Here is a 272,640-nt window from a genome sequence, read left to right as displayed (position 1 = left end):
CACATAGTTGGCTTTTGATTTTTAAAATTTTCTTTTCTGTCCGTTTGTATAAAAATAAAGTTGATATCGTCAGGGCTTCCGAGTGACTTCTGGAGCATGCAGAGGGCCCTAAGGAACATTGCCCTAGTGATCCTTCACTGTCCCATTTTTATTCAGCGTTCAGCATTTTAAGAACTCCAAAAGTCAGGCGCAGTGGTGCAGGCCTGCAGTCTTAGCGACTCAGGAGGCTGGGGCAGGAGGATTGCAAGCTCAAGGCTAGCCTGGGCAGCTTAGCAAGACCCTGTCTCAAAAAGGGCTAGGGATGTAGTTCAGCGTCCCTTTAGATTCAGTCCCCAGTACCACCAAAACCCCAAAACCAACTCTAGAGGTGTAGAGAGATTCTAGATCAGCTTCTGAGAATAAGGTGAAGTCATTGGGTCGGACATGGTGGTGCTTGCCTGCAATCCCACAACTTGGGAGACTGAGGTAGGAGAATTTCAAGTTTGAGGCCAACCTCTGCAACTTAGCAAGGCCCTAAACAACTGAGACCCTCTCTCAAAAAATAAAAAGGGCTGGGGATGAGACTCAGTGGTTCAGTGACCCTGTGTTCAATCCCTGGTGCCAAAAAAAAAATCATCGTGGGCCCTCTGTGGTCAACAGCTGACCTAACAGCCATAAGCGGCAGTGGACAGCTCCTTTACATGACCAGCAGTGCTCAGTTCTTTGGCCAGTGCTTACCTCCAGGGGGGTCTCTTCACCAAAGAACAAAGGGTTTTCCTGTGAAACTTGGCAGTTTGCTTAGATTGGTTCCTGTGGACAGGTGCACTTGATGACCAGACGGCTCTCCCTGGGCTGTAGACTGTGCTCATCAGTGTTAACTGTTCCCGTGTTGCCTGCTCACGCCTCCAGACAGCCAGGAGCCTTCGCCCTACAGCTAACGTGACCAGTTGCGTGGTGAAACATGGAGAGCATGTTAAATTCCTGCCCCGGACTGCGCGCTGCCTTAGTGGAGGAGCACTTGCCTGGCATGGTGAGGCCCTGGGTTCCATCCCAGCAAAAAAGGCCACTTCTCTGCCTTGCAGCCTAATGGCTGCAGAGCTCCTGGCCCCACATTTTCTCCCAGAAGTGGGTGTCTAGGAGTGAAACAGGAGACTGATTTGGATATACCCAGTTCCTGTGAGAGCTGCCTGTTCTTCCCTCACCAGTTTTCTCCCCTCTAGCAAAAGCCATAGAAGTGCTGGTCTGACTTTTCAGCTCATGTCTATAAATACGTGCATGAGCCATCCTGCATACAGTGATTGACAGATGTCTTACAGTTGATTTTACATAGGTTAAAAAGCAGGCAGTTTTGATATCTAGACACATTCCTAGGGTGGCTTTTGCCCGCCATCTGTATAATAAACTGCCTTGCAAGCATCCAGGAGAGTCGAGTGTACTCTGCCTTTCCCTGTCCGCCACCATGGTGCGGGCGAGCAGGACTGCTTGTTTCAAACTTCCTACGAGGCACTCGTTAGCAACTGAGCAGGCTGGCAGCGTGGCTCAGCGGCAGCACACGCAAGGCCCTGGTTCAGTCCCCAGCACCAAAAAATATGAGCATGTAAATAAGAAACGCCTGCTGGATTATGCAGTCTGTAGCACAAATGCTAAAAAGCCAGATTTCTCATTTGAGATTGGTGGCAGTGTTGCCTGCGGCTGAAGTATAAATACCATTACCACAGGTTTCCCTCCTGGAGGATGAACGTCACCTCATCTATAAAATGAAAACAGCTTTTTCCTCTGAGAATTAATGCCAATTTTTCTAAAAGTCAACTCAACCTGTCGCTGAGAATTAGAGGTGAAGTCACGGCTCAAGTTTTAGACAACAGTGCAGCCTCTGTAGGTATCCTAGAAGCTCATGGAATAAACTAAACTTGGGGCGGACCTTTAATGTACTTGATTTTCCTTTGTGCCTTAGTTTCTCTGAACAGCAGCAGCATCAGGTTTTGGCAGGGAAGAAAAGTGGGGGTATCACAGGAAATGTTTTGAAAGAAGCCTTGGAGATGGAGGGTCGGAGGGGGTTTTCCTGTGGTTTTCCGGCTCACCATCATCTTTGGGTGATAGATAGATTTGCTATGTAGGTTTTTATGTTGTTGTTGTATCATCAAAAATTGTACATGTTGGAAAGGAAGTTGGCTACTCCCTTCAACCCTATGCAATCAGATATTGAACAAGAATTTATTGCTACTTGACTCATCAAACACAGAATGCCCACATGCCAGGCGCTGATGAACTTGGCTGACTGAAAGGTTGGAACACACTGCCCTTGAGAAGCTTTTAGTAGGGAGACACGAAGCAAATTTCAGCTTCAAAAGCAAGATGTACTTTTTTGCTCGATAGCATGCTTTTATTTTAAAAATCATTGGAGTTTTATGGTTCCTATTCAGTCAACTGAGGGGAAAGCTCACAATGGAATCAGACACTGTGAGCCTAGAATTACTCTTCTAAATTTTTGTGTTAAGAGCAAAATCAGAAGAAAAAAGTACATTTGGTAGAAATACCTGAAGGAATCAGATATTGAGGAGTCAGCATGCTGGAGGGAGGTGAGCAGGGTAGCAGTCATTGAAGGGTGACCCTGCATGTGTGCCTCTTCTTCCTGTCCAGACCTTCCGTGCTGCGTCGTCCTCCCACACCCCTGTGAGCGTGGCTGCTCTGGAATGTTGACCATCAGGGCTCAGAGGGGTGAGCAGAGCCTGTATTCTTAAAGCAGCCAAGTGCCGCATGTGAATCGGGAACTAGAGCAGAAAACGTAGCAAGCGATGATTCTGGGCCTGGGTGGCAGGCAGCATTGATGTACAGAAAGATCGGGACAGCTCCATCAAAGGGACATTCTCTAACCCAGTGTTAAAATGTCACGTGTATGTTGGAATCCCGAAGTGCAGAGGTAGAATTTCTGGATCTTAACTCTTGGTAACTTCTGAGGTTACAGCTGTACAACAGGAGAGGGTCCACCTGATGAGTTTGAGGACACCATCTTATGGAAGGAACCCTACAAGGGAGATGGCTCAAGGGCGTAAGCGTTAGAGAATGTTTCTTCTACTTAAAGAAGTTAAGCGAACTATAGACGATAAGGAGGTGGGAACTATTTCTCTAAATATGTACCATGCAAAGGTCTTCCTTAGCTATGGGGAGGGGACATGCTGCGGGGCGTTTTTTCCTGGGAAAACGTAACTATGGGAGATGATGTTTACGAGACTTTGTTTCACCTGCAGCCTTGAATGAACACACCTGTAGCCTACAGGGTAGACCTGTATCTCCTGCCAGAGCCAGTCAGATTGGTTTGTCCACTCCTTAACCAGATGACCTACTCTCCTTAGAGCCTCACAGATTTTGAGTTCACACCACCCGTCCCAGACATGACCATCTGAACGCTTAGGTTTCTGTTCTCCACTGCCCTGATGATCCTTTTGAAATAATTCTGGCGACCTACTCAGAGCAACTCAGCGTGTTGATTGAATTGTCACTGTGTACCTACCGTGAAAAATAATTTGTTATTTTTATTCCAAACTCATCTTCGTGGCAAGTTGGGCTAATGGTCTTTGCACTCAAGAAGGAGTCGTTTACCAGTTTTTTAGCCATATTTGGCAAGCTGTAGTAAACGGAAACCCTTCTTTTCTTTCCCTTATTCTTGCAGTTGCTCACATATTGCAAGATTTTCTGACTTCTTTTAGCTTTGAGACTACTGCATCTTATGAGAACTAGACTGGCGAGATAGGCTTGCCAGCAGCTCACTCACTCCCAAATGCTTTGGTTTTGAGAGTTAGGAAAACTCTTGAGAACTTAAGGGAACCAAACTCAGGAATCCCAAAGTTGGTTGCGTCGTGCCATTTAGGGTTTAGGGCTGACCATAGGACCTGTCTGCAGCCGAGTGAACTAGATGCCTTTGAGTTTGAATTTTTGTCACATACTGAAATGTAAGTCAGCCCTAAATAATCAAAACACTTTATTTTCTTTTTTAATAGGAACTTTCTGAAGAAAAAGTGGTGTGTAAAACATTTGATATTTAAGACAATAAAGTTTTTATCATAAGACTTTTGTTTGATCCATTTCTTTTAAATTGAGGTGGTGACTTCACTTTTGTCCTTGTCTCTGTGTCCCTACCCGTTATACCCAGGCAATTTGTGGTTTGTGACTGCCTGAACCCAGAAGAAATGAGCAACTCAGAGCCACTTGCTGATACAAAGACGTGCCCTCTGTGGCTGGTGTGTGTGTGTGTGGCTGATGTACAGGAACAGTGACCCTGGCATTGGGTGTGGTGACTGAGACTGGTGTCCAGAGCCAGCTGCTGGGTGTGAGCTGCAGCTTGCCACTTGCTAGGTGTGTGACTGGGAGGTTGCCTCACTTTCTGTGACTCCGTCCCCTCACTGTAAACTGCAGGCTACTAAGGGTGGTGCTAGGGATGAAGTAAGTTAATGCACGGGAAGTGCTTAGAATAGCACCTGGCACAGAGGGCTCCGTGGATGTGAGCGAATATTATTCCCAGTATAACTTCAGGGATTGGAGGATGCTAAGCAGACATTCTGGAAGTTGGATAGCTCATCCAACTGCTGCCGTGGAGAAGGACTCTCCTGGGGCAGACCAGCTGCATCCTAGGCTACCAGGATCTGCCCTCTTGAACATGGGGCTCCCAAGATCACCATGGACATGCCACCCAGCTGATGTGCCAGGGAAGGAGAATGTGGTTCACGGAGTGTTGTAGGGACCAGACCTGGAAATGGTGTGCCTGGCCTCCCTGCCCACACTCACTGGTGGGAACTGGTCATATGGCCATACCAGACTGCGAGGGGCTGTGATATACATTTGTACCCAGGAAGACCAGGTAGTCGTCCTCCAACTTCACCTGGCAGACCACACGCACCATTTTCCCAAAGGACATGGTCCTAGGTTCAGTCTTGGTCTCCCAAGTTCAGTCACCAGTGGGGCCCTGTCCTCTCCTTCAGTTCTTGGTGCAACTCCTGTGGTCCAACAAACTCTGAACTCAGGTAACTTACCTGATCCTTCCCTATAGACAGTGATGGAGCAGGGACCGAATAACTGCAGTAGCAAATCCTACTAGGAAACCAGAGAATCAGGGAAATGCACCTGTCACTGCCCCAGCGATTAGGAATCACACAGGAATGACACTTTGAAGAGATTTGACTCTGAGCATCCTCCAGAAGTAACTCCCTTGTTCGGGGCCCCCTCTGAGTAGATGTTGTGTCTCCTCGGAAGTTGCATGTTTCCCCGTCGCGCTTACTGCTGGTGCACGTCTAGGGACCTGACAGTCTCTAGAGGCTTGGAAGGCTCACTGGTGTCTTCGGCAAAACAATTTACTCAGGAGGCTTTGGAATTTTTGTTTCCAGTCCATTCTGCGTGCTAGTAACCACACCTGTAAGGCCAGTGATCCTTCAAGCCTGATCCATTGCTGGCTCTCTTCCTTTCTGCTCCCCACCTACCTTGAGTTCATCTGAAATATATTTGGGAAAACCTTAATATGATTTTTGTTGCAGAGCTATGTCTTACTGAGCTTTGGTATTCAAAGTCTTGTTTCAAACTTCTCTCTTATCTGGAGTATAGATAAAGGAAATTGTGTGTGTGTGGTCTGGGGATCAAATCCAGGGCCCACACCTGTCTAGGCAAGCACTCTACCACTGAGCTCTACCCTGGGCCCAGAAACTGATTTTTTTTTTTTTTTTTTTTTTTTGGTACCAGGGATTGAACGCAGGGGAACTTAACCTCTGAGCCACATCCCCAGCCCTTTTTATTTTTTTATTTTGAGACAGGGTCTTGCCAAGTTGCTTAGGGCCTCACTAAATTGCTGAGGCTGGTCTTGAACTTGCGATCCTCCGTGAGCCACCACACCTGGCTCAATTTCCTTCTTAATCACCAAACAAGTATCATATTCAATTTTTTTAAATGAAAAGTGTATTTAAAAAAAAATACAAAATAAACTACAAGTCTGTCTGGGTTTATGGCCCTGCCCTGGTTCTCTTGCCTAAGTGAGGGGTTCTTTACTTGCCACTCAGCCAGGCCGTGCGCAAAAAGCCTTCTGAGGCAGAGCAGGGTGCTGGGAGTGTGTTCCCCCAGGGAGAACAGTAGCTCCGGCAGTGTCTGGCCTTGGCCTGAAGCTCTTGGGAGAACAATATCATATTTTAGATGTTTGTGGTAAACCAAATCTCATTTCAGTAACAATTTCTGAACTCGTTAATGTAGGCTAACTGTTAAACCAACCCCAAATATCAGTAGCCTAACCCAGTAGAGCCGCTTCTCCTTCAGCAACTGTCCAGCGTGGCACTGGTCAGGAGAGTGGGAAGGGGTGCAGGCAGTGCCCTCCTCCACGCTGCCATTCAGGAGCCAGGCTTCCAGGGCTCTGCCATTTTCTTGTGACCCCCATGGTTGCCCTCATTCAACTGGAGATGACGGAGCAGAAGAGACAAGCTTGAGGGGTCTTTATGAGCCAGACCTGGAAGCAGTGTTTATGTCAGTCAGCAAACAGATCTGGTCTCAGCTAGCCGAAGAAACTTGCACTTTGGTGTCCAATAAGAAGAGACGTGCTCCCTCAGCGTTCGCAGAGAGAGGAACATGATTCTCTCCTGTCCCACCAGGGAGTAGTCGTCTTGATACCAGTTACATGCTCACAAATTGCGACCCATAACACTGAACTGTTCAGCGTTGACTTCCTTATGGTTCAGAGTCTTAAAACAACTTCCTTCATATCCTAAAGCTTCTAAATGATGTGTCTGTGTATAAACTAATTTAAAGTGATTAAAAATTTTGCAGTGATTTTGAGACTTTGAAGCAATGTCAAATAACCAGTTTAGGTCACAGCTTTGTGTGTAGATTCAGGCCATTGCTCTGTAATGGAGCAAGATCTCCGTATCCACACACCAGCTGTTTATATGGGAGCAGCTAGCCCAGCGCCGTGGCGCACACCTGGGATCCCAGCAACTCAGGAGGCTGAGACAGGAGGATCTCGAGTTCAAGATCAGTCTCAGCAATTTAGTGAGGCCCTAAGCAACTCAGTGAGACCCTGTCTCAAAATAAAAAAACAAAAACAGGCTGGGGATGCGGCTCAGTGGTTAAGCATTCCTGGGTTCAATCCCCGGTATAAAAAAAAAAAAAAGAAAAAAGAAAAAGGTCTAAATCCCAAGATGTGTAGCAAGGAGAACTCTCGCCATCTCACGTGAAGGGTGAGATTGTGGCCTGATGACTTGTTCAGAGCTGGTGGTGTGCTAATAGGATGAACCTACCACCAATCCTGACTAGGGAGTTTGTCCTAAAACAACAGGGCTAGTGTGGCTTGGCTACTCCTGGACAGTCACTAAAAGCCCAGTTTTCCCTGTCCAACCCCAGATACAGGAGACAAGGGTGCCCTGAGCCAGCAGGACTGCATCACCCGCCTGCTCCCGCTTCCCCCAAGGAGAAAGTGTCTCCTGCAGCCTTCCAAACCTGCGCTCCAAAACCTTCACTCCTCCCTTTCGTGACCTGCATCCGACCCATCCTAAATCCTGTCTGGTCATTTCTACAAGCCTGGTCCCAGGCACCCTCCATGCTCCCCTGAACTTTGGTGACAGGTCTCCCTGTTCCTACTCTTCTCTACTCACATTTTGGGCTCTGTTCGATTGGGGGCCTCTCCTCAAAGCCCCCAGTGGGCTCCCATCTCACTCAAGGCACGTGCCAGTGTTCACGATGCTGCCAAGGCCCCTACTTACCTCTCTGCCTCACCTCCTGCCTCCCTCCCTGCCCCCTCCAAACCACCCTGGCTCCAGAACACTGTGCTTACTCCCACCTCAGGCCTTGGACTCCTGGTCCTCGACCTGGAAGGTTCTATCCCAGGTGCCTTCATGGCTTCCTCAAGTCTTTCAGGTCTCTGGCCTCACCCCACAAGACCCTTTCCTGCTACTTAATCTAAACTGTGGCTACGTTCCCTTCCTGCGTCACTTCCCTTCCATCTTTCTCCTCAGCACCAGCTGCCACCCAGCACACTCTGCACTGGACTCATGAATCCTGGTTATTATCTCTTTCTCATTAGAAGGTCAGCGCCAGGCCAGGAGCACACCTGTAATCCCAGGGGCTCAGGAGGCTGAGGTAGGAGGATGACAAGTTCAAAGCCAGACTCAGCAAGTTGGTGCATCCTAAGCAATTCATCAAGACCCTGTTTCCAAATAAAAACTAATAAGGGCTGGGGATGTGGTTCAGTGGGTAAGTGGCCCTGGGTTCAACCCTTAGTACCAGAGAAAAGAAATGTAAGCTCCAGGAGGGGAGGGGTCCTTTCCAGCCCTCCCCCCTCATGCCTAGGAGCCGTGCTTTATGCAGGGCAGCCACCCGTGTGAGTCTGGAGTAAATAAATCCATGAACATCACCATGCTGCCTTAGGTTCCCCGTTTCAAAGGCCCTGACGGGTCAGTGAAGTCAGTTTGCAGGTGCAAAGACTTTAACCCTAGAGGACTGCTGGCTTTGAGTTGGATTGATTTAAGACAGATGACATATTAAGGTTAGTAAGTATGTGGACTTCCATGTGAAATAGTATTTTTTTTGATTATTTATTTATTGGTACTAGAGATTGAACTCAGGGGTACTCTACCACTAATCCACATCCCTGACCTTTTTTATTTTTATTTTGAGACAGGGTCTCCTTAAGTTGCTTAGGGTCTCCCTAAGTTGCTGAGGCTGGTCTTGAGCTTGCAGTCCTCCTACCTCAGCCTCTTGAGTTGCTGGGATTACAGGCAGGCACCACAATGCCCTGCAGGGTTTTTTAAAATTATGATTATGCTCACATATAAGACTGATTTAAGACATTGACAAATAGTACTTCTCTGCTAACGGCTGCATAGACTCTGATCAGAGCCCTTACCCATTGCCTTCCTAGAATAGAAAGACCCCGTTGGGTGCAAAGAGAAGAAACCTTACATTTGTTCTTGATTCTCTTTCTGACCTTTTACTTCCATGGCCACCTAAAAATTTTCTGTATCCCAAGAATTAAAAACTCATCAGAGGGCTGGGGGGCTATGAGCTCAGTGGTAGAGTTTATGCTTATCAAAAAAAAAAAGGGGGGCTGGGGAGATAACTCAGTAAGTAGACTGCTTGCCTTACAAGCACAAAGCCCTGGGTTCGATCCCCAGCACCGCAAAAAAAAAAAAAAAAAAAAAAAAAAAAAGCCCATCAGACAAAATAATAATCAGAAGATATTCATGTAAGACATGGAGCTGGTGCTGTGGATGCAGCACCCGGTGAGCAAGCAAGGGTCATGTTCCCGTGGAACGGACATCGAAGCAGTCTCTGCAGAGTGTCGGTGAGCCACCCAGTGCCAGGTAGTGTAAGTAACAACTTGCTGGGAGGGACTCGAGGCACCAAGGAGAAAGGTCTTCTGAGGAGATAACGTTTCAATCGAGACCTGACTGACAAGAAGGCTCCTGCCAGGGAGGGTTCAGGATATGTGAGGTTCGACTGAAGGAACAGAGGCCCCAACTTCCTTTTTCTTTTTGAAGTACTGGGACTTGAACCCAGGGCCTCATGCACGCTCGGCAAGCACTCTACCACTGAACTATGTCCCTGCATTGTTTTTTATGTTGAGACAAGGCCTCTCTAAATTGCTGAGGCTGGTGTAGGACTTATGATCCTGCCCCAGCCTCCCGAGTCACTAGGATTACAGCTGTGTGCTACAGCGGCCCATCCAAATTGCAAAAACATTACCACGGACATTTATATTTGATGTGTTACAGCCCAAGGCAGGCGTTTCTGGTTGGTGGGCAGCTCTCCTCCATGCCAAGTGGTGATTCAGGGCACTAGGCTCCTTCCCTCTTGTGAATCTGACATCCCTTTGGCTTCTTCCCCCCTGGTGGAAGTTGAAACAGCAGGGCAAAGGGATGTCCACTCGGGCTGGCAGCACCTCAGGGCTGACCATGTCCCACTGGAGAGGACTTTATCACCTAGCCATGTCTGCTGCCAAGGGGACTGGGAAGTGTCCAGCATACAAGACTTTGGCGGACAAGTAGAGACCTTGGCCACACTTGAGAAGAGCATTCTCAGCAAAGGCCGCAGGTGTTGACAGAATAGTGCATTTATCAGAAGGTCGACTGCGGATGGCCACACATCTGCAGAGAGATTAGGAGATGCGTCAGGAGAGGGAGGCCAGATCCGGGGCCTTGGAGTCCAGAGAAGAGAGTGTGGCTTTTGTTCTTGTTTGTTTCGCAGTGGTGGGTATTGGACCCAGGGGTGCTCTACCACTGAGCTGCATCCCCAGTCTTTTAATTTCTGATTTTGAGACAGGGTCCTGTTGAGTTGTCCAGGCTGTTCTCCACCTTGCCATCCTCCTGCCTCAGCCGCCCAGTAGCCGGGATGACAAGCGTGGGCTACCACACAGAGCATGGCTTCTATTCCAAATGGCACGACAGGAAGCTGTTAGAGACAGCCGAAGTTCCGATTTTTACCAACTCGTCATGCTGACTCGATGATAATGAGGAAAGAACTGGGTGTTTAATGCTTTAAAATGCAATGACCTGGGCTGGGGATGTAGCTAAGCTGGTAGAGTCTTTGCCTCACATGCACAAGGTCCTGGGTTCAATCCCCAGAACCACGAAAATTAAAAAATAAATAAATAAAGCAGTGACCTAGCCAAGGGTGGTGGTGCATACCTGTAATTCGAGCTGTTCAGGAGGCAGAGGCAGGAGGATCACAAGTTCAAGGTCAGCCTCAGCAGTCTCAAAATAAAAAATGTAAAGGGCTAGGTGTGGTTCCACACACCTGAAATCCCAGTAACTCAGGAGGCAACAAAGAGACGTAGACCCTATCTCAAAATTTAAAAAAATAAAATAAAAAGGGCTGGGGATATGGCCCAGTGGTTAGGTGGCTCTGAGTTCAATTCCCGGTACCAAAAATTAAATAAATAAAATGGTCTAGATTAAGTGTCTGCACTCAGGTGTTGGAGTTAAGGTGTGGGACTTGAGGTGGCTGTGGTTACAAACAGCCAACGGCCCCCACCCCATCTTCTCTCCAGTGGGGATAAAGTAGCTTCCCAAGCCTGGTTGCCAGGCAAATGTTTACTCCTTCCTTGAGTTGCGAGAAAAGGGAGGAATTCGTTCCTTTCCTCCACCTTTCTTTATCTTTTGGGCAGAGCTGGGGATGAACCCAAGGCCTCACCTAGCAAGGCCAGCCTCTACCACCGAACTCCACCCCCAGTGACCCCTGTTTTTAAAACAATCCTGTTCTGTCCAGTGATTTCTTAGGGGTGCGGCAGGATGAAGCTGCCAGAATTTTTTTTCCCTACTCCCCCCCCCACCCCCCCCACCCCACCCCCGCCTACTTTTTCTTCACACATCTTTGGAAAGAGCACAGGAGACCTGGTGCTCCTCTCTGGGGTCTTTCCTCACCTGACAGTATTTAGCACTATGAGACTTGGGGAAGACAATATTAAAAAAAGAAGAAGAAGAACAAAATCATTTTTCCATGTCACTGATTTGGGAACTAAGGCAGGGTAACTTGCCTGAGGCCCTGGCATGAATCAGCAAAGGCTTTTGATTCTTGATGCCTTTGACTCAGAGTCCCGTGCACTTCCCATGTGACTGGTGAAGTCTTGTGCAATAAATGAATGGGCTTCAAGTTGAAACCTAATGACCCCCAGCGACAGGACTGATAGGCACCTTGTGTTTTTCAGTTACCTGCTTTGGGATGGACAGGCTAGAACTCTAGACATGGAGCAATTACCCACATATGAATGCAGACTTGGCCTCTTCTCCTTCCCTGCAAGAAGTTGGTCACACCAAAATGTGTTTCTCTTCTGCCCTGTACTCACACACCTATGCCAACCTTAGGAACCCAGGAGGCAGGGAGACCGCACGTTCCTCCCCAGGCTGTTCAAAGTTGAATGCATGCAGATGAGAACACTATGGCAGAGATGTCACCACCTTCCCATACCACAGTCCAGGTGTATAAACTGGGAATAAAAATACCTGGTGGATCTGCCACAGACAGCCAGTCGTAGGAATGTGTTGCCTGGCAGAAGGTGGCTTGTCGTTCCACAGCAAGGAAGGATCACAAAGTTTGCTGGTTCAACTTTGGGCTGAGTGGGTTCCCTTGAGCCAGTGCTGCGCCTAGCAGACTGGGGTGTGTAGACCCAGCCAGTATGGAGTGGGAGGGGGGCACAAACACCTTTAGACACCTGGCTACTTCTTTTTGTCATTCAAAGTAACTTGTCCCCTGCCCTCAATCTTCGCTCTGCCTACCCTGGGACTACAGCCTCAATCCCCACCTGTCTTTATTCTGCCCTCTGCCCAACTGCACAGAGGCCATCTTTAATTTTCCTAATTCAGTATGAATAAGAAAAGTGCCCTGAGTTTAGTTACTATACAGACTTTGCTTCTTTCCTAAAGGTCAGACTGAGTCTTTAGGGTTGCCTCCTAGAATAGTGTATAAAAATGGAAGGACCCAGAAAAGCAGATGAATGTTTTCTGGAGTCAGATTCCTGGGTTGCTCTCTGGGCTCCACCACTTGCCGTGTGATTGTAGGCAAACTACTTAACTCCTACCCCTCAGTTTCTTCATCTGCCCAAGAATGGCCGTATGAGCCCACAGAGCCAAAGGTACCTGACGCACGGCTCAGCAGGAGGCCCTCGTTATTGGTGGTATGGGCCACTCTGCCCTGGCCCAGAGGTGGTACTGAAGGCCCGCGATCCCAGCTTCCTAAGAAGAGCTTCTCTTTCCTTTCCTGAGTTTATTTTGTCCCCTTATCCAGTCACGTAAAAACAAAATGACTGCCAGGTACAGTGGCACAAGTTTGTAATCCCAGTGCCTCGGGGCTGATGCAGGAGGATCACAAATTCAAGGGTAGCATCAGCCATTTAGCAAAGCCCTGCGCAATTCAGTGAGACCCTGTCACAAAATAAAAAATAAACAGGGCTGGGATGGGGCTCAGTGGCAGAGCGCCCCTGGGGTTCCAACCCCAGTATCATGGAAACAAACCATTACCACCTCGGGTCTCTTCCTTAGAAAACTAAGGAATGGGGGCCTGGAGCAGTTTCAGATGTTCGCTGGGGTAACTTGAGGGGTGGGACAGCCTGAGAAGGGACAAGGAAAGACTGGGGAGCCAGAGCGCAAAACTGTGCTGAGAATTAAAGGAAGAGACTGATGAATGTGTGAGGATATATTTATTTGGGGACCAAATGAGAGAAGTGAGCCAGGTAGGAGACTGAGAATTTTTTTCTTTTTTGGTACTGAGGATTGAGCCCAGGGGTGATTAACCACTGTGCCACATCCCCACTCCTTTTTAAAAAATATTTTACGTAGAGACGGGGGCCTAACAAAATTGCTGAGGCTAGCTTTGAATTTGCCATCCTCCTGCCTCAGCCTCCCTCCTGGGATTATAGACCTGCTGCACTGCGCCCACCTGGAGACTAGAATTCTTAAGTGAAGATTTGGAGAATTTGGGGATGGGATGGAGGTGAGAATGAGAGAGTTGAGACCCTCCAGATGGTGGGTCTGAAAAAGTGGGCTAAGGGTGGGAAAGGCCTTAGGCTTGGAGCAACTGGGAAGTGGCCAGCTGATGAGCCCAGGTGGCCTGGGATCTGGAGGCAGGACCAAGGTGGGGCATTGGGGCTTTCCTCTTTTGGCTGAGGGGTCCCTGCGGCCTAGGTCTGAGCACTGAGGAGGCCCAGAGGGCCCAGGTGGGGTCTGCCTAGGAGGAGCCCCAGAGAGAATCGTGGGGGGGCGGGGTCTGTAGGTGAAGGTCCTGTGGAGTCTGTGGGTGAGGGGTTCTGGGGCACAGGTGGGTCTGTGGACACAGGTGGTCTCCGGGCAGAGGTCTCTGGGCACAGGTAGGTCTGTGGCGGGGCCCAGGTGCGGTCTGCAGGTGGAGGTGTCCTGGGGCACAGGTGAGGTCCTGGGGCAGAGGGGTTCTGGAGCACAGGTTGTCTGTGGGGGCAGGGGTCCCTGGGCACAGGTGGGTCTGGGGCCCAGGTGGTCTGAGGGCGGGGGTCCGGGACCGAGGAGGGTCTGCGGTGGGGTCCGGGGCCGGGGCGGGGCTGCAGCGGGGCCCGGGCCCAGGGTCTGCGGCGGGGTCCGGTGTCGGGGCACAGGGTCTGCGGCGGGGTCCGGGGCACAGGGTCTGCGGCGGGGCCGGGCACAGGGTCTGTGGCGAGGCCGGGCACAGGCCCGGCCGGGGGTCCGCCGCCGTCCCCCTGGCCCGCGTGCGCGGCCGCCTGGCCCTGGTGCCGCCCCGCCTGACATCAGTTCCTGCCGCCGCCGCCGCGCAGCGCCCGCGGCCTCCTTCCCCGCCGGCCGCTCGGGAGCCGCCGGGCCGCGGCGGAGCGAGGGCCCGGGCGAGGCGAGGGCCGGGCGGCGGGCGCCGGGCCCCGCGGCCGGCACGACGGAGCCCCCGCACGGCCGGCGGCAGCGGTTGGCGGCGGCCCCGGGCCCCCGGCGCGGGAAGCGGCGGCGGGGCGGCGGCGGCGGCGGCGGCGCCATGGAGCCGCGGGAGGTGAAGGACCGGATCCTGGAGAACATCTCGCTGTCAGTGAAGAAGGTGAGCGCGGCCCGCGGCCGTTGAGGGCACGAGCTGGGGCCGTGTCCCGGCGCCCTGCGCCCGCGGGAGCCCCGGCCGGTCGTGCCGGGGGCCGGGGGACGCGGGGCGCGGCCGGGGCCGGCCGAGCGGGGACCATGACCCGGGCCAGGGCCCGAGTGCCTGTCCGGGGCCCGCGGGGCGCGGCCGGCGCCTCCGGGAAGGGGCCTGAGCGAAGGTGGAGTTGGCACCGAGACCCTCAGGCCGGCCCCAGGCACGCGCGCGGGAGTCCCCGGACCCGACGCCCAGAGCCCCGCGGGGCGCTGAGTTAGGTCCCCGGCCCGCAGAGGACCGCGCTCCGTGCCGTCCGCGCAGCTCGCCTCGCCTTTCCTGAGGGCGAGCGTGGCTTCGAAGGAGAGACCGGAGCCACCTCCCAAGAAGCCCGACCAGACGTGACCCAGCGGCCCCGGGAACTCTGAGCCCTGCCCACGCGGTGGGTCCTGCTGTCCCTTACTGGGGGCGCCCAGGAGGAGCAGGGACTTCGTTAAAAAGCCGTGCATCCTCCCCATCAGAAAAGGCTGCCGACCTTACAGCCTCATCTGGGTCAGTCGTGGCTCCAGAAAGGCCAAGGATTTTGCTTTTACACTTTAAAAAATAAATGTGGACGGTCCCCCGACAGAAGGTGGTGGACTCGGCACCAACGATGTAAAGGAGGCTCGCTTGAGGGCAGAGATCCACTCGGTAAATCCAGCTGCTGTGCGGGAAGGAGCCGGGTGTGCCTTGTCAAGACGCTCGTGAGTTAGCCCTTGGTCCAGGCACCTCGTGTGGAGCTGTCACGCAGCCCAGAAAATATAAGTTGCTCACTAGAAACTGGAAACCCCTCCAGGGTGCATCCCAACCCAAGGCATGTCTAGCAAGCATCAGGGCCGAGAAGTAGAATTCTGGGAAACTGAATCCTCACCCTGGCCTAGTAACCCATAACCTTGGGCAGGATCCTTAACCTGCCTCCGTTTCCCACCCTTGACACAGGGATAAAATTAGGGTTGTTGTGGAGATTTTATGGCAGTATGGGAGGGTCTAGTCTAGCAGGTGCTGGTGCCTGTCTGTCCGTGGTAGAGCCGGCTCTGCCTCCTCAAGGTCTGAGGTGGCCAGGCACCTCTTGCCTGCCAGGCTGTTATATAACTCCATTTGTACTTGGTAGCACTTCCCGGGTGCTTGTTTCAGACAACTGCCACACGACTCTTGCATCCTGAAGTGTGTTTGGTTTTTGGAATGGGGGTGTCTGCTTCTAATGGGAATCAGTGCAGCTACAGCAGTAGACGTTGCAGGCTAGCCATCCGGAGGTCAGATTTGTCCTCGAGTCAGTCTCAGCAAAGTTTGTTATATAGCACTTGAGAGTTGCTTTGCCTTTATTTCACTCCTACCACCAGTAAAATGGTCTTATTGGGGTTTTTTTTTGTTGTTGTTGTTTGTTTTTGGTACTGAGGATGGAACCCGGTGCCCCTCTACCACTGAGCTACATCCCCAGCCCTTTTTTATGTTTTATTTTGAGACAGGGTCTAAGTTGCTGGGGGTCTTGCTAAATTGCTGAGGTTGGCCTTGAACTTTTGATCCTCCTGCCTCAAACTGGGATACAGGCGTGAACTATCACTGCTTCTTTTTTAAGGATGTTGCAGGAAGAAAACGAGATGTATATTTCTACAAAAAAAAAAAAAAAGAAAAGGTGCGTTGGGGCTGGGGGTAGAGCACTTGCTTAGCATGAGCAAGGCCCTGGGTTCAATCCCCAGCATCTCAAAAAAAACAAACAAACAAACAAAAAAAAAAAAAAAACAAAAAGAAAGAAAAAAGAAAGGTGTGTTGTGTAGTATTGTGTTTGCAGAGTATTTTGAAACTTTTTATTGAAAAGTACATATAGAGAAGTACACAGATCCTAAAAGAACAGCTTAATGTGTTCTCACTCCCACATATCTGACCTCTAAGCCAAACAATATGACCATCAGCCTAGAAGTCCCTTCACCCCAAGAAACTGTGTCCTCAAGGGCTCTCCACCCAAGCAGTACTGTTGAGTTCAGCTATTTTCCCTTTCTTTTTCTTCCTCCTCCTCCTCCTCTTCCTCCTCCTCTTCCTCTTTTCTTCTTGGTATTAGGAGTAGTAAGAGTATTTTTGGTATTGGGGATTTAACCCAGGGGTGCTTTACCATTGAGCTATGTCCCCAGCCCATTTTTATTTTGAGACAGGACCTCACTAAGTTGCTGAGGCTGGTTTTGAACTTGTGATCCTTCTGCCTCAGCTTCCCAAGTCGCTGGAGTTAAACAGTTGTGTGCCACTGTGCCCGGCTAAGTTCAGCGATTGTCATGCTGTCATGTACTGTAACACCCAAGAGGTGAAATAGCTGTTATCCCACCTGAATCTCAGGGAACCGTGTTCCTGTATGGAGGTAGGATTCTTGGGGGCTAGAGAGAACTAAAGTTGGACAGTTAGCACAGTGGATCAAATCCATGAAACTAAAAGACGAGTTCCATGTGTTCTGGAAAGGGAGCTAATAGCAGAAACTAACAAAGCCTGTAGTTGCTGAGTTGTTCATAGTTAGAGAAGCATCCCAGGCAGGGATGGTGTTCACATTTTGTTTCTTTCTTTTTTTGATTTTTAAAATTATTATTATTATATTAATTAATTTAGTTTTGGTACCCGGGATTGAACCCAGGGGTGCTTTACCCCTGAGCCATATCTCTAGCCCCTTTTATTTTTTATTTTGAGGCAAGATCCCACTAAGTTGCTTAGGGCCTTGCTAAATTGCAGAGACTGACCTTGAACTTGCAATCCTCCTGCCTCAGCCTCCCAAGCCTCTGTAATTACAGCGTGCTTCACCGTACCCTATATGTAGGCATTTTGAATGGCATGTGGTTCTACTAACAGCATCATCTCCAGGGAAGGGAAGACAGTGATTTTTAGTGAGTTTTGTCCTGTTTTTGAGGAGTGAGAACCGACAGTTTGTATGTTGGTTAGGGGGGAATTTAAAAAATAACTAGGGCACTGGGGGTGGTGGCACATGCCTGTAATTCTGGGGACTCAAGGGTCTAAGGCAGGGAGATCACAAGTTTGAGTTCAGCCTGGGCAATTTATCAAGACCCTGTCTCAAAATTTAAAAAAAAAAAAGGACCGGAGATGTAGCTTGGTGGTAAAGCACCCCTGGATTCAATCCCCAGTACCAAAAATTAAAACTAAATAAGCAAATAAATAAATAAATAAAATAGCTTCCCTCAGAGAAGGAAGGATTACCTAAGTCTTGAAAATTTGGTAGAATTAGGAGAAAGAGAAGGAACAGGCATTCAAGCTAGAAGGAGTGTCCCCAAGGAAGTAGAGCCCTCCAGGTGGTCTTCTGAGGACAGTGAGGAGACAGATCGATCTCAAACTTTCAGAGGGTTCTGCTAGATGTGGCTGGGACATGCTCTCTGGGGAAGCCATCCAGCCTTAGCTACGGACACAGGCTGCAGAGGTTCTCAGGCCTGGGCCTGGGTCTGGAGTCTGGGTTTGTCATTGACCATGACAGTCCTGGCTAGTGTCAGTCAGGACCTGCTCAGAGTGTTATAATGAGAATTCAATTGCACGTGATGATTAGCATGCGGCCCGGCACCTGCCTAAACACCACGGTAGCTGCCATTATTACTTGTGAGCAGTTTTCCACCACGCTTCTTATAAGCTTCTTCTTAAAGACCCGATGGTAAATATTTCAGGACATACGGTCTTTGTTGAAATGATCTAGTTCTGCCCTTGTAACTCAAAAGCAACCACGTGTGTATGGGCGTGGCTGTGTATTTATTTACAAAAATAGGGAGCAGGCCGTTTTGGCCCACAGACGGTATTTTTATTTACACACACGTGTGCACCCAAAACAGTCCTCGCGAGGCAGGTGCAGGATCACTTTCGGGCCTGTGGTTAACCAGATCCGTCACACTGCATGTCAGGCTGTGGCGTGGATGTGGACCTGAGTCCCGTCACGTGGTCATGTGTTCAGTTATGTAAGACATTACTGAGCTCCTGGAGTCGCTGTGGAGGCAGATAAGGTCTCTGCCCTCATGGAAGTGACATTCTAGTAGAAGATGAGAAATAAATGAGCGGATGGACAAGTGGAGCATTTCAGATGGTGGCATTACGCAGGCATCAGGCAGACCTCGGGGCAGGCACTGGCAGGGAAGTCCGAGGAGGAGCTGGCCAGGTAGTGCTCCCCAAAGCAGAGACATTGCCTCCAGCAGGGAACCTTAGCCAGGCCAAGAGAAGGGACACGATCTAAGAAAGCAGGTAGTTTTAAAAACACCGAAGGGCTCAGAGGACCTCGAATGCATAGGAACCGCCCCTGTTCCCCTCTCTCTGAGCAGGAGGAATGAGCCCTGATGAGGTGACATGTCCAGTGTTGCTCCCGGGTGGGACTGACGACCGCTGGTCATGCACTTCGGGCTCTGGGAGGCTTTATTTCTGGCAGGCATGCCGCCTGGAGCAAGAGGCTCCTTGTTGTCGGGATCAGGGTGGCAGTGACAGGGAGCCGTTGGCCACCTAGCCTGTCAGTGCTGCTGAAGCTCTGCAGGGCAGGGCCTCTCCTCCAACCTCCCCCTCCCCTGGAGAGGTGAGACCTGCCCGCACGTTAAAAATCAGGTGGGCAGCTCGTTCCTGGGGAGGGTTGCTAGGTGTGTGTGGAAATTACATTGACCGGTTTAGATCAATAGTTTTGTTCTCTGTGGCTTCAGGGAGAAATGTTCTGAAAGTCCCCAAGGACCCAAGTCATCACAGCAAAGAGCTGAATAAAATAATCCCACACAGGCAGTTTTTTAAGGTGGGGTGCCTTCTCCCTGCTTCCTCTTCCCCTGGGTCCTGGCCTTGGCCATGGCTCTCTATTCTCTTTGCCTTGCAGAATAGAGGCCAGGAGGAACCAGAGGCCCCTGGTGGGGCAGAAAGCCCCAAGCCCGTGGGTCACCCGACTGGGGCCCAGGAATAGATGCGGGTGGAGAAGCGATGGCATTTTTCCTGAGCTCGCCCGTTGGTTTGGTTTCGACGTGGTTCTCCTTTTCTGAAATGTTCCTCTGACGTCAGGTTTCTGTTGGGAGCTCGTCACCCTGCCGTCCTTTCTGTCCACCTCAAGCATTCCCAGGCCTGCCTCTCCATGGCGTGACTCTAGCTTAGGCCTGTGCAGATCGGAAGGCCCGGGGTGGTATTTGAACTTGGCGGAAGCTCACCTGCGTCTGGGGTTAGAGGACAGCAGGCCGTGTCCTGGCAGCAGTGGGCTTGTGCTCAAGTGGGAGGGGCAAGGCTGACTGGTCACTTGGCAGTCACAGTGCACGCTCCCGAGCGTCAGATGGAGCCGCGCCTATTCCTCTGAGTCTCCCTCAAAACTCTTCCAGCTGGAGCCCAGGATGAGAAGAAATCCACAGGAAAACTGGAAATCTGATGCCAGCTGGCAAAACCGTCGGCTGGAAACCTAACATGGAGCCAGGCCGGGGGTCAGGGCAGGTTTCAGTGCCGGAGCGGGGAGGGGCCGGGCGGTGCTGTGGCACTAGGGACTCGGGCACCGAGGCGAGAGTGCAAGGTCGGCCTGGGCAGCTCAGCGAGACCCTGACTCAAAATAAAACCAAGAAGCCTGGGCGTGTGCCTCGGCGGTTCAGTCCCCTGTGCTGCGGAAGAAGGAAGGAAAGAAGGCAGGAGGGAGAGGGGCTGGGGTCAGAACGTGCGTGTCGTGGGAGAGGGCTGGCGTTGGCATCGGTAGGTACCTTCTTGCTTCTGGAATCTGGTGCTCATCTGGGCCTCAGGATTCACCATCATGGCAAGGGTGTGTTGCCACCAGAGCTGGCAGTGCCCTCGTGTCCAAGGGGACATCTCCCTGTGCTAGAAAGCCCTCCAGGAGCCCATGAAGCCTGCTCAGTGGCATCTGGAGTCCTGCCCTGCAGGGTGGAGCGGAGCACTGGCCTCCTGGAAGGCCGGGCCGGGTGGTGGCGCTGGCCAGTTTGGGCAAGCTCTCCAGCCAGTTCTCCCAGCTGCACACTGAGGGACACCCTAGTGCTGCAGAATCGGGACAGTTTCTTGGAGAATCATTTAGGTTGGGGTCACTGATCCGCTGGTCACACAACCACCCGGGGCCCGAGAGCGTCTCCTCTCCTCTTGCCAGTGGAGCAACTGGCCCTGTGCAGAGACGCTCTTCCCCATCTGTGCATTTGTGACTTACTGTCTCCCCTTGCTCATGGGTGTTTGCAGACATTATAAAGATGCATGAGGGAGTATTTGTTTTCTCTAGTCCCCTCCTCCCTTGGTGACTGTGTTTAACAGCAGCAACCAAAAGAATCTCAGCAACCCAGTGCTGTGGGAGGACAAGGAGGGCCTGTTGCGCGCAGGACGGCTCTGCTGCCTGTTGACACGGGCGAGAGTCAAGAAGTGACTTGTCCAAAGTCAGAAGCTTGCAGGGTTGCAGCTGAGATAGAGACGTTTTTCTGGCTCTTGCTGGGAGGTTTTCGTGTGTGTCTTTTGGTGATATTGGCCCACCAGGTGCTCTTGTAGTTGTAGATGACAGAATGCCTTTATTTCATTTATTTCTTTTTATGTGGTGCCAAGGATCAAACCCGGGGCCTCGCATGCTAGGCAAGTGCTCTGCCACTGAGCTGCAGCCCTAGCCCTCCGATCCTTTTAATTAAAAAATAATTTTTTTTTATTTTGAGACAGTCTTGCCAGGTTGCCCAGGCTGACTTTGAACTTGCAGTCCTCTTGCCTCAGCCTCCCGAGTTGCTGGGATTACAGGAGAGGGGTGAGGCAGGAGGATGGCAAGTTAGAGGCCAGCCTCAGCACCTTCGTGAGGCCCTGTCTCGGAGTAGAAAGGACGGAGGAGGAGCGCGACGGTGGAGCACCTCACTTCAAACCCTGGTACTAGAGAACCAGCCGACCAAGTGACCAACTGTGGATTGTGGTCCGAGAGGTTCCCACCGTGCTTCCTTACCCTGGGGAAGATCTGACTGCCCCGCCTGGGCCTTGGAGTGGAGGTCACGGTCCCTGCCATGGGATTGGACAGTGACTCTGGGGCTGCTTTCCTCTAGCACACCGGCCACCTTGCTTAGGCGCAGCAGCAGGGAAAGGAAGTGAGGGCCGGACCCAGAGCCCGCGAGGCTCCCAGGTTTCAACAGACGGGCTCTGTGAGGCTTTGAGGAACTGCCCTCTTCCTGCCAGGGCACGGACAGCTCAGCCTGGGGCGCTCAGAACCGGGCAGGCTCCTGCCAGCCTCCGCCTCCAGCCCTGCAGTGGAAGAATGGAGTGGCCCCGGGTGTGCCAGCGTCGTCCAGGCCGGCCTGGCTTCTGGGCCTCTGGTGTTTGCCTGGGAACCTCTTGGCAGAGCCCCACCATTTTCTGCCCACTCTGAGAGGCACCCTTGGTCCCTGGTGCCAGGGTCCAGCAGTGATGGCGCCTTGAGGCCTGGGCTCTCTCCTGCCTGAAGGGAGGAGCATTTAACTGTGGAAACCATGTTCTGTCAAAGTACCCAAGAGACCTAGTCCTTCTTGGCCGCCCTCGTTCCTGCGCCCCAGAGGATGCACAGGAAAGGGAACCATGGATAATTCAGCAGCTGCCTCTTTTTCTCTCAGCAGAGCCGTCGGCAGAGCAGAGTGCCTAGTGGGTCTCCAGCTAAGGGACCAGCAGCAGTGATTTGGGAGGTTGAGAAAGAAAACTGTGGAACTGGTCCTATATTTGGTGGCAACTAGCTGATTAAGAAGCCTCAGCTTCACCAAACTTGCTTATAAACAGTGCAGGCCGTGGCAGACCAACCTGGGAGCCAGCCAGTTCACGCCGCCTGGCACAGGCCCTTCCTGGGCAGGGGCTTGGCCACCCCCGGAGACCTCAGCTGAAGGACGTTGCTTTTCATGCCCATTTAGAACCGAGGACCATCTTCTCCAAAGCAAGGGAGCTGCAGTTCTTACGCAGGGAGGGCTTGTGAGTTCTCCAGCTCCATCGTCTACTCTCCACTGTGGGTGCTGTCATTTCCTGTCCAAGGAGGGGTGGGACTCAAGAGAGTAAGGCAGAGCATCACAGTGTCCTGGGCTTGGTGGAGCAGCAGTCACCAGCAGCCGGAGCCTCTGTTGACACCTCCCGCCATCTAGGATGTTCCTGCCCCTGCCCTGCCCCGCCCCTGCCTCCCATGCCCACAGGCCTCATCCCTGAAGCCCTGGGATGACCCAGTGCCCCCTGCTCCGCCCTCCTGGTGAGGGTCCGAGGTGAGCACTTCCTGGATGGTTTTGCAGGTACCCACTCCCCACCCCACCCCCACTCAACAACTGTTTCTTCCCACGTGGGATGGACGCCTCCAGCACTGGCCACCTCGTGGAGGGCGCCTGGCTGAGCTCGCAGTCAGTAGAGGGACCGTCAGATGGAGCCTGAGCCCCAGTCTCCCTGCCTGAACTAGGAGGGCTCTGCCGAGTGGTTATTTTTCTGGCTTTCCAGCATGTTCGGCAGTCGGTTTCGCTCACTGACAACCCACCCGCCCTCTCTGGCTCCCTTTGCACTTCCTGCTCTGGCGTTCTTACTGAGTCCTGGGAAAAGTCTCCAGCCAGCTCCGGCCTCGCCTTGGACCCGCCAGATTCTCTACAGAAAGGCCCTGGCGGCGGTGTTCCGGGCCGAGGTGCTGTGACGGGCATAGCCCTTAAGAAGCTTTGCTGAGACCGAAATGTTAAATTGCTGGTCTGCTTGTTTCTGCGGGACTGGACTGGAGCACTGCCTGAGGCTGGCCTCTGGGACTGATGCAAGATGGGCAGGGGCGAGGTGTCACGGCGGCCTCCCCAGGGGAGAAGTAGGTAGCTCTGACCACACCAGCCCTTCTCCAGCTGCCGTGCTCCACACTAGGTCTCTTGGGGTCCCCCACTGAGGAGTCCAGGCATCAAGGTTTAGGGGCACCCTGACTCCCGAGGTAGTAAATGGTGCACATGGCTTGAACTCTGCCTTTCCTCTGGGAACCTGCCCTGGAGAGGAAGAGTGTCCCAGGAGATCCAGTGGCCATGCTGAGGTAGGACTCCAAAACCCAAGGCAGGCCGCACCTGTCACTTCTCCCACAGTGAACCTGCAGGGCTGTCAGCACAGGCAGCCTGGTAGACTGAGTGGACTCGGGGGGGTCTCTGCCACACAGTCTGTCTGTAAGGTTCAGTTGAGCCAGGGTCTCACAAAGTTGCCCAGGCTGGCCTTGAACTTGCAGTCCTCCTGCCTCTGCCTCTGGAGTTGCTAGGATTACAGGTGTGCACCACTGTGCATGCTGATTTAATTCTTGGTACAATTTGAGGTGAGGAAGAAACCCTTCAGTTGAGGTCTTTTCTGCTTGTGGGTTTCCGTCTCCTGGACCTAGACTGTTGAGACTGTCCTCAACTTGCTGTCATCTAAATAGTCTTGGTCTCCTTGGAACCAGTAGGGAGGCTGCTGTTACCTGGTGATCTCCCCGGGTAGCCAGCCGTGCCTCAGGTGGCACCAGGCTGAGTTTTTCCTACATCCGTAGGCCTGCTCTCCATGTGTGAGCCGGGACAGGCATGAGCAGGCACCGCAGAGGAGCCCTATAGTGGTCAGCAGGCCAAGCAGCCGTGTGTACAGCCCAGCTCTGTTCGCATGCAGAGCCTCCTGGTATTGTTGGAGCAGCGATTTTGTCCTCCCCTATAAATATAGAGGTGTGACCCCCACTCCTCCCCAGGGTAGCCTGGGAGTCAGTGGCAGAGTTGGCATCCAGATCTCCCATCTGTTGGGCTGGCAGCATCAAATCCTCGTGTGTCTTGACTGACTAGGGAGAAAGAAAGGAGGTCACCATCTTTTCTTCCTTTCTTCCTTTCTTTTCTTTTCTTTTTTTTTTTTTTCAGCTTTGAGGGTTGGTTTAAGGGGTGCTCTACCCAATTTTATTCCCAGTCCTTTTTGCTTTTTGAGACAGGTTCTTGCTAAGTTGCCCAGGCTGACATTGAACTTATGATCCTCCTGCTTCAGCCTCCCAAGTAGCTGTAATTAGAGGTATGTGCCACTGTGCCCAGCTGTACCCATCTTTTCATTTGCCCATTTGTACTCTTTCACAGCTACCTTTGAGTTACCTATAGTGGAACAATCTGGAAGGATTTCTTGGCCCTAGCTATGGCACTCTATAGTGTTTTGTGTTTGTTTGTCTATAACAGAGAGACAAAACAGAGGGCCGGGCTGTGGCAGCCCAAAGCAGAGTGGGGCTAACCCTAGTTAAAATGCCCTGCACAGGCATTCTTGGCTTGCTGGAGTGTGCTGCCCACACTTCCCCGAAGCCACGGGCTCTGGTGTAATCACGTGATGGCCAGTCTTCCCGGGGGACTCAGGAGCACTCTCCTCCTGGCTGGGAAGAGGTCTGGGATGAACCGAACCAGCTGTCCCAGGCCCGATGCACACCCCAAAATCAGACAGATGAGCCCTGTCGCCCATCCTGGGTGTGGTTTGGGAGTGCGCCTGGCAGCTCGTGGACCTTGGGAAGCACAGCTTCTAAAGGGCACTTTAAGAAGGAGTGGCCTGTGCACCTCAGCTGACCTTGCTTGTTTCTAAATTTTCTTCTGATGAGAACTTTTCCATCCTCCTGCGGTCAAGTGCACCAGCCCACCTCTGGGCTCACATCCGTGGCCACCTCTCCTAGGACAGAGAACCCGTCTTGTCTTTCCTGTTTGGGGACTTTCTGCCTCACTCCACTCGCTCTTGTTCTCCCAACACCCCCTTGGCAAACTGGTCAGAGGAGTTTCCTGTATCCGCTGTCTGCTGTGGGGGCTCATTTGTTTCTCTCCCCCTCCTTCCCGCCTCCCTCCCCTTCTCCCTCCTCCCCCTCCACCCCCTTCATCTCCTGGGCAGGCTCATCAGTTATGCCCGCATCCCCGTGTTATTCTGAAGCAGATGCCAGACATCCATAAGTACTTCAGTATGTATTGCCCCATGACGAGGATTCTTTTCTCATGTGACCCAGTACCACCTTTGCATCTTTAGAAAGCTGGCCAGGCACAGTGGTGCACACCTGTCATCCCAGTGATTCAGGAGGCTGAGGCAGGAGGATCGCAAGTTCAAGGCCACCCTCAGCAACTTAGCAAGACCCTGTCTCAAAATTAAAAAAATAATAATAAAAGGAAAAGGAGTGGGCTGTAGCTCAGTGGTCTAGCACCTCTAGGTACAAAAAAAATTAACAAAGGTCTGCTAAGTTTTCCAGTTCCAACTGCTTCATCCATTAATGTCATTTCTGGAAATGCCTCGCTTGCTGAAGCAGGTTTCCCACACGCTCCCACAGCTGTGCTGCTGTGTCCTGCCCCTTCCCCCCGGTTTCCTCCACCGAGTTTTCCAGCGTCTCCCTTGGGAAAGGTCCTCAGCTGCTCAGCCCCTGGGACCCAGTGGTGCCGTCCCTTGGGAACTCTTCACTCGGCTTCTGGAACAACCCGTCCAGTTGCCCTGCCCACTGACTGGGCTTCTGCCTACCTGGGAGCCTCGGGAAGATGCCGGCTCCCGGGCCCCAGCTTGCTTCTTCCTCAGTCTGGCAAGGGACCTGGTCATGATTCTCAGGTTCCCCAAGGGGTTCTGGGAAGCACTTGGACCAGGACCCAGAGGGGAGCTCCAGCAGCTCACCCTCAGATGCGCCTGGTCCTGCACCCCTGAGATGACCCAGCCCCCTCTGTGGCTCTCGGTGCCACCTCAGGGCTGGTGGCACTCACCTCTCCCAGTCCAGTCCCACTTCGGCAGCCGCCTCCCTGTCACCCCACGTAGGCCTGGCAGGCCTCGAAACGCACTGCCTTCCTCTTGCTCAGACCCGACACCACAGTCTTTGGCACCTCCTTTTCCCTCCTGATCCACATCTGACGGAGGCCTCCCTGGTGCCACCTCCAGACCCCAAATGGACCTGTCCCACTTCTTCCAGCCCCTCAGCCTGCCCACCTGTCTCCGGGCCTCTGCCTTGGCCTTCCCATGTCTGTGCACAAGCCACGGGGTGGCCTTGGCCTGCCTTTGGTCACGTCGCTTCCCTGTTCTCACCCCGCCAGCCACTTCCCATGTGACTGGTAACGCAGCACGCTGCCCTTGCTGTGGCCAGTGTAGCTGTCCTTCCTGACCTTGTCTCGAGCCACACTCGTCCCACACAAGCCTCCTCACTGTTGTGCCTGCCTTGGGACCTTTGGCTTGCTGTTCCCTAATGGGGCACTCTTCCCCCGTTAGGGAAGCTCCATGGCCTGCTCTTGGAGTCCTCTCCTCTGGCTCAGTTTGTTGTTTTGCAGTGCTGGGGATAGAACCCAGGGCGCTCACACTGAGCGACATCCCCAGCCCTTTTGATCTTAAGACAGAGCGTCACTGAATTGTAGAGGCTGGCCTTGAACTTGTGATCCTCCTGTGTCAGCCTCTGAGTCACTGGGACTATAGGCGTGTGCCACTGCACCTGACTGGCCCAGTGTTTATAACAGCCTCCATCAGCTGCCTTGCTTTTTTGGTGGTGGTTGTTGTTGGGTTGTTTCGTTGGTTGGTTCTGGGAATGGAACCCAGAGCTTTGTGCATGGTAGGCAAGCACTCTGCCACTGAACTGCTTCCAGTTATTTAGAGACAGAGCCTTGGTGATTCTCTCTGCCGGCCTTGAATTTGAAATCCTCCTGCTTCAGCCTCCTCAGAGCTGGGATTACAGGTGTGCACCACTGTGCCTGGCCCTGCCTTTTTAATTATTTTTTATAGCATTTATGGTTCCCAGATGCTATATTATATATTTGCACATAGAGAGTTTCACAGAGACCTCTGAAACTGTGAACTGTGAGACCTCTGCCACTAGAAGGTAAGTTTTATAAGGACTCAGGAACTTTGTAATAGTATCTACTGGGCACAGTGACATACACCTGTAGTCCCAGCTACCTGGGGGACTGAGGCAGAATTTGCAAGCTCAAGGCCAGCCTGGGCAACCTAGTGAGACCCTATTTCAAAAAAAAAAAAAGAAAAAGAAGGGCTGGAGATGTAGTTCAGTGACAGTGCCCCTGGGTTCAATCCCTCGTACTGTGAAGTAAATAAATAAATTTAAGAAGAATAGTACCTGATGTACAGGAAGTAGATGATCAGCAACATTTTTGACCTATATGACTCAACTCTTCATGGCTTGAGCCACCCTTTTTGGCCACTGCTGAACTGAATTTCGAGCAGGAGACACCTCCCAGCCCAACCTGTCCCAAGTGTGCTTGCCTCTGCTGCTCCCGTTCTACCCAGAGGATCAGTAAGTTTTTTCTGTAAAGAGCTGAGTAGTCAGTATGTCAGGCTCTGCCATAGATGATACCCAAACAAATGTGTGTTCCAATAAAACTTTATTTGCAGAAACAGGAGGCAGGCCCCACTCCACACTCCCACTGACAGAAAGGCCCTGCCCCTCCCCAGATCCACACGGACGGAAGTAAACAGAGTGGCTTGACTTGTCTGAGCAGCAGGGTGAATTTCTTCCCAGGAGTGCGGATCTCTTCCTGAGCAACCAGGGCTTGTTTTGACTCAGCAAGATGCGTCCTTGCTTCTGAGGGAAGCTGGCGCAGGGCACGGGGGCGGATCACGGGCACACCTTCTCAGAGGTGGCCTGGCTAGTCTCAGTTTTTCCTGCAAGGAGTCACAGAGCCAGTATCTACTGTGGGCTCTTCATTTCTCCTGATTGAAGAAGGGACACTGTTCTTCTTTTCTTGAGTTCTCCTGAAACATGTAAGGAAGGGATGCAGGTGGCCTAGCAGTTGGTGTACGTGATTGACTCGGTTCCAGGACTCATTTGGTGAAAAGACCTGGCAGAGCTGGGCGTAGTGGCACACGCTTGCAGTCACAGCTACTTGGGAGGCTGAGGCAGAGGATGGCAGGTTTGAGACCAGCCTGGGCAACTTAGTGAGACCCTGTCTCAAAATAAAAAGAATAAATACAAAGGACTGGGGATGTAACTCAGTGGTAGAGCCCCTAGGTTCAGTCTACACGATCAATAAAAAAGAAGAAGAGAAACGCCCAGGTTTGAAATCTAGCTCTGCCTCTTAGAAACACCCAGGTTTGAAATCTAGCTCTGCCTCTTACAAGCGCGGCGACCTACTTTGTGGGGTTGCTCTGATGAGTAAATATGCTCCTGAGCTCACCGTCGTCTAGCCGCCGGCACTCGAGTGTTTACAGGGTGTCATGCCTTTGATCAATACAGTGCAACTGTCACCTAAGCCTCGTGACAGCCTTTATTAGGGAGGATGCAGGTACTAAGCCCATTTTACAGATGGGGAGACCGAGTTTAGAGAGGTCACACAGCGAGTGAGTTGCAGAGACAGATCGACCCTAGAATCCACACACTGACCAGCGCTCGTGAATGTGGGCTCTCGCCACAGGTGCCGCTGGGCTACCAGATGGCCCTTGTGTCCCAGGCTGAGCGGTTGTATTCGTCTGGGTTCTGTTGTTCGGGGGTCCTCGTTTGTGTGGTGTTTGCTCTCTTCTACAGCTGTCCTTTCAGAGCTTACTGGTCTTGCTGGTGGTCACTGGCTGTGGCCTCTCTGTGGCTACAGGACAGCACATCTGCTGTCTATTTACCTTGGTGCCATGCTTTGCTGACCAGCTCCTGAGGCACAAGCTCAGGCTATTGACACAGCTCCCCAGGCCCCACATTTTCGTCTCCTCCTCCCCCTCCCCCTCCTCTTCTTTTTTTTTTTTTTTTTTTTGTGGTGCTGGGGGTGAACCCAGGGCTTTGGCAGGCAAGGGCTCTGTCCCTGGCTGCACCCACCCTATATTCTTACAGTATTGATTCCTGGACTTTTTTTTTTTTTTTTTCTTTTTCAAGATCTGTGTTTGGCTATAACACAGATTCAGGATCTTTTTGTCCCCTGAGATGATGGGAAATCTTTACCAACCTCTGTCTGTAAAGAATGCCTGAGGAAAACTGGGCGTGACAGTATCTGCCTGTAATCCCAGAGTCCCTGGAGGCTGAGGCAGGAGGATCACAAGTTCAAGGCCAGCCTTAGGAATTTAGTGAGGCCCTAAGCAACTTAGCGAGACCCTGTCTCTAAATAAAATATAAAAAGGGCTGGGGATGTGGCTCAGTGGTGAAGCGCCCAGTAGGAAGAGCAGGGTTAGAACCCCTGCTAGCGAGCAGGAGGCGAGTCGCTGAGAGCAGAGCATGGCTGTGCCGTGCCGTTGTTGACCAAGGACGTGGGTCCCCGTGGTTAGTAGTCTTCGCTGCTTGTGGAACACCTGCTGCTTGCCTGACCCGTGCAGTAGTGTCCCAGAGAACCGTTGGCACTGGACTTGCACGAATGCAGCCGTCCCTGCCGCGTGGCTGCTGAGCATTTGGAATATGGCTAGTGCATCTGGAGCTGATTTTTAAAATTTTGTTTAATTTACATTTAAGCTTCAGTAGCCTCATGGGGTAGAGGCTACTGGATTGGACAGCTCAGCTCTAAAAAATCCCTTTAACCCTGTTACAGATGACAAAAAATGAGGATTAGAGGGCCAAGTAATTTGCCAAAAGTGTGCGGCTCTGTAGTAGCAGAGCCATGTGTCCTGCCTCCTGAGCCCTCTCCTCAAGGTCAAGGTGAAGAATTCCTGAATAGCTGGGTGCAGTGGTGCATCCTATGATCCCAGCTGCTTGGGAGGCTGAGGCAGGAGGATGGCAAGTTGAAGGCCAACCTGGGCAACTTAGCAAGACTCTGTCTCAAATGAAAAATATAAAGGACTGGATGTAGCTCAGGGTTAGAGCATCTGTGGGTTCAGTCCCCAGTATGGGGGGAAAAAAAAACACCTTAATAAATGGGGTGGGAAAAATAAATAAATAAATAAATAAATAAATGGGGTGGGGATCCATGTTCCTCTACAGGAAGACTCAATATTACAAAGATATCATTTCTTTCCATAGATAATCTCTGGATTCAGCATGATTCTATTAAAAATTCAGAAGGGAATTATAATGAAATTTGATTCTAAAAGAATGGACTGGAATAATCAAAACAGTTTTGAAAAAGAGTAGTTGGGATAGGGGAACGAATGGATTTATTTTGCCCATATCCAAGTGATGAATAAAGTGAAAATAATTAAAAACAGGACAGACACAAGAATGACAGTAGATCAATAACGCAGAATAGTCTAGAAAGGGGCACATTGAATCACATCCATCGGGGAGTGCTGGGCCACTCGTTTATACAAGGAAATGGGTTTTCCTTCCAGAAAATAATGAAGCTGGATCCTTACTGCCTACAGTGCATAAAGATCTGAACATAAAAGTGAAACCAAAGGTTGGGGCGTAGCTCGGTGGTAGAGAGCTTGCCTAACGTGCACAAGACTCTGGGGTCAATATTCAGCACTATAAAATTATAAAACACAAAGTCCTAAAGCTGTGCACCTATAATCCCAGCTACTCAGGAGACTGAAGCAGGAGGATCTCAAGTTCAAGGTCAGCCTGGGCAATTTAGTAAGACCCTGTCTCAAAAAAAAAAAAAAAAAAAAAGTAAAAAGGGCTGAGGGTTTCGCTCCGTGGCCAGCGCATGCTGTCGACCTGGTGAGGGCAGCAGGAGGACTTGATGCACCAACACACCTCCACGTCGCCTGTGTTTTCACGATAAGCAGCTGTTGTCTGTGGGATAATTTTATTTCGTTACCCTGACTTGAGAAAGGAATCTTAGTTCCTGCCTATCAGTTAAAAACTGCATTGAGGGCCAGGGCCACCTTCTCTGTTCCCATGTACACCCACACGCACCCTGTCCTCCTTACTCAAGTGTTTTGATGGCCATGGCTACTTTCATAATCAAGAAGACAAATAAACCTTGTTTTGCTTTTGATTTTTTTATTTAGTTAGCTGATTATTTCTTGCAGTGCTGGGGATTAAACCCAGGGCCTCTCACCTGCTAGGCAAGTACTCTACCACTGAGCTTCTCCCCCAGCCTTTTGTATTTTTTATTTTGAGACAGTGTCTTACTGAGTTGTTGAAACTGGCCTTGAACTTACTATCCTCCTGCCTCAGCCTCTGGAGTCTCTGGGATTACAAGTTTTTAATTTTTTTTTTTTAAGTTCTTTATACATGTACATAATATTGGTGTTCATTGTGACATAATTATGTATTCATGGAATATAATTCTCAGTACTTCCCTTTTTCCTTCCCTTCTCCCTCCCGTGTTCTCTTCTCTCTGCTGATTTTTTTCTATTTATAGCTTTTAAAAAATTAGTGCGTCATGGATATACAAAAAGGCGAAATTCACTGGTGTATTTATGTGTGTGCACAGGGAAGTGTGACAGATCCACCCACTGTTGCTCCCGTTCCAATCTCTCCTCCCATCCATCAGTCCTCCTCTACTGTGTGATCTCTCTTCTGTTTTCATGGAAATCCCCGGCCCCTTCCAGGTTTTGCTTCTTCAATGAGGAAGTCACACTACATCTCTAAGGACCATTTCAGCTCTGACATCTATTTAAGATGTTCTGATCTCACATTTTGAAATTAAAAAACAAGCCCTTGCATGACGGTGGTGCACGCCTGTTATCCCAGCAGCTCAGGAGGCTGAGATAGGAGGACGGCAAGTTCAAAGCCAGCCTCAGCAATTTAGTGAGACCCTGTCTCAAAATAAAAAATAAAACAGGCTAAGGATGTGGCTTAGTGGTTAAGCACCCCTGGGTTCATGGGTTCAATCCCTGGTACCAAAGAAAGGAAGAGAGAGAGAGAGAGAGAGAAATTTTTTAAAAAGTGCTTCTTCCTTAGCACCTGTGTTGTACTTGAGCTGCAGCCTGCAGGGGTGCCCCAGCCACGCCAGAGGCAGGGCGGGTCTGGCGGGTTCCCATTCTCTGTCTTTCAGCTCCTGAAGCCTTTCTTCCTGGGGCTCCCCTTGGCCTGCCTGGGGGATGGGCAGAGCCCGCAGGACTGAGGTCTGTCCCCAGCCAGCAGGGCTGCTGGGCTTGCTGGCCACAGAGAAGAGAGGCCCTATTTGTCGCGGTTGAATGGCTGGCCTCTCTCCAAGAGCACGTGCTTACTGGTGTGTGGACGCGGTTTGCCTGCCGCAGCTTTGGGACCACTGCTTCCAGGAAACGCTTCCGAGCACCTTTGTCCCGGCAGCCTAAACCTGGGACAGGATCCGTGCTCTCGTGCACTTCTCCCTCTGGCAACAGCCAGTCAGGATTTGCTGCCCTGATTGTGGTGAGACTCTGTCCCAGGGCTCTGCGGGACAGGTCCTCCGCCATAACTGTAGTCGCAGGGAACGCAGACCCCGAGCGGGGCTTTCCTGGCCCCAGCGGCCCCTCCAGCTGCCAGGCCTTCCTCGCGGAGCTGGCTCTGCGGTCGCCCACCTGCTCTCCAAGCCTCTTGCATAGTCAGGCCTGGGAACAACGTCCTCCGTGGTGTGGGGCACGCTCCACAGCCTTCGCCTTGCCGGTTTCCTCAGGCCAGTCCACTGCCCCACATCAGCCTTCTGGCAAGGACATGGGCCTTAGTGTGCGCGGAGGGTGACCAGCTCCGAGTGCCTGTGTGGGCATGGGCATGGGCGATCTGCACGGATGGTACCGTGCGTGGTGCCCCTGGCCTGAGCCGCGTACCACCTGCCCCCAGTGCGTGGCTGTGACCGCCTCACCAGCATCACGTGGTCCTCAGGCCAGGCGCGTACTGAGGGCCTTTTGGGGACAGGGCTCTGCGGAGACAGGCCTTGTGCTCTGGGACTCCAGAGTCGATTGGCAGCAGGGCAGGGCGTTTCAAGGTAGACGGCTGGTCTCTGCACACGTCTGGCAGTGGTTTCCTCAGTACCTTCTTGATTCCAGAACTTCTGGGCCCCCCTCTTTATCCAGTTTTTGTTTTTGTCCTCCAGCTGCAGAGCTACTTCGCTGCGTGTGAGGATGAGACCCCTGCCATCCGGAACCACGACAAGGTCCTGCAGCGCCTGTGTGAGCACTTGGACCACGCGCTGCTGTACGGGTGAGTGGGGTGGCAGGCCTCCCGCAGCCGTGTGGAGGGCCCCGTGCCCCGCAGGACATGCCTGGCCTCGCCTGCCCGCTTCCTTCTCGCTGGCCGGGGAGCTGGTCTTGTGAGGCAGCCTCAGCTGTCAACCAGCAGGCGGGCGCACACGCGTGGGGAGGGGCTGGCGCAGTGCACGGTCGCGGGGCCCAGCCTGCTGTCCTGTCCCCAGGCTGCAGGACCTCTCGTCGGGTTACTGGGTGCTCGTGGTGCATTTCACCCGGAGAGAGGCCGTCAAGCAGATTGAGGTGCTGCAGCACGTGGCCACCAACCTGGGGCGCAGTGAGTAGGACCAGGGAGACACAGGACGGAGGCCAGCCACGCTCCCGCCCCACGGACAGCTCAGGCTCAGGTCCAGCCCAGTCAGCCATGGGAGACTGCCTTGTGGTGTCCAGTGGCAGGGGCGTCCAGTGCCAGCACCCTCCACAAGGCCCCGTCTTCCCTGCGTGGGACATTTCGTGGGTGCCTTGGGTTGGGATGATGGGGAGAAGAGACTGAACTGCTCTTGGAACCCAGACTCGGTGCAGGGGAGGACTCCGTTTGCCGTCCCCGAGCTGGGATCCAGGTTAGCCTGCAGGGCCAGACGGCGTCCACGCGTAGCTCAGCCTGGCTCACGTGTGCCCCGCCCTCTCTCAGGCGTCCCGGCCAGCGTGGGCAGGGCCTGAGGCTGCTGGAGAACCCAGTCCTCAGCAGCCCTTTCTCTCCTTTCTGCCCTTGCTCGGCAACGGGGAAGAAGCCACATCCCGACAGACCTTCCTTCCGGTTACTCAGCCTTTGCTTGCAGGCCGGGCCTGGCTGTACCTGGCCCTCAACGAGAACTCCCTGGAGAGCTACCTGCGTCTGTTCCAGGAGAACCTGGGTCTGCTGCAGAAGTACTACGTCAGGTGAGGGCAGCGCTGTCTTGCCAGCCTCCAGCTCCCCTGAGCCTCACCCCAGAGCTTCCTGGAACATGCAGATACCATGCTGTGCCACATCAGAGGCCTAGCCGGTGTTGTGTGCTAAGGACACGGTAGTGATGACCAGAGAGCCCTTGGAGGCTTCCTGGCAGAGTGGCGGCCTCCTCCGGCAGCTCTGGGTCCTGCCGGGGCCCTGACTAAGCCAGCCATCTACCTTTGCCTCAGCCCTGGCTGGGGTCGCTGCGGGGACAGATTATTTACAGCAGCTGCCGAGAGTCTGACAAGGCTTACGCCACAGGCTCTGCCGTGTCACCCAGACCCAGGAGGAGATGCTGGGAGGAAGGGAGTGGGGAGGCCTGCCCCAGCTGGGTGCCATGGCAGGGCTGGGGTGGGGATGTCACGAGTCCGGTTGCAACACAGCTGGCTGCTGGTGCAGTTGGGCCGAGCTGGGAACCAGACCCAGACGCACCAGCGTCCCTTCTCGTGTCCTACAGGAACGCCCTGGTTTGCAGCCACGATCACCTGACACTCTTCCTGACCTTGGTGTCTGGGCTGGAGTTCATTCGGTTTGACCTGGATCTGGTGAGACGCCGTGGCTTCCACCAAGGAGGAGCAGAGAGGGCCGGGGGCTGCGGGCTTCATTTTTCCCTCTGGCCGGGAGCAGGTGTGGCTGAGCTTCAGCAGTGCTTGGTCATTCAGGAGAGGGAAGCTTTCGGGGTCCACGGAAGTTAGGGCAGGGGAGAGTCTCCCTCAACTCCCTGTGGCAAGGATTCCTGGCACAGGTGACGTCTGTCTCTCAAGCAGCACAGAGAAAACCACATTCCCAGAAGCCTTTGCCTTTGTGTTTCGGGCATAAGTGTCTGAGAAGGACAAGGCCATCCAGCCCCGTGTTTCCTGGGATTCCGGCTTCCCAGCCACGGTGCCCCCGACACCCTCTCCAAATTCTCCGGCAAATTCTCCCTCACTACCAGCCCTATGCAGCCTCCCCTTATCCACCAGACCCAGTGGAGTCCCGAAACTGCAGAGTGCCAAGCCCTCTAGAGAGTGGCCTTTCCTACATATTCATACCCAAGTTCAAGTTTAATTGTAAACCAGGTGTTGTAATAGGGTGGTGGTGCCTAATAGGGTCTGTAATCCCGGGGACTCAGAGGCAGGAGCATCGCAAGTTTGAGGCCAGCCTCAGCAACTTAGAAAGACCTGTCTAAAAAGAGAGCTGAGGATACAGCACTGTGGTTCAGAGCCCCCGGGTTCGATCCCCAGTCTCTCTCTCTCTCTCTCTCTCTCTCTCTCTCTCTCTCTCTCTCTCTCTCTCTCTCCCCCCACCCCCCCACACAACAACAACAACAAACTATAAAGAAACAACAACTAATAGTACAGTAGAACATTTATAACAATGTACTGTTATGAAAGTTCAGACTTATGAATTGTTTATTTCTGAAAGTTTCCATTTAATATTTTTGGAATCTCAGTAGCTAAAACCATAGAAAGCAAAACCATGGTCAAGGGTTGACTACTACACAGGTGTGGGGCGACCCACAGCATCACTGGACTTGGCCTGTCCGCCCGTTCTTGTCATATCACCCTCCCTGTGCCTCCCCAGGAGCACTGACCAAAAGGGAACTTGGCAGTGGTAGGAAGCGGAGAAGATGAGCGCTGAGCAGGAGAGCAGGGAGTACCCGGGCTCAGGTGCATCCTGACTGTGCTTGCTTTCTCTCTTTCTCCCTCCCTCCCTCCCTCCCTCCTTCCTTCCTTCCTTCCTTCCTTTTTCATACTAGGGATTCAGCCCAGGGGTGCTTTTGCCACTGAGCCACATCCACTGTCCTTTTAATTTTTTTGAGACAGGGTCCCCTGGTTTTCTTAGGGGCTCGCTAAGTTGCTGAAACTTGCCATCCTCTTCTCAGCCTCCCGAGCAGTGTGCTCCCTGAGCTGACTCTTTCCTCCATCTCTGTGACGCTGGGAGAGGCGCTCAGGGCCCCGTTCCTGCTGGGCAGGCTCCCGCACGACAGTGCCTACACTCCATCAGCCAGAGTCAGCAGCCGGAAGTCCTGACCCGTCATGGCCTCTTGTTAGCAGTTCACTCTGCACCCGCGGCGTCAAGCCACTGATTTCCACTCTCCCCAGGATGCCCCTTACCTGGACCTGGCCCCCTACATGCCTGACTACTATAAGCCTCAGTACCTGCTGGACTTCGAAGACCGCCTTCCCAGCTCTGTGCACGGCTCCGACAGCCTGTCCCTCAACTCCTTCAACTCCGTCACCTCCACCAACCTGGAGTGGGATGACAGCGCCATCGCCCCTTCTAGTGAGGGTGAGTGGCCCTGGCAGAAGGGGACTGTGCCTCTGCCCTGGGATGGACTGGACCCTCTTGTCACTGGTTGGTGACATCACTCTGGGTGGTTTTGATTCAGTGGTTGAGATTTGCAGTCCAACAAAGCCAGCAGAGTCCTGTGATGGCAAAAGAATGGATTCCAGGCACAAAGAGCCAAAACGAGATTGTATGAATATTAGCCACGTTTCCAGAAGCTTCAGTCCCAGGCCCAGGGCGGAGTTCTCAGCAAGGAGGGATTAGCTGCAGCGTGTCCTGGAAACCCGTGCCTGATGCTGTGGGCTGCGCCACCCGAGGTTCTAGGCTCAGCCAGCCCCGCAAGGAGGGAGAGCCAGTAGGCCAAACGTGCAGGGGTGCTGGTTGGGGTTCTTGCGTGTACCTGGTCCTCTGAGCTCCTCCTCACTTGCTGCCGTGTTAGGGCCGGATGCACCCGGGGTGCACAGCCTGAGGAGGAACTTTTGGGTCATTCTGTTCAGTCCAACAACCCATTAGAACAACCGGGTTTTCTCAAACCTTAGGCCTTGGTGTTCATTTCTGAAACTGGCCATTACCCCAACTTCATGCCTGAGACACACTGGTCCCTCTTTTATCGGTCCTGCCGCACCTCCAGGGAAGGGGATTCTAGCAGTGCCAGCCCTCGGCCTCCCTGGGGCTGCCTCAGCATGAAGGCCTTGACCTTCCTCTTTCTTTGCTTCTGCTGTGCCAGGGGTCATTGTCCCGGCCGGTGGGGGTGGGCCCTTTCCACTGGTGTGCCAGTGGAAGGCGCCACTCCTCTCCTTGCTGTGGGCAAGGAGCAGGCAGGGGATGGTGTTGAAGCAGCCGCCAGGCCACCCACCGATGAGCCCACCTCGTCTCGGCAGTTGTAGAGTAGACTCGGGCTGCAAGGTGGGATCTTGCTGCCCACCAGGCAGGGAAGGAAAGGGGCAGAGGGCAGACATGAGGTCAGGCCGCGGGTGCCCAGGCGTGTCTGCCAGAGCAGTTCTGGGTTTGGAAAGCAACGCCCACAGAGCTGCACAGCTGGCCGCAGGCCCCTGCCAGGAGCCGAGCCGCCAGCTCCCAGTTAGAGATGCAGAGTCCCCGTCGCCTCTCCTGTTTCCCCGGTGTCCCCCCACCCCCGTCGCCCGCCCCTCCTTCCACGCCTGTGTTTCTAATCTTCAGTTTTGTCCCCCGTTTTTGTAGATTATGATTTTGGAGATGTGTTTCCAGCAGTGCCGTCTGTACCCAGCACAGACTGGGAAGGTGGGACAGAGTCCGCTGTGACCTCTTTTCCTGTTTTGCGATGTTTCCATGCCAAGCTTGCTGCATGTGTCAAGATCAGCTCCTTATTACTGACGATAATGCCCTGATCATAACAGCCGGGCCTGACGTCCTGTCGATGGAATTCTGCAGGAGAGCTTGGCCCTTAGCCCAGCGCGTCCCTCCTCCCCGGCAGCACGCCTGCCTCGCCCAGGGCCCCGGGAGTCACTAAGTGACCGTTTCGGGGCTCCTAGATCACCCTTCCTGATTCCAGGGCCAGTTGATACTTGGGGTGCCTAGGGAGCTGCTCATCTGTGGGGTGCTCGCGGCCCCACCCAGTGAGCAGAGGCTGTTCCGGAGGGCGAGGCCTTCCCACACGGGGCTGCGAGCTCCTTGGGCTAGACGTGGGTCCGGGAGAGAGGGCTTGGTGTTGGGCCCGTTCCTGAGGGCCGCCGCTCAGGTCCAAGTCGGGGAGCTGCCCGAGCCCCGAGCACAGCTGGAACTGCCTTCGGGAGGTCCTCTTGGGAGTTTTAAGTTGAACAAAAATACAGTGTGTCGACCCCCCATCTGCTGGGTGGCGGCAGTATTGGGGTGTCCCCTGCCTGTCACCTGCCGCCGGCTTATTCATAAGGCAGTTGCCCAGAGGCCGCGGTCACTCAGAGCATTTCTGAGGTGAATGCTTCCTCCTTAAATCTGAGGCCATCCCAACCCCTTCCCAAATAGCTTCCTGCCTGGAACAGGGGTGGTCCCATCCCCAGGATAAGGAGCAGGGGTCCCCCCACCTTATTAGAGGCATGATCTCCAAGTAATGGGTGACAGATGGTCTTTCCCAAGTAATTCCAGTATGAAATAGCTTAACTTTGAAGGAAATAAGATATAGCACTGGGAAAAATAAGTGATGTCACTTGGCCAAGCGAGTGGCAGGGTTTTAGTTTGCTCAGCCTGAGCCCAGAATTCCATCAGGACTTCCTCCCCCTCAGTCTGTCTGGAGCACATGTGCCGGGCGTTGGTTTTCCCTCTGACGCTAACAACTAACCCTTCCTGACGTGCCTGTTAGCCCTGCGACCAGCAGGGCCCGGTCTTCCTCCGCAGCCCTTCGGATCCTCGCGGCCTGAGGACTAGCTGCCCAGGCGCAGCGCTTACTCAGGTTAGGGCCCAGGGAAGGTGAGATTTTTCTCCACCAGGACCTCTTGCTTTCCGAAGTTCCTGGAGCACTGAGCCTAGCACGCTCACCTCCGGAGGCTCTGTCTTCTCCTTGGGTCTGGAGGAAAGCTGGACTTGGAGGCAGCTTGAAATTCAGGGCCCTCGGGCGGGATGGGGGTGGCCATTCCATGCTCCTTTGGCTTCTTTTCTCTTTTAGCACTGGGAACTAAACCCAGGGGCATTCTACTGCTGAGCTGCAACAACCCCAGCCCTTTTGAATTTTTATTGAAACAGGGTCTACTAAGTTGCTGAGGCTAGCCTCAAACCTGTGATCCTCCTGCCTGGACCTCCCAAGCCTCTGAGATCATAGAAATGAGCCACCGTGCTCAGTGGCCTTTGGCTTCTTTTCAGGGCTGGTGGCATCACAGCCTTGCTGCCCCCTAGTCTCCAGGAACCCCTGCCCTGGGCAGCTACGCACACCGAGGAGGCATGGGGGCAGGACTCCGAGCCAGGGATGGCTCTGCAGCCAAAGAGCAAGGCTTTCTGAAACCAACTGGGTCCTGGGCCCCAGGGACAGAGGAGAGCCTCGTAGGGACCTAAGCAGAGCCTCGTGGGTCTCCGGTGTTTTCCGGCATAGCTGGAGACACTCCCAGCTCCCTCCCGGTTCCTAGAGCAAAAGCCAGTGCTCTTTTTAAAAATGGCTGACGTGCAGGATCAGCAGGCAGCTGCCTCATGGTTTCCAAGTTCCACTAGGAAGGTGACGGCAGATTGGGCTCTTCCATGGGGCTGAGGGGAGCATGTTTGCCACCTCTCTCCTGGACAGCTAATGGCCAGCAAATGGGGCAGAAGCAGCCATGCCCCTGGCCATTAATCCTGCCCACGTGGCTGCTCCATCTGGGCCTCAGTCTTCTGCTTGGCCAGCTCCCCTCTACACTGCGGCCGGGTGCTTGTCATGGTGGCGCTCCCTGCCCATTCCAGGGACTTGGGGTGGCTGGAGGCTCGGGGGAGGCTGCTGAGGCCAGCTCTGGAGGTGCAGTGCGTGAGGGTGACCCCGACAGGCCCCATCAGCAAGCTGAGCTCTGAATGGAATCAGGGCTCAGCGCCACCCTTGAAGGGGCAACCGGCCTGCCCTCTAGGAGTGCGGGTGGGTGCTGGGGAGGCAAGCCCACACCCTCTGCAGGCTGCAGGGCACCGGGGAAGCCCCCTCACACTCCTGCTGCCTGTCTGGTCCCCCCACTCTCTCCAAGGGCTCTGAACCTTCTGTCTGCCACCCAAGGCCGCCCCCTCTGGCTCCCCACCCAAGCCGCTCAGCCTCGCCCCCTGGTTTTCTCTGTTTTCTTCCTCTGTTCTCCGCGCTTCCTTTATGTTCTCTTTTGTCTGCGGGGCCTTTGGAGGACTTCTGGTATCTTCCGCCAGGGGGAGTGGGCTGGAGCGGGTGTCGGGCTGCTCTGGCAGGAGCGCTCTGAGCTTCATCTAGGAGGTTGCGGCCTGTCCTCCCTGCCTCCCTTGGAGGTAGCAAGGTCACCCTGCCCAAGGCCTTGAGCCTGGAAGCTGCTTCACCACCCACCCTGAACTGCCAGACCGTGAGCTCCCGAGGAGCCTGGGATGGCAGAGGTGGCGGTCGGGTTGGGGCCTCTGCTCTTGACACCGGCCGTCGAGTTGGGCCCCTGCAGGAGTCACTTGCCTCCCCCTGAGATGGCTGTCCTCCAGGGGCCCGGCGGGGTCTGATGGGCAGTCTCCTGTCTCCTTGTCCTCCCAGACGGAGACCTCACGGACACCGTCAGCGGCCCCCGCTCCACTGCCTCGGACCTGACCAGCAGCAAGGCGTCCACCAAGAGCCCCACCCAGCGCCACAACCCCTTCAACGAGGAGCAGGCGGAGACCGTGTCCTCCTCCGACACCACCCCCGTGCACACCAGCTCTCAGGAGAAGGGGGAGTCCCAGGCCCTGGGCCTCCTGGACGCCTGCGCGGAGCTGGAGGTCATCAGGTCTGAGCCCACTGCTGCCTCACTCTTAGACCAGGGCAGGCCCGGTCTCTCCTGTGGTGGCGTGGCCCCTCCAAGGAGACTGAGAAGCAGCCCTGTCACCCCCAGGCAGCCCTTTGAGCAAGAGGCGTCAGCAGGCCATTCCTCCAGCCACAGCAAAGTAGAGACAGTGGTTTAGACAGCAGACCATACTTCCTAAGGTCCTGGGGGGCGACATGGTCCGTTCCAACGAGGGCCTCTTCCAGGTTTGCAGACGTCCACCCCATGGTCTGCAAGGGGCAGAGCAGAGAAGGAGCTCTTTGGAGCACCGGCCTTTCCAGGAGGACGCCCGCCTCAGGACCGCTCACCTCCCAGAGGCCCCCGCCTCCTGATTCCACCACATGGGAGTTAGGGTTCCACGTTTGAGTGGAGGGACACAAATACTGGGTCCGTGGCAAGGCCCAAGACCTGGAGACAGGCGGCCACCGCGGCTGGCTTCTGAGGCTGTGCCCGGCTGCTGGGGCATTTTGTTTGGTCCATTCGAGATCAGAAAACACCTTCAGATTGGACTTCCTCCTGAGGAAGTTCTTGGAGGTCCGTGTACCAGTCCTATTCCAGCCTGGTTCATTAGAAGAAAAGTACCTTTGTCAAGTGGACAGGGACATAAAAGGGAGGGAGGAGGTCAGTGACAAGTTGGGGCTCTTGGCCAGAGCCTCAGTGGAGCGGGGGCTGCCTGATCGCCCCTGGGCCCTGTTTTAGAAGTCTGCACCCTGAATGAGAAGAGAAGCCCGGACACCAGTCAGACACGCTGGCCTGAGGCAGGGGCACTGGTCCCCAGGGCCTGGAGCCAGGAGGCCCACCCCGCAGGCTGGTTCAGCAACAAAGCAGTGGTGCACGCCTGTAACCCAGCAGTGTGGGAGACTGAGGCAGGAGGAATGCAAGTTCAAGGCCAGCCGCAGCAACTTAGCAAGGCCCTGTCTTAGTTAAAAATAAAAAGGGCTAGGGCTGTAGCTCAGTGGTACAGCGCCCTGAGTTCAGTCTCCAGTGCCAAAAACAAACAAAAACAAAGCAGCCTGGCGTGATTTAGCCAGACCCGTTCCATTCCACCAACATGGAATCAGAATGGGGTCAGGGCTTTGTGCCCAAAAAATGGGCATTTCTGGGTGATTTATCCATGGTGACACATCCATGGTGACACTTAGCAGATAGTGGGGTCAGAAGGACACGTACCCACATCCTAAGAGAAGACCTGAGCCCAGGGGCCATTGGTCTGACTAACCACAGCCTGGTTTTATTTCCTAGGGGCACAAACAGTTCAGTTTCATCAGCTGGAATTTGTAGGACCGGTTCAGGGGACTCCCAGGCTACTGCCACCTCTGCCTCCCTGTGCTGTCCCCAGTCCATGACCCTACCCCTGCCTCTGCCAGATTCAGGGACAACTTCAGGGCCCCACACTGCCCAGACCACAGAGGCTGTGGCCATGACCTTGGAGGGCATGTGCCCAGGCTGGCCCTTCTGACCCAGGCTGATTTCCCTTGGTACCCAGTACTCGGGTCTAAATCCCTCCCCACTACTGCTAATCCAGGGTCACCAAGAAGAAGAAAACTGGCAAGAAGAAGAAAACCAGATCGGATGAGGAGGCCAGTCCGCTGCACCCCACCTCCAGCCAGCAGAAGTGCAGCAGGCAGCGGGACAGCACTGGCCTGGTCTGCCCAGGCCTGGGGCGGGACTCACCAGACCCTGGGGCCTCCCTCCAGGAGGAGGGAGAGGGACCCAGCAGCGCAGCCGAGAGCAGCGAGCACTCGGAGCTCGGCCAGGTGGGCTTGCTGATCCCCGAGATGAAGGACACCTCCATGGACTGCCTGGGACAGCCCCTGAGCAAGGTCATTGACCAGCTCCATGGGCAGCTGGACCCCAGCACCTGGTCTTCCCATGCTGAACCCCCAGACCAGTCCTTTCGGACCGGCTCTCCCGGGGATGCCCCGGAGAAGCCGCCATTTTGCGACTTTAGTGAGGGGCTTCCAGCCCCTATGGACTTCTACTGCTTTACCGTCGAGAGTCCAAGCACTGTTACATCAGGTGGCAGCGACCATGACCCTGCAGGGACTGGCCAACCGCTGCATGTTCCTGGTGGCCCTGCGGCTGCTGGCCAAGAAGAGGGAGGGAGAGAAGAGGGAGAGGCGCCTGGGCCGCTAGAGAACGCGCCACGGCAGGCCCAGGAGCTGGAGACCCAGGAACCGGACACCCAGTTGCCCCTTGTCAGTGAGGAGCCTGTGCCCGAGCCCGAGCCCGAGCCTAGGACACAGGAGGCTCTTTGTCAGCTCAAGCAGGACCAGCCCAGCCCGTGTCTGAGCAGCGCTGAGGACTCTGGGGTGGATGAGGGCCAGGGGAGCCCTTCCGAGGTGACACACTCCTCTGAGTTCAGGTGAGGGACAGTCGTGGCTGGCACAGGACTCTGCCAGTCCTTGAAGCCAGATACATGGGGACATGGGCTCTAACCTCTCAGTGAATTAAGCCCGACAACTGGAGGAGCCAGTCCCCTGTGGGAGGTGGGAAGGAATGTGCCCAGCCTGGCCCTCGTCCTCCTGACGCTTGTCCCTCTCACAGAGTGGACAACAATCACTTGCTCCTGCTGATGATCCATGTGTTTCGGGAAAATGAAGAGCAGCTGTTCAAAGTAAGTCTAGGGGACTTGGTGGCCAGCGAGACACAGCAAGGGCCCTGTCCCAGAGGTGGCATCCGGGGCCCACACCTGACCTGTCTGCCTGGGCCCCCAGATGATCCGGATGAGCACTGGGCACATGGAGGGCAATCTGCAGCTGCTGTTCGTGCTGCTCACGGACTGCTACATCTACCTGCTCCGGAAAGGTGCCTGCCGCCCCCGGCCGAGAGCGGGTTGAGGTTGGGACACCCTCTCCCAGCCTCGCCCCCTCGAGTGGCATGGGAATGAAGGGCTCCCAGGAGGGGGTGGCTAGCCGAGCGTGGGCCCGAGCCCCGCCACACTCACCCCGTGTCATTCTCCTGCTCCGTCACTGCAGGTTGCAGGACAAGGAGGGGTCCCCTCTGCCAGGGGCTAGGTCTTAGAAAATGGGGCCGGGAGGGGAAAGAGGCTGGGGGTAATAGGCATTGGGGTCTCCTCTCTCAGGGGCCACGGAGAAGCCATACCTGGTGGAAGAGGCCGTTTCTTACAATGAACTGGACTATGTGTCGGTGAGTTCAGGCTCCGAGCTGGCAGACCACCTAGCCCAGGGTGTCCTGGCCACCCGCCCTGGGAGCGCAGAGCAGGGCCTGTCCTGAGGATGGGCACCAACCTGACTCTCAGAGAGGCTTCTGTCCCTGTGCTGGGGACCAGAGCCAAGCGCGAGGACACCTCTGACTGCCCCAACTCCTGCTGGGCTCCGGCCTCGGGGCCTCACTGGTGGCCACCCTGGGGTGCTCCCTCCCCGCTGCCCTGGCCGGGCTGTCTGGCTGCACTGTCCTTTCTGGCAGGCGGCAGCCAAGCCCCATGTGGTTTCTGGCAGGTTGGCCTCGACCAGCAGACGGTGAGGCTGGTGTGCACCAATCGCAGGAAGCAGTTTCTGCTGGACACAGCTGACGTGGCCTTAGCCGAGTGAGTGTCGGCCCCACGGCCAGGACTGGAGAGCCGGCACCTGCCATTCTGGGGTCATGGCACGGGGAGGAGGGTGGGAAGTGGAAGATACCAAAGTGAAAACAAGCGTGTTCCCTCAGAACCCACAGTCTGGTCAGAGGAGGGACGGTGGACGGTCACTGACCACTGACTCATGTGGCCAGCCTAGGTGCTCTCAGGGCCTTGTGGCCCACAGAGGCCAAAGGGACTAGTGCGAGCTTCTTATAGGAAGGAAGGCAGAGCCCTGCTGGCCAGGGCTGCCCTCAAGTAGTTACCTGTGACAATTATATGTCATGAGGCCACGTCACAGCCCGACTCAAGGTCCCTCGCTCAAGTCCTGCTGGCAGCACCTCAGGTCTTCCTCCACTGTCAAGATCCAAGGCCCCTGGGCTCTTAGAAAAGCATCAGGCCTTTTCTGGTCACCGCTGGATGACACACACCCAGCCCTGCTTTGGCTGGGTCCCTCCCCGTTTCTGTGACCCCTCCAGACCAGGAGTTCTCAGGACAAAGCCCTGTCCTTTGAGGCTGTTCCCCTCTGACAGCAAAGCCCACTTCCTATGCAGGTTCTTCTTGGCCTCTCTGAAGTCAGCCATGATCAAAGGCTGCCGGGAACCGCCCTACCCCAGCGTCCTGACTGATGCCACCATGGAGAAGCTGGCACTGGCCAAGTTTGTGGCCCAGGAGTCCAAGTGCGAGGTGAGGGCTTGGGGAGGAAGCCCAGAGCAGTCCACGAGGGCCAGTGGCAGCCAGCCGTGGGCTCGGGTCAGTGCACGCGATGACTGGCATCTCTGTCACTTCCACCCTCCCCGTCCCGTCCCGCCCTCGGCGGGCACTCCTGATCCTGCGCCATGGGTGAGCTGAGTCCCGGCCCGGCTGCCTGCCCGGCACAGGCCTCGCCCACTCCGTCCGCTGTCCCCACCCAGGCGTCCACTGTGACCGTGTACTTCTACGGCCTCGTGCACTGGGAGGACCCCGCGGACGAGTCCCTGGGCCCCGTGCCCTGCCGCTGCTCGCCCCCCGAGGGTGCCATCACCAAAGAGGGCATGCTGCACTACAAGGCGGGCACCTCCTACCTGGGCCGGGAGCACTGGAAGGCCTGCTTCGTGGTGCTCAGGTGGGAGCCCCGGCCGGCGCCGGGCACCTCTGCGGCAGGCCCCTGGAGAGCGGTCTGAGGGAGGGGCCTCCCCACTGCAGGCCCAGGGGGACGCGGTCCAGGGCTGCAGGGCTTCTCAAAGCCAGCGAGCTGGGCCCAGGAGTGCCCGGTGCCCAGGTGGAGGCCGGGCGGCCTCGGAGGGCCTGGAGCTGCCCAGGTCTGCTGAGGCCGCACTCTGCTGTCCCTCCAGTTCCCTTTTGTCCTCCCTTCCTGGAAAGCAGGCCTGGCTTCCTTTGCCTTTGTGACCACGGCCACTCTGGGGGTCCCTGGGATCAGAGCGCGCCCGCCCCCTCTTGGCCAGGCCTCACCGCTACTGTACTGTGTCCCTCAGCAACGGCATCCTCTACCAGTACCCCGACCGCACCGACGTCACCCCCCTGCTCTCCATCAACATGGGGTGAGTGTCGCTGCCCCAGGGCGTCAAGGCTAAGCCTGGGGCCCTCCCATTTCCCGGCCAGCCGACCTCTGTCCCCCCACCCAGCAGCTCTGGTGCCCTGTGGTTTGCAGGCTTTGAGGCTGAGGGGAACCCCCAGGAGGCAGGGTGGGGACAGGAGCTGCCGGCCTGGAGCGGGTCCAGTCTGCCAGGGGACCCGCGGCCTGGCAGGAGGGAGGGCGGGCCAGCAGGGCAGCTCTGAGCTGCCACGTGTGGGTGTCTTAAGGACTGGCGGTTCTGGACCTCGGGAGAGCCAGAGGGCCAGGGCAGCCTTCCCAGGCCCACCTGCTCGGCCGACCCCAGGCCCCTCCTGCCGCCGGCCTCCTCGCCCCTGGTTTACCCTCCTCCTCTGGCCCAGGGGGGAGCAGTGCGGTGGCTGCCGGAGATCCAACACCACGGATCGGCCCCACGCCTTCCAGGTCATTCTCGCCGACCGGCCCTGCCTGGAGCTGAGCGCCGACAGCGAGGCCGAGATGGCCGGCTGGATGCAGCACCTCTGCCAGGCGGTGTCCAAGGGGGTGAGCGTCTCCGCCCCGCCCCCACCTCGCCTGCCAGAGCCCTGCAGGACCCCGGGGCCACCTCAGCACCCAGCCCCAGTCATGGGCAGCCTGGGAGGACACAGGTGGGGGACCCCAGGGAACATCCCAGGATGGACCCCGGAGCTCAGGTGCCCTGTGGACTAGACCACCCTCCTCCCCACCCACTCTCCTGAGGTGGGCAGAACGGGCTGGACCCGGGCAGGGAGGGCAGAGAACCACCTGGGCCTCTGGGCTGGACGGCTCTGGACACGCAGCCCACCTCCCCACCTCTGCCAATGCCTCAGGTCACCCCCCAGGGAGCCGTGCCCAGCCCCTGTATCCCCTGCTGCCTGGTGATTGCGGAGGACCGCCTCTTCACGTGCCACGAGGATTGTCAAACCAGTTTCTTCCGCTCCCTGGGCACAGCCAGGCTGGCGGACATCAGCGCCGTCTCCACGGAGCCGGGCAAGGAGTACTGTGTCCTGGTGAGCAGCGGGGGCGGGTGCGGGCCCTGCCGGGGGAGCCCCCTGCTCACCGGCCACTCTCCCTAGGAGTTCTCCCAGGACGGCCCGCAGCCCGCCGCCCCCTGGGTCATCTACCTGAGCTGCTCCTCTGAACTGGACCGGCTCCTGTCTGCCCTGAACTCTGGGTGGAGAGCCATCTACCAGGTACCCAGCTGCCCAGGAGCCCTGGCTGCTCCCGGGACCTGACCTTTCCTCTAGGATCCTGGGGACAGCAGTGTACCCGCAGCTCTGGGACAGACACAGAAACTTAGGGCAAAGGGGCAAAGCCCTGAATTCAGTGAGTCTGGGGAGAGCTGCGTTTCCCAGCCCAGCTGCAGTCACCAAGCTGGGCAGTGCTGCTCACAGTGGGCCTGGAGCTGTGACCAGTGGCACGCAGCCCAGTGGGAGGGGCTCACCAGTCCAGAGCAAGGGACTTGCCCTGCATGCACTGCAGCCCAGACAGCCTGAGGCAGAGAAGGGCACAGACGGACGGTCGCCAGGCAATGCTGCTGAGAGCACAGGGCCACCTCCCTGGCCACCTGGGAGAGGGGACTTCCCAGAGAGGAGGTAGTCAGGGTGCCCCCATCAGCTCAGGCCCCCCCAGAGCACAGGAGGATCTAGCGGCAGGGAAGCTGCTCTCTGGGGAGGCCAGTTAGGCGTCCATGGCCATGGCCGATCCCAGGAGTCCCGAGGCCCCTGGAAGGATGGAGCCACGAGGATTGCAGTCCTCAGGGGTCCTGCCTTGTCCCTGACCCAGGTGGACCTCCCGCACAAGACCATCCAGGAAGCCTCCAGCAGGCAGAAGTTTGAGGATGCCCTGAGCCTCATCCACAGCGCCTGGCAGCGAAGTGACAGCCTCTGCCGCGGCAGAGCCTCCCGGGACCCCTGGTGCTGAGCCGGGCTGGGCGCCATCCCAGGAGGTCGGGGAAGGGGAGGCAGGCTGAGCGGCAGGCTCAGGGTCGCTGTCACAGTGCTGCTCGGGAGCCAGGTCTCCGCGCGCACGTCCTTAGCCGGCTCCTGCCCCAGGTGGCTGGAGGCGGGGTCTCTCCACTCCCAGGGATCCAGAACGTGCCCAGCTCGCCTGGGCGTCCTGCTCAGTGGGTGGTGGCTAGAGGCTGCTGGGGACAGAGGGTCTGAACCAGGCGGGCCTCCCAGGTCAGGACCTCAGGATGGTGACGAGAGGAACGTCCATCTATAGGGAAGCAGAAGGACCAGGAGGCAGGAGACCCCACCCCGGGTCAGGGGCCTGGGCAGAGGCTCAGGGCCCCCAGGTCCTGAGTGCCCAGCTACCCTTGTTCATTTTTGAACACTCCGTGGCCGTGCAGGGCAGCTACAGCACGGTGTCTGCGCATGCTCCTTCTCACTACCCACCCCACGCACAGCCGCCCACCTCGCAGAGCCCAGTCCGGGCCACCAGGGCGCCCTGCATGCCGTGACCACCTCCCCCAACTTAGCAGAGCCCATGGGACCTGGGGTCATTCAGCTCCTTTTGCCAGGAGCAGAGAGAGGGGAGGGAGGAGAGGCTGGGAGAAGCGCAGAACCCACCACGCTCAATCTCCCGACTGTCCCCTGCTTGACTTGGACTGGCCCTTCCAGAGTCCTGGGGAAGGGGTCGGTGGTGCGGGTTTTGTTTTTTAAAATAAAATAGACATGTTATATTGCCAAAACTCTTCACTGGCCCTTTTTGAGCAGGGCAGGGTGGGGTGGTCTCCAAACCCTCCAATTCTGCAACCACACCTCGTCACCTGCTCCGTGCCTGGCTGTGGACACAGAACCCATCAGCGGTGGCTGCCCCCATGGTGTGCACCGTCCAGAAGGGCACAGCCCAAGGAGTCTCTGGGCCTGACCTTCTCCTCCCTGTTTCCTGCAGCTGCCACCATGAGGAGGGGCTGGGGCTGGTGGGCGGTCCTCCTGGCCAAGTGACTGCAACCACAGCCTGTACGTTTTAAATCTCCATCCCACTCGGGGGCCCTGGCGTCTGGGGTGGGCAGGGATGGGACCCCGTATTATTGAGTGAAGCCCAGTGTTAGGCACACTCTTCCGTGGTCTTCCAAAGACCCTTCTGAAGTAGGTTAGCTGTACAGTAGTCCCATCGGAAGAGCCACCTTCTACATTCCAGTTATCTGAGATCAGCTGCAGACTGGAAATGTTAAACAGGCTGGGTGCAGTGGCACACATCTGTGAGCCCACTGCTCGGGAGGCTGAGAGAGGAGGATCACAAGTTGGAGGCCAGCTTCAGCAACATAGTGAGACCGTTTCAAAATTAAAATTAGGACTGGGAAGCAAGTCAATGCTAGAGCACCCCTGGGTTCAATCCCTAGTACCAATAAATAAAGAAGGAAATGTTGGGCTGGGGAGATAGCTCAGTTGGTAGAGGGCTTACCTTGCAAACACAAGGCCCTGGGTTCGATGCCCAGCACCGCAAAAAAAAAAAAAAAAAAGATATTAAATGGGAAATTCCAGAAATAAACAATCTTCAATTTTTAAACTGTGCACCATTCTGAGGAGGCTGCCGAATCACTGCCCCTCGTCTGCTGTGCACTCAGCTGCGCGCTGGTCACCCGTTTGGCCTGGTTTTCAGATGGCCTGTGGGGGGTCTAGCAGCATTCTGGGTTTACTTGATAATGGCCCCAAAGCTCAAGAGGCGATACCTGACAATCGGGACATGCCGAAGAGAAGCTAGAAAGTGTCCCCTTAAACGAAAAGGCCGGACCGCCGGCATAGCTCAGTGCTAGAGAGCTTGCCTGGTACGCAGGAGGGCTGGTTGGTCCCAGCGCCACCACCAAAGAAGAAAAGGCAAATAGCTCTGCTGAGCGCCAGAGCCCTTCTCCCTCCTGCCCTCTCTCTCCCTCTCCCTCTGCCCCTTTGCTCTCGGCTGAGCTTGGGACCACAGGCTGTGGGAACAAGACTGGAACACTGAGGCCAGGAAGGGGAAGGCACACAGACTCTGGGACCGAGATAGGGTGGCCACTGTACGGCTCCTACACCTCATGCCAGGGGTCTCCCGGGACACTTGCCTCATGTCTGGGGCTCCCAGCTGGCGCAGGACAGAGGCCAGAGGGAGGACAGAAAGACCTCGGGCGGGAGGAGGTGCCCTTGCTGTTTGGCAGCTTCGCCCCGCCCCCACTCTCCTTCCAGTCCCAAGTGACCTTTCCCCCAGATCCCAGGGTCCAGCCCCGCCCCAGAGGAGGCTGGGATTGGTCCGAGCCTGAGGAGGCGTGTTCTGGGCTCCACAGACCCTGGTGGGGGAGCGGACAGAGCAGGTGGATTTCCAAGATAGACCAAGGGCGCACAGGAGCCGCCGGTACCTGCACCCACCAGGAACTCTGTCCTCTAGACATGGCCCCGAGCGCCCTCAGTCCCCAGCCCCGTGGTCCCACAGGGGTGCAGACTGTCTAAACACCGCCGCCCTATGGCTCACGCCTCGCCCCTGAGCCAGGCACGGCTGCCTGGCCCGGAGGCCGTGGAGACCGTGCCCCCGGCTGTGGACTTGGTCCTGGGTGCGACAGCCTGCTGCCTGGCCTGCGTGGTCACCAACCCCCTGGAGGTGGTGAAGACGCGGCTACAGCTACAGGGGGAGCTGCAAGCCCGGGGCACATACCCACAGCCCTACCGGGGCCTCCTGGCCTCCGTGGTCGCTGTGGCCCGCGCAGATGGGCTGCGGGGCCTGCAGAAGGGGCTGGCCGCCGGCCTCCTCTACCAGGGCCTCATGAACGGCGTCCGCTTCTACTGCTACAGCCTGGCAGGCCAGGCTGGCCTCACCCAGCAGCCAGGTGGCACCGTGGTCGCGGGCGCCGTGGCCGGGGCGCTGGGAGCCTTCGTGGGGAGCCCTGCTTACCTGGTGAGTGCCTGGTCTCCACCCTGGGATTTGATCCCACAGGGACTCCGCAGCCACCAGGGCTTCGTGGCCCCATTGGGGTGGGGCCAGCCGGGTGGGGCTGCTTCCTGGGAATATCTGGCCCAGGCCTGGAATCTGTCCCTTGCCCTGACCTTGGCTCCCCTGGGATCCCTGCACTGCTGCTCCTGAACCAAGGAAAAGGGCAGAGGGTGGCAGGAGATGTGTGGGTTCAAACCCTGTTGGGTCACCTTTCCTCCGCGTGGCCTGGTGTAAGTTAAAAATAAAAGCCACCACTGAGCGGGGCCGTGGCATCCCGGTCTGGGCACCGGGCAGTCAGCAACTCACTCGGCCATTGAGGAGTAACCAAACCGGGTCCCAGAGAAGGTTAAGCGACTTGCCCTGAGTCCCACCAAGGTGCAGAGAGGCCGACTCGAGTCTCGCTCGGAGCCTGGGCCGTGCAGGCCAGGCTGAAGGGCAGGGCCCTGTGGGTCCTGCAGAGGGCCCTCCACCAGCCAACTGGCACTGCAGGCCCTGCCTGGCCCCTGCTCCCGCAGGTCAAGACACAGCTGCAGGCCCAGACGGTGGCTGCCATGGCCGTGGGGCACCAGCACCAGCACCAGGTGAGCCCCCGGAGTCCCTGGGCTGTTCTGGCTCCCGGCTGGGTGGAGCTGTCCAGTGACCCTGCACCCTCTCCCCGCAGAGCGTCCTGGGGGCCTTGGAGACCATCTGGCAGCAGCAGGGCCTGCCGGGGCTGTGGCGGGGCGTGGGTGGGGCCGTGCCCCGAGTCACGGTGGGCTCGGCTACCCAGCTGGCCACCTTTGCCTCCGCCAAGGCCTGGGTGCAGGAGCAGCAGGTGAGGGCTGGGGACACCTGTGCCCCCCGGCACAGACAGCAGTGGGAGGGCCACCCGCCTCCTTCCACACGGGAAGTCCAGGGCAGTGACAGATGGGGCCCTTGAGAAAGCCGGGAGCTCTGGCTCTGCCTTCGGTGTTGTGACCCTGACCCGGGGACCCAGCAGGAGTTGAGGGCGGTGTGACCCTGAGGTTGTGAAAGAGCTAAGGGCCTCCCCGCTCAGCCAGCCCCTCCACCTCCGTGTGTGCGGGTCACCACAAGGGCACATGGAGGGCGGGTGCTGGGGTCAGATATCTGTGCCGTCCCCACAGTGGCTCCCAGAAGACAGCTGGCTGGTGGCCCTGGCCGGGGGCATGATCAGCAGCGTGGCAGTGGCTGCTGTCATGACCCCCTTCGACGTGGTCAGCACGCGGCTATACAATCAGCCTGTGGATGGAGCTGGCAGGGTGAGCAGGGGGCGGGCCGGGAGGACGCGGGGAGCTGGGAGTAACCCCCACACACGTACGTGCGCACACACACGTGCAGCCAGAGCCTGGTGGACACATGACACACGCGTGTTAACTGGGCTTGCTGGGTGAGCAGCTGTGTCCCAAGCATGTGCCAAGCACTTGGACATCCAGCTATTATTCTTTTTCCTGAGGAGGAAATTGAGGTTCAGAGAGGTCAAGTGATTTGCCTGAGGTTACTCAGTTGCAAGGTGGGGGACCTGGGATTGGAATCACGGCCTTCCGGTGGCACTGCCAGTCTCACAGATGTGACCAAAACAAGGGTGCCCCTGTGCCACTGGACAAGCCAAGAGCCCTGGCAGCGGGCTGTGTCTGCCTGAAGGAAGAGGCCCTTTTCCTAGGGTCACAGGCTGCAGCATCGCCTTTGCAGCCTGCCAGCTGGGGACAAGTGCCTTCTGGTGTACCCGCAGAAGCCGTGGACACATAGACGGGCCTGATGTGCCAGCTGGGGCCTCGCGGGCCTCACAGTGACACCCCGCCCTGTCCGTCCGCAGGGCCAGCTCTATGAGGGCCTCCGGGATTGCCTGCTGAAGATCTGCCGGCAGGAGGGCCCCTGGGCGCTCTACAAGGGCCTGGGCCCTGCCTATCTGCGCCTGGGTCCCCACACCATCCTCAGCATGCTCTTCTGGGACGAGCTGCGGAAACTGGCCCGGCGGGGGGCCCACCGCCAGGGCACCTAGGCCGCGTCCCTCACCCCCACATCCGGACACGGTGTGGCACTGGCCGGAAGTGACGCCTTGCCTCCCTGGGACAGACCATCCCAGAGTGACCGCAGGCCCAGGACCCGCCGCAGGTGGGGCGGTGTGTGGCAGCTCTGGCCAGCGCAGCCCGCGCGGAGCATCTGTCCTGCCCCCCGCGTCCCGGCCGCTGCGGCCCACGCCCTGCTGGCCGTGACGGATGCTGGGGGAGTCACACGGAGCCGGAGGGGAACTGCCTCAGCCTCCTGGGCCTCCATCACGTCCGGCGAGACTCCTTCGCTGCGGCGGCCCAGACTGCTGCCGGACAGTGGGGCTCGGCGTGTGGCGACGCGGGGCACCGCCAGGCTTCACTAGGGCTGCCTGATGGGGCCGCAGACGCGGGGGCTGGAACTTGGAAATTCGTCCTCTCACCATCCGGAGGCTGAAGTCTGAGACCACAGGTGGCAGGGTTGGGTCCCTCCCTTCCTTTCCACGCGGGGCTGGAGCCCAGGGCCTCCTGCACACGCGCAGCGCAGGCTGCTTTCTCCTGGGCCCTGTCCCCTTGGCTCTCGGAGTCTGCCTTTTCCCTGGGTCCCACACAGGGACAACTGTGTCCTGTCTCCTCTTACAAGGATTTGGGCCCACCCCAGTGACCTCGTCCTCACCAAGGGGAGATCACCTGTCTCCACATACAGGCTCCTCCCAAGGCCTTGGGGGTTGGACTTCAGCGTTTGCATGGGGGCAGGGCACAGGGACACGATTCAGCTGAGACCTCATGGAGGGCTTGTACTGTGGCCCTGCGTTTGCACAATTCTGATGATTCAGAAAGGAAGCTCAGGAGCCCCTGGTTCAGACCAGGAGGCTGAGGCCCAGGGACGGGGTGCCTGCCCAGGTGAGCAGCAGGCCCCGGGCCCTTTCCCAGACTCGGCCACACTCCTGCACAGGCCTGCTCAGAAGGCCTGCACTGGTCTTGGTACTACCAAGGGGGCACCAGCTCCCTGGTGGGCAGGACAGGACCAGCCCGGTGCCGCAGCTTCCCTACCGCGCCCTGCGTATGAAGAGCGGGCCCTGCAGACAGCCCCCACGCACACTCCGAACCAATAAAGTTTTCTACTTCTTTACCTCAAGGACTCCCTCTACCCGGTCACCACCCCGGCTCCACTCCCATCTGGGAAGCCAGCCGGGGTTTCCAGCAGGACAGCCCCACCCGCCTGACCAGGCAAGGCCTGCCACCTGGCGGACACAGGGGGAACATCAGGATGGGCAACCTGGCCCCTGCAGGGAAGGGCTCACACAGAACCCCAGCCAGAGATTGTAGGCCACCCACTGAAAGGGCAGAGTCAGAGCAGAGATGAGAGAGCTGGGCTTGCAGCCCCCATGGAAGAGCTGCAGAGCCCAACTCGGTGTCAGGGGAGGCCCCAGCCTCCCCAGCCCAGTGGGAGAGAGAAGCCCAGAGCTCAGGCAGGGGAAAGAGAGAGTCCTACACCTCAGGCTGTGGGGGAAAGAGAGACCCAGACCTCAGGCTGAGGGGTAGAGAGAGCCCCAGACCTCAGGCTGGGGGAAGAGAGAGCCCCAGACCTCAGGCTGTGGGAGAGAGAGCCCCAGACCTCAGGCTGAGGGGAAGAGAGCGTCCTAGACCTCAGGCTGTGGGAGAGAGAGCCCTAGACCTCAGGCTGTGGGAGAGAGAGCCCCAGACCTCAGGCTGTGGGAGAGTCCCAGACCTCAGGCTGGGGGAAGAGAGAGCCCTAGACCTCAGGCTGAGGGGTAGAGAGCCCCAGACCTCAGGCTGTGGGAGAGAGAGCCCCAGACCTCAGGCTGGGGGAAGAGAGAGCCCCAGACCTCAGGCTGGGGGAAGAGAGAGCCCCAGACCTCAGGCTGAGGGGTAGAGAGCGTCCTAGACCTCAGGCAGTGGGGAGAGAGCCCCAGGCCTCAGACTGAGGGGAAGAGAGCGTCCTAGACCTCAGGCTGTGGAAGAGAGAGTCCCAGACCTCAGGCTGGGGGGGAAAGAGCCCCTAATTTGATCCCCAAGGACCAGAGGACACAGCCACACTTCAGGCTAGGGGTGGCGGGACTCAGACTTAAGAGGAGGCAGGGCAGATGGAGGCTGGGGCTTCAGGAAAGCATTCTGTGGCTCAAACTCTCTGGGAGAGTAAGACAAGCGGACACCAGACTTTACCAGGGAAGGGACAGAGACTAGAGGCCAGCCCAGGGACACCCCTTCCCCACCCCAGGCTGCCCAGACGGGAGCACCGGGCAGCAGGTGGCTCCGTGGCGCCTTGCCCCTGGGGTGGGCCTTGCCTTCCTGCTGGGTTACGCCCCAGCTCTCCTCCCTCCCTGGGCCTTTGACCCCTCCCAGCTCCTCCCCTGCCCTCCACCGACACCTTTGGCCTGTGGCGTCATTGTCATCACCGGGTCTGTCCCTGTGGCGACCTGGCTGGAGGCTGGGGTTGGTCGGGCTGCCATGTTCTCCCTGCCGTCCCTCCTCTCCTGGCTCCCCAGCCTCCCCTCCTTGGAGTGGGGCTCCAGCCTCCTGGACAGCCTCCTGCAAGGTGAGCGGCCTCCACCCCGCCTGGGCCCCGCCCTCCCCGCCACGTGGGCCTCCCCCGCCCTCCCTCCTGACCGCACCTGCCGCCACCTTCCCCTCCCCTCCCGCAGGCCTCGTGGGGGCCTTGGGCGTCTCGGTTCTGAACAGCCTCCTGAAAGTCTACTTTTTCGTGGGCTGTGCCAAGTGAGTGCTTGCACCCCATCCCTCGGAGTCCCTTGCCCGGCTCTGGCTTCTCTGGGCAGGGCGGGAGGATCACTCCTCCTCTGGCCTCCTCCCTGGGGCCTCAGGCCGGGCCCAGGCCGGGGCAGGTGGTCTTGCTCCTCTGCCCCTGCCTGCTCTGCCTCCACAGTGACCCTGAGCAGCGGCCCCAAAAGGAGCGGCTGCGGGCCCAGCAGGCCTGGCTGGAGACCCTGCACCTGGCAGGGTTGGCCCTGCTGCTGACCGTGGTGGGGGCCCGGGTGGCCGCCCTGGTGGTTCTGGAATTCTCCCTCCGGGCCGTGTCCACACTGCTGTCTCTGGGCAAGGTGAGCAGGGGGTCACGGGGCCCGGGCCCAGCTGGAGCCCCTTCTCCTAAGATTGAGAACCCAGGTCGCAGCTGGTTCCTGGGGAGGGGACCACCCAAGTCGCATCTCCATTCCCAGCCGGTAAATGGTCCCAGGAAAATCGTGGCTGTTCTGTCGTGAGCACCCCACCTGCCAGGCCCTGCACGAAGCACTCTGAGGCTTCACCTGCCCGCAGCTTGGGCGCCAGGCTTGCTGCCCTCGGGTGGCTCCTCCCTGACCAGCAGCCAGTGTCAGGTTGACCAGGCCCCCCAGCTCTCAGGAGGGCAGGAGCAGGGACCCCGCGGGGGCTCAACCTGAAGCCAGGGCTCTCTCTTTGAGAATGGTCCCCAGGTCCCTTGGGGCTCGGGCCTCCCGCAGGGGGGCCTTGGGACCTGAGGGCCACCCTCCACCTGTGTCCTCCCACCAGGGGCCCCGGAGCCCGGAGCGGCTGCAGCTGTACCTGCTGAGCCAGTTCTCGCTGGGCTGCGGGCTGGGCTGCGGCCTGCGCTTCCTGCAGGAGGGCGCCCCGCACAGCACCCTCAACCTGCTGCTGAGCCTCGGGCTGGCCGCACTGCTGCGCTCGGGCGCCCGGCGCCTGCAGCGCCACGTCTGCCTCCTCTACGAGCTGCACAGCGGCCAGCGTTACTGCGGCGTCTGCCTGGGCCTGCTGGCCGGGGCTCACGGCCTTCCCCGGCTGCTGGGCCGGGCCCTGGCCGTGGCCTTTGCCGTGGGCAACCTGGCCGCTGTGGCCCTCATCAACCAGGACTTCCTGAGCACCTCGGAGGCCGTGCGCTTCTGGACCCCGCTCACCATCTGCTACACGCTGCTGGTCATCCACATGCAGGGTGAGGTCCCGGGGGCCGGGTCCATCTCATCCGCAGTCACGGCCCACGTCTGGCCAGCCCTGTCATCCCAGGGCACCAAGTCCAGGGGCGGAAGCCGCACAGTGAGGCCACTCAGAGCAGATTCAGCGAGTGGTGGGAGCCCCAGGGCGTGGTGCCCGGATTGGTCTCCAAGGCTACGCAGGACCCTCTGAGGGGCGAGGCTGACGGGGCCGTGGGCAGAGAATCACAGGTGCCGAAGCCCAGGGTGCGAGAGGGCACGGCACCCTCAAGCCACTGACGCAAGTCCAGCAGCTTCACCCAGAGGACACTGGGAAGCAGGGAGCCTGGCCAGCTTTTTTTTTTTTTTTTTTTTTTTTTTAATATATATTTTTAGTTGTTGATGGACCTTTATTTTATTATTTTATTTATATGCGGTGCTGAGAATCGAACCCAGTGCCTCACACATGCCAGGCAAGCGCTCAACCACTGAGCCACAGTCACAGCCCCTGGCCAGTCTTTTTTTTTTTGGAGACAGTCTTGCTAAAAGTTGCTGAGGCCGTCCTCAAACTTGTAATCCTCCTGCCTCAGCCTCCCAAGTTGCTGGGATTACAGGTGTGTGCCACCATGCCCAGCCCGCTCAGGTTCTTAAGTGCCTAACTGAAAGCCCTGACAGCCAGGTTGGGGGTCTGAGGAGAGAGCTCTGCAGGATTCCCAGCAGGGGAGAGTGCTCTGGTCTCTAGGGAAGAGTCCTGGCTGCAGAGGAGGGATAGGGTGGGCAGGGCAGGGTGAGGGAGGTGTTGGGCAAAGGCCCTGAGGTGGGAATAAGCCTGGCATGCTCCAAGGACAGAAGGGAAGCCAGGCTGGTTGGGGCTGGTGAGCAAGAGCAAGTCAGAGACGTGGCGCAGCCGGGCGTGGGCTCCAGCCAAATCGGCAGGACCTGGTAGGCAGGGTCTGGGCTTGGGTTTTATTCCAAGTGCAGAGGAAAGTCCTGAGCGGGATGTCCACAGAGGACTGATCTCCTCTCCTCGACCTGCTCAGAGGGTCACTGTAGTTGGTCGGTGGACGCCGGGTCGTAGGGTCAAGGACAGAGCCAGAGGGCCGCGGGTGCAGCGCAGAGGTGGAGACCCCAACCTGCAAGAAGAGGTGGCGCCCAGGGGGGCTGCTCGGGAGCCACCCCTGCGAGGACCCGCGCGGGCCATGCTGGGGGGCCATGCGGGGGGCCATGCTGGTGACAGGATCAGACTGGCTGCGTGGAAACAGGAAGAATCAGGTCCACCCTGCGCCTGCGGGTTCGCCGGCTCTGCCCAGGCCCGCGGGAGATGGCAGGGCGGACGGGTTCCTGGCAGGTGCCCTGTGGGTGCCCAGAGAGGAGGTGGGGCGGGAAGCTGGCCCCGGGGAGGGCTGGCGGTGACAGCGGTGCCGTCCTGCAGAGGAACAGCGGCAGCAGCGCCTCAGCCCGCAGGGCCAGGTGCGGACGGTGCTGGTGCGCATGGGCAGCCTCTTCGTGCTGCTGCTGACCGTGGGCCGCTGGCTGGACCTACTGGGCGTCCTGGTCTCCCTGCTGGGCGAGCTCTGGTGCCTGGTGGGCGCCCGCACCCTGCTTGACCTTTGCCAGATCCAGGTGAGCACCACCCGCCACATGTCCCGCGGGCCCCCAAGCCCTGCTCCCAACAGCCCCGGAGCCTCCGGAGGCCCAAGCTTAAGGAGGACCAGGGTGACCTCTCTTGGTGGAGGGCGGAGGGAGCGGGAATCTCAGGCTGAGTTGTCCCCCAGGTCGCCCCAGTGCCCACAGCCTGCTGCCACCCGCACTCCAGAGGCGGACGGTCTGGGGTAACCGGGGTCTGCGGCCCCCGGGGGGACGGGGCAGTGGGTGGTGTCCTGGATCTTTCCTCCCGCCTTCCCTCAGGGCCTTCCGACCCAGAGGCCCTCAGAGCCAGCTCCAAGCCAGTCCCTGCCCTCCACACCCGCCGGGTCCCAGAAGACGGCCCCCTCCTGACCGGCCCAGGGAGGAGCTGGCGTCCGGCTCAGGCCCACGTGCTGACCCGCAAGGCCCTGATCTTGGGACACTGCCTGGAGACAGAGCCACGGGGCTGGCCCCCACCTGGGCCTTGTCCCCCCCACACACACTGCAAGAGGAAGGGGAGGGTTGGGGGATGGGGACCCTGGAGTCCCTGAGTTAACCCTTCTTCTCAGGGGGCAGTGTTTACAGCCCCTCAGACCTGATTTCTTGGGCAGGGTTGGGAGGATGGCGGCCAGTTGCAGCCTCGGATTGGCTTCCCCCTTTACCAGCAGCCCTCCATGAAAAATAAAGATGATTTTCTTAAACTGCTTAGAATCACAAAGACACAGAGAGGGAAAGAGTTTTCAGAAGCCACACAGCAATTCCGGTGGAGTCCTCGGGTATCTTCCTCAGGGCTGGCTCGGGTTAGGTGTGCTCCTAGGGAACAGGGCTCCTGGCAGACAGAGGAAGGGAGCCCAGGGGTCAGGTGGAGGGTGTAGCATTGAGGTGGCCGAGGAGGTAGGAGCTGGACACACAGCCTTAGGTGGACAGTGTCCCGTCCCACACTGCGGAACTGCTGGAGAGGGCGTGGAGATGCGAGGGTCTCTCTGGTGCTCTTGAGTCTCCAGTCCTTGACCCTGACTTGCCTATGACCATGAGAATCCTTCCCATCTCAGCCCTGTTGAGGGCGAGATCAGGGAGATCAACGTGCTGGGCATCGGCTCCTCTGCCTACCTTCTGGGTGACCTTGAATGAACCCCTGCCTCTCTGATCCTGTCAGAAGAATCTCCGCTGTGTGGTGCTCACCTCGTGCTGGGTCTTTTTATTATCCCATTTCATTTTTACATCAACCCCTAAGGTCATAACTATAACCCCTTTTTACAGATTTGGAAACTGAGGCTCAGAGAGGTTAAGTACCGTGCCGGGGGGCACACAGAGGTTAAGTAAGCTTCAGGATTTGAAGCAGGCAGTCTAACCCCCAGGGCTCCCTGCTCTCTTTTGGTTTAAGATTTGGGGGTGACCAGCAGGCTCTGGAATGTGGTTCTGGCTGCCTTTCGTCTGTGGTAGCCTGAGGCCCCTCGACAGGCATGAAATGCAGCCCACTGGGCGGTTGGGTTCCATGGGGATCAAGGCCCCAACTCAGGGCCCTGTCCTGGGGAGGCCCTGCGGGACAGAGGCACCCCACTGCCACGGGCTTCCACGGGTTGGAGAGCCAAGGTCATCTGGTCGTGGCAGGGAGGAGCTGAGGCCCCCTCCGGTCTCGGATGGCAACTTCCTCTCTGCAAAAACCACCACGGTCCCCTGTAGGCTGCTGCCTGGGAGTGAGCGGGGATGGCCTGGGACTCTCCACTCCCCACCTCAGCGCCGTCTTGGGGTTCAGGACAGGCTGTATCCAGGGCTAGGCCGGGCGGTTTCAGCCCCTTCCCCCTTGAATGGCCACCCATAGGACAGGGTGTGGCCGGGAGGCGGGGAAGCGCCTGTGGAAGCCCCTCCCCAGAACGACCCAGAACCCCTTCCCTCTGGGCAGGAAACCAGGCCAGTCTCGGAGGAAATGGCTCCGCTGCTGGGTGCGGCCGCCCCTGCCAGACCCAGACCGGACTCTGGGTTCCAACCAGGGCCGAGTGTTTTTGCTGGAAGGTGCCCCAGTCTCTTAGGCCCTGGCACCGCCTGGGACCCATTGGGGACAGGGTTTGGAGGGGGCTGGACCCAGCAGTCTTTTCCTTTTTATGGGCACAGGGACTCTTTTCCAAACAAAGTGATCTAATTTTTATACCCTTGTCGGACACAAAATCATTTGATAAGAAAAGAATTCCATTCCAGCCCACGCGTCCCAATTTTTAAGTGAGGCATTTAGCAGGTCTCCCGCCAAATGGGGGGAAAATGGCCTCAGGTCCCAAGGGCGTGGGCGGTCTGAAGCGCACGTTCGGTGAAGGCGAGGCGTTCGGTGAAGGCGAGGCTCAGACGGCCTCCTCCACAGGGACCCCTGGGCTCTGGCTGGGGTAGGGGGACAGACTTCTAATGAGAAGGGAGCTGAGCTCCTGGCAGTGCACCTGCCCTGTTCCCGCCCCAGGATGGCAAAAATAAAGGGCCAGCGTCCCCCGTCTCTGCTTAGAGCAGGTGGTGGCCGCTGTGGGCTGGGACTGGCTGAGCCAGCCTCCCCCTCCTCTTCCGAGCGGTGGCTCTGTCCCCGGGAACCTGCGTTCCTTCACCTGCCGATTCCTGCGTGCTGTGTGGAGCCGGCAGGGCCGGACTACAGACACCGAGGTGCCGAGGTGCACAGCCCCCTCTCATGGGGTCCCCCTGCAGGGACGGAAACAGGGTGATAGCAAGTGGCACCTAGAACTGCGGAGGACGAGGACGCGGAGCTGCGCGAGAGTGGGGAGCACGGGACGGTTGGAAGCTGACTGTTAGACGCGCTGTGTAACAAATGGCCCCCAGAAGTGCAGCAGCCGGGAACTAGGGACACTCGCCGTCTTGCTTTTTCTTTGGCTCAGGAATCTGGGTGCCGCTCGGCTGGGCCGTCTGGCTCAGAGTTTCCTGCCAGCTGCGGTCAGGAGTCAGCCGGGGCTGCAGTGCCACCACAAAGCCGGGGACTTCCCTCAAGTCCTTGCCCTCAGAACATGGCGGCTGGATTCCCTCAGAGGGGAGAGTGGCACCCCAGGGTCTTTGCCAGATTCTTTTATGAGCAAATCTAGTCTCTACCCTCTGAGGAGGGGGTTGCCCACTTGGTAAATCCCAGGAGGCCGGGTCCTTGGGACAGTTCCAAGGCTGCCTTCCCCCAGGGCCTCTTTGAGGAGGGGAGGATGTTTGTGCAGTGTGGACCAAGCCAGGCAAGAAACCGAGGGAAGAAGGTCCAGGGCTGAGGACCAGCATGAGCAAAGGCCCTGAGGCGGGAGTAGCCCAGAGCGTTGTAGAAGCCTCACAGAGGACGGAGTTGCAGGAGGGCAGCCCTGGAGGAGGGCAGGGCCAGAGCACTCAGGGACATAGTGTCAGGCTTTTATCCCCCACAGTGGGTGGGAGCCAGGGGGGTTTTATACAAGAAAGTGACACAGTCTGAGGTACACGTCAAAGGATTCCTCTCACTGCTGCCTTTAGAATAGACAGTTTAGAAACACAACAACCAGTTTGGAAGCCTCTGGAGTCACCCAGGTGGGATGATGGATTCACGGGCCAAGGGGATGGACTGAAGCCCAGGGAGGTCTTAGGACTCCAGAGTGGTCTGAGGGACTGCAGAAGGGTTGGCCTGACTGTCACAGAGCTGGGCGAATCCATTTCCCCTTTAGGAAAAAGAATATGGAATTCTTCTGAAAAGGGATATTTATTTGGAATGAGAAATGAAAACACAATTAATTATTGGAGACTCAGAGATTTGAGTTCATCCTTCTGACATCTCTCTGGGTTGTTTGCCAGGAACATTTGAAGGAATTGCTTCCTGAGCGTAACCTGGCCTCCCTCCCTGTCTACAACACTCCATAGCTCCCAGCAATACCCAGACAATTTGAGCGTGGGTTTCATTAGCCTCTCGGCAAGATCACCCTGGGGTAAGAGAAGTGGGAGAGGCAACAGGCAGCCCCAGGGTCCAGCCCATTGTGCCTTTGGAAGGAGGGGTCTTAGGGATTGGGGGTGGGGTGGATGGGGCTGGGAGGGACAGGGCCTCTGCCTAGGCAAACAACTGAGAACTGGAGGACCCCCCATGTGGGCGACACCAGAATTCTTTGCTCTCCGTTGGCCAAGGGGCTCTGGCCCACAGGCAGAGGTCGGGAAGGGCCTCCGACACTGTCGCCCCCTCTCTGCTCTCTCTGGAGCCTGTCCTGACTGAAGAGCCGTGGGAACCGCAGCCTGCCCAGAGCTGGCTCAGCCCCCAACCCCGAGGGGATTAAGGCCCATACACTGTTGTCACAGCCAGGTCTGGGGAAGCTGGGCCCCGCCTGGGTGAGGCAGGTGGACACAGGCCTGGGACTGGGGACTCCAGGGCTGTAACTAGGCCCGGGTCAGATCCCCCTGGGCTATTGAACATTTCGCTACAAACTCGGCCCATTAGGTAGAGAAACGGGCCTTGACTGAAGCTCACTCCCTGGCAGACATGACCTTGACCTTGAGCAAGTTACTCTGCACCACGGGTTCCCCCATTTGTTAGATGATGGAGGTGGGATACTAAGCCTGGAGCCGGACCACGGCCTCTCGAGCCCCCACAGTGGACACAACTCAGCTTCAGCCACGCCCTTCTGATGTGAAGGGCCGAGGAGCACTTTGGGGAAGGAGGCACTGACCCAGGCGGGTGGCAGAAGCAGGGACCCATTGTGGAGGGGGAAGGGAAGGAAGAGGCCAGGCCCTCCCGGCTCCCGCCTCCACCAGGCTCCTCCCCCAGGACAGCTGTGCCCCCCCCCACCGGTCGGTCATTCAGTTGCTCAGGGGGCGACTTTTCATCAAGGAATTGCTGTTTTTCTTTTTCTGTTTTTGTACTGGAAATGGAACCCAGGGGCACTTCACCACTGAGCCACCTCCCCAAACTTTTTTATTTTTCACTTTGAGACAGGGCCTTACTAAATTGCTGAGGCTGGTCTTGAGCTTGTGAACCTCCTGCCTCAGCCTCCCGAGAGCTAGGACCCAGGCGTGGCCCCCTGACCCGCTCCATCCAGGCCTTGCGACCCAGGCCTTGTGACCCAGGCCGAGCGTTTTCCTTGCATTATGTCCCGACCTTCTCTGCAGCCTCCCGAGGATCTGATTGCTGGTCTGTCTCCCCAGGAGAAAGCCGGAGGTTGAGGTTAGCGGGATCAGGCGACTTGCTCAAGGTTGTGGTGTCCCAGGAGAGCGGGAAGCTGAAGCTCCAAACTTCCGTTCTTGTGTCCAGGTAAAAAAAAATAAAACAACTCAGTCGGTTGCAAAAAGCCAAGCAAGAGAATTTTATTATGAGTGACAGTGAGGTAAGCCTCAAAGAGCAGGAGAGAGAGGGACAGAGCGCGGGACAGAGCAAGGGAGACCTCCCAGCAGAGAACCACAAGGAAACAGCACTGCTTCCCGTTCAGCGTGGTGGGTCAAGGTTGCCAGGAGGGCCGGCGGCCTCAGTCACGTGCCCCGGGCTGGGGGGGGGGCGTTGACTCTAGTTGGTCGTCTCCAGAACCATCTCCAGATGGCCACAGTGACCACGCCCTGGGGTGGGGGCTTCATCTACAAGTCGGCCCTATGTGCATGTGGCTACGGGGTCAGCGGCCGCATAGAATTTACCCCAGTGTCTTGTGCTGCTCCAGAAGCGTCTCTTCTGAAATGCGAGGAACCCACAGTCCTAAATCCTAATTGCGGTGACCTCAGGGGACCCGCCAGGAGTCAGTCCAGGGCCCTGTCTTGATCTTTCTTTCTTGATCTCTACCTTTGTTTCCGCCTGTTTATTCTCAGGGTTAGAACATCTGTTGTTCTTCTTGCTACTTGATTGCTCACTAAAGGCAAAGAACCGGTGGTCTGCCGTGTCCTTGGGTCACATCCACTGTTTGTTACCAACGACTACCTAACCCTGGGGCTAGCAAGGGGGGGCCCGGATCCAAATTCAGGTGGGCTGACCTAACGCCCACGCCCTCCCCCAGAGAGGAGCACTGTGCTGGGGACTGGGGACACAAAGACCAATAAAACACAAACCTGTTTCCAACCCAGCAGTCTTGGGATGTAGCCACAGGATGTTCAGACTCCCAAGCCCACCAGAACCCTCCATGGAATCTCAAATGTGGAGACAACAGTGCAGAGTTTGAGCCTAGTGCAGTGGCGCACACGTGTAATCCCAGCGACTCAAGAGGCTGGGGCGGAAGGATTGCAAGTCGGAGGCCAGCCTCAGCAGTTTAGTGAGGCCTTGTCTCAAAATAAAAGGTCTAGGAATGAGGCTTAGAGATCCAGCACCCTGGTTCAATCTCCAGTCCTGGAAAAAAAGAATCCTCACAAGGAAGTCACAAGGTACTGCTAGCCCGGGCTGCCGGAGAAAGGACGCTCAGAGCAAAGCCGTCTGCCCAAGTTCACAGGCCTGCAAACGGCAGAGCTGGAGCCGCTCAGATCCTGATGTGAGCTCCCCGCCACCCCGTGGGAACTCCCCTGCCCAGCCCCAGCTCCGGCTGCACACAGGGGGTGCTCAGGGAGTAGGGCTGACCTGAGGCCCAGGAGGCAGGCTGCAGGGCCGAGGGTGGAGGGTGCTGGGAGGCCGGGCTCCGGAGGCTGCCTGCCAAGGAGTGGGCCCCTCCCTGCCACACACCACAGGCTGGGCTGGCGCTTCACTTCCACCTGGGTAGCAAGCCTGCCAAAGGCAGGGCGCTGAGCGGAGGGTCCCTCCAGGGTCTCCGGCCCTGGGTTGGGGACGTGAGCAAGTGCGCCAGGCGCAGATGGAGGGATGCAGGAACCGTCTGCGCTAGTGTTTGTGAGGCTCCCGCTGCGGGCGAGACCCAGGGTGCGCCCTTCCTTCCTGTGTCCCCACGTTTCTGTAAAGGGAAGCCTGCACCCACCAGGAGCAGCCCCGCGCCCCAGGTCACAGGTAGGAAAAGCCTCCCGGCAAGGCAAAGGACACGTCCAAGGTCACAAAGAACCAGAAATGCCCAGCCCGTCTGCTCAGTCCAAGTCTGCCCCTGCCTCCCTCCCTGGCTCCTACCCAGGGGAAGGGCCACCTCCTCAGAGAGACCCTCGTCCCATTCCCACCCCACTCTTCTGTCTCGGCCCATCCTTCATCGCACAGGTCAATTGGTAATTGCTACTTGAAGTTCCTTTACAGCCTCCATCTCCCCCACCTCCCTCTAAGTTCTGTGGGGACAAGGACCCACGGCACTTGGATTGACTCCCATTGGCTCCCGACTCACGTCCCAGGCAGGAGGTGCCTAGCCAGTGTCGGTGGTCAAAGTCCTCCACAGTGGACGGCAGGTGCAGAACACACCCACAGATGTCCCTGCTGCCCTGGATCTTGTCCCTAAGCCTCTCTCCCACCACTTTCCTGCCACCCAGGGTCTCAACCCTAGTAGAAGACTGAGGCCCCTTGCCCACTGGGGCACCTGAGCCTAGCAGGGAGGGTGGGGGAGCAGCTGCTCCGAGCTGGCAGACGAAGGGTGTGTGTTCCGTCCAGCGCACTTCCTGGGTGTCCGTTGCAGGAAGTCTGGCACCTGCCTATCGCTGACACTGACACCAGGGCTGGTGTGGGAGACTCGGCTTGGGCGGCCCCTCTCTCCGGCGTAGCAGCAGAGGAGGCGGATCAGGAGCCCAGGGTGCTGGGCGGCCGGTGAGTGGCGCAGCCGCATGCCACTCCCCTCGGAGTCTCGAGTGGACGCGGGAAGTCTGGATCCTAGACTGAGTCTCTGCCACCTTAGGCAAGGCCCCAAGTCAACCCTTTGGGGCTTCATTGTCCCATTTGGCAGTGCAGGTGAGGTAGCTTTAGGGAACATCATGGAGGTGCGCTGGAGTGGACAGCTCCGCTGAGACCTGACTTGAATAGGCCTCTGGGTCGCCCAGCACTTGAAAAGGAGTGCTGTACCGAGAGCGTCTGAAACCCAGGGGGCTCCTTCCCGTCTCTTCCCATCATCCTTCCCAGAGGAGGAGGCTGTGGGTTTTCTCCAAACAGTGCTACAGAGTGGCCACATGGCCTGGCCAGCAGGGCCCAGGTGGCCTCGTCTGGATGGTTCTGTGGAGGGTGGCAGTTTCCCACAGCCCCAGGACCCGCGGAGCAGCATGCTGGTCTGTTTTGAATCCAGCTCTGCCCCTTGCCCCCTGCTTGGCCTTGAGCCTCTCGGGCCTGGGTGTCCTGGTGCATCAGCCTTGGCGTCCGGGTCTGGTGGGAGTTAAGACCAGAGCCCTGTAAGCTGGGCACACAGGACCCCTGGGAAGGCAGCCACCATTAGTTGCCGCCTTTGTTGTTGCAGAGAGTCTGTGAGGATCACATGCAGAAGGGATGGCAGGAGGGGCCATCAGGGGCTGAGGGGCTCAGGGAGGAGGGAAAGGGTGCCTGGGCAAGCCCCTCCTGAACTCCACTCTACTGAGCCCTCAGTAGCAGCCCCAGCGTGGGCTGCAGGAGAGAGCCAGAGCCCCCCTGGACGCCCCGGATGGCACTGGGTCCAGCACTCCTCTGGCCCCCACCACCGTGGCTTTAATCAAAAGAACAATCTGTTTGCCTCTGAATCAGACCCGGATTCCTTTTCCCAGCAATGTTCTCTGGCCTCCAGGGACCAGCGGCCCATCCCGCCCCATCCCGGCCCCAGAGCAAGGCTGCTCCTCCCCCCACCTCATTCTATCTACTCTGCTGGGAACGGGAGGTGGAGGGAGGGGTCAGTGACAGGGCCCAGGCTAGCAAACCAGGTAAGCAGATTGCCAGCTGGGCCCTGCCCGTCCCACCTCCCCGCCCCACCCCTTCAGGACCCTGGGACCCACCCGCAGAGGCATTAAGGGATCCAGACCAGCAGTGACAGCTCGGGACCGCACACCAAGGTGACTGGCTCCACTGGAGACTCCGAGCACCCCCAGGGGCATTTCCTGAAAGCGTCCCTGACCCAGCATGTACTGAGCGCGGGCTGTGTGCTCCTCCCTGCCATCGACGCCTTTTTATGCCTAGGCCTTGCTGGAGGGGTAGGCGGAGGGACCCCCCAAGAAGACACCGAGGCTCAGGGAGATGGCCCGCAGCCCGGGGTCACACGTTTAGGGAATGGTCAGGATCCCAAGTCTGACTCGTAGGTCCCTGGCTGAGCACCCTCCCCAAGCGGACCGGGCAGGTGGGGTCGCCAACCAGGGTGGCCCCGAGGACGGGGAGAAAAAGGCGCACGCAGGGCGCACAAAGGAGGCGGTGGGGGGAGGGCGCCACCCCCGGCCTGGGCGCAGGGGCGGGAGGAGTGGTCGCGGGAACAAAGGGAGGGGGAGGGGGCGCGGGGCGCGGCCGCGCAGGTGGGGGGGCAGGTAGGGGCGCTTCCGCGGGGCGGGACGGGACCCTCCCCCGAGCGTCACCTTTTATGGTAGCGCGGCGCGGGGCGGCGGGGCGGAGGGAGCGAGGGCGGGAGCGCGGCGGGCGGCGCTGGCGCGGGGCGTCGGGCCGGAGCCGCGGGCGCGGGGCAGGTAAGCGGCTGCGGCGGGGTCCCGGCCGCGTCCCGTCCCGGCTGCACTCGGGTGACAGCGCGGGCGGCCCGGCCGGAGCCCAGCCGCGCCCCGGAGCGTGCCGGCGCGCCGGGAGGGGCGGGAGGTGCTGTCCTGTCCTCTGTCCTTCCGTCTGCGTCTGTCCCGGGAGTGGGGGGAGGGCGCGGGGGGACGGCGGGGGTCGAGTCCCTGCCCCGGGGCGCGGCGCCAGGCACCGGGCGCGCAGGGCGGAAGCGCCCGCACAAAGAGGGCAGCGTCCCGCACATGGATCGCATTAAAGTCCCCGGCGGCGCCCCACGGTGACCCGGCCAGCCGCCCTGCGCCGCCGCCTGAGGCTGGTTTCTGGAGCTCCCGGAGCTCCGGGTGCCTTTCTCCAGCCAGGGTCCCTGGGGGAAGAGAGGCCCAGGGCTGCTCCACTCGGGGCCTCCGATGCTCCTCCGGGCTGGGGAGGCGTGGGCTGGACGGTCCCCAGGACGATCGTGGCTGGGGGCCCCTCCAGCCCAGATCTGAGAATCCCCGGAAGAGGCTGGGCAGCTCTCAATAATGGGAAGGCTGCCCTCCCAGTCACCTCCTGCTCCTCGGCGGAATGACCAGCTGTCTTTCTCTGTGCACTTATCAAGTGCCAAGATCTTGGGCGCTCACTCTCCCTGTGTCCCTCTCAGCTACCCTCATGACAGACTCATGTTCTCGCTTTTTAAATAAAACCAGGCCCAGAGAGGCTGGGTGACTGCTCAGGGTCACCCAGCGGGAAAGAGGTGGGGCGCAACCAACCCAACTCCGTGCCTCTTCCTTTCCCTGGAGGAGAAGGAGGAGGAGGAGGAGGGGGAATCCCTCTCAATGGCTGCAAGGTCTCTTGTGGGAGGGGGGTTGGGGTGCATCTCCCCACTTCCAGCAAAGTTTATTTCTGGATCCGACATAGACTGCTTTATCAAGGTATTAAAGAACAAAGCTCAGAGGTGGCTTGGAGGGGGAATGAGGAGTAGGAAGGGGGCCGTGGGGGCGGGGCGGCCCTCCCCATCACTCAGCCCTTCCCCGCCCCTGGGCCCAAGCCTGCAGCCAGCCCGGTGGCTGGCTGGGTCTCAGCCTCCTTCCTTCCTCTTGACAGGAAATGGCTTTCCTTCCCTTTGTTCCCACTTTCTCTGCGTTCCCAACTGACGCTCTGATTCGCCCTTTGGGGGGAAGAAGGGTGGGGCGTGGGTTCCCCGAGCTGACGGCTGGGAAGCTGCCCATCGGGAACTTTCTCACAAGTACCCGCCCCAGGGCGATCTGGGTGCTGGAGACCAGAGGCAGGGGCAGCTCTTTCCCTGAGGGGACTCGACAGTGCTTCTAAACCCCCAGCTCAGCTCCTTCCCATGGGACCTGAGGGCCCTGCAGTGAGAGGTTTGGGGTGGGGGTTGCCCAGCTGTGAACATCTGGCCTCAGCACTGGACATTTTCCGAGAAAGCAGGCTTATCAGATTTCCCGGAGGAGTGGAGGAGGGGTCAGAGTGGGTGGAGGGAGGTGCAGGGTGTCCTGAAGTTCCGGCAGTCTCTGGGGACCAGTCTAGAGTGTACTGACCACAAGCTACCCGTCTGGATTGGGCCATTCTGGGTTGAGAACAGGCCTGTGAATTTGGGGTTCGTGCCATCTCAGGTCGTAGGACACCTCTGGACTTCTAGGCTGGATGCTGTTAGAATTCCTGTCTGCCACAGGCCATCCCTGAGGTTCTCCTGAACTATTGGGGCTTCCTGGGGCCCTCTGAGAATTGAGGGCACAGTGGACCTTTCTTACAGCTGCCTTGAGGTCTGGTGAGTTTGAATCACATAGCGTTTGGGCCCAGTGCCTGGCACCCGGTAAGTGCCCTTGTGGTTTATTCTTTAAAATTTCAGATGCACTCTGAAAACCAGCTAGAAAGCTAGATTTTTCTTTTCAGTACTGAGGACTAAATCTAGGGGCATTCTGCCACTGAACTACCCACCTAGAACTTTTTATTTTTATTTTGAGATGGGGTCTCACTAAGTTGCTGAGGCTGACCTCCCACTTGTGATCCTCCTGCCTCAACCTCCCGAGTCAGTCCCTGGGATTGCGGGCATGTGCCCTAGTGCTGGGCAAAAATAGATTCCTTAGTTCATAACGAAGCATAAAACTAAAGACTAAGGCAGCCTCTATAAGCAAACATACTTTCAAAATCACCTCCAAAACAAGAAACGAAAGGGAGGCACTTTAGAAGAAATTTTAAATCTCTTTCCTATTATATTGATTTCTTATTCAGAGCAAATTATTATTATTGTTATTGTTATTATTGGTACTGGGTATTGAACCCAGGGGCACTTTACCACTGAGCCACATCCCCAGCCCTTTTTATTTTTTATTTTGAGACAGGGTCTTGCTAAGGTGCTTAGAGCCTCGGTGACTGGCTTTGAAGTTGTGGTCCTCCTGCCTCAGCCTCCCGAGTCACTGGGATCACACGCGTGCGCCACCCCGCCCAGCCCGATATTCCCTTCTCAGCCTGAGCTGTCTGTATTTTTAGCCAAACATATAAACCAGGAATTGGGGGCATACGGTGTCGTTGTTACCCTTCATCAGCCACCAAGAGAGTCTGTGGTGACCAGTGCACTTGGAGGTCTGGGTGGTGGGGCCGAGAGCGGCCACTCGGGCTCCAAGTCCACATCAGGGTCCCTCGGCTGTCCACCTCCTGCCTATGCAGCGCGCGTCTCAAGGTTCACGTGGTTTGCTCTCCTCCCTGAGTACCGAGGCTGGACTTCAGGGTCAGCCAAGGTGGCCCGGACAGAAAGAGCTAGCGAGATAGCGGGCACATTTTTAGCCCTGGACACCACCGCTGGGTGAAGGCGGCCAGCTCACCCCTCCCGGGGCCCCACCTCAGCCTGGGCCCCAGAGGCTGCTGTCTGCAGGAACCGCCTGGGGACAGAGGACGGCTCCTCCCGAGGTCGGGCGCTGCCGCTCCCAGTCTCCACTGCACGCCTGCGCTGTAAACTGTGCTCAGGCAGCAGAAGGGACGCGACGTCGTTGGGGGTCAGACACACTGGTGAGGAGCCGGCAGTGGGTCCTGTGATGGGGCCTTCATCGTCCTGAGGAAGCCGATGGCTGCCCCGGGTGAGGCCGGACTCTAGGGAGGCCACATGGAGGAGACGTGGCTAGAGCTGGGCCTCCAAGCGAAAGCTGAAATTCATCTGGGGTGGGGGCAGGAGAGGAAAAGCAAATGGTAAAACCCTCCCGGCAGGTAAGAGAGAAAGGCCTAGAGAGGTTGGTTAAAATCAGATCAATGCTCTGGAAGGATCAGGGTGAGACGGTGGGACTGGAGACCATCTTTCCCCTCACACTGCTGGGGCCTGTACCGGGGGCCACGGTTTTGGAGATGGGGCAGTAAGAGATTTTGGGAATACCAGGCAGGGGGGGAAAGGATACTGGCTTGTGGATGGGCAGAACAGAACAGAGTGGCCAAGTGCATGGGCTCTAGGTTCAAATGCTGGCTCTACTGCTGTGTGGCCCTGGATAACTGACTCAACCTCTCTGAATTTCTTCACAGGGGTAATAATAGTGCCTACTCCTCTAGCAGCCTTCTGGGGATTTCTGAATTCCTAAGCATAAAGTGCTCAGGGCCACGTGGGCCCAGAGTGGGTCCTGGTAAAAGGTGTCTTTGATTTGTCCTTCTGCCCGCTCTGTCCCCGGGAACCCAGCCCTGCTGCTCTGACGTTCTGTTCCTGTTCTTTGCCGCCACAGTGGAGCCGGCCTGAAAACCTCTGAGGACTCAGGATCTCCCAGGAGAACTGGGATCCCAGGTCGGCGAGGGAGGTGACTTGGGGTGTGGCCCGTGGGCAGGTGCAGGCCCGGCGTCAGCTGCGCTGCGGCTGGCCCCTGAAGCTGTTGTCCTCTTGCTGCTGAGGAACGGGAAGGACGCCTGTGGAGAGCGGCCAGCGCTGCCCTTAGCTCCCAGGGGTGCAGGCTTTGGGGGAGGGGCGGTCCCACCCTGTGGCCAAGTCACCTGGGGGATTCCTGCCCTGCCCCCTCTGTGGCTGGACTGGGTGCTGGGTAGGTCACCAGCATGGTGGGAGGACGCCCCTGTCTTGTTGGGAGGAGGGAGACTCCGTGCCCCTGACTCTCTCTGACGGGTGTGTGTCCTGCCAGGCCTGAGCCGCGCTCTGCCCCTCCCCCACAGGAGCCGACGGGATGTCCTCCCAGCCCGAGAAGAGGGTGGCCTCCTCTGTGTTCATCACCCTGGCGCCCCCGCGCCGCGATGTGGCTGTGACTGAGGAAGTGAGGCGGGCGGCTTGCGAGGCCCGGTGTGGCCGTCCCTGGGAGTCCCCTGCCTCCGTGAAGGCAGCGGGGGCTGGCTCAGTGGGGAAGCCCAGCCCCTGGGTGCCCTCGGGCAGGGCTGCAGCCCCTGTGCCAACTGTACCACCACAGCTCTCCAATGGAGGTAAGAGTGACTTCAGGGGACCAGGGCAGCGAGAGCGCCCAGGCGGGGAGGAAAGAGGTTCCAAGCCGCTCACTGAGGGCCCCCATGTGCTGGGCAGATTCTGGAGCCATTTCTCGGTTATGTGACGATGACAAGCTGCTTCACCTCTCCGTGCCTCAGTTTTCTACTCTGTAAAATAGGAATAAAGAACTGGACCTAGTGGGTGCACGCCTGTAATCCCAGCAACTTGGGAGGCTGAGGCAGGAGGATTGTTAAGTTCGAGGTCGGCTGCTGAGGCTCTAAGCAACTTAGTGAGACCCTGCATCAAAATAAAAAAATGAGAAAGGGCTGGAGACATGGCTCAGTGGTTAAGTTCCCCTGAGTTGATTCCCTGGCACCAAAAACAGAAGAAAAAGTGACAGGGAGCCCGCAGTCCTCTTTCCCTGTCACTCCCACAGGAAGTGTCTGCTGTTGGGTTGATAGGCGTGAGGAGGGGTGACCAGGCCGGGGGCAGGGGGCTTGCTCACTGTCCTACAGGGCACTGCAGAACAGGGCGGTGGGAAGCTAAAGGCAAGGGGCCAGCCTAGGTGGCAGCTGGGCCCCAGGAGCCCCCAGGTGCCTAGTCAGGTGCCCTGCGGCTCCAGAAGGAGACTGGGACAGCCCTGTCCATCCATCACCATGGAAACCCGCTGGCAAGACCCATAGCAAGTGCCAGTTACAGGATGTGGTCAGAAGTGCCACACATGCACAGGGACAGGGTGCAGGGATGTCCGTGTGGCACGCTCCCTGAGTGGAACCTCTACAGCGGTCTTGGCTTCTTGAGGACACATCCCAAGGGCACGCCTGCTCCCTGCTCCCTCGAGGAGAACCAGGACCGGGAACGAACGTCACACATCAGGACGTTTGATCCAGTGGAAAAATACATCCTATTCCTTCTGCGTGGGTGAGGGAGGTCAGGAAATATGGTCGAGGTGCCAGATGGCCCAGGCCCCCGTCAGGGGTTGTTGGAGTTGCAGGCAGGAGACCCCAGGAGTGTGCAACGAAAGCAGACCATTGGGAGGGACAGCATAACGGCCACTGGTCAGTGTGGCCGGTAGCCATTTTGCCAACTTGAGTCCCTCAGCAGAGCACAAGGAATCTTGGAGGTAAGTTCTAGATGAGCAGCTCGGTCCTGAGTCTGGGTCCCCAGTCCTTGGGGTTCGGGGACAAGTCCATCTCCATAGCAGGCTGCCATCTGCCGCCTCTTCCTGTCCTCAGGTGGCCACCAGTGTGACTTTAGCCCTCTCACCTCCCACGCCCACCTCCAGATACACTAGTGCCCAGATGCACTGCCTGGGTCTTAGGCATAAGCTGCTTTTTTCTGTTGACTTCTCTCTCTCTCTCTCTCTCTCTCTCTCTCTCTCTCTCTCTCTCTCTCTCTCTCTCGCACCAGGGATTGAACCCAGGGGCGCTTCACCCCTGAGCCACATCTCCAGCTCTTGGCTTCTCTTTTAAAACCTGTTCTCCCTCCACCTGCCCTTGGCCGCTGGACAGAATCACCTTCCTGGCCACCCGTGGGCCCTGCATTCCTGCCCACCCTCCTCAGCCAGTGGTTCTGGGAGAGGCCACAGCTCTGGGATCTGGGTCCTGACTCATGCGCTCACCCAGAGCCGGATTCCCACACTCCATCAGCCATGTCACTGCGGGGCTTGTTCCAACACAGCTGGGCCCCGCCCTGGGTGCTTCTGACCCAGCACAAGGCAGGGATTTGCATTTCTTGTACTTTCCTGGGTCATGCTGATGCTCTGGCCTGGGGACCACATTTTGTGAACGTTTTTTGAGACCGAGTCTCACTGTGTTGCCCAGGTCTGTCCCAAACTCCTGAGCTCAAGTGATCTTTGGTCCCCAGCATCACAATTATTTTTTTGGTACCAGGGATTGAACCCAGGGGTGCTTAACCACTGAGCCACATCCCCAGCCTTTTTACATTTTATTTTGAGATAGGGTCTCGCTAAGTTGCTCAGGGCCTTGCTAAATTGCTGAGGCTGGCTTTGAACTTGTAATCCTCCTGCCTCAGTCGCGAGTCTCTGGGATTATAGGCGTGTACCACGCCAGGCACATTTTTTAAAAAATGGAAACAATAATTGTCTATCTGTGTTCAAATATCACACTGTATCCCATAAATATGTGCAGTGTGGTCAGGATAATGACACATCCATGGCCTCAAACATTTAGCGTTTCTTTGTGTTGGAAACATTCAAAATGCTCTCTACGAGCTATTTTGAAATGAACGATCAGTGCTTGTCAACCATAGTCCTCTGCCGTGCTGGAGAGCATTAGAAGTTTTTCTCCTGTCCCTCTGCATCTGGAACTAGTTGACCTCGGGTCCATTTTCGGATGAATGGATGTGGAACTGTCGTTCTAGTCCTGAGACGTCATCAAGTAGGCGAGACTTTTGGGCTAGAAAAGTGGTTCTCCAAGTGTGGCCCTTGGACCAGCCTTTTCTTCCCCCAGGGAACTTACCAGAAATGCAAATCCTTGGAGCCTGCCCCAACCCTGCTGAGTCAGAAACTGGGGGTGGGAAGCGTCTGTGTTTGGACAGGCCCCCTGTGCTCCTGACGCATGCTCAGGTGTGCAGAACACCCTTCCCGGCCGCACAGTCCCTTCATCCTGGAACTGAGAACCAGAGGGGAGCCCAGGGGATTGGCTGGGAAAGGGGCTAAGCCGAGGTCTTCAGGAATGGGAAATGGAATTTTCCATTTGCTTTCCCTGGGTGTCTCACATAGGCTGAGCTCACAGGACCCTCGTCTAACTTGTGCCGGGAAATAGGAGGTGGGCAGAGTGTCCCCCACGACCTTTTCGCACTGGGCCGCCACTCCGGTGCTCACCCTGTACCTGGCCACAGACAGAGGGGTCTCCTGGGTGTGTCACGGCCCCTGTAAACTTCCCTTCTGACCCCCTAGTCACCTCCTCTTCTGACCCCCTAGTCGCCTCCTTCAGGGAGCAGGACCCTGGCAATACATGGTAGTGGGCATGGTTCTTGCTAGAGAGAGGGGCTGTCCCCATACTCCACCTCGGGAGCACCCGGCACTCTGTATCCGCCGACTAGCCTGAGGATAGAGGGCCACTCCCCTGGGCCCACTCTGGACCATGTCTCCATCACCCTCGGGTCTCAGGAGCAGCTATGCCAATAGCAGAAATGACTTTGTACCAGGGTGCTTGTTGCGCGAGTGCGTGTGTGTGTGAGAGTGTGTGTGCGCGCTCGCGCGTGTCCAAACGTACGTGGAAGTGGGACGAGTCACCGGGGCCCCAAGTACCCAAATCAGTCCAGCTGTTGTCGAGATGGCCACATTTGTTGATTCCTTTTCTTTTTCTTTTTTGTGGAATATTTTATCGGTTTATTTTCCTGAGATCAGAGCCAGGGCCTCTTGCCTGCTGAGCGCACCCCTGTGGAATAGTTTTTTTAAACTTTAAAAAAATTTTTTAATGTTTTGTTTTAGTGGTAGGTGGACATAGTACCTTTTTTTATGTGATGCTGAGAACCGAACCCAGGGCCTCACGCACGCCAGGCGAGCGCTGTGCACAGAGCCACAGCTCCGGCCCCACCTGGGGAATATTTTAAAGGACACCCCTGCAAGGTGGCATTTCCTGCATTTGTCAGAGTGCATTTCTAAATGTAGCCATTTTCTTACATGACCACGATGCCAGACACCGCCTAATCGATTTACGAAAATGCCTTATGATTATCTAATACTCATTTCATAATTAAATCCCCCTGATGGTCGTAAAAATGCCTTTTCACTAAAGTGGGATGAATGGATTGCGCAGTGTCTAGTCTTTTTTTTTGGTACCAGGGATTGAACCCATGGGTGCTTAACCACTGAGCCACATGCCCACCCTTTTTATTTTTTATTTAGAAACAGGGTCTTGCTAAATTGCTTAGGAGCTAACAAAGTTGCTGAGGCTGGCTTTGAACTTGCGAGCCTCCTGCCTCAGCCTCCCGAGCCACTGTGCTTACAGGCACGCACCCAGCTCTGGTCTTTCTTTTGAGCTGTGTAATCCAGTGGACTATTTAGCTTCTCCTTGACTAGAAAGTGAGAATTACATGAGGTGAGCAATCCTTACATTCAGGATCCGCATATGGGGTATGCCAGTGCGTAGACCAGTAAAAACAGAAGTCAAGTCACAAAGCCAACCCCGTGTATTTCATTTGAAATGTTCTAATATATCCACCTTGAAAAAAGTTAAAAGAAATAAGCATTGTTAGTTTTAATAATGTAGTATGGAACCCAGCATTAAAATATTTCAGCATGTAATCATTATAAAAATCACGGATGAGACATTTCACATTCTTATTTTCAATAAAAGTGATTGACTCCAAAGGTGCTTAACCACTAAGCCACATCCCCACAGCCCCTTTTTTTTTTAAATTTTGAGACAGAGTCTCACTAAGTTGTTGAGGCTGATCTCCAACTCGTGATCCTCCTGCCTCAGCCTCCAGAGCCTCTGGGATTACACGACCGGGTCACATTCTTTTTTGTTTGTTTGTTTGTGTTTTTCACATTCTTTTCTTGATCCTAAGATGTGCAGCATATCTCAGTGTGGCCTAGCTGCAGGTCAGGTGCTCCTTAACACACGGCCAGAGGCTGCTGCGTTGGACAATGCAAACAGATTTATTTTGTGTGGTCATTTTTCTCTGCAGTCTCAATTCCAGGGAAGTCCGCCCCCCTCCTCAGGCTGTGGACTTGTTGCAGAAATGGGAACGGTGTCCCAAACCACCTGCTGAATTTTCCCTTTGCGCCCTGTGGGTTCATTCAACTCGCTTCTCTGTCTCCCAAATTTATTATAAATGGAAGTCAGCTTCTATTTTATAATAACAACATGAGGATTGTTTTATGGGGTTATTTTGAATAGGAACATTTCATGGAGGTATCCACAGCTTCCTATAGTATCACCTGACTCTTGAGACCCCTGTGTCTGCCAGGGTAGCCAGTGGGTTCAGATGATGACATCAGGGCTCCTCAGAAAGCTCCCCACCAGCCCGGGCACGGTGACGCACACCTGTGATCCCAGAAGCTCCGGAGGCTGAGGCAGGAGGATCAGGAGTTCAAAGCCAGCCTCGGCAAAAGTGAGGCGCTAAGAACTCAGTGAGACCCTGTCTCTAAATTAAATACAAAATTAGGGCTGGGGATGTGGCTCAGTGATTGAGCACTGCTGAGTTCAACCCCTGGTACCCACTCCCCCCCAAAAAAGCTTCCCATCGGCTGGGTCTAGTGCACACTTGCAATCTCAGTGACTCAGGAGGCTGAGGCAGGAGGATCACAATTTTGAGGCCAGACTCAGCAATTTAGTGAGACCCTAAAAATAAAAAATAAAAAGGGTTGGGGATGTAGCTCAGTGGTAACCACTGGGTTCGATCGCCAGCACCCAAAATCCCTTATCAATCCTCCACCTGAATGCTGTCAACACCCCACGATCATTACTGGAATCTTCTGTAGTCAGGGTGGCGGTTCCCACGTCTGAGCCACGTCTGAGCCACGTCTGAGCGATGCCTGGAAGGCTTCCTCAGCGCCTTGTGGCTGCCCCACCCTCCAAGTGTCTGACTCTGCAGGACTGACGCAGGCCGGGAGTCTCGCTCTTGACAGGCCTCCAGGTGACGGCAATGTCAGCACCCGGGCTTCAGAACCACCGCCTGAGGGGTGTTGGGCGCGTGTCCCCAGGAGGCCTCCAGCAGCCCTCCAGGTGCTCTGGCTGTGAGCGGGGCAGGGGCGACGGGGAAGGCTTTCCCAGCCGCCGTCTGCTGACCCCTGGCTGTTCCACTCACTGCCACCGTCATGTCCCCAGCAGCCCCTGGAATTGCTCCCGCTGAGCAGTTTAAGACTCAGATCCTGCCTTTTGCCTAAGGACCCTCAGCAACTCAGCGGCCGAGCCAGACGGAGCCCAGGTCCGGGCGACGCTGGGCCTGAGCCTCTGGTCACCTGCTCTTCCGCCTCCTGGCTCTGCAGCCGCCTCCTCTGTCCCCTGGTGGCACTCTGGCCAACTCCTTCTCCCTGTGGTTTCAGGATGCTCTCCCCCTCCTCCCGCCCCGGATGTGGAGGACGCACTTGGTGACCTGGATCTCCTCCCGCCGCCTCCGCCGCCCGCTCCTGGGGAGGCGTCCCCAGGGGGGACATCACTCATTTCAGACTTGGAGCAGCTGCACCTGCCCCCACCCCCACCCCCACCACAGGTACTGCCAGCTCCACAGACGCCTTAGTCCCCTGGGTGGGGACTCTTTGAAGTCCCCAACGGGGTGGTCAAAGTCGATGGACCTCAACCCCCCGGGCTGCATAGAGAACGGTCTAAATCCTCGGCGCCACACTGAGGTCACTGTCAGGATGGGAGGGTCCCCGGGCTCGGGCTGAGGCCCCTTCAGGGTCTCGGGGGAACCTGTTTCTGGGAGATTCCTTAGAAATGGGAGTAGCTTTGCCTGGTGGGGGGTCCAGGGCAAGGAGCGGGGAGACCGGGCGCCAGCTGCCAGGAAGCCTCCTGCTGGTCACTTGAGGCGACTTGCTCCTCTGGGCCTCGGTTTCCTCCTCTGTACAGTGGGGCTGATTGTGGCTGGTGCTGCCCAGAGGAGGGACAGAACTGGGAGGGCCCATGAAGTCCCCGCTGGGTGACTTCTGTCCTGCGTCCTCCCGTCTATGTCCCCACAGGCCCTGGCAGAGGGCCCGTCCGTCCAGCCTCGGCCGGGTCACCTCAGGCCCTCAGAGGAGCTGCCGCCTCCCCCAGAAGAACCTACCAACTTCCCAGAGAGAGAGACTTCCACAGGTATGGTCACAGGCTGGTCCCGGGCCTCGGGCCAGGTGGCTTCCGGGCAGCAGGGACAGCAGCCCACCCACGCCTGCCCGGGCTCACCTTACATCTAGTTGAGCATTGATTTAGTTCTTATTGCCTTGACCTGTTTTCCTTATATCTAAAGTTCTTTTAACTATTAATCTACACCGTTTGCTGTAACAACAAAAATGCTAATTTTTTCTTACTCTTTTTTTTCCTTTTCCTTTTTTTTTTCTTTTTGGTGTTGGGAGTTGAACCCAGGGGATACATTACCACTGAGCCACATCCCCGGCCCTTTTTAAATTTTGTTTAGAGACAGGGTCTCGCCGAGGTGCTGAGGCTGGCCTCGAACTTGCTATCCTCCTGCCTCAGCCTCCCGAGTGGCTGGGATGACAGGTGTGCGCCACCCGTTGGCCTGTTGCTGGAGCCTTAGGTGGTTCCTTGAGTCACCTTGCACAGAGATCGGTCATTTTGCCCACGCACACAGTTCTCTGAGACAAATTCCTAGAAGAGGAGCGCTGTGGCCAAGGGTGCTGGGCTGGTAATTGGGGTACTGGTGCTGAATCGCCCTCTTGGTCATCCTGTCCTGCCCTCCCACCAGCGGTGGCTGCCTTACTTACTCATTGGGCACCACAGGAAGTGCCTTCCACCTGGAACCTTGCCCCAGGCCCCGAGAAGGGAGTGCTTGATGCAGAGTTGACACTCAGGCGGCAGGGAGACTCCTCTCGGCTGAGGCAGGAGTCGCACTTATTTTTCTCTGTTCGTCCTTTGCCTTTTTTGGCTTTGCTTTTTGCAGTGCTGGGGATGGAACCCAGGGCCCCGCACGGGCGAGGCAAGCGCTCTGCCGCTGAGCTCCGCTGCCTGCGCAGCCCTACTACCCTTGACTTCAGCTTGCAAAGGCCACTCACATTCCTTTCTTTTTTAGGTTTTTTTGGGGGTGGGGCACTGGGATTGAACTCAGGGGCACTCAACCTCTGAGCCACACCCCCAGCCCTATTTTGTGTTTTATTTTGAGACAGGGTCTCACTCAGTTCTTAGCACCTCGCTGTTGCTGAGGCTGGCCTTGAACTCTCATCCTCCTGCCTCAGCCTCCTGATCCGCTGGGTTGACAGGCATGCGCCACCACGCCTGGCCACTCATGTGCTTTCCGAAGCTCCTCTTGACCCTTGGTGTTTGTCAGATGAGGAAGCCCTGGGGGGTTCGAGGCCAAGCTCTGGGAGTTCCAGGTGTTCTGAGTAGTGACCGGGTACTGTCCTTCTGGGCTGGGCTTGTGATGGCCTGTGTCTCCTCTACCCCAGACATCTGCGCCTTCTGCCACAAGACCGTGTCCCCCCGAGAGCTGGCCGTGGAGGCCATGAAGAGGCAGTACCACGCACAGTGCTTCACCTGCCGTACCTGCCGCCGCCAGCTGGCCGGCCAGAGCTTCTACCAGAAGGATGGGCGGCCCCTCTGTGAGCCCTGTTACCAGGTACCCCGTGAGGCAGGCCTTCAAGTGCCAGGCACCAAGCTGGCACTTATGTTCATTCCCTACAGTACTCCTGGGAGGTAGGCCCATTTCACGGATGAGGAAGCTGAGACTCTAAAAGAAGAAGCTCAGCCATGGTGGATTCGTTTCCTGTGGCTGCTATAATGTGTTGGTCAGCTTTCCACCACTATAACAAAGCACCTGAGGTGATCAACTTATAAAGAGAAAAGGTTTATTTTAGCTCACAGGTTTCCTGTCCATGATCAGTTGCCCCTGCTATTTTGGGCCTGTTGGTGAGACAGCACAGTGTGGTGGGAACATGTGGTCGAGCAGACCACTCCTGGCTTCTTTCTCCCACTGTGAGGCCAGCAGTGTGGCACGTGACTCCAGTGACCGTCACCTTGCCCCCTTCCGTGTGGGTCTCGCTCTGCTGGCTCCCACAGGCCTCGGTGACTATGCGTAGGGCCCCTTGGTTGATTCAGGAGCACCTCCCCGACTCCGGATCTAACGCCTTCAGTCTGCAGAGCCTCTTTGGCATTGGAGGCAACACAACGCTTACGGTTCTAGAGCTGAGGACCTGCGTGACTGGGGGCATTTCTTAGCTGCCATCCAGGGTCAGCTGCAGAAGGCCCAGGAGCCGAGATTCTACCCCTGACCCATCCGTCGGGGGCCTGCCCTGGTCTTGCCGCTGTCTCTGAGAGCATGGGGTCCAGGGCGTGGCCTGACGGGGACCTGCCACTCCGCGCCTGGGAGGGCTAGATGCCAGACGCTGGCACGTCCAGCCCTCCGCAGTTCGTGGAGAAGCACTCAGTCTGCTGTGCAGATCCCCATGGCCACACCACCTGTGTGCAGGTCTCACCTTGTCCTCACGGATAGAAGAACTGGCAGTTTCTGTTTTTAACAAGTGTCTTGGGCACACGGGAGCTTGGAAACGCTGGTTTCAGGGTTTAGGATATTTGGGGTTGGGACTATTCCAAACAATCAGAATGATCTAATCACAGCCCCATGATGACCATGGCCAGCAGGGCCCAGCAGTAAGAGGAAGGAACCGAACCCCCCTGACCCCACCCCTCTGCTGGCATCCAGTGGACATTGCGGGGGTCGCCTACCTCCTTCCTCAGCTTAGAGCCAGACAGAGGTGAGACCCCTGAGGGAAGGGGGCTTATTGCTGGAAGCAGCCAGGAGGAAAACTTGTGCAGTGTGCAGGGGAGAGAAGAGCTACACCTGCCCCCAGGGGAGTCCATTAGTTCATTTTCTGTTACTATAACAAAATACCTGAGGCTGAGTGCTTTATGAAAAGAAGAGGTTAATTTGACTCACTGTTCTGCAGGCTCAGGGGCTTGTAGTCCGCATCAGTAGGGCTGTGGTGAAGGCCTTGTGGCATATGGGAACCAGTGGCAGAAGGGTGTGCAAGAGGGACCGGTCACGTGGCAAGACAGGAGGCCAGAGCCTGGGGAGGGGCCAGACTTGCTCTTTTGTAACAATCACTCTCATGGAAACTATGAGCAGTACTTTCGAAGGTAGGACCCCCAGTGATCTAAGCACCTGCCACTGGGCTCCACCTCTGAAAGGCGGGTTCCCTTTACCTCCCACACTCCCACATTGGGGACCAGTCCTCCAATACATGGAGCCTTGGAAGGAACACCGAGACACATCCCCACCCTCGCAGAGGGGGAGGTGGAATGCTCTCCGCAGGGCGCCTGTCCAGGTGGCACCGAGTTAACCAGAAACCAGACATGGGAGCAACCTGGGAGGCTAAGGGAGGAGAATTGAAAATTTGAGGCCAGCCTCAGCCACTTAGCAAGACCCTGTTTCAAAACCAAAAAAAGTCTGGGGATGTAGCTCTGTGGTCGAGCTCTTATCTACCACGAGTGAGACCTCGGCCTCAACCCCCAGTACTGCAATGGAAAGAAATAATTCATGTTGTACCTCATCACAGGGGTGTGTGCACTTAACAATTTATTAAAAGGACAGATCTCAAGTTAAGTACTCTTTTTTTTTTTTTGTACCAGGGATTGAACTCAAGGGCACTGAGCCACATCCCCAGCCCTATTTTGTATTTTATTTGGAGACAGGGTCTCACTGGGTTGCTTAGTGCCTCACCTTTGCTGAGACTGGCTTTGAGCTCTTGATCCTCCTGCCTCAGCCTCCTGAGCTGCTGGGAAAGTTAAGTATTCTTAACACAGAGATTTTAAAAAATGAATGCATATAATACTAAAAGTTATTAAAATAAAGAAATCCAAACAGAAGGAAAATCAAAGTAGAAAGTGGAATCAGACCAGAGGAAAAGTTAGTACCCAAAAATGTGTGTTGAAAGGCCTTTCCCACGATTCCTAAAGTAGAACACGGAATTTACCTCTGAGCTTCCAGGTGGTTAAATGGAAAAGGGAAAGGATTTCCAGATCTCTCAGGTGTAGGATGAAGCGTGCCGGCTCCCTGGGGATCCCTCTTCCTGGCTCTGAGGTTTGTTTCAGTGAAGTTTCTCCTGGGAGCTCTGGCAGACCCTGGCCTGGAGCACGTCGCACTAATAAAACTTCAGTGCTCGCTTTGCATCGCGTGCCTTGCTCTGAGCCGAGGGGGACGCTCAGGGCGAAGAGCAATGGAGGAGTCCTTTTGGGTCCTTTATGAGCTGATTGCAGGCCCCTCCTGCACTGCCGGCTCTTGGGCCCCTGTAGCTGGTGACTGGGGGTGGCCTTCCTGCGGCTGGCTCTGAGGCAGGGGCTCTCTGTCCCAGGACACCCTGGAGAAGTGTGGCCGGTGTGGCGTGGTGGTCCGGGACCACATCATCAGGGCCCTGGGCCAGGCCTTCCACCCCGCCTGCTTCACCTGCGTGAGCTGCGCCCGGTGCCTCGGGGATGAGAGCTTCGCGCTGGACAGCCAGAGTCAGGTTTACTGCCTGGACGACTTCTACAGGTGGGAGGGGGCCGTGCACCGGCGCTCTAGGGCGGTGGGCGGGACTGGGGACCAGGCAGAGCGCTCCGCCGTCCCCAGGCCCCAGGAGCACGACTTCCACTCCCACGTGCCAGAACACCTGGCGGTGCCCCTGTGCCGTGCAGGGCACTCCCCTGGAGTCGGCCCAGGACTCACAATGGTCCCGCCAGCCGGGTATGATCCAGGGGTCCACTGTGCCGAATGCAGACACTGAGGCATGCACCACGGATGCCCAGTCTCCTCGCTGGGCTCTGAGCGTCAATTCAGAGCCTTGCTCCAGGGCCCTGGTGCCCAGTGCAGCTGGGCGAAGCAGGAGGGAGTTGATGTCCCTGAGATGGGATCCCTGCCTGGAGCTGCTCACTACCAACAGGGAGGGGCAGATGTACCTACTGGAACAGGAAGGAAAGAAAAACGTCAGTGACCTTAATACAAGTCAGATGAGAGGGACCCACTGCACACTGTCACTTCAGACCTTCCTGGTGACTTCCTCGCCTCAAGCTAACCAAACCCTGGGCCGCGGGGTCTGTTTACACAGATCTCTCCCTCCGCCCCTGCCAGGTGTCTGTGGTTGCGGCTCCAGGTGTGGAATAGCTCTGGGGGGTGAACTTGAGCCAGCCACGCTTCTGCCAGCAAACTGTGGTTCCCTGTCCTCTAGGAAATTCGCCCCCGTGTGCAGCATCTGCGAGAATCCCATCATCCCCCAGGACGGGAAGGATGCCTTCAAAATCGAGTGCATGGGGAGAAACTTCCATGAAAACTGCTACCGATGCGAGGTGAGTGGGACGGCGAAGACCTAGCCACACTGTCACTGCCTGGACCCCAGGAGGCCGGGCAGGCCAGGCTGGGGCTGTGCTGTCCGCTGGGCACTGGCAGAGACTGGGACGAGAGTGGGAAGAAGCAGAGAGCCAGCCTGTCCCTCAGACCGCCTGTGTTCAGGGCAGACGGCAAACTCACATCTCTGCCCGCAAGAAGGCGAACCTGTCACTCCTGGTGGCGACGTCCTTGATGATGGCGTCTTGGTCCTGCCTCTTCTGTGTCTACTTCCCTTCCCTTTCTGCGGGCTGAGATGCCCCAGGTTTTCATCCTCCTGACTTAGAAACCCCGGGAAAGAGAGCGAATCCCAAGCAGGGGAGCCAGACAGGCCCAAGCAGGCCTCCGACGGGCCAGCCTGGGTTGCCTGCCCCCTCTGAGCCCATCGCTGCGTCTAGGGTGCCAGGATGGACAACCCCTGGGGCTGCAAGATGGAGCCCTGTGAAACAGACGACTCGCCGCCACCAAGGGCAGGAGGGGTCCCGGGCAGAGTAACACCGTGCGTGTCCTTCATGGACACATGGAAATGGGTTTGGGGAGAAGGCGGTGGTGGGGTCCGACCAGGGCCGCAGAGTGAAAGGCCTCCTCACAGAGGAGGTGGTGCCTGGACCGAGGCTCGTGGGGCCAGAGACGGGTGCAGCTCAGCCATGGAGAGCTTGCCATGCAGCGGCAGGGCCCTGAGTTCAATCCCCAGTGCCACAAAAGACAAGAAAGAGATGCCAGGCCGGGATGTAGCTCCGTGGGTAGAGCGCTCGCCTCGCATGCACAAGGCCCTGGGTTCAATCCCCAGTTCGAAGAGTCCACGGATATAAAGTCCTGGTGTTGCCATTCTGAAATTCCTCATTTTTTAAAAAATATTTTTTAGTTGTTGATGGACATTTATTTATTGATTGATATGTGGTGCTGAGGATCAAACCCAGTACCTCACACGTGCTAGGCAAGCGCTCGACCACTGAGCCACAACCCAGCCCTCCTCATTTTTTAGCAAGGAGCTGCACATCTTTGTTTTGCCTAGATCCTATCACTGGTCCAGCTGGGGACGCACCAAGAATCCCTTCCCACACCTCTTGCTGCCAGCCCCATGTCATTGAAATCTCCATCTTCTCTGCCAGTGGTGACAAAGGGGGCCGTTTTTTGGGATGTCACTTACGTGGAGAGTCCCAGGGCAAATCACTCAATCAGCCAAGGAGTAATTCTTAGCATTTATTTGCTCCTGTTTATTTAAACAGAGATGTGGGGACTGGGGACAGTGATGCACATCCGTAATCCCAATGACTCTGGAGGCTGAGACAGGAGGATCGCAAGTTTGAGGCTGGTCTCAGCAACATTTAGCCAGACCCTGTCTCCAGAAAAATAAATAAATAAACACAGCTGGGATGTAGGTGGGTCAGTGGTACAGCACCTGCCTAGCATGGGTGAGTCCCGGGGTCCATCCCCAGCACAAGGGAGGACAAAAAAGATACTTGGACCTAAGAGGCTGGTCTCACTGAAGGCATCAAGGAACCTGGAGAAAAACTGATCGGTTGCTCATACCTAGGCTGTCTTTCTTGGTTATAGTTCAAGGTCCACCTGATAGTGTACCTTGAAAGGCTGATGAGGAAAAGCAGGTGTGGTTATCGCCACCACGGCCTTAATCGGTTCTGCTGGTGATTAGCCTTCTCCCGAGCCTGGCTAGGCAGTAACCCCTGCCTGTCCTTGGTGACCTTGACCGAGGCTGCTGAAGTCAGTCAGCATTTGGACTGTAGCAGTTAAGTCTCGAAGATGAGGCTCTCGGGGCCAAGCCGCCGGGAATGGAGTGGGGTGCCATTACTCCAGGAAGGGACGTGGGTTTCCGGGACTGTCCACAGCCCTGCTGGCTTTGGGCTCTGTTGTTTATGGTTGTTGGAAGGGTAACTCTTTCACAGGGGTGGGGTTTTTAATTAGATACCTTCACACACACCATCTTATTTAATCCCAACGACATTCTGGGGAGATGATATTCATTGTCCCCAATTAGGTTTGTCACTTGGTGTCACAACACCAACAAGTGGCCTTTGTGAATGACACAGACACTGGGATTTAGCAGCCGGGTTCCACTCGAGCCTCCGGTGGAGGATGGAGCCGCAGAGGAGCCACAGGACGGCGCCCTGCCCCACCGGCCACAGAGCAAGGCAGATTGTGGATCTGGTTCCTGCTGGGTCAGGGTGGCCACCTGCCACCCCAGAGGTGTCTATCTGGGGACTAGTCCCCTTGACTGGGTCAGCACAGCTTCCAAAGCACAGCTGTGCCGAGACCAGGCCTCTGGGCCGGGATGGTGCCGGTGTTACTGAAGCGGGTGTCCGTGGGAGGCCGGCCTCAGGTGCGGGCTGCGGGCAGAGGGCGAACTCGGTGAAGTCCAGGCCCTGAGCTCCCGTCCTTTTCATTCTGAAATTCTTTTGTGATTTGGAAAATTGGAAATATTAAGGTTTGGGCTGGGGTTATAGCTCAGCGGTACCGTATTTGCCTAGCATGTGTGAGACCCTGAGTTCGATGCCCAGTTGTGTTAGTGTTGGAACTGAGCGCACACAGGACCCTGGACGGCCCGGAGGCCCAGTGGGGTCCCGGCTCCGGAAGCAGCTCACGTGACCTGGGGCGAGCCCCGCCCCGCTCAGCCTCAGTTTCCCCACCTGCACAATGTGGGGCTGGGCTAGGTTCAGCGATTCATTCGCACACATTCACACAGACCCGGTGTCCCCGGCTGGTCGGGGCGGGGAGCTGGTGGTAAGCGGGGTTCCTGCCTTGCACGACTTCAATTCCCAGGGGTTGTCGGGCTGTTCCTTCTCCGGGCCTGCTTGGTTCTCCCTGCAGTGACTCTGCCGCCCTCGCTCACACTCCTGAGGATTGAAGCCCCCACCTGTGGCGTCTGGCCTTCCCTCCTGGGGACGAGCCTGGGCATATGGGGCAACGCAGGCGAGGAGCAGGGTGCCCACCTCGGGGAGGCCGGTCCCCAGCTGGGTCCTTCCTCAGATCCCAAGCAAGCCCTCCCTGGACAGGCTCATGTGGGCAGCTCGCAGGCCCGGGGACAGCCACACCTGCCTTTGTCTCCGCAGGACTGCAGTGTCCTCCTGTCCGTGGAGCCCACGGACCAAGGCTGCTACCCGCTGAACGACCACCTCTTCTGCAAGCCCTGCCACGTGAAGCGCAGCGCCGCGGGCTGCTGCTGAGGGCACCCGCCAGCCGCCGGCCGGCCCTGACCTCCTCCTGCAGCCTCCTTTCCGAGCCTCGCTGGGGACCAACGGGCAGCTCAGCCCAGCATGTGGGGGTGTCCGGAGCTGAGCCACCTGGGGCTCAGAGGTGGGGCAGGGGCACAGAGACCCCAGGCCTTCAACGCCTCCTCCTGCCCCTGAAGGCTCCTTGCTGTGACCATCACGCCCGGAGTCCCCTCCAGCCCCTCTCGAGTGCTGACCCAGGGGGCACCCGTGTCCCCAGCAGAGGGTGCTGAGGCCAGCTTGGCGTGCAGGGCCAAGCTGGGTGAGGAAAAACTCCAAGGTCACTTAAAAAGCGCTTTTGAAGAATTTTGAGGCTTAAATGATGGGGAACAATATTCTTCAGACTTGGGGAGACAGATCTTTTTTTCTTTTAATCATTTGCTTTTGGGGGGGATGAAATCTTAAGACAGCTCTCCCCCTGGTTCATAAATGTAGAAGAATGTGACCTACTGGTGACACAGCCTTGGGCTTCCCACCCCCGAGTAAGGCTGGGCTGGGGCAGGAGCAGGGACATCAGCAGCCCCTCACCTGCCCTCTGGCCCTCCTCCCGTGCTGCAGCGAGTCATCGAGGCTTGGATTAAGTGCCTTCTGTATGCTGGGCGACAGGGACAGGGCCGTGTCTTTCCTGCAGTCTTACCCGGGACTGTGCAGGCCACACCCACACACCCACACTCCTCAGGAGGGGTTTGGGGCAGGTGTCCCTCCAGCCCCCAGTTGCCCACCAAGTCTCACTGGGGCCCTGCAGCCCAGGCTGCCCTGTAGCCACTGCCTCCACTCGGCCACACCTAGAAGGTTCTTCCCTCTTAAGGAAAACCGCTGTTGCTTCCTAACATCACTAGGCGTCTGGCGGAAAGGTCGACACGAGCTTGGGTTCTCCACACACCACACGCACCTGTGAGCACTTGGGTCTGGGCCCTGGGGTGGAGCCGCGAGACCCACACCTCAGCACTCACAGCCACTGCCACAGTTTCTATGGTAACCGAGGACCTCCTGTCCTGCTACTTGGCTAGCTTCATGTCCTGCCTTCTTTTATTCCTTCCAGCCTGGCCTCCTGCTAAGCAGTGAACCCTTCTAGTGACACGTTCGCCAAGTGTGAGTTGTGTCTTTCTGGCCTACACGTGCAAATAAATGTGTCGCTCTCAGAAGCTGGCCTGTGTCCCATCCACGATCTTGTGGGGCGGGCGCTGGCCTTTAGTAGTAGCCCTGGAAAAATGCTTGTGGCACGAGTGCCCAGGAAGTGCCCGCACATCCTTCCCCAGAACAGGGCCCAGCTGGGCAGACAGGGAACCCCATGCCTCGCTGTGCCCCGCACCTCACGGTGAACTGGACACGTACCACCAGCAGTGGGTGGGCTACAGGGGCCCTTCAGAGCCACCAACCCTGTAAGAGAAGCAGGGCCCACTCGGGGCTGCGCCCAGGCCCACCCCCCCTGTGAGCTCGCCCGCCTGCAGGCTGAGACGGTGGGCCGGGTGCTCCGTGGGAGGGAACAGGAAGGAGCACCAGACTCAGGGCGGGTGACCTCAGACCTGCCTCTGCTGCTCCGTAGTGCGGACCAGTTATTAAGCCTTGACGTCCCCCTCTGTGACCTGGGACCAGGGTTGCAGTGACGAAAAGAGGGGTGTCATGCCGGGTCTGCCTGGCCCGTGCGTCAGGGCTCCATCATGCAGCCGAGACTCCTTTGTCGACAGCCCCGTGGGTCCCGGCGGTGCCCGTCCATGAGACTGCTGGGGACACGGCTCGGTCAACAAAGCTGGGCCTATTAGGCCACAGGACGTGGGGCACTCGGGGGCATCCTGGTCAGCAGGTGTGAGGAGGGACCCCCAGCACTTGGAGGGACTGGAGGGTGGACTTCAGGAGTGGGGTCTGCGCTGTCGGGAGCTGGGGCCTCGACTGGCGGCTGGATCCTTGGGTTCCTCAGGCGGCAGCGCATTGAGGCTGGGAGGGAAGAGGCGGTGGCCACCCTGGGGGCGGGGTGGTCATTTTGGGGGTTGACCCAGAGGCACAGGGCCTGCGACATGTCCGCTGAGTGGTGCTGCTTTTGACTTGGACTCATGTCCTCATGTCAGAGTGACCTTGTCCCAGCTGGGCAGCTGGAAGGGCCCCTCCCCCACCAACTCAGCAGCCGCTGCCTCGGTTGCCAAGCGTGGTCTGGGTTTCCAGTGTGATTCCGCGTGTCCTCACCGGTTTCTGGTTGGTTGTGTTCAGGGAGACGTTACCTGGATGAGGTTGTGGGAGACGCCTTTGCTTTCTGGCCTGCACATTTGTAAATGACTTCATCAGGGGACACTTCTAGGGAGATTCAGCTGCGTGTTTATCTGCCTCCCTCCTGCCCCGCCCCCCACTCCTCTTTTCTTCCTCCTGCTCTTCCTAGGAGAGCTTGTGCCAAGTACCACGCACGGACAGAGCACCTGGGCAAAGATAGTTTCCCTTCCCTTTGAACACAGTTCAGGGACAGAGATGAAATATATTGTGTACCTCAGCTTGGCGAAACATCCTGGTAATCCCAGCGACTCTGGAGGCTGAGGCAGGAGAATCACTAGTTCAAGGCCAGCCTCAGCAACTCAGCAAGACCCTTAGCAATTTAATGAGACCCTGACTCAAAATAAACAATGAAAGGGCTGGGAACTGGGGCTGTAGCTCAGAGGCAGAGCTCTTGCTTAGCATATGTGACACCCTGGGTTTGACCCCTAGCACTACATAAAAATAAAAACAAAATAAAGGCGTTCTGTCCATCTACAACTACACACACACACAAATTTTTTTAAAGGACTGGGAATGTAACTCAGTGGTAAAATGCCCCTGGGTTGAATCCCCACTATCACCAAAATAAAGCTTCAAAGGATATTTCTATATCCACGTTCATAGCAGTGTTATTCACTGTGGCCAAAATGTATGATTGAGCCAGCTCAGTGGAGAGCCAGTTCAAGGGTCAAGGGCCCCTGGGTGCAATCTCCAGCAACAACAACAACAAAAAAATGAAATCTTGTCATTTACAGGAAAATATATGGAAGACATCATGTCAGGTAAAAAAGTCGTAATCCCAGCTACTTAGGAGGCTGAGATAGAAGGAAGATCACAAGTTCAAGGCCAGCGTCAGCAACCTAGTGAGATCCTGTCTCAAAATAAAAAGGGCTGGGGGCGTGGCTCAGTGGTAAAGCAACCTGGGTGCATTCCTAGTACCAAAAAATATATATATATATATATATATTGCAATAGCAAATTTTATGTTATGAGGAAGGGGAGAAGGCTGTGCTGGCAGGGAAGGATTCCAGGAAAGGCAAAATAACAAACTAGGAGGAGGTAATGTAACATCCCCAGTGTTTATTGTGATGCTATTCACAATAGCCAGAATATGCACTTGGCCTAGATGAACGGATGAAGAAATACGGGGCATATACACAACGGAGTATTTGCCATAAAAACAAATGAAGCCGGACGCTGTGGCGCCCGCCTGTAATCCTCGCAGCTCTGGAGTCCGAGGCAGGAGGACAGTGAGTTCAAAGCTAGCCTCAGCAAAAGCGAGGTGCTAAGCAACTCAGTGAGACCAAATAGAAGAAAAAGTAGGCCCAAATCTCCATCACGTTGCCTTAGGACCAGACTTCCTTAACAAGACCCCATAGCGCAAGAAATAAAAGCAAGAATCAATAAATGTTTTTTTTTTTTTGGGTGCTGGGGATCGAACCCAGGGCCTTATGCTTGCAAGGCAAGCACTCTACCGACTGAGCTATCTCCCCAGGCCCTAAGAATCAATAAATGGGATAGATCCAAACTAAAAAGTTTTTTCTCAGCACAGGAAACAATCAATAAGGTGAAAAGAGAGCCTACAGAGTGGGAGAAAATCTTTTCCACACACACTTCAGACGGAGCACTCATCTCCAAAGTTTATAAAGAACTTAAAAAACTTTACAACAAAAATACAAAGAACCCAATCAATAAATGGGCTAAGGAACTGGGCAGACACCTCACAGAAGAAGATATATAGGTGATCAACAAATATATGAAAAAGTGCTCATCATCCCTAATAATTAGAGAAATGCAAATTAAAACCACCCTAAGATTTCATCTAACTCCAATTAGAATGGCTGTTATCAAGAACACAAACAATAATAAGTGTTGGCGTGGATGTGGGGAAAAAGGCACACTCATACATTGCTGGTGGAGTTGCAAATTGGTGCAGCCACTCTGGAAAGCAGTATGGAGATTCCTCAGAAAGCTTGGAATGAACCCACCATTTGACCCAGCTATCCCACTCCTTGGTTTACACCCAAAGGACTTAAAATCAGCATACTACAGTGATGCAGCCACATCAATGTTCATAGCTGCTCAATTCACAATAGCTAGATTGTGGAACCAACCTAGATGTCCTCCAATTAACGAGTGGATGAAACTGTGGCATATAATACACAAAGGAATATTACTCAGCCATAAAGAAGAATAAAATTATGGCATTTGCTGGGAAATGGATGAAGTTGGAAAATATCATGCTAAGTGAAATAGGCCAAGCCCCAAAAACCAAAGGCCAAATGTTTTCTCTGATAAGTGCATGACAATATATAACTGTGGGGGGTGGCGGGGGGGAAGAGATGAATGAAGGAACTTTGGATGGTGTAGAGGAAAAAGGGGTGGGAGGGGGTGGGTATGGAAAAACAGAATAAAACAGACAGTATTACCCTATATATATGTATGATTACACGAATGGTGTGAATCTACATTGTGTACAACCATAGAAATGAAAAGTTGTATTCCATTTGTGTATGATGAATCAAAATGTGTCTGTAAAAATAAAAAATATTTTCATAAAAAAATTAAGCATAAATAAATAAATAAAATTCAAAATAGGGCTGGGGATGTGGCTCAATGGTCAAGTGCCCCTGAGTGCAATCCCCAGTACCAAAAAAAAAGAAAAGAAAAGAAAAGAAAAGAAAAAAGAAATCTTGTCATTTACAGAAAAATGTATGGAAGACATCATGTCAGGTAAAAAAGTCAGACACAGACGACAAGCATCCCACGTTTTCACTCATATGTGGGGAGAGAGAGAAAAAAAAAAGAAGACCTGAAAGTAGAAAAGGGATTATTAGGGATGGGGAAGGGAGAGAGGGTGGAGAAGGCAAGCGACGAGATCAATGCAGGATTGCATGGCGTGTGCATGTGTGAAAATATCACCGCGAGTCCTGCTCTTTTGTAAATTAATATGTGATGATGATTATACATGTACGTGCGCGCGTGCTTGTGCTGGGGCTGGGAGGGCAGCTCAGCTGAGCACTTATTTAGCATGGACCAGCCTGGATTCCATCCCTAGCACCAAAACAAAAATACACTATGTATGTCTACGCGTACACTCGGAGGCGCGGAGAGGAGCTGATAAAGCACTGATGGGCTGCCGAGTCCCGGTGCGGCCCTGCAAACCTGCCGGCGCGGCGCACGGCCACTAGAGGGCAGCATGGGCCCGAGAACGGGGAGCGGCCCGCGCACCGTTCTCACGCCTCTCACTGGCTTCTCCAAATGCAGGACGGGAACGGGCGTGTTGGCCGGCCTGACGCACCTGGTTGCAGCGAGGCTGAGAGAGGAAAACAAATTGCAAAACTAGAGAGTGAGTGAGGCGGCCGTGGAATTGCTGCAGCTGCCCTGGGAATGCCCTCTAGGAAGGTGACCTACGTCAGGAGGCTGGATTCCTCGCTGGCCCAGATGCCCACCTGCCAGGAGGAGTCCGCCTGAACGTCCCCATGCTGATACCTGGGGACCTGGCTCAGCAAGGGCAAAACCAGAACCAGAACAGGGGCAAAGGACCGCATGGGGTTGCTGGAGAGGCCTGGGCCTTTCTGATGGTCACGCTCTCCCAGGGCTCCACCCAGATGCTTAGGTGTGTGACCCCCACCCCACGTGCACCAGTCCCTCCAGGGCCACTAAAGGCTGCTCCCTACCTTGCCAACGACAGAGATGGTGGAAATGGGGAGTTGATGGAGACGAGAAAGGGATGCAGGAGGGAGGGGAGAAGGCTGGGCCGCAGGGAAGTATTCCAGTGAGACCCAATCACAGCCTTTGGAGGAGGTAACACTAAACTTCCCCAGTTCAAGGACAAGAAGGTTACACACCAGAAACATGGCATAATGCCCACGGCTGTCCAGTGAAAACTCAAGGCCCTCCCTTGTAGACTCACTTCAGAAGCATCCATATTCTAGAATGTTCCAGAAACCATCATGTAACAGAGGACCCAATCTGACTGAAGGAAAAAAAAAAAAAAATCTTTGATGTGTTGAGCCCTTCCTCTTAAAAACACCGAGATTAGACCACAGGACTCTTGCTTGTAATTTCCCCAGAAAGGCCCTGGCAGCCCGTGTGAGTCACGCTAATTCCCAGAGGATGAGCGGCAGGGTGGACTGGAAGTGAGCCCTCTCCTGGCCTGCCTGCTGCAGAAAGTACCGCGTGCGCCTGAGCAGGAGCTCTGAGGTCCACACCGCACACCTGCCCAGCCTTTCCTTCTCTTCCAGCTGTTTTACAGCTCCGTCACCTTCGTGTGGTTGAAAACCGTCCTGTTTGTCCCCTCTTGTCCCCTTAAAGAAAAACATGTTTCACCTCCATTTGCACTGATTTCAGTATTCCTGACCTACAATGTGGATTTTCTGAGCTACCCTTTTGAGCTGATTACAACCCCCGCCTGGCTCCCTTAAGAGTTAAGGAAAATTCTTTTTATGTATACGTAGGAGTCATGGGTTGCTTTTCTTTTATCCCGCCACCCCCCACCAGGGAGTGAACCCAGGGACCCTCTACCACTGAGCCACATCCCCAGTCCTTTTATTATTTATTTTCAGACAGGGTCTCATTAAGTTGCTCAGGGTCTTACTAAGTTGCTGAGGCTGGCTTTGAACTTACCATCCTCCTGCCTCAGCCTCCTGAGCCACTGGGATTACAGGCCTGCAGCACGGTGCCCAGTGGTTTTCACTTAAAAAACAAAACAACAACAATCTCTTGTTTCATGTTTGCAGTGGGCATGGAACCCAGGCTGGCAAGCACTTTACCACTGAGCCGTACCCAGGGCATCTCTGCTCAGCAGAGTTGAGGGCAACAGGCAGGAGGCAGTGGCCTCCCAGGGCCTCTATGAAACAGAGGGGAGGAGAGGGGCCAGCAGAGGAGGAAAGGGGGGGGCCTGCTCAGGTGGCCGGGACAAGGTCAAGACCTAGGTTCTTCCCCTGGTTGAGCTCCTAAGCAGCCACTTGACCTTAAGACAACCTCTTCAAGCTCTGAGCGGAGGGAGGGCAATGGAAAGGGACATTTCCTGCCTTCTTGTCTGGGCGTGGCTGAGAAGCGAGGCACAGGCTGTGCCCGGCAGGAAGCTGGGTTTCGGCAGGGTTGCAGCCTGTCTGGAGCAGAGGCTCCTTAGTCCATGGCGCCCACAGCCCCAGCGGCAGCAGCTAGTGTCTCAGGGGCTACATGTGCCCACACCTGTGTGTCCCTTAGTCCTGGGATCCCCTCACACAGAGAAGCAAAGGCCAAGGGGACGGACAGAACCAGTGGATGCTGGCTCCAAATTTGGTCCTGTTCTAAGCCCTTACCCCACTGCCTTCACCTCCTGGATGTGACTGGGTGGGCCGGTGTCCTTGTCCCCTCCAAATGCCTTCTTCCTCCCTGAGAGGAAAGAATCATGACTGTCCTCATTGCACTTAGAGGGACACAAAGGCAAATAAGTATGTGCAGTTTGGCTTCCTGGGCTGGATCCTGGACAGGAAGAGCTGGCAAAAGCCCTTCAAGCCCAGGTTTGGTGAATAGTATGTGCCAATGTCCCAGTAGTACTGCGTGGATGTCCCAGTAGTACTGTGCCAATGTCTGAGTAGTACTGTGTGGATGTCTGAGTAGTACTATGTGAAAGTCTGAGTAGTACTGTGTGAATTTCCCCGTAGTACTGTGTGGATGTCTGAGTAGTACTATGTGAATGTCTGAGTAGTACTGTGTGAATTTCCCAGTAGAACTATGTGGATGTCTGAGTAGTACTGTGTGGATGTCTGAGTAGTACTGTGTGGATGTCTGAGTAGTACTGTGCCAATGTCCCAGTACTACTGTGCTGATGTCCCAGTGGTACTGTGCTGATGTCTATGTCTTTGTTTTGACAAATATGTGACTGTGTGAGATTTTTAACCAAAAAGATGAAAAGGAAGCCCTAGGGAACTCTGAATGATCTTTGTGAGGTCTCTATAACTACCAAGTCCACAATAAAAGTTTACTATTTAACAGTCACAGGATAAAGGCAAAAGCCTAAGAACCTGAGTTCTGATCTCTGGGATGCACCACCAGAGGTGAGGACAAGGAGTGGCCGTCAGACCTGATGTGTGGGAAGGGGCTGGCCCTGTCTGAGGATTCCTGCTTGTCCTCAGACCTGGCGTGAAGACCTAGCAATCCGAGCAGACCGGGGCTTTGGGCTGCCTTTCCCTAATCCAGGAGGCCTCTGGCATCTGGTCTGCCACAGCTCCCCTCAGCCCAGTGCCTTGGGATTCTGGGAGGTGGGTCCGGATGTGTGGAGGGATGCGGAGGATGGCCTTCAGCGAGCCCGGGAGGCGACTCGCTTTCCTTCATAAACAGAGCGAGGATTCCTCTGAAATATGCAGCCCAGCCCAGGAATCTCGACCCGGCTCTCGAAAGCCAGAGTGATCTTGAAACCTGGAGCCTGCAGGAGGGACTGGCTGGAGCAGCAGAGAAACCCAAGAGGGGCTACCCTGCGGGCCTTGGCCTCCAAAGAGAGGAGCCGACTTGGGGCCTGTGAGTCATGGGCCTGGCTTCCCCATTGCTCCCTGGCTCCCAGCAGGGCCTCCCCTCCCTCAGCCAGCCACCCTCCCTCCTGCACCTGCTCCCTGTTCCCCTTTCCTGATGGCTTCAGATCCCTTGAGCAGGAGACAACCGATGGCTCCCGGCCATGGTACCTGTAGCTTCCCTTTTGTTCATTCGTTCATTGACAGCCCCCCTTTTTTGAGGTACCGGGGACTGAACCCAGGGGTGCTTGGTCACATCCCCAGTTCTTTTTATTTTTTATTTTGAGACGGGGTCTCACTAAGTTGCTGAGGCTGGCCTCTGACTAGCAATCCTCCTGAGTCAGCCTCCCCAGTAGCTGCGATGACAGAATTGTGCCTCCCTGTCTGGCTGAGTGACTTTCTATGTGTCTGTTACTGCCCTGGAGCAGGAGCTCATTCTAAAAGGACAGAGTGAAAAGAGAACAGTTTCTGTAGGTACATGTCCCACCAGTGGGCCAGAAGGAGGCCATAAAGAAAGTGACAGTCCAGGGGCCGGCGGGCGAGGTGCCATCGGGAGGGTGTTCCAGGACACAGCTCAACACTGCCAGGGCTCAGAAGTGGCAGGGAGGAGATCCAGCCTTGGGCAGGAGCCAAATCAGCAAGGGCCCCCTAGGCTGTGTGGCAAGGTTGGGACTTTTTCCTAGAGGGCAGTGACGAGAAGGGGGAGCCCCAAGCTCCACAGAATTCTCGAGTGGATGAGCCCCTGGGAGTGGCGTCCAGCTGCCGGAATTAGAGGTGTAGAACACGGAACCCAGAGAGGGCGTGGGAGCCTCACGCTGGCCACTGCCAAGTCCCAGGCGTCCTGACTCCCCACAGGCTTTTCCCACCCCTCTCCTAGTAGACTCCAGCGGACACCTCCACTCAGGAGGCGGGTGGAGGAAGGGGCTCAGCGGCGCATCAGCTGACCCCAGGCAGGGTGGGTAGGCGCGGGTCCTGGGGGCGACTTGCCCAGGTGGGTGACGGGTGTCGCTGGGCACGTGGGTCTCACTTGCCTCTTCTTTGGGCTGTGAGCCCAGCTCCCTGGAGGGAGGTGCGCCTGCATTCCTGCGGTGGCCTCTGTTCTCTCCTGCTCTGCCCGCCAGGCCCCGAGGGTGGCTGCCCTCTGCCCGGCTTCCCAGCTCCCCGGGTACCCTTTCCGAGGCCCTGGTAACTTTCCTTTTCAACCCCACTGTCCGAGTCAGACTTGACCGTCTGCCGGACACTGGCTGCAGGAAGTGGTGAGCTGCCCTCTCCCAGGGCTGAGCTCTGCCATGCAATTCCCCGCCTCTGTCACATTCCAGCTCCTTCTGTCCCCGGGGAAGATCAGATATGCCGGAGAGCCCACGGCTGCCCAACCACTGGGACAAAACAAATGACCGGAGGGTGGGGCTCCACAGAGCCCAGGTCACCAGGGAACTCCTGGAGAGGCCCAGAGAAAACAACCCCCTGTGGCTACCACCAACTGAGGACCTACTACGTGCCGGCAATACAGGTCTTGAAAATCAGGATCACCCGGTTCTGCCCCAGGTCGGTGAGTGAAGGTCCGAGAAACGCCCAGGCAGGCGCGGAAAAGAAGTCTCACTGAAAGGCTAGAAGAGAGGCAGACTTCTCCCCGGGGCGGGGTGGGGGGTCCAGAGCTGGCATCCGTGGGAGGGGCTGTGTTGTCCTCTTAGAGTTTCCAGGTGTCTTTCTTCTCCTGCCCCCTCCTCCCATCCTACCCATGTGGCCAAAAGGCAGAAAGGAGCCTTCCAGGGGGTGCCGCTCCCTATTTTCCATATCTACCCAGGAAGGCAGGAAGGGAGCCACCGGGGGGTACTCATTAACCACTCCCAGCTGGGGGGAACAATCCCATGGAGGCAGGTGACCTTGGCCGCAGGTGAGGAGGAGGGGGAAGTGTCCTGCAGGTCCTTTGCATGAATCAGTCTCCATCTTCCCGACCCAACCCCATCATCTGCTACGCTAACCGCCTGCCCTTTGTTCTTCCTTCACCAGGTACCAAGAGCCCCAGGAGATGGAAGTCTTCCTGCTACAGAGAGAGGACGGGTGCACAACGGTCGTGGTGGAGGACCAGTGACGTCCATGAAGGGCCTGCGTGGGTGGGAGCTGGCGGGCAACCAGGTGGGTTGTTCCCCAGCTGCATCTAGCTGCCCAGGTGCAGGTGCAGGTGCGGGTAGGTGGAGCTGGGTTTGGCCGGGTGAGATTGACAACCGATGCAAGGAATGCGGAAGGGTGCTGGGACCTGAGTCGTGTTTAGGTGTTCAGGTGAGACAAAAGAATCGGCAGCTGCTGCTTTGCACAGCCTGATTGGCAGTGCTTATGCTGGGCGCTCGGCTGTGGAACAATAAAGCGGCCTGGAGAGAAAGGCTCTGAAGGGATTTTGACTTTCTTCCTTCTACCTTCCCCCCCATAACAGCTCTATTGAGATACAATTCACATACCACGAAAATCCTTTGAAGGATTTTTTTTTAACCAGTAGTTTTCAGTATATGCACAAAGTCGGGCAACCATCACCTCTAATTTCAGAACATTTTGATCACTCCGAAAAGAAACCCACCTCGACAGTACCACTGCCCACGCCAAGTCCCCAGCAGCCACGAGTCCACTTTCTGTTTCTATGCATTTGCCTCTACTCGACGTTTCACATGGACCGAATCTTGCCGTACCTGGTCCTTTGTGACTAGCTGCTTTCGCTCAGCACACACGCAGCACGCGTTACAACGTCATTATGAAATAACACTCCACTGGATATTGTTTTTTTTTTTTTTAATTTTTAAAATTTTTATTTTGTTTAGATGTTGGTGGACCTTTTGTTTTATTCATTCATTTTTATGTGGTGCTGAGGCTCGAACCCAGTGCCTCACACAAGCTAGGCAAGCGCTCACCCCTGAGCCATGACCCCAGCCCTGTATATCCTGTTTTGTTTATCCATTCATCAGCTGATAACCACAGGTTGTCTCCATGTTTTAGTTATTACGAATTATGCTGCTATACACAATGAAGTCCAAGTTTTTCTGTGGACAGACGATCTCATTTCTCCTGGGTATGTAGTTCAAAGTGGAAGGGCTGGGGATGTAGCCTAGTATAGAGACTTGCCTAGTATGCTTAAGGTCCTGGGTTCAATTCCCAGCACCAAAAAAAAAAAAAGGGGGGGGGTGGAGTGGGGCAAAGTGGCCCAGCCTGTAATCATAGCTACTCTGGAGGCTGAGGCAGGAGGATCACAAGTTTGAGGTCAACCTCAGCAAATGAGGAAGACCCTGTCTCAAAATAAAAAGTAAAAAGGGCTGAGGATGTAGCTCAGTGGCAGAGTACCACTGGGTTCAATTCCCAGTACCAGAAAAAAAGTGGAATCACAGTATTGCATGAGAATTCCTACCATTTTTGTATTGCCTGAATTATTTACTATTTGCACATGATACTTTAATAAGCACATAATACTTTTATAATTAATAAATAAATACATAGACAGTTTGTCTTTTTGTGGGTGGGGGGCACCAGGAATTGAACCCAGGGGGCTTAACCACTGAGCCACACCCCCAGCCCTTTTTCATATTTTATGGAGAAGCAGGGTCTCACTGAGTTGCTTAGGGTCTCGCTAAATTGCTGAGGCTGACCTTGAACTCATGATCCTCCTGCCTTAGCCTCCTGAACTGCTGGGGTTACAGGCCTGTGCTTCCACACCCAGCGATATTTTGCCCTTTTATCTTCCGTTCTAGACCAATGAGCTCAAACTAAAATGCACACACAGATCACCTGGGATCTTGTTAATGTACGAATGCTGAGTCACTAGGTCTGAGGCAGAACCTGAAGTCTAGAATTCTAATAAGCTCCCAGGAGATGTTAGTGGCACTGGTCCCCATTCCACAATTTATTTATTGTTTTTAATTTTAAAAAAATTTTTTTTTTTTTTTTTTTGATCTGGGATTGAACTCAGGGCACTCAACCACTGAGCCCACACCCCCAGCCCATTTTATTTTATTTTTTATTTTGAGACAGGGTCTCCCTAAGTTGCTCAGGGCCTAGCTAAGTTGCTGAGGCTAGCTCTGAACTTGCAATCCTCCTGCCTCAGCCTCCAGAGCCACTGGGATCACAGGCCTGCACCACTGCACCTGGCACCAGATCAAAGGTGAAACAGCAAAGTCCTTCCTCTCCCACCAAAGGAGTGAAAGGACCCTTGAGAATTATTTACCTGTGAAGGAAATCTGTACATCCCATGGGGGACTGGTCCCCTACAGATGCTGATGGGCTCAGCCCCGCATATAAAATGCCATAGTATTTGCATGTAGCCTGGGCACATCTTCCCGTGCACTTCAGCTCACCTCTAGATTACCTGGAACATAGTCATTGAACTATTTAGGAAATAACAGAGTCTGCACTTGTTCACATAGATGCAATTTTACTTTTTAGTTTTTGTGTGGGGGATTGAACCTGGGGCCCTGTGCATGCTAAGCACATGCTCTTTTCTCTGTTGGAAATCATCTTATTTAGGGCGGAAGGCATAGCTAAGTAGAGTGCTTGCCTCACATGCTCCAGGTCCCAGGTTTGATCTCCCATACTGAAAAAAAAAAAAAATCATTTATTTCCTTATTTGCCAAATGCCCTCTCTAAAATATAAGTGCTGCAAGAGCAGGAACTTTTCTGTCCACTTCACCACTGTCTGGCACACGGGAGGCACTCCTACAAGCTTTGGTTAAGTGAACGCCGATGCAATATCCTATTTATGTGAGACCAAGTATACACACAGAGAGACAAAGGGACGTGGTGGTGCCATATGCTAAATTCCCCAGGGCATGGTGGTTCCCAAGAGAGTGAAGATAGAAAGGAAGAGCCGGAGCCCGCAGCAGGGCTCCAGCCCACGTGGGCCAGTTGCTGCTCCTGACTGTCCCTTCCCATCACTAACATGGGCGAGGCCCAGACTAGCAGATCTCCAGGGCCCCCCTCACCCTGGCATCCTTTGATTTCATGGGGAACTTGGACTGACCTTATTTAATATTTATTTCTGTGATGCTGGGGAATGAGCCTAGGGCCTCATGCATGCTAGGCGAGTGCTCTACTGCTGAGCCCAGGCTCCAGTTCCCGGAGCTGAATTTTTACATTTTTTCATTTTGGTTAACAGGTAATGATCGTACATACTTACATACAGTAGCCCAGTACACGTACACTACTACGTGTAATGATCAGGTCCGGGTGATCAGCATTCAAACATCCTTATTACTTCTTCCTGGTTGGCGCCCTCCAGGGCCTCTCTTCCAGTTAATAAGCCAGACAATACGTTGCTGTGAACTATGGTGGCCCTGCTGTGCTGTGGGGCCCTAGAACTCACTCCTCCTCACTGTTTTGGTACCTTTATCCAGCTTCCCCCTCCCCTACCTTCCTAGCCTCTGCTAATCACTTCCAATCTCTTCTACTTTGACATCAACTTTTTTAACTTCTACATATGAGAAAGAACATGTGATATTTGTCTTTGCTTTTGATTTCACTTAATGTCCTGCAGTTTCATTCATGTTGCTGCAAATGACAGAATTATATCTTTTAATGATTGAATCACATTCCACCATGTGTGAGGGTAGAACCCAGTCCCTGTGCAAGCGAGGCAAGCACCCTACCACTAAGCTACTCCGCCAGCTGTTATGGTTTGGATCTTTACTATCCCCTGAAACGGTCAAGCGTTAGGCAATCCGGGAGTGTTCCGAAGTGAGGTGATGAGATTATGAGAGTCATAACCTCATCAGTAGATTATTCATTGATGGATTAATAATTTGAAAAACTACTGGGTGGTAACAGTAGGCAGGGACACAGGGATGGATGAAGTAGGTCACTGGGAACATGCCCTTGGACAATATCTTGTCCTCGACCCCCTGCACTCTCTCTGCTTCCTGCTTACCATGAGCAAAGCAGTTTTCCTCCACCAAGACGTTTTGCCTCAACTCAGGCCCAAAGCAATAGGATAAGCCCACCATGGACTGACCCTCTGCAACCTTGAGCCCCAAATAAACTTTTCCTCCTCCAGGTTGCTTTTACCAGGTATTTTGGTCATAGCAATGAAAAGCTAACATAGATACTGGTACCAGGAGTGAGGTCATGGGTGTGACTAACCTGACCATGTGGTTCAGAAGACTTTGGAATGGTTTGGGGATGCACGCTGTAGATGCCTCAGAATGTACGCAGAGCACATGCCTGTAATTCTATAGACTAAGGAAGCTGAGACAGGAGGATTGCAAATTCAAGGCCAGCTTCAGAAACTTAATGAGGCCCTGAGCAACTTAGTGAGAACCTATCTCAAGATAAAAAATAAAAGGACTGGGGATGTAGCTCATTGGTAAAGCACCTCTGGGTTCAAAGACAGAAATAAATAAATTATGGAAGGAAGGAAGGGGGGGGGGAGAGAGAGAGAGAGAGAGAGAGAGAGAGAGAGAGAGAAAGAGAAGGGAAGGAAGGAAATTAAAAAAAAAACAAAACAAAGGACTAATTAATCTGATGGAGGAAATTTCAAGGCAGTACAGCATTCAGGCAGCGACATGGACATTGACGGCAACTTTTAGCCAGCTTTACTGTGAGAATTGGGAGCAAAAAGCAAAGAGGAGGGGGCTGGGGTTGTAGTTCAGTGGTAGAGCACTTGCCTAGCATGTGTGAGGCACTGGGTTCGATTCTCAGCATCACATATAAATAAATAAATAAAATAAAGGTCTATCAAAATCTAAAAAATATCAAAAAAAAAAAAAGCAAAAAGGAAAGATTTGAAAAATTTTCAGTTTGACCAGAGCAGCAGCACACATAACACTGGAACCAAGGAAGTTGTGGCTATTGAAGAGATTACTGGCACTAAGGAGAAGCTGAGTACCATTCACAGAGACAGATGCCTTCAAGGCATCTCGGGAATCAGCAAGACCCCACCCAACCAGGTTCAAGGACGTAAAGGTGAAAACTCCTTTAAGAGACCATGGGAGTGCCCAGCTTGCACAGGGATGCCTAGAAAGCCCAGTCACCAGGATTCACTTCACCACGTTCAGCCAGCCACTCAGAGGCCACCGCGTCCATGGTCCAGGGGGCCTTGGCTACTGTTTGAGCTGGCAGATGACCTTGGCCTCAACCATGCGGAGCTGGTTCTGCAGCGATCCAGGACACTGGAGTTCAGGAGCACGGAGGCGTCCACCGAGATTCCAAAGGGAGGTCTGGGCCACCAGGCCTCGTGTCGCGGAGTCGGAGTCCCTGTAGAAGCTCCTGAGAGTGATCTGTGAAACTGTGAGAGAGAAGCCAACGCTGGTAGGGAGACCCCAGGAATTAAGAGATGCCAGGAATGTGGAGCATCTACAGGAAGCCAGCAGAGCCATCCTGAGAGAGAGGCCATGCAGGGTGCAACTGGTGAGGACATAGGGGCTGAGCTGCCAGAGCCCTTTGGAGAGCACGTCTTGCCACCATATGCCCTGGATGCTGGACATGGAGCCACAGGACCTCGTGTTTGCCTGACTGGACTTTGGTCCCATCCCTTCTTTCTATGACCCCATTCCTCCCTTTTGGAATGGTCATGTTTAGTCTGTGTCATTGTATATTGGATGTATGTAACTTCCTTTCAGTTTTTACAGGGACTCACTATCAGGAGTTTGTCTTGAGTTTTGGAGGAGACTTTGCACTTGGACTTTTGGGCAATGCTGGAATGGTTAAGGCTATGGAGATTCTTGGAGACGCGCTCAAAGTGAGATAGGCATGAGCTATTGGGGGCCAGGGGTGGAATGTTCTGGTTTGGATCTTTAATGTTATCCAGGAATGCTCAGAGGTGGGATGATTATGAGAGCTGGAACCTCATCAGTGCGTTAATCCATTGGATGGACTAATTTGAATGCTCTACGGGGTGGAAACTCGAGGCAGGTGGGGCATGCCTTTATACCGGCCCTGATTCCTGTACTCTCTCTCTGCTTTCTGGCTACCATGAGTTGAACAGCTTTTCTGCACCATGTTCTGCCTCACCTCAGGCCTAGAGCATGGAGTTGGCCAAACATGAACGAACCTCCAAATTTGTAAGCCCAACATAAACCTTTCCTCCTCTAAGTTGTTCTTGTCAGGCATTTTGATCCTAGGGACAAAACATTGACCAACACCAGCCCCATACTAGACTTTTTGAAGTCGAGAAGGTCCAAATTTGAGTGCTGGTTCTGCCACACTAAGGACTTCATTTAAGCTTCAATTTCCTCTTTGTGCATGTGTGTGTGTGTGAGAAAGTGGGTTCCACTGTTTCCCAGGCTGGCCTCGAACTCATGATCTTACATGTTCGGTCTCCCACAGTGCTGATATTACAGGCATGTGCCACCACACCTGGTTTGGTTTTCTCTTTAATAAAGTTGGGATAAACCAGTGGCTCGGCAGGCTGAGGCAGGAGGATTGCAAGCTCAAAGCCAGCCTCAGCAACTCAGGGAGGCCCTAAGCAATTTAGCAAGATCCTGTCTCAAAATAAAATAAAAAAGGTCTGGGGACGTGGCTTGGAGGTCAAGCACCTCTAGGTTTAATCCCTGATACCAAAAAAAAAAAAATAATAATAATTTAGGCTAATACTGCCTACATCAAAAAAGCTCTAATTCGGGGCTGGAGTTGTGGCTCAGTGGTAGAGCACTTGCCTCACATGTGTGAGGCACTGGGTTCGATTCTCAGCACCACATATAAATAAATGAATAAAATAAAGATCTATCAACATCAAAAAAATTAAAAAAAAAAAAGCTCTAATTCAGCTGGGGGTGTAGCTCAAGGGTAGAGTACAGGCTGAGTGTGCAGGAGTCCCTGGGTTCCACCTCCCGCACTGGGAAAAAAAAACATAAAAACTTGTCCTAAATGACTTTGTAAATGCAAAGTTCCTGCCAAATGTAAGCCCCATGGAAATTTTTCCAGTTCTCTATGCACGATATCCCAATAGCCTTTCTAACTGAAGAAAAAAAGGCATATTTTAGTTTTGTAATTTGCTTACTTTAAATAACAACGGGCAAGAGCTGAATCATGATGTGTGAATCACAGCTGGCCGAGAACTCCTTGGGCACATTCCCCACATTTTTAGCCAAAGCTTTGTTCCCTTCTCAGTACCCTCCCTCTTCTGCTCTCCACCCCGAAGACAAGAACTGACTCAGAGTAAGGGGAAATGGCATGAATTCCACAGCAAGCTATTGGGCATCTTCTTAGATTCCTACACAGAGCCAGGGTTCTTCCTTTTTCTTTCTTTTTTTTTTTTTGGTACTGGGGATTGAACCAGGGATGCCTAACCACTGAGACATACCCCCAGCCCTTTTTATTTTTTTTGAGACAGGGTCTCACTAAGTTGCTGAGGTTGGCTTTGAACTTGTGATCCTCCTGCCTCAGCCTCCCAAGCCACTGGGATTACAGGCATGCAACACCATGCCCAACTGAGCCAGACTTCTTGAGGTAAGGAGAGCCCTGAACTGGAGGTTTTCAAGAGACCAAATCAGAAGTTATCACAGCCTATAATCCCAGCTACTCAGGAGGCTGAGTTGGGAGGAGTTGAGTTTGAGAGCCTGGGCAATGTAGCAAGACCTGCCTCAAAGTTAAAAATGAAGAGGGATGGGATGTAGTTCAGTGGCAGAGCACCCTGGGTTCAATCCCTAGGGGGAGGAGGAGGAAGCAGTAGTAGTAGTAGTTCTGACACATCTTGGACACGTCAGTCGAGTGACTTCTTCAAGCTGAAACTGGTTGGTTCTCTGGGCAACAGGCCTAGGTTGTTCTTTGTTTCAGGGCAGCTACCCACTGGAGCAAGGCGAGTATCAAGCCCAGCCATGGTGCATCAGAATCAAAACAAGGCTGGGCTTCTGGATTCCTTCCTCCTTTGCTCCTCCTGCCTATAAAAAATCTACTTCCATCTGAACTACCAAGATATTCTGTTTTCCTAACTGTTCTGATTTAAAATCCAACAAATACTTTTAAGAATATGTACGCACTGGGCATGGTGTGTGCACCTGTAGTCTCAGCTACCTGGGAAGCTGAGGCAGGAGAATCACTCAAGCCCGGGAGTTTGAGACCAGCCTGGGCCTCACAGCAAGACTCCATCTCAAAAGCACACATAGGGCCAGATGTGGTGGTGCATACCTGTGATCCCAGTGCCTTGGAAGGTGGAGGCATGAGGATCACAAGTTTGAGGCCAGCCTCAGCAACTTAATAAGGCCTAAGCAACTTGGCAAGGCCCTGTCTCAAGACAAAACAAAACAAAACAAAAGGGCTGGGGATGTGGCTCAGGAACCCTGGGCTCAATTCCCAGTACCACCTCCCCTGCAAAGACCCAAAACCCACATAGGGATGTGTGCTGGAATTGGTCACATAAACAAAGAGATTTCGGACAGAAATAGGTACAGGGAAGGAAGATAAAGCAAGGGAAAAATACAGGGTAGCAGGGGAGGAGGGAGGAAGGCTACGCAGGGGTCAGAGGTCAGAGGATGAAGTGGGTTTTAAATGAGAGCTGATGTCATGGAGCCTCCTACATGCTGGACCTTGAGCAAGAGCATCCGTCAAAGGCACAGAGCAAAGAGCAAAGATAATGTCCTGAGGAGGGCTTTAGCACCGCCTATCTGAACAGCTTCTGCCTGGAAGTGTGGCATTTCCCAACAAGCTGTGCAGGTCTGACCCAACTAGGCCCTCCCTCCAAACGGACCAAGGACAGGTGTGACTTAGTAAGTCAGCCTACATGACCCAGAAAACTAACATTGGGCCAGTTGTTACTAAAGGCAAGGTGGTCCTTGCCCTAGAACTGCCAATCCATGAGATTTTAGGGCAGTAGTGACAGCAGCATCACAGCTGAAGGGAACAAGGACAGCATGCTAGTCAGCGTGAGCCTAGAGACACCTAGTCCAAGGCAAATGCTTCTCACTGTGGACATGGGGAGGCCTCTGCAGCTTTCTGGTGGTCTCACAAAATCCTGAATTCTCTAGAGTGTGCAGGAGGGTTCTTCTTTTTACTGGGGATTGAACCCAGGGTGCTCTACCACTGAGCTACATGCCCAGCCCTTTTTAGTTTTTGAGACAGGGTTTCGCTGAGTTGCTGAGGGCCTCACTAAGTTGCTGAGGCTGGCTTTGAAATTGCAATCCTCCTGCCTCAGCCTCCCAAGTCGCTGGGACTACAGGTATGCACCACTGTACCCAGCAACTGGCTTCAAAATTTTGATCCTCCAGGTTCAGCCTCCCTGGTAGTAAGATTAGAGGTGTGCACCATCACGCCTGGCTTGCAAGAGAGTTTTTATCCTCACATTGCACCTAAGGAAACTGGAACAGAATGACTTACTCATGTTATATAGTAAGTCACTGAGTAAAGACGCAGTCTTTCCTGATCCCCAATCACATGCTCTCCCCCTAAAAAAGACTGTCAAGTGAACCCAGACAATTAGGGACAGATCTCTAAAAAGGTTGCAAGTGGGGAGAGCCTGCTTCGGCCTTAGCTCAGCCCCCTTCTACTCCTCACCATTTCCAGACACAATTCTAGGGCTTCCGTTCCTCTCAAAATCTGTACCCAACTTTCTGTAACATTCTACTACTAAATGATGATAAAATTAAATGCATTATGCCTACCATGGACACCACATTTGAATGAGGGACAAATCTTAAATCAATACAAATAATCTTCTGGAGCAGAGCCATCCATTGGAAATATATCAGCCACATGTACATCTTAAAATTTTAGGAGCTACGGATGTAGCTCAGTGGTAGAGCACTTGTCGAGCATGTGCGAGGCTCTGGATTTAATTGCCAATACAGGGGGGAAAAAGAAAAGGAAAAAAGCGAGCAAAATATATTTAAGTCAGCTTTTAAAATTGTACAGTTGGTGCTGGATGCAGTGGCATAGGCCTGCAATGTCAGCTACTTAGGAGGCCAAGGCAGGATGACCAGGACTTGGAGGCCAACTTAGGTAATTTAGTAATACTGTCTCAAAATAAAAAATAAAAAGTGCTGGGGACCTAGTGCAGTGGTTTCAATCTCCAGTGCTGGGGGGAAATTGTATAAGGATACCTTGGAAAGGCTCTCTGAAATTACCTACTCCAGAAGTCAGAAATTTTGGCCCTGGGCCAAATCCAGCCCAGGGCTTGTTTTTCCCACAGCCTGACAGCTAAGAACAGTTTCAGGCCAGGTGTGGTGGAGCACAGCTGTAATCCTAGCAACTCCTGGGAGGCTGGGACAGGAGGATCACAAGTTCAAGGCCACCCTCAACATCTTAGCAAGATCCTCTTTCAAAATTAAAAATAAAAGGGCTGGAGATATAGCTCAGTGGTAATTTAATCCTGGATTTAATCCCTTGTACCAGAAAAAAAAAGAGAGTAATATTTCATGACATGTGAAAATTATATACAGTTCAAAATTCAGTGTAAATAAAAATAAAGGTTTATTGGAACACTTCCATACTCATTTGCTTTCATACGGTCTACAGCTGTTTTTGAGCTAAAATGGCAAAGCTGAGTAATTATCACAGATATAATACAGCCCACAGGGCCCTTTACACAGTACGCCGAATCTGGCTAGAGCAGAAGCTCCCATGGTATTGATGGAGAACTTGATGCAGAGATAGAGAAAACGACTGGCTGAGAGCACAGTGAACCAACAGCAGAAAACAACTCAGGTTCCCGGTTAGAGCTCTTTTCACTTTGCCATATAAAGGTAGACAGACACAGGTTTCTTGTTTTCTCAGGACAATGACCACTTCTGGCCCTTTTCTATGCATCATCTCTGCTGTTTCATACCTGTCTAATCTAGAAGCACGACCGCTTCATCCGCCACCCAAAACGGCATCAGTGTACTGTGGCAGGGGGTATAACTCAGTGGTAGCGTGAGAGACCTGGGTTTGATCCCAGTACTGCAAAATAAAAAAGAAAAAGGAAAAATAGACAACAAATTTAAATTACAGTCAACGCACTGTCCTACCCTAAAGGAAAAAGGATCGGGTCAAACGAGCTGCACTGCTTTTGGTGATGCCTGAAGTATTCACACCGGTGTGAATGTAAGAGACTGCCCGCCACCCCCGCGGCTGGGGATTGAACCAAGGGCTGCACTCATGCCAGGCAGACACTCCACCGCAAACGCTGAGCTATAGCAGCCAGCCACTTCCCCTCACTTTTGGAAAAATTGCCAAAGGTTAAAAAAAATGTAGGCATTTAGACAGACTGGAAGGCAGAGAGGCCTATCAGTAGGAAGAGCAAAACAGGCTTTTCAGGGCAGCCACAGAGACGTTTTCTGAATAATGGGGGAAATGGAGGGAAGTCAGTTCTTACAGACCCAGGGGACAGCTTAAGTAGGTGAGTGGAGCTGGGCTACGTCCACACTCGTCCTTGTTCTGAGCAGACTGAAGTGTTTCTATCTCTTGAGTTTTGGGATCTTCAGTCATAAAATTGAGCTACTAGGGCTCGCAGCCTAGTATCAGTGAGGCATTTATAAAGTATAATTAATGTTTGCAAAGGGATCTGCCACCCTTGAGATTAAGCAGTGCCCATGCGAGATGCAAGATAGACGGGTGTTACTCTGAGGGTAGACGCATTTTGTCGGTGTCGCTCCTGTTGTTTACTGAGGCAGCAAGGGGGGAAAGTAGGTCATGATCACACGGCACAATATTTCAGTGTGACCCAGAACTGGCCACAGGAAGCTTGCGCAGGCCAACTACCGCATCAGATGGTGCAGGGAAATCTCACCGAGGACAAGTCCCCTGTGGCAAAATGGTTGGCTTCATGAAGCACAGTCATGCCTAGAAAAATCTGGTGAGGCTGATTAGAAAAACACGTACAGTATTTCTGGCTTTACAGGGAAGGGGACTAAGTCACATTACTCAGCAAAATCTTTCCTCATCCTCGAGTTGGCTTCAGAGGTTTTCTGAGAACTGAGCGCTTTTTCTAATTAATCCCAAAAGGCCTGGTGCTGGGTGACAGCAGAAATGAGGCTGGAAGCCTCCCTGAGCATCCCGAAACTGCAACACTTAAAACATAAGGGAATCCCACTGAGTTCCTGGTGTCTAATCCCTACGTTTAATCCCACATCATTCCACTGAATCCTCTATATGACTTTGACTAATTATGTAATATCTTAATCTCCAGTGATTATGATGGAAAATGTGAAAATGATGCCAGGCCTTGATTCACTTCTGGCCGATATTCCTTCAGGACCAAAGAGGAGGGCTTCTCTGAGGAACAAACCCTCTGCAGAGAGGAAACTGCCTTCCAGCTTCGGCCAGCACACACACTACCTCAGCTCCGGGAATGCACAAGGAAGTGGAAATGTACTCAATCTCCTCGTTATTTTTATCAGTTAGAACTATGGCCCAGACACATCCTATAATATTTGAAAAGACCATTTAGATGCATCACAAAAATAAACAGTGCAACAGACTTGGGGTATGACCAGTTGGGAAGGAGTTAGGAACTCTCAGCGGAAACATCCATACATTTAAAACATCATTCTGTCACCTAGAAGAGTAAATGTACAACCCCAACACTGCATTTGCTTTGGCATTTACAACCTATTTTTATTTATTTAATACTTGGTACCAGGGATTGAATTATAATCTATTTTTATTTTTTTGGCACTGGAGATTGAACTCAGGGGCACTCAACCACTGGGCCACATCCCCAGCCTTATTTTGTTGTCTCTTTATTTAGAGACATCGTCTCACTGAGTTGCTTAATGCCTTACTATTGCTGAGGCTGGCTTTGAACTCACCTTCTCCTGCCTCAGCGTCTGAGCCACTGGGATTACAGGTGTGTGCCACCATGCTCAGTTGAACTATGAACTATTTTTTTAGAAATTAAAAAGAGCTGGGTGTGGTGGCGCACGCCTGTAATCCCATCTACTCAGGAGGCCACGGCAGGAGGATTGCAAGTTGCAGGCCAGACTGGGCAATTCAGTGAGGCCTTGTTTCAAAATAAAAATAAAAAGGGCTGGTGATAAAGCTCAGCGGCAGAGTATCTGCCTAGCATGCATAAGGCCCTGGGTGTGATACTCCCAGCAAAATGGGAAAAAAAGGAAAAATGAAAAAGAAGTAATATGATGCCCATGTGCCCAGCATTATAGATGTAACTTAGAATTTAGGATATTCACGTAAAACTTAGATGGTTTTCGGGCCTTCACATACTTTTGTCAATTCTGTAAGTCTATGTGGTTTATAGGGTCAAACTATTTTGTGAAATATCATACACTATCCTCAAGTTTCAAATTAACTAACAGATCTTTAGGTCTTGGCATATTTCTCTAAGCAAAAACAAAAATTAAAAAAAAAATTCAAAACTCAATAGACTTTATCCCCATTCTAACATAAACAGTTCAGATTTTTTTTTTTTTTGGTACCAGGAATGGAACCCTGGGACACTCAACCACTGAGCCACATCCCCAGCCCTCTTTTGCATTTTATTTAGAGACAGGGTCTCACTGAGTTGCTTAGGGCCTTGCTAAATTATTGGAACTGGCTTTGAACTCAAAATCCTCCTGTCTCAGCCTCCTGAGCCGCTGGGATTACAGGTGTGTGCCACCACGCTTGGCAAACAGTTCAGATTTAAATAGCATTTTAAAGATTGTAAAGCACTTTTACATTCATTATCTCATTAATTGGATCTTAAAAACAACGTTGTGGGGCTGGGGATATAGCTCAGTTGGTAGAGTGCTTGCTTTGCAGGCATAAGGCCCTGGGTTCGATCCCCAGCATCGCAAAAACAAAAAAACAAAAAAAACACAACGTTGTGGAGAGCTTGGAAGGGTGATACATGCCTGTGATCACCCCTGTTGTTAAGAGAAGCATGACTTGTATGTATATTTATGACAGATGCATATGCAATATATTTTATATGTAACATATGTAAAAACATATATTCAGAACTTACTTCAGAACTCAAGACCCATATATCCAACAGCCTAACACCTCCACCTGAACATGCTGCAATTAATTCTTGTAGTCTGCAAAATTTCTCTATCCAGATTTCCTTGATTGCAAATCTCTACTTGAGATCAGCCTGGGCAATTTGCCAAGACCCTATCTCAAAATAAAAAATAAAGAAGGTTGAGGATGTGGATCAGTGGTAGAGTGCCCCAGGTTCAATCCCCAGTACCACAAGGGGTGGAGGGATTGCAGGAAAAAATCCCAGGGCCTTGCACATGCTGGGACCCACTGAGCCACTCTCTCACTGAGCTCTATCCCCAGCCCCACACTTCACCTCTGTCTTTCTGTATTTTATCCTAGTACTTAACCACTCCTGTTTTTAAATTTCCTTATTTATTGTATTTGTCTGCCGCCTCCTTCCACCCTCCACCAGAACAAGCTCTGTAAGAAAAGACTTTTGTCTTGTTTTTATTCAGTGATATATTCTAAGCACCAGGAGTTGCATCTGGTACATGATTGATGCTTAATAAAATAAACAACTGAATCAAAATCTGGTTTTATACTAGCTACGTAGGCCATTAAACCATGATGTCAAAATGATCAATCTATAGGTTCCATACAGTCTGTATGGTTGTCAGAACAGAATTTTGTTTTAGGAATGAGCTTTTGCACTTCAACAGGACAAAGGCTGGATGTCCCAGGAGTACATATTTTTTTACTTTTATAGATGTTTCTTTTTTTCTAAGAAGTAAATTGTTGGAAGCAAGATTTTGTTCCTTGAGTTTCAATACTTCTGAAGTGTAGGGAAGCATTTTACAACCAACTATCTGAACATTTTGCCTCAAAGGGGAAAAAACTATTATACAGTATGTGGGAGTGCTAACTGCTGCCAAAAATATTTTGAAGGACTTCCCATAGTACTAAAGTCTCTCAAAGAGCTCATTTATCTTTACCAGGAAAAGGTTATTATTATTGTTATTGTTTTAAATTCCCTCCTACGTCAGAATTTGGCACAAAAGGCTGTACTTTCCTGGAACAATGGACAGAGAAACTTAATGTTTCTATTGTTCAGAAGAGAAGTACACAAATTTCACCAAATGCAAAAAAATAAACAAACCCAAAGGCATGAGCCAAAGGGGCCCTAGCACATACATTTCTATTTTTCACTAGCTGTCTCAGGGAACTTGGTATAACCAAAGATTACCAGCTCACAAAATGGGTACAAATTAATTCGGACACCTCAGTTTTAGAACAAGAAAGAAATATTACAAGAACAATGAATTAGCTATTCTGGAATTCACTAGCTCTGTCCGGCTGGCTAAACTCAAATGAGATCTAGGACTACATATACAAAGGCCTTTTCACCCCTGGGGCAGATCATGAGATTATTGTGATTCAAAATCTATTTATTTGAACATGGCTCTCTGCACAAAGTTCACCTGTTCAGCAATGTTTGGGCTTTCTGGCTTAGGAAGCTGGAAAATGTTTTGAAGCCAATCCTATGATAGGGGAGGGGTTATTCCTGGACTTCTATTCAACTATTTGTTTTGCAAACATATGCCAACCTTCATAAAGGAAATGTCAACAGTGAAAATGCCAACTACTCTAAGAAAATACAAATTGGCCCTTTTTTTAGTTAAATCTGTTCGGGGGAGGTGGAGATTGAACCCAGGGGCACTGTATCACTGAGCTACACCCCCGGCTCTTTATTTTGAAACAGGGTCTTGATAAGTTGCCCACGCTGGTCTTGAACTCCATCCTCCTGTTCCACCTCCCCAGTTGCGTCAACACACCTGGCTGTGTTGAATGTTAAGGGTCAAAGGTATGAAAAATACGATTTATAAATAAAAACAAACTGTAGGAATTAGAATTATTTAAACAGAACCTTTGGGTCTGTATGATGTATTGTGCAATCGTTTTCTAAACTTCTACTTCCAGCTTATTGGGAGCATATTCTGCCTTTGTTATTTCCCATTTAAACTGATACTTAAATACCCTTTCCCTTTGGATATGCAGGAAAAAAGAAAATAGCACTAAACACCTAACATGTTTCAGTGCAATCATTGCAAAAAAGTAAATATTTCAAAAGATTTAGACTCTTAAAATTATGGCACAGGGCTGGGGCTGGCTCAGTGGCAGAGGGCTTGCCTAGCAAGCGTGAGGCCCTGGGTTTGATCTCCAGCACATTAAAAAAAAGAATATGGCACAAAATCGAAAGCTCTATGCAATGCTCCCACTCACAATGGAACTAAAACAGAATCCGGCCTCGAAAAGCCTTTTCTTGATGCTCCCTCCATCTGGAAGCCATCAGATCCTGACCTTTTCATCCTGTCATTACAGGCTTTACCCCGCTATTAGCGAAACAGAGAACCCATCCCTGCAATTACACATGGTAAGAAAACAGAACCCAAACCCAAGCCTGCCGTGGCCGAGACGCCCAGGCTCTGGGCCGGGAAGGGCGGGCTCCTCTACGAACTCGGCCCCTTGTGAAGGAAACAAGACGGTCCCTCGACAACAAAGGCCCCCGCACAAAAGCGAGGCTGGAAGGCAGATTGAGCGGCGCTCCGCTCGGCTCCCTGGCTTTGGGGACGGGAGCCACGTTAGCGCTGAGCACCAGGGCTCGCGCTCAAGTGCCTCCCCCAACTGAGACGACGGCCCTGCGGGGACGCTGGCGGCACCAGCCAGCACCGAGCGCCCGAGCCCGGCCCGCGGGTCACACACCCGGACCCCACGGCCGCGGCCCCGCCCCCCGCAACGCTCGGCCGCGCGAGCCCGGCCGGCCAATCAGAGGCCAGCGCGGCGCCCCGCCCGCCGCGCGCCCGGGCACCGCCCCGCGCCCACTTTTTCTTCCCAGAGGGCGACCTCCCGGTTACACGGGGTGAGCGCCTCCATCAGGTGTCGCGGCGGCCCCGCGCTGCAGTCGGCTACGTGTGGGGCGCCACCAGTGCGAGCTCCGGGGAGCCTTCCCACGGCCGCGTGCCAAGCATCCCCTCGCAGAGCGTGTCCCTTCCAGCCTGCACGGGCGGGGCCGACGTCCCACGTTCCAGGCGCTCGGGGCCGCGCACTCGCAGCCCGCCTGGGAGGCGTCGCGACCGGGCGGGAAGAACAAAGGGGCCGCCCTGCCCCGCCCCCGCCGCGGGCCGCGCGAAATGGCCGCCGCGCCACAAAATGGCAGCCGGCCGCGCCGAAAGCGGGTGTCTCCACCCTTCTCCGCGCCAGCCCCGCCGTGGGAGCCCCGGCCACGGGCACGCCCGCCCTTCCCACGTCGCGTCCCGCAACCCGGCTTCGGGGCTGGCGTCTGGAGAGCGGCGGCGCCCGGACCCTCTCCCAGCGTGTCCACACCCCAGTTCCCCCAGTGAAGCCGGAGAAAGGGGGCAGTTCAAGAAAGCGGGAACTCAGCCCCCAAGCCAGGACGCCGGAGGCGCGCTGAGCCCCAACGCGTGGGCCGCTCCCAGGGCAGCCCCGCGGGCCGGACTCTCCGCCTCGCCAGCACCCCTGGAGCGCTCGCTGTCCGCGCGGGCAGGGGAGGAGCGCTGCCGCCGTCCCAGCGCATTTCCCCCTGCCGTGTGTGTCTCGGTGGGCCCGGGCTCTGGTTTGGCCGTGGCTTGACAGTTGGAGGAAGGGCGGTGGCAGTGTGCTTTTGAATATTTCGCTTTCTTCTCCGAGAAACGCTTGTTTCCCATCCCCCAGCTTTCCCTCAGGCTCCGTCTTTCCAGAAACTTCTCAGGGAGACTCAACAAAAAGCCGCAGGCGCTGCAGCCTCCGCCTTCCTTCCGGCGCATGCGCGACAGGCCTGGCGGAAAGTGCGGAGCACGCGCGAGTGTGAGAGTGGGACGTGCGCGCGCGCTCGCCCGCCTGCTGGAGCCTTTCTCTCTCACAATGAAGGGAACAGGCCTCCCTTCCCCCAACATCCCGTCGTTGCGCAAGCGTGTTGGTGCAACTCCTTTGGCTTCTGACGGGGGGCGGGGCGGGCAGCCCCGGAGCGCTCCGTCCCTGCCCTGCGCATGCGCACGGAGCCATCCCGGTCGCGCTGTTTTCCGCGCTACCTGTGGTGGCGTCTTTGATGTGAAGTGTTTCGGAGCAGCCCGCTTATTCTTTACTCTTTGTTTCCTCAACTCGGACTCGCGGAATCTGCACCCCTCGAGCGGGTACTGGTTGTGTGCCACGGTGTTCTGGAGATCAGCCCTCCCCCTGCCCGGGGACTCGGGCTGACAGTCTTGCTTCCCACTCCTGCTCGCGCCATGTCTGGAAAGGCTGCTGGCTGGACGCGGTGGCCGTGGAGTGTGGTGGGGCCTCCAGTCCCTGGCCGAGGGGTGCGGCGGTGCCCGGAGCTCCTGCTCTCGAAGGTGGCGGGGCTGCTCCGCGGCGCGCGGGCGCAGAGCGAGGGCGGGGCGCGCAGCTCCCGCTCCTCTGCAGGCCGGCCTTGGGCGAGGTCACCGGAGTGGCCCGCTTTTCCTTTCGGAGGGTGGTGGGAATCACTGCCAGCGTTGTGAAAAGACAAAACAAGCAGCAGCGCAAGCCTGCGCGTCACTAACCCGCCTTCCTGCAGCCCGGGCTTGAAATGCAAGCGTCCCCGGCGGGGGGCCGGGCGGCCAGCTCGCCGTCCGCGCGCGCCTGCACCTGCCTGGCGCGGGGCCTGGCTCCCCCTGCGGGGCGCTGCCGCCCCGGACTCCGGCTAGTGCCGCACCTTCAGGTCCTCCAGGACGCAGGGGTGCCGAGGGGGGCGTGCTCGGAAGGAGGCGGGCGGCAGCCGGCCTGCAGGTGCTGCGCGCCCTTGACCGCGGTGCGTCCGAGGTCAGCTCGGGGCAGCGCTCTGGGCGGAGCCGCCGGGCGGCGCTCCGCGTAGGGGGACGCGTCTTCCTGGTGGGAACTGCGAGGTGGTGCCCGGCTCCTGCAGGAACTCTTGGCAAGCAAAACTGATCTAGAGGGTGTTGACTTCTGCAGTGAGCGACGGCGGTCTTCCCCTGCCCACACAGCTGTCATTTGAGGCTTGGAAACGACCAGGTCAAATACGCTTGAATTCGCAGAACGTCGGTTACAGACTCTGGGTCTTAAGAAATCAGAATTTCTACAGCAAAGATGACACCAAGAAGAGAGCTTTCAATGTGCCTTATATTTAAAGTAGACATGGAAAACTTTTTTTTTTTTTTTTTTGGTATTGGGATTGAAACCAGGGGCACTTTACCACTGAACTACACCGCGGTTCTTTTAGTTTTTGAGACAGGGTCTCCCCAAATTCCCCATGCTGGCCTTCCAACCTGTCATCCTTGCACCTCAGCCTCTGGAGTAGCTGGGATTACAGGATTACAGGTCTTAAGTGCTAATAATTAGGATCTCTGGGAACTGATTTTAAGGGGAACATTATGTTCAAATTGAGAACTATGAAGGACAAAAATACCCTGGTTTAGAACACTTATTTCGGGTGAATTTTTTATTTAAGTGAAAGGCTTCTGTTTGGGTGTATATGTAAATTATTTTGTGGGGGTATGAAAAGACTAACTCCCTCGGTTCATTCCATGGCCCTCTCACCAGCTAACATACAGTGAAATCTTTAGTTATGGTTTCTACTGGTTGTTTCTTAGGAAAACTATTCTTTTAAATAATAGCTTAAAATAGGGATCTATTATTTTAAGTTCATGTATTGTTTTAAATTCCTCTAGCCTCTTAAAAGAAAGTTAGCTTAGCGGCATTCTCTTTTCAGTCAAGTATTTTCCAAATATAAGTTAGATGGGGAGCAGGGAGCTGGGACCTGGGACTGTAGTTTAGTAGCAGGGCCCTTGCCTAGCACGTGTGAGGCACTGGGTTCTACCCTTAGCACTACATAAAAATAAACAAATAAAATAAAGACTTGACTGTCCATCAGCAAATACAAAAAAAAAAAAAAAATTAAATGTTAAAATAGCTCCCAGAATATTTTTAAGACCTGAAAAAATTCTGTCTATATCTTCTCTAATCAAAATACTGAAATTTAAGTTTTTAAAACCTTACGGGACTGGGGAGGTAGCTCAGTCGGTAGAGTGCTTGCCTTGTAAGCATAGGCCTAAGTTCGATCCCCAGCACCCCCCCCCAAAAAAAAAACACCTTATAAATGAAGTAGTTTTGGTATTTAAATTAGAAATGTGTCATGGCCTACCTAACCTTTAATATGTGGGGTTTTACTTTAAACCAAGAGATTTCACATAACTATCGAATATTATATAAAATAGCAATCATTGTCTATCCTGCAAATTAATGCAAAGTTGAAGGTCTTTGATCTAAAGAAGGTCTTTGATCTAAAGAAGCCTACAATAAAATAGCCACAATTTAATTAAAATAGGAACAATTTTAAAAGATATTTTGAATGCCTACCTAAATAATTTTTTGTTTGAATTCTTTATTTCAAGCTACAGCCAGGACTCTGAGAGGAGCAGTAAGCAAGCTTAAAACCCTAAATCTGCTGAAATTTTCAACACATACTTGATAAGTTACCTTTTTTTTTTTTTTTCTTTTGTGGCACTGGGGATTGAATCCAGGGGTGCTCTTCTACTGAGGTACATCCCCAACTGTTTTTTAAATTTCGAGATGGGGGTCTTGCTAAATTGCTTAGGCTGGCCTTGAACTTGTGATCCGCCTGCTCCAACCTTCTGTGGTATAGTTGGGATTTATAAGTGTGGGCAGTTGTGCCCAACCTAAACACAATTTATTTGGTATCTCTTTTGGGAGTCCATCAAGCCGGGTGTGATGGCACAAACTTGTAATCCCAGTGACTCTGGAGTCTGAGGAAGGAGGATCACACGTTTAAGGCCAGCCTCAGCAATTTAGTGAGATTCTGTCTCAAAATAAAAAATGAAAAGGACTGGATATGTTGCTCAGTGGCAAAACATCTCTGGGTTCAGTCCCCAGTACCATAATAAATAAATAAAGTTAATAATCTCAGATCAGCAGTGTTTTGGCTAATATCTATTAGTTATAGGGAGGAGGTTACGTTTTTTTCTCAGACATTAGCAGTAGGATTTTTAAAGGTTGAATGAAATACCTGAATTAACATACGGAATAATACCATTTCGTTTATGTGGGATCTATTATATATATAAATTCTTTCCTTTTTTCTTTTGTGTGTGTGTGTGTGTGTGTGTGTGTGTGTGTGTGTGTGGTGTTGGGAATTGAACCTAGCTACTACACTTTACCACTGAGCTACATGTCCAGACCTTTTCATTTTAAAATTTAATTTAATTTTTTGGTATCTGGGATTGAATGCAGGGGCACTTTACCACTAAGCCACATCCCCGACCCTTTTTGTTTTTTATTTTGAGACAGTGTCTCACTAAGTTACCAAGGCTGTCCCAGAACTTGAGATTCTTCTGCTTCAGCTTCCAGAGTCCCTGGGATTACAGGCATATATCAATGCACCTGCCTATATATGTTACTTTAATGTAATCAAGTTATCAACATTTCAGAGGAACCCTTAAGTAAATTGACCCAGATGCTGAGTTCCAAAAGTTATTTTATTATAATTTTCTAATTAAAAAACAACCAAACAAAATACTAGAAAATATACAGGAATAAATTTTTACATTCAAATTCTACCCCATAAGACATTAACCATGATTAACATTTGCAAATATCCTTCTACTCTATTTTCTGTTCAAGTCCATAAATATTAGTAAATTATATTAATTCTGAATGTAGGTACATTAACAGTATATTCTCAAGGGCGGGGAAAGTTAAGCAACTTCCCTGGGATAAAGAATGGTAGAAACTTTTAAGAATTGATTTTCTGAAAAATCAGGTATTTTATTAATTTCTGGACTAAAACCAATGTGGAATAAATTATTTAGTTTTCTTAGAGGCCTAAACCGTAGATTACAAAGTGTTAGCTTGCTGAAAGATATAGGAAGCTAAAATCATTCAACTTTTTGGTGTTCTCATAATTTATGTATAGATAATTTTCCCACAGGGTACTTTTTATATGGTAAGTCTGGTAATAGACTGGTCTCTTTCACTATTTGACCTTCAGAAATACCAAGATGTCTAATAAAATAAAATACCAAGATGTCTAATACTCTGATAAAAACATACTGTTGTTGTCTTTTTATTTTCTATTGTTGAGGGGGGAATGCTGACTCTAACAATGGGAGTTTGTTAGGATTGTCAAGCTCTCAGTGGTGGGGAATTTGGTCATTTCAGAGCTAGTGAATACATTTTTACATAGTGCTTTTTAGAAGAAATGCTCATATTTTAAGTGCATGTTTTCTTATGAAACAGCTTCATTTTAATAGCTTGGTTCTCAATCTGTAACCAGATTATTTCTAAATATCAGTTAGCTATTCTGCCCTCCCATTTAAATGTCCATATTAATTTATCTGCTCTAGTGGCTGGGTTAGCATGCAAAGCTTGAGTTTGTTGAGTTTGAGGCTCAGATGCTTTCCCCATCCGAGCTTCCAATACGCATGACTGAACTCTTTGAGCATGTCTAGCATGCTAAATACAGCAGCTCCTCAGTGTGAAAATAAGACTTGATTAAAAACAAATCTATTTTAATTCCCCTTTGCAAATAGCTCTGTTTTAATGTTACCTTTCTAAAATTCTCCTTAATATTCAAATGAGGAAATTCACTTCCTGTTCATTATCATCCATAAATTATAATCTACTTTTTGATCTTTTCCAATGAGCATTAATTATTAAGATAAAAAATCACCAGAGAATAATAGAGTGGGTTGCATTTCTATTTGCCTCCCCTCCTTTTTCCTTTCTATTGAAAATACAAAGTTACATGCTTTTGAAGAAATTCTGCCCCTGTAAATATTTGTAACAAGGATAGAAATGAAGAAAAGCTTTCCTAGTGCTTCCTGATACATTGCCAGCAAAAATGAAAAGCACTGAGAAAATCCAACATTTGATTTGTGACTGTGCAAAGGGTAGTTTTGTTATTACTGGGAGCTTTTGCAAAGAAAAGGTCAGCAAAAAAAAAAAAAGCAAAGATTGACTAAGTACTCTATATGTATATGTGTGTATGTATATACTATCACTTTTTTTTTTTTTTTTTTTTTGGTACTGGTGATTGAACACTGGGGTTCTTAACCACTGAGCCAATCCCCAGCCCTTTTTTATATTTTATTATGAGACCTAAGTTGCTAAGGACCTTGCTCAGTTGCTGATCTTGAACTTGAGATCCTCCTGCCTCTGCCTCCTGAGCCTCCCTGTGCCTGACCACCTTTTTATTTTTATTTTTTTAATGAATTTCCACTATTTGCTCAGACTGGTCACAAACTCCTAAGCTCAACTGATCTTCCTGTCTCAGCTTCGCAAGTAGCTGGGACTCTCAGGTATGCCACATTCCCCAGTTCATGTTGCTTTTTATTTTCAGGTAACGTTTCCTTGTTCTTGTGCTATGGAGAAAGTAGTATAAATACATGTTAATTGTCTGTTTTTGGAGGGGGGTACCAGGGATAGAACTCAGGGGCACTCGACCACTGAGCCCGATCCCCAGTCCTATTTTGTATTTTATTTAGAGACAGTGTCTCACTGAGTTCCTTACTGCCTCACTTTTGCTAAGGTTGGCTTTGAACTCATTCTCCTGCCTCAGCCTCCGGAACTGCTGGGATTACAGGCATGCGCCACTGTGCCTGGCTTAATTGGTTCTTATTTTTCTCTTACCTTATTCCTTTATTGCTGTGTAATTACAAAATATTACATTTATTTATTTATTTCTCTATTCTCTTCTTATGATTTCGCTTCTAAAAGGGCTTTACATTTATTTTTTTCAGCCTTTGAAGTTTTCTTCAGGAAGATTTTACCTGAAGGCTATTCAAGGTGAGCTATGTCCTTTATTTCTCTAATTGCAAGATGCTGTTTTTTGGATCCTCTTGCCAGTTGCCTCTTCTAATGCAATTGAGGTGAGCCTCTTCTGTTCTTCATGGCAACACTTTGGTCTTTTCCATGTAGTTTCAGCAAATTCAGAGCCTATCAGGTTTTAAATGAGTAATTTACATCGTATTTTGAAATGTGCCTGTGCTGGGCACAGTCTTGCAAGCCTGTAATCCCCCAGAGGCTCAGAAGCTGAGGCAGGAGGATCACCAGGTCAAAGCCAGTCTCAGCAATTCAGCAAGGCCAGAAGCAAGTTAGCAAGACCCTGTCTCAAAAAATAAAATGGGGTGGGGGTGTGGCTAAGTGGTTGAGCACCCCTGGATTTAGTTACTAGTTACTTAAAAATTAATAAAATGTGCCTCAACCTCTGTAGTGCTTGCACTGAAATTCAGGCATTGGCAAAATATACATTGCAATGCCAGTAACTACAGCCACTTAGTGTGCTGGTCTGACTTTCCTTATGAGGTAGTTATATCAAAAATGGCCAAATGTAAATGGCCAACCCTACATTTTAATATAGGTTAATTTGCTTTTACTGTTGTGCCTGTGTGTAGTACTGGGTTTGAACTCTGGTCTTTGCAAGCTGGGCAAGCACTTTATATTCCCAGCCCCATTCCCTTTTCTAAATGTTTGAGACAGGGTCTCTCTAAATTGCCCAGGCTGGCTTTGAATTTGGGATCCTCCTGTTTCAGCCTCCCCAGTAGTCATTTCATTTAATGACTTTGATTTGCATGAAGACAAGAAAAACTTTCATGGTGGTAACTTTTTTTTGTTGTTGTTGTTGTTGTTTTGTTTCCAACTTTTCTAGACTTCTACTTAAGTTTCCAAAATAGTCAAGGAAAAAAATTTTTTTAAAGGGCTGAAGTAGTCAGTGATGCATACCTGTAATTCCAACAACTGGAAAGCTGAGGCAGGAGGATCCCAAGTTGGAGGACAGTGTTGGCAATTTAGGGAGATTCTGTCTCGAAATAAAAAGGGTGAGGGATGTAGCTCAGAGGCAGAGCACCCCTGGGTTCAATTCCCAGTAATGGGAAGAAAGAAAAAAGTGTGTTGAAATAGAAAATGTAAAATTAGACTAGCTGGCAAATGGCACAGAAAATAAGCCAGTAAATTATCTAGCTTAGAATCTGGACATTTTAGCAGTCCCTTGTCAAAATTTCAGAAATCAACCAGGCGTGGTCCCTAATGCCTATAATCCCAGCTAGTCAGGAAGGTAAGGGAGGAGGATCTCAAGTTTGGATTCAAGCCTCCACAATTTAGGAAGGTCCTTTCTCAAAATTAAACATAGAAAGGGTTAAAGATGTACTTATGGTACAGCCTAGTATGCGTGATGCCCCGAGTTGAATTCCCAGTATGGCAAAAATAAAAATAAAAAATTCCGAAATCACGTGTACTATAATTGTTGCCATTGTGTAACATAGGGATTTGCTTAGCCTGAATGCCCTTAAAGAGGAAAGGATTATTTCAGTTAATAAGACCTGCTGAGATCAAGTTTATTAAATTCAGTATAGACTGAATACAGGGAAGTTTAATGTGACTAAGGTAATTTTATACTCCTGGTTACTCATTAGGAAATCCAGGATATATGACAAGCAAATAAAAAACAAAACCAATTTGGCGCTTCACCCTCTATGGAACAAGAGAAAATATTATGCATAAGTAACTCCAGATACTAGTACAGTTGGTTTTAGTGACAATATTTTCTAATTCAAAATAGTGTAGAACTTGAGATAAGTTGGCTTGCATTTTTAAAATTTTTCATTTATTTTTGTGGTTGCTGGGGGTTGAACCCAGGGGCGCTCTTCCACGGAGCCACATCCCCAGTTTTCTTTCTCTCTCTCTCTTTTTCTGAGGCAAGGTCTCGCTAAGTTGCCAAGATGCTGAGGCTGGCCTCGAAGTCGCCATCCTCCTGCTTCAGCCTCCTGAGTCACTGGGGTTACAGGCGTGCGCCACCGTGCCCAGCTGTCGTCTAGTATTTGAGGCAATGAGACCACGTATTTAAAATTTGTTTTGTATCTGAAGCACCATCCTTCTGTCGCTGTTCTGATCAACTCGGTTTTCCCGCATGCAGTACAGTTGCCCTAACTCGGTGGGTGTTCCGCAGGTTCCTGTCATCCGGCCTTTTTAAAATAAAAGTCCAGCTGCAGGTCTCAAAAGCCCACAGCCCCGACAAGGCGGGAGGTCCGCTCCTCTGCTAAGCCAGCGCCGAAGGCCCGCACGCCGCCTCGGGCAGCCTCGGGCCCGCGGCCTCTCTGGGCTGCACTGTGCGCGCCCAGCTGCAGCGAGGCTCGCCGGCGAGGGTGTGGCGAGGTGCGGGGTGAGAAGCGGCCTCGCTACAGCCGGGTTCCGCGAGGGCCGGGCTCCGCGGCCGTCACTGCGCAGCCGGCGGTGGGAAGGGCCGCGAGTTCCGACCACTTTCCCAAGCAGGCGGGGACCCGGCGCCCGGAAGCGGCCGGGCTGGCCGCCGCTTCCCGCACCGCGTCGGCTCGGAGTCCCCTCCTCGCCTTCCCGAGCCCGCCGCCTCCCGGGGCCCGCGCGCGAGCGTGGCTCCCGGCGCCCGTCCCGCCCTCCCCCGCCCGGCGCCGCGCGCCTGCGCGCAGGCTGGGAGGAACTCGGCGTCCCGGCCTCCGCGGGCGGGCGGACGCGCGCGCGCCCGCGGCGAGGGGGCGGCGGCCAGGCGGCGGGAGGCGGGCCGCGCGCGCCGGTGGGAAGCGTCCGGCCGCCACAGCGCCAGCTCCGTCGTAGTCGCTGCCGCCCGGGTCCCGCTCGCCCCTCCTCCCGCTCCCCCCGCCCGCCGCCGCCCGCGCGCATGCGCCGCCGGAGCGCGAGGGTCGGCTTCGGGTGTGTGGTGGCGGCAGAGCGGAGCTGCGAGGCCCGAGAGTCAGAACCTGGGGGAGAGGGATGGTCTCTGCACCCGGGGGAGCCGGAGGAGCCGCCGCCGCTGCCGACGCCACCGCCGCAGCCGCCGCCGCCGCCGCCCCGGCGCCCGCCTCCCGGCGCTGACGGCCTCGTACGAAGCCGGCGAGGGGGAGCCAGCCACCGCGGTCGCCGGCACGCCGCCCAGCATGGTCCGGGAAACCAGGCACCTCTGGGTGGGCAACTTACCGGAGAACGTGCGGGAGGAGAAGATCATCGAGCATTTCAAACGGTGAGTGACACGAGGCCCCGGGCCGCGCTCGCTCCTCGGGCGCCGCTGCCCGCCCGGCCCGTTGCCGGCCCCTCCCCGTGCGCGGAACTGGTGAGCAGGACCCCGGCCAGACCCGCGGCGGGTGCGGGCAGCGCGCGCTGCCCCCGGCCGCTCGGCCCCTTCGCGGCGTTGGGCCTCGGGCCTCGGCGGAGCGGGGCCGCTGCCTCCCCGCCGAGGGGAGCAGGCCGGGTGCCCTCGCGTCCGCGGAGGAGCGGCGCTCCGGGCGAGCTCGCCCGCAGGGTCGCGTCCTTGCGCCCGGCTCAGGGCTGCGAGTGGCCGCGGCCCGGCGGGAACCCGAGGCCGCCCGACCGCCGCGGCGCCCCGAGTCCCGCAGCAACTCCCGCTCCTCGCGCTCGAAATGTCTGAGTTGGAGAGGGCGGGCTGCGCGGAAGCAGAAGTCCCGGTGGGTACCGCGGGGACCTCCTCGGAAGGCTTGCGACTGGAAACCCGGCGGAGGGGCAGGGGTTTCGCATTTTGCGGGCTCGGCGCGGGAGGCTGTCCGAAGTTGAGTTGCGGAGCCTCTTTGGCGCCCTCGCCCCGCGCCCCGCGGACCCAGCGGCCGAGCGCCGCGGGCAAGGCTCGGCGGGCACCTCCCGGGCCGCCACGGCCTTGTGACCCAGCGGCCTTTCGAGAGTCCTGTCTCCACCCCGAATTCGCTAACCAAGTGGCTCGAAGCCGCAAGCCCTTCAGGGTCAGGCGTGCTGGTTCCACGCTCCCCGAACGCATTTTGCCTGGAAACGCGAGGGTGCACGCTGCTCCGGACGCACCTTACTCTGCAGCAGCGCTCGGCGCTTGTTTTCTTTGTGAAGTGCATGTGTCCCTTCAGTGTGGGAGGCCTCGGTGTGGGATGCTACTTAAAAGGACGCTGTGCTCGGACCTGGCGCACATCGAGGACCCTGGCAGGTCTGCGTCGTCCTAGGAAATGACTGTTTCTACTGGTGTTCGCGACCCCGAAAGGTTCCAAGTTTGGTTCACTCTTAATTCCTCCTACTATCTAGTGAGTGAGGGAAATTGTGGGGCGTCCTGATTAGTGAGTCACCATGGGAAAAATAGGTTGCGTCGCTCGTTCCGGAGCCGCTTGGATAAGGAAATGGAAGCAGCGGCCGCAGAGCTCCTCTTTTAGATGGAGGACCATTGATTGTGTTGGCGGTTACTGTTACCGGGGCATTAAATCGCCGCTGGGGCGCGCGTGTGCGCGCGTCCGCGTGTGAAAAGGAGCCGGGCACACAGAGGCCATTCATAACCTGCTAAGCGGTGCTCAGAGGCCTGGGGGAGGAGCGCTTCCCGGGACTCCCGGTGTTTACTACGCTGTGCCTGAGAAACCGGCGAGGGGGAGGTCGGGAGCAGAAACTCGCCTCCGTGCCCTGCGATGAGGGAGACTGCGGGCTGGAGCGGGTAGCAGATGGGAACTTTCCTGCTGCTGCTCCACCCCTTACCCGCCCCCGCCTCCGTTATCGTCAGTGTTTTGGTGGAAAAAAATCTAGGTGCAGATGATGGGAGTGGAAAACCCGCCGAGCTGTGCTCCCTTTAATCTCCTGGTGGACAATCTCTGAAGGTCTCTGCTTGGGAAATTCATAGGCACCGACGTACAGACACGTGCACTGCAGCATTCGCTCTGCTCCTGGTCAGGGCCCGACGTGTCATTTTGTGTTAGGCAGAGTTCAGAGGCATTGCATGCCTCTGGCGGGGAGTCTGACCCTCTGCAAGATGTGAGGGGCTGGGGCGAGGGCCGAGGAAGGAGTCCAGGGCAGTTCTGCAAGGGCTCTAAGTGGATGGCTGCAGTCCGGCTCCTGTGAATGACTTTCTAAAATGGCGGCCAGGACCCACTTCTGTGGGAATCGGCAGCGCCGATCGCAGGATGCACGGAGGGAGGCGGCGAGGACGCGGGCGCGGGGGAGCGGCGTGCGGGGCCGCCCCGCCGTGCGCCTGGCTCGCGCGCGCCGAGGAAGGGCTTGCCCATTGTACACCGAAAGCGGATGCTACGACAGAAGCAGGTTTTATTTTAGAATTAAGCTGAACGTGTGTCTCTGAATTTCCTTTATTTTAAAGGCGACTTTTAAAATTTTTAAACGGATTTATTTCATTTGAATGGGCAGTACTTTTTAGTGGGTTCAGGGAGTCTCAAAAGGTATGTAAGAGACGAATCACCCCTTCACCCTTGACCCTGGAATTCCCGGTTCTCATACCTCCCGCCCCCAAAACAGGTAATCTCTATTTCTGGTTTCTTGTTTATCTTTCTGCGCCTACGAGAAATGTTCTCACCGATCCAGCTGTGGAGCTAAAGGGACCAGCCTTTTATCTCTTGTAGAATATGTTTTGTAAAACGTGTGATTGCTACTGAGAGGGAAAACGAAATACCAGAGTGCTGGCTCTGTAAGGAAACTTAATGATATTCACCTCTGGCGCTCGGTAGAAATCCTAATGAGAAAACCCAACAATACCTACGTTAAACTAAAGCTTGGGTTAGCTCAGTGGTAGTGCACTTGCCTAGCATGTGTGACGTTCTGGGTTAGGTCCCCAGTACCACAAAAAAGAAAACGCCCTCACCCCCAAAAAAATAAGCCACAAAAACTGAAGCTTAAGTGCCTGCTTCTACCCTTTTCCCTAGCTGATTGCAACATTAACTAATAACTGTTTTACAGGATTAAGAGGTGTACACTGGGAATACATTATATAAAAGGTTTTCAAGATGAATGTTCTCTTTAACAGTGACTAGGCTTTTGCCATTTAAGTATTTGGATTAAACACACACACACACACACACACACAAACACAAACCCAAACCTAATAAACCAAACAGCTGTGGAGACAGGACAGTTTAGACACATTTAAAGGGGGGGGGTCGTCTTTTTTTTTTTTTTTTATTTTTTATTTTGATCAGTGTTTTTGGTGGACAATAGATGGGTGGAAGGATGCTGGATTGGCTTTTTTCCCTCTGTGCCAAAGAAAGACCAAACCCTTAAAACATAAGAGCAATTTTCACCCCATTTGTGTACAGTGAATCAAAATGCAGTCTGTAAAAAATAAAAGAGCAATTTTCAAAATTTGGCTTTACCTTCATGCATAATAATAAATCTATTGTGCTCATTCCCTTTACAGCTTTCCATTTGCTGAATTTAAAAAAACTAAACGAGGGAGGACTATTTCTGAATCGGTTTTAGTTAACAAAGATTCATTACAGGGGCACAATGGAGAAAGTCCTTTCCTTTGTATGTTAGCTGGGTTGAAGGGGGAAGGGAGGAATTACACAACAATTGGTTGCTGTCTTTTAGTTGTAAGAGAGAGGTGTGTGCAAAGGCCATCCTTGAATTAGAATGAACAAAGGAATAGGATCCTTTAAAGATTTAAAAAAATTTTGTGCCTTATTTTCAGATTAGGTTCTTTCCAACCACCCCCACCCCTAGTTTTACACATAAGTTAAATGTTATGCAAAGGTTGAGTGAGGTAAATCTACCCATAAAATTTTGTCAAGAGTGAGACCCATTTAAATATGCTTTGCTTTTGGCAATTTTAATGTTTTATCATGCTGGGTACTGTAGTACGTGCCTGTAGTCCCTCAACTCCAGAGGAAGTTTGAGATCCTGTCTCCAAAAAAAAAAAAAAAAGGTGGGGGGTCTGGGGACTAAGCCCAGTAGTAGAGCATCCCTGGGATCAATCCTAGTACCTCCAAGAGGGGGAAGAGAGTTTTATCACAATGATTTTTCCTGAGTTTAAATAGCTGGAATAAATGTTACATTTATTCAAATATCTTCACTTTTTGGACACAATGTAGAATAATAAGGAAGAGTTTCCTTGTCCTTTATAACTAGAGATATTTTTAGACTTAAACAAATTTTACTTATAATAGCCTACATCATTGCTGCATTCAACACCAGATGGTTTCTATGAAACGACCTCTGATTTTGAATATTATGATTTTGAATATCTGTTTTCGTGATAGGCTTTTGCGTATTTTAAAAATAGCACAAAAAAATCAGTTATGCTGGATGCCTTGGTGCCGGCCTGTTAATCACAGCTCAGGAACCTGAGGCAGGAGTATCCCAATTTTAATGTCAACCTCATCAGTTCAGCAAGGTCCCAAGCAACTTAGCAAACCCTGTCTCAAAAAAAAAAAAAGATGTAATTCAGAGGTAAAGCACCTCTGGATTCAATTCCCAGTATAAAAAAGGAAAAAAAAAAAAAAAAAAAAAAGCAACATTGGAAGATAGTTTAGGCCTCATTGCAAGGAAGAGTGATGGCATTCAACTTGTGTAGTGGGTAATTTTTTCCAGATACTTTTGTTGTAAAAACTTGGTTGCTTGGGGTTTCGCTGTTTGGTATGTTTATAAATTATTTCAGGCTTGAATTATGAGACATTTTTAATTCTGTGAACACTTAATACTTTGGGAAAATTTACACAGAAGTTATAAAGATAGTGGTGATGTGAGTGAAGCCTTTTCCAAATGGTCTTTCAAGTCATTTTCTTCTTAATTTGAAGGATTGTTTCTTTACTTTTTGTTTTGGCAGTGATAGGGATGGAACCTGGGACCATGTGCATACTAAGCAAGTGCTCTATTCCTATCCAGTGTTGTTGCTTAAATTTAAAAAAAAAAAATGTGGAAACCAAATGTTAATTATTTCATTAGAACCCATGTAATTTTTGAGTGTTATCTAGCTGGTTTTTAGTATGTGGGAATATGCTTTGCAGTGAAGAAGAGATGTCCTTGGTATAAAGCATTCCAGTATTCAGATTTTACCCATACATGGGTCCCTGTCTGCCAAGTTGAAAATATCACGTGTTCTAAAAAAACCACAGTGAAATAGCTGTATAAAGTCCTAACTTAAATTTAGTGAATCTTTGGATGTAATTACTTAGGATTTAATTTTGAGTATAGAAATGAATAGATCTCTAGTATGTTTAAGGATTTATATTACATAAGAAACTGCTCACATCTTTACAGTTTTGGAATATGTGTAGGAAATTCAAACAGAAAACACTGTTTCTTCACCTGTGTACCCAATACTAGATTTAGTCTAACTTCCTTTGTTTCCTTATATTAGTTTCTAAGAACACTGACAAACTGAAATTTCTCCAATTATACTTTGTATTGACCTTTAAGTTCTTACCATGTTTACACATAGTATAATGTGTAATTCAATGTAATTCATTTATGGTTTCTTTGATTCTTAAAATTATTTGACTCAGCAGTTTTTTGACATTGATCTTATTTTATTCCTTTGATTTAAAAATATATACATATTCTTCTTAAGAACATTATGTATTTTGCAAAAATGCATTTGACATGCATGATTTGTCTCTTAAAATATTTGTTTGTTTGTTTGTTTGTTTATTTTTGCAGTGCTGGGAATTGAACCCAGGGGCACTTTGCCACTGAGCTACATCCCCAGCCCTTTTTATTTTTTGTTTCCAATCAGCGTCTTGCTTACTTGCCCAGACAGGCCTTGAACTTGTGACCCTCTTGCTTCAGGCGCTCAAGTAGCTAGGATTACAGGTGTGTCACCATGCCTGACGGGATTCTGTAATTTATAAATCAATAAATTGGTAGGTAGCAGACATTTTTTTGATTCACCCATTCATTTTTTAAAATTATGCTATCTTCAGTAAAGGCTCTTTTGCATTCAAGGTTATTTAAAAGTTACCTTGGATTAAAAGAATGAAGATAAAAGAACAGGTTATTACTTTATTATATCAAAAGGATGTTCGAGTCTTCAGTGGAGACTGTTACCACTTATAAGAATTCAGGAGTAAGCACTAAACTTGAGTGGGAAAATATCATATCTTTATTGACATTTAGTATTTCCTTCAAATGTGGTGCAGGGAAGAACAACAGCATAGTAGTTGGTTTACAGATGTCATATATTTTAAAACTGTGTGTTCACATATGTACCAATGCATGAGAATTTTCTAACCTCTCCATTTTCATGTTTGTAAATCCCTTCTCAGGCAACCAACATGGTAGTTGGTTATAGGCAAGCACCACTGCACCCTGTGCATCATTATTTATCCTCATCTCAACTTGGAAAAACTATCGTAATATGAGATCTGGTGCTATATGCTTTTATTTAATGCATGCATAGAGTGCGTGTTTGTGTATGTATATTATGGTATCACTAATTTGTACTTCAAATGTGTTTTAAAAATTCTGACTTGGAGAATTTTGAATGTATGCAGAAGTAGATCAAATAGTAAAGCAACTTAGCAATACTGTCTCAAAATAAAAAGGGCTGGGGGTGTAGCTCAGTGGTAAAGCACTCCTGGGTTCAATCCACAGTACTTGGAGGGGAGAACCAAAGTAGTACATGAATCCCAAGTACCTATCGTTCAGCCCCAGCAACCATCAGTATATGATCTGTGAAGAAAAACAAAGCAGGGGGGAGAGAAAGTACGATGAGAGTTGGGATGAAAAGATAATCTTAACTCCGAGAAGATGACATTTGATACACCAGAATGAGAACCAGGTTTACTTTTCTTCTTTCTGTTTTATTTCAAAAGAAAAGAAAATTAGAAAGTTAGTTTAGATACGGGACAAAAAATCCCCAGCTCTCCTCCCCAATTGTTAACATAAAAGTCACATTTGCTTTGTTACTGCCCCCTCCCCCATCCCTCTTCCCCCCCCATTTTGGTGGTACTGGTGATTGAACCCAGATGCCCTCTACCACTGAGCCATACCTCTAGCCCTTTTAATTTAATTTAATTTTATTTTATTTTTTGGTTTTTTGCGGTGCTGGGGATTGAACCTAGGACCTCATGCTTGCGAGACACTCTACCAACTGAGCTATATCCCCAGCCCTTAATTTTATTTTGAGATAGGATCTTGCTTAGTTGCTGAGACTGGTCTCTAGTTTGCAATCCTCTGGTCCCATTCTCCTGGGTTGCTGGTGTGACAGACCTGGGTCACTGCACCCGGCTAAGTGCTTATTTGTTTTGATGCCCAGATCATCTTAATTTGACTCCACAGGAGAGCCTTTAATAGCTACTGTAGTTGAGCTTGGTGGTAGCATCTGTAGTCCCAGGTTCTTGGGAGGCTGAGGCAGGATGATCACTTGAACCCAGGAGTTTCAGTTTTCAGGCCAGGCAGGGCAACATAGTGAGGAGCCCCCCTCCCCTCCCAATAAATAAATAAATAGCTACTGTGTTCCCATCATTCTTTAGAAACTGATTTCTGACTCAACAAAGGCTTATTTTGTACTTTCTCTGTCCCTGTTCTGAATCAGACATTTCTTAAAGGAGCCCTGGCCCCTTTTAGTTTAATTATTTAGAAACCAAAATCTGAGCGCTTTGGTTTTGGCCATTGCTGCAGAGCTGAGGTGTGTGTCTTGGTGTCCGTGTCTATATACACATGAACATGCCTCTGTGTCATATTTTAAAACTGTGGGCTCACAAATGTTCTAATACATGAATATTTTTCTAACCTCCCATTTTCATATTTATAAATTCCTTCTCAGACAAGAAACCTGATTTCCATTATTCATGATATACTTATTTGCTCAGTTACATGTTCCATGTAAGTAATATCCTAACTACTGCTTCCCCTTCTTCTGCCTTTGGTGACATTGCCTCTGTTGTCTCTGCGTGTCCTCCCTACCTTCTCAACTACTCTTCTTCCTTGGAAACCAACATGGGAGGAGGGCAAGGCAGGGAAGGGAAGGTGGACTGAAAATGATTTGCCTGTTTTTGCCCCCCTCTTTTTTCCCCCCCATAGGAGACAACTTGCTGCTATTGCCATTTTAAAGTAGGTTTGGGACCACCTCATTCTTAAAATTGTAGTTTTGGTTTTACTTGGATCACTAACTCCCTGTGGGGTATGAGCTTAATCACTGGATCAGTCTGAGCTTTATCATACATGAGTCATGGGAGAGGTGGTAATGACAGAGATAGAGTTTGCCCTTTTTTATTTTTTGAGAAAGGATCTTGCTGAGTTGCTTAGAGCCTCACTAGGTTGCTGAGGCTGGCTTTGAATATTCTGTCTTCCTTATACTCTAGAGCTGCCAGGTTTACAGGCCTGTGCCACTAGGCTCAGAGTGAGTTCATTTCTTAGGAATAATATTAGGAGTCATTTTTCCAAGTATTTGGGTGTCAGCCCTCACTTTGGTATGTCAGCAAAATATTGCCCTGACCCTACCTCTGCAGACTTCATTGGTGATTTTTTTTTTTCCTTCTCATCTTCACTGTTACTGGCTTCCTTAAGTAATCACGATACCCTGTTCCAGCCGTTCCCGGTGGAGCTCACCTGCAATCTTCGCTACTCAAGAGACTGAGGCAGGAGGATCTCAAGTTCGAGGCCAGCCTGAGCAATTTCCTAAGACCCTGGCTAAAAATAAAATTTAAAAAGGAGCTGGGGAGTGCAGGAGGGCCTGGGTTCAGTCCTCACTGCTCCAAAACACATTTGTTCATTGATATAAGCCCCAGTATGCCAGAGTTTGTATAACTTTTATTATTATTATTTTTATTGTTTTGCAGCATTAGGTATTGACTCCAGGGCTTCACATATGCCAGGCAACTGATCTACCACTTATTTTGAGACAGGGTTTTTGCTAAATTGCCCAGTGTGCCTTTGAACTTTTAGCATCCTCTCTTGTCTCAGCCTCCTGAGTCTCTTGGGATTATAGGTGTGTGCCACCTTGCATGGATATCCCTTAATTTAAAAAAATGATAAATGTGTTTTGTTATACTAATCAAAGGCATGTAAGGACTTGTTCTTAGTATGTCCCTTCTACCTTATTATGAAGTAATGCTTTTCCAGAGTTGGTTTAAAAAAAATTTTTTTTTACACAGATCAGTCCTTTTCAGCATAAGTTTGTTTTGTCATTCTAAAGAGAAGGTATATGAAAGGAACTTTGATTACAGCTTTGAATCTCAGGGTTGTGACATTTAATTTCCTTTATGTTGAATTTATTTGAAATTTGTTTTAAAATGATTTTGAGACAATTCCTTAAACTTTTCATTTTTAGAGAAAGCTTTTTGTTTGAGAGATAAAACTAGGCAGGTTAAAATGTTGACTGGAGAGGTTAATATTTAATAAATTAAAGGAATGATAATTAACATCAAGGCATAGAATCTAGTGACTTAGTTTTAATTTGATGAAGTTAATTTTGTCCAAGTTTATTTAGAAATATATTTATTAGTTTTATAAACAACATTGGAATTGAGTTGAGAAAAGCCAAAGACTTAAAGATAGAAGAGTGATGAGGAAGAACCTTATTTTCTTAACTGGAAGTAAAGGTAGTTGTCCAAGATTTTAGAAAAATATTTCCAGTGAACTGGAGATGGAGGAGCATGCCTATAATCACCAGGACTGAGGAGGCTGAGGCAGGAGGATCACAAGTTCAAGGGCAGCCTCAGCAATTTAGGGAGGCCCTTTCTCAAAAAATAAAAAGGACCAGGGATATAGCTCAGTGGTAGAGCACCCTTGGACTCAGTCCTCAGTATTTTCCCCCTAAATATGTGTGTGTGTGTGTGTGTGTGTGTGTGTGTGTGTGTGTAGAGAGAGATATGAAAAGAATATGGAATTTATATATATTTTTAAAAGGTAGGATCACATATTTGTCTTGATTTTCTTCTGTCCAAGCAATGTGTTGTGAAATAAGGATAAATCGTTAGTGCAGTGAAAACTAGATGTATTCCTAAATTTTTAATTAAAAAAATTACTATTTGAATAAAATAGGTATTAAGAAGAGAGATTAATTTCCTTTTAGCAGTTGTAGTGTCAGTATTGTCCTGGTAAAACAAGTAGGAAGCCCCTTTCCAAGAGTTGTTTCCATTTGTACCAGGGACTCTTTTTGCTGTAGAGTTATGCTAATTTATTGGTTAATGTCTTGACTTCTGCCACTTCAGCTTTGTTTTCTGCAACCTTCGCCTTCCCTTTTGATCAACTTGCCTTGCACCTTCTTGCTTTGTCTGATTTCTTTGTTTACTGCAGTTGCTTTAAGAAATGGTTAATGTTGTCATGAGCATTCTGTGTGATCACAGAACGTTGGGAGTTTTTTCTCTTCAAAATTGGCCAGTCCTTGCAGTAGTGCACGCTTGTAATCCCAGCTATTTGGGTGGCTGAAGCAGGAGGATAGCAAGTTCCAGGTCAACCTGGGTAACTTAGTAAGATCCTATCTAAAAATAAAAAGGTCTGGGGATGTAGTTTAGTAGTACAGTGTCCCTGGATTCAGTACTAGTATCAGGCAAAACAAAACAAATATGCTGATCTTTCAAAAGTTAGTTAAGGATTATCCTTTTTGTTAGAAGCTAATTTTACTTAAATGACTTCTTAATAGATTGCTGTAAAATAGCACATTTATATGTGTGTATAAATAATATGTACCTCACTTAAGTAATAATTCCAAAAAAATTTATCATTTAGGGCCTTACTGAAAATAGGTGTACTTTCTCAAGAGTTTTAAGTATCAAATTTTCATGTACAGAAATCTAGGCAATCACTATGAATTCAGAAAAATGGTCTTCAATAAAATAGTTTTGTTGGTTGAATTAAGCTTATCTTCAGTTTTCAAGTTTTCTAATCTTTTCTAATTAAAACCAGTAGCTTTTCATAATAAAAAGTAATCTGGGGCTGGGGATCTAGCTCAGTGGTAGAGCAATGCCATATATCCTATGCCGGAGACCGTGAGTTCCTGGGGAGGGTGGGAGGATCACAGTGGCCTGCTAGTCCAGGAACATGGATAAATAGAGTGCTTATCAGGTATGTGATAAATAATGTGTAAAATGAGGGCTGGGCTGCAGCTCAGTGGCAGAGCGCCTTCCTAGCATGTAAAGCACTGGATTCCATCCTTAGCACCACATAAAAATAAACAAATAAAATAAAGGCATTCTGTCCATCTACAACTACAAAAACAAATTTAAGAAAAAGTCAATATTTAAATGAATTTACCTTTAGAAATGAGGCTCTGGTACATGTTACAGATGTGGGTGGACCTTGATGGGCGTTATAATTGTTTCCTTTTTTGGGGAGGAGAGGGTGCAGGGCTGTTCGGGAAGTTGCTATGAGCATTTCTGTATGTAATTTAAAAAAAATTTTTTTTTAGTTGTCAATGGACCTTTATTTTATTTTTATTTATGTATATGTGGTGCTGAGGATCGAACCCAGTGCCTCACACATGCTAGGTAAGCGCTTGACCACTGAGCCACAATTCCAGCCCCTGTATGTAATTTTTATGTGGTCATGTTTTAAGTTCTTTTTGAGTATTTACCTAGGAGTGGAATTGCTGGGTTTTATGCATTAATTCTTTGTTTATTTATTTATTTTTTGGTGTGCTGGGGTGAATCTAGATCCTAGCACTTCAAGAACTTCACTGCTCAACTACATCTCCAACCTCTAACATTTTGAGGAACTGACATGTCTTTTCCAGAGTGACTTCATTGTATGAGGGTTCACGTGTCTCTTCCTCATCTCTTGGTATTGTCTTTTTTTTTTTTTTTAAAGCCATCTTAGTAGATATGAAGTGATATCTGTGTGTGTGTGTGTGTGTGTGTGTACACACCCACTGTACTGGGAATTGAACCTAGAGGTGCTCTAGCACTGAGCTGTATCCCCAGCCCTTTTTGTTTATTTTCAATTTTGAGACAAGGTCTCATTAAGTTGCCAGACCTGGCTTGGAACTTGTAGTCCTCCTTCCTCTGCCTCCCAAGTACTGGGATCACCTGGCTCACTGTGGTTTTGATTTTTATTTTCCCAATCACTAATTTCATGTAGCATCTTTCATGTGTTTATTGTTCATTTGTATGTCATTGGAGAAATGTCTATTTGTATTTGTTGCCCATTTGAAAAATTGGATTGTTTTCATTGTTGAGTTGTAAAATAATTCCTTATTATATTCATAATTTACAAATATTTTCTTCCATTCTGTGGGTTTATGTCTATGTGCAATACATGTCTTTGGATAGAATAGTCATTAACTGGTTTGTTACTGCTTTTCCTAACTATTTAAATTTATCTTAGAGGACTAGGGGTATAGTTCAGTGATAGAGCATAGCACCAGAAAAAGTAAGGAAAAAGAGATCTTAGTTGTAGATGAACCCAATAACTTTATTTATTTATTTAGTATTTTTTATGGAGTGCTGAGGATAGAACCCAGTGCCTCACACATGCAAGCTCTCTACTACTGAGCCACAACCCCAGCCCTAGGAAAAGAAATCTTTGACTTGCTAGATGATTGTTAAAACTTAAGTTTTACCTTTAGTTTTAATGTATTTTAATTGATAAGAGACAAGACATTGTAAATGTCACTATCTTTGATTTTGTTCAAATAATAGGAATCTTGTGATCTAAGTATATGATTCTGAGTTATAGCTGCCTTTAGTGTTTTGAAATGTGTATCAGCAATTTTAATAAAGTAACTGAAATAAAGTAATATCTGAAACTATTATGTTGATGACCAGTAATAGCTTTGATTAACTTTAAGAGATTGAGAATTGTACATGTAAAAATCATTAAAATAATTAGCTTTATATTTTACCATAATAATTTTTTCCTAAAAAATATTTATCTGTGATTATATAAAAACAATGTACCCAACTCTAATTTAAATGCTGTTAAAATACATTATTATTATTGGTACCTGGAATTGAACCCAGTGGGGCTTACCCACTGACTCCCATCCCCAGTCCTTTTTTATATTTTACTTAGAGTCAGGGTCTCAGTGAGTTGCTGAGACTGGCTTTGAACTTGTGATCCTCCTGCTTCAGTCTCCTGAGCCGCTGGGATTACAGTGTGCCCATCCTAACCATTATTTAAATTGGGTGTATGACCCACCATTTGACACAGCTATCCCTCTCTGGTTTATACCCAAAGGACTTAAAAACATACTACAGCGATGCAGGCACATCAGTGTTCTGCTTCTCTATTCACAATAGCTGGATTGTAGAACCAACCAAGATACCCTTCAATTGATGAACAGATGAAGAAACTGTGATATATGTATATACAATGAAATATTACTCAGCCATAAAGAAGAATAAAATTATGGCATTTGCTGGTAAATGGATGGAGTTGGAGAATATCATGCTAAGTGAAATAGGCCAAGCCCCAAAAAACCAAAGACTGAATGTTTAATAAGTGGATGACAATACATAATGGGGGATGGCGGGGGGAAGAATGAAGGAATTTTGGATGATGTAGAAGAAAATGGGGTGGGAGAGGGTGGGGGAAGGAAAGATGGTAGAATGAGACAGACAGTATTACCCTATGATTACATGAATGTTGCGAATCTACATTGTGTACAACCACAGAAATGAAAAGCTACAACCCATTCATGTACAGTGAATCAAAATGCAGTCTGTAAAAATAAAAATTTAAATTAAAAAAAATTGAATGTGTGGTGGCAATTGCCTGTAGTCCCAGTTATTTAGGAAGTTGGAGGCAGCCTGGGCAGCATGGGGAGGCCCTGTTTTAAAGAAAGAAAGAGAGAGGGGGGGGGGAGAGGGAGAGAGGGAGAGAGAGAGAAGAGAGAAGAGAGGAGAGAGAAAGAAAGAAAGGAAAGAAAGAAAGAAAATACATTAAAAAAAGATTTTTTTTTCTTGGAAGTCGTCCTTTTTGCATACTTGAAGTAATCCCAGTCACTGAAGTAGGAAGTAAAGATGTGGGGCTGGTGGTGTTGCTCAATGATAGAGTGCTTGCTTAACAGGAGAAGGCCCTCCCTGGTTTCCAGCAGTGCATGCATAAATAAACAAACAAACAAATAAATGTCTGACACAGGGGGAAACCAGTGTTTTGGTCTAAATATAACACCAAGTGGTTGATTTACAAATTAGTAACTCAAAAAATGTTTTGCTATAAAAAGGGAATACAAGTGTTGATGTTCCTGCATTATTCCAGATAGATTGGTTACAGTGGGTACATCCATGACCTGAGTTCAAAGAGAAATAGTGCCATGGGGTGGCCCACACGTTGTAATCCCAGCTACTGGGGAGGCTGAGGCAGGCAGGTGATAAGTTTCAGACCAGCCTGGGCAGTTTTTTTTTTTTTTTTTTTTTTGGTACTGGGATTTGAACCCAATTGAGCAACATCCCCAACCTTTTAAAAATTTAATTTAATGTAATTTAGAGATAGGGTCTCACTGGTTACTCAGGCCTCACTAAGTTGCTAAGGCTGGATTTGAGCTCAGTATCCTTCTGCCTCGGCCTCCTAAACTGCCTGGGCAAGCACAAGGCCCTGGGTTCAATCACCAGAAACAAAAACAAAAAACCAAACAACAAAACACACACACAGCAGGCTGGGGAGATAGTTCAGTTGGTAGCGTGCTTGCCTCGTAAGCACAAGGCCCTGGGTTTGATCCCCAGCACTGCAAAACACACACACACACACACACACACACACACACTCTATAATCCCAGCAATTTAGCGAGGGCCTGAGTAACTCAGTGAGCACTCTACCAACTGAGCTGTATCCCTAGCCCCGGCCTGGGCAATTTTAATGAGACACTGTCTTAAAATAAAATGTAAAAGGAACTAGGGATGTAGTCCTAGGTTTAGTCACCAGTACCAAAATGAATGAATGAATGAATGAGAGGAGTGATTTTTAATTGTTTTTTTTTTCCAGGTTGAATCCAGGCCTCCTTCATGGTATCCCTGCTGAGCCATATGCCCAGCCCTTTTTAAAAATTCTATTTTGAGACAGGGGCTTGCTGAACTGCCCAGGTTGGCAGTTCTCCTGCCTCAGCCTCCAGAGTAGCTGGGATTGCAGGTATGCATCGTCACTCCTCTGGATCCTTTGACTCTCTCCCGCCCCCAGAGGTGCTAGGAATGGAACCGAGGGCCTTGCATGGGCAAGCACCCTACCACGGAACTACACCCCAGCTCCCATCATTTGCTTTCAAATGACGAATAATTTGATGATCATGGGATATAGAAGGATAGAAAATATAGTACACAAATAAATTGGTATTTTGATAATTTTTTTTTTCTTTTTTAGTATGGAGGATTAAACCCAGGGTGCTCTACTACTGAGCTACATCCCCAGCCCATGATAAAGTATGTACTCTTTGGAAAGTGATTTCAGATAAAGGATAAAAGATTATTCTTTATCTGAAATGCTTGAAATGAGAAGTATTTCAGATTTCATAGTTATATAGTTTATAATATTTACATAGACTTTACCTTTTAAACAGTTCTAATCCAAAATTCCAAAATGGTCAGAAATCTAAAATTTTGAGTGCTGAGGTGACATTCAACCTGAATTGGATTTAGGTGGGTGGGTGGCTAGGTTAATTGCATGCATCTTCAAAGGAACATTTACTCCGCTCATCACAATTCTATTATTCTTCCTTGCATAGCAGAATTTTGAAACATTGAGAACCTCGGAAGAAGGAATCTTTTTCCCTGGAAATAGAGCAGTAATGTTAGCTATGATGAAGAACTCAGATCTGATCCCACACCTCCACATCCATGCTGGAACTGAACCCAGGGTCTTGTGCATGCTAGGCAAGGGCTCTACCATTGAGCTATATTCCCCAGTCCCTGAGATGTGATCTTTTAACTCTAGGAATTAACTGGGAAATAGGAATTCAATGTAGAAGTTGGAATGTGTTGTTTTCTCAGTGGGGTGTAGTTTTGTTGTGGTGTTTCAAGAATGACTCAGGGAGGATTGTTCTCTGAAGTAGGAGGAGTTGTGTGCAAATGAAGTATGTGGCAGTTCATTGCTGTTGCTTATTAGTAGGTCAGACGCAAAAGTGGGAATTAAAATTACTCTTGTATTCCCGTTGATAATTCTGTGCGTGAAAGTCGAATGCAATCCCTTCTGGAAAGAAGGGGTATTGAGAAAATTTGTTGGACTTCAGTATACTAATGATCTTTGTGAAAGTGATCATGTTTTGAAATTAATGGAGTGACTTTCTTGTGGAGTTGTTGGAAACAGTTTTGAACCAGGAAGAGGTCTTTTTCACTGTCAGAAAACTGAAAATTGTAAATAAGTTCTGTGAGGCTAAGTGATCTTTGTTTTGCTCCCCACATGTTAAATGCCTAGAACATATTTTTTTTTTTTTTTTTTTTTTTTTTGCTGAAGTGGTGGCGGCGGTGGTGGTAATAGGGATTGAACTGCTGAGTTATGTTTCTAGTTCTTTAAAATCTTTTTTTTAATTTTTATTATTTTGAGACAGAGTCTTGCTAAGTTGCTGAGGCTGACCTTGAATGTGGCCATCCTACCTCATTATTTCACGTCACTGGAATTAGAGAAATGTGCCACTGTGCCTGGTTCCCTTGAAAATTTATGAGTACAGCTGGTCCTCCTTAACCAATAATGCACAGATTAAAAATATTTGGAAAAAAATACATCATTGTGCATGCACACAGACTCTATGCCTTGTCATTATTCCCTAAGCAATATAATGTAACAACTTATTTGGGGGAATTGAGGTTGGGGGGTGTGGTGGTGCTGGTGCTGGGGTTCCAACCCAGGACCTCATGCATGCTAAGCATGTTCTCTACCACTGAACTACAGCCCAGTCTCCCAGTATAACAACTGTTTACAAAGCAGTAGCATTGAATTAGGCATTTAAAAGTAATTTTTAGAGGTGGTTTAAAGTGTATGGGAACATTTATCTTTTCAGGAAGTTGAGGAAGGTGGATTGCTTGGGCCCAGGAATTATGGGCCAGTTCGAGCAACATAGGGGAAACCCTATCTCTTAAAAACAAAAAACAAAAAAACAAAAAAACAAAAAAAAATCCAAAGTATATGGGAAGATATATGTATGGTATATTCAAATATGTTACCATTTTATAGAAAAGACTTGAGCTGCTATAAATTTGATATCTGCCTGGTGGTTGGGCAGAGAGAGGGTTTGGTTCTAGAACCAATCCCCTGTGGATACCAAGAGATGTCTGCATAGAACAACTTGAAGGGTGTTTGTGGTGTGTGGTGTTTATTGTTAGGTATTAGGGACTGAACCCAGGGCCTCGTGAATGCTAAGCAAGCAACTGTCACTGTCTCCCCCTGACCCTAGCCTGATAGAGTGTTTTGATCAGTTTAATATATTGATGGTGAATGTTTTTGTGCAATTATAAATTAATTTTAGGCTAAATTTATTTGTTCCCTCACAGTGTTGGGGATTGAACATGCTTGAACAGATAATTCAACAGAGATGGTTGAACAGATGATTGAACAGAGCCTTGTACATGCTAGGCAAGCACACTACCACTGAGCTATACCTGTAACTCCTTAATTTAGGTTTTCTTTTTTTCTCCTTCTCTCTTCTCCCTAGGACTTGAAAAACTAGGGTGTAAGCTACATCCCCTGCCTTTTTAGTTGTTGTTTTGAGGCAGTGTTTTGCTAAGTTGCTCAGGCTGCCTTGGAATTTCCATCCTTCTGCCTTAGCCTTTTGAGTCACTGGAATTACAGATGTGCACCACTGCCCCCAGTTCTTGCTCATTTTTAGCTAACAAATGTCAGTAAGGGCTGGAGGTGTTGTTCAGTGGGTAGAGCACTTGCCTAGCATTCCTGAAACCCACCCTGGGTTCTATACCCAGTACCACACACTACACAAAAGGTAAATGTTTCATCTTGAACAGCTGAGAAATATTCGAATACTAAAAAAACTGTTATTTAGAAAGAGTAGTCAAAAGCAGGCATCACATTTAATGGCTGCATTTTCTTGGATATAAAATTTTAAGTAGATTTTTTGTTTAATTAAAATTTGGGAGTCTCCAGTCTTTATAGATTTGTAATATCTAATCAAGTTCTTTTTCCAGAGTGTGTTCTCTTTATGTAAAATGATAATGACTGAGCCCACCATTGTGGAGAAGGTGTGTTTTGGTTTTGTTTCATGCATATATCTATGCATCAGTACTTTGTTCCTCTTACCATTGCATTTAGTTCTTTATTACTTAGTGTTTAAGCCTAATTATTTGTTTTCTTATATTTGGCTGACTTGTTTTGATGGGGAATTGGTTGCTTCTTTCATTTTTCTTTTTTGTATTTTAAGATAAGAGAAAAGTCTGAATTTGGATGTGGTGATAAGGTTACTGTTTGTGGGTGGGGTAAGATATACATATTATTAAATGTATCATTTTGACCACTTTTAAATTTAATTTTATTTTTAATTGGTGCATTATAATTATAGATTATGATGGAATTCATTGTGATTTGTATATGCACATGACATAATTTGATTGACAGTCTCATTACCTGGTTACCCGCCCCCCTTAACCATTTTTAAGTGTATCATTCAGTGGCATTAAACACCGTCACAATGTTGTATAACTTATCATCACTATTTCGAGAACTTTTTCATCATCTCATACAGAAACTATAGTCCTTGAGTTATAACTCCTTGTTCTGGTCTTTTTCCATCTTCCGGTAACCTTTCCTCTATTTTCTATGAAGTTGTTGTTCTAGATAATTGTACATGCATGGAATCATACTCTGTATATGATTTTTTTTCACTTAGCATTAATGTTTTCAAGCTTATACATGTAATATGTAGCTTGAATAGAACTGCTTTCCTTTTTAGGGTTTAATGTAATGTTCAATTACATTTACATACCAGATTTTGTTTCTCTATTCACCCATTGATGGATATTGGGTTTTCACATTCTGGCTCTTAGGAATAGTGGCTGCAGTGAACATTGGTGGACACATCTGTTTGAGTCTTAGTTGAAATTGAAAAAAAATTTTTTTGTACTGGGGATTGAACCCAGGGGCTCTTAACCACTGAGCCACATCCCCAGCCCTTTTTATATTTTATTTAGAGATAGGGTCTTGCTAAGTTGCTTAGGGCCTTACTAAATTGCCGAAGCTGGGCTTTGAACTTGCTGTCCTCCTGCCCCAACCTCCTTGGTCCTTGGGGTTACAGGCGGGTGCGACCACAACTGGCTAATAGTGCTATATTTAAAGGTACTTGTGTCTGCCTTTCTAAATGCAGGATTATAGGTTACATAAAAATATAATTATTAACTTACAATGAAATTTACAGACTTTTCATAAATTTTTTTGGTGATTTCAAATTTTATTTCTCAAATGTACTTCAAAATATAAAAGATGTCCTAACATTTTTTTTGTTCACATTTTTTTGGAATAAAAGTGAGAATGTATAATCTAAGGAAAGGTTTTCCAGGATTTATTAATTTATATGAAAAATAATTTTAATTATACCTAAATTACAAATTTTAAGTTTTAACATCTTGGAATAAGAAAATTAAATAGCAAAAATCCTATTAAAAAGTTACACCATCACAAAGTGAGTGTTTATTGCCTTTAAGGATATTTTTAAGCATCTCATCTTTTCATAAGATCATTGTCATTTAATTAAATAAAAACTGTGAAATAGTTATGCATAGTTTTTACTTTAGTTATGCATAGTTTTTATTTTAATAGAAGTCTTTTAAGATTTTTTTCCTCTATGGTCCTGGGATTTTAAACAAGGGTGTTTAGTATGCTAGGCAAGCACTCTACCATTGAGCTACACCCCAGCTGGAGAGTTTTAAATCACTTTGATTCTTTTTTTAAATTTATTTCTACTTTTTGGTGCTGGGGATTTAGCCCAGGGGTGGTCTATGACTGGCTACATCCCCAACTCTATTTTTGATTTTGAGGCAGTATTGCTAAGTTGCGCAGACTGTCTTGAACTTGTGACCCTCCTGCCTCAGCCTCCTGAGTCACTTGGATTACAGGTGTGCACCACTGTGCCCAGTGGATTCTAACTTGTTTTATTTTGTTTTTGTGGTGCTGGGAATTGAACCCAGGGCCTTGTGCATGCTTGCATGCACTCTACCAACTGAGCTATATCATCAACCCTGGATTCTAACTTTTTAGAGTATGAAAGTATCCAAAAACTTCTGAGATACTCATTTTTGCTAAGTGAATATGGGTTGAAGGTAGTTTAGGGAATATTATATTTAAGAAACAAGAGTAATATGGGGTGCAAATACCTATTTCAGTGAGAAAAGTATAAGTGTAAATGAAAGCTATTTTAAAAGTTCCATCCACATTCATACTTAATGTAAATTGTTTAAAAGTAAGAAACAACATTTTAAAAACTCATCTTGGAAAATTATTGATGTGCAACAATAACATTAACTTTTATTTTTTCTAGATATGGCCGCGTGGAAAGTGTCAAAATTCTCCCTAAGAGGGGATCTGAAGGAGGAGTGGCTGCCTTTGTGGATTTTGTGGACATCAAAAGTGCACAGAAAGCTCACAACTCTGTCAACAAAATGGGAGATAGAGACCTACGCACGGATTATAATGAACCAGGCACCATTCCGAGTGCTGCTCGGGGTTTGGATGATACAGTTTCCATAGCATCTCGTAGTAGAGAGGTTTCTGGGTTCAGAGGAGGTGGTGGAGGGCCTGCTTATGGCCCCCCACCATCACTTCATGCACGAGAAGGACGTTATGAGCGGAGACTTGATGGGTAAGTTCCAAGGTTTCTGTAGGCAGGTATTTGTATTTGATGTGGTGAGAAACAGAAACTCATATTTAGGGGCCCCAGATGGATTTAAAGTTTTGGGCATTCTCAATGTTTCCTATTTTGGGTTGGAAACGGAAGTGATTTCTATCCCAGTGGCTGGTTTCTTATGGAATCATAGAGGATATTTCCTGCAGTGGATTGGATACCTACTTCCTGAGATACAAAGTGGCGGAAGATCCTGTGGCAGCATCATTTTTGGAGTTACCTGTCTTCTAGAATTAATTATTCCTTCTTTTGGATAATATTAAGTCCTTCCTTGGATATATCCTTCTACCTGATGGAGTTATTTGGCTACGGGTTTTATGGTCATGCTATTTGGAATATTTCTGGAATATTAAAGCCTACAGATTCTTTTAGAAGTTGATATCTGCTTCTTGGTTTTCGCTACGTAAAGTGTACAAATTGGATTGTCGTAAGAGATCTAGCAGACCATAGTGATTCAACCATTTGGATGCTACAAACAATACTTTGACATGGAAATGTGTATTTGGATGAGGAAGAGTGAAGGCAAAGCTTGCTTTTTCCATTTTGGATCTACACAATTTCTGTGTTGGAATTATACTCCTTGATGGAATGGGGGAAAATTGAGGACATTCATAAATCCTGGAATATAGCCATTCTTTTCTAATTACTGGAATGTATGGGATGTCATGGTCACAAGATCCGTTAGCCAAGGGGAAGAGGATTACTCTTATTTCTTAAGCAAGTTGCTGTCCAATTAAAGGTACTTTAGCTTTGAACACATGGTGACGATCAGTTGTGGATACAGCAATCAAAATTGACTGGGCCGGATGACTACAAAAGTGAACAATTGGCGAGCAACTGTGTCTTCCTCATTCGTTGGAATTGTAGAGGATCTTTCTCTTCTGCCAGCTGCCTGATTCATACTTAGGGCCGGAGATTTTTATGAATGTGGATCAATTTATAATTGTCTACTATCTCAAGAAAGAAGTCTGGGGGTTTGAGAGTTACAGTTTATCTGGGACTTCTTGGCTTCCTGTGGAATTATTTTGTCTGGTCACTAAGATTTTTTTTTTCTTGTGGTTCATCTAAATATCATTTGACACCCTTGCCCATTAAGAAGGTGGATTACCCCCATAAGAGGGGCCAAAATTGGGGAAGTTATATTCACAATTCTCTCCCTAGATTTAATTGGGATTATAGGTCGTGTTTCCACAGTTGGAAAAGGTTGGTATGTCCTGACCTGTGTATATTAGCCCCTCTCCTAACCCAAGTCCAACTCTCTCTTTTTTCCCCACTAACTCTAGAAGTATTTAGTACTAATAGATGAATCAAAAAAATAGCCATTAGATTTCAGTTCTGCTAGTTCTTGTGCCTGCCTTCTGTACCTTCCTAATGGATAAGAACTTTGCATATTTATAAAACATCAGCTGTAGCAGTAATTCTTCTAGAACTTTTGCCTATTGCTTGTTATATCATTAATAATGGCTTTCACTGATTAACATTTGATAGGTTGCTACATGAACTATTTATGAAATTTTCTCTTAAGTCTCACAGGAACCCTTGTTAGACTTTGAAATATTTAAATTCAGAATTGTAGCAAATAAAAAAGGAGACACTCACTTAATACATGTAAGAAGGAAAATTTTTTTTTTTTTTTTTTGTGCCATACTAGTTGCTTTCCATAATAGCTGCAAAAATTACTTAGGAGCCGGGTGTGGTGGTGCACACCTGTAATCCCAGCAACTTGGGAGGCTAAGGCAGGAGGATCCCAAGTGCGAGACCCTGTCTTAAAATGAAAAGTAAAAAGTGTTGGGGATGTACCTTGGTGGTAAAGCACCCCTTGATCCAATCCCCAGTACAAAAAAAAAAAAAAAAAAAAAAATCTAGGAAAATGGGGTCACTACTAACTGAAATAGTGGGTGAAAATGAGTATTAGTGGAGAGATTTTGGAATCTAGGAAACATGCTGGGAAAATAGTATTAGTTGCTACACAATTTTGCCATGTAAATTTGTAAATTTCATTTGAGAGATTAAAAATCTTTCTTTCATGATTCCTTAATCTCCTTTGTTAGAGGATGGATCTAAAGATAAGACATTGAAGAGAAATTCAAGTGAATTGGTCTTTGAATTCTTAAGAGTTCTAATTTCCTACAAAAGTAGAGAATTTATGATTTCTTATAGAATTAATTTTGCATGCATATAATTGTACATGCAACAATTTTTGTATTCCTAGGTTGATGAATATTCACATTGTACTAAAAAAAATTGTTGAAGGGACTGGGGAAGTGGCTCAGTGGTAGAGCCCTTGCCTAGCACATGCAAGGCCCTGGCTTTAATCCCCAGCACCAAAACAACAAAACAAACGTTTAAACCCTTGTTCATAGCAACCTTAAAGTATTATAGTTCCCAGCGTTGCTTAATTTTATCAGTGGCAACCTGAATATTGTCAAAGCTAAGAGAATGCATTTCCTCCAGTCTTCAAGTATATATATGTATATAACAAATGAAATAATGGAATGATTATTTTAAAAATTATGTGCAATTTGATAGCACCTGGAGATAACTTATTTGTTGTTAAGTTTACATAGAATAGCATGTGGTGATTCAGTATGTTGATATCTTAAGTATTCTTAAGGTTCTATTTTTATTATTAAATGTAATTGTTTGGGCAATTTATATAGTCTAGTGATGTTTTTATAATCACCCAAACAGTCAAAACTTAATGAGAAGCCAGGTGTGATGTTGCATGTCTATAATAACCTGCTATTCGGAGACTGAGGCAAGAGGATTACAAATTCAAGGACAGCCTGAGCAACTTAGTGAGACTGTCTCAAAATAAAAAAATAATAATAATGATAAAATGGACTGGGGATGTAGCTTGGTAGTAAAGCTTTTCTGGGTTCAAGTCCCCAGTACCACTAAAAAAATAAAGTTAATGAAAGCTCTGTGGATGTAGCTCAGAGTTAGAGCACTTGCATAGCATATGTGAGACCCTTCATCATTTGATCCCCAGCACTGCAAAAAAAAAAAAAAAAAAAGTTAATGAGGAGTTGCTCTTACAAATTTTTTTGTGGACTTGTTTGAAAGTCCTTCCTACTGCAGAATACACACTGCAGCAGGGCTTTCATATCTGTGTTTATTGTACAAATGTGACCTAAATTAAAATGTCAAGTAATGAAAAAATATAATTTAATCAGATGGAAGTGTAAAAATCTTTCATATTGAAATGACAGTCTCTTTGTTCCAGTAAACTTAAAATTGAAAAGGAGATGATATATGAATATTTCGGCACACAACTCAGAAAATTATAAAACAAAATGAGCAACTCACCTGTGGAACACTAGTCAAGAAAAAAAACAATATTACAGTTAAAGCAATGGATTGCTGAGCTGTCAAAATAAGTTTTGGGATCAAATAAAATGTTAAGCTTGTTAGTGTTTGCTTACTAAGTAGGTTGATGCTGTGTAGAAAATGATCAGTTGCAAAGAGAAAGACAATTCTGAAATGAATGTTTGCATGATTTGCTTTTAGTTTTGTTTGCTCCTTTCTGATTAAATATTTTTCCCCCCTCCTAAATGCAGGGCTTCAGATAACAGGGAGCGTGCTTATGAACATAGTGCCTATGGACACCATGAACGGGGGACAGGAGCATTTGATCGGACAAGACATTATGATCAGGATTACTATAGAGATCCTCGAGAGCGGACTTTACAACATGGGCTCTATTATACTTCTCGGAGTCGAAGTCCAAACCGTTTTGATGCTCATGACCCCCGATACGAACCTAGGGCTCGGGAGCAGTTTACACTGCCCAGTGTGGTACACAGGGATATCTACAGGGATGATATTCCCCGGGAGGTACGAGGCAGAAGGCCAGAGCGGAATTACCAGCACAGCAGGAGTCGCTCTCCACATTCGTCCCAGTCTAGGAATCAGTCTCCTCAGAGACTGGCTAGCCAAGCGTCTAGACCCACCAGGTCCCCTAGCGGCAGCGGCTCTAGGAGCAGATCCTCCAGTAGTGATTCAATCAGCAGCAGCAGTAGTACCAGCAGTGACAGGTAGGTTAACAAGCCTTTTATTATAACAGACTAGCCGTTAAATAAATTCTCAAATGATCAATGGTGATGGTTTTTAGCATAGTAATTTTTTCTAAAAAAGTAATCTTGGACTATATATGTGATGAATAAGGAAACTTTGATTAACATGGGCTATTAAATTAACCAGAATCTAGGCTGTGATTACCAAATGCTCTTTCATTTTCTGTGTGCTCAGTTTTAAAATAAAATTTCCTAAAAAGGAAGAGAAATGGTAATGTAAGCTGTGTGAGGCAAATCTTTGACACTGAAAATGGAGTATCTCTTTAAAGTTTTAATTCTCTTAAGCGTATAGTAACAATTTATTTCTGTTGTTTTGGTTGAAGATTTGTAAAATGTGTTGGTTAAATATGTGTTAGTGAAATAATATTGTTGACACATTATCAATGACTTAAATTTATGAACACATTTTAACTAATTTTGACATCAAGGTGGTAGGCAAATTTATAAACTTATAGAGAAGCTTTTTAAAATTGTATATGGTGACTTTATTGGTCTCTAAAGCTGAGTTAATTCATTTCATTAGTTGGGAATTTCTTTTACAAAGGAGTTTTATTCTCAAGATGAAAAATGAAGGTAATCTTAACAGGGAGACTTAGCTTAGAAGTTAGATAGATCATGGGTTTTGAAATCAGGCCTAGGTAGATGGTATAGTTTACTTGTAATTTTGGAGTAATTTGTGCTCTCTGAGCTTTTTTTCCCCTCATCTTTTATGAGAACCTTAATTTATAGAGTTATTGCAAAGATTAAAATGGAAATTGCTTCTGAAGTGCTTACCTTGGCACCTAGTACATGTTAAGTAAATACTGCCCTTAGTGAGTACTGGCTGTTCTTACCACTGCATGTGCTGCTAGTCTTTGGGCATTACCCTGGGTTCCTTTACTGTTATTCATTCTGTTAATTACAGATGTCCTAGTTTTACATTTAGGTGGTATATATTTTAAATTTACCAGGGTACAACTTCTTTGACCTGGTTAAAAACCCAGATTATTTTTCTTTTCATATTGCCTGTTTCTATTTAATTTAAGAAAAGGAAATAATCATGTAATTGAATGACTCACTTTAGGCTTCATAAATTTTTTAATTCAAAATAATAAGTGGAAATAATTTTTAAATCTCTGGCTAGATAGGTATAATTCAGACATTCAGGGAAAGTGTTGCATATTAAAATGAAATAAATACTGAGTTTAGGAGATCAGGTAAACTAGCTTCTGGCTCCAGCCTTGCAACTTTGTGACATGAATGAAAACCCTTAAATTGTATTTCATTTGTTATATTTTCTAGATAAATGATTGATGAAATTCATTTCAGTTCTATAAAATGGTTATAAAACCTGATTGTTTTACTTTCTTTTGCATAGAATTATCTAAAATACTCAAGTTTTAGTCATTTCCCAAACTCGTCTCATTAAAAGAACATCTCGGGCTGGGGATATAGCTCAGTTGGTAGAGTGCTTGCCTTGCAAGCACAGGGCCCTGGGTTCAATCCCTAGCACCACAAAAAAAAAAAAAAAATTTTTTTTTCTGTATCAAGTTACAGTAGCTGGATTGTGATCTATTTACACCAAAGGATGCAACACCCTTGGATGTTTAGAAGGCCACATCTGAACCAGCTAGCAAGTTTAATTTGCCTTGTATAGTGTTGTTAAGTTATTGCCAGTGTTTAAAAACTTGGAATTGTACCCAAAAGCCCAAATTTGGGCTGTGTGTTCCTTCTCTCTGATTTGCATTACTGATCATATCTGAAAAGGAGGTGAAGAAACTGGAATTGCTAATTGAGAACAGCTTTTTCCTGTGGACTTGGGGAAGAACCACTAATAGATTCTTGCTCTATTCCCCCTTTCCTATGTCTGTGTAGATTTTTCCTTCTGTTAAAACATTATTTTTTCCCCTTTGGAGAAGTTGTAGTACATTTATTTAGGTTATTGGTTTCCTTTCACATGTAGCCATTTTCTAGAACTGCATTTTCTTTCCTTTTTTGTGTGTGTTGGCGCACTGTTTTAATAATAGTGGGATTTGTTATTACGTATGTACATGCACACAGTATAATACTAGAACTAACATATTTTGACCTTATATGAATAGTTTTTAGTACCTGAACCTTACTCATGAGCTTACTGATTTCTTTCTGGTTTCACCAGTGTGACATTCATTAATGTAATGATAGCGTTTGTACCTATATACAGAACAGTGAGAGAACAGAAAGAGTTATTCAGACTACTGTGGAGATCTGAGAGTGTTTGGTTGAGATATGAAGGCTATGTAGCACTTAAACAAGAAGAGAAGCTTAGGCTAGAGAAGGAATGTTGTAGGCAGAAGGAACAACAAAGTAGGTAGAAGAGTGTTTTGGAATTAGACGATTTGGCATAGTGTAATCGTGCTCATATTTTGGGTTCTTACTCTGTGTGCAGAGATGAGCTCTTAAAGGATTTTAGAAGGGAGATAGCTTGTTAAGATTTGTGCAACTGGTGAGTTAGAATAGAAAGATTATAGCTAGGATGCTATTTTTTTGGTAAAGGAGAACTTAGATTGTGAGAGTGCCTAATTTGGGACAGGTTAAGAGACATTGCATAAAGAGTCAGATTGTACTCATTTACAAAATCAGAATAGACTTTTTGGTGATTGAATGATGGACTTTCAGTGCTGTCTTGTAGGAACAGGATCAGGTGGCCCTTGAATATACCACAGAAACCAGCACATTGCCTTTTTTAGAGCACTTGTTCAAAAACAGTCCAAATACTGAAGTACAGTTCATAGTTACTGTGAAGGAAACAGCAGGCTTCATGTAGACAGGTGAAAAATTTGGTCACTAAGTTGTGACTGAAGCAAGCACACAGAACAAGTTCTCTGGTGTGTTCAGAGCATATCCATTATCCCTGGGTTTAGCCTCCCTTTCATCAGATGCCCTCTTTTTCTCTATAATTATACCGAGTATAAAGTGTAATATTTTGAAATGTTATGTAAATTCAAAATGTTTAATTTCTTCTTGGGAGAAATAACCTTTTTTTTGTAATCTTTAAAACTTTACATTTGTGGAAACTACATTCCTAAAAGTTCTTTAAAGATGTTTAAAAATATCATTTGCATAGTGGACAAAATACAGCTTAGTTTATTAAGTTTTCTGTCTCCAGGACTGACTGGGAAATTAACCGTCCTCCATTTTTAATTGTTACAGCTTTGGTGAGCAGATTGCTAGCAGTGCATTTCAAATGAGTAAACATGGGATTAGAGGCAGTCTAGTTATGAAGTCCTATAAATGACACACCTACTGTTTCTGCACAACTATTAATAGCATTTTAACTGGTGAGAACTGGGGCTTCGTGTTGTAAACTTTCCCATGTGCTGCCTTGTGCTGCTGTAGGTCCCTTCCTTGATTCACTTTTCCTTTCAACAGAATACTTTAAATGCATTAAATTCCACAAAAGCATTTATTTTAAAATTTCTTGATTGGAGTTAAATGTACTTTTATAGTTCCCTGTCATTGGATTTTTTTTTTTTTTTTTGGTCATTCTGTCAGGTTGTAAGAGTTTTCTCTAATACAGGCTACAGGAATTGAAGTATTTGTTTGAGATTGAATGACTTCATAAACTTGTTTGTTTTGGTACTGGGGATCTAATCCAGGAACACCTTACCACTGAGCTACCTCCCCAACCTTTTTTTTTTTTTTTTAAATAAATTAGAAAAAATTGTTTTGTAGTTGTAGGTGGACAGAATACCTTTATTTTGTTTATTTTTATGTGGTACTAAGGATGGAACCCAGTGCCTCACATATGCTAGGCAAAGTGCTCTGCCACTGAGCTGCAACCCCAGTCTTAAATTTTCAATTTTGAGATAGGTTCTCACCAAGTTACTTAGTGTCTTGCTAAGTGACTGAAGCTGGCCTCAAACTTGTGATCCTCCTGTCTTAGCTTCTTGAGTCACTAGAACTACAGGCATTTGCCACCAAGCCCAGCTTATAAACTTTCTTAATATCTTAAAGTAATTTTGACTGAGCTTTGTTTTCGAGTTGTTTGTTCTGACTACAACCAAAGATGATTGGGTTGGCTAGGATTGGGGGGTGGTTCCTGGATTTGTGTAAGGAAAATATTATATCTTTTCTTTAACCCATAAATAAAATTAAGCATGGCCTTCCATTTTGAAATTAGGCAGCCAAAATACTGTAATATTAAGTCACAGTAACGTCACTGTATGAGCTACTTGGTTACCAATATAAATTCACAGATACTGTAATGTTTAATGTTATATTTGTGGATATCTCAAATTTGGACTTACATTCACCATAACTTTGAAATTAAAAGTTATTAAACTCAATGTTAGGTCTTGTTACTTAATGTTAAAGCATGTCATTTTTTTCAATACTCTTCCTTTTAATTTCTATTTATTTATTTCTGCATTTAGTATTCATTCACTCCTTGTTATTTTGTGGTGCTGGGAGTTCAATAACCCAGGGTCTCATGCATGCTAGGCAGTAACTTTACTACTGATCTACCTTCCCAGCTCACTATGCATGTTAAAACATTATTCTGAAACATGGTCCATGTTGCCAGGTTTTCATCAGATTGCCCAAAACAGTACTTTGTAGCTGCAGTTAATTCCTGATTCTATATCTTATAAAGGTTTCTTGCATGAATGGTGGAAAATGGATGAAAGGGTAATAGAAAGCAGTTGAGGTTTGGACAGTTCACCCCATTTCTTGTCCTCCTCAACAGGTTACTTCTCTAAATCTCTTTGTTGGCTAAAGTTAACTTGAGTTCACCTTCAGTCATACATTTAATAAATCATGCTTTTTTTGGTGCACTAAATTTATGGATTTAAGATTCTCAGTGGCAGGTTCTATGGAGCCCCAAAATAGAGCCAGTTTGACTAATCCACAACAGAAATTCTACATGTGTAATTAAGAATTAACATCTGATGGAAGGTATGTCAACCAACTATAGACTTTGTTCTAATCAAAATAAACATTTAAGATGGAAATTCTTGGGGCTGGAGTTCAATACTCAGCACCACATATAAATAAATTAAAAAAAAAAGATCCACTGATAACTTCAAAAAAAATTTTTAAAGATGGAAATTCTTAAATCTAGTAATAAGAGAACTACGTACAAATAACTGTAGTAGGTGACATAGTCTGTTTTGGTTTTCACTAAACCACTTGGCCTTAATCATGCTCAGATACCTCTTTGAAGAAATTGGAGTAAGCTGTCTTAAATACATTTTTAAAAATTATAAGGGCTGGGGAGATAGCTCAGTTGGTAGAGTGCTTGCCTTGTAAGCACAAGGCCATGGGTTCGATCGCCAGCACCAAAAAAAAAAAAAAATTATAATGAAATGTTTAATAAATGTATTCAAAGTAGAGCACAGTGGTGTGTACCTATAGTACCAGCTGCTCTAGAGGCAGAGATGGGAGGATTACCTGAGTCCAAGCGTTCTAGACCAACCTGGACAACATAGTAAGACCCCATTTCCAAGAAAAATAATTGATCAACTTCCCTCAATTTTCTTTTTATTATTGTTAAATCATTAAATTTTTTTTGTTTTGTTTTGATTTTTGGTGGTGCTGGGGATTGAACCTACAGGCTAGGCAAATGCTCTACCCTCCCAACCCCTATCTTTTGAATGTCACAGACTGCAACATAAAAGGGAAGCCAAGTGTGGTGGTGCACACCTGTAATTCCAGTGCCTTGGGAGGCTGAGACAGGAGGAGTGCAAGTTCAAAGCCAGCCTCAGCAACTTAGTAAGGCCCTAAGCAACTCCGTGAGACCCTGTCTCTAAATAAAATACAAAAAAAGGGCTGGGAATGTGGTTACCCGCCCCTGGGTTCAATCCCCAGTACCCAAAAACAAAAAAACAAAAACCAAAAAACCAGACACAGTTTTTTACAGAATTTTCAGCAGTCAGAGTTTTCAGTTCCTGTACTGTATTAAAGTGGAATGTTTTATGCCTCTCTCTTCTGTAAGCTTTGTAGTAGAACAACACCCCCGACCCCCGACAAGGGATTGAACCCAGTGGGGTGCTGTACCACTGAACTACATTCCCAGCCCTTTTTATTTTTTGAGACAGGGCCTTGCTAAATTGCTCAGGCAGTCCTCAAACTTGCCACCCTCTTATCTCAGCCTCTGGAGTCACTGAGATTACAGGAATGTGCCCCTGGCCAGAATAATCTACTTTTTATTGAATAGGAAATAAAAAAAATACATATATTTTTATTGCTGGTGATACTCTTTTTTACATAATTGTAAAAAAATTTTTTAAACATAATTTGCAATTATCTGAAGTTTCAAAAGGGAAAATGTTTTGATGATGAAAATTAGTGTTATAGTTGGGCATGGTGGCACACATCTAATTCCCAACAACTTGGGAGGCTGAGGCAGGAGGCTCACAATTTGAGAATAGCTTCAGCAACTTGGTGAGACCTGGCTCAAAATAAAAATAGAAAGGACTGCGGATATAACTCAGTGCTCCTGAGTTCAATCCCCAGAGAAAAGAAGAAAAAAATTGGTGTTACGAGTAAAATGAGTTTGTTGCTCTGAATTCTTCCAGCTGTTAAAATGAAATTTCTGACCTGACATTTACATTTATTACTTCTGATGGAACTCAGTAAAAGCCAAATTAATGGTTTTACTGATGTTTATAATTAAATATTCTGTCTTTGAAATAGTAGTATCTAAATTGTTTCTCTACTTAGAGGAGTAGTTGCTTGAAAAAGAATAGCAGATCTACTAGCATGTCTGTTATCCTCTAGAAACAATAGGTCTTGCCTCTTTCTTAATTTCTATTATTTTGAAAAGAAGAGCATTTGCTCATTCCCTATTTAATGCATTTTTAGGACTGTTATGCAGCAGAGAATAAATGTTTAGCAGAAAAGTACAGTAAATGTTTGGAGACAAGTACACTTAAAAATCCCCAACCCCCTTCACCTCCCAATTGGTGGCAGACAGACTTTAGAGGTCACTAAAGAACCAATGTTTTTGAAACATTCCTTTTTTGGCTTCTGTGTAGTTTGCTCTGTTATGGCACAGTGTTAAACTACAACCTTCTGTCTTAGGGGTCCTATTAAGTCAGAGCCTGTGTGTGTCTATGTGTCTGATGGAAAATGTCTTACAAATTGCTCTGGTGGATTTAGCTCCCATTGTATGGAGATCTAGGAACGGGTTAGTTTCCTTTTAGGTTTTCAGGAAATGCTTTCAAGTACAGCATTTTAGTAAGCCCCCAACCCCCACCCCAGTGTAGGTACTGCCAGTGGTAGAGCCTTGTGTTAGTAGGCCGTGGGTTTGGAAGCAGGGCTGACCCATCTTTGCTGTAGACGCGGGTGACGGCGGAGAGCACACGACGGCGTAGTGTAGTATGATCTCTGCAGCAGTCCTTGTCAGAAATTGTAGGGAAAGCTAGGAACTGCTTATTTGTTACTTGAACCAGCCTAAACTGGAATCATCCAGTTTGAGTTGGCTGCTTGCCACCTCTGAGGACGTTGCCAGCCTTTCTGCCCAGCCCTGAGCCCAGGGTGGGGCCTGGGCGCAGCGGTGCTACTGGGCAGGCAGAGGGAGGCTGCCGGCACCTCTCCAGACAGAGGGGGGTTCTGGAACTAGCAAGGGTGAACTCCGAGAATAGAAGCCGGTTTTCAGTAGTCTGCTCTTATTAACCCTTAGCTTCGATGGTAACCTTTTCTCTTGCGTGTCTAGGAAGCCAAGCTTGAACTTCTGCTTCTGCCCTGCCACTGTTAGCTACATTGCAACACCGTCTAGGAGTTTATTATGGAAGACCCTGGGAATTTTGCTTTTAGAACTTTGTTTTTAGTTAGGTTAGTCTCTCCCTTTTCGTTCTTTTTGCTTGGGGTTTGTGCTGTGGTTAATTTTGCTTTGTTAGGTGGAAGAAATTAAAATAGGTTTTGGGATAGAGCTGTGAATTGGTATCCTGTGGGTTTTAATTTGATTTTGATGTGAAAATTTCTACCATTGCTTCAGAATTAACAGAGTAATTCAACAGATTTAAGTTCTAAACAGTTTTAAAATGGAAACCGCCGAGCCAGTTGGGCCGTGGCACACATCTGATTAGAGCACCCATGAAGTTACTGACATGTTACAGGCTGGCATGAGCCAGCCTGGGCAGCAACTGAGTGAGACCTTCTCTCACAATATATAACAACAAAAAAGGACTGGTAGTCCAGTGGTGGAGCGTTCCTGGGTTCAGTCCCCAGTGCTGGAAAAAAAGGGAAAAGACCATTATGCTCAAGTACCCCCCACTGCCCCTTATTGGGAGGGGACTAGGGATTGAACATGGGGACACTTTACCATTGAGCTACATTCCCAGCTCTTTATATTTTTAATTTTGAGATAGGGTCTTGAGTCCCACTGAGTTGCTTAGGGCTTCACTAAATAACTGAGGCTGTCCTCGAACTGGTGATCCTCTTGTTTCACTCTTCTGAGTTGAGTTGCTGGGAATATAGTGTGCCAGCATGCCTGCCCAAAGTGCCAGTTTTTAATACTGTGACTACTTTGTTGCCTTTTTGAGAAATAAGGGCTTAAAGTGATGAAACATAGCCTAATTTCTGATCAGAGCACACCATGAAGTTACTGACATCTTACAGTAATAAAATCATTAGTAAAGATTATGTGTTTATTTTGGTCCTGCTGAATGCCACAACCCCAGCCCCCAGATATGGCTTTTATACTCTTTACCCCTCTTGGGTTGTGTTCACTTGGAGGCTCTCTGATATTCTGAGAATCCATGGTACAATTTCACCTTGCCCCTGCCAGTCATGAAATGAAGGAACAGTGGGCATTCTCATTTAAAAAATAAATATTAGCATTTTCTAAAGTTAAGAATTACCCTCACCTCTGCCTTTTTGATCCATGTCTTAAAGGCAGTCTATATAGAGTAATCATATATATATATTTGTGTGTGTGTGTGTGTGAAAATGGGAAGAGTACCCTCTGGTAATTATTATTCATAAATTACATGCTACTTGAGTATACTGCTGCTCTATAAAGTCATTTCTGTAGAATTTTTTCTTTCTTTTTTCTTTTTCTTTTTTTTTTTGGTGGTGTTGAGGATTGAACCCAGGGCCTTGTGCATGCGTGGCAAGACTCTGCCAACTGAGCTATATCCCTAGCCCATTAACAACAAATTTAAAAATATATATATATATTTTGGTTGTAGGTGGACACAATACCTTTATTTTATATTTATGTGACGCTGAGGATCAAACCCAGGAACTCACGCATGCTAGGCGAGTCCTCAATTACCCAGCCACAATCCCAGCCCTAGATTTTTCCTTAAATCTACTTTTGCTACAGTAAAGAAACTTCCTATTTCCAGTTAGACAAAATGTTTGTGAAATGTATTTTATTATTTTATTTTGTGGTTCTGGGGATTCAACTCAGAGCCTCATACGTGCTAGGCAAGCACAGTACCATTGGGCTACATCCTGAGCCCTTGAAGTATCCTTTAAAATGTCTCTGCAAATACATTTTTTCTATGTAAGTTTTTCCCTAAGAATCTCAGACTCATTGTAAAAACTTTTCTTTAGTGTGGAAGAGACGATTAGAAATATATGCTAAAGGAGGGTGGTGAAACATTTTCTTACAAATAGATGGGAACATAGGGTCAGTAAAATATTAGAATTTGGTTTCATTAATAATTGCTTGACTTTCTCTTAATGCCATAAAATCAAAAAATATTTGCATGTGCAAATTGTTAGCATAATTCATCTTGCACCACGTTAGGGGTGCTTTTTGATTTTAGTCATCCAAAGATAGTTACCCTGTAACTAAGATCCACTTTCTAATTCTAATAATTTTACTCTCTACTTTTGTGTGGTGTTGCTTCATGCCTAGGGCCTCAAGCACTAGGCAGTCACCTTTGAGCTTCACCCCAGCCCACCTATCCACTTTTAAAGTGGAAATTTATACTTTTTAGGAATCATTTTGCTCACTTGTTGGAATTGTCTGGAATTTTGATGAAAGCATGTGAGTTAATCAAGATGACACTATAAGGTCAGCTTTTCTTAAGATATTTATGATATAACAATTATTATTTTTGGACTGGGAATTGAACCCAAGGATGCTTTACCACTAGCTGGTTTTATTTTGAGGTAGGGTCTCATTAAGTTGCTTAGGGCCTTGCTAAGTTGCTAAGGCTGTCCTTGAACTTGCCATCTTCCCACCTGAGCCTCCTGAGTAGCTGGGATAATAGACATATGCTGCCCTAATTGTCTTTTTTTGGGGGGTGATGGTAGTAGGAATTGAGCCCAGGACTTTATATATGCTAGGCGGGCACTGTACTACTTTGCTACCTCCCCAGCTAATTGTCCACTTTTTTTTTTTTTTTTTTTTTTTGTGGTGCTGGTGATTGAACCCAGGGCCTTGTACTTTTGAGGTGGGCACTGTACCTACTGAGCTATATCCCCAGCCCTAATTGTCCACTTTTTTTTTTTTTTTTTTTTCCATACTGGGGATCGAACTCAGGGTCTTGGGCTTGCGAGGCAAGTACCCTACCAGCTGAGCTATCTCCCCAGCCCCTGATTGTCCACTTTTAATGGGTGATTTTATGGCATGAAATTTTATCTCAGTAGAACTGTTTAAATATATATAATTTTGAAAGCCTGGTTAAAAAGAGTTTATTAATTTTTGTTAGCCACTGTTCAAGTAATACTTTGAATATATTGTTAAATAAAATATATTAAAATTAATTTTACCTGTTTCTTTTTACTTTTTAAGATGTTGCTATTTGTAATAATTTGTGACTTGTATTACATTTTCTGTTAAGTTACACTCTAGAAGCAAACTAAGTCAAACTATAATGTCATAAAGTTAGTTATTCATCAACTTAGTGCTTTTCATTTTGTTTAAAGACAAAAGTCCATTATTTTTTCTTCCTTTTTAAAATTCCCCAAACCTCTCTATTCTCTTGGAAATTTTGGATTAATGAAATGATTCATGGACTCTTATGCTTAAAATATATATTAGCATTTTGTTTTTGTAGTTGTAGATGAACAGAATGCTTTTATTTATTTATTTTTACACAGTGCTAAGAATTGAACCCAGTGCCTCACACTTGGTACTTGAGTACTCTACTGCTGAGACACAGTCCTAGCCCTCTTATGCCTAAAATATTAACTGAACCACTTCCAGAGTCTATCTTCAATTGATTTAGTATTGGTTAAGATAAAATGTGTGTTAGCTTCTAAGGTGACCAAGGGAGTGTCTCAACTCTTGAAAAAACTTTAATAGCTAAGCCCCCAAATAAATTTGTTTACTTCAGAAAGTAAATGAAATTTTCTCAATACAGGTAAATTTTTTAAATTTGAAAAATAATTTTAATCTGAAAGATGTTTTAAACTAATGACTAATAATACTTTGGGTAAAGGTTTAAAGTGTGTCTCTTAACATATGTTAATATGTTGGGATTAGGAGACACACACTTAACAGACATCTGTGTTGCTTCTGGACATGATTTATATAACCAAAAGGAGGGGAATTCTATGATTCTTTGTTATTTTCAGTCATGGGAGGAGGGGTGGATGCCTTCTGAATGTGCTGTGTCATGGTCCTTGGAGCCCTTTTGGACATGAAAGCTTTGTGTCTGTCACTGGAAGAAATTGCAGAGAAGTTGTTTTATTTATGCGGAACAATTTCAGACTGGGTTTTTTTTTTTTTTTTTTTACTGCATAATTTCTAGTCATTTAAAAATAAATAAATGCTCCAAATAGTAAATGACTGAGGCTTCCTGGTGGGAGGGTTAGGTGCCTTTCTCACCTTATGGGCCTGGACCCACCCTAATGGAGTTCAGAAGTGGGAAATAGCAAATCTCCCCTGACCCCATTCTGGGTAGGAAGGATATGTAATTAGTGCCACAGTCAAATAGGAAAAAAGGCAAAACTTCAGAGTCTTATTTACTTGTGGGTTTGGTGAAAACTTCATCAGTTGTATGCAACCAATTAAATTTTTTTTAATTTACCTGTATGCTTTCTTGGTTATGTGTTTTGAAATACTTTAGTTGCTCTTGTAAGATGTATAAGTGATTTTATATACCAGGTGGTTAAGGGAATGAGCCAATGTTGTGTTACAATTGATAGTTTGGATTTTGTCTGAGTGAGTCACCCACTGGGTATTCTAAAGACTTGGCTTTCATGAAGAAGGGTTTCTTGTTCCTTAGGCAGATTTGTCCAGTCTATGTAGAGAGTATTCATGTTTGATGCTTTTTGCTTTGGTTTACTTGAGTGGCATTTTTTCTGAATCTTAAGGGATTACCAACCATATATTGATTTTATGGGCCCAGGTTTTTTGGAATTTAAACTGAAACTACTCTAGGGCAAATTTTTCTGGAAACTTTGCATCCAAAGTTCTTCTACATCATCTGTAGAAGAAAATGGGGTGGGAGGGGGTGGGGGGAAAGATAGTAGAATGAGACAGTGTTACCCTATGTACATGTACATGTATGATTACATGGATGGTGTGAATCTGCATTGTGTACAACTATAGAAATGAAAAGTTGTGCCCCATTTGTGTACAATGAATAAAAATGCAGTCTGTAAAAATAAAAATTTAAATAAAAAAAAGAAAAAATTGTTTCAGATAATGAGAATGTGTAGAAAAATAATTTTCTGCTTTACTCACTAAGAGTTTTGTGCTTATCAAAAAAGTATTTGGGGCTAGGGATGTAGCTCAGTGGTACAGCACTTCTTTAGTATCCTGGTTTGATCCTCAGCAACACACAACACAAAATCCCTCCCAACTTCATAGCAGAATCTGATCATGTCTGACCCCCTTCCCCCAAACTGAACATAAAATGGGAAGAAGCTCCTGGAGATGGAGTCTTTGGTAGTCGATCATTTATAGTTGTTAAAATTGGCTAGGGGTTTTTAGCACCCTGTGAAGCCCACCAGAAAATTAGTGATTGATCAAAAAAATGTATTGTCCATATTTGCTACTGTTAGCAGAAGAAAAAATACCAAAGCTAGTAAGACTTAAAAAAGAAAGTTAAAAGAAACATGGTGAAATACACAAAGCATTAAATTTCCCATTTTAGCTATTGTAAAGTGTATAAATGTGTGCGATTGTGTTCATATTGTGCAGTCACCACTGTTCATCCCCTGGACTTTTTTTGGTGGTGGGTGGGGTGGAGTACTGGGGATCAAACCCAAAAGTGCTTTGCCACTGAGCTGCATCCCCAGACTTTAATTTTTGAGACAGGGTCTTTCTAAATTGCCCGGCTGACCTCAAACTTGAGATTCTTCTGCCTCAGTATCCTGCATCTCTGGTGTTCCAGGCATGCATCATTAGCTCAGTTAATCTTCAAAACTTTTTTTATTAATAACTCCTCTTCCTTCTAGGAACTACTAGTTTACTAATTTTCAACTACCCTAGGCACCCCATATATGTGAGAATTATACAACATTTGTCCTTTTGTGTCTGGTTTATTTCACTTCACTCGTTTTTAAGGGTTAAGGTTAGGGCTAGCCTTTCTCAAAATAACATAAAAAGAGCTGGGGGTGTAGCTCAGTCCTTTGTATAACTGAGTAATATTTCTTCATTTATTTGGGGTGAGCTTTCATTATCCAGCAGTTATAAACTATCCATATTCCTTTTATTTGACTCTACTACTCAAAGACAGTCATGAGCTTAAAAATTACTAACTACAACTGGAATTGCATTTTGAAGAAAGACTTGTACTTAAACCTTTTTTGAGCAAGTTAATCATGCACAGCGTATTCAACTCAGTTTTAAACAGCATTTTCTGCCAAAACAAGGCATGCTTTAAAAAAAGTCTAGTGATTTTCTTTTTTTCCTTATTTATGCAAACTATTGGTAATAGGAAGAGAAGTAAAACCAGTCATTTTAATTATTACCTTTGACTTTAAGTATCACTTTAAAGTCTTTTTAAGTCTTAATCTTGCCTACTTAGAAAATGGAGCCAGTACCTGTCTAAGGTTTAGGCTTGCTTGATAAACACTAATGCTGGAGGTGAAATCTACATGGAAACTAGGAGAACTCAAGAAAAAAATAATCTCTTCTCACACATGCTAATTGCCCTACCACTGAGCCACATCCCCAGCCCAGAAAAACTGTTTTTCAGGTCTAGATTTTCTACTAAAAATCCTTGGGAAATAAATTGCTACATGTGTTGTATCAGCAATAGAAGCTGATTGCAGTGAGAATTGCTGTGGATTATGGTGCTCTTTCTGCACCTGGCTTTGTCCTAATAAAAGACAGTGTTTGCCCTTTTGTCAGTTTTCAGTCTGCACTTTGTTTTATCAGATCTTTTTTCCATATAAATATTTGCAGTTTCTGATTATACTATAGTAGATTAAACAGAGTCAAAATTGAAATATTGATTCCGTTATAAGAATACATTTGTACTCTTTATCAGTTTTTTCAATAATAATACCCCACTCTTAAAAGAATTAGAAAAAACGTTTTATTAACTTTGACTCTGAAGGATTTTTGATCATTAATACAGTAGAGTCCTACAGTGCTTTTCAGTTCCTTTGTAATAGTTGCACAGTCACCAGTTACAACTGATTCATAACTGTGGCATTTCTGAGAAAATTTACCTGAGAATAATGGTTGTGAGATCCCTTGATTTAGCAGAACCCCACGTACACTGCTGTATAGACTGGATTGAACTCTCATCTTTTTCTGAAAAACAGAGAACCATCTCTGTTTTGTTTTGTAAGTCGTCTTTGTGTGCATGGGGGCATTTGTAGGGTGGCAAAATAACATAAAATTTACCATTTTAACTTCAGTGGTTTTGTGTGTGTGTGTGTGTGTGTGTGTGTTTTTAGGGTGTTTAGGAATTAAACTAACGGGCACTTAACCACTGAGCCACATCCCCAGCCCCTTTTTAAAAAAATTTTATTTAAAGACAGGGTCTCACTGAGTTGCTGAGACTGACTTTGAACTCATGATCCTCCTGCCTCAGCCTCTCATGCTGGGATGACAGGTGTGCTCTGTCACGCCTGGCTTCCCAGCCCTTTTGATTTTTTATTGTTAGGGTCTCTCTAAGATGAAGAGGCTGACCTTGAATTTGTGGTCCTCTTGCTTCAGCCTCCCAAGTCCTGGAATTATAGGCGTTCACTTCCGTGCTTGACTCATTTTAACCATTTTTAAGTGCCCAGGTTTCTGCAGTTAAGTATATTCACATTATTGTGCAGCCATCAACACCTCTGTCTCTAGAACTTTTTCATCTCCAGAACTTTTTTTGTTTTTCAATCTGTAGAACTTTTTCTTCTTCCCCAACTGAAGTTCCGTAGCCATTAAACAATAATTTACAGTTGTCTGTTCTCCAGTCCCTGGCAGCCACTACGCTGCTTTCTGTCTCTATGAATTTAACAGTTTTCGTACCTCATAGAGAATTATGTATTTGCCTTTTTGTGTCAGGTTTATTCCATTTAGCATTATATCTTTGAGGTTCAAACATGTAGCACGTGGCAGAATTTCCTTCCTTTTTAAGGGTGTTTTATATCCCATTTTATGTATGTACCATGTTTTGTAAATTTGTTGACAGACACCTGAGTTGCTTCCACCTTTTAACTAAAGAACATTGAAATATGGTTGTACACATATATATCCGAGTTGCCGTTCTCAGCTCTTTTGGTTGTATAAACAAGCAGAGTTGCTGGATTATATATTCTGTGTTTCATTTTTTGGAGGGGGAATGACCGCAGTACTGTTTTATATAGTGGCTGCACTGTTTTACTTGTCTATCAGTGATGCAGAAGGGTTCTAGTGCTTTCACATTCTTGCAAACATTTGTTATTTTTGTTCATTTGTTTGGTTTTAATAATAGCCATCCTATTGTATGTGAAGTGTTATCTCATTTGCATCTTTATAATGATTTATAATGTTAAGCATGTTTTCATGGGCTTGTTAGCTATTTTAACTTGAGAGAAAAGTATGTTTGAGTTCTTTGCCCATTTTTGAATCAGATTATTTTTGTTATATTTTATCTCTTTCTTTCCTTGTGTACTGGGATTGAACCACCCTCGGGGATGATTTACCACTGAGCTACATACCATGTTCTTTTAATTTTTTTAAATTTTGAGGCAGGGTTTTGTCAGTTTGCTCTGGCTGGCCTTGAACTTGAGATCATTCTGCTTCAGCCTTTCTAGTAGTTGGGATTACAGTTGTGTGCCATGATTCCTTGGCTTGTAATATCATTTTAAAAGGCAAATTTAAGACGTTTCAAAATCAAAAGCAAATTGCTCCAGTAACTTGGTTAAGCAAAATAGAAAATTTACTGATTTGTTCTGAACAATGTACTAAGGCAAGGAGAAAATCTAATTGTGATACTCAAATCCTTTACCTAAATTTAATTACTTCAACCTTTATTCCTTAAGTAAAGAAATCTATTACATTAAGAACCATTTTAATATGGAATAGTTTGCATTGATGTAAACCTTACTAGAGTATGGGTATCTCTACTGTATATTTCACTCATTATTTGTTTAAAAATTACAGAATAGTCTGTCTGACATTGGTATCGATATGGGAAAGTACACATTATAAAAAGATTTTTTTATGGGGGGTACTGGGGATTGAACTCAGGGGCACTCAACCACTTAGCCACACATCCCCAGGCATATTTTAGAGACAAGAGTCTTACTGAGTTGCTTAGCACCTGGCTTTTGCTGAGGCTGGCTTTGAACTCACAATCCTCCTGCCTCATTCTCCCAACCCGCTGGGATTACAGGTGTGCACCACGTTGCCTGGCTTCCATTTACCTTTTAATCATGTCTGTTAAAAGGATGCCAGGGTGTTGGGTCACAGTTTCTCTTTGAGTAGCCCAATTTCAGATGTTGACATCTTTCTCTTTTTCCTTTTTTAAGTTATTCAAATATTTTTTAAGTGCCTTGTGCTTGCAAGGCAAGCACTCTACCAACTGAGCTATATCCCCAGCCCTCAAATATTTTTATGAAATAATACATACTGAGGAGGAATAATCACTCTAAGGAGCCTATGTTAGAATTGCTGTCTGAAATTAGCTTGTTAGATTTTCAGAAGAAGAGAAAGCAATCTAAGAAATAGTGTAGACTTGGGAGCTGGGGCTGGGGGAGATTTTCAGAAGAGAAAGCAGTCTAAGAAATAGTGTAGACTTGGGAGCTGGGGCTGGGGGCTCAATGGCAGAGTGCTTGCCTAGCATGTGTGGTGCACTGGGTTTGATCCTTAGCACCACATAATAAAAATAAGCAAAATAAAGGCATCTACAACTACAACTATATCTACAACTACAAAAAAAATTTAAAAATAAAGAATGTAGGCCATTGTTTCTCAACCATAGCACTATTTAAATTTGAGACTAGAAAATTCTGGAGATTATCCTGTGCACGGTAGGATGTTTAGTAGTATCCCTGGCTTCTACTTACCAGATGGCTATAAATGCCATAGGTGTGTCCTCTGTGGGATTTGTGAATGAAGTAGAATATCCATCCAAGGACTCCGGTCTTTGTTACACATTTACAACCCATATATATATATATATTTTTTTTTTAATTAATTATTATTGTTTTTTGTGGTGTTAATGAAACCCAGGACCTTTTGCATATTCTGTACCTTCAGCCCTTTTAAAATTTTCTTTCTTCTTTTTTCGTTTTTTTTTTTTTTTTTTTTTTTAAACTGGGCATTGAACCCAGAGATGCCTAACTACTGAACCACACCTTTAGCCCTTTTTAATATTTTATTTAGAGACAGGGTCTCACTGAGTTACTTAGGGCCTCACTAGGTTGCTGAGATTGGTTTTGAACTCAGGATCTTCCTGCCTCAGCCTCCTGAGTTGTTGGGATGACAGGCATGCTTCTCTGCACCTGGCTTAAATTGTATTTCAAGATAGGATTTTGTAGAGTTGCCCTGGCTGGTCTCGAACTTGTGATCCTTGAGTGACTGGGATTACAGGTGTGTGTCTCTACCTCCAGCTTGTATTTGTTTTTATAAATATCAGTGATTTTTTTTCAGTCAGGTTATGAATATGTGTCAGTGGCTTAGGACTGAACTGGGGTATATATAGCTCAGTTGTAGAACACTTGCCTAGTATGTATGAAGCCCTGTGTTTAATCTCCTGCACTGTAAAAAAAAAAAAAAAAGATACCTGAGATCCTAGTTAGAACAGCTGTTATTTTTTCTTGATTAATTAATGAAATATCAAGGAAGAAAAACTTCACAGTTTGCAAACCAAATAATATTTTATCAGAAACTTTCATTTCACTCTTAGATGTTAATATCTTTTTATTGAGTTTAGTTTACTTTGCCAGACATTAGTCTCAATCATTTTCGCAATTCAAATTTTTTATATCTTCGAGGACTAGCTGTTTCATATCCAGCACTTTTCTGGGCTCTACCTTCAGAAAGATCAATCTGTTGAACTCTGAAGAAGGCTGGTAAGTGGGTCATTATAATACACAGTGCAGGGATTTAAGATAGATGTATAGATGTTACAGTAAAAGCATTTTAGAAATATAAAACTAAGAAACCAGTAAATTTGATGGGATGGGGATGGGGTTGGGGTGCCAGGAACAGATGTATAGCAGGAGATTGATAACAGAGCCAATTCTGAAAGGCAGGCAAGGAGGGAAAGAAAGGTGTCTTCAGGAGCAGGTATCACTCCTATGCTTGCTATATACTATGCTAAGGGCAAAACACTTTATAATCATTAGCACATTAAATCCTCACAAGAACCCCCAAAAGTAGTAGGAATTGTCACCATTCACACATGAGGATATTAAGGATTAGAGACAAAATAATTTAACCAAGAATTCAAATCTAATAGGAAAAAAAAAAAGTCCTTCACTAGAAACTGGTACAGTACTCTCACGTGGACTGATCATTAGTGGTGGTGGAGTTGGAAGGACTGAAGGAGTGACTGGGAAATTATTTGGCTGCCAGGTTGTAATGGGTCCACTCCACCTTCTTAAGTAATATGGACTTTGTCCTGCAGGTATTTGAGATCTATTCGAGGTGGATGATGGAGGAGAGTTATAGGACCCTAATGCTGGGGGTGTGGCTTAGCGGTAGGGTGCTTGCCTGGCCTGTGCAGGGCTCTGGGTTGGATCTTCAACTCTGAAGGGAGGAAAAGAGAACGAGAAATAGGGCCCTAGAACCAAGTAGGGGCCTTTTTTAAGTTCTGATAACCCACTAGGAAAATTGAAGTTTAAATAGGTAAAATGAACTTTTATATGCCACCCAGTTTAGTATTTCCTTCTTATTTTTCTGATTTAAAAAAATGTAGAGGTTTCATTCAGTTTACATTTTAGAAGTAGTAGTGCTGAAAATAGTAGTGGGATCACATCACACTATCTACTGAACTAATTCTTTTTTTCCCCTAAACTTTCTAGACTCAGGACCTTTTTACATCCTTGAATTATTGCACTTTTACTTAATGTGGGTAGTTTCGATTGACATTTATCATTGAAATTAAAACTAATTAAAAAAATTTCTATATTAATTCCTTTAACATAGGACTTAAAGATCCTGAGTACTAGTGGGGTACTAGTATTGAACTCAGGGCTTTATGCATACTAAGCACTGAGCTATACCCACAGCGCCAACTAAATTTTGTCCCCACCCCACCCCAGTGTTGGGGATCAGACCCTGAGCTGTTCAAATGCTAGACAAGTGCTCTAACACTAATCTACACTGTCAGCCCTGAATGTTTTATAAAACAATTAGTGAGAAGAGTGGCATTGTTTTAGCTTCTTGCAAATATCTCTTTAATGTCTGATTTAATAAGATTCTCATAAGTAATTTGATTCATATTGTGATTTTAAAGTTTTTTTGGTATATGAGGATAATCTGGTCTCACACAGATATGTGATTAAAATTGAAAAGAATTCACAGACACTCTAAAAGGACTTTAGCCTCCACAGGAGTCCTCAGACTCAAGACTCACTTCAAGAATTGCTGCAGTATAAAGATACAATTTGGATTTGTTTAAAGGAGAGGGTATAGAGGAATATATCACCTTGTGTGGTGATACGTTCCACTCAGCAAATTAGATAACCCCCCCTCCCCCTTGTGCCCCCACATCTGAGGAAAGCATCAAGGACCAGAGGGCAGGCACATTTTGTACCATCCAGGCCTAATGGAAAGTGCATATTTTGCATACTTTCCCTCTTGACCCAAGCTTATGTATTGACTTTGGAGAGAAAAATTATTAGCTATCTAATTGGAAAATTGTCACTTGAGGTTATAGCTGCATTTAACAAATGAGCCTTCTGTTTTAATTGTGAAGTTGTCTAATTGTTCCTTTTTTTAAAATCCATTTATTCCAGTAATTTGGTTAATGCCTTTTAATCTCTCAGCTTTAAAAAAAATAATGTAGATGCATTATTTACCTCAATTAAATGTTTACATGTAATATAGGGACATGGGATATAGAAGTCAGTTATTGGACGTCACTTATGTGTGAACAAATGTAGTCCTGAATCATCTTACAAATGGTATACTCAGTGTATTGACATTTTCAGTGGAAAGAATCAAATGCTCATGTAGTTCTGTGAATAAAATGGCTGTAGGAAAATAAATTAGTGACGGACCTCCTGATTTGGTTTATGACATTCCTATATTGCATTGACTTATCAAGGATTGTTATGTATTCAGTTGCTTTTTCTTATATTTCTCCATTATGGAAATTTTGATTAGACCTGCTTTTCAGTTGTCTTAATAATAATCTTATATATAAAAAATATGAGAAATAGGGGCTGCAGTTGTAACTCAGTGGTAGAGTGCTTGCCTGGCATATGTGAGGCACTGGGTTCGATCCTCAGCACCACATAAAAATAAATAAAATAAAGGTATTATGTCCATCTACAACTTAAAAAAAAAAAAAAAAAAAAAAAAAAAAGAAATAACCCAGCCTTCAAAATCGTCCTTAGGAAAAATAAATATAAGTAGATCACTCCCTCCCCTTCCCTTGTCTTTTTTCAAATACCAGAACCCATTCTGTTGCCCAAGTTGGGTGCAAGTGATCTTCCTGCCTCAGCCTCCTGAGTAGCTGGGAGTATAGGCATTTACCATCACTCCTGACGTAGATTGTTTTTAAAGTGTTTCTTTTAGATTCCTTGCTATTTAGAAAATTAATTAATTTAATTGATGTTGATAATATAATAATCAATGTGCCCAGGTAAATTTAAAGTCTATTTTTAAAAATTATTGGTAAATACACCTTTATTACTACTTCTTTCACATAACTTAGATTGGACTGTTTTTGTCAATTAAATACTATATATCCTGTGTTTTGATGAACTGTTATGATTTTAGTTTTCACAGAATTATGAAAAATTTTTAAATTAAAATTGACGTACTCTGGGCATTTGGGCTATCAGTTTAGTAGGACTGAAAAGCATTTGGGTGTGAGCTTGGCCTGGGAATATAGCTCAGTTGGTAGAGTGCTTGCCTTGCAAGCACAAGTCCCTGAGTTCAATCCCCAGCACCACAAAAAAAAAAAAAAGTGTGAACTCATTTTTACTCAGGATCTTTAAGTCCTTAGCACATTTAATATGCTGTACTGGAGGTATACATTGCATTTTAGGTTAACATTTCAAAATGTGAACTCAGACTTGTATTTTGTCATTTCATAATCCATTTAAAAATCTGTTCCCCTTTCTAGTTATCACTTTGAATTGGTCATCAGATGATTCAGATAGTTAAATTTTACATCTGGTTTCAGAATTGGTGTAGTAACAGGGGATTACCAGAAGAGAATGTGATGACATTTTATAACAAATCTAATTTCTGTCACTATTTTTTTTAAAGAAAATCATTTTTATAGTCCACTGACCTTTATTATTATTACTTTTTTACATTTATCATGCCATGAATTCATAGGAAATAGGTTCCAGCAGCTTAGGCTCATTTCCATTTGTTCTCACAAAATGTGCTTTCTGGGTGGAGCAGGCCAGAGCTTCGGCTGAACCCAGATACCTTTCTCTTTAGCTTCCTTCTCTTTCTGATCATTGTCCTTCACACGTGTCAGGAAGCTGTCTCGGCTCTGAGAGTGCTTAACATTCTCAATGGGCACATCAGTTCTCTTGGCAAGACTCTTGCCCTTACTTGCTTATTCACAACAATGACAACAGCATGCTGGGTAACATTGTAGACTCTCCCAGTTTTGCCATGATAGCATTTGTGGGGCATTCCTTTTTGAACAGTACATATTCCCTAATGTCCACAATATCACCCTTCTGTAGATTTGCATGTATGTGGCCAAAGGAACAGCTCCAAGTTTTCTAAAAGGCCTAGAGACTAAATATCGGTTCCTCTCCTCTTTCCCTTTGTGTTCGTCATTTCGGTTGTTTATTGGAAGATGGCAGTTCTGGTCAAAAGGTAGCTCTGTCACTATTTTTTTGTACTTTGTTTTGTTACTTTATTTTTTGGTACTGGGGATTGAACCAAGGGGCCCTTTATCATTGGGCTACATCCCCATTCCTTTTAATTTTTAATTTGAGGCAGTATCTCAAAAGTTGTTGAAGGTCCTGCAAAATTGCTAAGGTTGGCCTCAAACTTATTGTCCTCCTTACCTCAGCCTCCCGAGTCTGGGGTAACAGTTGTGTTCCCTGCACCCAGCTTACTTTATTTTAAACCATCATTACCATTCTTCAGTCATCTTTCTTTTCATTTTTATAATACAGACTTAGAATGTTCTTGTTGCCTCATTATTTTAGTAGCCTGAATTTCTTCTCTTACCCATGTTTACCTCTTTTCTCATTGTTGTAGGAAATTTTGGCATATATAATATTGGTACTATTGTAATTAAAATAGTTGAATTAATTGTTACTTTGATTCATTGTAATTTATTGTTTGCTCTATTTCTGTAATTTATTGTTGATAAATCATATAACATTTTATACTTAGTCATTTGATGACCTTGTGAATAATTTTGTATTGTTTTGAATATTTGTATTTAGTAGACATATCAAGCATTTTTTTCCCTTCTGTGCTGAAAACAAGATTATTTTGCTAACCTGAATTTCATGATAATACAGTATCCTATTTAGGGTACTGTTTACTTAGAACTAGTAACACAGTTTTTGCTTGATGACCAAGATTATTATTATTATTTTTTATAACTAAAGCCAAAACATTTATAGAAGGCCTGGCAGTGACAGCTTGTGGTTCTATCTTAAAGTGCTTTTTTCGGGGTGGGGATGCTGGGAATTGAAACCAGGTCCTGGTATGTTCAAAACATGCACTTTGTAACTGAGCTACTCCCCTAGCCATATCTCTAGGCTGGTCTCTTTTGCTTTATTCTGTTTGTAGCCTAACTCCCTTCACTTGGCTCTTAATGACATTGGTTTATTCTCCTACCTTTTGAACTGCAGAAAGTGAAAGTTCTGATAATAACCTTCTGACATTTTCATCTTCTGCCTTAGCATGTGAGAACTAAATAAAAATGCTGTGTAAAGTCTTAGTTTTCAAGAAATATCTTTGGTTTTCTATAAGAAAACACAGTGTATTTCTTTATTTTTGGACTTGTTTGGGTGGATGAGTCATTGTCCTGGCTATGAGATTTGTAGTCTTAGTGCAAATGACAGAAACTACTATAGGTCATTTCATTTAGCTATTATGCTTCAGGAAAGTATGAAGCGAAATTTCACAAAGACAGCAGCATCTGCAAATAGCTTTTCATCAGTGTGTTTGAGAATGCCTGGAGCAGTCTTGTAGATTCAGTACTGGAAAGAGAATTTTGTGTCTCTCAACAGTTCTTAGGTATAATAAACTTAATTAAATATATCCCTCTTTAAATATATCTGTGAAGATATATTCTTCTTAATTTTCAGTTGACTGTCTCCCTTTTTTAGGATTTTATTAAACTGAGGAGAGTAATAAATTCAGTTTCATGAACTCTCACTTCTCAATGATCCACAGGGAACAGAGCTGAACTAACAGATTCACTTAAATTATAGTTCTTCATTAGTCCTTCAGAAATTTAAAAGTTTAAAATTACCTGGAAAATTATTTTGGATATTTTATTTTCTAAGAATTAATCCAGTCAATGGGGTAGTGCACAGACTGAGCATCCCTAATTTGAAAATTCAAAATTGGAAGTGTCCCAAAATCTGAAACTTTTAGAGTGCTGACATGCCACTGCAAGTGGAACATTCCATGCCATGAAACTTCATTTCATGCACAATATTATTTAAAATATTGTATAAAGTTACCTTCAGGCTATGTATATAGGCTATATAGGAGACACAAAGATTTCCTGTTTAGATTTGAGTCCTATACCAAAGGCGTCTCATATCTAGGTAGGTATTTAAAAATATGAAATCCGAAGCACTTCTGGTCCCAAGCCGTTCAGATATGGATACTTAGCCTGTAGAAATAGCAGTGTCGATAATATATTGAATACCTGACATATTCCAGACCCTGTACTGGTGGTTATAATATTTAATTCTTTTTTTAAAACGTATAATTGCCCATTTTGTACAATTACTATGTATATTATTTTGTATATACTAATTGTACAAAAGTATGGTTTCATCAGGAGAGCTTCATACATGGGTATCACATATTTTGCTAGTATTCCTCCTTCCTAATACCCTCACTTACCCTACTCCTGATTTTGTTGAATTCTTAACACTGTGAGGTATGCACTGCTTTCATTATTTCCATTTTACAGATGTGGAATCTGAAGCTCAACAAGAGGTTAAATGATTTATTCAAGGGCACCTCCTATATTTCTGAGCCAAGATTGAATTTAGATCTCTGAGTTCCAAACCCATATATTCTTTGTTTTATTGTTGTTGTTCTTCTTCCTCTTATTATTCTAGTGAATTGCATTTACCAGTCTTACTTCATTTGAGAAAAATTTTTCAGATATTTCATAGAATGCTGTGGGTACTGTCTGGCATATTAATACAAGAATGTTACTTTTGCTTCCACATTCTCACACCAGTGTTTCCTGTCTTTACCAACTCTGAGGATTATGACAAATAAGAAAAATGTAGGACCTTTAGAAATTCCAATCTTAAATTTTAGACCTGATAATCATTGCCACTTGTTAATTTTAAGAAGTTTTATATGCTACTGAGTTTGTTTGTCTTTTCACTCAAAATTTTGAGGCTTTATTGTTTTGGGGTTTTTGTCCTTGTGCAGCAGTGATTCCAGCAGCAGTTCAAGCGATGACTCTCCAGCTCGATCAGTTCAGTCTGCAGCAGTTCCAGCACCCACTTCCCAGTTGCTTTCATCTCTGGAAAAAGATGAACCCCGTAAAAGTTTTGGGATCAAAGTTCAGAATCTTCCAGTACGCTCTACAGGTAAAAATATAAATAATTGGGGCTGGGGAGATAGCTCAGTCGGTAGAGTGTTTGCCTTGTAAGCACAAGGCCCTGGGTTCGATCCCCATCACCCAAAAAAAAAAAAAAAAAAAGATACATTCCTCTCACATACTGTTGATGAATGAGGTAGACTGGGTAACTTGAATTTTATAACTTGTAGTGAAAATGTTTTCTTTTTGTGCTTATTAACATTTAATGCCATGTGGGGAAAATCAAGTGATTGTTATTACTATGTGGTTTAATTTCTAGTTTGTATCCTTGTACATATATGAGAATTGCATGGTGATGCTATTTATATAAAACATGTATGTACGTACATACATTTATGTATACATTACTTTGTGACCTTTTTGGTGGTGGAGAGTACTGGGACTGAACCCATGCTTACTCTACCTCTGAGCCACATCCCCAGCTCTTATTTTTAATTTGAGACATGATCTCAATAAGTTACCCATGCTGGACTTGAACTTGTGATTCTCTTGCCTCAGCCTTCTGACTAGTGGCTGGGATTACAGGTGAGCTTCACCATGCCTGGCTCATTACTTGCTTATTATATGCATGTATATGTATATTTTATGGCAGATGGTATATAAGAAAGCATAGTTTTTTTTTTTTTTTTAAATAAATATGCTTCTGGATTAAATATTTTGTTATTGGGGGAGATTTAGTATGAAGAAATTATAGAAGAAATAATATGTTATGTTGGCCTGAAGTCCTGTTATATGAAATAACTTTGGGCATAACATTAGGATAGGAAGTGCATATCAAAATATTAACATTTTGAGTGACGAAAGTGATGAATGGAAAAAGCCTACAGGCTATTTTGTGATCTCTCTTGCTCCTGATTGTTTTTATTTTACAGTGTACCATAATATACTGTTATTTCTACATTAGGCATATTGAGTATGTAAATAAGTCAAAACAGTATAGAGTAAAACCAACAAAGACCAAATTATGTATTTCTTAAGTACATTTCAATGATTGCTTAAGTTATTTATTTAAAGTAACCTATGAAACTTACTAGGTTTGTGAATAAAGATGTCTAGACACAAAGTTGATGAGTGATTTTTTTTTTTTTTTTTTTTTTTTTTTTTTTTTTAAATACTGGTTCTGGGGATTGAACCCAGGACCTTGTACATGCAAGGCAAGCAGTCTACCCACTGCGCTATTTCTCCAGCCATTATGAGTGTTTATTTAAATGTTTTTTAAAATTCATTTTTTGGACTGGGGGTATAGCTCAGTTGGTAGAGTGCTTGCCTGGCAAGCACAAGGCCCTGGGTTCAATCCCCAGTACCGCAAAAAAAAAAAAAAAAAAAAAAAATCATTTTTTAATTCTTTTTAGATATATATTGATGAGTTTTAATTTAGTTTTCTTGGATTTTAGAAATGGACAAAGGAGTAAAATTGTCTTGCTTTTTATATGCCTTTTATAATAAAACAAATTAACACAAGACCTCCTGATGTAGTATGGTTCATTTCTAAAAGGCATTAAAGGTATTCTTTTGGACTTTGTTTTGTGCTGGAGAGTGAATCCAGTATGCCTGCTAAGTGTATGCATCCCCAGCCATGGTGTTTTATCAGTTGTTTCACGCGTTACCTGATGCTTCTCACATAATTTTGTCATTGAGATGATACCAGGAAAGCTAAAAGTACAGCTTTAAGTCTTTAATACTTTAATTTATAAATATACAGGTATAATTTTTTTATTATGAAAGTATTGAACATATCTAAAAGTAGAAGGAATAGTAAAATGAGCTCCTCTATACCTATTCCAGATTCAAGAACGTCAGCATTTTGTATGTATCTATCTATATTTATTTATTTTGGTGGTGCTGGGTATTGAACCCAAGGCCTTGAGCATGCTAGACATGTGCACTACAACTGAGGTATTGTTTTTGTTTGAAAGACAAGTTCCTAATAATATGCCAGTTCACGTTAATTTATAGATAAATATTTTTGACATGTTCCCCTAACCAAATACCATTTTTACCTAACAGATATTCAGTAATATCATCCAACATTCAGTTTATTTTCAGCTTGTTATACACTAATCTCTTAAATACCATCTTAAGAGTTATTTATTTGAAAAAGTAATATTTTAATGTTAATATGGCTCAGTGGTGTACAGCACTTGCCTAGCACATGTGAGGCCCTAGGTTTGATCCCCAGCACCACATTAAAAAAAACCAAACAGGGGGCTGGGGTTATAGCTCAGTTGGTAGATTGCTTGCCTCACAAGCACAAGGCCCTGGGTTCAAATCCCCAGCACCACTACAAAAAAAAAAAAAAAAAACCAGACAAACTAAATGTATTGTGTCCATCTACAACTTAAAAAAAAAAAATTAGACCAAAAATCAGGCCAAAATTTAGTAACTTGCTTACTGAGTTGTAATTAGAAAAGTTAACTTGTTTTTCTTTGGGAATTTAGATACAAGCCTTAAAGATGGCCTTTTCCATGAATTTAAGAAATTTGGCAAGGTGACCTCAGTGCAGATACACGGAGCTTCTGAAGAGAGGTATGGTCTGGTATTCTTTCGGCAGCAAGAGGACCAAGAAAAAGCATTGACTGCATCTAAAGGAAAACTTTTCTTTGGCATGCAGATTGAAGTAACAGCTTGGATAGGGCCAGGTAAGAGACAAGGAGGTCCAGTTTCAGTTACAAATTACATAACTGTTTGTATTCTAGTTTATGAGAAGTCAGCATATTATCCTAAATGTGGACATTATGCTGTTTTTATTCAACAGCATACTTCCCAGTGTCTTCTCTTAAAGGATGGTCATATTTACTGTTTACTTGAATTAAAAACAGTGTATTAGGGAGGGCAGTGGTTTGTCTGTTGCTGTAATGAAGAAATACTGACTTTTCAGGACCCAAAAGGCAGTGTTTTATACCCTTGTTGTCAGCCTTCCCAAAAGGATGAATTGAGAGTAGGAGATAATTCCTGTAAGAATGAAAACAGAATTATCTTGAATTAGAAAGTAAACTGCATGTTTATATCATTTGAAGGACTGGTTTGACAAGTTTTAGTTCCATTATGCCTAGCACACTTTGGATCTGTTATTGTAGGTTACTTAATCTTGAAAGAGTGACAGAGAAACTGGACAAGTCTTATGAGTTGGTCACGTTGAGAACTTCAAGGGAATGTTCTATTAGCTCGAACCTTACCGTAAGAGCTGTTATAGAGCAGGAGGTCTTTGGTGTGGCTTGGGTCAGCGTTTCTCCTTTTTCAGAACAACTTGCAGTACTTGTTTCAAACTGGATTCTTTGAGCTAACTAACTGCTTCTGAATATATCCGTCCGCCTCCATTCCCCCTAACTTACTGCTCCTGAATATCCCCCCTTCACACACACACAGCTCTGTTTATTTTTTGAGACAGGGTCTTGCTGAATTGCTGCGGATGACCTCAAACCTCAAACTTTTTTTTTTTTTTTTTTTTGTGGTACCAGGGATTGAACTTGGGCACTCAACCACTGAGCCACATCCCCAGCCCTATTTTGTATTTTATTCAAAGACAGGGTCTCACTGAGTTGCTCAGTGCCTCACTTTTGCTAAAACTAGCTTTGAACTTGAGATCCTACTGCTGCAGCCTCCTGAGCTGCTGGGATTATAGTCGTGCGCCAGACCTCAAATTTTGATCTTCCTGCCTCAGCCTCCCAAATTGGTGGGATTATAGGCACCCACCCGCACTTAGTGGGAACACCTTATTTAAAGCAACTCATGAGCAAATTTATAAAATAATTAATAGAAATATTAAAATTCTGGCTGGGGATGTAGCTCAGTTGGTAGAGTGCTTGCCTTGCATGCACAAGACCCTGGGTTCAATCCCCAGCACTACCAAAAAAAAAAAAAAAAAAAAAACCAAAAAAGAAGAAAGAAATATTAAAATTCTGTAGTCATCTTGTGAATCTGAGACAATTGAACATTACGACTTCAAGTAGGGGCTGGGATTGTAGCTCAGTCGCAGAACTCTTGCCTAGCGTGTGTGAGGCACTGGGTTCGATTCTCAGCATCACATGTAAATAAATAGAATAAAGGCCCATTGCCAACTGAAAAAAAAAAAAAAGACTTCAAGTGGAATTTATAGCCCACTTGTAAACATGAATATTTCTGTAATGTTTATTTTATTTGTCAATTAAGAGGAAAAAATATAATTTCCTGCTAAGAATATGTAAATGCTATTTGCATATTAAAACAGACACAGAACTGTTAGAGTGAATATACCTAATTTTATCATGGAATGCAGGAATTTAGAGGAGTATTTCTTTCTCTTTTTTTTTTTTTTTTTGGGAGTGCTAGGGATCGAACTCAGGGCCTTGTGCTTACAAGGCAAGCACTCTACCAACTGAGCTATCTCCCCAGCCCCAGGAGTATTTCTTTTTAAAAGAATGCTTTCATATTTATTTCTACCAGGTTTGACATGTACTGCCCTAAATTATACTGAGCCAAGACTAACTCAGAAGTTCTTGAAGTAGGTCAAAATACTTGAGGAGGAATATTTAGTCTGCTATATAATCTCTGTAAGTTTCTAGGATCAATCATAATAATAAGTAATGAGGATCTAATCCAGGGGCATTTAGGAGGTGACCAACTGATCTTCAAAGCATTGGCGCTAGCTTAAAGTTTTCACTGTAAAAAAGCTTTTTACCTAATTATTGGCACCCAGGAAATAGTTTGGTTTTAACTAGCTGCCAATAAAAATTTTAAGAATTTTGGTTGGTTCAAGCATAGGAAAGTCATAGGTACTTTTAATTAGATATGGCATTAATACTGGTTTAATGAGAAAATATTTAAAATCAATCATATAAATATTTACATATATAAATAAATAACAGTATACTTAATAAATATATATAATATTTAATATTTGAAAGCAGTTGAATCTAAGAATGGAGACCTGGTTGGAATTAATGCTCTTATGATGAGTCATAAATGTATTGTATTCAAATATATTGAGTTGATTGTTTGGGACAAGAATTTTTCGTAAAGATTCAAATCCAAGAAACTACCTTTGCAGCTAGACCTTTGTGGCTTCTGATATCATACTTTCTTACTCCTGTACATAGCCTTAGAATCCCCTAAACTTGAAATTGCAGGATGAAAGAGGTTTTTTTTGAGGATGTATAGGGTTTAAGACTTGACTGGTCCTGAAGATTAAGTAGACTATTTTAGAATAAACTTTCTTTGCTGAAGTTTCAGTCTTGAGAAGTTGTCAAGCTATTTGGTGAAAGTGGAGTCATTACAGATTTTAATGGATACAAATCATGTTTTACCTTTCTTATTTGGCCTTTTGGAGTGTAAACCTCAAGATGTGTCTGACTTCAATTCAGTTTTCTTCTCTTAAGAATATTTCCAGTGTCTGCCTCTCAGTTAGTTTCAAGAGCCTGAATTGAGCTGAAAATGAGAATTAGATATATCCCTGTGGGATGCACTGGAAATATGTAGGCAGGTATGAGTCCTAGGCAGTTTCTGCATCCCCCCCGACTCTATTAGATTATATATTATTTGATGAAACTGGTAAGATTAAGCTATCATTAGAGCCATCAAACCTGAATCAGAGTGAGATATGTTCTGTCTGAATTCACTTAACAGTTCTGAAGCACCACACCCCAAGGTTTTTTTTATTTTTAATATCAGTGTTGTTATTGACATCGTCAGTAATGTTTGGTGACTGGCACTAAGCACTCTGTTTTAGTAAAGTTGATTAGGTACTGTTTTGGGTGGGATGGCTTCATTTTACATAAAAAAGAGAACATGTAGTACTGTACTATAATTATCAACAAATCCTTAAATGTCCCTGTCCTAGACCAGTGGAGCTTCAGAGAAAGGCTACAATTGAATTAGAAACTAAGTCAGGGCTTTTGATCATAAAAAATAGAAACCTTAAGGAACATTTAGCTTCTTTGCCATTGGGGAACTTAGTTTTCATATAGTTATATCTAAAAGTTCTACATTTAGACAGGTTATTGTGCTAATTATATTATGGCAAATATTAAATGTCACATATCTTATAAAACATTAAAAAGTAAATAAAATTAAATAATGGAACTGAACTACTTTAAGCTGAATTTTTAATATGTATTTCATATTGGGAGCCTGCTACATAATTTCGAAACCTAAGATAAGTCTCAAGTAATTAAAAATTTTGCTCAATTTTAAAATCTGTGATTATAATACAAGTAATGATTAATTGTATTATAAATTCATTTAGCAGATTGAGATTTCATTCCATTTTAAGTCTGTTTTCTATGTTAAAGTGTTACTTCATTCTTAATTTTTTGGAGCAAGTTTGTTTAGCCTTTGTATTCCTGTTATACTTCAGAGCGAATAAGGGGCAGCTATTCTGCAGGTGTTCATAGTATTTCAGTTTGTGTGACTATCCAAGCCCATTATTTTAGAGATTAAGTTTTAAAATATAGATTTTCCCATGATGCATAAATATACATTAAAATTCTCTTTTTTACTCTGCCCCCCTCCCATTTACAGAAACAGAAAGTGAAAATGAATTTCGCCCCTTGGATGAAAGGATAGATGAATTTCACCCAAAAGCAACAAGAACTCTCTTTATTGGTAACCTTGAAAAAACCACTACTTATCATGACCTTCGCAATATTTTCCAGCGCTTTGGAGAAATTGTGGTATGTTGCTTTGATAATAAAACAACTTTAGATCTTCACTATAAAACATAAAAAGTAATTGGGCTTTGTGGTGTATACCTGTAGTCCTACCTACTTGGGGGGATGAGATAGGAAGACCACTTGAGGCTAGGAATTTGACACCAGCGTGGACAAGAAACATGGTGAGACTGTCTCAAAAAACATGTAAAAACCATGATTCAGAGACCCCACTGGGTACTGTTCTATATGTGTATGTAAAAACTATAATGTATATTTGTCTATTTTTTAATATTTTTTTCTCATCCCCCCCCCCCCTTTTTTTTTTTTTTTGCGATGCTGGGGATTGAACCCAGGGCCCTGTGCTTGCAAGGCAAGCACTCTACCAACTGAGCTATCTCCCCAGCCCTCTCATCCATTTTTAATCTTTTCCAGTTTAATGCCATCTATAGTCTTCTGTCTGTTGAAAGGAAAATATGGAAGAGAAAACATTTGTAAAATGAAACAGCAGATTACTGTTTGGTTATTGTATGATTACAGTGCACATCAGCATATGATAATATGCTGGAAGTTTAATTCTATTTTGAAGTTTTAATTAGACTTACTTTTTATATTACCAAAGTCATTGTTACATTTGGGGATACGAGAATATTTCCTTGAATCAAAACTTGAATCAATTATAGTGAATATTGTTTAGTCACAGCTTTATACTCTTGGGATATACAGTGGTTTTGTTTTTTGTTTTTGTTTTTTTTTGGTACTAGGGGTTGAACCCAGGATGCTTAACCACTGAGACATATCCCCAGCCCTTTTTTTTTTTAATTTTTATTTTGAGACAGGGTCTCACTAAATTGCTGAGACTGGCTTTGAACTTGAAATCCTCCTGCCTCAGCTTCCCAAGTTGTTGGGATTACAGATGTGCGCCACCATGTCCAGCCTGATATACAGTTTTCTTCTGTGTTTGAAAAAATAGGGAAGTTATTTTTATGTTTTCAAACTCCTCATTATTAATGTTGAAGAAATTGCTCTCTTGGACTTGGGAGAGTAAACATGTTTTTTGTAGCACCAGTTGTTAATCTTTCAGGGGGTGGAGGTCCTCTGGGTCACATCCCCAAGTGCCCAGCATCCTTTTTTTTTTTTTCTTCTTTTTTTTTAAATGACACAATCTAGTATTGTGAATACAACCTTTGTGTTTGTGGCTGACCTAAAAATCTCATCTTGCAGTAATTGGTGACAAGTGGTACAAGTGATTGGTAAAGAGGAGAAAATGGAAAAGCTATATCTTTAGATAACTATACCAGCAAAACATTCATCTTTATTTTCCCATTATTTTTATTTTTTCAAGTTCTTTTGGTTTTATTAGAGTAATGTGTACTATGCCAGCTCTACTGCCAACGTGGATGGATGACATGGAACTCACTCAACTATCTTCCAGCTTCTGCCTTTAGGCTGTTATCTCTGTATTACTTTAATTTCTTGTTTGATATTTACAAATCTGTGACACATGCTTTTATTTGAATATAGCTGCTCCTTAAAAGTTTGAAAGTTTAAAATGGTGTAGTTGAGAACATGGATACACTTGTCACCAGGATTGCTAAAAATGGAATGACTATTGTGTTGTAAGATCTATGGTTCTCATAAGGTAGATATATAGTATTCTCTTTGAAAACCATGGTGTCATGACATAAGCACTTGCTGATAAGCGCCACTATTTATGAATGAGTTAGGGTCTCACTGTGTTACCTAGGCTGATCTCAAACTCCTGGACTCAAGTGATCCTCCTGCCTTAACATCCCAAGTGCTGTGACTACAGACATGACAGCCAGCATAGTGTGTTACTCTTTCCTACCTGTCAAAGCTACAGCCCCAACTTTTTTTCTTTCTTTCTCTTTCTTTCTTTCTTCCTTCCTTCCTTCCTTCTTTTCTTTTCTTCCTCCCTCCCTTCCTTCCTCCCTCCCTCCCTCCCTCCCCCCTTCCTTCCTTCCTTCCTTCCCTCCTTCCTTCCTTCCCTTTCCTTCCTTCCTTCCCTTTCCTTCCTTCCTTCCCTTTCCTTCCTTCCTTCCTTCCTTCCTTCCTTCTCCTTCCTTCCTTCCTTCTCCTTCTCCTTCCTTCCTTCCTTCCTTCCTTCCTTCCTTCCTTCCTTCCTTCCCTTTCCTTCCTTCCTTCCTTCCTTCCCTTTCCTTCCTTCCTTCCCTTTCCTTCCTTCCTTCCTTCCTTCCTTCCTTCCTTCCTTCCTTCCTTCCTTCCTTCCTTCCTTCCTTTCTTCCTTTCTGCCAGGGTCTTGCTAAGTTGCTCAGGCTGGCCTTGAATTTTCATTTCTTCTGCCTCAGCCTCCCATGTAACTGGGATTACAGGTGTGCACCACAATGCCTGGCTAGTGTTTTTTTTTTTTTTTTTTTTTTTTTTTTTTTTTTTAAACTGGGAATTGAACCCAGGGGTACTTGACCTCTGAGCCACATCCTCAGCATTTTTATATTTTATTTTGAGACAGGGTCTCACTAAGTTGCTTAGGGCCTCACTAAGTTGCCAAGGTTGACTTTGAACTAAAATCCTCCTGCCTCAGCCTTCCAAGCTGGTGGGATTACAGGCATGTGCCCGCCTGTGCCTGGCCTGGCTAGTGTTCATGTTTTAAATGACACAAACTTTTGGGAAAATGATGGCTGGTTATTTATAACAGATTATACTGTAACTGGAAGAACCTGTTTAGGGAGTTAACCTACAGGTATTCTTTGGAGATCATTTCTCTTTAGTGGAGTAATCCTGAGGTATTTTTGTTGTTTTCTGTTTTTTTCCCCTCTTTCTTCAGTACTAGGAATTGAACCCAGGGATACTCTACCACTGAGCTATAGCCCCATCCCTTTTTATTTTTTTATTTTAACACAGGGTCTTACTGAATTTTGCTGGGTCTGCCCTTGAACTTGAGATCCCTCTACCTTGGCCTCCTGTCCCTGGGATTAGAGGCTAGACCACTGTGTCCAGTTCTCAGTTTTTTATATTTTATATAACAGTGGAAATTAGCTCCTGATTATCATTAAAGAATTTTGAGTATAGATTTATTGCTTTCTTTAAGATCCATTGAGCAACTCTTTAAATGTATTACTTGTTTTGCTGTTTAAAGTTTGGAATGTTGGCTTTTTGGTTATTGCTGTTCTTCAGGTTTGATTAAGCCTCCTTTAAGGAGGCTTTGTAATAGCAGTGCTTATTTTGCTGTTGATGGCCCAGGTCATTATTGTTTAAGTACAAGTTTTTCCATCTAACTGGTTTCTCTGGACCATTTTCAGATCTAAGCCTGATTTTTTTTTTTTAACCACTTCCTCTCAGGCAACTTGGGAGTGTCAGAAACCAATACAGGGGCTGGGGAGATAGCTCAGTTGGTAGAGTGCTTGCCTTGCAAGCACAAGGCCCTGGGTTCGATCCCCAGCACCCCCCAAAAAAAAAGAAACCAATACAGATTTTGCAAATTCCAAGGAGAAAGGGGTGTTCCTTTTTAGAGTGTCTTTAACCCAGAGATAGTGTTCTGGTGCATCTTCACAAAGTAGTTCATGTAGTTATATATCTGTTCATTCTGAGAGATTTTATCATATTTATCAATCTCCAGCCTTGGTTCAGTTGATTATACTGGTATATATGAATATATTGAGTGTTCTGATTCAGGACTGCATGTTTTAGATTTTTTTTTCCTTGTGGTAATGGGGATTGAATCTGGGAACTCACACATGCTAAAATAAGCACTGTACCATTAAGCTACATCCCCAGCCCTTCTTATTTTATTTTGAGACAGGGTCTTGCTAAGTTGCCCAGGCTGACTCCAAGCTTATGATCCTCCTGCCTCAATCTCTGGAGTTGCTGGGATTAGAGTGTGCACCACTACATCTGGTCCAGGTCACTTTTTGAGGACTCGATTTCTTCATATTTCTTGCCCTTCTCAGTGTATTTTAAATGATTGACCCCTAGTAAAGATTTAAGATAGTGCCAGAGGAAAATTATTTCTTAGAATTTCATTAAACCAACTACCTTTTCTTCATTATCATAAATTTCTTTTTATGTCTGAAACAGGGATTTTGAATTTTGAATTGCAGTGCAATTTTTCCTACAAAGAGTTTCACATGCGATAGATTTTATGGTTTATGACTACAGATGCTGTAATGTACAATTTTTAAACCACTGATTTACAGTTGTGTTAAGATACACAGTTTTAATTAAAGTCTTATTGGGAATATGACTATTTTTGAGAAATAAACACTCTGTATGGACTTGGCTTATTCTGATTTATTTTCTTATTGGCATATTGCTGAGTGATCTTGATTGGCTTTTTCAGGATATTGATATTAAGAAAGTAAATGGAGTTCCTCAATATGCCTTCTTGCAATACTGTGACATTGCCAGTGTTTGTAAAGCTATTAAGAAGATGGATGGGGAGTACCTTGGAAATAATCGCCTCAAGGTAAATGAATTTGCGTAATGTATTGTACAGTTATGATTTTCTTTGTTTTTAGGATTAGGAGTTTTCTCCATATTTCTGATTATTTAAGATTGCAAGAGGACAGTTAGGTAACTGTAAAGGTGATGCATTCTGAACTAATACCTGGTTATCCAGGCAGAATTCCTTTTTTGTTAATTTCTATTTCCTTTAACTGGATGGTTTCCACATAAGATTAATTTGAGGGGTTGGAAGTGTAGCTCCGTGGTGGAGCTTATGCTTTGTGTTCTGGGTTCAGTCCCAAGCACCAAGAGAAAAGGATGTTGATTTGAGAAGATTTCTACTCAGGACTTATTTTCTGAAAATTTTATAGTAGAATAGTAATTATAAACTTTACTAATAGAAATTTAACCTTTTATATTCAGCTGGGTTTTGGAAAGAGCATGCCTACAAACTGCGTGTGGTTGGATGGGCTTTCTTCAAATGTGTCAGATCAGTATTTAACAAGACATTTCTGCCGATACGGGCCTGTGGTGAAGGTATGTGGGGCTCATTGGAGTGTGGCTCACACTAATGTCTGACTCCCTTTTCTTGGTATTCTCTCCTTTCAGTCCCAATTTCTGGTGCTGCTTTTTCTGTTTCTTTAATAACTTGCACATTGAAACCTTCTTTGCTAAAATTTGGCCTATAAAGACATTTCTATCTGTTAACTCATCACATGAATATTTTGAAAAAATACAGCTGAGATTCTTGAAAAAATTGAAACTGTTATACAGCTAAATAAAATAATATTCCTTAGGGAGTTTTATAGTTTTATCCCATAGTAAAATTAGACAGTCTAATTATATACTTGTTCACAATTACATTAAAAATGCAATTAGATTTAAAAAAAAAAAAAATGATGACTTTAAAGTCCCCAAAACATAATATTCATCCAACTAATGTTTGTTAGGTGACATGCCTACAACAGCAGGAAAAGCTCTGTTCCTTTGTGTGAAGGTGGAGCTTTAACTCCTTGCTCTGTGGTGGGTTTGTTGCCTGACTTCTACTCTATTTAAATGGGGCTTTTGGTTGGGTATGGTGGCACATGCCTGTAGTCCCAGTGACTCAGGAGGCTGAGGCAGGAGGATCACAGGTTTGAAGCCAGCTCCAGCTTAACAAAACTCTAAGCAACCTAGCAAGACTCTGTCTTTAAATAAAAAGGGCTGGGGATGTGGCTCAGTGGTTAAGCACCCCTGGGTTTAATTGCTGTGTGCCCAAAACAACAACAACAACATTGGGGCTTGTTTTGTTTTAAGCCACAAATAGAAGAATGTTATACTAAAATACAGCACAGTAGTCAGTCAATATCAAAAGCAAAATAAAAATACATAAGAATAAAATAAAGGTATAATATACCTCAAACCACAGTATCTACAATTCCCAACAGTCCCTGTACATTTTATTGTGTGTTCACTACAATGTGCTGCATTAGGAGAAGCCTAAAATTTTTTCTAGAATTAGATACGTATAATACCTTTTCTTGGTGTGTCCTTGTGACTTAGGATCTTGTTGGGACTGACAGGAAGTCCAGTGGATGAGGGTCTTACCTGGGTTTTGTTTTCTTTTTCACAGGTGGTGTTTGACCGCTTGAAAGGCATGGCCCTAGTTCTATACAATGAGATCGAATACGCGCAAGCAGCTGTAAAAGAGACCAAGGGGAGGAAAATTGGTGGGAATAAGATTAAGGTGTGTGGAATGACTATAAGCAGAAGCAAACAAAATTGTATTCAGATCACACCCTGTTAATAACTGGTGTCTGCAGATTGCCAGCAAGGGGGTGATTTACAGAACGTGGTTTATGTGTCCTCACTTTTTAGGGGGAATATTAGGATTTGTGTGCTCGGCTGCTTGTGGACATAGCTCTCTTAAACTATTAACCACAGATCCTTCCCTGAAAACCATCTCATTCAAAGAAGTGGCTTCTTACTGCTGAGGGTGCGTGATGCTCCTGTGTGCACTCTTAGTATAGGTGAATCCATAGTGGCACATGTGCACCAGGCTCACCCAGGGGTTCAGAGTGTCAGTCAGCTCCCTGAAGGATCCCATCTTTTTCTCCTAAAGAGTGGGTAACCACATAAGCATATTTTTTATCTGGTATTATTTGTTTAAAAACTTGATATTCCAGTTGTTTGGATGAATTATGTATATAATAACTGATGGCTAAATTGGAATAAAATGGTAAAAATATTAGCCAATAGTCTTCATATGCTTTAGTGACTTTGAACTCAACTGTTGAATAAAATTCAAATGTTCTTTTCTATTGTTTTATGTTGTACCTATTATTTTAGCAAATGTATGTAAAACAGATTGCTGGATATAATTGATCTGATTATTGCCAACCTAGAACCCTGGTAGGATTTTGATTCGGTTTTCTGGTTTACTTTTTCTATTTCTTCTATATTGAGTTCTGGAACTTTAATACATTTATCAAGATTTGTTTAGAATTTGTTTAAAATTTGAGGATATCATGTTGATAAATATATTATTTTAGTTAAGAGTACCATTTCACTTGTTAAAGATTACTCTCCTGAAATTTATCCAGAAGGATTATATTGTGATAAATTTTCACATTTAATAAGATTTTCCATAAGTAAAATTTGAAACTAGTGTCAAAAATTTTTTTTTAAGGTGGATTTTGCAAATCGAGAAAGTCAGCTGGCATTTTATCACTGCATGGAAAAATCTGGTCAGGATATCAGAGACTTTTATGAAATGTTAGCAGAAAGGAGGTATGTATTTTAAATATATCAGTATAGCTTGAATTGTAACATATAACAAATGAACCTTGGGTTGGATTAAGTTTTATTTTTCACCCCTTACTTAAAACTCCCATATCCCCCCACATTTCCTTAGCTTGTAATATGGAAACACAGGTTTTCTTTTTGTGTGTGGGGTACTGGTGATTTCAATCTACAGCCTTGCACGTGCTAGGCAAGTGCTTCACCACTAAGCTATATTCCTGGCCCTACATTCCTTTTGTTGAGTTAGGGTCTCTCTAACTTGCCCAGGCTGGCCTTGAACAAGTTTTGTTGTTGTTGTTTGTTTGTTTGTTTTGTTTTTTAATGAATCCAGTTTTCATGTGGCTCATACAGGTTTGGAGTACCCTATCGAAATTTCTCACTGATTGCTCCTATAATTTGAAAGACTTACTGTTCTACTTGATTATAAATATGTACCATGAATTATAAATACAAATCATCCTGCCAGACAGTTCTTAGTTACATGTAATAATGTATATTAGGGTGCATTATAAACTGTTAAATGTCTTACAGATTGAGTAACAACATCATCCAGGTTTTCACCATAAAAATTAGTAAATAAGTACATACATACTTTTGAAGGAATATCAAGAGCTTTGTTTTGTTCAATCTCTTAAATTACGCTTTTTAAAATTTTTTTGGTGAGTACTGGGGATGAAACATAGGGAATTTGGCATGCTAGGCAAGCATTCTACCTCTGAACTGTACTCCCAGTTCTTAAGTACTTTGTGAATGTGAATCAAGGAGCCAAGGAATAAGTCAGGTGCAGTGGTGCACACCTGTAATTCCAGCTACCTGGGGGGCTGAGGCAGGAGGATGGCAAATTCCAGGCCAATCTGGGCAACCTAGCAAGACCCTGTCTCAACAAAACAAAAAGTAAGACAAAGCACATAAAAACTGGTGACTTTGACAAAATGAAAGGTAAGCCCGATTTCTCCATGTTAACTTTTTCAGTCATGGTAATGTAATATTTGATATTTTTTCTGCTTGTTAGACAGTGAATTAAAACATCCTGACATAATGCCACCAGGTTCTTTAATAGCTGATTACATTTGAAAATGGAAACTCTTGTGCATATGTTCAAGCCTTTTGTCCAGACATGCCTCTGTGATTAATTCTTCTGGAACGTCACCATTAGGTTTCTGCCCGTTACATATGTTGAACAAAAGGCTCTGTGCGAAAAATGCCTTGAGAGACATGAGTTAAAGAAAAGGACTCTGTGACAAAGATGAACCAAATTCTGATCATTTTGCCAGAAACTTGTTGATGCATTCCCCTTCTGCTGCTTCTTGCCAGGTCATTTTTGTTGAAATCACAGAAAGTATATGTCTCTTTGAGTCATTTCCTCGTGGAGTATTGTGCAATAGTCTTCAAACATTTAGTTTTTAAAATGAAAATGTCCCCCAGTGCCAATTTCTAAAGTTCCTCCCTAGTAGATCAGACTCTAGATAAATCAGAAGCTAAATCAGAAAAGATTAAAAATCGGACTGGGGATATTGCTCGGTTGGTAGAGTGCTTGCCTGGCACACAAGGCCCTGGGTTTAATCCCCAGCACGCACACACACACACACACACACACACACACACACAAAAAAAAAAAAAAAAGATTAAATTCAGCAGTCCTAGTTGGGCATGGTGGCACATGCAGTAATCCCAGTTACTTGGGAGATGGGATCACAAGTTCTAGGCCAGTCTGGGCATCTTAGTGAGTCTCTGTTTCGAAATAAAAAATAAGAAGGGTTGGGAATGTAGCTCAGTGGTAGAGCTCCCCTGGGTTTAATCTCTAGTACCCCTTATCCTCTCCCCAAAAAGTCCTCTGGCAGGAAAACCAGAAATGATAAGCTGTTCTGTCACTGTCACTTGTGTGGGTACACGTGCATGTGTGTGTGTGCACTAGAGGGAGAGCCTGAGATTGTGCACATACATGAAAGAGAATGTGTGTCAGTTGGGAGAGAAAAAAAGTTCTCCATTCTAGCTCCCTAAGTAGCAGTTTAAAGTCATTGTTAATATCTAACAATTCTGAAAGGAATTTTTATAGAAATTCTATCCATGAGTAGAAGGTGATCTTAGTGGTTTAACTGTACCTAAGAGATAAAATATCCACTGAAATCCTGTGTGTGTCACACTAAGTATATTTAAAAGAGCAGTGCCTTAAGAGGGTTGGGTAATGTAGCATGGGTGTTCTCACTGTTGCTTTGTTCTCTGGTGCCTTCCCCTGGTTACTTATCCCTGACCAATGGCTGTTATCTCCTAATGGAGGAAGTAGGAGGGTGTAGGACTTCACTGTGACCCAAGTTTGCCCCGGGTGACTTCAGGTGACAGTGCCTGTGGAATGCGTTCCTGCAGTGTAGCTCGAGGATCCTTGTCTTTCCCTCAGAGTTGAGGGACACTCACCCCACTGAATAGTTGATGCCTGAACAGAGAATATTATTTACTCTCGTGACTCAGCTCAGGAATATAAATGCTGACTTTATTTTTACAGTGCTTTGCCATTTGCAAAGTAGTATTTCATTTGATCCCTCAGGTATTGTCAGGGAGGGAGGACCGTCTCTGTTGTCCCACTTTTTGGAGGGTGCTGAAGATCAGATAGGCATCCAGTGCCCATTCTAAGTAGATGTTTTATTCTCTTTATAATATTAGAAAGCACATGTAATGTGTTCACCTTCATATAGGAAAGCAGTACTTTCTTAGAATACGTATTTATGCTGGTAGTGAGTTAAATTACCATGTTTCCATGCCTGGTAACATTTATTTACAAGAGGGCTAGTCAGGGTTTATCAAAGAATCTGATTCCTGTGGGGTGGTCATGTTGAGTCCAGTTAAATCAAATGTCAAAGAAATGTCAAAAAATAGTTTCTGTGAACCAATGAAGTCCAGTATGAGCGCACGTGATAACATGTTGGTGATGCTTCCAGTGTCTGTCCAGTATAGATCTTTTCTTTACTATTCAAAGGGGTTAGAACATTACCTAGTAGCAGTTTTGACATATTTTTATTTCACATTCATTTCAGTAAATATGTGAGTGCTTTGTGTGCCAAGCACTATTATGAGAGCTAGGGAAATGTGGCTAAGAAGACAAAGTCTGTGCTTTTGGGGGGACTTAAATTCTCATTTTGTTACTTCAGTGATTGTACATGCTAAGCACACTTTACTGCTAATGGCATTTCTGCTTAGAATGAGCAAGCCATTCCTACTTGAGAGAAAAAGTTTTGATAGGAGTAGGACACACTCAGTCTTATGAACACATGGGTTCTCGTATGAATCTGACCCTGACAGATGACTGTGGGAGAAAGCCCGCCATGCGCTTCTCGGCCACGGAGGAGCCCCCTGAGCCCTGCACTAATTCCTGATTCAGTTCGGGAAAAGGTGATGACACTTTCTGAGAGCCAAGTATGTGCCTGGCTTATGCTAGGAAAGTCTTCAGAGATGTTTATCTTACTCTTAGTAGCCTTATGAGGAAAAGGGACCATCATTTTACAAGTAAGGAAACAATTCAGTTCCCAAATTATGTGGTTTTTTAAATAATATTTTTTAGATGTTGATAGACCTTTATTGTGGTGCTGAGAATTGAACCCAGTACCTCCCACATGCTAGGCAAGTGCTCTACCACTGAGCCACCCCAGCCCCCAAAGTATGTTTTAAAATTGTGGACTGATGTAGCGGTATTACTGATAACTCCACAGGTCACGTGTGTGGTAAGGTTTTAATTAAAACTTCTACCTGTTTTTCCAAACAGTGCATTTGTTTCCCAAGTTGTGGTAAGATTGTCTTTTGTTAGAAAAATAATTTTAGAAGAGTTAGAAATGTGGGGATGTGATTAGTACTTAAAAGCTACTGCCTGTTATGTCAGTACCCTAGTGACAGAATAAGCAAAGGACTAGACCACTGCCGCCCGCAGGAAACATGACACAGGTTAGGAGTGCACACGTTAAAAAGCAAAAGGAAACTGGGAACAGCGTACAGCCTGTGACCCCAGCGGCTTGGGAGACTGAGGCAGGAGGATTGTAAGTCCAAGGCCAGCCTCAGCCTTTGGGAAGCCCTGTCTCAAAATAAAAAAGGACTGGGGATTTAGCTCAGTGGTTAACCACCCCTGAGTTCAATTCCCAGTACCAAGTAAAAAAAGGGAAAGACAGGTGAAGTTAATTTTATTTAACCCACTGTATTTAAAATATAGTTTTAATATATAATCAATTTGAATAAATTATTGAGACTTAAACTTTTTAAAAATTCTTTTTGAAGATTGACAATTGAACATTTGCATTGTGATAATTTGGCACATGTAAACAATGTAATGGTGAAATCAGGGTAATTAACATTTCAGTCTCCTTAAACATCAGTTTTTCGAGGTTTCTTTTTTAAGTGCAAAATCTGGTGTGCATTTTATGCTAACATCTCAATTTAGCAAAATTTTAAGTGCTCAGATACATGTGGCTACTGGCTACTATGTTGGAGAGCAACTGCAGTTCAGCATGTGATTAGATAATGTCAGAGATGTTAGCAGCAGGACTTCTTGATCTCATTATCTGTAGTCTAATGCATAAGTGAAACAAAAGAACTAATGTAATCTTTTTTGTGTTTTGGCAGAGAAGAGCGAAGGGGATCCTATGACTATAGCCAAGATCGGACATACTACGAGAGTGTTCGGGCTCCAGGCACATATCCCGAGGACTCCAGGAGGGACTATCCAGCTCGAGGAAGAGAATTCTACTCAGAATGGGAGACATACCAGGGGGACTACTATGAATCACGCTATTATGACGATCCCCGGGAGTACAGGGATTACAGGAATGATCCTTATGACCAAGATATTCGGGAATATAGTTACAGGCAAAGGGAACGAGAGAGGGAGCGTGAAAGATTTGAGTCTGAGCGGGACAGAGACCACGAGAGGAGGCCCATTGAGCGGAGCCAGAGTCCAGTGCACTTGCGGCGTCCACAGAGCCCTGGCGCATCTCCCTCACAGGCAGAGAGGCTGCCCAGTGATTCTGAGAGGAGACTGTACAGCCGGTCCTCAGACCGGAGTGGCAGCTGCAGCTCACTGTCCCCTCCACGGTACGATAAAGTGGACAAGTCTCGTTCGGAGCGCTACGCAAAAAACGAAAAGGCAGATAAAGAACGGGCTTTTGATCCTGAGAGGGTGGAGAGAGAGAGACGCTTAATACGGAAGGAAAAAGTGGAAAAGGACAAAACTGACAAGCAGAAACGGAAAGGAAAAGTTCATTCCCCTAGTTCTCAGTCTTCAGAAACAGACCAAGAAAATGAGCGAGAACCAAGCCCTGAGAAACCCAGGAGTTCTAACAAACTGAGCAGAGAAAAAGCCGGCAAAGAAGGGGTAGCAAAGAACCGCCTGGATCTCATGCCCTGTGTGGTTCTGACGCGGGTGAAGGAGAAGGAGGGAAAGGCCATCGACCACACTCCACTGGAGAAGCTGAAATCCAGGCTGGATGATGACACCGGCAAGTCCTCTGCCCTAGATCAGAAACTTCCGGTCTCTCAGACGGAGCCTGCAAAATCAGACCTGTCTAAACTGGAATCTGCCAGAGTGAAAGTGCCAAAGGAAAAGGTGCTTTTGAGTCATGCTGAGGTGGTGGATAAGGAGGGCAGGCCCAAGCCTAGGAAGCACCTCAAGCCGGAGCAGACTGCTGACGGGGTGAGCGCTGCCGAGCTAGAGAAGCTGGAGGCCAGGAAGAGGCGCTTTGCAGACTCCAGTCTGAAAGCAGAAAGGCAGAAAACAGAAGTCAAGAGAAGCAGTCCCGAGGTGGAGGATGCCCGGGCACCTTTGAAAAAGCAGCCTGACGGGTCGTCTAGAGGCGTCATTCTGCTTAGGGAAGGAGAGGCTGAAAGAAAGCCTGCGAGAAAAGAAATTCTTAAACGGGAGTCTAAAAAAATCAAGCTGGACAGACTTAATACTGTTCCCAGTCCCAAAGACTGTCAGGAACTTCCCAGCATTTCTGCTGGGTCTGGCTCAAGGCCCAGCTCAGACCTACAAGCAAAACTGGGAGAACCAGTAGGTGAATCTTCGGAAAATCAAGAAATCCAGTCAAAGAAGCCCATCTCCTCAAAACCACAGCTCAAACAGCTGCAGCTCCTGGACGATCAAGGACCAGAGCGAGAGGATGTCAGGAAAAACTATTGCAGTCTTCGTGATGAGACACCTGAACGTAAATCAGGCCAGGAGAAACCACATCCGGTTAATACGGAAGAAAAAATTGGCATTGACATCGATCACACACAGAGTTACCGAAAACAAATGGAGCAGAGTCGTAGAAAACAGCAGATGGAGATGGAAATAGCCAAGTCTGAGAAATCTGGCAGTCCTAAGAAAGATGTAGATGAATATGAAAGACGTAGCCTTGTGCATGAGGTGGGCAAACCTCCTCAAGATGTCACTGACGACTCACCTCCCAGCAAAAAGAAAAGGATGGATCATGTTGATTTTGATGTCTGCACCAAGAGAGAGAGAAATTACAGAAGTTCACGCCAAATCAGTGAAGATTCTGAAAGGACAGGCTGTTCTCCCAGTATCCGCCATGGTTCCTTCCATGAGGATGATGATCCGCTAGGCTCTCCTAGGCTGATGTCAGTAAAAGGGTCTCCTAAAGTAGATGAAAAAAGTCTCCCATATTCTAATATAACCGTGAGAGAAGAGTCCTTAAAATTTAATCCTTATGATTCTAGCAGGAGAGAACAGATGGCAGATATGGCCAAACTAAAGCTATCTGTCTTGAATTCTGAAGACGAACTAAACCGTTGGGACTCTCAAGTGAAACAGGATGCCAGCAGATTTGATGTGAGCTTCCCAAATAGCATAATTAAGAGAGAGAGCCTGCGGAAGAGGTCTGTACGAGATTTGGAACCTGGTGAGGTGCCTTCTGATTCTGATGAAGACGGTGAACACAAATCCCATTCCCCAGAGCCTCTGCACTCTATGAAGGTTCCCGATTGTCTTTTTTATTGAGGGACAGAGAAGACAAACTACGTGAGCGAGATGAAAGACTCTCGAGTTCTTTAGAAAGGAACAAATTCTATTCTTTTGCATTGGACAAGACAATCACACCAGACACTAAAGCTCTGCTTGAAAGAGCTAAATCTCTCTCTTCGTCCCGAGAAGAAAATTGGTCCTTTCTGGATTGGGACTCCCGATTTGCTAACTTTCGAAACAACAAAGATAAAGAAAAGGTTGACTCTGCTCCAAGGCCTATTCCATCCTGGTACATGAAGAAGAAAAAAATCAGGACTGATTCAGAAGGGAAAATGGATGATAAAAAAGACGATCATAAAGAAGAGGAACAGGAAAGGCAAGAATTATTTGCGTCTCGTTTTTTACACAGCTCAATCTTTGAACAAGATTCCAAGCGACTGCAGCATCTAGAAAGGAAAGAGGAAGAGTCGGACTTCACCTCGGGCAGGTTGTATGGGAGGCAGGCGTCTGACGGCGCCAATAGCAGCAGTGACTCGGTGCAGGAACCAGTGGTTCTGTTCCACAGCCGGTTCATGGAGCTCACGCGGATGCAGCAGAAGGAGAAGGAGAAAGACCAGAAACCCAAGGAGGCCGAGAAGCAGGAAGATACAGAGAATCAGCCCAAGACCCCAGAATCTGCTTCTGAGAATAGAGAGCCAGAAGTTCCAACTCTGTCTTCAGTAGGGCTTCCTGGTGTCACTTCTGCAACCCCAGAATCGGCGTCATCAGCCCCAGAGAAGACAACCAGCGAGAAAATGGTGGAGGTGCCTTCAGTGACGGAAGGGAAGAGTGTGGAGCCAGCCACCATCTCAGAAGAAGCAAACCCCTTGACTGAACTGGCTCCTGTCCCTGTGGAACAACCAGAACAAGTGGACTTGCCCCCGAGAGCTGACAGCAGTAAGGATGCTGCTGTGGCGCCTTTCGCAGGTGAAGAACGTTCACCTGCCGACCAGCTGCCTTATCTGGATACCAAGCCTCCGACTCCTGGGGCCTCTTTTTCCCAAGTAGAGAGTAACGTGGATGCAGAACCGGACAGTACCCAGCAGCTGTCGAAACTGACTCAGAAGCCCGAGGAAACGAATGAGCCAAAAGCAGAAAAGCCAGATGCAGCTGCAAATATTGAGGCTAATACAAACCAGAATGCTGAAGTTGTTCCTGAGGTTCAGCCTCAAAACCCTGAAGACGTAGAGGTCGATCCTCCAGTTGCTGCAAAAGATAAGAAGCCAAACAAAAGTAAGCGTTCCAAGGCCCCCGCTCAGGCGGGGGCAGCCAGTGTCGTGGAGAAGCCCGTCACAAGGAAGAGTGAGAGGATAGACAGGGAAAAACTGAAGCGGGCCAGTTCCCCTCGGGGAGAAGCACAGAAGCTTTTAGAATTGAAGATGGAGGCAGAGAAGATCACAAGGACTGCTTCTAAAAACTCCGCAGGGGACCCTGAGCACGCTGAGCCCAGTTTGCCTCTCAGCCGCACAAGGCGACGCAATGTCAGGAGTGTCTACGCGACCATGGGGGACCACGAGAGCCGCTCTCCAGCCAAAGAGCCCGCGGAGCACCCACGAGCGACCAGGAAGCGCCTGGAGCGAGAGCTTCGGGAGGTGGCGGCGGTCCCCACCACTCCTCGCAGGGGAAGGCCTCCCAAGACACGCCGTCGAGCCGAGGAGGAGGAGGAGCATGAGGCCAAGGAACCCGTGGAAGCCCCCCGGCCAGCTGAGGGGTGGAGATCCCCACGGTCGCAGAAGTCAGCTGCGGCCACCCAAGGGAAGAGGGGGAGGAACGAGCCCAAAGTCGATGCCGAACGAACAGAGGCTGCCAATGAGGTGAGTCCCCAAGTGAACACGAAAGAGAATGACTCCAGATCCAGGGCTGACAAAGAGGATGCAGGAAGTGAGCAGAAACGTGATCGGAAAGAAACCAGCACAGACAAAAATGTACCCGAGCCGCCCCCCGTCGAAGTGGTGGAGAAAAAAATACCCCCTGAAAAAAATTCCAAATCAAAGAGAGGGAGATCTCGAAACTCTAGGTCAGCTGTGGACAGAGCGGCACATTTGAAAAACATGGACACGACAGTCAGTCCTGTTGTGGCTGATGGGGCCACAGGGCAGGCCGTAGACAGGGAACCCGGGATTGTGGCAGTCTCCCCTGAGAAAAGCGAGAGTCCCCAAAAGGACAGTAACACCTCATCCCAGCTGAAAAATGATCCAGTTGAGCCCAACAAGGAACCGGAGAAGGAAGATGCATCTGCCTCTAAGCTGTCCCCAGAAGCCACTCGGCTGGCCAAGCAGACGGAGCTGGAGCAGGCTGTGGAGAATATCGCAAAGCTCACCGAGACCTCCACCAGTGCTTTCAAGGCAACAGCCACAGGTGCTCACGAGGGCCCCGCCACAGAGGACAGGGACAAGCCCGCACACCAGGCGAGCGAAACAGAACTGGCCGCAGCCATTGGCTCCATCATCAATGACATTTCTGGGGAGCCAGAAAACTTCCCTGCACCTACCCCTTACCCTGCGGAATCTCAGGCAGACCTGCAGCCCCCAGAGCAGAGCATGGAGCCTGAGACCCATGAGGCTGTGTCTGGCATCTTGGAGACAGAGACCACTACAGAGTCTTCAGGGCCACCAGCCAGCACCCCTGACCCCTCAGCAAGCCCAGCAGATGCCAAGGAAGCCAGAGGGAACAGCAGTGAGTCCTCCCAACCGGAGCAGGAAGCCAAAGGGTCGAAAGAAGCAGAAGTGGTTCTTCCTCGTAAAGACAAGGGGCGCCAGAAGACAACCCGATGGCGCCGCAAACGCAATGCAAACAAGAAGGCAGGGGCTGCTGCAGAAGCTCCTGCCTCGGAGCCGGCCCAGGCTCAGCGCGAGAGCCCTGCGGCCACGGAGGCGACAGTGGCACCAGCCCCAGAACCTCCACAGGAGGAAAAGCAGAATGAAAAGCCACAGCCCACTCCTCAGGCGTGTGCTTCCGACTCGAGCAAGACTCCGCCCGCAGAGTGTCTGCCCCAGGAAAGCAGCATCGAGGAAAAGACGCCAACCAAAGCGCCCGCGCCGCCAGACCTGCCCGCTCCTGCCCAGCCAGCACCCATGGACGATGAGTCTCAGGCCAGGTTCAAGGTCCATTCCATCATTGAAAGCGATCCAGTGACCCCGCCCAGCGACTCAAGCGTGCCCCTGCCCACCATTCCTTCTGTAACTGCAGCAAAGCTCCCACCTCCTGTCACCTCTGGGGGAATTCCAAACCAGAGTCCCCCTACTAAGGTGACAGAGTGGATCACAAGACAGGAGGAGCCACGGGCTCCCTCCACCCCGTCTCCCGCTCTGCCCCCAGACACAAAGGCCTCTGATGTGGACACCAGTTCCAGTACACTGAGGAAGATCCTCATGGACCCCAAGTACGTGTCTGCCACAGGCGTCACTTCCACAAGTGTCACCACGGCCATCGCGGAGCCTGTGAGTGCGGCCCCTTGCCTTCACGAGGCACCACCCGCTCCAGCTGAATGTAAAAAGGCTCCTTTAGAAGAAAAATCAGCAACTCCAGTAACAAGCGCCTCTGACACACAAGCCACAGAGGCGCCGGTCGCCACCGACAAGGAGAAGGTGGCCCCCGTCATTGCTCCTAAAATTACGTCAGTCATTAGCCGGATGCCAGTCAGCATTGATTTGGAGAATTCACAAAAGATAACGCTGGCCAAACCCGCCCCGCAGACGCTGACCGGCCTCGTGAGCGCGCTGACCGGGCTGGTGAACGTCTCCCTGGTCCCAGTAAACGCCCTGAAAGGCCCCGTGAAGGGCTCGATGGCCACGCTCAAAGGTCTGGTGAGCACCCCTGCAGGGCCCGTGAATGTTCTGAAGGGGCCTGTGAACGTCCTCACGGGGCCAGTGAACGTCCTCACCACTCCAGTGAATGCCGCCGTGGGGACCGTGAACACTGCCACGGGCGCTGTGAACGCCACAGCTGGGGCGGTGACCGTCACAGCAGGGACAGTGACTGCTGCATCTGGTGGTGCAACGGCTACGACGGGCGCGGCGACCGTGACTGGTGCGGTGATTGCACCGTCAGCAAAGTGCAAACAGAGGCCCAGCAGTAATGAGAACAGTCGGTTCCACCCTGGGTCCATGTCCGTGATCGACGACCGTCCGGCAGACGCGGGCTCCGGTGCCGGGCTGCGTGTGAACACTTCGGAGGGGGTCGTGCTCCTGAGCTACTCGGGGCAGAAGACCGAAGGCCCCCAGCGAATCAGCGCCAAGATCAGTCAGATACCCCCGGCCAGCGCAATGGACATTGAGTTCCAGCAGTCGGTGTCAAAGTCCCAAGTCAAACCCGACTCTGTCGCACCGTCACAGCCTGCACCCAAAGCCCCTCAGCCTCCCTCGGGCTTTGCCAACGTGGCCACCCACTCCACCCTGGTCCTGACGGCCCAGACGTACAATGCCTCCCCTGTGATTTCATCCGTCAAGGCCGACCGTCCATCCTTGGAGAAGCCGGAGCCCATTCATCTCTCCGTATCCACACCTGTCACTCAGGGCGGCACAGTGAAGGTCCTCACCCAGGGCATAAACACACCCCCGGTGCTGGTCCATAACCAGCTTGTCCTCACCCCGAGCATAGTCACCACTAATAAAAAACTCGCGGACCCCGTCACCCTCAAAATAGAGACCAAGGTCCTCCAGCCAGCTAATCTGGGGTCCACTCTAGCTCCCCACCATCCTCCTGCTTTGCCCAGCAAACTGCCTGCAGAAGTGAACCACATCACCTCGGGGCCCAGCACCCCGACAGAGCGAACCGTCCCCCACTTGGCGGCCTCGAAGCCAGACGCACATCCTCCTCGCCCCAGCGGGCCCGCACCGTCCCCGTTCCCCAGGGCATGCCACCCCAGCAGCACCACATCCACAGCGCTCTCCACCAATGCCACGGTCATGCTGGCTGCCGGCATCCCCGTGCCGCAGTTCATCTCCAGCATACACCCAGAGCAGTCTGTCATCATGCCGCCCCACAGCATCACCCAGACCGTGTCCCTGGGGCATCTGTCCCAGGGTGAGGTGCGAATGAACGCACCCACGCTGCCCAGCATCACCTACAGCATCCGGCCGGAGACACTTCACTCTCCCCGGGCCCCCCTGCAGCCCCAGCAGATAGAAGTCAGGGCCCCGCAGCGTGCGGGCACGCCACAGCCAGCCACGGCTGGGGTACCTGCCCTGGCCTCCCAGCATCCTCCGGAGGAGGAAGTGCACTACCACCTCCCCGTGGCTCGGGCTGCGGCCCCCGTGCAGTCAGAGGTGCTGGTCATGCAGTCCGAGTACCGACTGCACCCGTACACGGTGCCCCGCGACGTGAGGATCATGGTGCACCCACACGTGACGGCCGTCAGCGAGCAGCCCAGGCCTGCCGAGGGCGGCGTCAAGGTGCCACCAGCCAGCAAGGCCCCTCAGCAGCCGGGGAAAGAGACTGCCAAGACGCCAGATGCCAAGACCACCCCCGCCCCCGCCCCCCACAGCGAGGCCCGCATCCTCACCGTCACCCCCAGCAACCAACTCCAAGGGCTGCCTCTGACCCCACCTGTGGTGGTGACCCATGGGGTGCAGATTGTGCACTCCAGCGGGGAGCTATTCCAGGAGTACAGATACGGGGACATCCGGACCTACCATGCCCCGGCCCAGCTGACGCACACGCAGTTTCCTGCTGCTTCCTCGATCGGGCTCCCCTCCCGGACCAAGACTCCCGCCCAGGTGAGGCGGCCAGTGCCTCCCCCACCTCCTGGTCATGTGCTCGGGGGCTCTGGCCTTGAGGCCGAGTGGGTTAGCCAGCCAGCCTCCGGGACCAGCCTCTGTCGAGGTGCAGGCAGACTTGGGCTTAAAGGGAGGGCCCAGGCCAGATCACACTGGAAAGCTCTGGGTGTGGGGAGGAGCTCTCTGTGGGAATGTTCGGTGTGGATGGGGAGGGAGGTCACAGGTGGCTTGGCCTCACCCAGGTCCCCAAGAGCAGTGACTGGTTACAGCTGCTCTGTGGCCTGAACTGGGGTCGCCCCAGAGCTGGACTTCTTCCTGTGACCCATTGGGTCTTTGGGGTCAGCGACTTGTGCACGGCCGACTCTGATCCTGTCCCTTGCCTTCCTTCCAACTCCAGGGCCCTCCCGAAGGCGAGGCCTTGCAGGCCACGCAGCCCGCACAGCCTACACAGCCTGCCCCGCCGGTGCAGCCCACGCAGCCTGCCCCACCCACGCCAGCCTGCCAGCCCTCCCCACTCAACCAGCCTGGCCAGCCACCCACGAGCAAGATGCCTCAGGTCTCCCAGGAAGCAAAGGGGACCCAGACAGGAGGACTTGAGCAGCCTCGCCTCCCACCTGTCCCTGCCAGCAGGCCCCCTGAGCCCCACGCCCAGGTTCAGAGGGCACAGGTGGAAGCCAGCCAGACGTCCTACCCGTCCCCTGTGTCCGTCTCCATGAAGCCTGATCTCCCCGCCCCTCTTCCCACGCAGGCTGCCCCGAAGCAGCCTTTGTTTGTTCCTACGACCTCAGGCCCCAGCACCCCACCAGGACTGGCTCTGCCGCACTCGGAAGCCCCGCCAGCCCCCAAACCAGACTCCTCTCCACACTTGACCCCCCAGAGACCTGTGGACATGGTCCAGCTTCTGAAGGTAAGCCTGGAGCCCTGCCCCGCCCCCGGACGCCGTGCTGCGCCCGGTGCCCCCGGACGCGGTGCTGTGCTCCTCCAGCCCTGAGCGCTCTTTGCCCTTCCCCGGGAGCAGAAGTACCCCATCGTGTGGCAGGGCCTGCTGGCCCTCAAGAACGACACGGCCGCGGTGCAGCTGCACTTTGTCTCCGGCAACAACGTCCTGGCCCACCGGTCCCTCCCGCTCTCAGAAGGAGGCCCCCCTCTGAGGATCGCCCAGAGAATGCGGCTGGAGGCCTCGCAGCTGGAGGGAGTTGCCCGCAGGATGACGGTGAGACTCGGGCCGGCGGGCAGCGGGCCCTGTCCACAGGGAGGACAGACACCGGTGGCCCTCGCCAGGCCCCTCCCGCCATGAGACACAGCAGAGGGTACTTCTTTCTCGCATGCTGGGGTGGAACCAGGGCCTCGTTGGTGTCAGGCAAGGGTGGACACTGAAGGGCACTTCGTTTCCTCCTTGGGGAGTGAAACACCCCGCAGCCCAGAGGCCGCGGTTTTTCTTTGAACAGATCCTAGGGTGAACCTAGGGTCCTCTCAAAGGTGGGGGGTCTCACGGGCTGCGCTCGACCCCTGGCCTCTGTACCCCAGGTGGAGACTGACTACTGTCTGCTGCTGGCCCTGCCCTGCGGTCGTGACCAAGAGGATGTGGTGAGCCAGACGGAGTCCCTCAAGGCGGCCTTCATCACTTACCTACAGACCAAGCAGGCCGCCGGGATCATCAACGTCCCCAATCCCGGCTCCAATCAGGTCAGTCCGTGCTCTTGCCCACCCCACACGTGTGTCTGGAGCAGGCCCGCTGGCTAGTCCCCCGACGTGCATCACCAGTGCCAACCAGAGGGCACTGGTGGGCAAGAGGGCATTTGTGGATAGAGGTGACAAACGACGTATTGCCCTCCTGAAGAAAAGAGCCAGGGGAGCAGCTGAGGGGATCTTCTTGAGCTGGGTAGAGGCCCAGAGGTGCGGCAGGAGCCTCCTGAGCTGGGTCGTGGGTGGGGAGCGGACTTCGGCGGCCTCGGCCTCGGTCTCTCCAGGGGCCTGTTGGAGGGGAGGTGGGAGGCCACGTGCAGACAGAAGGTCCCACTCTCTCTCGCCCCTCCCCCAGCCCGCCTATGTGCTACAGATCTTCCCGCCCTGCGAGTTCTCCGAGAGCCACCTGTCCCGGCTGGCCCCCGACCTCCTGGCCAGCATCTCCAACATCTCTCCCCACCTCATGATTGTCATTGCCTCTGTGTGAGCCACCGAATGGTCGTCACCTCAGGGCACTTTCCCAAGGCTCTGCTGCAAAAAATGCACACCAGACACCCCAGCCAGGCGGAGGAGAAGCTGCAGAGGGACAGACGCCATCCTCCTGCGCCCGTGCGCCTGCCCAGCTCCGTGGGACAGACCTCTGGGCGGTGGTGCTGCTACCTTGTATGTTTACAGGACGCTCTTGCCCAGGACAGACCACCGACCGACAGACTCGCAGACACCCTGGGGCTGTTTCTCTCCTCCAGAGAAAAGGAACAGGGCGGTAGGGTTCCTGCTCTTAAGAAACAAGGAAACAGAACTGCCTTTGCACTAAATTAGTGACTCGGACTTTTGCACAGTGAGACAGGCTGTGAGCTCGGGACGTGGGGTGTGTGGACACGCATCGCGGACTCCTGCAGGACTCGGAGCTTCTGCGGACACCTGGGGTCAAGGGACATTTCACTGGTCCTCCTCCCTGCTCACTGGACGTGTCGCCTTTCTTTCTAATTCTGCTGCCACCACGTTCGACTCACCGGGACATACGGCTTGCAGTTAACAAGAGCAAACAGGATTTTCTTCCTTGGTGGGATATGCAGAACTCGGATGTGTGTATATATAAATATATAATATATATAAATATATATAATACTGACTTTAAAAATCAGATTTCCCCGACATACATTTTTTTTAATCTGTGCCAAAAATGTGTTTTCAGAGAAAATCTTATTTTCATACTCAGACTTTGTATCGTCACTCATTTGTATAAGTGCGCTTCGTTACAGCACGGGCCCCGCTCCCGCGACGTGGAAGAGTCACACAGCACCTGTACGAAGACTGGCCGACCCCTCCTCCTGTGACCTGGGCCTCTCCCCCAACTTCCTAACACTTATTAATTTATGAAACTGTTTTTCTCAGCGCAGTTTTGTTTTGTGTGTCCATTGGATTACAGACTTTATTAAAAAATACAAAACACCTCAAGTGTGAATGTGATTGTCGCTGGGGTCAGGGAACCAAGGGTCCTTGGCTATGGGAACAGCTAGCCCTTGCCCTGGCTTTGCTTTTGCCCACCCAAAGTCTAGAGGGCCTCTCCTTTCTGTCCGCAGTGCTCCCCGGTGAGCACTTCATCACCAGTACTGTGGCAGAAGACACCTGAGGCTCCAGGGTTCTGTGTGGTTCCCAGCGATGCAGAAGGCACTTCAGATGCTGATCCAGGGCGAAACTGCCCGGAAGCACCTGAAGCAAGGCCTCTTCTCCCGCCCGCCCCTTCCCTTCTCAGTGTGGTGGGATGGGGCGGAGCCTGACCCGCTGCTTCTCCCTGGAACTTGGTTAATTCTGGCCTGCTTCCAGACACAAGGGCAGGAGGCAGTGGTCAGGACCCCTGCAGCTATGGAATTGGACAGGGCTATGGGGACTATAGACTTGGTGTCTTCTCAGTATCAGTGGGACCACCAACAGGCCTGTGGGCTTGTGCAAGAAGGTAGGCTTGTGGCCGTGGGGAGCCGGGAGGAAGCAAGGCAGCCCTGCTAGCTGTGCTCCCACGGCCCCCTCCTGTCCCTCAGGTGGAGGCGCCACTGATTCAGGCAGGCGAACGTTCCCGAAGGATGGCTCTGGCCTGGCCTCAGTGCTCTGAGCAAGCACAGAGCCTGGCATGCTCCTCCAGCCCTGGCTGCCTTGTCCCCATGCTGGACTTGAACAAGGTTTTCAAGGTTGTGGTGTAGACAGACACTTCTGAAGCCTCCAGGCCCCAAATAGTTCCCCGGTGGTGTGGCAGGCACTTCAGCTTTTGATACAGAAGAAAACCAGGAGTGGAGGGTGTGGGGTCTGGAGGCAGGGGCTGTGGTCAGGGGAGGGCGGGCCCCGGGTTCACTCCCGGAGGCTCTTCTGCTACCTGGCTGAAAAGACCCCAGGGCCAGGCCCGACAGACATGGTCACAGGGGCAAAGCCATCGAGGCCCTGGGCTGTCCTGGGCTGCATGGCTCTCCGTGAGCAGTTGTGGTCCTCCCCACGGCCCCCTTGCCCAGCTGGCCACCCCCTGGGCGGAGGGGAGCAGGGTGACGGTGGTGCTCGCTGGGGAGACAGCACAGATGCGCGGAAGCGGGTCAGGGCGCAGCGTGCCGCTCGTACCCACTCTGGACAACGTGGTCGGTTTGGGGATGGACGGATCCTGGCTCCACTGCACAGGAGTGCTGGTCCCTGGACGGTGCAGCCCCCTCGTGCATCAGCCACAGCTGCCAGCACCCCACCCGCCCCACAGGACCTACAGGCAGCATTAGAAAATAATCAAGTTTATTCTCTCTAGGGAATGGCCACTCTGCAGTTCTAGGGTGCCATCCGTCCTTAAATAAACAGTCAAGAGGGGGCCGCCTGCTCACTCAGCAGGCGGTGGGCATTCAGCAGCTGTGGGTGGGGTCTCTGCCATTGCGGGCTGGCCTTCGGCCCCGTCCCGAGGGCGGAAGACCAGCTCCCCGGCCTGCAGCACCTGCCCCGCTGGCCACGTGGTGCCTGGCCCGTACTGCTGGTAGAAGTCCGCATCGGTCTGGAACATGACCAGTGCCTGGGCGGTGTGGATCCGGACGTGCTGGGCCAGGCTGTTGGCGTCCAGGAACTTGTCCCCACAGGAGTCGCAGGCGTAGAGGATGTGGGTGTTGGGGTCTGTGGAGGCGGGGGCGCAGTCAGGCTGGGAAAGGGCCTTGGCTGGCCAACGCTCACACCCTGGGCGCCCTCTCACCTTCCTCCTGCACTTGCTTCACGGCTTTGCTGATCTCGGCTTTGAGAACCTCCGTCTCATCAGCTGTCACCGCAGCCCCCACTGGAACCACTGTGGACAGAATGGGTAGGCCCTGTGGCACAGGCCGCAGACGTGGCCCTACTGCTGCCACCGGAGGCAAGCTGCAGGTGACTCCCCTCTGCTGCCCATGGCCCACACCTGTGAGCTGGGTGACGGCCGTCGCTGCCAGTGCCTCAGTGGCCAGTGTGACCATGTCGTCCACAGTGACCACGCTGACCTCGCCACCCTCCTCTGGCTCCAGGATTTTGATGCCAGCCTTGCCCTGGTGCACGGTCTTCACATGGGAGCGTAGGTTGTCCACCCGGTTGAAGCCGCGGCCACACTTGTCACACAGGTAAGGCTTCTCTCCTGGGGGGAGGCAAGGTTCGCTCCTGCCTTGGTGGAGGGCAGCCGGGGCGGGGGTGGGAGAACCTCCAGGCTTCCGGCTTCCCCTGCAGCCCTGTCTTTTCCAGCAGGACGTTCTCTGGGGCGGCCACCAGAGCTGACAGATGCCTCCAGTAGCACCTGGCCCACTAGAAGCTCTAAGAGGGTCCACACTTCAACTGCACTGCCTCCAGGGCCACCTGCAGCAAGTGCCGGCAGCCAAGGCTGGGATCCGGGGGTCCCCCCTTCTCACCCATCCCTCACCTGCAAGTAGGGAGGCGCGCAGGTGGGCGGGCACGTGCTCACCAGTGTGGATGATGATGTGCTTGGACAGGTCTCCCACGTTGACGAAGGCCTTGCTGCACACGCTGCACTTGTGTGGGCGGATGTTGTCATGGTGGCGGATGTGATTGGCCAACTGGCTGGACTGGACAAATCTGCAGGGCCAAGAGGGAGGGGTCAGACTGACCTGCCCGAGCCAGGAGCTGGGGAACAGGACTGGGGCCTCTGGTCTCACTGGGACGGGAGAGCACCCTGGGAGCAAAGCCTGGGGCTGGCACGGCAGTCTGCCCAGTTCCCGACAGAGTCCCCTGGCCGTGGGCAGCGGCCTGGCACGGGGAGAGGGGCACCTCTTGCCGCAGCGCTCGCAGACGTAGGGCTTCTCCCCAGTGTGCTGTCGCACGTGGGCGATGAGGGAGCTGGCCTGGGTGAAGGCCTTGCCGCACATCACACACTGGCATGGCTTCTCGCCTGGGGACAGAGGCAGGGGAAGGCATCGGCACCCACCTCTCCCCCTGCGCCCTCCCTGGCCCCGCGCGGCGCAGGGGCTGCTCACCCACCAGTGTGGATGCGGACGTGCCGCTGCAGAGCCCCGGGGTCAGCAAACTGTCGCTGGCAGTGGATGCACACGTAGGGCTTCTCCCCGCTGTGGATCCGAAGGTGCCGCTTGAGGTTCCCTGCGGTGAGACCCATGGCAGGCCTGGCACGGGGCCCGGGCGGCCTGCGGGGCAGGGCTGAGGGCAGCCAGGGCAGCCCGGGCCTACCTGAGGTGGTGAACTGCTTCCCACACTCGCGACACTTGAGAGGCCCGTCGGCGATGTGGATCTTCAGATGCGCCTTCAGGTTCCCCACCTGCCCAGGGAGGGGTCAGAAGGGCCGCCCACCTGCTGCCCTCGCCAGCGCCTCCCATGGGCAACCACGGAGGCTCGGGTCTCCCAGGGGACTGGAAACGGCTGGTGTCCTCTCAAGGCCAATGGGATGTTCCAAGTCCCGCAGTGAAAGGGAACCCGACCCCAGCCCCTCCACCTGCCCTCCAGGCTGCAGGGACCAGCAGTGCCAGCACCTCCGGTGCCACCTGCAGGGGCTCCCTGGGCCGCTCTGGCCAGGGAAGAGTCGCGCACCTGGTTGAACTTCTTGTCGCAGTGAGGGCACTTGTGCTCCTTGTCGGTGTCGTGGGTCTCCAGGTGGCGCATCTTGGACGTGGGGTCGGAGAAGGAGCGGCCACAGTAGTCGCACTGGTAGGGCTTCTCCCCACTGTGCACCAGCTGGTGCCGCTTGAGGTTGCCGGAGGTGGTGAAGAGCTTGCCGCAGTCCTCGCAGCGGTAGCGCGCCTCGCCCGAGTGCCGCTTCTTGTGCAGGTTCAGCAGGCTGATGAGCCGGTAGCTCTTGCCACACTCCTCGCAGCCGTAGGGCTTCAAGGGGCTGGGCGGGGGAGGCACAGGCAGGGGCTCGCTCGCTGGGCCCGGAGCGCGGCCCTGGGGGCAGCGGGGAGACGGCAGGTACCTGTGTGTCTTCTCGTGCGCCTTGCACGCGGCGGGGTCGGAGAAGGCCTTGCTGCACTCCCTGCACGAGAACGGCTTCTCGCCCGTGTGGATGCGGATGTGCCGCTTGAAGTTCCCCGTGTGCGTGAACTCCTTCCCGCAGTCCTGCGGGCGCGACGGGAAGGGCGAACGTGAGGGGCTGCAGCGGGAGCGCGACGGAGGGCTAGCACCACCCGCGGCCCGCACCTCGCACTTGTGGATGACGGAGCCGTAGGCCTTGGACTCGGTGCGGTCCCCATAGGTGCCGGAGCGCAGGCTCCGGGCCTCTGAGCTGAGCTCCTGCCCAGAGTCAGTGCCCGCAGACTCCTCGTTCTCCTCGGGGGTGTCTCCGTTCTCCAGCTGAGGCCCCTCCTCCTTGACCTCGGGCCCTGCGCCCTCCTCCTGCTCCCGCTCCTCTTCCCCCTTGCTGGCCGGCTCCACCTCCATTTCTGCAGAGAAGGCAGCGCTGAGGCGGAGTAGCGCTCCCAGGTCAGGCCTCCCTGCCAGCTCTCCACGTGCCTAGGAACCTGGCAGGGCTCTCGAAGATTTTGGGAGTGACGAGGAAACCTTCAGACCTGGGATCTGCTACTCGGGGATGCAGATGCGGGCCCCAGTTGGCCAACGCAAACTTGTGGGGGCGCAGTGGACAGCGGCTGCTCTGAGCAGCCAGAGCTGGGAGACACGGCTCCACGGCTGCCTCGCCACATGGCCGTCCTGACGGGAACTGCCAGGACATGAGACCAGGACACAAAGTCAAGGCTCGAGGAGAAAGAGGCTGAAGTGGACGCTGGGGCCCCGGGGGCTGGAGGAGGGCCAGGCAGCTGGGTGGGGGTACCTTGCTCCGAGCTCTCTGACAAGGCGGCCTCGGCCTCCGCAGCGGCCATGCCACTCGTGGGGTCTGGCTTGAGCTCCACAGGCAGAGGCTCCCGAGGGGCGTCAGCCTTCTCCGTCTGCTCTGCGCCTGGGGTAGAGGGGAGAGCAGGAGCGGCTGGATGGGGATGCTCTGTCCTAGGGTCTGACGGCTCTCCTGGCCAGTTCCCTGCTGGTGGACGGCCCAGGAGGAGGGGCCCCACGCTGCTCGTGCCTCTGCCCTGGCTGAACAGACGCTGCAGAACAAGCCACAGGTCTGTCGGGGAACGTGGGCTCGAGAAACGCAGAAGCCTGCCACCTGCCTCCCTGTCACGGGCCTCTCACTACCCTTCTGACTTCCTGCTGCCACCTTCTCCTGCCAGGCACCCATCGGTCCTCAGGCCACAACTCACCACTGGCAGCACTCCCGGCCTGGCCGCCCCGCTCCTCTTTGGGCTCCCGTCCAGGGCCTGCGGGTGGACTGCTTCCTGCGTGGTCCAGCCTGCTCAGCACGGGCGCGGCAGCCTTCTCCTCTCTGGCTCTCTTGTCCACCCCTGGAGATGGGACAGGACAGACCTGCCATTTTCCATCGAGTGCCCACCACCCGAGGGGGCATGGTCAGGAATCCCAGAACCGGCCAGCTCCTCTGGGTCCTCCCTGGGGACTCCTCTAAACAGTGGTTTGTCAGTTTGGTCACTGGACACATCATTCCCCGGGGCGCCAGTGCTGTGCCCCGCTGCCAGCTGGCACTGGGAAGGCGGCAGCAGCAGTTTCTGCTTTTGGGGGTGCACAAAGGTGCTGACCAGTGGTCAGTGCTTGGAAGGAGAGGAACAAGGTCCTCTGAATGTAAAGCATTGGCCCACAGCGGATGGCCAAGGGCCTGAGGACGCCAGGGGAGAGGAGCGAGTGGGAGGAGATGGCTGCAGGAGGGGCCTGGGCAGCCACCCAGGCGGCTCCCTGTCCCCTGCTGGCAACACACTAGACAGGGGCAACAGAGGGCCCTTCTCAGACTAAACTGCAGCCAACGCTTGCCAGCTCCCCACAGCGGAGGCAGGGCAGATGAGGAAACTGAGATCCAGGGAGGTGGCCCGCAGAGTCAGCGGCAGGCCCCCAGTGAAAGCCAGTCTCTGGCTGCCTGCTCCATGACAGCTGCCCGTACTCTGACCTTCCATGGTCAAGGCCTCTGTATTTTCCCCAGCGCTGGTGGCCGGCTCAGCGAGTGACTTGAGGGCATGGCAGGCTGTGATGACGTCCTGCATCTGGAGGAAGCTGGCCACGGCCAACACATCGTCCACGTTCTCAGGGCTCAGGCTCAGCTTGGCTGTGTACATGAACTCCAGCACCTGCCCCAGGCCTGCCAAAGACAGGACAGCCACTGTCACAGACCCACCTCAAGGCGGGACACCAGCAGCCCACCCAGCCCCTCCACGCATGGCAAGGTCAAGGAGTTCTGCAAAGCTGAGTGGCAAACTCTATCGTCTCCTCCTGAGCTGGAGGGTGGGCGGCTGGGGTCAGCCCGGCAGACACAGAGGGTGTGAATGCCAACCTGCACCAGGACAGAGGTGTGAATGCCCACCCTGCACGCCCCAGACCCAGCCACTGCACTTCATTGCTGCAAGACCCTCCAGTCCAACTGGGTCACCACCAGCTTCCTTGGGGCTCTGCCACCAACTCCGCCTGACCTCCAGGCCAGGCTCCTGACCTCTGTGGGTCTCAGTTTCCACATCCATAAAATGGGAGCCAACACTTGCCCTGTGCTCCTCACTGTGTTAAGCCAGGCTGGGCTGGAAGCCAAAGCCGGGGCCAGTGCCTTCCTAGTGCCGAGGTCTACTTCCAGCCTGCATCCCGGCCATGCCTGCCACACTCCACATTCCTGGTTAGCACTGGTGTAGTGGCTCCAGGGTGGACTTGGCCATGGAGAGGGCTGAGAAGGGTATGGAGCTTGGCTCACTCTGGCCCTCTGACCAGGCCCATCCCTTATTCATTGTGGCCTAGAGCTTACCGTAAGCCCTTCCTGCCAGTTCTCCCCTATCACCCCACTCCTGGTCCCAACAGGCCCCCAAAAGGTAGCAGGAACTTGGTACGCAATCCGGGCCAAAGCCTAGGGTGGGAGGTCTGGTGTGCCCGTGGCCAGCAGGCACTGCCCCAGGAGGGCTCGCAGAGCGCGGCCAGCCACCACTCTGGTCCTCAGCAAGCCTGCTCCGACCCTGGCGGGGTACCTGCCGCGTTACTGATGTCCAGGTGCACCACGTCCTTCTGGTCCACGAACAGCATCTTGAAGTACTCGCTGCAGGCTGCCAGCACTGCCTTATGCGCCTTAAAGTCAACGCCGTCCACCACGAAGGTGCAGTCACACAGAAGCCCGAGCTGCCGCTGCTGGTTCAGCTGCTCCAGGACATGCTGGCTGTGCTGGGGGAAATCCATGGCTGCAGAGCGCCAAGGGCCTCGTGTTAGCACGGAGAGCGGTGCCGGCCCCCGCCCCAACTCCCAAGGGGCCTCGGGGAGGAGACGAGAACCAATCCCAAGGAGAGATGCCGCCACCAGAGGCGCTAACCCGGGCCTGCTGCGCGTCGAGAGGGACAGAGCTCCGGCTCCTCGTCTACTAACCGGGATGTTCCAAACAGCCACCCTGTGTCTTACCAGATGATGATGCCAAAGAGTCACAAAAGCAAACAGACACAAAACACTGCTGTCGTGATTTCAACAAACACAAGAAACTGCTCAGCTGAACTTTTTCTGTGAGGAATATCACCACATAATCTCAGAAAAAGATGGATGCTCAGCTGGGCAGAGTCAGCCTTAAGACCCTTCTACTTTTTCTCATTCTGTCACACGCAGGTGAAATGTCTGGGAAGACAACGAGGTGGCCCTGTATCCCTTGCCCTTTCAGCACTGCACTGACGAGGTTCAGAACTCAGTCCCTCTCCCACTGCAGCCAAAGCTCCCTGCCCTGCAGAGCTGGGCCTGCTAGGCAGGGCTTGCTCAATCCCTCTGGTTCACAGGCTCTGGGGACTCACAAGTAGTTGGGGAGTCGCCTGCCACCAGAAACCTCTGTTCTGCTAATGTCCCAGGAGAAACAAGGAAGTCCAATCCTGATCCCAAGAGCTGCTGGCCTGGCCAGTTTCTCTGTTGAGGTCCTCACTAAGTGCCTGGAAATCTCCCGACCATCTCAAACAAACATGCTCAGAAAAATTCCCTGGCCCGGAGCCGAATTATCACAAGCGGCACAAACCATGACTAAATAAGTATCTAAACCAGCGCTCCTGCCGCCCAGCACTGCTGCGAAGTCCATCTCAAGACCAGTGATTTTCTAGGGAAAACAAGCACGACTTTCTTTCTAGAAAGGACCAATTTTGAAAGGTTTCAAAATAAAAACCACCACCCATCTCTGAGCACACACTGCACAGATGAGCAGGGAGGTGGTCGCACCAGGCTCAGGGGCTGAACAGTGGTCATGGTTCTTTACCAGCAGCTCCAAACCCAGGTCTGAAACTCAGCGGAGGCCAGGTCTGCCGGAGCCACCCTGGCTGCTCCTTCCTGGGCAGGTGAGAGAAACCCACGGCAGCTCTGGCTGCTCCCACCACACCAGCCTCCTGGGAGAGTCGCTGGGCTGCAGCCTGGCGCTGGGGGGACCATGAGTGGCTGGTTGCTGGGTGAGCTGCAGTGAAAGTCACAGGTCAGTGCTGCAGGAGGCCACGGCCACTCACTCCATGGTGTCTGGAAACTTCAAAAGTAGGGATATGTACTGCATGTGGCAGTGCACACCTGTAATCCCAGGGACTTGGGAGGCTGAGGCAGGAGGATCACAAGTTCAAGGTCAGCCTCAGCAAATTAAGTGAGACCCCGTTTTAAAATAAATAAAAAGTGCTTGTGATGTGCTCAGTGGTAGAGTATCCCTGGGTTCAATCCCCTGTAACCAAAAAAAAAAAAGTACATCCAGGAAAAGGAAGAGGTAACGTGTCAAGGAGGAGGCTCCACCCCTCCTCATTCCAGCAGGGACTCAAGGTAGCGTGTAAGAATTCATAGAGCTGGGCTGTGGCTCAGTGGTAGAGCACTTGCCTAGCACGTATGAGACACTGGGCTCAATTCTCAGCACCACCTATAAAAATTAATAAAATAAAAGCTCATCAACAGCTAAAAATATTTTTTTTGAAAAAAGAATTCATATATACCAACAACTGGGCTCAGTGGTGCATGGCTGTAATCTCAGCTACTTGGGAAACTGAGGCAGGAGGATCACAAGTTTGAGGTTAGCCTAGGCAACTTAGCAAGACCCTGTCTCGAAATAAAAAGGGCTGGGGACATAGCTCAGTGGTACAGCACCTGTGGGCTCAATCACCAGTTCCAAAAAAATAAGAAGATAGGTAAAAAGCTGGGTTCGGGGCCTGGTGTGTCCTCAGCACTCAGCCACTACCTTCACCAGGAAGCAGAGTGCAATTTTTTCTTTTAAGGCTAAAGACCTTATCGGATGATTTCCACGTCCCTTTCATACTGGGTGCCTTAGGTGCAGCCAATAACTGTTCAGTGACTCCACACTGTTAAGGAGGTGTAATCATAACCCATTATTCCTTCTAAATGCAATCTGGGAAAATCCCAGAGCACAATTAGCAAGAAGAGAGGGAGGGAGGCACTTTATATCGAGCGAGCGCTGTTCTGCTCCGGGGAGTGCCTGCTCAGAGTGCCCAGAGGTCCTGCAGAGAAAGCTCCATCTGGGGTCAGGTGGACACCTTTCAAACCTGAAACATTACCCAGATTATTAGCAAGCACTCGGCTGCAGGCAGGGTTTCCACACTGCCACAGAGCGGGCACCATTAGGCCAGGAAACAAGTGGCCTACCACAAGAAGATGCTGAGCTTCACAGTCAAGAGCCTCTGGCTCCCATGACAGGCCGCACCAGCTCCAGCCTCCACAGGAACACAGCCACGCCCGTCCAAGTGCCCCGAGGAACCTGACAGGTGGGAGAGGTCACCTTTGGGTTCCCAATGACTTGGCATTCCTGATCTTCTAGAAATACAGGTGGGTCAACAAACTCAGGTCAAGGAAATAGAAGTTCCAAGCCAGCCTTGCAACCTTGAAGCCTACCCACCCAACCCACCACCCACCCAGGTGACAATCTCTCCCTGTGGCTGTGACCTGGCAGGGCAGCAAACAGCAGCCAACCCAGCCCTGTAGGTTGCCCAGCAAACGCTCTTCTTGTATTAAGATTGTGCGGGATGTGGGCACACCTGAGTTTTCCTCCCTTCACCCCCAGTCACAAGTATGGACAGGCTGAAATGACACTGTGCCACCTCATCTTCCTGCCAGCTTAGAAAGCCCACTGCAGGTGGGGGTGCTTATTTCTCCCTCACAGCTGCTCACAGCACCTAATCCAGGACCCTGCTCTCAAGAAGTTATAGATGCAGCGGAAAAACAGGCCTGGAAGAGAGCAGAGCTGGGCATTTTTGAGTGTGTAACTCAATGTCAACGTATTCCCTGGGCCCTTATGAAATGACAGTTGTGCTTTTAGTACTTGTTAATCAAGTGAACTGACAAAATCTGCTCTATCAATGAACTTCCGAGCTACTAATCACAAGCGCATCTACGAGGTCTGCCCCTCCAAAACCCATGTTGAAATTTAACGGCCAAAGTCACAGTATAAAGAGGAGGGGTCTTTAAGAGGCATCAGGCCACAGGGCTGTGCTCTCCTGATGGATCAATGCTGTTAGGGCAGGAAGGGGCTCCTGGCACCCCCTCCTGGGTCTTGCAACCCCGCTTCTGCCCACGTCTGCCATAGGACACTGCAGCATGGAGCCCTCACCAGACACTGGCACCTTGATATTAATCAGCCTCCAGAACTGTGTGACCTTTTTTATTTCTAAATTACCCCGTCTGTGGTATCTTATATGGCAACGCAAGACAAAGACAACCGCACCTGAGAAACAATTCTACACGGTTGGCAGGTTTCCCCAGCACGCAGAGGACTGGCGAGAGCACTTACCGAGTGCCTCTCTGTGCTTGTCCCGGGGACTGCGTTAGAACCTGAGTCTAACGGGGAAGCAAGGCAAGAAATCCACACAATATTCAACGTTAGGTCCTAAGTGCTGGGGAGAGAGCTAAAGCAAGCTGAGCGGGAGGGAGTGTTCTCCCGCCGTGGTACTGGGGGTTGAAGCCAGAGGCACTTTACCACTAAGCCACAGCCACATCCCAGCTGTTTTTACTTTTTATTTTGTGATAGGGTCTCCTTAAGTTGCTAAGACTGGCCTTGAATTTGTGATCCTCCTACCTAAGCCTCCCCAGTAGCTGGGATTATAGAGATGTGCCACCACACCTGGAGAGACATTCTTAAATTTAATATTTAAGAAAGGGACCAAGAAGCTGGGCACAGTGCACACCTGTCATCCCAGATATTCAGGAGGCCAAGGCAAGAGGATAGCAAGTTTGAGGCTAGCCTGGACAATCTGTGAGACCCTGTTTCAAAGTAAAGTAAAAAGGGCTTGGGATGTAACTCAGTGGCAAAGCACCCCTGAGTTCAATCCCTGCTATAGGAAAGAAAAAAAAGGGGGGGACCAAACAGTACCTCTCTGAGGAGGTGACATTTAAGCAAAGGCCTAAATGAAGTGCCAGAGTGAGCCATGACACTATAAAGAGACACGAGGAGGAGCAGAAGCGAAGGCTTTGAGGTGGCATGACCACAGCACAGGGGCCTGTGAGGCAGCAGGCGGGTCGGGAGGGGAAGAGCCAGGGATGGCATCGGCAGGGAGAGGTCTCCTGGCTCTGAGGGGCACTCTGGACTGTGGAGTTTCTCCTCAGTGCACGGGGAGGCCTTGGGAGAGCCTTGAGTAGAACGGTGGCATTTCTGAAGGGCCACTTTGACTGCAGCAGAAGAGAGACGCAAGGGGCCAGGGTGGAGACAGGAATGCTGCACAGCCACTGCAGCAGGTGCAAGAGATGGTGGCACCCTCACCCAGGTGGCAACAGAGTGCTGGGATCAGGGACGTGTTTCAGCTGAACCAACATAACTAGCTGCTCTAGTCGACGTGGAATGTGAGAAAAGGAAAGGAGTCATGGCTGATGCTACAAGATCTGGCCTGAGAAGCTGGCCCAGGTGCGGAATGCCGCAGGGGAGGTCGCAGGAGAAGTTCAGTTCTGCTCAGGCCACGTCCAGCTGAATGCGTGTGCAGACGTAGTGAAGGGCAAGGATGCTGGATGAAGGAGGAGAACGACCAGCAGACTTGGGATCCAAGGGCGAGCGCCCGAGTCCTGCTCTGGTAGCTGGCCAAGGGACTTCACCCAAGAGCTTTAGATTTTTTGTTTGTTTGTTTTTTGTAGTGCTGGGGATCGAACCCAGGGCCTTGTGCATGCAAGGCAAGCACTCTACCGACTGAGCTATCTCCCCAGCCCAAGCTTTAGATTGCTCGCCCATAAAACAGGAAAACCACAAAAAGATGACGACTGTGAGCACTCAGCAAGACAAAGGCAAACAGGAAGTCTGCCCAAGCCTGGCAAATGTGCAACGGATGCTGCTGCCCTCACACAGGTCTGTGACTGACCTGCAGTGAAGGGGAAAGTGAACCCACACACGAAATGAACCAGAGTGCCCTGGGAAGACTCTAGGCTGGTGACGCCAGGGCTTCTCTCCCACCACAACAGCCCATCAAGTCTTGAAAAGGCAGCCAGGCAGAGGAAGGCAGCCAGGGCTCAGTCTCTCCTGGGGACCTTTCCCCAGGAGAAAGAATCTGATGAGCAGGTGACATGGCACTTGGCTGCATCGAAAGAGACATGTGAGCAAAGGCAAGAAGGACGTGCAGGCAGGGAAGGCATGAGCCATGGAGCAGAAGCATGACAAAGAGTGGTGGGCACACAGGGGGGACTAGGAGCAGCAGGAGAGTGGCCTCAGCACCAAATGCAGCTGCAGGGGCTTCTGGGTCAGGGCACAGTGTGACAGCCACAGAGCTAGCTCATCCTCTGCCGTGAGCGAGCAGAAAGCAGAGGCAAGACCAGAAGCACACAAGCAGGTTGGGAAGCCTTACAGCATTGGACCCTTGAGGCAGGAAAAAAAGGTGTCACACTCCTACCCACTAGCACTGGAAGGGTCCAGCCAGGACCCAGAACCTAACATGCTCTTCCATCGATCTCTGAGCAGCTCTTGAAGGCCAAGAGCCTCTTCCGGGTGGGGGTGCTCAATACGCTCCGTGACCGTCAGCCCCCTCCTCTCAGAAGCTGGCCATGCTGGCCACAGCCCTGGCCAAGAGTCATAGCTCTGACTCATGCTTGAGAGAAGACATCCACAGCCACATCACCAGAGGGCACAGGAGCATTAATGGACTCCTGGGGTGGGGATGGCACTTGTCACTGATCCACTTTTTTGTTTTTCTACTCACAAATACAATTAAAAAAAATAAAACTGAGGAAGTTAAGAATGGAAGAGAGAGAGAATGCACAGTCCTTCATTTCTATCTACCACAAGCCCTTTAAGACATTTTCCATAAGACCTGGTCACTGAAAACTTCTCGACAGGAAAAAATTTCTCATAAGGGAAATAGAAAAGTGTGGTAATTAGCACAGAGAATGTGTCACTCAGGAAACTCTACGGGCAGAAATGCCTCAAGGGGACTCCCCTAGAGAGCAGGTGGCACTCTTGTTATCACGCATGATGGAAGTGCTGGGTCCTTCTCCCAGGAGCCACGCGCACACCAGACTCACAACTCCGTCTGGCAATCACACGGATGCACAAGTACCTGGAGCAACAGTGCGCAGACCCGGAGCCTCAACTGCCCGTCTATAAAATGGGGATGACCGGAGGTTTCCCACATGTAGAGTGGCTTCTGGTCAGCATCACTGCTACCCGCAGCAGCAGGAGTCTGCTGCACTAATCCTCGTCCTCTTCTACACGTGGATGTAAATTCTCTTTGGGAGTCCAGGTGTCCATCCTGGGTGAAATGAGACCAGGAAAAGGCGCCCGGGCTGCTGACTCTCCCGGCTCACGGTAATGAACACAAGGCCTAGGTGCCTGATTCCCAACAGCAGAGGCCACTGCCTTTCTTACAGAGGATGCAATGGCCTGGAGGAGAAAAGAGGCTTTCACTGAGGAGACAGAGCGTGACAATCCCAAAGAGAGACAGCACAGCAATTCCAAAGGAAGTACTAGTCCTGCGGCAAATGGCGAAGCCAAGTCAAAAGAGAAAAAGGTAAAATGCAAATTGGAAACGGATGTAGGAGAACTTCAAGGTGACACATGCTCTTCCCCATGACTGACTTTCCCTGGGTTTGTATCCTCATTAGGATTAAGTGACTGTTAAGGTTCTTCAAGTGTTAAAATATAATAAATGTTGAAAAAATGAGTGATTTCATTAGTGTGACTTCAGATTACAAAGGCATGCTTTTTAAGTATAGTAGGTATCATGTGAATGACAGTAACAATTAGCTCTTTACCTAATACCTAGTGGAATTTTTCATTTACATTTTTTCCTACAATATTAAAGACTTCCAACTGTGCGCACAAACTATATAAGACATGAATACCAACAGTGAGTATATGGCACACGTCAACATCAAATACTACGTTTACCATCCCAAACAGGTTTAAACTAAGTAAAGATTTTGTAAAACTTAACTGAGAAGGGCTGGGGATGTAGCTAGTGGTAGAACACTTGCCTAGCAAGTGTGAGGTCCGAGAGTCAATTCCCAGCACTGCCAATCATAAACGGAAACAAAACCAAACCTTGATGAGGCACATCTGAACAAATAAAAGGATATCTTAAATATTCTGGGGATCTCAAAACCATAAGTTAGGCCTAGATAAGAAGTGGTCAAGAACTTGATGTCTCAATTTCCAGTGATTTCGAAAAGGCACAGGGCTCCTTCAATGCAGGTGATGCTAATGGTGGCCCTGCAGATAAGGCGAGACTGGGCCTCCACACGCCCTGGAACCCCACCACCTGTGAACCCGAAGCTGCAGGAAGCCTTGCATGGCTGACCTGTAACCCTGGCACTGGTAGCCTTTAACTTTGAAGTGCAAGTTTCTAAGAGAAACTCAGAAACCACCATGTGCTGCCTGGCTCAGGTCCTAAAACAGTGAGAGCAGGAGAGACAGGTGCGACAGACCCCAGGACGCCAAGACTGCTCTGAGGCAGAAAGGCTGGTCTCCTTAGGGGCTGCTGCCGTGAGCAAGGCCTGTAAACTATGCTTAGGGTGTGAGAAACCTACGTGTGCAGCTTCATCCACGTTTCCACTCTTCTCAACTTCCTGAACACAAATATCAATGCAGGGAGAATGCTTCTGGCCCCTGCAGCAAATATGGGGCAACAGCCCTGAAATACAAAGGCTCTTGAAGTCCATGAAGGCCGTGTCCACACCAAGCTACTCACACCAGGCATGGTGCGCAGCCTGGAACCCTGGCTACTCGGGAGGCTGAGGCAGGAGGATTTCAAGTTGGACCCTGTCTCAAAATAAACTAAGGAGGGCAGGGGGTGTAGCTCAGTAGAGAGCTTGTCTGGCACTTGCAAGGCCCTGGGTTCCATTCCCAGCAAATAGGAGAGAGGGATGAAGGGAGAAAAGAGAAAAGAAATCATGAGTCATGATAAAAGAATGCAGGGGAACAGTGTGACGGTGCCCTGAGAAAACACGGCCCTGCTGAGCATAAGCTCCCCCACACTAAGCATCCAAGAGAGGTGACTGGCAAGAGAAAACTGTAGGCTCCTGTTTCCCAAGGGCAGTGGCATGTGGAGAGGACACTGCCACTGAGGCCACAAAGGGAACAACCGCCGGAGCTGCTGGGGGACCCACCTGCAGAATGCTCCATGCACACATGCCACCTCATGGGAGCTTCCAGGGATCCTGAGGACAGCATCAGCATGGTCACCCCACTGTGCAGAGGAGCCAACAATGGCTCAGAAAGGCTGTCCCCTGACCTAGGTCTCCACCACCTGGAGTCAAGCCCGAGTCCGTCATACTCTGAAACTGCTCTTTCCACTGAAAAACAAGACTTTCATGGCTCAACAGATGCTTAGTCAGTCCCCAAAGGGCAAATTCTGTCATGAATAGGTACCTGCCAATCCCTTTCCTCATACTGAGTGTTACGAAACTTAAAATCCAGAAGTGAACATTACTAAGTCTTAGTTCCGATATTCAGAGTTTACTGTTGCCAAATGAAATACAAAATTAAAATCACAAAACATCTCAATTTCTGGAAGCACTGCACACCAGTGCCAATTCTCTCCCACAGCAAACAGCTACAGATGCTGAAGAATGACTATAAGACATGTTTGTAAATGCACCACAGAAACAACAAGTCAGAAAGCAATACTGAGAGGTCAACAGAAACTAAAGGGCTGGAATCGAGAGAGCAAGTGGCACTTTGGAGGCTGGGTTCTGAGAGTCTCCATGGAACTGAGCAAGCAGAGCTCCCCACCACACCAGGAAGGAGGCCTCACAGGACCTTGGTGGGAAGAAGGCTGCACAGAAGCTGCCTGCATCAAGTCTTGGCACTGAATGGAGGAGGGAAAAAGCTTCCCCAGCAACGTGTAACCATTAGCTGGCCCCCAGATGGACTACAATTCAAAATCTATTTTGTTTTCATACATTAGAAAAGATCTCTTCAGGCAGATGAAAAGCGATCCCAGAAGGAAAATATAAGATGCAAGAAGGAAGGAGAAATAATGAAAGCAGTAAATAATAAGTGGATAAATCTAAACAAATACTGAACCAATGATGTCTTGTAAATTTTTAAATAGAACTAAAGCAAACACCTACAGCATAAAAGTGAAGGACGATGCTGGATTCGGTGGTGCACACCTTCAATTCCAGTGACTTGGGACGAGGATCACAAGTGCAAGGCCAGCCTCAGCAACTTAGCAAGACCCTGTGTATTTTGGGTTTTTTTTTTTTTTTTGTACCAGGGGATTTAACTCAGGGGTACTTACCCAATGAGCCACATCCCCAGCCCTTTTGTTTTTTATTTAGAGAAAGTCTCACTGAGTTGCTTAGTGCTTCACTAAGTTGCTGAGTCCGGCTGTGAATTCACAATCCTCCTGTCTCAGTCTCCTGAGCCACTGAAATTACAGGTGTGTGCCAACATGCCCAGCCTGAGACCCTGTTTCAAAATATAAAATATAATGGACAGGAGATGCAGCTCAGTGGTAGAGCAACCTTGGATTCAATCCCCTATACTGGGCTGGGCAGTGGGGATAAAAAGAAAAAGGATCAGTGATAGAAATTCAAGTGTTCTAATATCCTTAACTGTTTGAGTGTAAGATGTAACAACAGCGACTAAAATTAAACTTTGTAAGTTATGAAATTCAAAGGTATACTATGTTCATGAACTGGAAGGCTAAATATCATTAAAAATGTTAAGGTGGTTATCCAAATTGATACAAAAAAATTCAGAGCAATTTTAATAAAATATCTCAAAAAATGTTATGGCATTTGACAAACATGGTCTAAAATGAAGATGGGAGAACAAAGGCTCAAGGTGTTACCTGACATGGAGTCATTATAAAATTATAGTGATTAAGTCAATCTGGTACAGGCACAGAGATAAGAGATAGTAAAGAGCTCATGAAGCTGAGCCCAGTGGCACATGCTTGTATTTCCAGCACTCAGGAGGCTGAGGCAGGAGGATCATGAGTTCAAAACCCGCCCCAGCAACCCAGCAAGACCCTAAGCAACTTAGGGAGACCCTGTTTCTAAATAAAAAAATAAAAAGGGCTGGGGATGTAGTTCAGTGGTAAAGTGCTCCTAGGCACAAAAAAAAAAAAAAAAAAAAAAAAAGCCCATGAACAGATCCAAACATTTGTATGGATCTAAATATATGATAATGGGTACTGGTGACACTACAGATGAAACTACATAAAAGGGATACAGTTTTTTAATAATTGGCACTGGGACATTGAGTACATTATTTTAAAAAGTGAAATGAAGTCAGCCCCATCTTGCACCATACACAAAAATAATTATATATGGATTAAAGACCTTAAGGTAAAAGGCAAAATAAGAAAACAACTGGAAGACAATATATAAGGAAACATCTTTACAAACTTGAGATACGAAGTTCTTAAAAAAGAAACCAAAAGTATTACCCATAAAATAAAAAATGATAAAAGAATTCCTGCTCATCCAAAAGGGGGGAGGGAACCTGGAGTGAAAAGACAAGCCATAAATTAGAAGCAGATAGTTCAACTTTCCTTGTATAATGACAAATAATTACTATCTAAAATAAAATTTTAAAATAACAAAAAAGTTTACATGTAATTAAAAAAAAAAAAAAAAAGAAAGAAAGAAAAATAGCCAAGGGGGCTGGGTTGTGGCTCAGTGGTAGGGTACTTGCCTAGCATGTGTGAGGCACTGGGTTCTATCCTCAGCACCACATATAAATAAATAAAATAAAGGTTCATAACAACTAAAAAATATTTAAAAAAGAAAGAGTCAAAAGGTTTAAGCAGATGATTGAGAAAAAGTTAAATCAGAATGATTAGAAGTATAAGAAAAGATGTTTAGTCAGGTGCAGTGGCATAGGCCTGTCATCCCCGGTACTCAAGAGGCCAAAGCAGGAGGACCAAAAGTGCCAGGCCAGTTCAGCAACTTAGCAAAACCCTGCCTTAAAATAAAAAATAAAAAGAACTGGGGTTATAACTCAGTGCAGAATGTCCCTGGGTTCAATCTCAGTACCAAAAAAAAAAATGAACAAACAAACAAAACACTTCAATTGAATAATAATCAGAACAATGCAAATCAAAACCACCAGTTAACACTCTGCTCCCTTCAGAGTAGTGGAAATCTTCAACGATCGTTTGGAGGATGTGAAGCAAACAGATGTTGACTGAAGTGTGAACTGGGAAACCACTCTGGAAACAATTTGGCAACGTCTGGTTAAACTGAAGATCACATGCCCGTGACTCAGTTCCACTCCTAAGTGGGAGAGGAGAGCTGGGCACATGTGTCCAAGACAGCAGCACGGTCTGTCTCAGCAAGACTGGAACAGGCTGGGCTTGTGCGGCTTGTGGCAGTACGCTTGCCCGGCATGTGTGAGGCCCTGGGTTCCATCCTCAGCACCACATAAAAATTAACAAATGAAATAAAGGTATCGTGTTCATCCACAATTAAAAAAAAAAAGTCTGGAAACAACCAAATGTCCACCAACAAGAGAAAGGACAAGTAAATCCTTATACAACAGAATATTATTCATCAGCAAAACTGAAATTTAAACATGCAATGTGGATTAACCTAAAGAACATATATTTAGCAGAAAATCTAAGCTGCTAAAGAAAATATACAAAATTGAACAATATGTTGATTAGCAATACACACACGTGGTAAGAGTACTATAAAGAAAAACAAGGGCTGGGGTTGTGGCTCAGTGGTAGGGTGCTTACCTCACACTGGGTTCGATCCTCAGCAGCACATAAAAACAAAATAAAGGTATTGTGTCCACACACAACTAAAACAAAAAAGGAAAGAAAGAAGAAAAGCAAGAGAATGATAAAAGCACAATATGCAGGGATGACCTGGGGGTGGGGTAGCACAGGGACTCTGAAGGTCCTGGTGACACTCTTTTTGTGTAAGCCGGGTGATGAGGACAGAAGGGGTTCCTTGTAATGCTGTTCTTCATACAGAACATAATCTCTTCTATCTACCCAGCAGTTAATGAAAGCAACTGACAAAATTAAACAACATTCTAAATAATGTTCTGATGCATGAAGGGCAGATGACTTTGTCACAGTAAACCAGGAAGTCCCTGCCAGGGGCCCCCTAAGGTTGGGGAACCACTGAAATGAGAAGGGTTTCACTCTGAGCTAGGGAGACAGTTGACATGACTGTGAAACTGGAGCAGCACCTTCCCTCCAAGACAGGAAAGTGACTCCTCCAGTCACTTCAGTGACAACTTCAGTGTAGCAAGTAGTCCAGGTGAGGTGGGGGTAGAGATTCTGCCACCAGAGCTTTTTGGACCAGAAGCTAAGCATGATTTTGAATTTGCAAAGACCCCTTCAGGCCTGCTTTCTGGTCTGCTCCCCTCTTGGCTGGATCCACTCAGCCGATGGCCTTGCTGCTGTTTAGACACAAGTGAGCGATTCTCGATTCTAACCAGGCCTTTTCCTCCCTCCCTCTCCTTCCTCCCAACCTCTGAGAACCAGTGCCTAACAAGCTGTCTGAATCCACAAGCCCATGCCCTGATTTTCCAGGTGTATCTTGCGCTGATTATACTACTGAGGTCAACCTTACTCCCACGACAGCCACAGGGAGCTCGGAGAGTGCCGGGCCACGCAGTCACACAGCCCACAGACTGCAGCACACGCTGAAATCACTGTGCCAAATGCTGACTCCCTGACCTCTCTGATTTCAACCCTGTGAACATCACAGCCAGCAAGAGACGTAAACGATGATGTCCAGGACAGTGTGTATGTGCATAAAATGTACTTGGAGTTTTCTGTTTTCTCTAAGGTTGGGGTCCCTCCCTGTGTGATAACAATACCCAACAATATGTCCTTAGGTCATGCCACCCAGGCAACACTGTCCTCAGTGGAATTCATGGTGTGGAGAATGGGCCACCTGGTCCTCTGAGGGGCACTCTGCTGGCCCAATGAAGTTCCCCCATGGAGGCTGCCCTTTCAGTGTTATGATCAAAGTTCGAGGCCAGCCTCAGGACTTCTCAATGGGATGCCAAGCCACCCACCAGAAAGGTCTGCCACTGTGTGTACATGGGCACCAGTCCCAAGCCACCACTCTCTTTACATAGTCTTCCCTACATAAGTGCACAGACACAACATGGCAGGGCACCCTGGAAGGGCTTGGGAGGGACGGAGGGGAGCATGACTCGTTTCCACAGTCCATCCTCTGACCCCTTGGATTTTTCCACCTCATGCACGAATTCCTATCAATCACTGTTCTGTCCTCAACTCTGCACACACTTTCTTGCCTTGTCAGGGTCTTCTACTAACTCACATATTAACACCACTTGCCGGTTAGGAAGTCAGGGACTCCGCCAGACACTTCACTGCATAACTTCATCAACAACCCCACCCAATAAAGTTCTGTCCCCTTCGTAACCCAGGAAACTGAGACAAGAGAGGTCAAGCACTTGGACCAAAGCATAGATGGTAAGAATCAGATATGAGCCAGGTACATCTGGCTTAGAAGTTCATGCTTCCAACCACCACCTTATGCTGTAGGGGTTCGTAACTAGGGATGGAAACATCTGGCAACTTCTGGAGACGCTTCTGGTTGTCACAGCTGGGGTGGGGGCATTTGTGGGTAGAGGCTAGGAATATACAACAAAACCTCATCTAGCTGGGCACAGCAGCGCATGCCTGTAATCCCAGCTGCTCAGGAGGCTGAGGCAGGAGGATCAAAAATTTGAGAACAGCCTTAGCAACTTAGCAAGGCCCTTCTCAAAATAAAATTACAAAAGGTCTCGGGGGTAAAAAACCCAGTGGTAGAGCACTCTCCTGGCATGTGTAAGGCCCTGAATTAGACTCCCTGTACCAAAAAAAGGGGGAGAAAACTTATCTGATCCTACATATCAATAAGGTCAAGGCTGAGGAACAGTGCTCTACTGATAAAAGTCAAAAAGACAGAGAAGCCACCTTCTGACTGAAATTCTCTTTGTTTAGGTCATAGTCTATCAGGTCTGCTCCCCATAACTCAGCCAAACACCCCCCAAAATTCACCAGCTTCTCCTTTCTATTCAACCAGTAGCTACACCATCCTTCCTCAGCTGCAGTTCTTCCAGCCCCAACTACAACTCCTCTTCTGCCCATCAAGGCTGCCCACGCACCAGTCAACACTTACTGAGCACCAACTATGTGCCCAGAGTTACACTATCTGGTGGGAATACCAAGATAAATAAGACCCTGTTCCCTGCACCCAAGATGCTGGTGGCCTGGCAGGGAGACACACAAGGAGACCTACAACTACTACTTAGGCAAGAATGCACTAGGAGAGGACAGCGCAGGATGCTAGGAGACCACTAAGGGGCTGCACAATATGCTGGGAAGCACTGAGGGGGAGGCTCCGGACGTGCTTCCCAGAAGCCTAGGAACTCAGAGGAATTAGGCAGAGAGAAGCTTCCCCTCTCACAGACCTCTCACCAGACCTCTGAGGGTATGGTCTCTGAGGATTCAGAAAATGATGACTGTAGATGGCCTGGGGACTCCTGAGGAAGACAGGACTCTCTGTGTAGCACCTGAATAATCACTGCCTCCGTTCATCCCTACCTGGCTTTTCTGGCTCTGAACCATCCTCCTCGTTGTAGTGGGAGGTAACTGACATTTAATAAGTGCCCACTGCACAGCAGCCCCTGTGAATCACCTGCCTGATACCACACAATTCTCAAAATGCTTCTGTGAGGTAGATATGGTTATTCCTACTACAGATAAGGAAACTGAGGCTCAGCAATGCAGAAACTGGCCCTCTGGACACAGAACCACTAAACAGGGCAGCAAGGATTCACACCAGTGTCCAGAGTACCCACTGCCCATATCTACCTGAAGGCACCTTTACAGTCATCAATTCCAAATGTGTTTCACTAAATCCTCAGTGAACCACCCAGGTACAGCCTTCCCCTGTCAGTCAGGCCTCCTGTGCATCCTCACATCCCCAGGCTTCCATGGTACTTCCTGCATTGTGTTGGGAATACCCAAATGGCTGGGAGAGTTCTGCTTCTGGGATCCAATATTATCATGTCCATGTTCCTAACACCCAGCACAGTGTCCGGCACACACCAGGCACAGGAAACAAGCGAGTGCATAAACAAGCCTGGGCTCTCTGGACCCAAGCACCACACATTCACCCGGAGGCAGAGGCCTGGGACAGGTATGACAGATTCTTGAGTTGTATATCAGACACCAAATGGTGTCTAGTTTATGTTTGTGGAACATTTTACATAACAATGTCTCTTTAAACTCAATATCTTAAAAACAATGAGCATGACTCTTGGTCTGTCCCTTTTGGCAAGATGGAGTTCATACAGGATGGCAGGAGATGAAGCAGTCAGTTTGGACCATGAAATGGATGCTGGGTGTGAGCAAGGACAGCCACATGGATCAAAGAAACACTGCTCCCAGAAGGACCTCATGGAACAGAGCTGACCTGCTCTACCAGCTCAGAACTGGATACTTTCGGACTGTTAAGAGGTGAGGAATAAACTCCTATTTTGTTTCAGTCACTGTACTTGGGATTGCTTTGTTGAAGCAGTTCATTTCTAGTGCTGGTCCAGTCCCTAAACTTGCTAGGCAAGCTCTCTACCAGTGAGCCACACCCCCAGCCCTGTTGAAGCATTTTAGACAGCACCTAATTAAAAGAAGGTATGAGCACTGTCCAGTAATTAATCCACTTTTATCTTTCTTGATTAAAAAATTAGTAATACCAACAATTTTCCAGCCAAACTACAATAAGGATTTTGTCATTATTAATTTTAAAGAAAAAGCTATCTTTTTTTTTTTTTTGATACCAGGGATTGATCCCAGGGTACTTAACCACTGAGCCACATCCCCAGTCCTTTTTTTCTATTTTATTTAGAGACAGGGTCTCGCTGAGTTGCTGAGGCTGGCCGTGAACTGGCGATGGATTCTCCTGCCTAGCCTTCTGCATCACCAGGATTACAGGTGTGCACCACCATGCCTAGCAAAGCTATCTTGACAGGGTTACTTGAACCATGTTGAGCCTATTCATGACTGGTTTCACCCTTGAGTTTTACAGACAGTGCAGATTTCCAAATATCCCAGTCTACTCTTTCTGACAGTCTACATAAACTCCAGCTCAGTTCCCCTCCTCCAGCTCACTACCTGAACAAAGACACTCAGTGGAAAAAAATCTGATGAGAAAATGTAGGGTGGCTACACCTGCTCCCTAAGAGCTGCCCCGCCACCCGCCCATCAAACAGAGACAAGTGCTCAATAAATGTTACGCTGGGTTACTGTTGGCCTGCTGCATACCAGAAAACATGCTGGACACAAAGACGAATAAACCCAGTCCACATCTCCACACTCTGGAACTCCTGCTTGATGAGCACTGAGCACAAGGCTGAGGAGCAAAAACCCGGAGGCTGCTCCAGTGTTACTTCACCATGGCATTCCCTGCGCTGTCCCGGACACTGTGCTCCCATTTCCCACCCTCACCCTGAGTGAGCACGTCCCCTCCAATGACTCTAGGAACCTTTGGTGGATGACAGCTGCAAGGACCACCACCAGATGGTTTCACCTGCAAGTTCTGTAGGCACCTGATTCCACTGTCTTCTCTCCTTGCTCCCTTCCTATGGCATTGAGCAGTACTGGAAGCTACCAGTCAAGAACTAGGGGACAATCCTGGCTCCTCCCTGCCCCTAATCTCTCACTGAAGTAACTGCCAAGTTTTGTCAGTTCTACCTCCAGAACTGTATCTCCCCATTTCTGTCTCTAATCTAACTCAAGACCACCCCCATTTGTCACCTGGATTAGTCTAGCAGCTTCTTAATGGGCTTCCAGAGCCACTTCCTCTGACACATTCTTCAGCACAGTCAGTGATCTTTGCTAATCCACAGGCCTGATTCTTTTTTTTTTTTTTTTGTACCAGGAATTGAACCCAGGGCCCTTAGCCACCTAGACATATCCCCAGTTCTTTTCTGTTTTTTTATTTTGAGATAGGGTCTAAGTTGCCTGGAGTCTCACTAAGTTGCTGAGGTTGGTTTTGAACTTGGCTGCCTCAACCTCCCTCAGTTGTTGGAATTACAGGCACCCAGCCACAAGCCTGATTCTTAAATGCCTCCACATTAACTTAAAATTTATTATTTACTTATTTTGGGTTCTAGGGATTGAACCCTGGGGCACTTTACACTGAGCTACATCCCCAGGCCCTACACTTTCAAGTCCTTAACTAGGTTTACAAAGTCCCCTAAGGTTTAGACATAGCTTGCTGCCCTTAGCCTTGTCTCCCGTTTTCCACCGAGAATACTACCCCCCTGCTCCTGCTTCACTCCCTGGGGCATGTTTTGGTCTCAGTTGGGGGGGGGGGGGCGGACAGAAGCCTCCCCAGATTCATCTTAAGTGCCTCTACTGCGTCTTCCCTGAGCCAGGAGGGCTCTTCCTCCCACACAGCATTAAGTATCTCCTCGTCTCCCAAGTGAGTTTAAACTCCGGATAATGACGACAAATATCAGCAACACGCACTTGCACAGCATTTACTCTGTAACCATGAGTATTTTAAGCATTTTACATTTTTACACCTACTACCTCATTTAACCTTTATCTCAATCTTGGGCGGCAGATTTTATTAGCCTCTCTGCTTCAACAAGGATGAGGAAAGAAGCAGAGAGAGCCCAGAGTGCCCAGGGACACAGCCTGGAGCGGGGAACCGGCGCTCTCCTGGCCACCAGCCCCGCGCGGGCGGGAGTCGGTCTGCACCACGGGCTCCACCTGCGACCCGTCGGGGCCTGACCGCGTCTGCGGAACGAATGAATGAACGGAGCCCTTCTGACCCGCAGCGCCGGCCTCGGCTCCGCGCACCGCGACGGCGGGCCTGCGCCTCCGGCCCCCGCCCGCAGACCAGCGCAGCCCGGCACCTCGCCCCCTCGCGGCCGCAGAACGCCCACCCGCCGCGGCGCGCGGGGTCAAGGGGCGGTGACAGCCCGGAGGCGGGGGCGGAGATGCTACAGCTGGGGTGTCACCCGGCCCGGGAGGCCACTCGCGCCCCCTCGCCCGGGCGGCTGGTCCGCCCGCCCACTCCCCGCCCGCTCGCCGGGCGACGCCCCCTCCCAGCTGCCCCGCACCTGCTGCCCGTGGTGCCCCTCAGCCCGGTTCCCGTCCCATTCCACTTCCCTCCCCTCCCCCACACAACCGTCCATGGCGTCCCGCCGCGCCCCATCCTCCGCCGCCTCCGCCCCGGCCCCAGGGACTCCCCCGGCCCCCGGCGCTTGATGACCCTCACCTGCCATGTCCCGGACCCCACCACAGAAGGAGGTGCATCACGGCCGCGAGAAGGCCAGGGACGGCACTTCAGAGCAGACAAAGGGCGCCGCCATGTTAGAGTCGGGCGGAACCGACCTCGCTGGCTTCCCGGCTGCAACTTCCGGCGCATGCGCAACTCTCGCGCTGGATGCGCGACCGTGGGCCGACGCATGCGCCGAGCTATCCAAAAGTTCTACGTTACTTCTGCGCTTAGAATTGTCCTCATTATAACCCTGGCTTGGGTTTCCATTCCGACTGTGACAGTACCGGCTTCCATGTGTTCCGCGCTTGCTGCGCGCCAGGCACTGCGTTGAGCTCTTTATGTGCATTCTCATTAAATCCTCATACCCACCGTCAAATAGTTTTATTTCTCCCCTTTTTGAAGAAGGGAAAAAAGGAGGCTCACAAAGGGTAAGTAAATTGACCGTAGTCACGCATCTTCTAAGTGATGGAGCAGAGACGTGAACCTACTTGTGACTTCACAGCCGCAGATCCCGTTGTTTTTCTACCTTTTAAACCACTGTCACCCACTCCCTGTTTACGCAGCTCCAGGGTTAGCCTGGGTGCACTTGAGGATGTCCTAAGACTGGTGTCTACAGGCCTGCGTGGCACCTCTGTGGCCTCTTTCCATCTCTTTGGTTCCTCAAAGTCATTGACTTCTTCCTTAGTTTGTGGGCTTTTTTCTTTTAATCTTCTGGCCCTGTTTATTTTCCACGATCCATAATTTTTATGTATGTATGTATTTATTTATAGTGCCGGGATGGAACCCGGGACTTTGCACAGGTTAAGCAAGTGCTTTACCACTGAGCTACACCCTCCACCTGGTGATCCACAATTTTAACAACACTCTCACCACCACCCTACTCTTCTGCTTCCTTGTTTTTTTTTTGTTTTTTGTCACATGGATTTGGTAAGAATTGCAACCCTGGTGAATGGAGCTGCCCCTTTTCTCTTTGCCTGCATCCAAACAGCCAAGCATAGCCGAAGAAAATACTGCATGGGACAGACCATTCCTACACATTTCCATTCCCTAACATTCAGTAGAACTACAGCAAATGTCAATGTAGCCAACTCACTATTGTCTTCACAGTGACTAGAGAAACTAAAAAGCTCAGCAGTTAACATCACCTCTTAACTTGTTTTTTAACCTGTGGTAAGAACATTAGCGTGAGATCTGTCTTATTAACAAATGTTTAAGCATGCAATACAGCATAGGGGTGCTCCACCTCAAAGCCATATCCCCATCCTTTTTATTTATTTGTTTATTTTTAATTTTGAGACAGGGTTTTGCTAAATTTCCCAGGCCGGCCTTGAACATGCAATCCTCCTGCCTCAGTTTCTTGAGTTGCTGGCATTACAGGCGTGCATCACTAAACCCAAGCCATGATGTGTTTTTAAATGCAATAATTCCAGTAGTGGTCTCTGACTTCCCAATTTCCTGATTGTGGCAGAAGTAACAAACAGTTCTTAATTGGTGAGTTCTAAAGTGTTCTGGGAACCACTATGGAAAGTTCACTGTAATGACCACTCCTTAGGCCCATCAGATGATATTATAAACACCTAAGTCTCTGTATTAAATCCCTCTATGCTTAAAAGAAGCCTTTAGACAACATGGAAATGTTCTGTACCTTGTCTGTATCAATGTCAGTATCATGGTCGTAATTTTGTACTGTAGTTTCACAAGTTATTACAATGAGTGGAAATTGGGTAAAGGATACAGGATGCTCTCTCTGTATTATTTCTTACAACTGCATGTAAACCTACAATTTTTTCAAAATTTAAAATTTTTTAATTAAAAAAGAAAATCTGGGAACTGGAGGTATCGCCCAGTGATGGAGTGCTGGCCTAGCCCGCCTGAGGCCTTCGCTCAGTCTCTAGCACTAAAGAAAGAAAAAGAGAAAGGACAGAATGATCAGGAAGGAAAAGAGTTCCGTGAGATTTCCACCTCTGCAGGCAGTGGGTCCCCAAGGATGAAAACCAGGGGGCTGGATTGGAAGGCGACACGCATCTAATCAATTTCATGCAGGAAAACAAATCAATACACAAGTTGTCACTTACGACGATAAATATTGTTGTGGGGGTGGGGTTGCCTAATGAAGACAAGGCTGTGATTGACCATTCTGGTGGGAATGAAGATGCGAAGGACCACTTGTAACTGCCCTGCGACCTCCAGATATGAAAGACTGATGGTTTACATTCTCAGCTCAACACAGGGTCAGAGACCAGGACCACTCCTGACTATTCAAAAAAAAAAAAAAATATATATATATACACACACATACACACACACATGGCAGGGTTCAATCTTCAGTACCAAAAAATAAAAATAAAAACAAAACCAGAGAATTGGAAAGGGAATATTTGGGTGGAAGCAGATGACTGCAGCAGTTTCTCAACTCCCCAAATCCAAAATTCAAGGAGAACTCCTTGTCTATGGGAGCAGCCCCTCTTCCCATCTGCTGATCCTGATTTCCATGGGAGCGTGTAGTGGTCTCACCTGCAGATGTTCTTTTGCAAGGGCAAACTGATTCCTTGAGAAGGCTCCGCTCACCTTCTGTTGCTTCCAGACTTGTAAAAATAGATTCCAAGAAACCTCCAGGACCAGCCAAAGTCTGACCATGGTTCACAACAAAACAAGCCTTAGGCAATTAAATGAACAGAAACCAGGGAAGGCGGGCATGACTGGATTCTAGAGGAGCTGTGTCAGGGAGGAAAAGATGCAAGATTTGATTTTGCTGAATTTATCAATATGATATGAGGGCGCATGGTGAAGATTTGGGTTTTGTGCTTCAGATGGAAACCGTGTTGTTCTAGTAGCAGGGATCAAACCCAACGGTGCTTTACCACTGAGCCACATCCCCAGCCCTTTTTATTTTTTATTTTGAGACAGGGTCTCAGTAAGTTGCTTAGAGCCTTGCTAAGTTGCTGAGGCTGTCCTCAAACTTGTGCTCTTCCTGCCTCAGCCTCTACAGGCGTGTGCCACCGCACCCAGCTCAAATTGAAATAGTTGTAAGAACTCAACTGGGTGATTGAAACCTGGACTCACCAGTGGCCTTTATCAAATGAAACTCGATGCCAGAAACTCTTTAGATAAGTGTGGAAGAAAGAACCCCAGCATTGGGTTAGATGACTGGGCAGGGCGGGTGCCAAGTCCTCCATGTCGACTGGCAAGGGGGTGATTACTAGTTGCTGGTTTCTCAACAGGGGTCATTGCTTTGGTATGTTACCAGCAGGTGCCCCAGCCTCCCCCTCCAACATCCCCTCCACTCAACCACCAGAGTGACCCCCTCACCCATCTGCCACTCTGGAAGTTCCTGTCCACATGTGAACAATCCTGTATTTTCCCAGCACTGGGAATTTTTCAAGCAATTGGCCACCTCACAAACACAAACTTGAAAAGCTGTAGGTGAATCGAAACACATCCATTTATATAATTTAGCTTATCCATTTGATGACATGAATCTTGAAAATGCCAGTTATAGGGCTGGGAACATAGCTCAGTTGGCAGAGTGCTTGTCTTGCAAGCACAAGGCCCGGGGTTCAATTCCCAGCACCGCCAACAAGAAAATGTGTTATATAGCTCATGACTTCTATGTAAGTTACATATAACTTATCAAACATGCTTTTTGCTCTCTGCCCACTCGTCATGAAATGGTTTTTGCTTCTTTTTTGCAGAACTGGGGATAGAGCCCAGACCCTCATGCCAGGCAAGTGCTCTGCCACTGAGCTGTACCTTTTTTCCATTGTTTTGGTTTTTTTGGACACAGGGTCTCCCTTGTTGCCCAGGTGGACCCAAACTCATGCCTCAGTCTCCTGAGTAGCTGGGATTACAGGCACATGCTACCACACCCAGCCCGGCATACAACTTTAAATTCCTTTCCCTTCTGAAATATCTGTTAGATACACAAAATTAGAAAAAATAAAACATTTTCTACATGGCCATCATACAGACTCAATAGTTAAGTTTTGTTCTTTCCTTCTTTTAGTGCAGAAGTGTTTTAAAGCAAATTCCAGGCATCATGACATTATACTCTGATATATTTCAGTGTGCGACCATTAAGAAATAATCCTAGTAACTCCACATCATGTACACCTGAAGCAGACCAGAAACCTCCACCAGAAGACCCTTACCATAATAAAGCAGAAACCCCACCATAATTGTAACATGTAAGTTCCTCTTCTGGTCAGAAAGCTTTATAACGGAATATCAGCAAAAATTTCTACAAAAAACTCAATGTGGGATAGGACTTCCTACTTCTTTTGAGGACTAAGTTACTCTGTCTTGGCTGCAGACTTGATGTCACTTCTGCTTTTGTTGTAAAACCTCTGACTAATCTAAAAAGTGGGACAAAGTAGACTCAAGAAAAAAAACATACTTTTATGTAGACTCCAACAAAAATGTAAACCTTCAAGCCCCCACCGTCTTGGGTATAAAGGTCCAAGAATTTCCAGACTTGAGTTCAGAGAACTTTAAGTGATAGCCCCTCTGGGCCCTGCAGCCAATAAACCTGCTTCCTGAAAATTCCTCCAGTGTCCAGCCTTTTCTGTCTACATCACAACCACAAGAGCAGGATCCCAAATAGAATATGTTACACTCTATGTATATATAATTTGCCAAAATACATTCTACTGCCGTGTATAACTAAAAAGAACAAATAATAATAATAATAATAATAATAATAATAATCATCATCATCATCCTGCTGGGTGCTGTGGCACACACCTGTAATCTCAGCAGCTAGGGGGGCTGAAGCAGGAGGATCTCAAGTTCAAAGCCAGCCTCAGCAACTTAGGGAGGCCCCAAGCAACTCGGTGAGATCCTGTCTCAAAATAAAATATAAAAAAGGACTGGGGATGTGGTTCAGTGGTTAAGCACACCTAGGTTCAATCGACAGTATGGATAAATAAATAAATAATAAATAAATAAGGAAAGAAGGAAGGAAATAAATAAATAAATAAATGATCCTGCTGGACACTATGGCTCATGTCTTAACCCCAGCAATTTAAGAGGCTAAGGCAGGAAGATTGTAAGTTTGAGGTCAGCCTGGACAACTTAGCAAGACCATGCCTCAAAATTGAAAAATAAAATTAATAAAAAGGGTAGGAGTGTATTTCCATGGTAGAGTGTTCTGCCCAATTAAAAAAAAAAAAAGTATTTTTTGAAATCATTTGCTCTCCAGTCTTAATCTAAAATTTCTAATTTTCTCCAAATGTCTTTTCCTGATTGCTTTGTTCAAATCGGACTTCATAAAGGGTGTCCCATCATGGCCACTCTGGGTGGTGGTGGTGTTCTTTCAGACCATCTTTTGAGTCTGTCATCCTGGGTAATCCCTTCCCTTGTTTTCTGCTAGTTGCATTCCCTCGCCTTGTGGCAGAAATGGGTCACCCCTCTCTCAGAATGTCCTACGCTCCGGACTTGCCTGCTTTTCTCCCTGTGCTGTCTGTCCTGTCAGCTGCACTCTGTCCCCTGTTCCTGGTAACCTAACCCCTAGGCCTGAGCGGACCGGATCCCGCCTTTTGGGTGAGAGCCCCTGACTGTGCTGAGGCCTCCTGGAGCACCACCCTGGGCCCTGTCTTCTCCTTGGGAAAATCCCCATCCATCTTCCGCGGAACAGATTCTTCCTTTGAAGATCCTTGTCTGAGACAATGATTTCATGAGTGGTTGTAAAAACGGTGCCGTCCTGATTCTATCATTCCTGGTGCCTGGATCAGCTGGAACTCTTCTGTAAACAAGAATTTCTCCCAATAACCAATTGTATGCCTGGAAATGTAGTTCATTGAGGAGAAGCAGGGCAGAGTTTTTTTTTGTTTTTTTTTTTTTCTTTTTAAAAAGTAACTTTGTTGGGATTTAATTCACATCCCATACAATGCACCTTTTACTTTTTGGGGTTTTTTTTTCAGCACTGGCGATGGAACCCAGGGCCTTGCTAGGCAAGCGCTCTGCTGCTGAGCTCCATCCCCAGCCCGCAATCCACTCTTTTAAAGTGTGCAAGTCAATGATTTGAGGCTCTTCAGAGTTGCGCATCCATCATTGCTATTCCAAAGCACTTTTTTGTCATCCCCAGAAGAAACTCTGTACCCATTAGCTGCACTCTCATTTCTTCCTTCCCCAGCTCTTGGTAACTATTAAGCTTCTTCCTGCCATTATGGATTTACCTGTTCTGGGCATTTCACATTAATGGAGTCAGGCAACATGTGATCTTTCAAGATGGGCTTGCTTTGGTTTCCCTGGTGATGGGAGGATTGAACCCAGGACCTCGCACATGTTAGGCAAGCGCTCCAACCCTGATCTACCTCCCCAGCCCCAGAATAATTTGAGACTTATTGAAAAGCTGCAGATAGCACAGAATGCCTGTTCAGTTCACACCCAGTTTCCCCCACGGTTAATGTCTTCCATGACCACAGAACCTTTATCAAAACGGAGGGAGCGGGGCTGAGGGTGCAGCTCAGCAACAGAGCACAGGGTTAGCAGGCGCGAGGCCCCAGGTTTTGATCCCCAGCACAACAGACAGAGTTAGGAAAGCAGCATTGGTACAGAACTAGAGTCTGAACTCCAGGCATTATTTGGATTTCAACGATTTTTCTACAAACATCTTTTTTGTTCCAGGGTGCAATTCAGAGTACCCTTGTGTTAAGTTTTCTTGACCCTTTAGTCTCCTCCAGTCCATGACAGTTTTTCAGTCTCCTTTTGTTTTTCATAATTTTAAGATGGGAGGAGTACAGACCAGGTAGCTTCAGAATGTTTCCATGTGGATTAGTCCAATTCTTTTCTTGTGTCTCTGCCAGGTCACAGTCCCTTCTCATAACATGGTATCAGAGCTGTATACTATCACATGGGCACAGCTGTTAAATTTCTTAATTTGTGGTAAAATATATATTGCTAAGTCACATTTTAAGTCATTTAACGCAGGCAAAAATATTTGGCTGGAACTTAATTTCGTTTTAGTTTCTTTGTTATTTGCATAGCATGTTGATTTTCTATTGATGTTGCACCAAATTATCACAATAGAATGACTTAGGATGACACAAATTTATTCTCTGCAGATCAGAAGTCCCATGTGGACCTCAGTGCGCCTGTAATCAAGGGAAGGCTCCTTCGTGGAGTTTCTAGGGAAGAATCCTTTCCTTGCTTTTTCCGGCCTCCAGAGGTGCCTGTGTTCTTTGGCTCGACATCCTTTCCTCCGTTGCTGTGATATGATGATATTTGTTTTTTGGTTTTTTGTCCCTCATCCCTGGCTCTAGTGACTCGAACAATAAGGGTGAATATTTGGCCTTTTTTCTTTGGTTCCCAAAGCAGCTTCAAAGCAATAAAGGCAGAGGTGGACTTTGTTAGGAAGTTGGGGTGCTTTCAGCTTCAGGAGCAACCTTGGAAAGCAAGGCCTCTCTCCTCCCTCCCCCTCCTTTCACCTGCTCCTTTTTCTCCCCAAGACAGGCCACAGAAGCTGGAATTTCCCTTCCCTAAGATGGGTCATAGAGACTAAAAACCTACCCTGATCTTCCCCCATCTTTCTGCCTTGGAGATGGCCATAAAAAACACTCTGATAGTAGATCTTTTTTTTTTTTTTTAAAGGAAACGTGTTGCTGAGAATTGACCCACGGGCCTTGTGCATGCTAGGCAAGCACTCTGCCCCTGAGCTGCGCCCCAGCCCCATGTAGCTCTCACACTTCTCCTGGCAGAAGCAGCCCTGCCCCGTGCCCGGGAGGGAGGGACGCAGACAGGCCTCACCAGGCTCCGTGCTCCCTGGAGCAGCACTGCATGACCCCACCTCTCCCCAGCTGCCACGCTTGAGTCACACTCATGCACTGAAGTCTCCACTAAAGGCCAAAATGGCAGAGCTTCCAGTTAGCTGAACTCCCAGAGGTGCTGGAGGTGGGCACACCTGGGGACTTGGAGGCACCTCCTCGCATCCCGTGTGCCGGGCCCTGTTCATTTCTTCATCCGCACGCTCTGTGGTGTCCCTGTGATAAACCCATGAACGAGCATTTCCCAGAGTTCTGAGAGCTGCTCTTGCGACTCAGTCGAACCCCAATTTGTAGCTGGTGCTGGTGGGTCAGAAGCAGCCTCGGACGCATGGGGCTCTGCCTGCATCTGGACTGGGTGGTCCTGGGGACTGAGTCCTCAGCCTCTGGGACCTGATATGGTCTCCAGGAGGCACTGTCAGAACCAAGTTGAACCCGCTGCCAAATCAGTTGCTTCTTACACATCTGGTGTCAGGAGCGGCCTCTGACAGTAGCGTCTGAGAAACTGAATGGACATGGTTTCTTCCCCTGTGACAGGGTCTCCAAAGCCAGCAATGTGCATTGAGTCCTCTCACTTCCTCCTGGCCTTCCTCCTTCATGTGTCTTTCTAATCCCGCCAGGGAAGGTTCCATTCCCAGGACTTGGGGGATTAGATTGAGCTCAGCCACAGCATCTAGGATAATCTCCTCAAGTCAAAGTCCACAGCCTTAATCACATCTGCAGAGTCCCTTTTGCCTTGGAAGGTAACCTATCCCAGAGTCCTGGGGACTGGGACTTGGACACCTCTGGTGGAACATGATTCTGCTTGCCAGGCACAGTTACTTCTTTTCCTTCTTTCTTTCATTCTTTTTTTTTTTTTTTTTTTTTTTTTTGTGGTGCTGGAGATTGAACCCAAGGTCTTGTGTGTGAGAGGCAAGTACTCTATCAACTGTCTCCCCAGTTCCAGTTACTTCTTTTTTATGGAAATGATACTGTTTACATTTAATGTACCTACATCAACTTTGCTATTCAAGTACATTTCTTTTCCAGCGAAACCAGTGGTTGACTTGGGTATTCGTAGCACAATTCTTAGGTGGAGAACAAACCAAGAAAGCGAGGTGGTGAGTCAGTCAGTTAATAACAGATTTGGGAAACTGAGGCCTGACTGAGAAGGTTCCAGAGACCCAGCCCAAGTCAGGAAGCAGCTAGAGTTGGGAAAACATAGTGTCCCTTTCATAGGAAGCCTGTCCCCTGGACCTAACAACAGTCGTGTTGACATAGCCCTGCCGATCAAAGCAAGCCCCTAACTGCCCCGGGTCAGTTCCTGTGGCTCACTCAGGGATCCGGTCCGGATCTGGTAAATATAAAAGATCTGGCCCCCAGGGTGGAGCGTCTACATCCTGCAAGAGGCAGCGAGGACACGTCCCCTCCTGCCAGCGCTGGACAGGCCCTGTGGCAGCAGCATGGCTCCCTCAGAGGACTCCAGGGACTGGAGAGCCAGTCTCAAAGACACCAGCCTAGAGACCAGCTCTGGTAAGAGGTGGCAAGGGCACCTCAGCCCGGAAGGAAGACCGGCTGAGGGGAGGTGGGCGGGCCAGGTGGGGGTCTGAGGGCAGACACCCTACGGTGACGTGGGGGAGCTTCACGTGCTTCCTGAATTAGCCGCCCTACCAGCACAGAAGTGTCCTTCCAAGTCCGAGCCGGGTGAAGAGTGCATAATCCAGGGAACAGGCATATTATTTAGTTAATGTGAAAAGTTGCTTTTTTAAGAGCACAGACTGTGGATTGAGACAGACCAGCTTTGAGCCTTGCTTTATCGATAAATTGACTGATTTGTCTGTTCACTCTTCTTACCACTTAATAGGCTCTGAGCTAGGGAGGAGACGGGGATCCCTAGGCAGATAACACTGGGCATGGATAGGATTCTCTGAGGCCATGGACAAAATTCTGAGGGGAAAATTCAGGCATGATGGTGCATACCTATAATCCCAGTGACTCAGGAGGCTGAGGCAGGAGGATTCCAAATTAGAGGCCAGCCTCAGCAACTTAGAGAGACCCTGTCTCAAAATAAAAAGAGCTATAGCTCAGTGGTAGTGCACTCCCTGGGTTCAATCCCCAGTACCACAAATAAAATGAAATTAAAAGGGCTGGCGTATAATAGCTCAGTGGTAGAATATTTGCCTCGCATGCTTGAACCCCTGGGTTTAATTCCCAGTGCTGCAGAAAAAGTTACAAATAAGAAAAGATAGTGTGTGCGTGGGGTGTGGTGCGCCATGGTGAGTCCCGAGGACCACCAATGCCACGTGAGTTGAGCTTCAGCTTCCTCACCTGTCAACGGCCTTCCTCTTCCTCTTGACTGAGGACCTTGCTGTTCCCAGTGTGGTCCGTGGACCAACAGAATCCGCATCTCTTGGGAGCTTGTTAGAAAGGCAGCACGTCAGCGTCCCTAGGCCCCACGAGCATGGCCCCTGGGCAGTTCCTGTGCACGGGAACGTGGAGAAGCCCTGGTGTGCTGGACTTGGGCTCCTGGAAGGTAGATGGTGATGAGTTCAGAAACCAGGAGTTCAACTTGGGTCTGGGGTGGGGGCGCCACAGAGCAGCAGGGCGCTTGCCCAGTGTGTGCAAGGCACTGGGTTCCATCCCCGGCGCCACCAAAAATAGCGTGAAGATAAACTTGGGTCTCTCCCATGCTGAAGTCATATTCTAAGTCCCACCTGTCCCGTCACCGTGCATCACTCACCCTACAGAACAGATGAACGAATGACTTGGTGAGAGACCCTGTCCCTTGCTGTGCTCACGCAAACCTTGGTCTTTCCCCTCCTCCTAGGTGGGAAGCTGGCCCGCCGGCAGACGGCCGTGCCCACCGCCCACATGACTGTCATCATCGACTGTGTCCGGGGGAAGCGGCTCTCCCTGGCGGCACCCCCAGTGCTGCCCCAAGCCCCCAGTTGCAGCCAGGGACCTGTCCGTCTACCCATGAAGACCTATATTGTGTTCTGTGGGGGGAACCGGCCCCAATCAGCTCTGGACAGCCCCTTGGGTGGGGGGTGCCTCGCCCAGGCCAAGGATGCCCTGCCATCCTGCAGGGGCGTTGTGGGCCCTGCTTCCCCCGTAGACAGCCTGCCCTGTCCCCAGGGGGTTCCTAAAGTCAAGGGGAGCCCCTTAAAGACTGGGCCAGCAAGGTCTTCAACCTGGGGGACAGTCAAGGGCTCCCTCAAAGCTCTCTCTTCCTGTGTCTGTGGGCAGACTGATTAACGGGAAGGGCAGGCTGTGGGAAGAGGGGTTGCCATACCAGGTCCCAAAGTCCGGGGGCTGTGACTCCCAGGCCAGCCTCCCTTCCCCAGGCCCACTAAAGGACAAGGGAGACAGCCGTCTGGTGCACGCCTGTGTCCTCCGTCCTTCCTGTCCCTGCCAGCCTTTCAGCCAAGGCCCACCAGGACACCCCTGCATGGAAAGAGACTAATGGTTGACCAGCGGATACTAAGGGAGCATCTTCTACGTGCTGGCCCTGGGCAGAGCTGGGGACATCCTTCTGGTTTTCTTGAAGCTTATATTCTCGGGGCTGGGGGTGGGAAGAAGAGTCCAACAAGCAACCAAATAAATAAAGAAGGTGATTTTGAACCCCGGTGAGTGCTAGGCAGGAACGGAAGCCAGCTGCCAGGCAGGCGTGGCTGGGGGACAGCGCTCCTGATACGGTGCTTGGGAGAGCCTCGCAGAGCAGGGGACACTTAAGGGACTGTTGGAAAGGTGGGAAGCAGCCGGCCCTGTGGGAATCCAGCCTCGCCCACCTGCTGCATCTTGACGCAGGTGGACCATGGCGGGGGCCGGTGCCCCTGCGTGACAGGCAGGGCTGGCATGCGGCTGCTGTCATCTTGGTTCAGATGCAGGCGCGGAGGCGGCTGGGAGGGCATGGGCCACTGGATGGGCCACTCGAGGGTGTGGCAGGGGGTTGGGAGGCTTGGGGCAGTGGCCAAAGGAAACTCAATCCCAGAAGGCAGCCTGGGGCGACCTGAGGATCCAAGCTAGCACGTAAGGAGAACTGGCTTCCCTGAAGGGAGGAGGTGCTCAGAAGTGAAACGGGCATCACATCCGAGCAAATGGAGATGGTTTATTGAGCATCGCCCACACCAGGCTCATACTGCCCGCTAGGGATGCAGGAAACAAGTGAGCACGTCCCCACAGGGCCGTCCCGTTCCAAAGCAAGGCGGGGTCACTGATGGCGTAAGCGCCTGGATAAAAACTGCCAAACGTTCATTTATTTGTTCAGTGACAATTTGGCTAGGCGTCTACAAACCCTGACAATGAACACACACTGGCCATTTCCTCTGTGCCTGGGAACCGAGGTCCTCACGATGTGGTGTAAGGGAACACTGTTTTTGTGCCCATTTCACTAGTTAGGAACAGAGGCACAGAGAGGCTGAGGACTGCTCTCGAGGTCCACAGGCTGGTACAGTTGAGTTTAGTCTGGTGCCCAAGTTCTCATTCCTAACGGTGGGCCTCATTCCGGAAGAGTCTCTTCTGGGCAGAGGGGACCCCGAGAGACTAGACGCAACTCTGCTCCAGCAGCGTACAGCCTGGTGGGCAAGAAAAGAAGGGAAGCAGTTACCAGCTCCCAATAAGTGCAGTTGCAAGAGCTGGGCATGATGGCACATACCTGTAGTCCCCGTCACTTAGGAGGCGGAGGCAAGTTCAAGGCCAGCCTTGGGAACTTAGTAGAACCCTGTCCCAAAGAAGGGAAGGAAGCTCTGTGGCAGAGTGCCCTGGGTTCAATCCCCAGTACGGTAGTAATAACAATAACATAACAACTGTGATGGTTTAGGTCAGAGGTGTCCCCCAAAAGCTCACGTGTGAGGCAATGCAAGAAAGTTCAGAGGTGAAGTGATAGGGTTATGAGAGTTTTTAACTCAATCAGTGCATTAATCCCCTGAGAGGGATTAACTGGGTGGTAACTGTGCTGCCGGAGGTGGGTCCCTGGGGGCGCGCCTTTGAGGTACATATTCTGTCCTAGTTGAGCAGAGCTCTCTCTGCTTCCTGGTGCCATGTCCCCAGCTACTCTCCTCCGCCACACCCCTCTGCCATGTCCTGCCTCATCCTGCGTCCAGAGCAATGGAGCTGTCTGTCTATGGACTGAGACCTCTGAAACTGTGAGCCCCTAAAGAAACTTTTCCTTCTCTAAAATTGTTCTTCTCGGGTCTTTCAGTCACAGCGGTGAAAAAGCTGACTAAAACAATAAACATAAATAAAATAAAAATTTTAAAACACAAGTGTAACAGCAAGGGAAACAGAGATGTCAGGCACAGAGGAAGGTGACCGGTTCACTCTGGGGACAGGAGGTCAGCAAGGGCATCCTGCAGGAAGTGACAGCTAAACAGATCTGACCAGAGAGTGAGTACGCAAGGGGAGGGGTCATTGATTAGTCACCAGTGTATGCCAGGCTCTGGGCTAGACCCTGGAATGGATCAATGAATCAGACAGACAAGGCCTAGCATGAAGGAGCTTGTCCTCTAGTTGGGGACAGGGGCAGAGGTCAAATTAGAGATCAAAGAGATTATGAATCTTTAGATTTCGTTCTGAATGGAACACAGGAAATCGTGAGCAGAGACACCAGGCCCAAGCTCGCCTTTGAAAAGAACGTAGGCAGACTGTTGGAAGCCCTGGAGGCTGAGAGAAGGGAGCCACTAGAGAGGAGGTGACAGTTATAATCTGGATGAGGGCTGGTGGTGGAGCTCAGTAGTAAAGCTCTTATCTGGCATGCGTGGGGCAGTGCAAAAGTAGAGTAACCTGGGCGACATATGCCTATTAGGAAAGCTATCTTGAGGTCAGCCTAAGTCAAGGCTGCAGAGACCCCTAAGACCCTGGAGAAAAGCAGGCTTGTGGCTGCACATCCACACCCCCACCAGGAGGTGTCGCCCTATCCTCAGACTGGCGAGCACTGCGCCCCCACAGAAGCACCTGCCAGCAACTTGGTGGGTGTTTCCCAAGTCAGGCTTCCTTCTAATCAACGCCCTTTCATCCAGAAAAACAAGTGGTCGCTTTGTGCCAGGCATGGTGACATTTCAGAATTAGTAGTGGGGTCTTGGTGAAGATTCAGAGGGATCATTCGTTTATCACTTGCTCAGTAAAGGCAGTCACTATTACTATTGTCTAGATTTTTTTTTTTTTTGGTAACCACGATTGAACCCAGTGAGTTCAGAGGTATTTAACCACTGAGCCACATCCAGTCCCTTTTGTTTAGTTTTATTTTGAAACAGGGTCTTGCTAAGTTTCTTAGGATCTCGCTAAGTTGCTGAGGCTGGCTTTGAACTTGTGATCCTCCTGCCTCTGCCTCCTAGCTGCTGGGATTACAGTCGTGTACCACCATGTGCGCCTTAATTCTTTTTTTTTTTTTTTTTTTCCTGATGGTACTGAGGATTGAACTCAATGGTGCCAATCAGTGGGCTACATCCCAGGCCTTTTATTTTTTAATTTTGAGAGGGGGCCTCACTGAGTTGCCCAGGCTGACCTTGAACTTGCCATGCTCCTGCCTCAGCCTCCTGAGTCTCCTGGATTACCGGTGTGCCCCACCGCGCCTACAGGCCAGGCAGTTCTTAGGCACCACCGGCAACACCAGTTGACTTCACCCGTTACAGCCTTGGCAGTGGGTATGATTTTCATTGCTTTACAGATGAGAAAACGGAGGCACAGAGATCACCAACCAGAGAGAGGCAGAGCCCAGACCCAAGCCTGGCGTGGAAGCAGAGTGTGCTTTAGGCACTTGATGCACACTTGCTGAGTGAGTGAGTGAGGGCGGGCCTGGTGTGCAGGGAGGTTTGGTGACTCAGCGGGTGAGTGGGGCCCTCCACGTGGTGGAGGGCGAGCCGGAACGTGGGAAGACAACCGGTTCAGCAGGGCCCAGGCATACAGAGACCCCTGGGACGTGTGGGGACGGGGGCGCAGCTGCTGATCCCTCCCCTACTGCAGCTCTGATCTGGGGCTGAGGCTGGTGACAGGAGAGCCAATGGCATGGAGGTGGGTGACAGTCACTCAGAGGAGGCTTGGAGGGAGGCCCGAGGTAAAGGAAGCATGGAGCATTTGGGATGGGCTGGGGCAGTACAGCTCTGTGGCAGGGCGCTTGTCTAGCATTCACGAGGCCCTGGGCTCCGTCCCCAGTGCTGCCTAAGTAAATAAAATTTTTTTTTAAATAAGCAAAAAACACCCCTGGGTGCCTCCATGCAGTCTGCGCTGTCTGGTTCCCGGGGGGCTGAGCTGCTTCACTTCCCTGAGAGCCACCTGACCACTCTGTGATTGTAAACAACACACAGAAATGGCACACAGGTGTGTACAGGTAAGCAGCTTCTGTCCTGCCCTGCGGCCGGGCCCTGCCCTCCACACCCCGCCATGGAAGAAGTGCATGCACTTCGGTGTCCCCTGATCTATGCCTGCGTCCTTGGAGTCCCCCTTGAACTGGGGGCAACATCTTACTGGTTCCCTCATTAACCCCGAGGCAAGGAAAATGTGAGTGTGGGGGGTGCTGGGGATGGAACCCAGGGCCTGCTCGCAGCAGGCCAGCGCTCCCCTGAGCTCCACCGCAGGCCGAGGTGAGCAGAACCTTCAGTGGGAAGGTCAAAGGGCAGAAGCCTCTTTTGGAAAAACAGTCTGGGGGTTTCTCAAAGCAGCACGGAGCCACCACGAGACCCAGCTGCTCCACTCCGGGCCCACACCCACGGGCACAGGAAGACGCGCTCATACGAAGGTCGCGTGTCAGTCGTATAAGTCACAAAAGCCTAGAGGTGAGAACAGCCCAAGTGACCATCGACTGACGAAGGGATGGACAAATGCAGTGTCCGTTTGAAACAGAGGTGGCTTGACCTTAGATTTTTTTCTACCAACCCGGATTATAGGTCCCTACTGGCTGACTCCACCAGTGGACGGCAAGTGGACGGCGTCACTGAACCAGGGAGTGGAACCTGAGTGCGAGAATCGCCCCAGGTTGGCTGCCACGCCTCTCAGGGTTAAGTCCCCAATGTCACAGCACCCAAGCAACCTGCCTCTCCTCTCCGGCCCCCTGGTCAGCAGCCTGGCTCTGTGCCCTTCCGGGAGCAGCCAAAGGACCCTCACCCCTTCTTGTAGCCCCCAAGCCCCCACAGGAGGCCCCAGGGCTTGGCACTGGCCCCTGCTGGCTGTGGGCAGAGGGCACCCGGGCGCCGGCTGAGGCTGGCCTGGCTGTGCTGACTGTAAACAGCAACCCCGCAGAGCCCGGCGCGGGCACAGGCCGGCAGGCTCCAGCACCTCTTGTTTGGGGCTAGAACCTGGCTAAGTGGGACCTTGTCTTGCCCGGAAAGCCACCACCACCACTGCACAAGAGCTTGGCGCTTCCCCAGTGTCCACTAAACCCTGCTGCTGGCCACACAGAGCCACCTGGGAGGGCAGCCTGCCCGCCTTGGAGACCCCTTCCATCTCTGCCCCCAGGGCCCAGGCTGGGCCTCCTTTGAGGGGCAGGAGCTTTAAGCTCCTGTCACGACGGGGCTGGGGACAGTGAGGGTCTCTGGGGGCACGGGGATCAAATCTAAATGAGACCCCAGCAGCCGAGGCTTCCTGGGCGTCCTCCGTGCCAACCGCGTGCCAAGCACTTCACACGTTTGATTCACTGAATGTACAAGCAACCCCAGCAGGTGGGGACCATGGGCCATTTTACGGAAGTCCCACTGAGGCGGGGGTTGAGTCACCTGCTCGGAATCGCAGGGCTCAGAAGCAGCAGGTCTAGATCCGCCCCCAGGCAGTCTGGCTCCAGGGTCCTTGACTGACACCCCCACTCTTGACTGAGGCTGGTCAGATTCTTTTTCAGTCCATAAACATTTGCATTGTCCCTTTTCCATCCATTAGTCATTTTTTTTTCTTTTTTTTGCGGTGCTGGGGGTCGAACCCAGGGCCTTGTGCTTGAGAGGCAAGCACTCTACCAACTGAGCTATGTCCCCAACCCCCCCTTTTCCATCCAGACTCAGGAGCAAGATGACAGACTAAGGTGCTGTCCAGCATGGGGAGCGGTAGCCCGACGGGCTGGGGAGCAGGAGGAGGGAGGTGGCGTCCATGGAGGGACAGGGCCTGAGATCTTCATTTCACCTCCACCGCTAACTTGCTGTGTGACCCTGGGAAAGGCCTACCCCTCTCTGGGCCTAGGTTTCCCCATCGTATCATGAGTTTTGGCTGGCTCCCTGAGAGGCGGCACTGGCCAATCAAGTAGGGTGGCCTCCTACTCTGCCCGCCCTCCCCGCCAGGCCCACGCTACTTTCATACCAATTGGCTTCCTTTGGAAGACGAGGTTTGGGAAGGGGGTCTGAACGTCAGCCTGGGGCTTCTTGTGCTTTGTGATTGAGTTGGCACCTCTGGAGGGTTTTCTGGAGGAAGAGGCCTTTGACCTTAAAAAAGGGAACATCTTCTGTCTTCTTACAGGGCTGGGGCCTTCAGAGAAACAGAGGCAGCACAGAGACCCCCTTTCCAACCCCGATTCTTACAAACAGGCAGAAAGATTTCAGACATGTCACTCAGAGTAACAGGCGTGAGTTTACTAGATGGGATAGGAAGGGAGAACAGGGGACCCTCTTAAAGGAGAGAGTGGGTCCTCTCAGACCAGAGGGACAGGGGCCTCTCTGCCCTCGCGGTAACAGGGCTCCTGGGACATTTCCAGAGAGGCCCGCCCACGTCCACCTCTTGACTTTTGACTGACAACAGGATGACATCAGACTTTCAAGTCCCCACGGTGCGTGACAGCTCTGGGTCACTTTGGCCCTCACTGACTGGTTCTACTTGGAATCCGTTCTTACGGATTTTATGATTAGGAGGAATTATCTTTATCTCCCCGAGTTCTCAAACCTGGTCTGCGTAAGGGTCAGGGAAGTGCCCCTGCAGGGTTGTGTTGTCCTGGCCCTGAGGCTGCTTTTCTCCTGCCATAACAGGTGGTTTGCTGAGGAAGGTAACAGACCTGGGACTTAAGCCAGACAGGGCTGCGGGTAAATCGCTTCTTAAACGTGAAAGCGGTGTGTGCGGACAGCACAGTGGCCCTGGGCTATAGAATTACTCCCTAACCTCATGTCCCCACCACTCAGTGGTCTGTCCCCTATCACTCTTAGGGTCTATGCACCACCTGGCCTAGACTTCCCCACAGGTCTCCAGGACAGAGGTTACATCCTTTCCACTTCCCCAAAAGTTACAAGCCCTGCAAGTCCCCTTTCCCTGAAGGAGCTGTGGGTGGGTGGGGGGTCCATGGCTTCCTGTTTGGGTGGGGGTGGATTGATGGGGCTGACCCAGCAGAGAACTCTCAGAGCGTCAAAGATTCAAATCCCAGCCAGGCAACTTACAAGCTGGGTGACCTTGGGCCAGTTACTTGTCCTCTCTGAACCTCCATATCCTTCTCCGTCAGATTATAATTAGTACCTACCTTGTGGGACGGCGGTGGGGATGAGCAGTGCGCCTGGCACACACTGGGCGCTCAATGAATGAGCAGCTAAAATTACTCCTCCCGGGCGGGGGCAGCCCGGCCTATGTTTAGCCTGGAAGGGGTCCGCGGAGACAAAGCCGCCCGGCCGCCTGCGGCCGGGGGTGGAGCCGACGATCGGCGGGCGGCGCCCCCACGTCCCCGCCTTCGCCTGCCGCAGGGTCACCTTGGCTGGAGCGCCGGCCAAGGGCTCCCTGAGACCGGACCAGCCCTGTCCCTAGCGGCCGATCGCCCCGGCGCAGCCCTGGTGCCCCACACTGCGATGCCACCGGGAAGTCGCCCCCTTTCCCATCCCGAGGCAGCTGCTTGGCTGGGGTCCCGGCGCCCAGGCAAACTTGACCTTGGGTGGGGGGCGAAGACGCGAAGCCCGTTGGGCCTGTCCCCACCCCCAGCCCCGCGCGGATGAATGTCGGGTCTGCAAATAGCCCAGTGGAATCAGTGAGTCATGGAGGCTGGAAATACCGCACCCCTTCTCCTCCCCTCCCGTCCTCTGACCGCAGTGCCTGGTACTCCGATTTCAGTCGTGTCTGGGGGTGTTCGGAGTGGGGGTTCCTCCAGAGAGCCCCCCCGGTTCCAGCCGGCTGTGTGACCTTGGGCCAGTCTCTCAGCCTCTCTGGGCCCCAGAGCCTCCATCGGGTAGAAGGACTTCAAAAGTCAGGCGACCTTGTGCAACCTTCCCAATTTTGTGTCCCTTCGCCTGGGACAGTGCTGGGTGCAGTTCTGGGTACATAGTCACGAACCATAAATGTCTCTTGAATGGAAAGGGAGGAGGCAGGCAACTGGGGGGCTGAGTGTGCAGAGATTTTCACTGAAATAATCCTGGGATTCCTGCAGGTGGGTCTGGGGAGCCCAGGGAGGCCAGGGGGCACCCCTGTTCCCTGAGGACTTGAACTTGAACTTGTCTGTTTATCCTGGGGTTCCCCCTCCTGGCTGGGTAGAGGAGTCCAGGTGGTGGACCCCACAGTCTGCAGGGGTTCCAGCCCCCGACTCTCCGGGGGCCCCACCCCATCTCCCCCAGGGCCCTGCACCCCAAGGGCTGAGGCAGGGGCGCCACCTGCCTGGCCCCCAAAGACTGAGCCATGACTCGCCCTCACCCTTCTGTGTGGGAGACTGAGCTAGTCTTTGGGGCGGTTGAGGCTCCCCAGGTTGAAGGTCGGTGGGCTCCCTAGCCTGGCTCCGGGACCAGGAGGGAACTGGACTGAAGGGCTTCCTGTGACCGCCCTTCCCAGCAGGATGAGGAGCGTGGGGTGCAGCGCCCCTGAGAGGAACCTCAGTGCTCAGAGGCGGGGGCTGCCAGCAGCTGAGGCATCCTGGGTTCAAATCCCACCTTCAGCGACAAAGCCTGACACCCAACAGCTCAGACTCGGTTTTCCCGTTGATGAAAATGGAAACACTAAGTCTGGTGTTTTGGCTTTTTTGGGGGGTACTGAGGACTGAACCCAGGAGTACTCCACCACTGAGCCACATCCCCAGCCCTTTTTATTTTTATTTTGAGACAAGGTCTTGCTACATTGCCCAGGCTGGCCTTGAACTTTCCGTTTTTCTGCCTCGGCCTCGTGAGTTGGCGGGATTACAGGTTTTGGCCCCAGTTCCCAGGCTAATCCGATTTTCGAATGCTCCCAATCCAGCCTCCGCCATTGGTTAGTGCTGAGTATTTGAGGGATCATGAGACGTGCGGGCGTGTGCATGTGTGCGTGTGCATGCGTGTGCATGGGTATGCACATGTGTGTGTGCCTGAGTGCATGTGTGTGTGTGTGCATTACACACACCGAGCTCTAGGTTCATAGATTGAGAAGAGGGAGGGACGGCTTCGAGATCCCTGTTCCCACCCGCACCCCGGGGTCCTGTCTGCTGGAGAGCAGCCTCACTTTGGCCCAGCCTCACCTGGAGGCACCAGCAGGTCGGGCACAGCAGGAGTTTCACACCGTTTATCACCAACCAGCTGTATTGGAAAAACCCCATCTGCGCACAGACACAACGTGCCCAGCCTGGCACAGCTGGCTGGCTGGGGCACAGGGCAGCGGGCAGCCTGCCATCTGGTTTGGGGCTTGGAGGGCGGCAGAGGGAGGTTTCCGGGATGGCCGTCCCCTGGCCTCCCTGGGCCCCGCAGTTCCATCCGGATGGGCACCTCTGCCTGTGGCCTCCTCTCGTCTGCTCCCTGTGGCCAGGGCAGTTCCCGTCCCCAGACCGCTGCCCGTGCCTTGCAGAGAGTCCACAGATCAAAGGATTGGTCTGTCTGTCTGCTCTGCAGATGATTCGCACCAAAGCCCTGCCTGTCCCCATCCTCTTTCCCCGAAGTGGGTTCTGTGGGAATTAAGTAAAGGAGACCATATCTGGAATCTGGGGTCCACGGGTGAGGCAAGGGGGTCCCTGGCCTGCCCTGGGCAGAGGGGCTGGCCCGCCTGGGGCCTGGGGCTGTGGGGGCTGAGAGGTCCTGCAGGCTGTCGTGGAGGGGCAGGGAGACGCGGCTGGCAGGCCAGCCGGGGGAGGTGACTGGGGAGGGCGGGGCGGGGGAGGCCCTCAGATTTTTATCTCCGTCCGGAAGATCTGCTGGACATGCTCTGTGTGCGGGTGACGCCGCGCCCGGATGGTGAGGCTGCCGTCCTCCCGCAGGGCTGAGGTCACCGATGTCGGGTCCACGTCCTCCGGCAGCTGACACTTGTGAGCAAAGGTGTTCATGACCGTGCCGTCTGCCGCCAGCTGTGGAGGGCCATAGGTCAGGCAGGCCGTCCCCGCCTGTCCTGTTCACCTCAAGCCTCAAGCCCTTCTCCCCAGTCCTATCCCAGCCGGGCCCGAGGGCTGAGGGCTTCTGCTGTCAGGTGTGGAGGGGTGGCCAGGGCAGCCACTGGCTCTGCAGGGACAGGTGCAGACGTGCATGGAGGGGCTCCAGGAGTCCCAAGGGAGGACAAGGGGCTCGGCGCCGGGGTGGCCTCAGCAAGGGCAGAGGCTGTGACAGATAGGACTCTGGATTCCTTAGCAATGCCCTCTTGGATACCCAGACACACGGGGCCTGCCCACCAGGACCAGGCCACCACCCACCCCCGCAGCTCAGCCAGCACATAGCGTCCAGAGGAGTCTAGCCGGCTGAGTCACTGTCAGGGTGGCAGGGCTGGCACGTGCTGCCCCTGGCCCTGGTCCTTGGCACCGGTGGCCGGGTTCTCAGGACCAGCTCCGTGTGCCCAGGGGAGGAAGCCCCTGGGGTCAGAGGAGCCTGTGCTCATCTCTGACAGGCGACTGGCCACCGTGGCCTGGGGCCACTTCCTCAGCAGACCGGGCCACGCCTTTCTCTGGGGCGAAGGCCCCAGTGTCTCCTGGGAGCTCAGACTGAGGGACTCTGGTGACCCAGTGACCCTGGGACCTGTGGGTGAGGAATGTGTGGTCTGGAGCGTGTGACCCTCAACCACAGGGACTCTGTCCAGCCTCGGACCCAGGTGGGGGGCGGGGAGGGGAGGCCTCTGCCACCAGAACTGCCTCCTCATGCCACCCTCGTCATCTACCTCCTGTCCCTCGTGACTCACCCCTTGGGTCCCCTCTGTCCACATCCCTCCATCCCTCTCCCACCCACCCCCATTGGGCTCCTGAAGGCCGAATCTGGCAGCTTTCAGAGGGTGGGGGGACCCCTGCCCCAGGAGCAACAGGGACGAGCTCTCCAGCTGGCCCTGGGCGAGTTTGGGTGGGGAGGGGACACAGGTGAGGGTCTGGGGTCTCAGGGTGGAGGTGGGAGTAGGGGACGCTGAGGGTGGGGCCAGGCAGGGGATGCAGGGGGAGGCCCAGCTCACCTTCTCAGCCCGCACCTCGATGTGGTTGTTGGAGGTGGTGACGATGATGTCCTCGGGCGAGAAGTCCCTCACGTCCACCGCAAATTCATAGGCGTCTCCGAGGGTCTTGATGTTGCCAGGCCCCGTGGGGCGGGCTGTGGGGAGGGCACATGAACTGGGCACGGGCAGGGGTGGTGTCCAGAACCTGCCCTCGGTCCTCTCCTGGAAGCAGGTGGCTGTCCCAGGCCACCTCCCCTCGGCTGAGCTCGGGGCCCCTCCTCACCGTCCTGGCCCAGCTTCCGTGGGGGTGGCCTCCCTCGACACGTAGTGTGCGTGCCTGTGCGTGCGTGTGCATGTGTGTGGCACCGTCTGCAGCGGCCCACGCAGGCGGGAGGCTCAGGGTGCCTGCCGCACCTGCCACACCTCCGCCCTCCAGCCCTCTGGGGTCCTAGCCAGAGCCTGGTCACAGGTGCACGGTCACTGAAGCCACATCTCACCCCAGGGCCACCATTGCTCCTTTGAGGTCCACCTGTTTCCAAGGCCACCTCTGTCTGGCAGCACAAGTGGTCCCCAGCCCGAGCATCTCCCCTCCCCTCAAGCCCCCAGCACTTGCCTGGGAAAGCCAGGGGCTCGGAGTGGGGTCGCATGAAGCTGCCGAAGTCCTCGGAAAACATGCTCAAGGCCTTCTCCATGGGTGGGTCCTGGGCTGGGAGGGCCCGGGAGGCTGAGGAGGAGGAGGAGGAGGAGGAGGAGGAGGAGGAGTGGAAACTTCTCTCCGCTCTGAAGGAGGAGGAGGTCCGGTGGCTCATCCACAGGCGGCACCGGGCCCTGTCCAGGCGGACAGAGGCTGGGCAGGAGAAGGATGTGGGCGCAGGCCTCCCGGGGAGCGTGCTGGGCCCAGACTGCCAGCGCTTTATAAGGCCCGACGGTCCCTGGGCCCAGGGCCAGCCCCCTTGTCTACCAGCTAAATTTAGGCCTCTGCATGGCCCGGAGGGGGCTGGAAATCTTCTCCGAGAACCGGGGCTGCTGACAGCCCGACACACGCAGGACGGAGGGCTGAGCTCACCCTGACATTCCAGGCCTGGCTCCAGCCCCACGGCCTCCGCACCCCACAGGGCAGGCTGGGCCCTGTCCCCTGGCCCCGTGCTGGAGTCCTGTGCTGCCCTAGAACTCTGTAGGTTTGGTGACTCCCCCAGCAGCTCGGGGACTCTCTCGGGACTGTGCTTCCCCCATCAGAGTGCTCCTTGAGGCCCTAGAGGGACGGGACCCCTGCTGGGTGCTGGGCAGGCCTGGGCAGCCCTGTGGGGTGGGTAGAGTGTGCAGCTGTGGCTCTGCCAGCTCCCTCGGGGACCTGGATTCCTTGTCCCCTACCCCCTTCTCGGAACACTTAGGGGCCCAGAGAGAAGAAAGCTGGCAGTGCCAGGCAGGGCTGGGGGTTGGGCCCACACTGGGGGTGGGGCAGATAATTTGGTCATTGTCCCTAAAGATCTAGGAGGTCAAGTTCCCAGCAACTGCCAGCTTGACCTCCAGCTCAGAGGAGATCCTGGGCTGCAGGCGGGCAACTCTGAGCTAGAGGAGGATTCTGGACCCAGAGTCCCCCCTGGGAGCTCTCCAGCAGGGCCCCCTCGAACCCCCAAGCTCACAAGGAGGAGGAATTGTGCCCATTTTATAGACTGAGAAATGGAGCCTCAGAGGACTAGACCCCCCTTGTGAAGGGACAGGGGTGGGACTGGAAGCCGGAGGTGTCGGATTCCAGACCCTCCTGAAGGTGCGCTGTGGCAACAGGCTGGCCCAGAGCCCAGAGAAGCCCACCTGTGCCCCCTGCTCAGAGAGCCGTGGCTGAGGGGCTGGGCCAGGAGGTGGACGCAGGGGATGGCTCTGTCCAGGTGGCGGTCTGGGGCCTTTGCTCTGCTCCAACGCCTCCCCTTCCTTCCCTCACCCGAGACCTCTGATTGCTCAGTGCACCGGAGCCCCGTCCAGGTGCCCCGTCTCTGTGGCAGGGCCTTCCTGTGCTCTAAGACCTCTGTGCAGTGTCCCCTTCCCCCTATGAGGTGTCACAGGGTGGGGGTGTTACTGCAGGGAGGCCGCCCCTCCCCCGGTCCCCATGAGGCCCAGCTTGGAGCTTCACCCTGGGGGCTCCTGCACAGGGCCGTCACTGGGCAGGGCAGGGCCCGGGGCCAGGGTGGCACTGGAGCAAGAGGAGTCCGTCTCCCCATGGAGATTCTGGCCTGTGTTGGCCTATCTTGACGGAGGGGGTTCTGGCAGTGCCCAGGGAAGGTACCAGCAGTGAGGTGAGGTGGGGGCAGGACGGGGGGCCCAGGAGCCCACAGCAGGAGCCAGGGCTAAATGCAGACACTCAGTCATGGTGCTGAGGGCCTGAGTCATGGCCCCTGGATGTCGGATCCCTTTACCCACCCCGCCCACCAGCCCTCCTCCCCTTTCCCCCATCCTGAGGCGTCATCCACACAAACACTGAATGCTTCAGTGGCCAGGAGGGACCTCAAAAGGTCATGAAGGCCATTCCTCAACACCAGGCTGGCCTGTGGGTCACAGGGATAGGAGGAGCTTCAAAGACGATCCAGTCCTTTGAATCCAGGGCGTCCCCATCCAAACCCAGCTCCCCAAAGCCAGCTGGGCCCAGGCCTGTAATCCCAGCCACACAGGAGGCCGAGGCAGGAGGACCGCAAGTTCAAGGCCAGACTGGGCAACCTAGCAAGACCCTGTGCCCAAATGAAAAGTAGAAAGGCTGGGGATGTAACTCATTGGCCAAGCACTCCTGGGTTCAATCCTCAGTTCTGGGGGAGAATAACTCACCAAGGTTCTGATTTGGGGCGTTGGGAGGAACCAGGGACCTGTTCTCAGCTCCCACAGCTAGCCCGAGGACACGCTCTGGAAGCTGTGGTGGAGCACCTGCCCGGCGTGCCGGGCACTGTTCTAGGCAGGGGACTTGGACGTCGGAGGCACAGCCCTCACAAGCTTAGGCGCACACTGTGCCCAGGCTAACCTCATGGGCAGAAGAGGAAACCGAGGCTCCCAGTGGCGAGAGAGTTGGGGTGGCACAGCTGCTCTGGCCTCAGACCTGCATGTCTGCCAGGCACTTGGAGAAACTGGGGGCTGGGGCGGGGGCAGTGGCTTTGGGAGGGACCTGCCTCGGGCACTGGGTTCCCTCGCTGCCCTCTTCTCAGTTTCCTGGTGCTCGCAGGACCAGGGAGTGAGGGCGTGGGCGGTGGGTTGGCTGTGGGGTTGTGGTGGCAGCTGCCTGAGACCAGAGACTGGGGCTTGGGGTGTCTGCAGGGCAGCCAGCTATCCTGTGACTGTCCATGGTGGCAGGCGGGAGAGGCCGAGGTGAGGGCCGGCCGTTCTGTGCAGAGCACAAGCCCCCACCCCTGAAGTTGCTCCCATTCGAATTGACTTGGCCTGCTGTCCAGGGGCAAAGGCAGCCCAGGGTCCCAGAACTGAGCCAGTCCTGGGAGGACCACTGAGATTTTCAGAGCAGTGGCTTTGGGGTGGGTGGCAATTGTCCCATGTCTCTTGCCCAAAGTGGCAAAGGTACAAACCTTCAGTATTGTACCCAGACCATGGCTGGAGGAGTTCCAGGTAGATAAAGTCTAGGTCTGAGTTCAGCCTCTGCTGTGTGACCTTGGCCAAGTGAACGCACCTCTCTGGCGCTCTATTTATCCTCTGCATTGATGAGGACACCCTGACTCACAGGGTGAGGCCAGGATGGACTGAGTTGCAGATGCAGAGCCCCCGGCCAGAGCCAGTGTCCCCGATTGCTGTGGGTTTGAGAGGCAGATCTCTGAGACTTGAGGGCCCAGACACAAGATCAAGTCCAAGTTCCTCACCCAGCTCTGGAGGCCTCCAGTCTCCCCAGCTCACTGCCCTTGGGCTCCTCCTGCCCCTGAACAAGACGGGGCCACCAAGGCAGCACCACCTCTGGGTGGGAGTCCTGGCTCTGCCCTGGGCCTGCGACTTGTGTTTCGCTGTTAGTGGTGGGATTTTGAGATGGGTCCTGGGGACTGGCATTCCTGGGCTCAAGCGATCCTTGTGCCTCAGCCTCCCAAGTAGCTGGGACTACAGGTGCCACCACACCCGGCCTCTCTGATCTCGGGCAAGAAACCTCACCTCTTGTGGGCTGGGGTTGTGGCTCAGTGGTAGAGCACTTGCCTGGCATGTGTGAGGCCCTGGGTTGGAGTTTCAGCACTGCAAATAAATAAATAAAAGTAAAGGTCCATCAACAACTGAAATATATACTTTTTTTAAAAAAAAGAAAAAAAGGAAACATCACCTCTCTACAATGTCATTTCTTTCCAACAGGATGATACTGCCAGGCACGGTGATGCATGCCTGTAATCCCAGCAGCTTGGAAGGCTGAAGCAGGAGGATCACAAGTTCGAGGACAGCCTCAGCAATTTAGGGAGGCCCTAAGCAACTTAGTAACACCCTGTCTCAAAATTTAAAGGAGGGGCCTGGGGATGTAGCTTAGTGATCGTGTGCCCCTGGGTTCAATCCCTGGTAGAAAACAAAACAAAACAAACAAAACAACAGAACAGGCTGAACCTGCCACCTCACTGGGTCTCCAGGAGCACTCAGTAACTGGAGGACGGAGTCCCCGTGGGCACTCAGCAGGTGCCTCCACGCAGCCTGCCTCTGCTGGGGGGCTTCCTCCTCCTCGCCCCTCTCCTTTTCTGTTTTTTCAACCCCCTTCCATGCCAGCCCTGAGAACCCGGAGCCCTGAGCCTCAGCTCAATGGAGGACCCCCTCGTGGTCCTGCCAGGAGCACCAGTGTCCCCCTTCCGGTCCCCAGGACTGCTGCAAGGTCAGCTGCCACTCTGCCAGCTCTGGAGTGGAGGGGACCCTCCCACTCCCTCCCCGGTCCCTGGCTGCTCTGCTCTGCAGGCTCAGGGGACCCAGTTCTGGTTGGTTTGTCAAGGACGTTCCCAATGCCACAGTGAGCCTGGCCAGCGGGGGAGGGGAGGATGCCGATTGGCCGAGAGCACACCTGTCCAGGTGCACCGGACCTGGAAGCCAAGAGGCTCTGTTAGAAGAGGGCCGGTCGGGGCCACAGCAGGACAGCAGGACTGCAGGACAGGATGACGGACAGGTGAGGGCTGCTGGAGCAGGGCAGGGACATGGTGGCCCTGCGGGGCCGGGGCGGGCACGGCGGGAGGAGGTGGCCCGGAGCCAGCACCTCACTTTGACCCTCCAGGGGTCTCCTTGTGGGCCTGGGCTTTTCCTGCCTCCTGCCGCCTGAGGGGAGGGTCGCCGCTCCAAGGGATGGGCACGGGGTCAGAGCCACAGGGTGGGGGACCTGCAGTGAGCCCTGAGGAAGCAGCCGAGGGTCCCAGGAAAGCAGGAGGGAGCTGGGAGGGAGAGGAGGCTCTGACCCACCAGGGGCCTGTGCCGGACTGGGGGTGCCTAGGAACCCCACCCTGTGCAGAGAACACACACTCCTCCCTCTTGGGACCCAGCGGGACCTATGTCCCCTCCCGTGGGCCGCACGCGCACACACATGTGCACAGGAACGGAGAGGAGCATGGGACCTCCCCCTTGGGAGACCGAGTCCTGGAGGGTTGGGGCCGCTCAGCGGGTCCATCTGTCTGTCTGCTCACCAGGGACCCCATGGAGGAGCTGGTAGGGCTGCGTGAGGGCTCCCCGGGGAGCCCCGTGACGCTGCAGGAGCTGTGGGGCCCGTGTCCCCGCGTCCGCCGGGGCATCCGCGGTGAGCACTGGGTCCCTCCCACTCCCCAGGGGAGACCCCTGGGCACATCGCCTGCGGACCCAGCCCTTGGCCCTGAGCAGCGCTGCCGGGTTCTCCTGGGTGGCAGGGCGGGCGAGGACCCAGGAAGAGGCAAAGTACGGCCGAGGGCTGCTGTCCACCGTGAGGCCAGTGAGGCTGGCTTACAGGTGGGGCTGGCAGCCAGTGGACGGGTGTTGCCGGGTCCCAGAGGGTCGATGGCCCACGGGCCCTGGGACAGTGCAGGTCTTGCTGACCACGAGCTCTCTAGACCCCAGACCTGCCAGGGTGCTGGCAAGGGTGGTAGCTGCCACCCCTTGACCACGCAAGCTTCCACAGGTCCCCAGTATGGGCGCGTGGGAGGGTGGACGGGTCAGGGGCGCTCTGGCGGGGACAACAAGACTGGCTTCCTCTGCACTGCCACTTCACCTGCCACCAATCCTTGGCCCGGGTGAGGCAGAGCTGCCTTCTGTCACCCTGGACCCCCTGCCCTGGGCCCCTGAGGGGGCCGTCCCTGCGGCCCCACCCTGGGCCATGACCCCCGTGCTCTACCAGGTGGCCTGGAGTGGCTGAAGCAGAAGCTGTTCCGCGTGGGCGAAGACTGGTACTTCCTGATGACCCTCGGGGTGCTCATGGCCCTGATCAGCTATGCCATGAACTTCGTCATCGGGCGTGTGGTCCGAGGTAGCCCCTCCCTGGCACGCACACCCTGCCTGGCCCCGGGCTTCCGGGCACACTCTGGGGATGCCACATGGGCTGCCAAGTGCAGCAGGGTCTGGGGAGGCCCTGGGATGAGGCCTGGGGCTGGTCCTGGCTTTGCTCCTGACTTGCTGTGTGACCTTGGGAAAGCTCCTACCCCTCTCTGGGACTCAGTCACTTCATCTGGACAGTGAGGGAGAGACCTGAAGGCTCCCAGGAGGCCTCTCATCTGAGTGCTGACACCCTCTTCATGCCCCCTGTTCCCTCTCCACCCTCCCTTCCTGCTCCCAGCCAGTTACCCTGGGCCATCTGGTATGCAGCTTTCTGTCCCCCCCGCCAGTCCTTCAGCCGCCTCCACCCTGAGGCCTCCCTGGAGGAGGGGGTGCGGGGCAGGAAGGGTCTAAGAACTTTCTTTAGAGAACTCACTGCCCTAATGAGGACCTGTCACCTGAGGGGCTTCACACCCTGTCTCATTCAGGCCTCAACGGGTCTCCTTCAGTCTTTGGTGACCCTGTGAGGAAGGCGTCCGCACTGGTTCATTTGGAAGATGGGAAAACAAAGGCTCAGAGAGGTTGAGTCACTTGTCCAAGGTCACTCAGCTAAGAAGTAGCAAAACCGGGATGTGGGGACCCAGGTCCTACACATGCCACTTCTTGGGAGCTGGCCACTTGCTGGGTGGCCATGGCTCTCCATTTCCTGGAGAGCGAGCGTCTCCCACAGCATCAGGCCCGAGGGCTGCAGAGGCTGTGGGTGGTTCCCTAACACCTGGCCATCTCCAGCGCACAAGTGGCTATACCGGGAGATCGGGGACAGCCACCTGCTCCGGTATCTCTCCTGGACCATGTACCCCGTGGCGCTCCTGTCCTTCTCCTCCGGCTTCTCCCAGAGCATCACGCCCTTCTCTGGTGGTGAGTCCGGGGGTACCGAGCCTTTTGAAGTCCCATTGGGCTCTGTGGGGCATGAGCCATGATGCCATGACCCCACGGCGGTCAGAGAGGCAGGCTGTGCTGCTTGCAGTCACACGTCGAGAGGGCCAGATGTGGGCTCCTGGGCTGCTGTGGGCTCTCCAGGGTCCTCTCGCCCTGTGGGAGGACTGGCCATGGCAGGCTCCCCTAAAGGGCTGGGGCCAAGGCCAGCGCCAAGGAGCAGCCACGGAGGCAGCCAGTGCTGCCTCCAGAGGGTGGGGCTATCGGGCACCTCCAGGGTGGCCTGACAGTCCACCCTGGGGTCCCTCTACCCTGACCGGAAGAATGCACACAACTCACATCTCCTCTCTGACCCTCAGTCTCCTCATCTGCAAGTGAGGTTATGAATCCTAACCACGTGGCTGTATGAGGCTGCGACAGGCTGGTGACAGGAAAACCCTGTGCCCGGGGCAGAGGGTTAAGAGTTCTCATCTAGACCCTCTTGCCTCTGCCCACTCCCGCCCCAAGGTTCCGGAATCCCAGAGTTGAAGACCATCCTGTCAGGTGTGGTCTTGGAGGACTACCTGGACATCAAGAACTTTGGGGCCAAGGTGGTGGGTCTCTCCTGCACCCTGGCCACCGGCAGCACCATCTTCTTGGGCAAAGTGGTACGGGCAGGTGTGGAGCACGGGTCCCCAGCTTCCTGCCCCTCTGCCCCACCCCTGCCAAAGCCAGTCCTGCCTTTGAGCTCAGTTTTGGGAGAAGAGGCAAGCCAGGTCCCAGATGGGACAGTCATCTCGGGAAGGCACTGGGGTTGGAGGAAGGTGTGAGAGGGGGACCCGTGGGGACCAGGAGGAGCCGCATCGAGGGTCGGCTCCCCGTCCCCGGCCCCTGTCCCACGCCTCGCCTTGGCAGGGCCCCTTCGTGCACCTGAGTGTGATGATCGCTGCTTACCTGGGACGCGTGCGCACCAGGACCATCGGGGAGTCCCAGGTGAGAGGCCGGGGAGGCCCCTTGGAGGAACGGGAGGGCCGGCGGGAGGAGGCTGGCTCTGAGCCTGGGGCTCCACCCCCCAGAACAAGAGCAAGCAGAACGAAATGCTGGTGGCAGCGGCTGCAGTGGGCGTGGCCACCGTCTTCGCAGCCCCCTTCAGCGGTGAGACCCTCCCCCACGCCCCTGCCCTGCACTCGGGTTCCGTGCGCCCCTGTCCTCCCTTGCTCCGCCAGACTGACCAGCTGCCTCCTGCCCAGGTCAAGAGGAGGGATTGGGGTGAATTCTGGTTCTCACTGCGGTCCTGCTGTGGGCACGACCACCCAAGAGGTTGGCAGGTGTCCAGCGGCTTCAGGGTTACCTTAGACAGGTGTGGGTTGAAGTCCAGCTCCTGCTGTGTGACCTGTGCCAGTGAGTTCACCTCTCTGAGCCTGGTTTCCTCGGCAGTAAAATGGGGCTGGTGCTCGCTGGTCAGCAGGGTCCTCTCTACCCAGGGCTCATGCCCTGTCCTCCCCCGCCCCAGTGTAGGACACAGGGGACAGGTGGTCCTGGCTGTCCAAGCTGCAGATCAGAAGAGGGTCAGGGAGGGTGGCCCGGGGCTCCTGCAGCCTGGATTGGGGGCGGGCGGGTGTCCTGAGCGCCGTGTGGCCCCAGGCGTCCTGTTCAGCATCGAGGTCGTGTCCTCCCACTTCTCGGTCTGGGATTACTGGAGGGGCTTCTTCGCCGCCACCTGCGGGGCCTTCATGTTCCGCCTGCTGGCCGTCTTCGGCAGCGAGCAGGGTGAGCCGCCTGTCCCGCTCCGCCCCCTCCGTCCTCCTCCGTCCTCCGCCTGTCCCCCTCCCCCTCCCCTGCTCCCCTTTCCTCCTTCTGGGAGGATGGGAGGGTGTTGGGGTGGAGGGCGAGGGACCAGGCCCTGGGGTGTCCCGAGCGGCCTAGAGAGGCAGGCAGGGGCTGGTGGGGGCGGTCAGGGCTGCGAGTTCACTTCCACCTCCGCCTGCCTGTTACCTGGGACCCCACTGCCCTCCTTCCCCAGAGACCATCACCTCCCTCTATAAGACCAGTTTCCCGGTGGACGTGCCCTTTGACCTGCCGGAGATCTTCTTTTTCGTGGCACTGGGGTGAGCCGGGCCTGGGTCCCCAGAGCCAGCTGGGGGCCTCCTCCAGGCCCCAGTGGGCAGGGGCCCTGGACTCACCTCCCCTGGCCCCCAGGGCCATCTGCGGCGTCCTGAGCTGCGCTTACCTCTTCTGCCAGCGGACTTTCCTAGGCTTCGTCAAGACCAATCGGTTCACCTCCAAACTGCTGGCCACCAGGTGGGCTCTGGGCTGGGGCTGGGGACCTCTCGGGGCCCCCAACTCCCACCTTGCATCCAAAGCCCCACCCCCAACTGAGCCAGCTGAGAACCAGCCAGGGCCCCTTAGGGACACCCCTCTGCCCACCCCACACTAACCCCAGTCGCCTCCTTGAGTCCCCACATCACTGTCCCCACGTCCCCCTTGAGACACCTCCCTCCCAGACCTCCTCCTGCCCTAGGCCAGGACACCCGGCCCACCCTGGCCTGGCGCGGCCCTTCCATCAGCCCAGGTCCTGTGGGCTGACCTCCTCTTCCCCTGGGCGTCTGGCCCACGCCCTACTCCTCCTGCCTCTGCCCAGTTCTTGTCTTGGGGTTGGTCCCCCGGTGGTGGGAGCGGCCCCTGCCTGGGCAAGGAGCCCCCTTACTCCTTCTCTGCTTGTGGGAGAGGAGTCCAGCGCTGGAGCTGACCCCTCCTCCCAGCAAGCCCCTGTACGCGGCCCTGGCGGCTCTGGTCCTGGCCTCCATCACCTACCCGCCTGGCGTGGGCCGCTTCCTGGCTTCCCGGGTAAGGGGCAACGGGCTGGGGTGGTGGGCGGGGGCCCCTCTGTGAACATTCTCTCTTTAGTCCCCAGAACGCGCCCCAAGGGAGATGCTAGGTGACACTTTATAGATGAAGCCAGCTCAGGGAGCTCAGGGCTGTCCCCAAGTCCCCAGCCGGGGAGCAGCAGAGTAGGAGCTGGGGACACACACAACTCCACGCCCGCCCGCGCAGCTGTCCATGAAGGAGCATTTGGATTCTCTGTTCGACAACAACTCGTGGGCCCTGATGAGCCGGAACTCATCCCCGCCCTGGCCCGCCGAGCCCGACCCCCAGAACCTGTGGTTCGAATGGTACCACCCGCGCTTCACCGTCTTCGGGACCCTGGGCTTCTTCCTCCTCATGAAGGTGGGCCCCCGGTGTGCGCAGAGCCCAGACTGCTCTGCGCGGGACGGGGCTGCCTCGGGTGGCATGGAGCCCTTCCACCTGGACTCCCCCATCTGATCCCTGCCCACTGTGAGCCCTGGGCAAGTCACTTCGGCCCTCTGACCCTCGGTCTCTTCATCTCTACAATGGGATGTTACTGCTTCTGCCTCCAAGGAAGGCTGAGAGGGAAGAAAGGAAAGTGGCAGCAGGGCTTTTGGTCAGCGCCGTCCTTGATGGCAGCCCAGTCCAGATGGCAGTCCACTGTGGAGACTGCCTGGGTCCCTCCTCCTCCCTAGGAGCCCCCACTCTGTCCCGTCCCTCCCTTGCCCCGTGCCTGACTCTGAGGCCTCTAACCTCCGCCCTCTGGGCTCCGCCCCCAGTTCTGGATGCTGATCCTGGCCACCACCATCCCCATTCCCGCTGGGTACTTCATGCCCATATTTATCTTTGGTGAGTCTGGGGCCCCGGGGGTCTGGGAGGCCCAGGGGTGCTGGGGCCTTGGCTCCTGGTTCACCTCCTGCCTCCCAGGGTGGTGCTGAGGATGGTCCCAGGGACAGAGGGCGGTGGGGTCAGGCCCGCCTGGCTGTCCCCTGTTCACTCTGTCTGGCCAGGAGCTGCCGTGGGGCGCCTCTTGGGGGAGGCACTCTCCGTGGCCTTCCCCGAGGGCATCGTGGCCGGAGGAGCCGTCAACCCCATCATGCCCGGCGGCTATGCTCTGGCAGGTGAGCGGTCAGGGCCCCGCTTGGGTGCAAACCTCACGGACGGGCTGGCTGGACCTGGGAATCTGCTGGTGGCTTTGCAGGGCCCGTGAGTGGTCACTGAGACCCTCAATTTGACCTCCGCCCCTCACGGAGGCCTGTCACCTCTTAAGTCTTTCTTAGCTCCTTCCTGCTCCGGGTGCATCATCCCTCTCCTCTGGCCATGCCCGGGGTCTGGGGCGCATCTGTGGTGCCCAGTGTGGGCCTCCTGGACACCTCCCACTCTAGCCTCGCCCCCTGTGAGGCTGGCCCCCCACCTGAGCCCCCACCTGAGCCCCCGCCCGGCCTCTGCCCTGTAGGGGCTGCAGCCTTCTCCGGGGCGGTGACACACACCGTTTCCACGGCTCTGCTGGTCTTCGAGCTGACAGGTCAGATCGTGCACGCGCTGCCTGTGCTGATGGCGGTGCTGGCGGCCAACGCCATCGCCCAGAGCTGCCAGCCGTCCTTCTATGACGGCACCATCATTGTCAAGAAACTGCCCTACCTGCCCTGGATTCGGGGCCGCAGCATCGGGTGAGCTGGCCGCCTCAGGCTGGCTGAGGCCGTGGGGCCCCAGAAGACCCTCTGCGGCCGACCTGGGACGCGGGCTGGGAGGGCTGGCACCCAGGTGCCCCAGGGTCCGGCACGTGCTGGACGAAGCTGGGCTTGGGCAGCTGCCGTGTCCCGCTCCAGGCCCGTGGAGACAGCACCAGATCTGAGGGTCCCTCTGGCCTCCCACTCCTCTGTGCTCCTTGGTCATTGGGAGTTGGAGGTGGACCTGGCGTGGAAAGGGCTCTGAGGCCTTCACTCGACCAGACAGGGTGGGACAGAGAAGCCTGGCGCCGAGGCTCAGGGCCCCTGGGTCAAGGTCCAGCTCCCCAGGCCTCAGTCCCCACCTGCAGGATGGCGGTGGCTACTCCGAGGCTTCCAAGCTTTGAAGTGTTTTGTTTCTTTTTTCCCCAAATGGCCTTTCCTCAAATGAAATTCTCCAGGAAGACTTCTGGGTGAAACAGCTGGAGCTGGGCCAGGGGACACAGGGCCCTCAGTGAGATGGTCTCCAGGTTCCTGCCCACCGCAGGGCCCTGTGGGTCACTCATTCTAGCAACCCTCGGTCTCCTCCCGCACCGGAGGCCCATGGGTCCTGTCCCAGCAGAGTGCCCTGGGGTCTGATGTCCCCACGCCAGGACCTGAGGGAAGCATCCCTCTGTCTGCAGCTCCCACCCTGTGACTGTGGAGGACTTCATGAACTGCACTGTCACCACGCTGGCCAAGGACACGCTGCTAGAGGAGGTGGCCAAGGTCGTGACCTCCACAGATGTGGCCGAGTACCCCCTGGTAGAGAGCACAGGTGCCCAGTGGAAGGGCCGGGGTGGGCGCTTCCCTCTCCCTTCCTCTGGGGCCTCTGAGGATCAGGGCCAGAAAAGGTAACCAGGGCCTTAGATCCCAACCTGAATCCAGGCTCTGCAGCCGAGCAGCTGTGTGACCTTGGGCAAGTCCCTTCACCTCTCTGAACTTCGGTTTCTTCATCAGTAAAATGGACATAAAAACCACGTTTAAGGGAGAGAAGAGGGGTGCTTGTAAGGTGCCCCGTGAGCAACTCTTGGGACCGTTGCAGGAGCCAGGTCTGGTGGGCCTGTGGGTTGGGAAAGGCTGACAGGCTACTGCTAGGGTCTTCCAGCAGCTTCCTTCCAGGCTTCCCTGCAGAATCTCCTACCTGAGTGCTCTCTGCCAGTGACAAAAGTGTTTTTAAAGACAAACAAATGGTGACTCTTGTTAAAAGATATGTAAACTGAATCTCAGGGAGGGAGTGAACTGGGACATCCTTTCCTGTTTGGAAAGCCCAGTACCTACCAGGCGGAGGCAGCGGCTCTACCGCCGAGCTGCACCCCAGCCCAGCCCTCCAGTTTGTCTTTCACCGGACAGAAGTTTGAATAGCAAGCTGGCTCCTCCAAACCCAGTGCTGCAAACTCCCCTGAGAACCCAGGGCTGGAGTGAGGCTTGCCGCGCCCCCAGCACACAGTAGGATCACAGAACTTGGCGGCCTGCTGGGTTCACTCCTACCTACGCTGACTGAGCCGGCCCTGAGGCCTCTGGAGGGAAATGGAGGAGGGAGCCCAGCCCTGCTACAGAAAGGTCCTCACAGGGCGACCCCAGCTTGCTCCTGCCCAGGGAATCTCAGTGGGGCCAGGTTCCCTCCTGGCCCCTGGCAGCCTGACCCAACCACCTGCAGCTACCACACCTCCACCAGAAGCTGGGTGACCTTGGGCAGGACACCTCTGTGCCTCAAAGCCTCAGTTTCCTCTTGTAAAATGGGCACTCAGGGTTACAGCAGACCATAGGCTGCGTCTGCCTTCTCGGACACGGGGACACAGCACTGCCCCTGACCTCGTGGCTTCTTAGTAAATATGAGCTCCTGCTCCGTAACACACTCCCTCTCCACTTGCTAGAATCTCAGATCCTGGTGGGCATCGTGCAAAGGGCCCCGTTGGTGCATGCCCTTCAGGCTGAGCCACCCTCCTGGGCTCCAGGACAACAGGTGGGTCTTCTTGTGGGGTGTCGGAATGGGTGGGGGAGGTCAGCAGGGCAGTAAGGGGAGGCCAGCTGACTTGCTGGACAGGTGGCCTGAGAGTGGCACATGGGGAGGGAGGCTGGTCCTGGTCCCCACCGTGTCCTCCATTTCCAGCGGTGTCTCCAGGACATCTTGGCAGGGGGCTGCCCCACAGAGCCAGTGACCCTGCAGCTGTCCCCAGAGACCTCACTGCACCAGGTAAGGGGGTGCATTAGAGACTGTGGGCAGACCTGGACTCTGGGGTGGACAGATGGGGACAGTTTGCAGCCTCTCCCCTGCGCTGTGCTGCTTTCCTCCCCCTGGGTCTGTTCCTCCTCTGCAGAGGGCACAGCAGTCTCACCTGCCTGCCCCTCACTGCCAGGGTTGTTGAGGCCATGAAGCAGGGAAGCAGGAGGCCTGGGAAACAGCCGCTGGGTGGAGAGGGGTTCTCACGTTGAGGCACCGTGGGTGTTGATTTTACGTCCACCACACGCTCCCTGTGTGATCTTCACTCAGGACAGAGCCCGGCATGGAGTAGGGGAGGGGAGGGCAGGAGCAGAGCCGGAGTCTGGGGTGGCCACAACCTCCCTACCAGGGGACCCTGCTGATAAAGGCCACCTTTCCACTGGAGCCTTGCCCGGCTCCTTGTGTGGACTCTGGCGGCCCCTGGTGGTCATGTTAGACATTGCCGGCCAGGTCCCTCTCCCCCGCCCGCCCGCCTGCCCCACCTCACAGGTCCCTGCGGAGATGGGGAGGAGACCAGAGCCGGTCTCCCTGCCCACCCACATTTCCTGCCAACCTTCCTCCAGACACACAACCTCTTTGAGCTGTTGAACCTTCAGTCTCTCTTCGTGACGTCGCGGGGCAGAGCCGTGGGCTCCGTGTCCTGGGTGGAGGTACCAGGGTCTCAAGGGCAGGGCCGTGTGGGGTGGGGGGCACCAACATCCTTCCATTCAAGGTTTTGGGGGCCTCACAGGACTTTGATAAGCCCCATACCTGGGCCAGTGTGGCCACTGGGTCTGGCTGCCCCTAACAGCCAGCCTGCCACCCTAGGCTGCGGGGACCCCTCTGCACAACCCCGAGGCGTAGCTCCAGCGCTGGCCTGAGAATCCACCCCCAGGGGAATCGCCACGCCAGACCCCACTGAGCCTGCTCCACGGGCTTCCTCCCCAGCCCCATTTCCTCTATCGCAGTTGAAGAAGGCGATTTCCAGCCTGACAAATCCACCAGCCCCGAAGTGAGCCCCACGGAGGATGAAAGAGGGCCCCCGAGCCCCGAGACGGGCGGGCCGAGACCTTCCTCTCTTCCCGCCACAACCCACCCGCCCCTCCAGCCCAGCTCAGCTGCTCGATGGAGCATCTGCTGTGTCCCATCCTGGGGGCCCACAGCAGTCACTGCCCCAAGGACAAATCCCACACTGGATGGAGCTGCGGTGTGAGGGGCCAGGGGTGCTCAGTGAGAGATCGTCACGTTCAGGAATGAAGGGGACTCACGTACACTGTCACCAAGGGCTGGCACCTCTGCTTTCTGGGGGTTGTCTACATCCCCCAAGACGCTCCTGAGGAACAAAGCTGTCCCGGGCTGCCGTCCATCCCTGCTCACTGCTCCCGGGCTGGCTCCTCAGCTCACCTGTGCTAGCCCAGAGTGAGCTCTTGAGGCTGCCGGTGGCCATCTGGGTTTTGCAGGCCTGAACCCCTGGTCTCCTCCTTGGGTACTACTCCCCAGCAGGGAGATGTTGGGGAGAGCACCCCCCCACCAGGCCCTCTGATGCTTGTCCTCGTGAATAAACAGGACCCCTGCACAATGACTGTTGCTCCAGCCCTGGTCTCCTTGGCTGAGCCGTGGCTGGTAAAGTGGGGTCCTTGGGTTGTGCTCCTTGGGGAGTCCATGAGCCTTGGGTATCCTCCACGGGGCCTCTCCCATGTGGGTGGCAGCAGGGTGACCAGCCGTATGTGTTTTTGGGGAGTAGAAACCTTCCCTGTTTCCTCTAGACAGGGGCCCAAGGACGTGCCTTCAGGAACAGAGAGCAGGCCAAGTTCATCCAGGGTGGATCCACCACTTTAATGTCACCAGAGAACCTTGAGGGAGATGGGGTGGTTGGGGGACAGGACACCAAGGAAGCAGGCTGAGAGAGTAAGGAACAGACACTCCAGGGACAGCCGAGGAGCGGGCTTAGCTACCCGTAGAGCCCACCCCATCTTTGATGGGACAGATGCACAGAGGGAGTAGGGAGGAGCTGAGCCAGGCTCCAGGCGGGGTCCCAGGCCCCAGATGGCCTCCCAGTCCTTCTCATGGTGGTCTCCCTGGAGGCCCAGTTGTTAGCCTCCCCAGGGCCAGCTGCCCTGGCGTCTGCTGAGAGTCCTGGAACTCACCGAGGGCGGAAACCTGGAGGGAAGGTGCCCACCTGAGCCAAGTACAGGAGGAGGGAGAGCATGGCTTCCACGGCTGGGCAGGTCACGGAGGCACAGAGTGGTCCACAGGAGTGCCGGCCCCCATTCCCCCGAGGGGTCAAGAGATGCCCAACACTGACCCCAGGGTCCCGGCCCTCCTGGGCCGCCCACCAGCCAAGCCAGCCAGACGCTGGACCAGAGTGGCCAGCCTCAGTTATAGAACACCTCGTCCTCGGAGAGGAAGCCGCTGTTCACTGAGGGCAGGGAGTCCTGCAGGTGGACCCCGCCACCAGGCCCCGGGCACCCCAGCAGCTGCCGCCGATGCTGCTGTTCAGAGCTGGGCGACTGTGGGCTGGCAGCTGTGATGGGGGGCTCCTGGGGAGAGGGCCAGCCGTCCGTGGAGAGGCCGGGGGAGGAGAAGGCCAGGAGACTGTCGTCCTGCGAGGGGACACTCAGAAGGCTGTCCTGAAGGTAGACGCTCTCCAGGTCTGGAAAACCAAAGGGGGCGCGGGGTGGCTGGAGGCCGGCCTCCTGCTCCTTGCCCTCTGGGAACGCGAGGGAGCGTGAGAGCAGGAGACCCGCCTCCAGGTCCTGCGTGCGGCTGCTGAGCGGCATGACCATGAGCAGCCTGCATTCCTGAGCCCCTTCCCAGTGAGGAGCAGGCTCTGGGACACCCGTGCTCCCGGGACCTCTGTCCCCTCCCTCCGGGTCAGAGGAAGGATCCAGTTGGGTGACTTTATGCGGGTTTCACCCGGGTCCCAGGTTCGTTGACCCTCTCCCACGTCACCCGGGGTTCCAGAAAGGGGTTTGGTGATGCCTGGGGTCAGTCCCAGATCCGGCTCTGACACCGGCTGTGACGGACCTCAGAGCACCTGGGTTTCCTTATTCGTGGGATGGGGACAAGGGGATCTTCCGCCGGGGGCTGCAGTGGAGACTAAGGAAGCGCCCAGCGTGGCAAGGGCGTGGCTCTGGCATCACGGTGACTGTCCTCACGGCTCAGGGCACTGCCGAGCAAGGACCACCAGCCCCATCTAATGGAAGAAGCCGGGCCGAGGGACGGAAGGGGACGCCACACTGCAGCTGGTGGCAGGGCAGCCAACAGCCGGCACTTTGCTCCTCCCGCCCACCCGGGCCCGCAGGCTGTACCCTGGAGCGGGACGGCGTCCTGGGGGCTGCTGTCAGGGTGCAGCTCCTCGTCGTCCAGCGAGGACCAGGCGCTCAGAGTGGCCTCCGTGATGGCAAACTGCTCAGCCACGCCTGGGGGGACAGTGAGACCAGGCTTGCCCAGGGCACAGGCAGGCCTGGGAGCCGGCCGGCCATGCCCGAGTGGCCGAGGACGCCCACATAGCGCCCGCCCACCCCATGCCCAGCGGGTGGCGACCTCTGTCCCCTCCCTGCCCCGCTGACCTGCAGCAAAGCGGGCCTCTCGCAGCTCGTCCGGCAGGCAGCAGTAGTGCTCGTCCTCGGCCGGGGACAGCTCCCAGCCCGACTGCTGGGCGCTCCAGCCCTTCCACTCGATGAGGTGGGCCACCCGGCCCCGTGCCATGGCCGTGGGCTTGGTGATGTGGTCCTTGATGCTCTGCACCACGCCTGGGTCGTGGAGGGCGATCGATGACCGTCCCACGCGAGGCCCAGCTCAGGATCCCCAGTGCCCTCAGGCCACCCAGGGTCTGGACCCACGTCCACACATCCGTCCAGTGCCCCCTGAGCCCCAGGCCGCACACCACCCAACGGCCTGCACCTGTCCGTTCCCCATGCCCCGCCCTCGCCTCCCGGAGCCGCACCACGCTGGCCCTGTGCCCTCCCCTGCTGTATGACCGCACCTCGCAAGCCCCTCCCCATGTCCTGCTCCTGCCCACTGAGCGCTCCATCCTCAGATGGGCCACAGCCTCACCTCCCTTCCGACCCAGCGGCTCCCCAACCCCGTCCACCCTTGGACGGTTCTGCAGGAGCATCTCTGTGCTCTCAGCTCTGCTGAGAGGGAGACCTGCATGGCTGAGCAGGTGCGGGGGGCTTCCTGGAAGAGGCGGCCTGCAGTTTGAAGGCAGGTTGGGAGGGGACAGGTGGGGGTAAGGCTGGGGCTATTTCAGAGATGAGAGGCGTGATTCCAGCCCCCTAGGGAGACACTGGGACGACACCAGAACTGGGCAGCAGAAGATGGAGCCAGCAGGGGCCAGGCTGGGGGCTCAGTATTCTCCTAACGCGCGGGGTGCACAGCAGGAGAGTGACAGATTGAACCTGCTGTTCAGGGGAAGCTTCCTGGCTGGAGGATGGGGTTCAAGGGTGAAGACAAGGGCACCACGAGGGGCCACTGTGGACGCAGAAGGAATGAAGCAAGTGGCCGACGAAGGAGGGGTCCTCAGGCCTGGAGGCGGGCAGGGCAGGCAGGATGGCCCCGTGCCTCCACTAACCGTGGCTGGGAGCAGACCTGGGGGCCCTGGGGTTCTGGAAGCCACAGTGGCACAAGGCCGTGAGGAGTGGCCACGCTCAGGACAGGTGAGGTGTCCACAAGGCAAACAGGACCTGGAGGCAGGACAGGCCCAGGCGAGGAGGAGGAGGAGAGTTGAGCCCCGGGTGGCAGAGCGCTGGCAGCCAAGGGCGTGGAGGAGGCGCTGCTCCCGGCCGCCAGGGGAAGGGGTTGCGGGGGTGGGGGCGGCAGCAGGCCCTCTGGGAGCCCTGAGGGACCCCATGCAAGGGGCCTGAGGCCTGGGGGCCTAGCTGGCTGACAGGTGGGCTGGCCTGGAAGGCACCCGGGTCACCCCGGCAGAGCCCCTGGAGCGGCACAGACCACCCTCTCTAGGCCGGGTGCCCACGAGCACCGAACTTCTTGGTGGACACCTGCACCCTCTCTGGAGGGTCACCTGAGCCTTGGGGCTGCCCCACTTGAGAGGCCACAGGTGGCAGAGTCCCCCCAGGGCCAACGCAGGACTGGCCAGTGTGGGGATATAAAGCCATTCTGTGGGGCACTTGGTGTCGCAAGCCCCTCCGGGGGCTGACGGGAGATCCTGGCAGAACCCCATCCAGGCTGAGCAACTTCGGCAGCCCCGGCCGCTACCCTCGCTCCCTGGGCTCCCCTGAGAGTGAACCCTCAGTGCAGGGTTCCCATTCCAGGTCCCTGACGCAGGTGGCAGAGAGGCAGGGAGATGGCACCGACGGTCATCCCCTCAGAGGGTCTTCAGAACCCAGTCCAACCCCTGGGAGCAGGAACCCTAGAGTCAGCCGGAGCCCAGCATGGAGCCTGGCATTTGGACAACAAGGAAGCCGAGGGGCCCCATCCTCCAGCTGGGTTCAGCTCGGCCGTCCCCGGTTCATGGACAAGGGGCAGCACGTGAGCGGCAAGGACAGGAGGGGCAGCTGGACCTACCCACGAGGGACGAGGTGGCCAGGGCGGCCACGCTGTAGTTGCTGGAGCAGGCTCTGGAGTCGGACAGGTAGCCGTTGGTGGTCTGGAAGCACCTCTGCAGGAAGCAGGGAGGGGTGAGCGGAAGGCAGACTGCGGGAGGGCGTCCCCACCGCCGTCACCAGCCCACCCCAGGCCCCTGGGCGGTGGGCCGGGAGAGGGCAGGTAAAACCGGGGAGGTCCTGCCCGGCCCGGGCTGGCGGGATGTGGGCCCGGGCTGGGCACAGCAGGTGCACATGGTGTCAGCTGGCTGGCTAAGCTGGGGGCGGCAAGTGCACTGACCTGCCAAGGATCCCAACAGAAATCCATCTGTTTGTCCTAAAGCAAGAGGAGAAGGAGGGTCAGGCAGGGCCGGCAGCCCTCGCCAGCAGATGGCTGAGCCCGGGCTCCCCAGGGGAGGGTGGGTCAGCCTGGGTGCTCCATGGGGTCAGGTCTGCCCACTCACGGGTCACAGCCTGGTGTCCCCTGGCAGCAGAGGGGAGAGCCACCGGGAGGACAGGCGGCCGGTACGGGCAGTAGATCAGACCCAGGTGTGGATTTCCACTTCGTCATTTCTAGCTGGGTGTCTCTACCTTCAGAACCTCTTTTTTTTGAGGGGGGATGCTGGGGACTGAATTCAGGGGCACTCGACCACT

General features: G+C 50.8%; 11 protein-coding genes and 2 non-coding genes across 46 annotated transcripts in view; 10 read left to right on the top strand and 3 right to left on the bottom strand.

Moving 5' to 3' along the window:
• The first annotated feature begins 14,296 nt into the window (after positions 1–14,296).
• Plekhm2 (pleckstrin homology and RUN domain containing M2) lies at positions 14,297–48,865 on the top strand. 3 transcript variants are annotated; one of them, XM_047556437.1, is made up of 20 exons: positions 14,297–14,508; positions 33,258–33,364; positions 33,576–33,685; positions 34,188–34,287; positions 34,794–34,881; positions 36,421–36,607; positions 37,805–37,864; positions 40,764–40,992; positions 42,554–43,393; positions 43,576–43,645; positions 43,746–43,836; positions 44,114–44,178; positions 44,490–44,578; positions 45,160–45,292; positions 45,520–45,710; positions 46,081–46,146; positions 46,541–46,700; positions 47,006–47,185; positions 47,252–47,368; positions 47,961–48,865. In XM_047556437.1, exons 1-20 carry the CDS (start codon positions 14,449–14,451, stop codon positions 48,096–48,098), a joined length of 3,081 nt encoding a protein of 1,026 aa, XP_047412393.1. In that variant the 5' UTR covers positions 14,297–14,448; the 3' UTR covers positions 48,099–48,865. The 3 variants fall into 3 exon arrangements, with proteins under 3 accessions (XP_047412393.1, XP_047412401.1, XP_047412411.1); XM_047556445.1 differs by lacking the exon at positions 37,805–37,864; XM_047556455.1 differs by lacking the exon at positions 33,576–33,685 and having other exon boundaries at positions 14,373–14,508.
• Positions 48,866–50,453: 1,588 nt separating this feature from the next.
• On the top strand, positions 50,454–54,669 carry Slc25a34 (solute carrier family 25 member 34). Of its 3 annotated transcripts, XM_047541392.1 has the most exons (5): positions 50,454–51,044; positions 51,596–51,661; positions 51,742–51,894; positions 52,205–52,339; positions 52,894–54,661. In XM_047541392.1, exons 1-5 carry the CDS (start codon positions 50,616–50,618, stop codon positions 53,077–53,079), a joined length of 969 nt encoding a protein of 322 aa, XP_047397348.1. In that variant the 5' UTR covers positions 50,454–50,615; the 3' UTR covers positions 53,080–54,661. The 3 variants fall into 3 exon arrangements, with proteins under 3 accessions (XP_047397348.1, XP_047397426.1, XP_047397503.1); XM_047541470.1 differs by lacking the exon at positions 52,205–52,339 and having other exon boundaries at positions 52,894–54,669; XM_047541547.1 differs by lacking the exon at positions 51,742–51,894 and having other exon boundaries at positions 52,894–54,664.
• Positions 54,670–54,927: 258 nt separating this feature from the next.
• Positions 54,928–59,296, top strand: Tmem82 (transmembrane protein 82). The gene is made up of 6 exons (XM_047554804.1): positions 54,928–55,625; positions 55,732–55,804; positions 55,971–56,145; positions 56,591–57,008; positions 58,418–58,608; positions 58,894–59,296. Exons 1-6 carry the CDS (start codon positions 55,538–55,540, stop codon positions 58,981–58,983), a joined length of 1,035 nt encoding a protein of 344 aa, XP_047410760.1. The 5' UTR covers positions 54,928–55,537; the 3' UTR covers positions 58,984–59,296.
• A 7,990-nt stretch (positions 59,297–67,286) lies between these two features.
• On the top strand, positions 67,287–89,064 carry Fblim1 (filamin binding LIM protein 1). 25 transcript variants are annotated; one of them, XM_047554764.1, is made up of 10 exons: positions 70,450–71,154; positions 71,588–71,692; positions 71,782–71,853; positions 72,218–72,478; positions 78,499–78,665; positions 79,132–79,246; positions 80,551–80,720; positions 83,452–83,630; positions 84,304–84,421; positions 87,527–88,865. In XM_047554764.1, the coding sequence occupies exons 4-10, from the start codon at positions 72,229–72,231 to the stop codon at positions 87,638–87,640; spliced, it is 1,113 nt and encodes a 370-aa protein (XP_047410720.1). In that variant the 5' UTR covers positions 70,450–71,154; positions 71,588–71,692; positions 71,782–71,853; positions 72,218–72,228; the 3' UTR covers positions 87,641–88,865. The 25 variants fall into 25 exon arrangements, with proteins under 25 accessions (XP_047410744.1, XP_047410708.1, XP_047410731.1 ...); XM_047554744.1 differs by having other exon boundaries at positions 70,451–71,086; positions 71,782–71,840; XM_047554735.1 differs by having other exon boundaries at positions 70,451–71,154; positions 71,782–71,840.
• An 8,458-nt stretch (positions 89,065–97,522) lies between these two features.
• LOC124986730 (uncharacterized) lies at positions 97,523–104,873 on the top strand. Its single transcript, XM_047555398.1, has 4 exons — positions 97,523–97,608; positions 97,743–97,972; positions 98,434–98,559; positions 103,191–104,873. The coding sequence occupies exons 2-4, from the start codon at positions 97,814–97,816 to the stop codon at positions 103,674–103,676; spliced, it is 771 nt and encodes a 256-aa protein (XP_047411354.1). The 5' UTR covers positions 97,523–97,608; positions 97,743–97,813; the 3' UTR covers positions 103,677–104,873.
• A 19,926-nt stretch (positions 104,874–124,799) lies between these two features.
• Spen (spen family transcriptional repressor) lies at positions 124,800–204,678 on the top strand. Its single transcript, XM_047526034.1, is given in 16 exon segments — positions 124,800–125,257; positions 145,326–145,646; positions 149,249–149,725; positions 174,846–175,006; positions 177,456–177,656; positions 181,513–181,664; positions 185,959–186,084; positions 186,486–186,599; positions 187,675–187,788; positions 188,731–188,831; positions 193,446–195,766; positions 195,769–201,539; positions 201,937–202,446; positions 202,558–202,752; positions 203,067–203,225; positions 203,581–204,678. Coding segments are annotated over 16 exon segments (10,938 nt in total). The 5' UTR covers positions 124,800–125,174; the 3' UTR covers positions 203,713–204,678.
• Trnaa-ggc (transfer RNA alanine (anticodon GGC)) lies at positions 176,253–176,326 on the top strand. Its single transcript has one exon. It is a non-coding gene; the product is annotated as a tRNA-Ala (tRNA).
• Trnaa-ugc (transfer RNA alanine (anticodon UGC)) lies at positions 184,997–185,070 on the top strand. The gene has a single exon. It is a non-coding gene; the product is annotated as a tRNA-Ala (tRNA).
• Positions 204,625–230,511, bottom strand: Zbtb17 (zinc finger and BTB domain containing 17). Of its 3 annotated transcripts, XM_047526050.1 has the most exons (15): positions 230,376–230,511; positions 211,724–211,930; positions 210,670–210,858; positions 209,918–210,058; positions 209,491–209,616; positions 208,863–209,104; positions 208,639–208,781; positions 208,257–208,557; positions 207,900–207,987; positions 207,696–207,812; positions 207,486–207,606; positions 207,163–207,293; positions 206,632–206,841; positions 206,434–206,523; positions 204,628–206,357 (listed from the first exon to the last, which is right to left on the bottom strand). In XM_047526050.1, the coding sequence occupies exons 1-15, from the start codon at positions 230,380–230,382 to the stop codon at positions 206,074–206,076; spliced, it is 2,397 nt and encodes a 798-aa protein (XP_047382006.1). In that variant the 5' UTR covers positions 230,383–230,511; the 3' UTR covers positions 204,628–206,073. The 3 variants fall into 3 exon arrangements, with proteins under 3 accessions (XP_047382017.1, XP_047382028.1, XP_047382006.1); XM_047526061.1 differs by lacking the exon at positions 209,491–209,616 and having other exon boundaries at positions 204,625–206,357; XM_047526072.1 differs by lacking the exon at positions 210,670–210,858 and having other exon boundaries at positions 204,626–206,357.
• Positions 230,512–239,519: 9,008 nt separating this feature from the next.
• Srarp (steroid receptor associated and regulated protein) lies at positions 239,520–241,711 on the top strand. Its single transcript, XM_047524144.1, has 2 exons — positions 239,520–239,647; positions 240,942–241,711. Exons 1-2 carry the CDS (start codon positions 239,578–239,580, stop codon positions 241,367–241,369), a joined length of 498 nt encoding a protein of 165 aa, XP_047380100.1. The 5' UTR covers positions 239,520–239,577; the 3' UTR covers positions 241,370–241,711.
• An 8,801-nt stretch (positions 241,712–250,512) lies between these two features.
• Positions 250,513–253,239, bottom strand: Hspb7 (heat shock protein family B (small) member 7). Its single transcript, XM_047529909.1, has 3 exons — positions 252,957–253,239; positions 252,365–252,498; positions 250,513–251,285 (listed from the first exon to the last, which is right to left on the bottom strand). The coding sequence occupies exons 1-3, from the start codon at positions 253,150–253,152 to the stop codon at positions 251,106–251,108; spliced, it is 510 nt and encodes a 169-aa protein (XP_047385865.1). The 5' UTR covers positions 253,153–253,239; the 3' UTR covers positions 250,513–251,105.
• A 4,085-nt stretch (positions 253,240–257,324) lies between these two features.
• Positions 257,325–268,016, top strand: Clcnka (chloride voltage-gated channel Ka). Of its 3 annotated transcripts, none has more exons than XM_047557053.1 (20): positions 257,325–257,447; positions 257,959–258,065; positions 258,636–258,764; positions 259,559–259,687; positions 260,213–260,352; positions 260,600–260,677; positions 260,761–260,839; positions 261,329–261,454; positions 261,708–261,792; positions 261,884–261,985; positions 262,447–262,531; positions 262,739–262,912; positions 263,311–263,380; positions 263,542–263,652; positions 263,988–264,201; positions 264,882–265,015; positions 266,115–266,203; positions 266,351–266,434; positions 267,025–267,111; positions 267,409–268,016. In XM_047557053.1, exons 1-20 carry the CDS (start codon positions 257,437–257,439, stop codon positions 267,454–267,456), a joined length of 2,082 nt encoding a protein of 693 aa, XP_047413009.1. In that variant the 5' UTR covers positions 257,325–257,436; the 3' UTR covers positions 267,457–268,016. The 3 variants fall into 3 exon arrangements, with proteins under 3 accessions (XP_047413009.1, XP_047412993.1, XP_047413001.1); XM_047557037.1 differs by having other exon boundaries at positions 262,414–262,531; XM_047557045.1 differs by having other exon boundaries at positions 262,414–262,531; positions 267,389–268,016.
• A 246-nt stretch (positions 268,017–268,262) lies between these two features.
• Positions 268,263–272,640, bottom strand: part of Fam131c (family with sequence similarity 131 member C) — a 16,436-nt gene continuing 12,058 nt past the window's right edge. For both annotated transcript variants that reach the window (XM_047564668.1, XM_047564658.1), the window contains exons 3-7: positions 272,288–272,323; positions 271,970–272,063; positions 270,013–270,195; positions 269,752–269,862; positions 268,263–269,093 (exon numbers count right to left, since the gene is read on the bottom strand). In XM_047564668.1, the coding sequence (XP_047420624.1) occupies positions 268,816–269,093; positions 269,752–269,862; positions 270,013–270,195; positions 271,970–272,063; positions 272,288–272,323 (702 nt within the window). In that variant the 3' untranslated portion in view covers positions 268,263–268,815. The remainder of the gene's footprint in view (positions 269,094–269,751; positions 269,863–270,012; positions 270,196–271,969; positions 272,064–272,287; positions 272,324–272,640) is intronic.

This window comes from Sciurus carolinensis, chromosome 1, assembly GCF_902686445.1.
Source record: "Sciurus carolinensis chromosome 1, mSciCar1.2, whole genome shotgun sequence".
Taxonomy (NCBI): Eukaryota; Metazoa; Chordata; class Mammalia; order Rodentia; family Sciuridae; genus Sciurus; species Sciurus carolinensis.
Note: the sequence above shows the minus strand (reverse complement) of the source record. Positions and strands in the feature narration are given on the sequence as shown.

Bases quoted from the DNA above. Each gene is read 5' to 3' on its own strand.
- Plekhm2 (XM_047556437.1), top strand. From the start codon at position 14,449: ATGGAGCCGCGGGAGGTGAAGGACCGGATCCTGGAGAACATCTCGCTG. The intron at 37,865-40,763 runs GTGGGACAGAGT...TTGTCCTCCCAG, and splicing joins ACCCAGCACAGACTGGGAAG to ACGGAGACCTCACGGACACC. The intron at 45,711-46,080 runs GTGGGAGCCCCG...TGTGTCCCTCAG, and splicing joins GCCTGCTTCGTGGTGCTCAG to CAACGGCATCCTCTACCAGT.
- Slc25a34 (XM_047541392.1), top strand. From the start codon at position 50,616: ATGGCTCACGCCTCGCCCCTGAGCCAGGCACGGCTGCCTGGCCCGGAG. The intron at 51,662-51,741 runs GTGAGCCCCCGG...CTCTCCCCGCAG, and splicing joins GGCACCAGCACCAGCACCAG to AGCGTCCTGGGGGCCTTGGA. The intron at 52,340-52,893 runs GTGAGCAGGGGG...GTCCGTCCGCAG, and splicing joins CTGTGGATGGAGCTGGCAGG to GGCCAGCTCTATGAGGGCCT.
- Tmem82 (XM_047554804.1), top strand. From the start codon at position 55,538: ATGTTCTCCCTGCCGTCCCTCCTCTCCTGGCTCCCCAGCCTCCCCTCC. The intron at 55,805-55,970 runs GTGAGTGCTTGC...CTGCCTCCACAG, and splicing joins TTTTTCGTGGGCTGTGCCAA to TGACCCTGAGCAGCGGCCCC. The intron at 58,609-58,893 runs GTGAGCACCACC...GCCTTCCCTCAG, and splicing joins TTGACCTTTGCCAGATCCAG to GGCCTTCCGACCCAGAGGCC.
- Fblim1 (XM_047554788.1), top strand. From the start codon at position 72,229: ATGTCCTCCCAGCCCGAGAAGAGGGTGGCCTCCTCTGTGTTCATCACC. The intron at 72,479-78,498 runs GTAAGAGTGACT...CTGTGGTTTCAG, and splicing joins ACCACAGCTCTCCAATGGAG to GATGCTCTCCCCCTCCTCCC. The intron at 84,422-87,526 runs GTGAGTGGGACG...TTGTCTCCGCAG, and splicing joins AAAACTGCTACCGATGCGAG to GACTGCAGTGTCCTCCTGTC.
- LOC124986730 (XM_047555398.1), top strand. From the start codon at position 97,814: ATGACCGGAGGGTGGGGCTCCACAGAGCCCAGGTCACCAGGGAACTCC. The intron at 97,973-98,433 runs GTGAGTGAAGGT...TTCCTTCACCAG, and splicing joins CCCGGTTCTGCCCCAGGTCG to GTACCAAGAGCCCCAGGAGA. The intron at 98,560-103,190 runs GTGGGTTGTTCC...AAAAATTTTCAG, and splicing joins GGGAGCTGGCGGGCAACCAG to TTTGACCAGAGCAGCAGCAC.
- Zbtb17 (XM_047526050.1), bottom strand. The intron at 210,059-210,669 runs GTCAGAGTACGG...TCCCATCTCCAG, and splicing joins AGAGGCCTTGACCATGGAAG to GGGTGGACAAGAGAGCCAGA. The intron at 209,105-209,490 runs GTACCCCCACCC...CCTTCTCTGCAG, and splicing joins GTCAGAGAGCTCGGAGCAAG to AAATGGAGGTGGAGCCGGCC.
- Srarp (XM_047524144.1), top strand. From the start codon at position 239,578: ATGGCTCCCTCAGAGGACTCCAGGGACTGGAGAGCCAGTCTCAAAGAC. The intron at 239,648-240,941 runs GTAAGAGGTGGC...CCCTCCTCCTAG, and splicing joins CAGCCTAGAGACCAGCTCTG to GTGGGAAGCTGGCCCGCCGG.
- Hspb7 (XM_047529909.1), bottom strand. From the start codon at position 253,152: ATGAGCCACCGGACCTCCTCCTCCTTCAGAGCGGAGAGAAGTTTCCAC. The intron at 252,499-252,956 runs GCAAGTGCTGGG...CCCTCCCCACAG, and splicing joins CGAGCCCCTGGCTTTCCCAG to CCCGCCCCACGGGGCCTGGC. The intron at 251,286-252,364 runs GTGAGCTGGGCC...GGCCCTCCACAG, and splicing joins TCGAGGTGCGGGCTGAGAAG to CTGGCGGCAGACGGCACGGT.
- Clcnka (XM_047557037.1), top strand. The intron at 260,840-261,328 runs GTGAGACCCTCC...GTGTGGCCCCAG, and splicing joins CTTCGCAGCCCCCTTCAGCG to GCGTCCTGTTCAGCATCGAG. The intron at 266,435-267,024 runs GTAAGGGGGTGC...ACCTTCCTCCAG, and splicing joins CAGAGACCTCACTGCACCAG to ACACACAACCTCTTTGAGCT.